We start from the raw sequence: 247,944 nt of genomic DNA, 5'->3' as shown, positions 1-247,944 counted from the left end.
GCGGTGTGCAGTTAGTCAAGGTAAAAACTATCTGAAAGTTGCCTATAATATATATATATATATATATATATATATATATATATATATATATATATATATAAATAAAATTGTTAAGATAGTGCATTCACCTTTGACAGCGTGACAGTTTGCAATTAACCATCTAATATAAAAAGCCACACACAACCATCACCGGGCAGAGGCAAATGACCACAAGCAGGTATATATTTTTAATGTGCACATTTAATGAGACAGATTGTCATAAGCACTTCCCAGTGAGTCTAAAATGGCAGAAAAACTAACAAAGATATTCACTCTGACATTTCACATCTTTTGAATGTTTTTGGCTGGTGCACCTGCACTTCAGACATTACGTGTTTGACCTTTTTGAGATCTTCCCTCCTGTTGTTTTGGCAACTCATCGAACCACTGATTGGCAGACCTCTTCTTTGCAGATTTTTGCTGCTCATTGTTATTCAAACGATGATCCACACCTTTACAGACAGGCTGAGACTGGCATTGCTTTAGCCATGATCGCTTTGCAGTATTTTGGCTGTCTCCTGTGGCCTTCGCATTTCCTTACTGACAAACGCCAGATTGTGGGAATGTCTTGAACTGGACTTCCCACTGATATCCAGACTCTTGTTATCTTTGTTTTGGGTCTGAGTGAAATATATCTGTGAGACACTCACACTTCCTGTTCTGTCTGCTGTGTGCTTATGAACTGCGATTATAAGTAAGCCGTTATGAATACGGTGTCAGGACATAAACATGCCATCAGGAGTAACCATTCTAGGATTCTGCTTATATTCTAACTCTTGTTGTATGATTACAGAGGATAAATCCAAGAACATGTTCACAGTGACGGGATTACCTACAGACAGATTCACTTTATCTGCCCTGCTGTTCCATAGATCAACTTAAGCTGCTAATTATTGTGAGGGATGATTTCTTTACAACTCACTGTATTTCCAATGCACCCCCCCCCCCCCCCCCCCCCCCATTTTTTTTGTAATTAACAGCCTTGTTTTAGCATTTTAGCAGTTTTTAAACTGTCACAATGGGGGGAGATTTCAGTGCTGAGCATGAGCTCACAGTTGATCATCTGTGTGTAATCCTGGATTAAGCCACCTGAGAGAGTCAGGGAGGATGGGAAGAGGAAGGTTGAATGGGAAGCCCATTTCTTTAAACCAGTAAAGGCCTAGAAGCTGTTTTCTGTCAGCTTCTCTATCTGCAGCGCACCTCACACATCAGATGCCTTAGCAGGAGGTGGAAGGAATGTCACTTTCATTAACTCAGCTGTGATGATACCCGCTACCTTGAGACAATATCAGCCTCAGGAAGTGGAGTCTGCTAGTTTTTATTTAGTCTTCGAGCACTGGAGATAAAGTGGAGACTGAAATAGCGGCTGCAGTGGGAGCTCTCGTTTTCCGGATAGTCCAAAACTATTTGGACAATGCTCCTTAATATTTGTGGTTCACATAATGTTTTAGACAGTGCTTTACATAATTTGTGTTTTATCCTTTTCTGTTCCAGCGCCACAATGCTCAATGCCTTGCCTTCCTTATACTTGTTGATACCTTTTAAAACAATTAAACTCTGGGTGTTCTCTGTTACTCAGGCTCTCTTGTGCTGTGTGCATTTGGTGTTGCAGGAGATCCTATGTGGAAATGTGGGACATTTTACTGTCCTCCAGAAAGCAGATTAAGTAAAAACTTTCAATTTGTTAGCCCTGGAATAAGAGAAACTCTGGGTTTTCTTTCCCAGAAAGAGAGCTAACTTAAGCTCAGTGTCAGATGTGAGGATGCCTCACTGCTCACTGGTAGATTTGATTTTGAGGCAGTGAAACTCCCTTTGCTATCAATGTAAATGCTGAACCAGCTGATTGATTCATTCATGTAGTTGCTGTCAAAGCAAATGCCAAAGTGCAATAATTTGCAGTAGTTCATGTTTTTTTAAAAAAAAATACTGGTTTGTTGTTATATTTGACATGAGCCTGTCTGTCACTAATGTGAAATCTACACATGTGTTAACTTTCTGACTAACTCTGTGGACAGTAAAGCAGCTGTCAGGCTGTCAGCGAGTTCCCCTGCAGTGAAACGTTTAGTGTAGTGGTGGCAATCACTGTTAAAATAAAAAATAAATCTATAAGCTTTAGATGCATAACACACCAATCAATGATCAATCATTTGTTAGGCTGTCACACGATGTGGTCATACTGATGGAAGAATGTGTCATCTCAGCTGCTGTCTTAGGGATAATTTGAATATTTCTGTGGGAATTAGGCTGAAATGATTCTAAAACAGGACAAGATGTTGTTTAAAATGAGTTTTTAAAGGCTGCAGAGAGTCTGATTGTATAGTAACTGGATTTCTTGTTGAAACGTCAACACATTTAGTCATTAAAACATACATCAAACACCAAATTGAAAGGTGTAATCTATGAACAGTTAAAAACTAAACCTCAACATGGTTTTCTCTGAAAAAATCACCTAAACATATGCATGAAAACAGCCTGGACACAAGTTTGCTTGTGGACCTGTGAGATTAATCAGCAAACTTGTGTTCAGGCTGTTTTCCTGTATATTTTCATCTCCTCTTTCCATCATCTGCATTTTGTCCCCATCATGTTACAGTTCAATAATTAGATTTAAAAATCAAAGGTAAAATTTGGTAGGATTCCAGCTTCATCTAATAATGAAAATGAAAGTCGGGTAAATGATTGAGTGGATCACGCTGATTAAAATGACTCTTTTCTCCTTCCTCCTCCTTCCACATTCATATTCATCAAGCCATCCACATCCATTTTTGTCTCCTTGGCTGGTTCAGGGTCACGGTGGGGCTGGAGCCTGTCCCAGCTGTAACACAGGTGGGGTGCACCCTGTAATGGTCGCCAGCCTGTTGCAGGGCGAACACAGAGACACAACTATTTACACTCCCATTCACACCTGATTGCATATCTTTGGACTTTGGGAGGGAACTTGCCCAGACAAGGAAGGGCCCGAGCTGGCCAGTGGATTAAAACCCAGGACCCACATCTCAGAATTGATGCGACTGAGAGTTCAATAAGGAGAGATCATTAAAGAATAGAATAACTGAACGTAATTGATTGAAAATAGAGAATTCTATTAAGCTATTTGGCATTAAGACGCCCTGATGTTCCATCATAGCTGTCATGGTCCTGGGTCGGTGACCCAGCATTTAAGTTTATTATTATCATTTTCCAGTTTATTATGATGATGATTATTATTGTTTGAGTTCTACGTGTTATCTTCGGTCTGCCTCTGAGTCTGCGTCTGTATCTCTGTCTGTCTATGGTGTCACCCCTTCTGCTTGTGAATCTGTCTGTTTAGTTCAGCGTCTTGTCTGGTTCCCTGTGTCTGAGTTTCCTGTTTTATTGTAAAGGTCTGTGTCGTATGTGAGTGTGCTCAGTTTAGTTTCCCCTGTCTCGTCAGCTGTGATTTCTCCCAGGTGTGTTCCCCTCCTGTCTCTCATCCCTTGATTACTGCCGTCTGTGTATTTAAGCCCTGTGTTTCTCTGTGTCAGTGTCGCGTCGTACCCTCAACTTGCTGTGTTTGTATGTCCTGTCCTCCAGCACCTCGGTTTAGAGTTTTGCTTTTGTAAGTTTTATTTTGTGAATCATTCCTCCAGCAATAAAGCTGCGTTTTCAGTTTATTCCCGTCTCCAAGAGTCCTGCAATTTTGGGTCTACCACTTCTGCTTGCCTGCCACACAGCCAACCATGACAATAGCATAACTGAATCCCACAGGTGACAGGAATTAAGAAAGGACACTGTGGAGTCTAAACACTTGTGGAGGTAAAGATGACGAAGCACGTGAACAGGGAAAGGCAGAAGAGGAGTGTCAGGCAAGAAAATGATTGAACTAGAGCAGTTATGTCAGCATTGAGTTAGATAGCATGGGAAAGTGGACGTCAAGAGTAGACCAGCAACCAAACACCCAGGAAAGCAAATGAGTGATTACAGAGCTTCCTTACAGAACTTATTTACAAGCTTTACTTTGTTGGAGCTACTCTTAGAAACAGCATTCAAAACATTTTTGAATGCTTGCAGGGAAACATCTGGACAGGTCGTCTGAATCTGTTATTGCAACTTACAGTTGTGTTGTAAAGGTAAGCGACCACTAGTGCTCAATGTGTCAGCTCCTTAAGAGGACGCACAGCTGGAAACATTTTTAACTTGGGAAGCAAAGGATTGTTCGGGTCAAAATACATCCTTTTACTATCCTCCTTAACTATTGTGTTGTACTCAGAATTTGTGCCATCAGCCATATTTTTTTAAATCAAAATATGTTCCTAATATTCCATCACAGCCATGTATTAGCTTTTCCTTAAAGGTCTGTTACATTTGGGCCGCATCTGGATGGAAACCCACCTACACTGGCAGACTATTTGAGACTATTGGACCTTTCCTGTGGATGTCCTGATGCCTGTCAGGTTTTCAAAGTTAAACAGCAGCCTTATCCCAAATTCAACACATCTGTGAGTGCAACATCAGCCTCCACACACGCACAATCATCCAGCTGACTGGGAAGTAAAAGGACAGGACAACCCCTCCCTGCCAAGCAACGTTAAAGAGTTCCAGGTCCGACTTCAGGCACAAAACTGTGATTACACATATGTAAACATTGATTGTTGGTGCTGTTAAGTGGATCAGTGACATCTGCCTTGTGTCTCAACAGACTCATGGTAAGAATTTATGATTTAATCTAACAGTATCCATCTCATATGGCAAAACATTTACATAGTCTGATCCGGGTATTACATTGGAGGGGAGGGGGGAAAAAAAACAGCTGATGGATGTGTATATTTGGGATATGGTTATGTCCTCTAGAATAAAATAAATAAGGGCTTAAGGGATACACATTGACTGGCACTGAGGTTAAAATGTGATGCAAGGCTGGCCTGAAATATTTAAAAATCTAACATACTTAAGAGACAAGAAGGTTATGAGTTTGACACCTTCTAATTCACGACCCTTCATTTCCCTGATTAATTTTCCTTTCGTCTTGGTCTTGAGAATGTCTCGTGAGACTCGTGTTAATTTGATCTCACGGGAGGGCTCCCCCCTATAGTATCTCCACTTTAATTCTCAACTCTTCCTTTTAAAACTTTTATTCCTGTCCTCTCCAATTTAGCTGAAGGCTCGAGCAGATGGAATGGGGCGACGGGCCACGGTAAATGAATCATTTTAGGGGAGTGAGACGTTAATATCAGCAGCCAAACAATCGCAACCCCTCTTCAGAATCTGTGACCTTCAACCGCAGTACAGCCGCAAACCCCGAGGACAAACTCATTTCAGAAATCATCATGGAAAATCATGTTGGCCGTGTGCGTGGACAGCCGGGGACAGGCTGTATTACTGAACTCCCCCGTCTTCCCATAATAGAGACCACACAATGGCACGCCGGCCAATTCTCTGCCCCGCTGTTAAATTGAAGCCCTATTCAGTTTTATGTAGGCCATCTGTAAGTCTACTCAAACCTAAAAATAAAGACTGAGTGGAATAGAACATATTCATTGCGCTGTAGACTGCTCAGAGATGAATGGGATCTCTGAAAGAGGGAGTGATGAAAACACAGAGCATAACACAGTGATTGACTCAAGGCCACTGAAACTGGCTAAATCTGTTATTCAGACACATACATGACTGCAGGGCAGAACCCATGCATTAAAGGAAAAAGAAAAAAAAAAGGAATCAATAATTGCAAAATTGCCTCTTGTAGCGGTGCAGCACAGTATGGAAAATTGCGATTGATCATTAGTTATTCCTCTCTACATTAAAGCCCCCAAATCCTATTTGGTCTGCCATGTATCTCTGTGTTGTGTTTTGTGTGTTAGAAAAAATAGCCGTTGCATTAAATCAGTGCGCCACAGCCATGTGGTTCTGCACAAAGGCCAGCAGGATGTTCTGCTGCATTGGCTGCTTTTATATTTTTTTTTGAGAAGAAAATGATGTGGTGGTTTTTGCAGGTCGCTCCCAAAAAATGTACAGTACAGCAGCGGTCCCCAACCTTTTTTGCGCCACGGACCGGTTTATGCTCGACAATATTTTCATGGACCGGCCTTTAAGGTGTCGCGGATAAATACAACAAAATAAAACTAGTACCGGTACCGAAAAAAATAAAATTTATTCATAACACACGTGAAAAAACCAAGGAAAACCGAGTAAACGATAAAAACGATAACAAAATAACGCTGAAAACCGATAAAAACCCTGAAAACCATACATTTCACACCTGAGTCTCAACCCTCGCGGCCCGGTACCAAATGACTCACGGACCGGTACCGGTCCGAGGACCGGGGGTTGGGGACCGCTGCAGTACAGCACTTTGCCAAAGGTTAGGATGGTGGATCTAGAATTTTTTTTCATCGCAGGGCAATGGGGGGGGGGGGCATGCAAAGCACGGACAGGAGGCCCCACCCTTGCACCCCTGTAGATCCGGCCCTGGTTGAAGAAAATGTTGAAGTGCATCAAAACTGCAATGGACAGGAGGAGGCATTTGGCTAGAAAAAAACATCCAGTTGTTAGAAATCTATAAAAAAACAGCTCTCTTCTCCCTTGATCTACAGCATCAGTAAACAGCGTCCTGATGAGATTAAAGTGTCAGTTGTTAGTTTCAAATCTTACTGAATAAAAAAAATGAAGTTGATTTTTTGAAATTATTAAATTTAAAAAATATATATTTTGAAATTATAAGCTATATTAGAGTCAAAGAGAACAATAAAGCATGGTAGGCTACTCTATACTCTATATGAAAGCTGTAGGTGTTTGGATAAGAAATAGCATTAACAGTAGCAGTGTTGATGTAGTATACAGCAAGTGTTTTGAAACACCTGAAGCCTCTGTGCAATCTTCAGCAGCATGTTACAGTAACTGTTACACAACAACAACATGAAGCTGAAACACATGGGACAACAGAGGCTGCAGGCAGTCCACAGGCAGGTGTTCTCCCAGCCCGGGGCCTCGGGAGGCCACCTGGCTCTCAGGAACACACACACACACACACACACACACACACACACACACACACACACACACACACACACACACACATGGTTACTGTATGCAGAAACACGCAATTCCCAACAATGTCACTACATGGGATCCCAGGAGCCATCTCACAGACAGGGCACACGTACAACACGCACACAAACAGCTAGTCGCTGCAGAGACGACCCCCCGCCCAAGTATAATTGGTGAAAAGTGGTACAGAGTAACTGGAACAGTCACAGGAGCTGTGTGAGCAGGTGGTTGCGAGTTCATGTGCATTACATTTCTTGTTATGCGCTGAATTTGAATTAAAACATGAGAATGATGAACTGGCAGAAACACGGTTTGGTTGGCTCGCTCGTGGTTCGGTACTCATGAGCAGTTTATCAAATCATCAATCAGGAGCCTTCTTTATACACTTTACTGGATTTGTGAAGTGTTATTATTGACACTTATGAACTTGAGGACTAAATAACAATTAAAAAGGTCACAAAAATACAGAACAAATATGAAACTGACGCAGAAGTATTTAATCCAGTCATCTGGAGCAGGATACCATGGAGTATAATCTGACAGCAATGACTACACTATAACAGGTAACAGAATGTTTACTCTGGTAAACACACAACTTAAAAGTACCCCCCAAAAGGAACATTTAGACCTTTTAGGTGACTTTTGATTATATTTTTAATTGCATAATATTTTATTTCATCGTGTTTGAACTTTATCAGCCTCTATATAATTTACTACTGGTAGCTAATTGTGGTGCTATTAAAAAAAAAAAAAAAAAAAAAAAATCTTTGGACTTCTTAATTGACACTTTTTTCCTTTTCTTTCAGTTTATGATTCCAAAACTGAGGGAAGCAAATCTAAAGTCCTTTTCTCCACTTCTCAAGTGAGGCAAATTGCACCACTTTGATGTTGTCTTAAGTGCCTTGCTGAATAACTTGAGGCACAAACAGTGGTTTTATGCTAATTTTGAATTAATGGAGTGTCTACATCCATTTGTGGCTAAATAAAGGACTGGAAATGACACCTTGTGACCTTTAATCCTGATTCTGAGCCAAGATCTTATTTCTCACAATTACATTGAGAGTCCTAATTAAAGCCCTACACAGCTTTCCATAAGCATCCCAAGTCAATGCAGAAGTAAAATCTGCAGTTCCTCTAGTGGCCACTTGAGGCCAGCTCCAATAGAAAGCCGATCCAAAGAGATATTTCCTCCTTCATAAATATTGCAAGGGATAAACATTTTTCTCAGCATGGCTGCTGTAGCTGATTGGTATCATGTGGCCTGCCAAGCCAACCTAAACTAATTTCCCCCCATTTTTGTGTTGTTGGTGCATTTTTAACAGAAATAATACAAATAATGTGGCTTGCTATGTGCCATTGATCAGCCAAGAAAAAAAAATGGTCACTTTGTGTACTCACTAGGAGTACTCTAGTCCACTGAGCAGATGAGAGACATATCTCCAGTGTGCCCTCCGTCTATTCCAGGACCAGCTCCCACTCTGCCAGAGCTGGGTAAGGTGGTTGTTTAAGAGCACCTGGTGGCCCAGCAATAATCCACAGAACCTAGCCAGGCTTAACACAAACAAGCCATCTTGTGAGTCCAGTGCGACGTGGACTGGGTTGTGGTTAAAGGTAGAGGCTATGCAATCTAATCTCTGGCTGTTTAAAACTAAATTTACAGCCATGAAACATCACTTCTGTGGTAGCTTTAAAACTTCACGTTAAAGAGCACATTTAGGGCTTGTAAAGATAAGGTTATCAGATCCCAACAACATAAATGTGGGGCAAAGCTTTGGCTCCAGAAAACCAAGATGTGGAAATGTGGACTGTGTAGTCTGGAGTGTTTACTCTGTCAAAGACTAAAAATCTGTGCATGTGGGGTTTTTTTTCTTTGTAGGTGCCTTCCATGCTTTAGGAACATTCCTATAAGGGAATGCACAAACACACTTGTTCCAAAAGCATCCAGCCTCAAATTCTGCAGATGTTACAGCTAATGTGAACAGTGACCAGAGTGGGTTGATGATGGTTTGAAGTATCAACCTTTAACAAATGCAGCCTTAATGTAAACTGCTGGAAGCTGTTTAAAAATTTAGCGATTGCTGGCGAGGGGTCTGTAAATGTCAGGGATAAGGAGAAAAGGACCAAAGCACTGAACTGCTGAAACAGTGTCCTGTCTAGCAGTCAGTTTTCATTGATTTTTAAGAACAAATTAAACATGTTAACATCCACATTAAGGGAAAAAAAAATCTAGTTGTGTATTAACCACAAAGTTCTTTTAGTCTGACAGTGTGTAATTAGCTTCACTGCTGCTGTCTGATCTGTGAGAATCAATGGTTCGATAATTAAGGGGTCACGCTTAATGCCAATTTAATAAAAGGGCACAAACTCTAATCAGCTGATCAGCTCAAGTGGTGTAAGCATGTATTTAAAAGCTCAACTGTCCCATCCTGTTGCTGCTGCTAAACAAGCAATTACATCACCTCAGCTCCATTCCCCCCCCCCCAGCACTTGTGCTTGTTCTGTCTCCAACTCCGTCCTCAATGTACTAACGTTTGTTTGACTTTTAAGTTCATTTATTGTCCCTCTAAGAAAAAGAGAAAACGTCTCTCAGATGTTAAACAATTCAACTGATCCTCAGGGGCAGGAGGAAAAGTTGGAAAAAGTCAACATGATGGGAGCGAGGAGGGGGGGTTACTCGGGGTTAAAAGGGCTTTCCTCCAATTTACAGTGTTTTTATGGTTGGATGGCAGGTTTCCTCCCAGTAGTGCTCAACATCCGGTAGCCCACAATACACCATGAAGCAAATTCAAACGTCACTTTTCATAGAAGTAAAGTTTAAATAAAATCTCTGCACACATGCATTGTGTGTGTGTGTGTGTGTGTGGTCACATGAGGTGATATGCATTTATCGGGGAAATCAAGGAAGTCTCTGGCTTACAGAGCAGGAAACACACAGCTCTTTATAAAAGCCACACCTGCAGCGACAGGACCGCAATCACGGCAGCTGATCGCAGGTGTGTCCACTCAAATCATTTAAAACACTGTGTCGTAAAGGAGGTGGACACACACGGAGTCGGGGGAGGGGGAGTATTTTTACAGCAAGGTTGTGGTTTAAGAACATGCAAAAGCAAATTGTGTTTCTACAGCTTGTTTTAAATCTGTGTTGTTCAGGCAAGAAATACACTTTAAAAATTATTTCTTAAGCAAAACAGTACTTGAGTACTTGTGTAGTATCGTCCCTGAAAATGTCTCATTCTACAGTTTGTCTCGCTCTTTAAAAAAGTGGAAAATATTAATATGCGTGTCTTTATTCCTTCTGGGGCTTGTTGATAAATTTAGGGCTGCCAACTTCTGGGTTCAGCTTGGAGTGACAGTTATCCCCTCAGCATGGGGTGGTGGGGCCAGTCTGTGGGCGCTCTCCCACATTCAAAAAAAGAAAAATGAAGGAAATTCTGGATATTTTTCTTTTTTTAAACATATGCACAGAACGTCATGGATAAACCAAGAAAAACCCCTAGATTAGTTGGACTGAAAACCAAGAATGCATCAAGAACAGGATCGGGACAGCTGGCTTGAGCATAGCTGTTAAGAGAGCTTTGCCAGCATAACTGCTACTGGAACCGTAACTGTTTACTCAGGAGACATAAGTACTATTGACCTCTGTTTCATAATTGTCTGTTAATTGCTGCATTAGTTTTTTTGTGGACTACTTTATGCTCCAGCAGAGCCTGGTAAATTAGATGGTGACACAGCTAACAGTGTGGGATAGCTTGCTCTTATCTTGACTCTGCAGCTTCTTCTTTTTTCTGTTAAAGGAAGATGTTGCTACTGGCCAGCTATTTATTTCAAAGGGTCTGAATAAAAAATAAATATAAATATATATATATATATAGTGTGTGTGTGTGTGTCTTTAAATTCGAACTTGGTGATCTCTGACAAGGCAAGTAAAGTGGTTTTCCTTTTGGGACACATGCCTGTAATCAGGGGTTAAAGTGAAATCTGGCAGGTGAGAGAACTCAAGTTGTGTAGCAGGACAGCACGAGGAAATAACTCACGTAGAAATAAGCCACATAATTTCTATTGTGAGCTCTCTTAGTGAACAGGTGATTGGCTGTGTTCCAGCCAACTACAGTGTAAAAACCTCATTACACAAACCATCATGGCTCCTTTCCAGCCCCTAGCTATGATAAAGGTGGGATTTGGCAAGTGACGAACACAGTCAGCTTCAATTCAAACTGATAAAAGCAAATCCTGTTACTCAGCAGCTATGCTTAAAAGCATCTGAACACTGAAGTTTCATTATTCTTTATTTTATTTTCTGTATTTTACTTTGAAGCGTTATTTAAATGAACTTTTAAAAAGTAATCTGGACATTAAAAATGTATGAACAGAAAATGATGTGAAATTATTGCAGATTTTCTGCACAAATAAGCTTGTAAAAGCTTTTCCCCTGTAAGTTATACGTCTGCCACTATCACTGCAGCTACAAAATTCTCCATTGAGAATTGAGTGATGTGTCTCTCCTCTATTTCTGCTTCTGTTATAATCTTTGCAGGGTAGGGTTTGAATCCTCCCTCCAACCTGTTCCCCTTAAGTTGCAGGTGGAGTTGTTGGGCTGGCTCTGCAAGAGAGCAGTCTTCCTGCTTGCGCTATCTTTTCCACACCTTTTTCAACCTGAGTAATAAAGAGTCTAGTGTTTAAAGGCTGGATGGTATAACTATTCTCTACCAGTTTGTCCTTGTCATTATGGTGACATTATGGCTCTTCCTTGTTAACTGCTAGTAAGACAACCTGCCAAGAACCTCCAGCCATATCCTCCTGCTTCAGTCTTTCACCTGTTACCAGATCTCCACCTGCCAGTTGAGTAGCCCTCCAGAACCCCTTTTTAGGAATTGAGCAAGTAAGCTAGTGCATCAATATTCTCTTCTACTCACCCTCGTAGTTGCTAATACACTCTCTCTCTCCTCTGGTAGTTTTTGGGTCACACCCTGTGAAATATCCAGCCTCCCCAGTCATTCACCAGTTGTTTGGAAATGCCCGTCTTTCAATACACCTTTTTACACTGCTGATCGTTAGAGTCTGCTTTAATGAAAAACATGATTGATGTGACCCAGGACGTATACTAGCAGTGACTGAGGATATCATGGTTTGTCCTGCACCATCGTAAATCATATCATCACACTGCAAACTACCCATTTTAGACTACGTCCACACTAGCCTGGATAGATTTGAAAAAACAAAAAAAGATTAGTCTGAAAACGCCCCGCTCCCCACTAGCGTTTTCACTCGTTATCACAGAGTTGTGCGTCCACATTGAAACGGTCAAAAACGCTTACGTTCCAGTACTGCGCATGCGTGAAGCGCAAGAAGATTCAGCCTGCCTCATTTCTGTCTGTCGTTTATTTACTTTATGGCTCGTTGAAACGTCACAGCAAACTGTCGAGGAAAAGCAGAGTTTTTTAAATGAGACGAACAATGAGGTGGAGTTGTTGCTGCGAGTAACACAAAAGTACAAAGTTGCGAAGTTGAGATTATGTCATTAAATATACAAGATAGCCGTATTAGAGCTCTTACTGACCCATTACAGTGGTGTAATAATGGATTTATGTATTTGGGTATACAAATTGGTAAATCTGAGGATCAAATATTCAAATTAAATCATATCAAACTGTTGGAGCAAACCAAACTTAATATTCAGAGATGGATGGATTTTCCATTATCTCTTATAGGGAGAATTAATGTTATTAAAATGAACATTTTGCCTAAGTTTATCTACTTATTTCAATGTCTCCCTACAAATGTTCCTAAAAGTTTCTTCAAAGAGCTTAACAAACTCATAACTTCTTTCATATGACAAAAGAAAAATCCAAGAGTCAAACTCTCCTCACTACAGGCCCCATATTCAAGGGGAGGACTAAATTTACCAAACTTTAGGAACTATTATCTTGCCTCCCAGTACCAATCAATTTGGATCTGGCTACATGCAGAGAGGAGTGAGGTTCGATCGGTTCCAATAGAACAACATGAGGTGAACCCCATACCATTAAAAGATGTTCCATTTTTAGGTACAAAAAAATGTCTATCCAAGCTCACAAACAATTTGATAATATTAAACACCTTCTGTGCCTGGCAGGAATACCACTCACTTCTGAAAATAAATATCTCTTTTCTTAGAAGGACACCCTTATTGGGCAACCCTGATCTCTCTTATCATATTGCTGACCCAATATTGCTGGGATGGAAGGACAGAAATATTCGAACTGTTGCTGACTTATACAATAATGATACATTTATTGACTTTCAACAACTAAAGGAAAAATTCAAACTCCCAGGACAAAATTTCTTCAAATTCCTACAAATAAGAGATTGGGTCAAAGAGAAATCCAAAGGATTATTCCCCGAGATACCTAAAGAAACTCCTCTTGAAACGCATCTTTGCACCAAACCATGGAAGTCAATAAAAGGAATAGCATCTTCTATATACACTATTATCAATGAAAAGTTACCTGACTATAATAAAGCGTCTTTAAAAAGAAAATGGGAGACAGACCTGGGCTATGTCTATGACGAGGTAGAATGGCACCATTTATTGGAACAGGCACAGACCATGTTAATTTCTACAAATCACAGGCAAATGCAATTTAATATATTTCATAGGATATATTATACCCCTTATAGGTTACATAAAATTGATACTAATTACTCCCCCAAATGTTTGAGATGTAAGGTGACAGATGGTGATCTCCTCCACATGCTGTGGAATTGCCCAGTGATAGAAGAGTTCTGGAGACGGGCCATTGAAATAATCTCAAGGGTAATGGGGATCCAAATCGAACTGGACCCAAAACTATGGATTTTAGGTGACACAGGTTCTATAAATGTGAATTATCACAAGAAATATTTTATTTCACTTGCGAGTACTGCAGTGAAAAAATGTATTCTGCTACATTGGAAATCTGAAAACTCTCCAACACTGAGACACTGGATTAATGAGCTAGCGTCCTACTGCACACCTGAGAAGATATTGCACAGTGTAAAAGGGAAATATGGAACCTTCGAAAAAATTTGGGGCCCCTTCCTGTCAGTACTACCGTCTTTGGACCTAACAGATCATAGAGATGATGCAAATCCCCCTGGGTCTGCCTTAAGTTGATCCCCGGTTAGGCCCTTCTGACTTGATTTCCTGAATGCTGTAGTTTTATCTTGTGGGATGTTGATTTCTGTGTATGAGAGTTTCTATAGATAGGTGTAAATATGGGCTGTCTGGATACACAAATGTGATGAGGTTGAGAGCCATACAGGGGTAAAGGGGTGGGGGGATGGTGGGAGGGGTTCACATGATGTGTTTTCTGTTTAGCTCAATTTTTTTTTGAATTCTTTGTTCTTTGTTTGTTTGTGTGTTTGTTTTAAATTTCTGTAATTACCAATATTGTCATTATTATTATTATTATTATCATTATTATGCCTGTATTTTCTGTGTTTGGTTTTCAGATGTTTGAGGTTATCCTTGAAAGCCATAGATACAAGAGTGTGCACCTGGGAGTGCTTCTGTGGTCACAATAGCCTGCCATGCTGTGGTTATTTGATGATACTTGCTCTGTCCCATAGTTGTGAGTTTTCTGTTTGTTTGTTTTTTTTTTTCTTTCTTGCTTTGTGTGTCTGTTTGTTTTTTGTTCGTTTCCAATTTAAAAATGAAAATAAAGCTTAGAAGAAAAAAAAAGTACAAAGTTGCAAAAGCGAGTGAGAATTAAATAATTTGAAGAAAAGCTATCTGGAGCATGTACAGACTGATATTAATCTTTAATTTGGCTGTCAAAATTCAGAGCAAACAAAACAACGGCTGTATAATTCCCTCCTATCTTTGTTTAATTGGTCACATGACTAAAATGCATCATCGTTTTAGAAAGTCTCCGTTTTCACTGTCCACACTGCGACACAAACGCAGCGTCTTCAAATGTATACGTTTTCGAGAGCGTTTTCAAAACGCTGCATTTTTCCTTGGGAAAACGCCATCTCAGTGTGGACTGGAGGCCAAACGAGAAAACGATGCGTGCATTCGTGTGGACGTAGACTTAGATATCATTTACAATCTAGTATAAACTTTAAGGCTACGTCCACATGTACATGGGTATTTTTGAAAACTGAGATTTTCCGTTTTCGTTTTAAAAAATAATCACGTCTGTAATGTTCGAACTCTTATTTTGAAATCACCGGAAGTAGATAGGTACGCCGGCTGGTGTTCATGTGCTAGCTTAGCAGTTTACAGTGGTTTGGATGCGTTGTTATATATTTACGGAATAAAAGAATCTATATGACGACTCCGAGGCGATTTCTTCATAAGCAGTGAAGACACAACATGGTGTCAGAGTGAGTAACTCCTCAGCGGACCCACTCGAAAAACTTGGTGGGCACACGACTGGTGCGACAGTCGTGTGCCCACCAAGAGTGCCTTTTGCCCTCAGAGATCGGGTCAAATCAGAGCTGGACAATATGGAAAGAGACAAGATTATCCAAAAAGTCACAGAGCCCACCAAATGGGTCAATGCTCTGGTAATCTGTGAGAACCCGAAAAGACCAAAACTCCGGCTGTGCCTGGACCCAAGACCTCTAAATAATGCCATAATGAGACCACACTATCCACTCCCCATTCTTGAGGATGTGACACACAAGCTTACAGGTGCAAACTTTTTCAGCATCCTCGATGCACGTTCTGGCTATTGGGCCATCAAGCTAAGTGAGGAGTCATCCTTTTTGACTACTTTCAACACAATCTTCGGCAGATACCGTTTCCTCAGACTCCCCTTTGGCATTGTGTCTGCTCAAGATGAGTTCCAGAGGAGGATTGACGAGACATATGAAGGCCTGGAAGGAGTGGCAGGCATCGTTGACGACATCATTGTGTTCGGAAAAACAAAAGAGGAACACGACAAGAACCTCAAAGCCATGCTCAACCGCACAAGAGAGAGAGGTTTAAAACTCAATCCAGAAAAGTGCTGCATCTGTGTTACAGAGTTGAGTTTTTTCGGACATAAGCTCACAACCAACGGGCTGAAACCAGACCCACTCAAGGTAAAAGCTATCAAAAACATGAAACCTCCAGAAAACGCTGCAGAGCTGGAAACAATCCTTGGCATGGTGAATTATCTCGCCAGATTCGCCCCAAACCTGGCAGAAATGAGCGCACCACTCAGACTGCTGCTGCCCCAAGACATGCCGTTCAAATGGGAAGAAGAACACGTGCGTGCTTTTCAGCAAATCAAAGACACCCTTACTGCCGAACCAGGGCCAGTGCTTGCATATTTCAACCCTCAAAAGGAAGTAACTCTACAAGTAGACGCATCTAAAAATGGACTAGGTGCAACAGTCATGCAAGAAGGAAGGCCGGTCACATACGCTTCAAAACTGCTTAACAAAACAGAGCAAAACTACGCCCAAATAGAGAAAGAACTCTACGCCGTCCTCTATGGCTGTAAAAGATTTCATGACTACATCTACGGACGTCATATTACAGTCGAGTCGGATCACAAGCCACTGGAAAGTATACTACGCAAACCGCTAGCCTTGGCACCGCCTCGACTACAACGTATGCTGCTTGCTCTTCAGAAGTACAGCATAACACTTGTCCACAGGCCTGGAAAAGAGATCCCAGTAGCAGACACGCTATCAAGAAAGTCAATAGACGACAGTGGCGAAAGTGAGGAAATGGAAACACAAGTGCACACAATCATCCGGACAGCACCAGTGAGCACAGAGAAACTGGAATGCATCAAAACTGCCACGGCCCAAAACGAACAACTCTCTACCCTCAAACGCATCATCCGGTCAGGCTGGCCAGAGACACGCAAAAAGTGCCCAGAACTTGTCAGTGAGAACTGGAACCATCGTGATGAAATCACTGAGGCAGATGGACTTCTCCTGAAAGGTGAAAGAATAATAATTCCGCACTCATTGAGAAAAGACATGCTGCAACGAATACACACTGGACATTTTGGAGTCGAAAAGAGCAAACACAGGGCACGAGACATAATGTTCTGGCCAGGCATAAGCAAACAGATTGAACAGACAGTTATGAAATGTGACATCTGCCAAACGCATCGCAGCTCGAACCAAAAAGAGCCCATGCTGTCTCAAGAAATCCCAGAGAACCCATGGCAAACTGTGGGGACCAATTTGTTCTCATGGAACTCTGAAAACTACATTGTCATTTGTGACTACTTAAGCAGATACTTTGAACTCGAGCGCCTGCCAAACATCACCACAGCAGCTGTGATTCACAAGATGAAAGCCACATTCTCCAGACATGGCATTCCAAAGAAAGTCATAAGCGACAACGGACCATGTTACAGCTCACAAGAGTTCAGACGTTTTGCGGAGTACTGGGGATTCCAGCATATTACATCAAGCCCACGTTACCCCCAGAGCAACGGTTTAGCTGAAAAGACTGTCCAAACTGCAAAACGTATACTGACAAAAGCAAAACAGGACAAGATGGATCCCTACTTGAGCTTGCTGGAGTACAGGAACACGCCTGTTGGTGGCCTTAAATCCCCAGCCCAAATCCTCATGAGCCGTAGATTGCACTCCATTTTGCCCTCAACAACTACACAGGTCCGCCCTCAGGTCACCCCACAAAGCCTTGTGCAAGAAAGACGGGAGGAATGTCAACTTCGTCAGAAAAGACATTATGACACATCCGCCCGACCCCTGCCGACACCGCGGGCTGACGCACTAATACGCTACCAACAAGAAGATGGGACATGGCAGCCAGCCACTATTGTCAAACCAGCAGAGACCCCACGCAACTATCACATCAAAACAGGTGATGGTCAACTCCTGAGACGCAATCGCCGACACCTCGTCAGCACCCAGGACACGTCGCCACGCACTCCCACACAAACTGGCGTTTGTGATGACACGCAAACCACTCAAGACATTGTTCCAGAGACCAGATCTCCCCACCACACTCCAACTACAATGACTGAACCCTGCCCTCGGACCAGATTCGGCCGTGCCATCAAGCCAAGGCAGGTTCTTGATTTGTAACCCCCCCCCCCCCCCAAAAAAAAGAAAAAAGAGACACTTATGCAGCAGAAACTAAAGAGAGTGTTGAAATGTTTGGAAACTTAAGAAGTGTTGAAATGTTTGAAAAATAAATAAAAAATGTTTAGAATACACATACAGCAGCATAGCATATGCTGCTGAGAAGTATATTGTTTACATCTTATTATAGTCTCACTACCAGGGAAACGTTTTTGTTTGTTAAAGGGAGATGTAATGTTCGAACTCTTATTTTGAAATCACCGGAAGTAGATAGGTACACCGGCTGGTGTTCATGTGCTAGCTTAGCGGTTTACAGTGGTGTGGATGCGTTGTTATATATTTTTACGGAATAAAAGAATCTATACTCCGAGGCGATTTCTTCATAAGCAGTGAAGACACAACACCGTCCACACGTAAACGCAGAAATGAAGGAAAACGCTGCTAGGAACATGCCAAAGCAACAGGTGGCGATATATTCCTAACCGTGTAGAAATGTTGGCCAATCAGAAGTCTAGAAACCTCGGTGGGAAATAGTAAACAAAGATGGGGCATAGAAGCATAACCAAGTCGTATGTGTGCAGTGTTGCCAACTTAGCGATTTTGTCGCTATATTTAGCGAGTTTTCAGGCCCCTTAGCGACTTTTTTTTCTAAAAAGCGACTAGCGACAAATCTGGCGACTTTTTCTGGTGTTATTGGAGACTTATTTATGACGACTTTTTGACGTGAAAGAGCGTGTTGCTCTTACTCTCAACAAGCAGCGGTGCTGCCGTGGGCACCTCACCCGTGCTAAAGCACTCACGGGCGGAGGATAGTCCTCCCCCAGCTGCAGGAGATGTTCATACCTATGGGTCCAAACTGCAAATGAATCGCGCATGGGCGAAGCCGCTGCTCCTGCACTGACTGTAACGCAGTCAGTTCTTCTTTTACTGTTATGCTGTTTTGTGGATCACAAGGTTTAAAACTACTTATAAATTCTCACACACAAAGTAACTCCACCAGAGTGCCTATTTTGGGTCACTTTTGCCGGTCGAAGCCCGGATAAAGGAGCAGGGTTGGAATTGTGACATTAAAAAACAATAATTGCTAAAATAAATTTAATTCGTAGTTCTAAATAAATTCTAAATGCATTTAGGACGTTTTTTGCTCACTTATTTCTCTCTCCAACAGCATAGGTTACAATTATATTAGCATGACCAATTATGCAAATTAGGTGATGACGTCATTTAGCAACTTCTAGCGACTTTTAGGACAGCCAATAGCGATTTTCCTTACTGAGGAGTTGGCAACACTGTATGTGTGGAGGGAGAGTAACTGTGTGTGTATATGTAAGCATTTAAACACTGCAGAGAGTAAAATAACAGTAACAGTATTGTAGAAATTCATTTCACCAAAACAATAACGTGGCGCAGTGTAACGTCAAAAAAGGCGCACACCTTTGACGCTGCATTTTCTCCGTTTACCTCGTCCACACGTAAATGCAAAAACGGAGTTTTCAAAAATATCCACCCTGGCAGGCGTTTTTAGAAATCTCCGTTTTCAGTGACCGAAAACGCCGTTTACGTGTGGATGGAACGCATAGAAAAATCTGTGTACGTGTGGACATAGCCTAAGAGCCTGCACTCAGAGGTATTTGAAATTGTCTCAAAAAAAAGTTACTCATTTTGTGCTCTGCTCTCTTCTGTGGTGCTAGCTTGATGCTGAAGTACTGCAAACACAATTTTATTGACATTCGAGCCATATAAAATGAACCCGCTTCAGTGTATTTTGTACTAAACTCTCTATTAGATTTAATTACTCATTAACCAAAGGTGCTGGAGCACCATTCGTGTTCATTCCAGTCCACTTTAACACCTTCCTGTAAATGGCCTTTACAATAGTTGGTGCCTGCTGCTCTGTAAGACACACTGCTTACCTTACCTGGGTGTGACGGCAGCAGACACTCTTGCTTTTCATTTTGACACCTGTATTTTTTTTTCAGGATTTTTGACTGTAGTGAAAGGTGTCAGCTGTATAATGTTGCTGCTAGGATGTCAAGATGAGTATTAGCTGGTCTTTTTCCTACTTATTTTTGCTGTGTCGCACAGCCTAAGGGCCACTCTGGGAAATGAGAATCACACCAAGACTCAGACTCACGTAGTTTAATACCATGTTGTTTCGTCAAATGTGTCACATACAGCAGTTTCAATTTAATCCACATAAAGCCCACTACTACTCATAAAAAAAACCAAACAAAAGTTTATTAGCCTTTAAGAAAAATTGTGTATTTTGATTGCAGCTCTACAAGAAACAGCCAAATAATGATACACAAGGCTTAATATAACACCCACTGAGGAATTTAATAAAACAATATTACAATTTTACAATGCTGTAAAAGCAACATGTAAAAAATTGTTTGGGTCTTCTTCAATTTAATTGCTGTGTAAGAAGTTTCAACAAAGGTCTTTGCTGGTGTAGTTCACCTGTAGCATGACCAGTCAACTGCCATCATATGGGCTGTGTGAAACTGAAACTCGCCTTCAAAAGTCCATCACTCACATTTGGCTTGAGGAAACCTGCTGTGACCAAGGACAAAACAAAGACAGTGCTATTTTTACAGTCAAAACACACTAAGGAGTGATGGAGACCACCTGGGTAGCAAGAAACAGTTGACAACAATCAAGACAACAAGCAAGGGGGAAGTCAAATGAAACACAGCCAAAGAAGACAACCAGCTATCAAAATAAAACAGGACAAAGAAAAACACATAGGGGAAGGGCTAGTGATCACTGCAGAGGTGTAGTGAAACTGAGAAGTGTGACACAAATGGGAAATGGGGATTGTTTACCTTCAAAGTAAAAGTTGTGCTTTTTGAAACATGTTGGCTTGACTTGACTTGTATTCTACTTTTCACTTTTATCACCACTCAGCTAGCTTAGCAACTATTTGCAAACAAACGTGAAAACAACCCTGGCAATTTGCTAGAAACCAAAACAATTGCCAGGAGATTGTGAAGGTTCTGCACCAACAGAGTGGCAGCCAGCACCCTCCAGGAACCACAGTGGTAGTATCCTTTCCAGTATGAAGGCCAAATCTCAAGCAATGCGTGCATGACGTCACAAGAGAAACACCAAGCACAGCAGTTTGGCGAGCTAGCGGTCAGATCGGCACCATGTAACGCTCTGAAAAAGACATTCAGCCAGAAAATGCTGGTGTTTTTCCATCTCTTACCCAGCTCTCGTAAATTCTTCTACAAAACACACATGTTCTTGAATCCAGAAGTTCTTCCTGTTTTTTATGTTTAACAATCCATTTTACTGCGTTACATTGTTGCAGCTGTGTTCTTTCAGGGTTTTGTTGCAGGGAAATTCCTGTGCAGACACATACCACCACCATTCATAGCTGCACTGCTGGTTTATAGTTTGATGAGCTGTTTAGGAGCACTGCAGCCTGGTCAGAACTTCTGTTAAATGGAAAAAAAGAAAAAACAAAAACAAAACAGATGATGTACCTCAGTGCAAATAAAGATGTTGGTATTCCCAATAATTCAATTATTGCAATTAAAGAGAGGACTTATTACTTATTACTACACTGACAGCTACTGCAATTTTTTAAAGGTAGACTGGGCTTACTAGAGAGTGCATTGAAGTACAGATTAGCTTAGATGCCTGCATGATTTCATTATCATTACTCAGTTGTCTTTTCATTTCAATCATAAAAAACAGAATAGGATGTTTCAAGTGTATATAGTGTCAAAGACCTCATGATGGTTTCTGAAACCATATTTAACTCTAGATGCAGCTGAATTGTGTCCAGCAGCATTTTGACTGATGCCTTTATTAATGTTGCTTGTAAGATATAAGGTACCTTTTTATATGGAAACCTATAGGTTAAAATACCAAAGGTATACCACAGAGTATTGAACCTGTAGAGTTGAGCAGAGAAACTACCTATAAAAGCCAAATGTGCTTTTTAATTTGCAAAGGGTCAGTGATTCAACTTTAAAGCTAGTCCTCAAATGGCCACTGGTGGAACTGCAGTTTGTGCCACTTCCATTTTGGCATCATTTGTCAACTCTGGAGGTTGCCCGTGGGTCTAGGAACAGTTCTTGGATTGGGATAAAATAAAAAAATATATGTATGGCCCTTCTTAACAGTAACCCTGTGTGTTGAAAAATGATGAGTTTGGAGTTGCAGCCCCTGGCACTCCTGCATAACCCAGTTTGCCAGGGCAGAGATGCCAGAAGGTGAATTAGCCACGCCAGCAACTGGATAAATCCTAAAGACTTTAGTAAATGTATTTACTTTCATCTTGCGCCATCATGAGGTCATCATTTCAATTTGGCTGCAATGTCCCCATAGATGGAGGGTACTGAAGGAGAAATATGATGACTGGGTTACTCTGCTTGTGCGTTTGAGATGTGTTTTTAATTTCAAAATGAAAACAAATGGAAATGGAGAGAAGGAAAAATGGAAAAAAAGTCTTAACAAAACCTCACAGGCTATTAATGTAATGTCCCTGAGTCATCACTATGAAGATGCAGAAGAATTTTTAATAAATGCCATATGTATACAGATTTATATGTGATATCTTGTGGTCATTCGTTATCCCTTGGGTTCAGTGTGTCCTGCAGATTAATAGATAACTCCAGCTAATGGGAGCAAAATGAATAATCTGCCTGACAGGAGAGTTTATTAAAAAAAGTTAATTAGAAAGCAGCCACCCTGTGGAAGGTCTGAGCATTCTCAGAAATTATGACCTTATACACAAAAACCTTAAACAGATGAAAGATGGGGAGGGGGGGTTAGCAAGCAACCTCACAATGCCCCACAGACAGGAGCACATGGAGCACACGCTCAGCCGGTGTTTAGTCTCCGACATTCCTCGCTTTTGTGAGCCACAGTTTGAATTCCCTCCTCCACTTCTGTTTGACATTCCTTCCTTTCATGCCCCTTTTCTTTGTTAATTGCCCTGAATGTTTTTATTGCATGGCTAATTAGCATAGCTTTACAGTGAGGTGACACCTGGTTCTGTTTCCCATGCCACAGTACAGTGTCGCTAACCAGCCCGGGGACAGGGAGTCTAACAGTTGTGTGGTGGCTTGCAGACGCCCGCTCACATAGTTTGATGGATGAGTAACTGCGGCCCATTTGTAATGCAGTGCCATTAACAGGCACCAGTCCCGGGGCTGAACAGTTCAGACTGCTGATTATCACCAATGAGAAACAAAGCTGCACTTAAACTTTTTGTGAACTCTGGTTTGGGCATTTCTATCACTCGTATCATTTCTGTAATTATGGAACAGTTTATCTTAACTGTCCTGTATTAAGAGGAGCATTTTAGTAATATTTGTTTATGCTAGCTTTCCTCAAGACCCTACACACATTTGTTTGGTTGAAACAGTACATTTGAAAGTACTCAGGTTTTTTTTTTTTTCAGGCTGATGTTCGGAAGTAGTGCTAATGATGATTTAAGTGGTGTCCATGAACATTTACATGAAATGTAAAACAACAGCTGGCCTTATTCTAAATACATCTTGACAAAAAAGAAAGAAAGGAATCGACTAAACCCACGTCCTGAAAGATCAGCTGATACAGATAACTGTACAAACTTGTCTGACAGTTTCTGATATGTGCAAAAGTCTACCTAGATAAATATTATACCTGGTTATTTTTTTAAAATTGTTGTATAATATTTTGTCAGTCTTTGTTTTGAATGCACCACCCTTCCCTCCCCTCAGGTTAAGAGTTTGGGTGTCATACTTGATAATACTCTCATTCCAGTCTCACATTAATTACATAACACGGTCTGCTTACTTCCATTTACGTAATATTCACCGACTCCGTCCCTTCCTTACTCCCCATGCTGCTGCCATCCTTGTCCATAGTCTTATTACATCCCGTATTGATTACTGTAATTCCCTCCTATTTGGTCTCCCTAAAAGGTCCCTTCATAAACTCCAACTTCTTCAAAATTCTGCAGCTCGGGTCATAACTTGCACTCCGTTAAGTGCTCATATTACCCCAGTTCTTCAGCAGCTTCACTGGTTGCCCATAGAAGCCAGGATAAATTTTAAAATCTTACTTCTTACGTACAAGTGTATCCATAAATCTGCTCCTTCATATTTGTGTGACCTGCTCCATATCACCACTGTTTCCCGCCCTCTCAGATCATCATCTGCTATTCATCTTACTGTTCCGTCCTCACACCTTATCACTATGGGGGAACAGAGCTTTCAGTCGCTCTGCTCCTCGGCTCTGGAGCTCTCGTCCTCCTGCACTAAGAAATATTGACTCCCTCTCCGTATTTAAGACACAGCTCAAAACACATCTGTTTAAACTGGCTTATTCGCTTTAATGCTGATTTTATCTGTTGTCACGCTCTGTTTTGTAATTTTAACTTATTTTATGTATTTTATGACTACTGTTCCTTTTATTAATTGTGTTTTTGTAAGGTGACCTTGGGTTTCTGAAAGGCGCCCTCAAATAAAATGTATTATTATTATTTTTTTTTTTTTCAGTACATCATGTAAGTGCTTAAAAAGAGATTCTCAAAAAGCAGTACATGTTCAACCCTGCCATCAGTGCCACCATGCTGTACCTGACTCATGTGTCCGATTGTTCTTCTGACTGCACAGAGGTACCGCGATCAGGTGCTCCAACCTGTACTTATGCCATTCTTGTGGCAGCACCCCACCCTGTGGTTGTTGCAGCATGACAATACCCATCCACATAATATCAGAGCAGTGCAGCCTTTCTGGATCAGGAGTACATACAGAAACTTCCCTAGCATTCAGTCCTTATAGGTATCTTTCTACTATCCTCCTCAGTCACACAAGCCTTCGTTATACCCTTCTACACAACATCCATGAATCTTCTCTGTGGTCCTCCTCTTTTTCTCCTGCCTGGCAGCTCCAAATCAGATATTTGGATATTGTAGGTCCTCCTCACCAAAGCTAGTGCCAAGGCTCTAAGTTCCTTTAAGTGCACTGTGCTTATACACTGCATTTAAAGATGAATATCTGCTTAGGGTCTGAAAGTAATGCCAATGCAGAAGTGTTATTTCACAGAGTGAATGGCATTCCTAGGAAAAAGACCCCAAATCTCACTTGATCTGTAACCTTACTGAACCTGTTTCCTGATGAGTTTGTTACAATCACTACTTTCAAGTGTTACTATATACAGCATGATGTTTTTTTTATTATGCTTCCATTAGAGCAGCTTACTTTTGACTGAAGACACAACTATATTAGCACGCAATGTCACTCAGTGTTCTGTCACTCATCAAGTGTAGTTTGAAAACACAAAGATGGCAGCAGCCCAACCATTTTCAGCCCGAGGCTTCAAAACTGGATTTCACTGGATTTCCATTTGGTGATGTCACAATGAATACACCAATCTTTCATATACAGTCTGTGTTTGCGATTCCCAGCAGTGTCACAGCACCAGGAAAATTCCAGTGCTTACATATCCATAAATGTGTCAAAATTCCCTTTGAGTGTTTCCTTTTGAAAATGTGTTATTTAATTATTATTATTTTTTGTTTCCTCAGAATTTTTGAGCCCTTGTAACTAAAATATACTTAAGGGCTGAAAAATAAGCTCTCTTAATTTTTACTGATAGAATCACATCTGGAAGATGAGCCTGGTACCAAAATAGTAGTAAAAAATTTAAAAAAGACTTTTCATATGCTGCAACCTGTTTCAGCCACTCAGCTACTTTTGGAAGTTTAGCCAAAATACTTTTTCCAAGTTTCCTCCAGTGAGTTACCAGGAAGAAAAAAAGGATAAAACATGCTGAGATTTCTGTTTAAAATCCAGAGTCCTGGAGTGGGTCTAAAATTGATTTGGTTGCAGTTTTTAAAGAACTCAAATGTGTTCAACAGCTCTGAAAAGTTTGTGTGGTTAAATTATGGGGGCTCAATAAAGCACAAAGGGAGAAAAAAACAAACCAAAACAAAAATAAAATAAAAAATAGGATTTTTTTATACAGACAGCCATTCACAAGTGCAATTTAGATTCACCAATTAACCCCATTAACTGCATTTCTTTCTTTTTTTTGGACTGTGGGGGGAAGCAGGTGTACCTGGAGAGAACCCACGCAGACACAGGAAGAGAGGCCTGAAAAAAAATATGATTGTGATAACACAATTTCCCCCAAATCCAAAGTTAAGTGGCACAGAGGAAAATTGTGAAAAAAATGTTACATTTTCCAGCGTTGGTACTTGGTCCTGCGAGATATATACATTACCACTGTCCTATCTACACATTAGCCAACAATAACCATTTAAAGAAAGTGCAGTGACTGTAGCATAGTAAAAGATCTGGTTGCGTATTTTCTTTATTTTATCATACTTCAGGCATGAAATCTGTAAGATGGACAGGCTGATTGTGCCATCCTTTCCTTCTTATCCGTACAGCAGCATCCATTTACAGTAGCACAATCTTTTGTGGCAACTGTAACTGAGTAAGGGGTGGGAATTCAAGGAGGTCTCACAGATGTAAAAATAACAAATTTAAAAATAATTTACTTACAACCCCCCCCCCCCCAAATAAAATTATTATAATAAAAACAGCACGGGCCAGGCAAGCTAAAACTATAGAAAGGCAAATTAACAAGAATCAGTGGTAATAGATCCTTCTTATTTCCTTCTAGCCTTTCTGACTCATGCCAAGGCAATATGTATTACTATTAGATGATTTTTCAGATGTTCATCCAATGCAAGACGTGGTTCTGATTGGATATTACTGTCACTGGTCACGGTCATGTGACCTATCACACGTGATTTAAGATGATGCCGCCCTGTGATTCACTGTCTGAACAGCATGTATGCTTGAAACATCATATACTATAAGCTGCAATGAATAAGGAAAATGGAGTTTTGCAGTGTGTGAACCATTAAATCTTTTCTGTGTTTAAGTGTTTTTCAGGTCTGCACCAGCCCCACATGGCAGTGAGGATGTGCATATATATATATATATATATATATATATATATATATATATATGGGGAATATTTTTAGTTTAAAAGCAAACACGACTGTGAGGCTTGCCACCTGTTAGGAATGGACTGAATCTTAAAGGCTAAGTGTGCTGACCTCTTGTGTAGAAAGGAAACAACTGGCAGTAATTCACCCCGAGCGACACCAATTCTTCTGTAGAAACTGCAGAGGGACAGTAGTCATTGGCCATGGGCAGAGGTCTAAGCTCTGACCCGCATCCAGATCTGACTGCACATCAAGTAATTTCCTCAGCTTCTGTGTGTCTCCAACAATGACTGACTGCTTTCTGAGCTCTCTGCACCCTGCTTTCGTCTCCTTTCCTAAAAACCAACCCCTCCTTCGCTCCATCACTTAATGGATGCCGATTAAAGTTTATTACCCCCCATTACGTTCGGTTCTCTGCTATGTTGCTTTGCTGTGTCTCTTAAAGGATGGACAGGTAGGCATGTGTGATATATATATATATATGTGTGTATATATATATATATATATATATATATATATATATATATATATATATATATATATATATATATATATATATATATATATATATATATATATATATATATATGTGTATATATGTGTGTATATATATATATATATATATTATTTTTTTATTTTTTATTTATTTTTTTTTTTTACCGATTGGGAAGACATGCTTTCAAAACTAAAAAGAACATTTCAAAATGAAAGCATGCAAATGAGAAAAAAAATTTTAAATATTTTTTTTTCCCAAAATAATAAATTACTTCCACAGTGTGACACAACCAAAACGAGAAGAAGAAAAAAAACATTTTTATTTTGCACAATAGCAATGGGTATATTTCATTAAGTAGCTAACAAAGTGGACCCTTGAACAACTGAGTTAAAAGTGGAAACTCTTTCCAAGAAAAAGAATAGAAAGCAAAGAGGAAAAGGGAAATAAACAGTGAGTAAAGAGTAAATAGTTATAGATAGGCATTTCCACAGCAGAGCGATCTGTGACACCTGAGTGGTAGAAATCAGCATTAAGTGGTATAATTTCCACTAGATCAGTAAGTAAGAAAATAACCATACTTCATACAAACAAACAAGCAATCAGCTCAGCAGCTTAGTAAATGGTTTGGGAGGCTTTTTCTGTTGTCACTTGATATAAAAATAGATCACAGTGACTATAACTAAAAATACACAAACAGTAATTGTAGCTAACTAGCTACACAATCTTTCAGCAAGGCAAACTGTCCAGTGCCTCTGTTACAATTTCTTTACTTGTCTGCTCTCATAATTTACAGAAGGGGCGAGAATTTCATGAGAAAATATTGCTAAAATTCCAGTGCACATTGTTAAATGACAGTAGGAATAAATTTGACTCAGTCTGGGGGTTAAAAGTTGATTCATAATCGGTGTGGAGTTGTGCAGATGTTTGTACGCTTTGACTCTCACAGTGCTGGAATGCTCTGGAAGTGTTTATAGTCTGGTGTTTACTCTGATCTGTACTGTCTGAGGACACGGTGTCTTTATGCCAAATGAAAAGCATACTTAATTTCCAAAACAATGATTCTTTGGACTCGGCAGTCCATCCCAGCACCACGACTTTCCCGTGTGCTGTTTCCAAACTATGGTCAACAGTGTAAACTCATAGGAGAGTGAAAATGAATATTTGTCTTGGCATCTAGAGTGCCAGGGAGAAAATTAGCCATGTGTTAGAAATAACAGCATAACTGTCAAAGCCCTACAGTAATGTGCAGGCCTGCTCTCCTGGAACAGGCGAGGTGTGAAGGAAAGGAGGCGGGAAAAGCACTGTGTGCTGTCAACAGACACAGCAGTTTGGTAGCTAAGGACAAGGGTCACCTGCATCTTCCAAAAAGTTTCTGTTCCTGAACACAAGCCCTGCCCTCTTCAAGTCAGGCCGCTAGTTTATACTGGAAAAATATTTTGCGTATCAGTGCCTGGATGTAAAAATACCCTATCACTCACTGTAATAACTCTGGAATTCAATACACAGCTCACTCGATCATTGCAGAACAACACAAAGTTAAGTTAAGCTTCAGGGAGGGTGCCCTGGAGAGGCACAAAGATAACCACCAAAAAGGGAATAGTTTTTAAGGTGGTGGCCGCAGACCATCGCTCATTCCTTATCTTCTAGATGCTTAGAAGTAAGCAAAGAGAGTAGATGTGGGGAACAGGAAAATGAAGAAGGAATTAAGGAAAATTGGGAAGAAAAGAGGGACGGTGTGAATAGAAAGTAAAAGGAAAGGCAATGAAATTGATATATATATTTTAAAAAATCAAGGTATAAAGCCACCAAGCTTAAATGATTGTCAAAAAACAAATAAGGAAGGAAGAAGATGAAGGCTTGTGCAGTTTTGTATAAATTTATGTCATTAATGATGTCCTAAACCTAACCTCAGTGCTTACGTTCCCTGCCATTTTACAGTGTAACAAACTAAACTAAAAGATTAAAATGTTTAAAAAACATTACACGCAAAGTGCATCTAAATTGTCGTTCTATTTATTTGTAATCTTGCAATAGCCGTCGTCTCTTTGATCTGCTTCCAGATCACAAAATGAAAGAAATTACATTCTATTCATTATAGATTAAAAATTTGCCTTCATAAAAAACCAACAATTCTCTAGGCGCATACACCAGACCGTCATAGAGAGGAAAAAAAACTTTTACAAGAAGAAACCTCAGAGAGCAAGCTCTGGGAGGGCATCCATCTGCCTCGACTGGGGAGGCTGGAAAGAAGAAAAGAAGGAAAAAAGGGGGAAAAAAACAAGAGTGGAAGAAAAGAGGAGGGGGAAAAGGGAAAGAGAAATGGAAACTTGGAAAAACAAATCACAAAGGGATTGGGAAGGAAATGAGGAAAGAGAACAATGATGGAGGGAAATATAAAAAAAAACCCCAGAAGGAATAAAAGGCTGTAACTAAAGAGGGAGACAAAGTTTTTCAGAAAGTGATTGCACATTGAATACAACTTTATTAAAAAACAAAACAAAACCCACAAAACCTATTGAGCTTTTCTTTCTCCTTTTGTGGCAATATATCAGTGTGTTTTGTTTTTGTTTTCCAGAGATTTATATTTGATAGAAACAAAGTATTTTCATTGTTAAAGATCAGTCAGATTGCTCATGTTGTTTTAGCTGCAGGAAACGGCAGATTACTGGAAAAAAGATGGAGAGCCAGTTGGATTTCCTCCGTCTGCTGTGCTGCACCGTGAGATTCACACTAATATCGCGCTGCTGCGGCTGCACTTCAAGGTCACAGCTTGGAAAACACGTTGAAGGTTATGGTGTGCAATTTATGAAGTAGTTATGTCTTAAATTTTCACTTTTTTACCCCAATTCTCTTCATAAGCGTGCACACAGGAGACGATTCTACAATCTGTGAAGTCACTGAAAAGTGAAATGCTCTGAAACGTTTGAGCTGTGTTGGCGGATGTGGTGCTTAAATGAGAGGAGCTGCCAAAATTCACATTTTCAATCACGAGTCACAGAAAGCTGTGGGTTCTTATTGGTCAGTCATTGCAGTTAACTTTGCAATTTGGTTTTATCAAGGAAGCAGTAGGATGTGTTCAGATTGGAAACAATATAAAAGATGAACATAGGCACCAGCAGCACAGAGGGGGAGGATGGGTCCGTTGTGTGATGTCTGTTAGCAGAGATGAGACCAAACAGACACAGACTGGCTTTAGCTGGCTGTTCTGGGACACCTGTTGGTCAAAGTGGCCATGGTCTTTAAAGGAGATTTACTCTTCTTTGTTAAACCTATGCTGTAGGTACATCGTGACTGCAGGGCCTTCTGAAACTCTGCGCCGTAATGTGACATGTATCCCTCTAGAAATGTAATTGCATATCATGATGACACAGGCATAAATTCCATCTACAGAGTTTGTCTCTTCAGAAGGCTACGTCGGAGGCTCTATATCATAGGTGTCAAACTCTGGTCCGCGGGCCAATCTTGGCCCGCAGCCTAATTACATTTGGCCCGCGAAGCTATACCAAATTACTATTAGAGCTGGTCTACTGGTATTATACAGCTAATATATATATTGTTTAGTATTAAGCTTTGCTTGTTCCATATCCAGTTTTTCAGCAAAACGTGTTTGAGTCCATAAGAAAAGATTCATTCTTATATCTGGAGGAATAAATATATTTCAATAAATATTAACGTTAGCCCGCGACTTTGTTCCAGTTTTGAAGTTTGGCCCACTGTGTATTTGAGTTTGACACCCCTGCTCTATATATTCAACACAAAAGGAGAAATAAACTTTTTTTAATGTAAAAAGAGTTGTTATGGAGGGAGAGATTATCTACAGAAGCCGAATTCATGTTGTTGTACCAGACTGAAATCCCGATGCAAAGTTGGGCATAATATGGAAGTTAGGATCAACTCATTTCTGGAGCAAGCCTCAACTTGTCACTTGTAGAACTGCAATTTCTGGCATTTCAGACTCAGCTTTATTTATCAGCTCCAGGGCTTGTCATTTAGTTTAATTGGTGGACTGACATATGTGATGTTTTCATCTTTCATTCAGAGCTTTCAATAATTTTAATATCGGTTCACAACACATATTTGGTTATTCAACCTGTTACCTTTTGTCTAACAGATTGGATTGATTGGATGTTGCCTCTATGTAACTACATGAGAACAAATATTTTTTCTTTTTTTTGTTCCGTTATTTGTATTTTTCTCTATTTAGTTAGCTTTTGGACTCAGATTAATATAAAACATAATAATATTTTGTGTTGTTAATTATCAGTGATTAAACTGATACACTTTCAACAGATGCATTATTAATGTGATAATCCAAAATTTAATAATATATTTGTAAAAAAGTGTTGGCTATTATGTGAAATTAGCCTTTCTGAATAATAAGTATTACAATTTTATTCAGAAAGCAGAAATATGGGCTTCAGACATATGCAACCACTGTCCTTGCTGGTTGTATGAACAACAGTGCATTCAAGTGCGGATAATCGAGCACATGTAACAGAGGTTTGATGATAAAGATTATGAAAGTAGACAGGAACAGACAACAGGCAGGGTGGCGAGCATGGGAGCCTGTAGCAAGAAAGATAACATGACATGGGGAACAGGGAACAGGTGAGTGGGCGTGTACTCAGGAAGGTGGAAACACGCTGTGTGCTGTCACTATGTGGAGAATTAGGTTGGGACCAGTGGGAAAAACTGATGGTGTCTGGTGGATATATGGAGAACAGGAGAAGCAACTATAGAGAAAGATGTAAGAGAGAGGGCAAGAAAGGAAAATGAGAGATTATTACGATTAAGATTTGTTTTCAGTGTAGCAGCAGCACAGCCCACATGACCACAACCAAAGAAAGCAGATCTACTGGAGCTCACAAAACTGTATAGTTTCCCAGTCCTTTCCCCACACTGCAACACTTCACTGTATTTTAAGGCTCCCCCACCTACCAAATCCCACTCCCCTGCTTCTGTCTGGTCAGAGTTTCCTTTAGTACTGCTGCCTTGGCACAGTGTTTGCAGTAATACACTGGGCTCACTGCCAGTTTGTCACATATCGGCACCAGGTCAGGACCCTTTGGCATCATATTAGAAAGCACTCGGTACTCTTCTTGCACAGTTAATGGTATGAACGGGCATATTTTAGCTCAAAAGAAGATCTTTTCCTCAGTCTAATCAGTGAATAAATGCTAAACTTAACGCAGAAGGATAAATCTTCAAAATCAGAGAGTGCCTGATAGTCTTAATGTCCCTCAAACAAGACTGTCTGCTATGATGCCAACGACACCTCGAGTATAAGATACAAAAGGTACTTTCAAGCTGTTTTGTCAGAACCACTGAAATTTCATATTCATGAGCGCCACTTGTCTAACAGACGTCGATGGTACTTTATGTACTTAAGTCAGCTTGTGAATCCATGAATTTAAAGGAGACTGTCTATACTATAGCAGTGCAGCTTTGACTTTAATGTAAAATCTGATCATCTTCCACTGTTACATGCCCTTTAAACACGATGCCAGATTTATACACTGAAAGTTTTCTTTCATGGGCTTCAGTGGCTGTATGGTGTAGTGGTTCAACTAACAAGCAAAAGATCCCTGGTTGACTCCCAAGAGAAGACACAAATCCCTTGGGGGTTACATCATGAAGGGCATAAAAGTCTGCCAAATCAAATATGCAGAGCTACCCGCTGTGGCGACCCCCTTGTGAACAAGGGAGCAGCTGATAGTAGTGTTTCTTCTTCTTTATCACCATAAAAAGCAGGTCTTAATTTCATACCAAAATCTTATATCCACTGTCAGTCAGACTTTTGGTTTGTCCTAGCGAAACAAAAAGATCCACATCAAACAAGCAGGTTTAATGCCACTCCTAACGGATACTGTTGGTATTTTCACCTCTGGTTGTTGCTCAGCATCAGAGAATCAGTGGCAGATTTGGTGTCATTCTCAGGTTGTTTTCATCCAAACACACAGAACAGAGCCAGCGTGTATGAAAGCGGCCTCCCCAGAAGTATCAAAGATGCGGCTGGCTCTTTGTCAAGACAAAGACGTAATGAGATCTTAGCTGCTCTGAGTCAGCCCCCGAGAGTTTCCCCCCCACCAAACGTCCGGGGCCAGCCGTAGGTCAAGCCTCGCCTTGTGATTTATGTTTTTCTTTATCAGATGTAATGAGTGCTCTCACAATTAGCTGGAGACACGCTATCAGAGTCCACCTCCGTGTCAGCGCTGACCCTTGAAGACACAGCTGCCTCTTAACGATGGTCGGGTGAGCCTGTGATTTCTGGTTTTAATGGGCGGAAATCGCAGTTTTGCCCGCTGCAGCCGTGGCTCGTTACGCCGCCTCACGAGACTGACTCTCACCTCGTCACTGTGGAACATGGCCGTCTTTTTTTTTTCTGGCCCGCATCCTGCTGCAGTCTTTGAGGTTTTTTGTGGCCTTGTAAATCACCTTTGGTAGGACCTCCTCACTGCTCGTAGGTGTCAATGATGACAAATAAGAAAAACTGGAAACAGAACAGGAAAAAAAATGAATTAACTACACTGTTTTTTCTAAATGCCTGTAAATAATGAGCATGAACAGTAAAATGCATTTAGGTGGAAAATAAAATGTGACATGGGTAGAAGCAACCAATAAGCTTTCAGTAATGCTAAACATGCTTGACATTTGCTCCTGTGCATTTAAGTATGATGCCTGTACAAAGCATGCAATGTCATTACCGCATAAAAAGGTTAAGCGGTCTTGCGTTCTGCCCAGATATCCTCAATTTCATATGGAGCCACAGTAAAGCAAGTGAGCTAATTTATAATTTAACATCCTGGTATTGTAATCACAGTTTTTAAAAGTTTCATCTATTCCTGTATGATCAACTGAAATTATTACTGGAAGGCAGGACTGGGTAAAATCTGATTCTAGTCCAATGCAAAGCAATTTTCAGACTAAAGGGATGATATCAATATTAATAATAGTGTTAAGATGAATGCATTAAACTACTTAAAAATCCCCATTTGTTGCTTTTAGCGGTTTCATTCCTTCACAGGAAGAGGGGGCGGAGCAGTGCACATGTGTGGATGTGAGCATAAAAATAAAATGCATCCTTTAATTCGGAAGCGCTGCAGGTTAAGACAAGTTTTACACTCATTGCTATTAATAGTCCTGATCCTTGTGCCAATACAGACCAATACAGGAAGGTCAGCTCTGTGATTGGCTGCAAACCAAACACTAATGAAGCTGTGGTGGAGATGAGGTCACCCAACAAACTGTTAAGCTGCTTTCATGCAGGATGCGGCATGCACTGCGGTGGTCACCAAGTTCAGCGATACAGAGGAAAACAGGCAGAGTTTTCAAAACTTCCAGTAGGATATGAGTCTGTTTTCTAACCTTAGCTTGACAGATCTATTAAAGCTCTACATTTTTCCTCCTGTGGTCTCCACACAAACTCAAACTGCATTTATCTTCCCTGCCCGCTGCCAACTGGATACCTCGTCTCTTGTGGCCAAGCAGACAGTTGTCACAGCAGAAGGCAAGTTCAAAACTGTTAAACTCAATAGTTTTATTTCAGACTCTGTACTCTAACCTGGCTACTGTAACACAGGAATTTCCCAGATTTTGCGATAAATAACACATATCTTATATTTATTTCCTTATCTGTCTTATATCAACATTCCTCTAAGAAAGAGTATTATTTATGAAAAGCAAGTCATTCCCAACTGCAGCTAGACTCATATGATTGTGTTTGTTTTCACTTATTTACACTGGGAGAACACAGATTGGCTTGCATAATGGTGATCTGTTGGTTTATTTCATTTTCCCCCTCCCCCATGTTCTTTGCTCATATTTATTCTGGTAAACAACATGAATAAATATTGGTAGAACGACTATGAGGTTTATTACAAAATATAGTTGAAATGCAGCATGTATAATTTTAGGAGGGCCTGTGTAGTTTCTTTACTCTGAGTGGATAAGCGGCCTCTTAAGTAAATTCAAAGGGCAAGCAAAAGGTAGCTGCTGGGGTTGCTCCAATTAACCCTACCTAAGGCTAGTATTACGGTCGTTAGTCAAAAAAGGTAATATATTATCCGTGACTCACTTTTGTTTTAGTACTGTAGTATGTTACTTAATTAGTCCCTGGAGAAAGTAAATATTTTCAGTACTTTCACATTGCTCTGTAACATGGCCTGAAATGCATTGCCATATATTTACAGTCACACACAGTGGTACAGATCCCTCAAAATTTAGAAATGAGTGAGTTTTTTTTTTTTCCTATTAATGTATCATATTCACACCTGGTGCGTCATGAGTCATGCTTTAGCTTAACCCCCGAAACACAATCCAATCAGAGGCACTATAGGGTGGGCCCATAGAATCTTTTCAAAGTAAAAGCCAAGTATAGCATTTTTCTTTTTTTAATTCGTGTTTATTTTTTATTGTATTTTTTTAAAGACCTCTGTGACCTCATAGCTGATCATCATTATCTCAGTTGTTCTCCTGACTTAAGTTTGGTCCGTTTGCAGCATCCTGCCAAGCGATTGCATTTGTCCCTGACCATCGAGAATCCTCACGGCAACTTTTATCGAGTTGAAAGAAGTTAGCATTCATCCTCCACCTTCACTGTTATTATGCTAACATAGCTGTGTCGATCACGTAGCACATCGTTATATATCAGCTAGCCAAACTAAAGTAACCCTACAAACGCCACTGCTGTTTACTTTCCTGTCTTCATTTATGTCAGAAGTGATAGCAGAGCTGTACGCCTTAATTTCTTTCAGAAATCTCTCAGTCAGGACAGGCTATATTATATTGAGATGGAAACTAGCGAGCTAACTCCTTGCTAACTTCAAACTCCATTAAGCTGAATAAATTCTGTTTTCATGGATGCCTGGATGTTTAACTTAACTGTTTCACATGGTAGAGCAGCCACAATGATCATTTTATTACAGATGAAAAAATTTAGACAGTTAACTCTCAGTGATGCCGCAGTGAGCGTTTGGCTTATAGACCTGCAGCGCAGTTTGGGCACAGACACGGCTAATTACATCAGACTTAAAGACCGGATAACTGATGAAATGTTTGTCATATAGGTCAGAAATGTCAGCTGCAGGTCAAGCACAGAGGAGATGGGGTGGGGGTAAATGTTAATTGTAACAAATACAATGCTACAGTATTGTTTCGCTAAAAGCAATTAGCCTGTTGCTAGGTGTTGGTCAATTATTCCAGTGGGTTCATAGCATATGATACATCAACGGTCCCCAACCCCCGGGCCTCGGACCGGTACCGGTCCGTGAGTCGTTTGGTACCGGGCCACGAGTGTTGAGGCTCAGGTGTGAAATGTATAGTTTTCAGGGTTATTTTGTTATCGTTTTTATTGTTTACTCGGTTTTCCTTGGTCTTTTCACGTGTGTTATGAATAAATTTTCTTTTTTTCTTTACCGGTACTAGTTTTATTTTGTTGTATTTATCCGCGACACCTTAAAGGCCGGTCCATGAAAATATTGTCGAGCATAAACCGGTCCGTGGCGCAAAAAAGGTTGGGGACCGCTGTGATACATAACTCAACATTTGTGAACATAAATCACATGATGTTGTAATGAAATAAAAATGATACAATGCTTTTCTATTCCATTATAGGCGCATAAATGCCAAAAAAAGTAATTTAAGCCATTTGCTAGGTGGTTGCTAGGCAACATAATGGCATATTTGATATATTTAAGAATCTTCAGGGTCCCAAAGTATACCTGTGTGCCAGGTTTGGATGCTTACCTCTTGATGGTCTTGGAAGAGTTCACAGACAAATAAACAAACGCACAGAGAGAGATTTAGTTTATTATGGTCAGAATATTGTTTTAGTTTCAGTTTCTCTTACATGTTTTAGGGCAGATATCATTTTAAGTGAGGACAATCAGCCTATGTTGCTGTAAAACTCATTTATTAAAAAGTGAATTGCATTATAAGAGCTTAAAAAAATAAAATTCAAATGATTTTATTTATTGAAACAAGATGACATGAAGGCCTGAAATTTTAATGGAAAACTTTTACAGACCAATATTTGATGGAATGAGATTTTGTTTTTATTTCTAAAGCATCACATAATCTTCCAAAGTGGTTCAAATAAAACGCTGCTCTCCACTGAGAGTATGATGGAGTGTTCTGTAAACCTCAGATCAATTCTTGAATGTGTGATGTGACTGTTGCTGTTTCTGAAACAGGATGTATATCATTTCTCCACTCAAAAGAAAAGAGCTCTGATGACAGATTCACTTTTCATTCTAATAACTGCTACAAATTGAACAATAAACATGTTTGTTGCGGTCACAAAGAGACTTGGAGAGTTACAACCAACCTCATTTCTTATCTCCTCATAAAATATGATTTATTAAAATCCAATCTGATTCAGTAATAATTCAGTGTAGTAATGTCCTCATTTCAGACCAGAACCCTGACAACATAAATGAAAAATTAATGTAACAAAATAAAGATCGAGATCTTGGTTGAAAATACCACAGTAGATGAAAACAAGATGTTTGAATTGACTGTGCAAAGCATTTCAATTAACGTTTACTGCCTGATGGGAAACTTGATGTAGAACAGCACCACCCACTCCTGCAACATGCTGGAAAACAATTTTGAAACCTGTAATGAAGAATTGCACTCAGAGCCACATCATAGCACTTTTTAATACTTTCCAAATAAGCGGCTTTATTTGTTCAGAGATCTCTTTACAGGGCTGCATTCCTTGCTTCATCTTCCCTCGTAAATGTAATATGAGCTTGTCATACAGCACGATAAAAAATGATAGGCGGCGGCAGAGTGTCTTTTTCACAATAGATGAAAATTATTCTGTTTTAATGATCATATTTCATTAAGTTAGAATGAAAGCGAGCGTGTTTGAAGGCCTTTCCTGTGCTCTACTCTCTGTTAGCCAGTCATCTATTCTTTCCTCGGAGCTAATTAATATTTCCATGCCTCAGGGTCCCAGCATGCCTCGCTGCATGTTGCCCACACAGCCAGACTTCCTGGCAAATTGGGACTGCACAGGGGCACGCGTATTCGCAAATACTGTATAACTATACATAAACAAAAGCCCGCCTTCAAACGCTGAGCTGCTGAAAACAGATGCTGCCTGCGAGTCCTCTGCAGGTCTGCGGACATCAAACAGTGGGGAGGCCTTAATATTTCACATTAATGTCACAAGTTCAGATGCGCTGATCACACACAGCCTTCTGAATCCCTTTGCTTGCTAACACAGATCCATCTACACAGAGCAATTCCTATCATTAACCTCCTAGGAGGTCCACATATGTGGACATCACATTTTGGGTTATTTAGACCAAAATACTCAATTTTCCTCTACAAGGGCCTGATATCCACTTATGAGGACATTATACTTTTATTGTTCTATCAAAATGTTAAATGAATATCCTCATATGTGGCTCTTATTTTTCTTAAAAACAAAAATAAGGTAAAAAGTCTTAGGAGGTTGAGGGAATCATGAACTTTAGGTTCTGACTGTTTTTGACCACCTAGTAATGAAATTTTCACAGTGATTAACTTCCCTCTGGGACCGCCTTCATACTTGCCTTTGCTCAACATTTGGGATTCCTGTGATGTTTTCTGGACATGTTCATGCTCCCCAGAAGATGAGTTGAGTTAGTTCTATTCTGGACTCTGGAACTCCTTCTAATTACACCATCTAATTAATATGCTGAGCTTTGCAAATATTCAATATCGTTTTTTTAAATTACCATGCAGATTGCTGTGAGAGGTTGATCACCAGTCTTATCAAGCCTAATGCCTTTTAGCTCTTCTACCTCCCACAGAACGAGCTGTGTCTCACAGACAGAAGCAAAGTGATCCAAATTTAAGCTCTAAGCTTTGGAACTTTGTTGTACTATAAACTGTTATTCATGATCTCAGAGAATGTGGCTGTGCATAAATGAATGCTGACAAATATCAATGAACTGAAGCAACTTAATGAAGAAAGGTGGGCCAGAATTCCACGGCAATGGTGTGATAGAAAGATAAAAATCATACAGAACACCATTATTTCAAGTTGCTGTTTTCACAGGACTGTACAGAGTCCAGTGAAAACAACTGTGGCTATGCAACATGTATTTAGCATTAGCTGCTTCATCACATCGAGGTTAATTCATACTCAAACTGTGAGAGTAGAATACAGAATCAGAATCTGCTTTTTGGTCAAGTTAATGCACACATTAAAGGAAGTTTGTTCTTTTAGTATTTTTTTGCTCTCACTGTACAACGGTGAGAGGTAATTAACATGTTTTAATAAATAAATACAGGGAGTGCAGAATTATTAGGCAAGTTGTATTTTTGAGGGATAATTTTATTATTGAACAACAACCATGTTCTCAATGAACCCAAAAAACTCATTAATATCAAAGCTGAATGTTTTTGGAAGTAGTTTTTAGTTTGTTTTTAGTTTTAGCTATTTTAGGGGGATATCTGTGTGTGCAGGTGACTATTACTGTGCATAATTATTAGGCAACTTAAAAAAACCCAAAATATATACCCATTTCAATTATTTATTTTTACCAGTGAAACCAATATAACATCTCCACATTCACAAATATACATTTCTGACATTCAAAAACAAAACAAAAACAAATCAGCGACCAATATAGCCACCTTTCTTTGCAAGGACACTCAAAAGCCTGCCATCCATGGATTCTGTCAGTGTTTTGATCTGTTCACCATCAACATTGCGTGCAGCAGCAACCACAGCCTCCCAGACACTGTTCAGAGAGGTGTACTGTTTTCCCTCCTTGTAAATCTCACATTTGATGATGGGCCACAGGTTCTCAATGGGGTTCAGATCAGGTGAACAAGGAGGCCATGTCATTAGTTTTTCTTCTTTTATACCCTTTCTTGCCAGCCACGCTGTGGAGTACTTGGACGCGTGTGATGGAGCATTGTCCTGCATGAAAATCATGTTTTTCTTGAAGGATGCAGACTTCTTCCTGTACCACTGCTTGAAGAAGGTGTCTTCCAGAAACTGGCAGTAGGACTGGGAGTTGAGCTTGACTTCATCCTCAACCCGAAAAGACCCCACAAGCACATCTTTGATGATACCAGCCCAAAGCAGTACTCCACCTCCACCTTGCTGGCGTCTGAGTCGGACTGGAGCTCTCTGCCCTTTACCAATCCAGCCAGGGGCCCATCCATCTGGCCCATCAAGACTCACTCTCATTTCATCAGTCCATAAAACCTTAGAAAAACCAGTCTTGAGATATTTCTTGGCCCAGTCTTGACGTTTCAGCTTGTGTGTCTTGTTCAGTGGTGGTCGTCTTTCAGCCTTTCTTACCTTGGCCATGTCTCTGAGTATTGCACAACTTGTGCTTTTGGGCACTCCAGTGATGTTGCAGCTCTGAAATATGGCCAAACTGGTGGCAAGTGGCATCTTGGCAGCTGCATGCTTGACTTTTCTCAGTTCATGGGCAGTTATTTGGCGCCTTGGTTTTTCCACACGCTTCTTGCGACCCTGTTGACTATTTTGAATGAAACGCTTGATTGTTTGATGATCACGCTTCAGAAGCTTTGCAATTTTGAGACTGCTGCATCCCTCTGCAAGATATCTCACTATTTTTGACTTTTCTGAGCCTGTCAAGTCCTTCTTTTGACCCATTTTGCCAAAGGAAAGGACGTTGCCTAATAATTATGCACACCTGATATAGGGTGTTGATGTCATTAGACCACACCCCTTCTCATTACAGAGATGCACATCACCTAATATGCTTAATTGGTAGTAGGCTTTCGAGCCTATACAGCTTGGAGTAAGACAACATGCATGAAGAGGATGATGTGGACAAAACACTCATTTGCCTAATAATTCTGCACTCCCTGTAAAGGATGTACAGAGATAGATATAGAGGTACAGTGGTATATAGATATGTACAACAAATGCCTGCCCGTTTCCTGATTCTGTATTTATTCAACTCCTGAGTCAAACGCAAGTTACCATCAAATTTTTTTCTGAAGACCTCACTGTTTGTTGTAGCCTGTTCTTGTCCTGTTTGTTGAGTGGATCCTAGCGGTACAGTGATGGATGTGCAGAGAACAAACTGGATTTTTGCATTGAGTACTTTCTCACCCACTCACTATGTCTTAATAGACTTCTTTGCATTTAATCATTAGTTAATTTTGTGGCTCTCTACCACAGCATGTCTTTTGTCCTTTCTTCCTCTGCAGATTCCTCCTGTCCTTCTCCCTCACCCCAGATGGCTGCCCCTCCTTAAACCTGGTTCTGCTGGAGGTTTCTTCCTGTTAAAAGGGAGTTTTTCCTTCCCACTGTCGCCAAAGTGCTTGCTCATAGGGGGTCATATGATTGTTGGGTTTTTCTCTATATGTATTATTGTAGAGTCTACCTTAGAATATAAACCGCCTTGAGGCAACTGTTGTTATGATTTGGTGCTGTATAAATAAAATTGAATTGAAAATTTTAATTCTTGCAGTGTAGAAATGGATCAGCAGCTCCTGAGGCAGGTTGGTCTTTCTGAGTTGGTGCAGGAAGTATGTCCTCTGCCGGGCCTTTTCGATGATTGTGTCTATATTGGATGACTAATTCAGATCTTGAGAGACTGTGGATCCCAGAAACCTGAAGGTTTCCACAGCAGACACAGTGCTGTTGAGTAAGGTGACTGGGCTCAATGGGAAGGGCCTCCTCCTGTAGTCCACTATCATCTCCACAGTTTTGTGTTGGGTTACTGTCTGCGGTAGCAGCAACAGACTACATACAATTGCAGTATGTCCAAAGATCCAGATATCCTACTTTGGAGGAAATGGTTCAAAATTTGTTTCAGAAACAAGAGCAGATGGAACAAATGACAGTCTATATCTATTAGTGCTACCTTTAGGGAGACTTTGGCTTGATGGAAGCATCTGGAATTCAACATGTAAGGGATGCTGATGGTCCACAGAGATGGTCTGTGCCTTTGAGGGAAACCTCATTTCATACAGATGCTGAGGGTCGTTAAGGGAGCACCAGTGATTTAACGGCACAGCTTGGCAATTTCTAAGACTACCAAACCAATGACTCGTAAAACACTGGGATCTATACATAATGCTGTCCGGCTGCACTGTTACGTTACATTACTGTGTGTTTATTCTGTTCAACAGAGAGACCCACATATGTACTGTGTACCAGTCGTTCCTCTAAATAAAAGTAGCTAAGACCAAAGAAATGTTTATTGATTTTTTAGAGGAGCCCCAGTGCGCTTGGTACCTGAGCCACACCTGATTAAAGGTGGGCTGAAGGCAGCAGTGAAGGAACATACAGTAAATATTTGGCACTGGTCTCAACAAGGAAATGCATTTTGGTTTATTTATGCAAAAAAAACAAATCAGCAGTTGTTGTTTTTAAGACGTCAACACTGATGAAAATATTTATTTTCCTATAATGAGTTCTTGGACTTTTTTTTAATCTGATGCGAGCTCACACAGGGATGCATGGGCGTCATTAATAACATGTTTTTTTGAGGTTACACAGAGCTCTTTTGGCAGTAATTTCCTAACTAAATATCTGAAGAAAATCAAATTCCCATCAGTTTTTCTTTGTCTTCAGTTCTAATTTGGATACTTTAGCACGTTAGTGCACTAACTTTGGTAAAACAGTGTGCAACATCAGTGTATAGTATTACCACCATGATCCAGTTGTAAACTCTAGTTTGCTTCTTAGAGACAGTGAAAACTGTGGAACACGAACAAAAAGGGAGACAACCATAAATATGGCCTCAGGAGAACTGCCACTGAGTTTTACTCTTATTAGATCCTGAAATGTAATACTCTGTGTGTAGAGAGTGGAAATGAGCTACATTACATGGAAGTATGCGATGTCTGTTCTGGCTTTCATGTGGAGACTTTCTGTGTCCTCCTGTGACTCACTGCCTCCCCTTTCTCATATTTCCTCAGTTTCCAGGCTTGCATTAACCACAGTGCAGAAACTGCTCTTTATGGATCGGCCCAAGCTTAACCAGAGCCATCAATTACAGGATGGTCAGAAGCAGCCAATGTTTGGTCATAACTCCTCGAATCGGCCACGCAGGCAGCAAACTCCTCCTTCAGCATTTAGCCAGCTAATAATGATTTAATGGACAGGCTGTGACAAAGATAAACAGCAACCTCATTCTTGACAGGGGAAGCTACTAATTACATCACAGGCAGAGTGGAGGCAGAGAGGCAGCGTGTCTCTACATGGACAAATAACAGAGTACAGATGTCTACCATACAGAGGGACGAATCCCTGGGCTGCAGTTCAGTCCCCGGAAACGAGATGACGGTAAAGTGAAAGAAATTCCCAGGGAAGCGCGTTTGAACCAACTTTGATCATTATGAGTAGGGGGGAGGGAGAAAAAAAAGGACCGTCTGATCATCAACAAACTCATCATAATAAGCTCTGATTTCGTTTATGATCATCAAATGCAGCTCATCACAGAACTCCTATTGTGCACTTGACAATAAACCCAATGTCGCTGCAAAGAGCCACAGAGAAAACATGCCAAGTTTCATTATTTCCAACCTCCTCTTCACATTTGTTGTTATGGAGCGTTTCACATTTAAAGCTGGGACAAATGCTTTGGTGTTAAATGTAGATATGCAGTATGATTTGCACTTGAAATTTAATGATTATACCTCTGGTATGATTACTGTATTATGCAGTTGACGTCTTTTTATATGTAATCCGTTCCATTTCTTGATGCTGTGGGGAAAATAATTTAGATTTGCACGGATCGTAATGAACTTAGAGTTCTGTTTGAATGTTGATCAGACATTGGGTGAAAATTAATTGCTTTTTTGTGAAATACTGGAAAGTCTCTGTTTTGAAATCTGCTAAAGTGAAAGCGTTTTTGTGGGTACATCAATTGAGATTCTCACTGGAGCAACTGAATTTAAAAAATAAAGCTGTACAAAAAGTGTTGGCTTTATTGACTCACTCAGCTCCGTGCAGGCTTGGAGCCCGAGGTGAAAACACGAACCTCAATCCTGCGGTTTTGGAGCTCCACTTGGTCATTTTCTCGTCATACTTGTCTGCTATGAAACGTTTTTGACAATCATGCCACCCACACTGGAAGTCTGAGCAACAAACATGAATTACTGCGGTATACAGTATATGTCTTACATTAGCGTTGTACTGATTTATAAACATTTGACATGGTTTTCTGTTTAGTTTATTGTGATTTTCAATTGACTATTCATGCATGTATGCTCACGTTCCAAAATCTGTTCTAGTCTAACTTTTTAAAAATCGATTTGAGTGTGTTGTTTACTTATTAGTTTTGCATTTTTTCTGGAAAAAAATAAAATATGTTTATAAAGAGAGATTTTGTCCCAATAATTTGGTTTATGATTAATATTATTTTTACTACTTTTTCTTACTACTCTTCTTTTATTACTATCACTATTTTATTACTTTTAAATTATTCTTAAAATAATTTTCTTTCTTTTATTCTTTAATTATTCTTTTACTTCTAAAGAAAAGTTTTTTTTATTTTTAAAACATTTATTTTATTATTTTTTATTTCCCTGTTTTGCTAAATTATACTTTTCACTCTTTGAGAATATTTCTGTTTTTTTTTTTTATAAAACTTTTTTTTGCACTGCAGGGCCTCTGTACATTTTAAATAATTGCACTTAACTCAAAAATTAAAGTAACAAAAACAGAATTACCGGTGCATACATTTTACCCAGAAAGGATTATTCTCTCAGTGACCCTAAGTTGGGTAAGCAGAAGAAAATGGATAAATGGATAGATGGATGGATATAAGTATGATTCTCTTTCAGTGGCCCCATAGAGAGCCATTCATTACATGTGACATGGGTATTTAACCATGTGGTCGCTGTGGTCACAAAATGACCAGTCTGTGTTATAATTACTCATTTTTACACAGGCAGAAATGAGGAGAGCTCAGCCCACTTTCTGCTGGCTGCTGTGCTGCTTGCTCACATTCCTGGTTAATCCTGTCATGTCGCAGTGTTTGCTTTACTGTGCTCGCTGCTTCCTAGGTCTCACTCCGCACGGCAGGAGCCTGAGTGGCATATTAACTTATAAAAAGACCAACACATGGAATTATCCATTTTCCATTGTCCTTCTCTGGAAGTCTTCCCAGGCAGTTATGACTTTCAGCAGGATTACCAAGAACTAGAAACCCTCAGAAACAAGAGAGGAGGCCTGCGCAGACGAATGCTCTATTAAAGAAGTGCAAAGGGTATTTATTACAACTTTAAGCAGCCGGCGGTGGAAAAAAGAAGCAACAGGGATGTAGGGGATAACACTTTTTGAAATATTACTCTAAGTAGAATTAATTCCTGCCTGCTGAACGCCTGGACATCCCAGGTGTTACTGTGAAAATACCATCTGGCTCATTAATTGGAAGTTATTCCAGACGATTACTGATACCCCGAAGACCGAAGTCCACTTTCTGTGCACGCATATTGAATTTCATAAATAAGATACCACCACGCTTTGCCCCGAGGAATGGCTCAACCGGGTTTTTATGGGTGAACATTGATTATCAACAGTTCAAGGTATTTTACGTGCGCTGAGCAGAATTCGCAGGTAGAAGAGAAAATGAATCCTTTAGAGTGGAAATATGAAAGAGGAACAAACCGAAACGCTTGGGTCATCTAGACAGTGTAAAAACCATTATTTTAATTAAATTCACGTCCACAAAGGTTTTGCCTCGCTCTCTGGAAATGAGTTTTTATGCAATATAACACTAGGCCAGTTATTTTTAGGACATGAAATAATCGTTCCAGAACCAAATAATTGAAAAGTTAATATTTAGATGCAATAAGAATATAAGCAATTTAAATACATGGCTAAAAATCCCACTGTGAAAACAAACCTAGTGAAATGACTTTATTAAAATTAATGGAAGAGGTTGCTGCAGTTTGCGTTCACACAAAACATTTTGCAGTATAAACATTTAACAGTTATAAATCACTGAAACAAATGAAGTCAGTTCCACCTAACTTTTCTCAAAACATTACTCAACTAAATACTTTAAAAGAGGGTAGACTTTACAGACCGACACTGAGTGGCTGCTAAATTTTCCACAGCAATAATTTTGAGGATACAAGTGAAATAGTTTGGCAAGCAGTGATGGAGAATTTATGCAGAGCTTCACACCTAAAAGCATGGGGATTGTAAACACAGGGGTTGACATCAATACAGATAACCTCATGCTGTCAGGACAAGGCAATAAAATTACAGTTTTCAACTGTCTTGATCAATATAAGTAATCATTACTTAGTGAAGGTTGTTTTTCACTCCATTACTTTAAATTTGCTCTATTTTAATTATTTCCAGTGCTATGTTTCTGCTTTGCATGAGTCACAGTTCAGAGTAACCCCTATTGTGTCTTATACTGGGTGTTTTATTATGTTTTCTGTTTTATTGTGAAGAGTGCATTCCATGCTTAGTGTGTTTAGTTGCACTTCCCCTGTGGCATTCAGGTTCATTTGTGTCAGCTGTGTTTCTCCAGGTGTTTCCACTTCCCTCATTACCCTTCTGTGTATTTATGTCCTCTGTCTTCCCCTGTTCCTCTCCATGTCAAGTCACAGAGTTTTTTTTCTCCCGTTCAGGTTCTGGGTCTAGTTATCTCACGTGATAGTTTTTCATGTTCCTGTTCAGGCCATGTTCAAGTTTCATCTTTTAGTAACAGCCCGACCAACATGGACCTGGATAGACGAGGAGCACCGAGTCGAAAACCTGGCTCAATCCTGAACGCCTCCTCAACTCAGCGTTCTCCACCACTGCCTCGCGGCCCCGAGTAGATCTGGGTTGGCTTGCTGAGATTCTGCCCCAGCCCAGAGCCACCTGCACCCACGTCACGGACTAGCCGCTTTTCCTCACCGTCTCGGTCGGGCCTCCCGTCGCCTGCCTTGTTTTAGGCGAGAATGTGGGCAGATGACAAGGAGTCCACCGCCACGTCACCCCCGACTTCTGCGACGCAGCTTCCCTTGCGCTCCCAGAAGGAAACAGCGCTCTTTTGACTGCGATCGGATCCCCAGACTTGCCCACAGCCACTGGCAGCGGTGAGTCAAAGGCTACGTTCACATTGCAGGCAAAAGCGCCTCAAATCTGACTTTTTTGACCCTATGCGACCCATATCCGATCATGGTATGACAGTGTGAACGGCACAAATCCGATATTTTCAAATCCGATCTGGGTCACTTTCGTATGTGTTACTGAATCTGATACATATCCGATGTTTTAGAAAGCGACTGCTGTTTGAACGGTCAAGTCGCATTAAATCCGTCTTTTACGTCACTGACACAAGACAGACGGCAATTATCAGCGCCCGAGAAGACATCGCGAACGCTTCCTGGCCATCCAGTGTAGATGTTAGTGAAACTGTTGGGAAGACAACGTTGGAGAAACGTAAACATTTTATTTGTACTGTATAATCTGCAGATTCTGACAGAAATCTGCAACTATCCTTTGAAGCACCGCTCCTCTCTGAAACAGCAATACGGATAATTATTAGGCCATATGTAAATAACAAAATAACTTAAAGCAAAATTGGGAAACGTAAAGTCCGAAACAAGTCTTTATATTAAGGGCCATCAGTCAAACAATACTGTGTGGTCTGGGTCTAAACAGAGCGCGTTGTGTGTGTGTGTGTGTGTGTGTGTGTGTGTGTGTGTGTGTGTGTGACGTCTTCTTTTACGTATGTGGGCCGCTTTGTGGCTTCACACTAGAGCGCGTTTGCTGTCACATTTTTTATTTGTAGTGTGAACAAGCAGACAAAAAAAATCGGATTTGATCAAACAATCAAAATTGAGCATTAAGACCTGCAGTGTGAACGTAGCCAAAGAGACTTTAGTTTTACTCCGTCAGAGCTGGGAGAGACTGTTTTTGCAGAGAAAGAAACTCTGGTACTATGGATTCTAAAGCCTGTTTGCCTTGTGCTTCTGAACACAGGGTAATTATTTCAGAGACTGTGAATTCCATCTCTAAAGAATTTTAAGTCTGTTTCTATGTTTGTCTCCTGAACGGGAAGTTGCTGGTGTTCCAGCTTAGCTGGTGTTGCGAATTAACTGGTGAAGGTTAAACATAGGGATGGGTACCGGTATCATGGCACCGGTTCTGACATAAACGGTAGTAACCAGACCAAAAAGCAGCGCACATTTCGGTGCTTTATTTCGGTGCTTTATTTCGGTGCTTTATTTCGGTGCTTTATTTCGGTGCTTTATTTCGGTGCTTTATTTCGGTGCTTTTTTTTTCCTGAGCTGTGATACACTTTAGATTCTAGCCAATCATTTTGCCTTTCCGAGGATAGTAGGCAGGTCCAGGTACGTACTGTATCTGTTTTCACTCTTATATGCTTTTTATACAAGTTTCACACAAGACAGATACAAACTTTATAAGATTTATATATATCTTTTCCATATGGGCTTATTCATGTACAATACACGAGTATTTTACCTACCTTGCATACAAAGATGCCACAGGATGTTATGTCCTGCTGTTTAGGATGGGTGACAGTTGAGCATTTCCATTTGCCAATGGCTGAACATTTCCACCTAACTAGAGCTCTGTACAAAAACGGGTAGGCCTACTACAGTTACTGAACTTGTTACAAGAACCTCATGTAATTCACATGTAAGAGTTTATAGAAGTTAACCACAGCAGTCACGCTAGCTGTGTCCCAAAACGTTGGCTGCATCCTTCGGAGGCCGCATTTGAAGGCCAATTACATCACAGCCAGGCGACAAAGGCTGTCCCAATTCATTGACTCCTTCAAATGCGGCCGACAAATGAGTCTTTCATTTCCCAGAATTTGAAGGATGGGTCGGGTGTGTCCTTTGTAGCAGGGTTTTAATAGTTTTGCAATTTTCATTAGTTTTTATTTTTTATTTAGTTTTGACTTCAGATTTTCAATTTTATATCAGTTTTAATTAGTTTTTGCCAATTGTTTGCTAGTTTAGTTTTTATTTTTTTGAAAATCCTTAGTTTCAGTTTAGTTTTGATTAGTTTCAGTTATAGTTTTAGTTGTGTTTGCAATAATTAAGTGCAACAAAATCCCAGTTTCATCATATCAGTCATGCTCTTCTGCTTATCCTTGGGTATGTTGCTATTCCAGCTACCATACCCTGCACTCTGGACAGGTCACCTGTCTGTCGCAGGGCTAACACGCAGAGACAGACAACTCACATTCCCACCTATGGGTTCTTTAAATAAATAAATTAGGGCAGATGAACAACCATTGATACCAGGCAACTATAAAATGTATATCTTGGCCCCAATGAGACTATTAACTCTTGCAGCACCGGGTGTTCGTAATTTTGGTTCAAGTGAATTGATAAACTTTTTGAAGGCAATTGACTAACACAGTTATGTAGATGTCCCCGTCCTGTTGTCTCGGGATGCATCACGCTGCCTTGCCTGGGATTAGCTTCTGTTTTCTGGGGATGAGGATTGAGTGTGCTCCCTTCTCAAGGTAAGCTAGGTTAGCCTTGTGTGAACTTTTCAAGTGCACTTTAAGGTTTGTGGGATTTTTTTTTTTTTTTTTTTTTTTTTTCCCCTTTAGAAATGTCCCTCATAATTTGTCTCTTTCCACTACAAGACACTTGCTTTATCCAAGACACAGTCATATTCAAACTAATCCCAAATTGGACTCTGACACTTTCTCCCGACTTTTCCTGACATGATTCTGCGCGTGGACAGAGCAGCAACACAGACGACTCGACTAACGTACTGCCACCTGCTGGCATAATGAGACGGCAAGAAAAAAATCTGGAAACTAAACTTCATTTTCACTCTTGACTATTGTATGACACACACATCTACGAAAACTAAACACATTTTTGCTATAAATTCAGTTAATTTTAGTTAGTTTTGTGAACACTCATTACAGTTTTAGTTAGTTTTCCTTTTTTTTGTTTTTATTTTTATTTCCGTTAACGAAAATGTTTTTTCACTTCTAGTTTTCGTTATTTCGTTTTCGTTAACGATAATAACCTTGCTTTGTAGCCCACCATATCCCAGAATTCATAGCACAGCCCAGCCAATTCCAGTTTCCAACAATGGCGGCCGCTACCAAGTTTTAATATTACTCTTATTACCCTTTCAGGGTCACAAAATAAACTTTTAACATATTTTCAGGCGAGAAAGGATCTGTGTAAAGATCAAATATCTGCTTGGTTTATCAAGACATTGCATATTTTCAAAAGTGCTCCGAGGTTTTCGGAGACGTCTGTTACCCAACTGCTCAATAGCTAGCCGGGGGGGTTCAATGGTCACTCGAGCCGGCGAGAGCAGCGGACTCCCAGCTTCATCGTTTTCAGACGCCCGCTGTCTTTCACTAATCAGGTAAAACATGATATACAAGTCACTCGGATAACTTAAAATTTTAATTTTTTGGCTTTTTTTTTTCTGTGTTTTATTTGTTCCAGAGTAAATCTGTTTGGCTGAGATCAAAGTTATTTGATTAAATAAAACTTTATTAATCCATTGGGTGGGTTCCTCCGGGATTTTCACACAGCTGAATCAACGTCAAACAGAAAACTGATGAAACAGAAGTGTGAGACGGTCGAGAATTTACGCCAATGTCCTGTTATATTTTGAGATGGCAAGGAGCAGACGGCTGAGTTTAAACTCCAGCGAGACAGTGGTGACACAAATCTGAAGGCTAGACCATCCCATTTCACAGCCTCTCACTTCCGGCCTTCTCAGTCTTCGAAGGACCCGGCCCACGTAGACCGCGAAGGCTGGGGTCTTCCGAAGGATGCAGCCTACGTTTTGGGACACAGCTACTAAACTCTTTTTGCTCACCTTGTTACATCCTTGCACTCTATACTTTTGTTCTTGTGTTGCCCCAAATAGGTCAACAAAGAGCATCTATCGTGCATCAAAACACAACAAATAAAATTGTATTAAACCTTGTAAATGAAATTACAAGGTTTAATACAAGCTCGTGGTTGTGTGATTTCTTACGAGTGTCTTTTGTCGCAGACTGCCCCAACTGCCACATCATACTACAAAGTGAAGACATTGAAAGTAAATTATGAATAGTCTTAAATTAAAAAGTTCAAGTTTCAAAGCCTTCTGAAACCTTTTGTGCACCCCTGCCAAACTGATGTCATTAAATATGAGTATATAATTAATGTTTTATTAATGTTCCTAATGCTCTTGCCTTATATTTTTGAGCGAAACAAGGTCTCCCACCTGAAAACTATCCTCCTCTCCACTTTTTGCCTTTCTCCTGTGGGTTTTTTGTTTGTCACTTCAGCGTACACCACCTCCTGCTATTTTAGGCCCTCACAAGCTTCTTTGTTGCAAATGATGGTACAGACCCTTTCTTCTGTAATCTGTCAAAATAGAATGACACGGAGGAACTGGATTAAAACATTTTCTCTTGTACTTTACAGCATTTCTGAAAATTGGTAGCACGCAGGAGAAATATCCTAAATATGCAGTTTTGTGATAAAGTTACAACACAAAAGTGACAGTACTGGGCCATTTAATTTTTCCACAAGTCCATTTGTTTGGGGATGATATGGTGAGCAGAGGCTTCTTTTGATGCCCAGACTTTCACACAAGCCATAGTTGACCTTGAAAAGTTGATCACATTAGTTAACACAACTGAATTTTCATATTTACTTCATTTATTAATGTCGTACCTTGTTGCAATACTACACTGCACCACAAACACACACAATATGTAAAACACACAACATAAACAAACGGGCACCCCTCAGGCACTCACTCTCTTAAATCCAGTCTCGCAAGCTCTTCTCAATCACACTGGCTATAATTGTTTTCTAGTCACTGTCTAGCTGCTGTAAAGTCACTAACTGCCATCTCCTCAAACACACAAATGTTTGTTTCATTCATCAAACTTATGTAGACCAGCTGTGCTGATCAATTACCTATACTGGCTCAAAGTGTTCCTAGCAAACACTACATGATTGTCCCAGGTGAGTTACAGTCATGGTGTGTGCGTGTGTGTGTGTGTGTGTGTGTGTGTGTGTATAGTTATGTCAAGCTATATAATTTATGTCTTGCATATTTTCAACCATATCCATAATCACATACTGTGTATGCTACCAGTGTATATAGTGTATTATCTTACTTTTTTCATTGATTGTACTTATTTGTATTTTTGTATTTCCTTCTGATATCTGTACCTGAGCTGAGGTAATGCAAAAATTTCCCTGTCGCGGGATCAATAGTTTTATCTTATCACAATTGCAATATACAAAGTCAGTAACCCGTTATTTCAGTTAAACTGTCCAGAGAAAAGACACAGGCAGATTATGCTGACAGAATGTGACAGCACTAGTAAAATGTGTTAAATACATTTCTTTGTGAAATGGCAAACAAAAGGAGAGGTGATTTGTAAAACTTCACGTGTATGATAAGCTGAAAATACACAATTTGCATTTCATGTAATTTAATGGTTTATTGGAAAGAACAGAAAACATTGAAAGTTAGAAATGGTATTGTGCATGAAACAGGAATTCAAACGTGGAGATGGACCCAGGCACAGATGTGTCACAAATGAATCTGGCTGTAGACTATGGCACTTGGCCGCAGGTGGTGCTAGTTGTCTCAACTCCATCTGAGTGCACACAAGGTAAACTGCACGCTTCAGTTGCGAGGCAAAAACACTGAAATCAGAGTAATAAAATGAACAAGGGGAATGATAATGAAGACAAGATTCTCCAGATCGTTGACTCTTGCTATCCTGTATACAGCACTGGCATGTTGACGTTTGTTTGCTGTTTTCGCGGTTGCTTCGTTCATTTAAAAATATCACCAGGTGAACTCGCAACAGTTTTTAATATTGTTCAAGAGCAATAAGACTGACGGACTGTGTTTGAGGTAACCTCGGCCCCTTTGGACTGTTCTGTGAGTTTGCCAGAGACTCTTCCGGTGCTGTAAATTCTGTCTTGCAACAATGAACTAGTTAAGTTACCAGATGGTGGTTTTAAGGACTCAGCCCACATAAAGACTGTTCATCTCATGGACACTGGTTTTTCACTTGCTCCTTCAGAGCATGGAATTATTCCAACAAATACTGTTTTTGTTGCTAAAAGGCTAGTTTTTCCAGAGACTGAGATGGCAAATTTAGCCAACTCTGGACACCTGGAGGTTATAAGGAGAGTGAAGCCTTCTCCTCCTCCTCCGTCTGCGGGGAGTTTTGCCATGCTCACACAGCCAGTTATGGACTACGTGAAGTTGTCAGTGCCTAAAAGTGCCTAGAGCAGGCTGTGTGTATTCTGAGCTGGCCAGGTAGCTCCACCTCAGCCAGAGGTCGTCGCATCTGCTAGTCCTGCACTTGTTTCCACTGGGAGCTCCAGAGAGCCCTTGCAGCCACCTGGATTTTCCACACCAGCTGGAGGTGTGGAAAATCACAACCACCTGCAGCTCCTGCACCGCCATTGCTTCATCCGCCTGCAGCTTCCATGGTGTCACCTACTCAACTGGCGGTGGCATCCACACTGTCACCTGCTGCTCCACCCTGTGCAGCCACCTTGCCGCCACCAACAGCGGCTGCTCCTCCACCGGCTCCAGTGTCTGGGGGTTCGACGCCACCATCTGGTCCTGTCTTTTATCAAGTTTACGCTGCCATCGACCGCCAGTCAAGCCACCCGAGGGTCTTCACTTATGCCCGCTTCGCCACCACCGCTAGCCCCACAGTCGGCCTCCTGAACTGTTAAATTATGGACTCTGGTGCCATCGGCCTCTGGGTCGGCCCCTTGACAGGTTGCTTTTTGATTTGGACCTCCATCATGGCCCTCCACCACCTGCCTGGGGTGTTTGTTTTTTTGTTTTTGTTTTTTTTCCCCTGTTCTCAGTGTAGTTTGTTTTACTGTTATGTCTGTGCTCTCGTTTCCCTTTTGTTTTCCGTGGTCCATGTCTGTGTCCACGTTGCCAAACTCATTCTGAGGGCATCCAGCAGGAAAACAGAACGTCACAATGCTTTTAACTGTATTTAGGTTTTATCGTTTTCTTTTTTTTAAATGATTTAAAAAAAAAAAAAAAAAGGTTTTATCGTTTTCTACAGGTAAATACCTCGATGACCACCACACAAATAATTAGTATCTTACTACATAATTTACTTCATGTTTAAAGAAAAAAAAAAGCATATTGTTAAACTTGTCCTTTTTTTCTTATATTAAATGGGACAAAAGTGAGTTTTGCTAGTTCGGCCCGCTTAAGATCAAAGTGGGCTGTATGTGGCCCATGATGTAAAATGCACATCTGACCTATAGTATGAACTAACAAGTGATTTTTGGCTGCGTGAGAGGCCTTAACAGGGTTAGTGAGTTTATGTAAGAAGTTTAAGAATTTATCTCAAGATTTTCACTTCTTGTAAAGATTAATACAAATGCACTGTTCATCTTTTTACAGCAAACACACAGTAAACTCTAATGTTATGGTTTTAATGTTTAGGCATCTACTAACACTATTACTGGCTTCAAAGCTATGGAAGTAATGGCATCATCTTGATAATCTGCAACCAAAACCAGGAAACTGACTTCTGCAACGGGCTTATTTGTCTCAATTTATTCTAAATTTAAAGATGATTTAATGTGTTTGTGCTCTTTGAGTCTGTCAAAGCTTCGATCCATTGATTAGAGATTCCTGCCCTTCCCCCCTGCAACTCAGGGCACGGCACGGGTTCTGCACCTCTAACCCCACCACTTAACAGTGACCTCCCTATAGCCAAGAAAACAGACTCCCACTGTTTTGTTTCTGCTTGTCTCAGGGGGGAAGATCCATGGTTGTCCGATTTTTCTTTTTTTTTTTTTTTTTTTTTCTTTTTTTTTTTCCCCAGTCTCTCAAAGGAAGGATTAGGGTTTTTCTCTACACTGTTCTTGTATTTTTAGTTATAGACTTTAAGGCAAGTTCTAAGTCTTAAAAACCTAGAAGTGTTCCAGTAGTCTGGTTCAAAGATGATGATGATGATGATGATGATGATGATGATGATGGTAGTAATAGTTTTATTTATAGGCACCTTTAAAGACCCTCAAGGTCACCCTAAATTAGCACAAAAATAAAAACACAAGGTAAATTAAAAAATAAAAAATAAAAAATAACAGATCTAAAAGCTAAACAAGGTAAAAATAGACTAAGGCGAAGTCACGATGAAGGGTACGCAATTCGTAAATGAAAACATCAAAAAGATATAGTGAAAGTGTGCTATCCAAAAAGGAAACATCTCAGTTAGCCAGACAGTTAGCTCTTAGCCGCAAGCCATATGCATTGAAACCAAATGAAACTCGGACTTTTAAAGGCTCTGTATATCAACGTTTTATAATTATTACAACAGCAAGAACTGTCTGCTTGCTATAAAAAGAAATGGTGAGATAATGGCATCCTTTGCAGAGAATTAAATCCTGTTCTGTGTGTTGTAATCCTAGCTTCTTTGTTATTTGTTTTGGTAGCTGATTAACCCAAGAATGCATGTTGCCACATGCAAGTCCTTCCCTTTGAATTCGTCAGCCTTCCACAGAGGAGACTAAGGGACCAGAAGTAATCTCCCACACATAAAACACAATATTGTCTTTTACAGTATCCTTATTCATGTACACCTGAGGAGTGTACTACGAAGTGAGATTAACAGCTTTGTGAGCCATATAGTGAGTTTTCTCTGACTAAATCACCGTGGTAACTTAAGGTGAACCCGTGACCTGGTTATGTTCTGAGTTTCAGTTTAAAGTGGCCTGGACGTACCACATTTTCAGTTTGTTTTACTTCAGCATGTTTATAGGCATCTTAGACTCTCTGCTAGTTAAATAACTGTGCATGATGTTAAGTCGTACCTTACTAAAACTGTCCAGGTATTCATTTGTTGATGAAGAAAATGTCTTGGCATTATACTTGATCTGCTGCTAAGTCTCTTTTAGACTACTGGAATTGCAGCTATCCCTCCAAACAAAACATATACACTAATACCTGTTCAGTCAGTCCAATTAGTTTCACTTTGATCTGCTGACAGACTGAAGTAATTTCCATGTCTGTTTTATCACGATGTGGGACAGTAACACACAATGTTTAAATATATCAAATTTGAAGTTTCAGGGCTATAACGTGCAGCCATCACCTTAGAAACAAAACAGCAACACTGACACGACACTGGGTTATAAAATAACTGAGTCATCGCCTGTATCACTATAATCATCCTCTAATATCACTGTAAAACACACCTCGTTTTATTTGTCTGGAGCCGAGAGCCCAGCTCAACAGAAAGCTGATTACCACCCTCATGATGGCCATTATTTTTGTCGAGCCAAAGAATCTCAAAGAAAGCCTGGCTGTTTTGACCTTTGTTTGCCATATACTCCTCGGTTTCACGATGATAGAAAATCTGGCAGAGAATTAGGCTAAGGCTAAACACACAATTAGCTACAGGTGAAACACATTAGGGCAGACCAGACTATCGCACAGGGGGAGACACAAGGGGGTGGGGAGGATGGGACTGCTGAAATGAGAGACAAAGGTAAGTAAAGAATCACAAAGGGGAAAAAATAACAGAACGTAACTTATGGCTTCCAATGGGACTTCGCAGGATGTCTCTTTGCTTCCAGTGTGTCTGTTTTACTGTGGCACACACTCAGCAGCTGAAATACAAATAATGTTAGTCAAGTTGTCAACGAGTCAGTAAATTCATGTCATTCAACAGGCTTTACAGTAGCTGTGGATGGATATTTGCCTTGGTGGTGACGTAGTGCCTTTCAAAGTAAGGAAGCTCAGTTCTAATCAGTTTGGCGAACTTTTTCTTTCAGCTGCTCCATTTAGGGGCTGCCAAAGTGGTTCATCTGCCTCCATCTCACACTCTCCAGATTATGTACAATAATTTTCATTTCAGGACTAACATAGCGACAGGGTTCAGGTTTCTTTGTTTGCTGAGAACTTTTCATCCACCATTTATGCGGTTGCTCCAACAAACCAGTCACTGCTACCTGGCTTATTATCCAGAAACCCATCTAACCAAGTTGGGCAGAATCCAGATGATGAACAGCCTTGAGGTCATCAGAAGATTGGCATTTGAGTGTCTTTGAAATTCCAATAAAACCACTACTTACACATTTCATGAAATAACCATCTGTCTTGTGATTGGTTGATCTTCTGGTCGACTGACGAGATTACTCAGAGGAAGCTGTCAATAGGGTCAGGTGAGAGCCAAAGCACACTTAAATCTCACTGCTTAATTTAACTTTTTAGAGCCTCGTTTGGGGCTGACTAATAGAAATTCTTACTTGACACATTTTATAGATAATCAATGTGATCACCTCGCAAAAGAAGCAATCAGGCATTCAGATCCTCGCATCATCTGCTCCATCCACCACTGTGAGTAATGATGACACCTGTAATTGGATTCACTCTGGGAAACAACAATCATAAGAATAGTCCAGGGACGAAAAAAAATGAGTCAATTATGCACAACAGTAATGCGCTGAGCAGCGGATTTAGACAAACTCATATTTATTCTGAGAGGCAAAGTGAGTTAGACTGTGCGGTGGGCACTCTTCTGAGGTGTTTTATTGAATTTGTCAGGCTGTTTCCTTCTCTGCGGCCCAGTCCTTTCCTCTATCTGTTATATCCATCACACAGACACACACACAGACACACAAACAAACTTAAAATGATGGGTTTCTCCCTGCACCCCCGGGGCAGGGTCGACCCCTGCACCAGATTAAATCTGACACTCACGACCAGCTCTGACAGGGGGAGAAAATACCATGGGTGAGAAAGGGGGGGAGGGTGGGATTTAAGGATGGTGGGAGCTGAACGGGGCGATTAGGGTGAAGAGAGGGGTCCAATGGTTAGTTTGGAGTGACAGACTAATAAGGCCTTTCCTGCGTGAAGCTTTATTTTCATATTTACTCCAGAACATCAGGAGGCCAAACAGCACCCTGACTCTGACCAGCATAGATTACATAGCAAACACACACACTAGTAAGGTCGAACCTTACCAATCCTGTTACATGGAACTGACAAAATCTAAAGAAGATAAGACTGACACTTGTGTCCAAACCAAGAAAGGAACCGAATACCAACAAACTGGCAACAGCTCCCTCTGCTGACTGAAGCTGAGTGAGCACATAATTAATAGTACGTGCAGTGATCAGATATTAAATTCTGTGGTGAAACTTGTCATTCAAACTGCCACATTCCTACATTATTAGTATTATTATTATTAGTAGTAGTAGTAGTAGTAGTATGCTTAACTAGCCTTTACATTTATTGGACAGGTTTGAAAAAAAGACTGTCACACTCGAGTGTTTCTCTAAGTCTATAAGTATTTCTATAAGTCTAGTATTTCTCTAATTATAGTAAATTTATTTAATGTACAATGTTTTTAAAAATGAAAATAAAAGGAGGCCTTCTGATGTCCTCCATGGAAGGGAATGATGAAGGAAAAATGGAACAATTATAGCCATGTATGGAATAAAAATCCATCCAATAAGAGACCTTAATTGTAGCTGGTTTGACATTAACAAAACACAAAAGCTTATCTGATTATGTCTTCTTCGGGGTGTAGACCCTGAAGTCTGCAACTTAGTCCAACAAAAGGATAGCCAAGCATCATACTGATGTCCTTGAAGTTTTATTTATCTGTATATTTATGCAGAGACATATTTATGTTTTCACAAAGCATGAAAACTAAAAAGACCTAAAAGCTTACAGTGTAAATATCTCAGACCAGAAACAGTCTCAAGCAGAAAAGTAAAAAATTAAACCAAAATTACTTAAAATGTCATCTTATCTTATTATAATAAATGTAAACTATATATTATATATATTATTCACAGAAATAATTACTATGTGTGCAGAATAATCTACATTTTGTGGTTTCTCTTTATTATACTAGTTTTGACTTGCAATAACACAGTTGTGCTCTCTGCTAAACTCTGGTCATGTGACAATTACCCTTTGCTTCAAACAAGCTCTTAGAAGGTTTACAGCACTTTTAACCACTGTTAAAATGTGGGAGTATTTAATAATCCCACATTTTAGACTATTTTTAATACATGCCAACATTTTATTCTCTTATTTAATACATTTTTAACCATTTCTTGTGAATTTAGATACACATGAATCTATAACAGAAACATAAAATACACCTTTATTTGACTGTCTCTGCAACAGTGACATTAACTATCAAAAGAGACATTTTTGAGCTATTTTTAACCAAAAAGGTCTCCATGAACGTTTAAAACATAACAGTTGTTCGCATATTTAGGAGTACGCCACCACATGAGGAAGGATGGATCCACGCTTTCATGCTATTTACACCAAATTCCACCCTACCATCTGAATATTGCAGCAGAAATGTGAGATTCAACAGACCAGGCAATGTTTTTATCTTATTTTGTCCAGTTTGGGTCAGCCATGAGTATCCTGTTCTTAGCTGTAGCCCATCTGCTTCAGGGTTCAATGTTCTTCTGCATACTTTGGTTGAAACGAGTGGTCTGAAATCAACGACTCAATGGGTATGTTCTGCATTTCTCATCAGTGTTTGAAATCCTACAGATGACTGACAATCCCAGCAGATCATCAGTTTCTCAAATAATCAGACCAGCACACCTGACACAACAACACCACATTCACAGTCACTTAAATCAAATTTCTACCACATTCTGATTCTCAGCGTCAGCTTAAGCTGGTTGTCTCGACCATGTCTACACACCTAAATGCAATAAGTTGCTGCCATGTTCCATTTGGAAGGCTGGTGGAGTTAGTAGCTTGGTGGCTTGGTTGTAGATTGGTGCCTGGCTCACATGTGGCTGATTAGCTAATTACATTAATAAGCTGTTGAAAAGGTGTGCCTGATAAAGTTCCAGGTAGAGTTCCTGTACAGTTATACGTATTAATACTGACTGTAATTTTTGAATATTATGAAGAGTTAAACTGTGAGATGCATTCCAGATTTAAAACCCTTGGAAAGCCAAAACCAACAGTGTGTTAATTCCTAAATATTTTTCCACTTCCCACATTGGATCACTCAGCCCAAATACCATGAATCACACTAAAAACACAGTAAATCTTTAAAAATAAATGATAAATGCATTGTTTTAAAGGGCTCCGTACTTCCATAAAACACTTTGGCACCGTAATGTTTAGCAAACGTCACCCAAACAAGATTGAATGCTACATTTTCATCAAAGGATTTATATACATTTGGTTGGAGTCATTTACAGTTTGGCAGAAGCATGGTAATGTAGGACTGGTGCATAACATAAAAAGCCCAACATATACTGTTTTTGTGGTGCTGAATAAACACATGTTCCTCATTGACTTAAAAAAAAAAAAAACTTTTTATGAGAATTGTTGACAACAAGAAAAATGTAAGTTATCCTTGGCAGCCTTTTTTATGCTTTGGTATATATCAGCATAAAAACTTCAGTGCTGCAGATGTCAACAGGTTAGGCATTACTTTTTAAAAAAAATCTAAATGAATAAATGGAACAGATTCAAAGGAGGCAAACATCTGACAAAAATTTCTCGGCGTAGCCAAGCTTTGCAGTAGCTACATATTTGATTCATAGCTCGTGTCATAGCAGCTGCAGGTACAACTATAAAATGTCAGCGATCCCATAGACCTGTTAGTCATCTTACTGTGGCCTCCCCTACCAAGTTTTTATCCCCAGATCCCTGTGAGCACTGACACTGAGACCTACTGAAAGTATTTTACTGTGCAAACACAGAGCAAAAGAATCTCACGTGGTTCTAAAGAATAACAAGGATCGTGCAACAGTATATCACTCTTCACAGTTTACATATTACATTTATGTGTATATGCATGTGCGTCATGCCGTGTAGCTGCAGCTGTAGAGGAAACAGAGCTGAGTGGCCAACACTGCACAGCTCGGTGTCTCCTGAGAAGCGGAATGAGATGAGGTCATTTGAATAGTATATTACTTATAAAAAGAAAAGATCCCCTGAGAAAGCACATAAATGGGCACGAGAACATGAAGGCGGGTATCACAGTGCAAGGCTGAACGTACAACATGTTACTTCACTATGAATCATGATACATCCATTTCCTGGGCTGTAGTTTGTGACTGATCTCTCCCTGAGGATAATTACAGCCTGTACAGTTTAGCTTTTCTCCAGTGATTTCCTGCCCCATGAAAATTAGGCCTCGCTGAATCCATTTATCATTGCATTACCACAGTCCTGTCCCCCCACTCCCTCTCTATATATATAGATCCAGGTCTGGAAGCAGCAGAACATGAAAGCCAATAGCTCGGACAACAACATCACCAGCAATCACACAATCACTCACCACCGCTTGATTACAGCACTTAAGATAACCCATGTGTTTGAAAACAAGCTACATTGACCTTTGTGGTGGTGAACTTAAAGGAGCACAAACAACCATCCCACAAAGCTATTTTATCAGTTACCATGTGAAAACTAAACTGATATTTATCACTCCCTAAATATTTATGTCATTTTCTTCCTGGGCATTTTCTGGAAGCCCTGTTTTCCAGCTGTGCAGACAGGGAGAGCTGATTGTAAAAACAGATATATGCATGTTAATATGCAGGATCTGTAGGCAAGGATACGGTTTTCTTTTTGCTACCCGAAGGTTTGAGAAAGTCTGAGAACTACTGAACAGTTGCATTTGAGCGTTTGAGCTTTGGTTTGGCGCAAATAAACATTTCCCTGTGAAGAGCAAAAGCTTTTGCTGAAATGCAGTCTAGAAACCATCAATCTGAGCATGATTTGCTTTTTATTAACATCTTCTAATTTATCAGCATTCATAAAACATGACCGACTGCATAAGAGCTGACTGATAAAAGAGCACAAACACAGCAAAGAGGCTCAGTTCAGTGAGTTATAGTGGAGGCGGGGCTTAGAACACACAACTGCTACAGACAAATTAGGAAAACAGTAGTTGGAGTCATGGCTTGACCATAGTCACTGCAATTATGTGCAAAAAACTTGTTGCCCTTAACCTCGTATTTGATACTGGAATTTTAATGTGTTTATGATACTTCTATGTCATCAGTGGGATATTTTTTCTCCCCTCCACAAGTTAATTGCACAATAAATTTTTAGGAAATAAATTGGGGAAAAAAACGTGCGGTGCAGCAAATACATCCATTCTTATCCTTATCAAGGTTGTCGGGGCCCGGAGCCTATCCCAGCTGCCATAGGACAAGAGGTAAGGTATACCCTGGACAGGTCACCGGTATGCCACAGAGTTAACACAGCGAGACAGACAAACATTCACGTTCACACCTATGGGCGAATTAGAAGTATCAGTTAACCTAACCTCACTAATTGCATGTCTTTGGACTGTGGGAGGAAGATGGGTGTAGCAAATGTGAAACAAATTTAAACTCAAATGAATGTTTCATTTTCAAACATTTTTCTAAATTAGAATCAATTATTTCGGCGTTCGGGCTTTCAAGAGTTAAAATGGTTCCTTGAACGATGGGAACCCGGTTTATGACCACCTGCACTCAGATCCCATCTTCAATGTGACTTTGTTGTGTTAAGATGCCAAACAAACAGCAGTAAGATGGAGTCAGTCTGCTATTAGTTTGCAATTAAATGGGGTCAAGTTGGCAGTTCCATGTAATCTCTTTTGATAAGAGATTAACTCAATAATTTGCCATTTGTTGGAAATACATTGTCATCTGTACACATAGAAATTCACGTGAACTACTTAACATTCTGAGTCCAGCCAGAATATCATAGAAACAGAAATCTATAAAATTCCTCTACAAAGAGTGATATCATTGCTGCAGGACATTATGTTTGGCTCTGGTTGCCTGTGTAGAGACAGAACATTGAACACTTTGAAAACAAATCAGATCTCAGATGCCGGATGTCTTAACTGATCTAGGTAATGTCTATACTGGGCTGGGTAATGTGTTAGGAACTAAAGGAAGCCACATCGTTTGATAGAAATGAAAATGTCTACAGAGGCTGAACTCAAAAATCAAAGTGAAAAAATGTTGTGGCAGGATAGTTCATTTTGCTGAACATTTTTCACTGTCTCAAAATGGCACATAGTAGTTTGTATGGCTAGAATGTGAGAGCATGCTCCTAACAAGACTACAGACAGTGTCCTGGAGATCTCCGCCCAGCTCTCCTGGAGTAACTGGCTGTGCCCTGGAATCTCCTCAATGGGACACATAGTAAACCTTCTGGCAACTGGATGCACCAATGTGCCACCCTGAAGGAGTTGGACTACCTGTGCAGCCTCTGCAGGGTCCATGTATTCCATCATGCTAATAGCAGTGACACTGACCCGAGCCAAAATGCAAAACTACTGAAAAAACAGTCAGAATAGATAAGGAGGGGAAAAAGTGGCCTCCCACTGTAAAACCACTCCTGTTTTGGGGGTAGAAACTGCTGAAAAACCCCTCTGCTGCCTAACTGACCAGATCAATATTGCAGAAAATTTGTTGACTTGAGCAGTGTGCATCTGCACAAAATATCATTGTAATCCATTCATTAGTTGTTGAGTTTCAGCCTGAACCAAAGAGCTGGACCACTGGAGAGAATGACATTTCCATTCCTATAATCATTCTAAAAACAGGAAAGGGAGGTGTGTGTAAGTTGACCCTGCAGCCATGATATTTTGCACACACAGAATAAAAATACATATAATAACATTTTAAGGTCTATACCTTTTATTTATTTATTTCACCATGACACGACTGCTATGAATAATGCAAAAGGGCAGTAAATATTGTGAGAGGGGGAAAAAAAGTCCTTCGAGTCTGCATGATAAAGCGGAGGCAGCACATTACTCACAGATGTATGATGGCAATAAACGCATATCTGGGGAAATGCTATGTACATCTCCTGAGCTTTTCTCTCTCTCTTTGCTTTATGGCTGAAGATGAATTTTCTCATGCATTTAAATTATACACTGCTTCATTAAAACAAGGGCTCTCATCAGCCTTTTCTACCAGGAAATAAGCTTCACGAGCAGCCATTAAAATTCATTCAAACATGTACGATGAACTCTCCAGAGAGGCGCGCGCTAGTAGCATAAAATATGACCGTGACGTGTTTGACTTTTGTTGGGAAATGAGGGAATGAGCGCTAACACTTAGCCTGAAGTTTATTTGACAAGGCTGTCACTCCAAAGGGAGCGCCTGGACTGGGCCATAAACACACTTCACCTGCAGTTTAAACAATGTCCAAGTTTTAACAATAAATTTTTATGCGAGAACAAGCCTTCCTTTTATTCCCTTTGTTGTATCAGTAAAACAGCAGGGAGAGGTTTATTTTGAAGAGAGAAAGTAAGAACACATTGCTGAGAGGTTTGGTTTCGATTAAATAAGGTGGCAGCAGTTGTATCAAAGTGGGCTCAGAGACCATCAGTAGTGCATCATTATGTCGGTGGGAAAATGCGGAGTGGGAAGTGAGAAGTGATGAGGGTCACGGCGTGGTCGTGACATCAGGAGCGGGCCTGATTGAGTGAGAGGACCCCGGGGGCTTCTACTCATGCATGAACCTCCTCACCCAAACAAAATATTTCATCTGAGCGTCTCTGTTTAAAAACACATACATATATCCAATATGTGGACTTCTAAACAAGTCATATCAGTCAACACGTTGGTAATGTTCAATGGGAGTCTGTGAAAAGTGTTTTCAGCCTGGAAGCCAAGTCTCCTGAAAACTGAGAAAATCCACTTTAAAAACACAAGAGAATGATTTAAAGGAGGTGCAGCAGAAGGTTAGAAAGTTAAAAGCAGGCACAAGTTTCCCTGTAACTTTCAGTCATTGCTAACATTTTTTTCCTACCTTGTTAACATCATGGCTTTAAGGATGGAGCTTTCCATCTTCCTGTCACCTTCTTCATTTATTATCCTCAGATGTTCCTAAAGACTTTGGTGTTCCTTTGACTTTCTTTAAGCATCTTAAAGGTTTTCAGAAGATTCAATAAACAGTCCAGTCTGATAATTATTTGATGATTCTGGCTTTACAATCTTCAGCATTTGAATTCTCTGAATTTTCAGCTCATATTTTCTGAAGAACATCAGAATGATGCTGACTTTATTTATCCAATTTTGGGGATCTCTTGTTATAGCAGTTACGATGACAACAGAGCAGGTGGAGACAACAGTCACCATTATGTAGCGACCTTAAGCTGCAGTCCAACATTCACACAAAGCTCAGGCTGCTTGACTGAGTTTAGCATAAACTCAGTTTTACCATCACTCTGAGTCTGAAAACTCGCTAAATATAGCGACAAAGTCGCTAAGTTGGCAACACTGGCCAGAGGAAGAGAGAGAGAAAGAGAGCCAGGGACAACAACCTCACATTAGAAAGGTATAGTAATCATCCACAACTATTTTCAGTTGCAGATGATAAAGGATTCAGAAAGTTTATTCATGCGGGCCCATATGACAGAGAATATGCATCTTCTTTTTGTTTTTATATTATAATTTATATTTAATTGTGTTGTGGTTTGCAGTGTTTTGTGTTGTTTCAGTTTAAATTTGTAAAAGGAAAAAGCTGAAAATTTAAATAGTTAAAAGTTGAAATGTGAATAGTTGATTTTTGTATTATATGATTTATTTATTACATTTTATGTGGTGTGAATAAATAAAAGTATATTTACGGTGGCCCCTAGAGACAAAGCACATACAAACTTCAAATCACGTACAAACCCTGAAGCATGTACAAACTCCAAAACGCGTAAAAACTCAGAAGCACATAAAAACTCAAAACACGTACAAAAGACAACAGAAGTGCTCCAGGATGCTGGGCGCAGTGTTGAGCTTTTGTTACCTAGTGGCTACACAAGCCAGCAAGTACCAACGACCAGATTTGGTGTGTGGTAGTAACAGGGAAATGAACTTTTTTTTAAAATTATTTGAATATATATATGAGTGCCTGTGTATAAATACACAAACAATACACACATGCTTTCAATTGTGTAATTTAAGTGATCTAGTAGCTCTGTTTTGAAGTTGAGTTCATGCTAGAAATGTGTTTTGGAGTTTGTACGTGTTTTGTCTCTAGGGGCCACCGCATATATTTATATATACAGTGGGGCAAAAAAGTATTTAGTCAGCCACCGATTGTGCAAGTTTCCCCCACTTAAAATGATGACAGAGGTCAGTAATTTGCACCAGAGGTACACTTCAACTGTGAGAGACAGAATGTGAAAAAAAATCCATGAATTCACATGGTAGGATTTGTAAAGAATTTATTCGTAAATTAGGGTGGAAAATAAGTATTTAGTCACCTCAAACAAGGAAAATCTCTGGCTCTCACAGACCTGTAACGTCTTCTGTAAGAAGCTTTTCTGTCCCCCACTCGTTACCTGTATGAATGGCACCTGTTTGAACTCATCATCTGTTTAAAAGACACCTGTCCACAGCCTCAAACAGTCAGACTCCAAACTCCGCCAGGGCCAAGACCAAAGAGCTTTCGAAGGACACCAGGAAAAGTATTGTAGACCTGCACCAGACTGGGAAGAGTGAATCTACAATAGCTTGGTGTGAAAAAATCAACTGTGGGAGCAATCATCAGAAAATGGAAGACATACAAGACCACTGATAATCTCCCTCCATCTGGGGCTCCACGCAAGATCTCATCCTGTGGGGTCAAAATGATCATGAGAACGGTGAGCAAAGATCCCAGAACCACACGGGGGGACCTGGTGAATGACCTGCAGAGAGCTGGGACCAAAGTAACAAAGGTCACCATCAGTAACACACTACAACGGCAGGGAATCAAATCCTGCAGTGCCAGACGTGTTCCGCTGCTGAAGCCAGTGCATGTCCAGGCCCGTCTGAAGTTTGCCAGAGAGCACATGGATGATACAGCAGAGGATTGGGAGAATGTCATGTGGTCAGATGAAACCAAAGTAGAACTTTTTGGTATAAACTCAACTCGTCGTGTTTGGAGGAAGAAGAATACTGAGTTGCATCCCAAGAACACCATACCTACTGTGAAGCATGGGGGTGGAAACATCATGCTATGGGGCTGTTTTTCTGCCAAGGGGACAGGACGACTGATCCGTGTTAAGGACAGAATGAATGGGGCCATGTATCGTGAGATTTTGAGCCAAAACCTCCTTCCATCAGTGAGAAATTTGAAGATGAAACGAGGCTGGGTCTTCCAACATGACAATGATCCAAAACACACCGCCCGGGCAACGAAGGAGTGGCTCCGTAAGAAGCATTTGAAAGTCCTGGAGTGGCCTAGCCAGTCTCCAGACCTCAACCCCATAGAAAATCTGTGGCGGGAGTTGAAAGTCCGTGTTGCTCGGCGACAGCCCCAAAACATCACTGCTCTCGAGAAGATCTGCATGTAGGAATGGGCCAAAATACCAGCTACTGTGTGTGCAAACCTGGTAAAGACCTATAGTAAACGTTTGACCTCTGTTATTGCCAACAAAGGTTATGTTACAAAGTATTGAGTTGTATTTTTGTTATTGACCAAATACTTATTTTCCACCCTGATTTACGAATAAATTCTTTACAAATCCTACCATGTGGATTCATGGATTTTTTTTTTTCACATTCTGTCTCTCACAGTTGAAGTGTACCTCTGGTGCAAATTACTGACCTCTGTCATCATTTTAGGTGGGGGAACTTGCACAATCGGTGGCTGACTAAATACTTTTTTGCCCCACTGTAAACATATATAAATAAAACCACTTTTTTTACGTTAGTAATTCCTTTTGTGCTTAATTTTATATTATTGTTAATAATAAATTAATTAAAGCAACAAAACAACCCGCAGAGCCGGTTCGGAGCCGGAAATCCCATCACTATTACTGTCCCTCCACACATACAACTCGGTTCTGCTTCTATGCCCCAGCTTTGTTTACTTTTTCCCACCGAGGCTTCTAGACTTCTGATTGGCCAACATTTCTACACGGTTAGGAATATAGCACCACCTGCTGCTTTGGCATGTTCCTAGCAGCGTTTTCCTTCATTTCTGCCTTTACGTGTGGACAGGATTATTTTTTAAAACAGAAAATCTCAGTTTTCAAAAATACCCGTGTACGTGTGGACGTAGCCTAAATGTTTAAGACTCCAACACTGGACGTGAATTTGTAAATATGGCATTTTGCCAGACATTAATAAAACCTCCTGCATTTACATGTGATCGACTCAGATCACTTCTAATTTGGTTGAACCCCACCTCTGAGTTTCATCCAACTTAAAGTAATACTAGTAACAAACAGACAAGCTGAACCAATCAACTAACCTTTGACAGATAGCAAAGACAAAATACTTCTTGTTATCTGCACTTTTTACAGCCCAGTACTTTTACTTTTTCACTTTGCAAGAGTAGCTTTGTATGATTCCCAGTTTAAAATATTCCTTGAATCCTTGGCACCTGGATTCATCTACCGTCTCAAAGAAGCTTTTTTACTCTACTCTAGATCCCTTGCCTTAAAGGCGATTTTCTCTCTAAGCCAGTCTTCTTCTCGTTGGCTTCCCCTCACAAACAAAAAGGTTTGAATAGCAGGTGGGTGGGGCTTCTTGGCTAACAGCCAATAGTAAACAAACAAAAACCAAAGAGAGTGTCATTAACCCTTTAAAACCGGTCGGAGGGCACGCTCTGTTTTGCGTAACAATTTTTAAATCGCGGTAGCACTGCAACCACATAAGCTAGCGCAATAAATGTTTTTTGCATATGAAACCGGAGGAGTTGTACTTACATCTTATGCCATCAGCTTGTCCTAGGTCAAGGTTTCCTTCCACATATAGCTTTGCAAAAACTGCATAAAAAGCACTTGCAGCAACAAAAACATAATATTCCAGAAACACGCTTTGCCGATCCGATGAGCTGTTCATAACACTTCCTACGTTGGAATAGACGTCAGAACGAACTTTCGCATGTCCGCCATTACCTGCCCGAAACCGGAAGGATGTCATTTTTGCAGAAATGTAGTTTTTTACCATCAGGGCCTCATGAGCCTATACTGGTGTTTTTAAAAGTTATCTTTGACTTTATGACTTTCTGTGTCGTTTCTGGGATGCTTAGGACTCATATTGCACTGCTGGAAATAGTTTATTTTGATGCACATGCTGCTTTTTTGCAAATTTGCGCTATAATATTTATTTTCATTTTTCCTGCAGTATATAAAAATTGGTGTATTTGAAAAAATAAAACTATGAAGACACTCAAAATAAATTTCCTGTGGTGGGAAACTATTTTGTGCAACTTTTTTGTATTTACAGTTTTGAGAGATACGCCTCTTAAATTTCTCTAACTAGAAATATATGTTAAAAAAGCAAAAACGATTTTCAATTTTTTTGTAGTTTATTGCACTTTTTTGCAATTTATGTAATTTCTATGCACCTAATGCAGACATATTATTAAAATCTGGGCTATAATGGTTGTATTGATGTATAGCAACTTGAAATGCTCCCAAAAATGGCACTACAGCATGTAAAAATATAATATAAGCTCTGGCGGACTTGGTTCTATGGTAGGTCTTAAAGGGTTAATGGAGGATTTAGAGCAGTATAAGCCTCACGCTTGTGCATTTGTTGACCTATAGACATTATTTGAAACTTAAATTAATGACATACATATGAAAGAAAATAAGTAAGAACGCAATCATTCCACTTTAAATCTGGTGATAAATGATGACCTATTTTATTTTATTGTATTTTTGTGTGTGAAGCATAGCTGGACTGGCCATTTGCCCGGTGGGCCGATGGGGTTTTTTTTTTTCTTCGTTTTTTTCTGTAACGGTGTAAACACTGAAAGGTGGTGGTTTGGCCAGATGCTGGGAAATGTGTAAAAAATAACTCAGTTGTTTGGTGGTGGCTATTGCGGAGCTTCCACAGATTCAGTAACATTAGCAAGTGGTGGAGGCCAGCAGGTGGATGACAGAAAGGCAGGAGGAGCAGAGACCCGAGGCGGTGAACTTCAGGTAAGAAGTTATGACCTGCAGTCTATCTGGGTCAGATATAAACCAAGTTTAGGTGGAGTTTATTTTCATTATGCTGACTTTTTACAGTCAGTTACAATAACTCGTACTGTGTACTAGCTAGCATGACGGAGTTTATATACTGCTGGGCGGGTGCTATGATATTATTGATGTTGAACTTGTTTTATCTTATTTTATTCACAAGGTTAGTTATTAGAGTTTCCAACCGTCCCCTAAAAAACTGAGTTGTCTCGTATTCAGAGAAAATATTGCGCGTTTCGTATTGAGGTGAAAAGGAACAGTTTGTCCCGTAATTCAGCTACAATGAAAAAGACACAAAGGTGGAGTTATTCTGTGTCTTTGCTGCACAGCTGCCTCTTCTTCTCTCATTCTCCCCCTTTTTCTACTTCAATCATGAAACTGATCAATGATCAGCTGATCGGCTTTTCTCTCTCGTTTGTTTATCGCGCACTTTGTGCCAGAAAGAGGAAACCAGCGGATGTCACGTTAAACAACAGCAGCATGTTTAAGCTTGATCAGCTGTTGTTAGAATTTATTTAATATTAATTTCTAGTATCAGCTGATGTTTGCTGGAGCCACAGCTGTAAAAGCTGCTGGTCATGATATCGGTTTGGTTATCTGGTGAGAGGGAAACATGAAGATGAAACCAGGAGATGTCCTTACTGAATCATCAGATCTCAACAGGTGATGGAGAAACAGGTTTACCTTTAAGGTGATATGAATCAGTTGAAGGGAAGTTATGAACTGTTTCTGAGAGACAAATAACACCAGGATCACTTTTTTATGCAGCTGACAGCTGGTAACTGTGCAGGGGCGGGTCTAGCAAAGTTTTGCCCGGGGCCCAAGTAGGGCATTAACAGGAAAGGGGGCACAAATAAAATACTTTTCTTTCTTATTCTTATTTAAGATGTCTCGCTTTTAACAAATAATTAACTGAATCTAACAAACGTTTTCATCTAATGTAAAATATAGAAATCCATTATTGTACATAGTAATTTTTTTTAGGTACCATCATAATTTCTTCAGAGGTAAGTACTGTATATGATGCCAGTATTTTCCCACATTTTCTAGATACTGTACCAGTACTGTGTGTAAAATGCCATCAAAAAGTCAATTAAGTTTTATTCTTTCTCACCTGTCTTTCTATCTCCTTTCACTTTTTAAAGGTTGCCATGTTAGAAAAAATATTTTGCCCTGCCATGCTGTTTATTGATGTGGCAAATGAATAGTTTATGAAAATATATTTAAATCTGTCATCAGTAATCAGTAATGATCATGTCTCACCTCTAGTCTTCTCTGTCTTAATTTCAGGTTTACACCATGTGTTGTAGATAGTTCAGGAGGTTAACTCGACCAAGCATACTACTTTTGGGTACTGTTTAGAATACCAGAATAGGGAGGATGGTGTAGGTTTAAGTTTATTAGACTGATACATATATACCAACAAGACAGTGTACACCACTGTGACAACTGCGTTTGTTTTCATTCAAAGGCTTTATGGTTTTTCCTATAATACCTGGTGGGCCGGTCTCAAGTCAAAATGCCCGGGACGATTTTTTGTCCCAGTCCAACCCTGGTGTGAAGCAAGACATTATGGAGGCAATGTCTGTAAGTCATTAGTTTGTCTCCACTGGTGCACAGCTATTGTCCATTTGAACTGATCCACGTCCTCACAGCATGGCTGCACATCAAATACACAACCTTCCCTTTTGTCTAGAAGTGAGCGAGCGCTCTGTTCTCTTCCCCATAAATGTTATTCCTGCACTCATCAGATTTCCCCAGCAGTATCTGTGTCACCTCTTCCTGCCGAGAACTAACTGAAAACATGTTTGCCTGTGACTCAGCATACCACGCCGAACTGGTATTTGTTCATTAAACAGAGCGTTCGTTTTGGCTGGGAGGATCTCAGAGGTTTCTTTGCGGGATCAGGTATCGGTCATCCTGTGATTGTGGTGGAGAGTCTCCGGGTCACCACGAGGAAAGAATTGCTCAGAGGAAAATAATGTGTCCGTGTCAATGCCAGTCAAGTGCATCAGCCGATCAAAAAGCATGTTTCCAGTTAACTCTAGACATAAACAATGATTAAAGGCTCACAAACAGTCTGACAATGATGATTAAAAAGGGATGAGAAAATATTACCCACTTAATAAACTATAGGCGTCTCCCTCTCACCGAGCCCGGGGATCTCTTTATTATATACACAACATCTACTGAAGGTTACACCCCCCCAAAGCTTGGCCTTATTAACAGCTGGATTGTTGTGAACTTTACCTTCCATATCTATTTCAAATAAGCTGCACAACACAGTTTTGTTTTGGAGTCTCATTAAACACAAAATATAGCCAAATGTATTTGGCCATTTATATGGATACACCGTAATAACATGGGAATGGTTGGTGATATTAAAGTCCTGTTTGTGGCACATTAGCATATGTGAGGGGGCAAACTCCTCAAGATGGGTGGTGACCATGGTGGCCATTTAGAAGTCGGCCATCTTGGATACAACTTTTGTTTTTTCAATAGGAAGAGGGGCCATGTGACACATCAAACTTATTGGTAATGTCACAAGAAAAACAATGGTGTTCTTGGTTTCAACGTAACTTTATTCTTTCATGAGTTAGTTACAAGTTTCTGACCACTTATAAAATGTGTTCAATGTGCTGCCCATTGTGTTGGATTGTCAATGCAACCCTCTTCTCCCACTCTTCACACACTGATAGCAACACCGCAGGAGAAATGCCAGCACAGGCATCCAGTATCCGTAGTTTCAGGTGCTGCACATCTTGTATCTTCACACCACAGACAATTGCCTTCAGATGACCCCAAAGATAAAAGTCTAAGGGGGTCAGATCGGGAGATCTTGGGGGCCATTCAACTGGCCCACGACGACCAATCCACTTTTCAGGAAACTGTTCATCTAGGAATGCTCGGACCTGGCACCCATAATGTGGTGGTGCACCATCTTGCTGGAAAAACTCAGGGAACGTGCCAGCTTCAGCGCACAAAGAGGGAAACACATCATCATGTAGCAATTTCAAATATCCAGTGGCCTTGAGGTTTCCATTGATGAAGAATGGACCCACTATCGTTGTACCCCATAAACCACACCAAACCATCACTTTTGTTGTTCCAACAGTCTTGGAGGGATCCATCCAATGTGGGTTAGTGTCAGACCAATAGTGGTGGTTTTGTTTGTTAACTTCACCATTCACATAAAAGTGGCCCTCTTCCTATTGAAAAAACAAAAGTTGTATCCAAGATGGCCGACTTCTAAATAGCCACCACGGTCACCACCCATCTTGAGGAGTTTGCCCCCTCACATATACTAATGTGCCACAAACAGGACTTTAATATCACCAACCATGCCCATTTTATTATGGTGTATCCATATAAATGGCCCACCCTGTACTTAACTGAAATCTGGAGTCATCATGTGAGGATAATTTAGACAAATTTGACGTCCTTGTATGAAAAAATAATAGAAAATATGTGAAAAATCTTCACATGCGTACAGAAAGACATATGAAAAAATGTTCTGAATTAGATCTGCTTTTAAAGAAACATATGAGCCTTTTAGACACCAATTCCTTTCCATTGATCAGAAGGCATATAAATGTGTTGGCTTTATGTCTGGTTGAGCACAATGGCTACTTTTTCGTGAAGTCTGCAACCGCAGTCTTAGTAGGTCTGACCTTTCAAGATGACACAAGTGTGAACTATGTGCCTTTGCATTAAAAAATAAGCATGCAGAAGATCTCATGTCTAAACAGCTCAGTTTAAGATACCTGCAATGATGCATTCACAATGCATACACTATATGAACAAAAGCATGGAGCCATCTACACATGACACCCACAGGAACTGTTTGGCTGTGAACCCCTGCTATGAAGGTCCCAGCACACAGTTTTTGTGCTGCTGTTAATGCAAGATGGGATTTGGAAATATGAAGCGTTGGCTGATTTTATGATGTGCTTCAGCACTCGACGAAACCCGCTCTGTAACGTTATCTGGTCTGCCACTTCATGCCTGAGCTGCTGTGGTTTATAAATGCTTCCACTCTGTAATAATAGCACTTACAGCTGATTGTGGAACATCAAGAAGGGAAGAAATTTCATTACCTGAATTGCTGCAAGGATGACATCCTAATACAGTATAACAGACACTTGAATTCATCTTTAAAATCTTTGAAACAAGCCTTTCTTTCACAAGTGTTGGTAAAGGCAGACTCCTTGGCTAGGTACTTGATTTTGTACACATGTGACAACCGCACTGAAAATACCTGAATTCAAAGATTAACCACATAGACCACACAGTGTCAAAATTTGCAAGCATAACAACATTCATTCTATCAGTGTTGTTCATATGTTGGAATAAAACCGAGGTGAAAATTCACTCAACTTACTTAGCATATTAATGAAGCTTCATCCCATCACACCTTTCTTCACACATCTGTTGACCTGCTTTGTAAAGTACTTGGTAAATCCACCTGTAATGTGTTGAAATATTATTGTGTCAATACTCAAAATACCTTAGCAGGCAGTATTTTAACAATAGGGTGTATATGTTTGCAGCTGTTGGTGTTGGTGATCAATATCAGCCAAGTGGGCTGGAAACTAACATGTGTAGCCAGATCCCTTTTTTTGGTATATTTGTCCTTTTGTACATTTTCACTCAGTGTTTTTTTTGTTTTTGTCTCTTTGTGTTTTACTCTTTGTACCTTCTCTGTATGTTGTTAAAGTGCTGTTATTGCTTTCTGTGAGGCCGCTAATTTCCCAGGCTACATTTATACAGTTTCGACCTCTTTATACCCTTGCTCTTTTCCAGGCACCTTAGAAGAACTCAAAGTTGAGCCAGAAACCTCCATCCTGTTTTCAGAGACCTTGATCACAAAGATTTAAACAGCACAGTACTACGTGTATTTGTGGCTTGAACACACGCTTAACTTCACAGATATCTGCTGCCTTTTTGTCCCAGCTGTGAACTGCAGGACATTAATACCTGTCTGCTCTCCACTCCAGTCTTTTATTTTTCAATCCAATTTTATTTATGTAGCACCAAATCACAACTTTATATTGTAAGGTAAAGAACCTACTATAATACAGAGAAAACCCCAACAATCAAACTATGCCCAATGAGCAAGCACTTGGTGACAGTGGGAAGGAAAAACTCTTGTTTAACAGGAAGAAACCTCAGGCAGGGGCACTGGATAATTTGAATCCTCCTGCCTGAGCTTGTTCGACTTATTTACTTCTCTTTACTTTGTGAGTTAATGTAATTAAAACTATCCATCCTGCCTCTGTTGTGTCTGACCTTGACTTCATTTTTTAAAGAAGAATAACATTTACAATCACTCATTTGTTGTTATTCTATACAAAAAAACAAACAACCGAGCATATTTAATCCTACATTTCCCATATTCTCCCCTTCCTGCTCACACCTCCACTTTGTACTGCAGGCTTTTTGTTATAAATTTGCCATCTCAAACTCAAGCTAAGATACCCTGCTGGTTAGTCTCTGGATGATTTGGCAAATAACTGTCTGCCTCTTCTAAACAGAAGAGGTAAGTGTGTGAAAGTAAGTGCATGAGTAAATGAATGTTAGTGAACAGCAGCTTCTCATAACATCCTCCCAAAGACGACAGATAATGAGTTTAGAATCAAATCAGGTGTAAATGCTTATATCATTATAGCGGCTGTAATGACTCAGTAATCACCACCATCGTAGTAGTTATGAGGACTGAAATGAAATTGTAAGTGAGCGATGGAAGTCGAAGCCAAGAAATAGAAAATTGGAAAATGCTTTGTATTAATGCATCGAACAGGATTTAATCTTCATTTAGAGCCATGTGTCCATACAGGGAGAGAAGCTGAGTGGCCTCAGAGTTTGCACACGAAGCATCACATGTGCACACCTGGGCAGGACCTGTGTCACCTTGTAGTCTGTCTAAGAAAACTAAGGAGAGTGTCGTTTGTTAAAAGTTGGACTTTTAATGTTTCTGTACAATATAATACAATACGATAATTTTTAATTCTACAACTGTTTACAACTTGCATAGTTCTGTATATTTCTGTATAGCTTTATATCTCATATTTCTGTATAGTTTTTTTTTTCATATTTATATCCTGTTCATAGCCTGTACATACTTATAGCATATTCATAACATACTTCATACCGTGTACATACTTACATACCACAATAGACCTATTTCTGTTATATACTTACATATCTATATTATTGCTAATATATATTGTAATATATCTATATCATGGCTAAAGCACTTCTGGATGGATGCAAACTGTATTTCGTTGCCCTGTACCTGTGACATGTGCAATGACAATAAAGTTGAATTATATTCTATTCTATTCTATGCTATTCTATTTAATGGTGTGAAAGGTCGCACTTTAACCCAAACTATGAACGTCAGTCTCTTAGCTGAAAAGGCAGCAGATGGTTTATGCAGAAGTGTAAACACTGAGTATTTTCCAAGAACATTACCAACAGGTATGGAAAATGTTTACAGCGCACTGTCTTGACAGAAGAAGGGCAGACAAGAGTGACTTTGTGATTTTGCAATCCTCATTACAGAATGATGAACTGCTTTAGCAAATCCATTTACGAACCTGGTCTGAAAGACTTGACTTTTTATGCTTTGAATGTTTAGTCTGTCTCGAAGTTTGTCAAAACTTGTTTAATTTCTGTATGTGCTGCTGAGATGAGGAAAGGTTTTCTCCACCAGAAATACTTTATATACCATGCAGTATAAAGCAACTTCTGCTTTTTGTTACTAATCTTGTTGTCCTCTCAATGAAGATATAAACCCTTTGCCCACCTCTTGCTTCCTTATAAATATTGCATAAGTAGCTGCTATTATCTGAGCTCTGTAGCTGTGACCCTTGCAGTCTTGACTTTCACATAGTTCTACTTTTATTCAATGAATCTTTCTCCTGAAGTCATGATATGTCTGGGTCTCTGAAGACATATTGCACAGTATGATTGTTAGTAAACTCTTGTAACTGGTGGAATCAAGCAGGGTCAGTGCACAGGGTGAAAGGACTCACTTTTCTGTGGATTTATCCAAGTGTGTTCTATGATATCTAAGCAGATGTTAAATGAAATATTGTGTGCTTTCCAACCCACAGCAGGCATAAAGGTAGCATAAATCTGGGAGTACATTTGGTGTGTCTTCAATATTGCATCTCTGCAGACTTCACACCATCAAATTACACCAAGAAGCATTTCATAGCTAAAATGTTTAACCTGCACTGAGCCTTTTAATTTGAAAATCCTCCAGATTCTCTTTGGTGTTTCTGTCTCTGACTTCCTGACCATCTTATCTGCTGTGATCACCTATTTTGAATGAGCACTTCCTCTGGGACACACTGCCGATCCTTTGGTGGAATGCATTCAGCGGTTGAATGCAGTGGTGCCAAAATACAACACAGCTGTGTTTCTGTATTCTAAGAGGCCTCTGCACTGGAAACAAGAATAAAACTATATCTGAGCACACGTATGTAAAGAGTTAAAATCAGTGGTATTAACAATACAAAAACAAGTTTGTGTCTTTGTCATCCTCTTTTCAGGTACACCCACTCAACAAGCAATTTCTTATTTATTTTGCTCTATTTCGGCATGTTGTTTTACACCTTCCTGAAACAGAGCTGTGAAAGCACAGCATTGCTGTCAGTCAAAAATAATGAGGAGAAGAAGAAGAATTTGTGTCAGAAAAATTGTGCTGCATGTAGCTCCAAAACCTGCATGCCACAATCCAAGAAAGTTACCAGATAAAAGTAATTTTGCAAACAAGAATGAAAGTGTTTATACCAATAATATGTCTACATAACAACTGTACACAAAAATGAACCATTTATAAATGATAAAGCAGTTTGGTTATATATATTAAGGTAGTTACTCATTAGATAAATAACCTTAATTTCAGTGATTATCAGCACAAAAAAAACATTATATATGGAACAAGATGTGAAAATGTGAAACTTAAAAAGTTTTAAATTTAGGTTTTAAAAGCTTCTTGTGCTGGTTATTAAATTACTATCATCATCTTTGGTGTTGTGGATATCTTCAGTAGATTTCACTTTATTTCAGTGGCATTTCCTTTTTTTATAATGTCTCTGTTGCTACCCATGATTTAATCTACGGTAGTCACCATGGATACCACAGGCTCACGTTGTGCACGTGAGCCTGTGGTATCCATGGTTTGCAGTTACAGTTTACAATAATGGACTGTGCGTCCATTATTGTAAACTGTAACTGCAAACACTTCTGTTTAGCTGCCCAGATAAACCTTTCAAACGTGAATCTTTTTATCATTTCATTTGTTAAAAACATTTAATGGACTGAATAAAACAATCTGTAGAGAATGAAGAAATCTGTATTTTCTCTCCTTATTTTCTCAGTCTCGTAGGTAAAGCTATCGCATTTATAACTTTTTTTGTCCCCCCCACTGGAAAATACAGACGCTGTCGCTTCAGCTAGGAGACGAACTGTGAGCCAGCTGCACAGAAATCTTCTGTTTTTGTTATTTGTTGAGATGTTTGAAGACTGCATTTGAAATTACCTGTATTATAGCAGTAGCTGTGGATGTTGGTCAGCTGGAGCACCCTTTATGTTCAGCACCCATGGTCCCCAGAAGACTGTGTGTGTGAGAATGTGTCGTAGGCTATTGAAGGGATTCTATTAGACACCTTGATGTTCCTCTCTGAGTAGGTTCCGGTTTATTCATTTATATGGCACATTTACAAACAACAGGGTTGATCAAAGTGCTTAACAATCAGCAAAAAACAGCAAGAGATTAAAAGTAAAGTGTAAAGCGTGTGATTTACCAAATGAGATGTTCCACCTTGATGGTCAGTCCACCTTAAGGCCCAGTAGCCAGGGACAGGAGACGATGATTAATCTTCACCTCTACATTATGTACCGGTGAGGTCCTCTATTTTAGAGAGATGCTAAATGAAGGAGAGGGAGAAGAACTGCTTTGCTGCCTGGGAAGTTATTCATTCCTTGTGGATTGTGATGTGAAGGATATAAAAAAACAACAACAGCAATAGAATAATATTAAACACAAAGTGAACCGTCTTCCTTCATTAAATAGGTTCTTTTAGATGTTAAGGAGGAATTGACTTAACCAGGCTGGCGGAGAATGAAGACAACCGGACACCTGCTGCAGATGGGGAATCAGTGAACTTTTATTGAGACAGAGACAACCTCTCAACACAGCTCACATCAGGAGATTCCTAATATTTGCTGTGAGGATGGGTATATATTCTCTAAAACTTACAGGAGGGGGTTGTGAGGAAAGTGCTGCATTAGCAGAAAAACAACTCCATAAAAGGAAAGCGGCCTTGGGTGTTCTAGTCTCTTCGCTTGCAGATATCTTGCACCTGCAGGATGAGGCGATCGCTTCTTATCGCTCTCAAGGCCAAAGTCGTGAGCACATTTTTATTACACAGTTGCACAGTAACTTTAAAGCTGAACAATATTTAAAGCTGAATAATGTTTGATCAGATTATATTTTCTTCAAATCCCCCTTTTGACCCATCTTAAATGGGTCAACACACAAAAATAAGTAACATTCAAAGGAACACAGAGACGTGTCGAAGCCTGGCTCGAAAAACTCCTCGGGTCTTATCATTTGTCTTTATCTGTCATTGCAGATGAGGAGAAAAGAGTCCAGGCACCACCCTGCCCAGGGGTCGGCTGCAAGCAGTCTCGGTTCCCGACGAAAGCAGTAACAGCTGTCCTGCACACACGGATACAACGAGTTAGTGCAACCAGGGTAGTGACACAAAATTAACAGTTCCTGTAACTCAGCAACCAAAAAGCATAAGTAATGATAAAAATGTGGAGAGTACAGAGTATACTATAATAATGAGAGATATAAACGTGAAAATGTGAAAGAATAAATCAACCGTAAAATAAACCCAGAACGGTAACTGCTAAGGACATTCAAAAGTGAATATGGTAAAACTGGAGAGGAAGTGGTGGGCAAGACCCTAGGGGCTACATTTGTCAGATTGGGACTGTCAGAAGGGGGCGAAGCTTTTGAACTTGAAGGTGTCAGAAGTGTCGGGGGCCCTTCACAGATCAGGATTATGCCAATGGGAATGAGACCCAGGGCCAGGAAGCAAACAAAGACGCAACATCTTTGCCTGCCTGTCATTTCAGGGGGAAAGGGCCAAGACATGTTTACTTAGCTTGGATGTCGTCTAATAGAGGATGATGGGGCAGAGAAAGGTGGTCCAGTTCCCCCCACCTCGCCAAGGGCGTGTTCTAGGAGTTAAAGAGCAACAACCTGCAACCTGTACCAAAAAATCTTCATAGTCCCACCGGAAAATCATAAGAGTAATAAACGATTCAGCTCAACAGACAAGTATCATGTTCAGGTTTCTCCAATCATTAAATCACTATTATTGCCACAATTTGCTTTATTCACCCTTTGGGCAATGTTATTCCAAGAGAGAGAGAGAGAGAGAGAGAGAGAGAGAGAGAGAGAGAGAGAGCCCCTAATGGCCAGTTAGTGGGCTCTAGGTCAAACTGTCCCCAAATTTGTTATTTGTTATTATTACTTGTTTTCATGTCACTTGTCTGTTTTCTACTGCACCCCTCTCACCAAAGCAAAGCAAACATTAGCAGCACATTGACCGTAGTCAGGCATCCTCATTCCATAGGTGCTATAAAACATTTCCTGTAAAAGAATCACAGTTTTCAAGACAGGGTGTGTCTCCCCCAACACTCTCACCAGAATACAGTGTAATAGCATCCCCAACTCCTAACCCATAAACACCGTTTCTTCACACATCCGCCCAGAAATCCTGTAATAGAAAAACATTAAAACTGTAACCCTGTAGGGAAGAAAATGTAAATGGTAACGCTGCGCAGTTACCTCTGTAAGCAACACAAGACACAAAAATGGCATTTACAGGTTCACTCATCCTCGAATATTTTGTCATCCTTCTACTCCTGTAAAAGAAACCCACATAAATTCATCCACCCTTTTATCCTATCTAGGTGGAGGTGGTTAACCTTGAGTCATGGTCAAGTCTTGTCATCTTTTACCAGTCAGTCCGTTTGTTTTTATTCCCAGTCTTTCATCCATTCATCCGTTCTTTGCTGATAGTGGAACCTGTCGTCGCATCTAGTTTCCACACTCAGCAAAATGACGTCATCTCAAAAAGAAACAAGAACTTGAGTTTGGATTACCTCGCTGAATCCTTTTTTAAACAGGGACTCTCGTTTCTAATTGTCCCCACAAGTGTTTCCTCCAGAACCCATTTCAATGCGGAGAAACTCACTTACAACAATTTTCTCGCCGACGTGTAATGCTTGTAATTTCCGATGTGCAGATCTGCTTAAAGAAAAGATTCACAAACAAAAATCAGTAAATATAAAACAAAATAAAATGAAAAATAACAAAAACAGAATGCAGACGCCCGGGTCTTAGGACTTGTCACTGAATATTCTTCCCATCAATAAAAATACCAACCTAAACCTACACAGAGTCAAATCAACACCACCTCAACCTTTTCATATTCATAAACCTATATGTTTTGCGTTCGTGAAACAAAATTGAACCATTAAGTAAGTTGAGCTCTTGAAATGTTTTAATTCTCTTAATTCTGCCAGTTTATTTCAACACTTATTCAATGACTTTTATTCAACTGCTACTTGGTCACTCGACTTTTACCTGTTCAAATTGCCTAGGGTTCAACAAAGTCTAGATCCCCGTTATCATGAAACTTGAACGGTGTACGATGATTTACTTACAGTAATTTAGAATCATCACTCAACCTAGCTCTACTACTGGCACTGCGTGACTTTTCTCACACTGGAAACCAGAATTTAGTACAGAACTTTAATGCCTCAGGCAATCGCGTTCAAGGGCTGCCCCCCCTTCTCTTCTTCTTTGTCCGTGTGTTCCTCCTTTATTAAATCTCCATCACAATGACGTGGCGCTCTGAAATAAAACTCACACTGTTAATTCCTCGTTTTCACTCTGCACCACTGCTCAGAGTGTTTTCTTTTCTTTTTAGTGTAGAGTAAACAATTAAGTCGAGGCCTTAAGCCCCAGATATCTCGCACGGGCATCATTTTCATAACCAAACCGCTCCGGACTCTGCTCCCCAGACCACACAAATGCCCTCTGGGCTTATTATTATAGCAAATTCTGTATTTGACTTTGTTGTGTGCAGCATTGAGCCTTTGTCAGTAAAGCATTCTTCATTGCAGCAGCTGGAGCATTGTGTGTCACTTCTTAGTAAATTAAATCAACATTTTGATTTTAGTGCATGGGTATGTATCAGTTTTTACTCCCTCAACAAGTGCATAAGTGTTCATGTGTGTGTTTCCCTTCATTCTAAGTAGGCGCATGCAGAAGTGTGTGTTCGTGTGTTGGTATATGTTTGTGTTCATCACCTTCCTGTTCTGTAGTTTAGGTAAACCAGCGGCCTGACGCATGGCCTAGGGTCCTCCCCTCCTCTTTGGGTCTGTTTATGTTGTCCTTACTTTGCTCCACGGCCCTCTGCAGCTCTGCTGTTCGGCTCTTCTCAGAGGTCAGCATCCTTCTGCTCACCGTCCCTTTTCCTCCGGGCTTAATGCGCGTCTCGTCACAGCTCTGTCAGCTGACGCAGCCTGGGAATTTCCCCCGTGTAGTGAAACGGGCTTTAGGTTTAGTGCTCTCCGTCTCTGCTGCATGAGATCACTCTTTTGCAGCACTGTTGACATCCTCAAGTTGTTGTTGTGAGTCCAGCTGCTGTGGCCTTCAGGGGTCAAAGGGTCAAAGATGGTCGCGGAGAGGGCAACGATGGTAGAGGGGAGGGTAGGAGTCCAGGTCAGCTTCGGCTCTCAGAAAAAACAAAAACAAAACAAAACAGGCGAACAGGAAAATGATGTTGTGTTGGCTGTGCTGTGTTGGCTGTGTTATCCCGAGAGGGGAGAAACAACGAGATCTCGTCTCCCCCCTTTTTTGTTTTTGTTTTTTTTTTTTTTTTTCCATATAATCAACTCATAACCCCTCAAGTTGACAGGACAACACAGGTACGTGTTAAAATTCTTAAGATCCTGTTTAGAAACCTAAAAAGGAATTTCCTATCATTCAGTAGTCATTTGTCTTAAACAATCAACAAAAACATGTCCCAAGTCGACCCTTTTAACCACTAAATTTGTCGTGTCCTCACTTAATCCTCAGACCAGTGTCTTTGTCTTTTGACGTTACGTTGTTGTCCTGCAACCCAAAGCGTTTAATTGTCAGTAATGTATAAACTATATCATTTAAAAACAGGTGTATGTTAAGTGTCGCTACTTTAACCTTGCATGTACGTGCACATGTATGTAAGCTGTTTCTTCATTGCATGTATGGGTGCGTCTGTATATGGGTTACTTTAACTTTTTCTCAAACGAGGTATTTCTCTAACACGCACATGTGTCTGTTCCTCACCCTTCTCATATCTTTCTCTGGTTGTGTGTGGTTTTATTTGTTTCAGTGATTTACCAGGAACATCTTTTCCTTTTCTCCATGTCTTCCGCCAGAGGTTAACACTGGTGAGATTCAGGGACACAGCACCCAGAGCAGTTCAGCGAGAAAAACCCGCCTCAAACTACATTCTCTCTTTTTTGTTTTACCGGGAGGGGTGAGGACAACTCTGGTGTCCAGCCGTGAATTTTAGCCAAAGCTTGGCCTGTCTTCTGCTGCCGTACTCAGGCTTCCAGGTTAAGAAAAAACACCTGTATGAAGACACTAAACATACATTTAGTATTTGTATAAACATAACTGCCTAAATCATTGAACTCTTGAGGAGGGTGTATTTCAGAATCAGAATCAAAATCAAAAACTTTATTGTCATTGTCATGAGACCGACGACATTAAGAATGGTCCCCGATCATTGCATCATCCCTAGTAATATCAAATATAAAAAAAACAATAAAATTCAATCAATAAAATAGATAGAATACTTAAAATACTAAGTATTCCCACCGTCATGCTTCAGACCGTGCATAGATTAACACAAGAGTGGCATGGTGGACATTTTTGTAGTATTCAGATGTGTTATTGCAGTTGGATAACAGCTGTGTTTGAGTCTATTAGTCTTTGCTCTGATTGCCCTGTACCGTCTGCCTTAGGGCAACAGTTCGAACAGGGAGTGGCCAGGATGTGAGGTGTCTTTTATGATGTTTTGGGCCTTTTTTAAAACAGTGGGCGTTGTTTGACTCTTTACTAACTTTAAAACCCCACCATAACAATTTCTCACTGACAAACTTCTATGCATCCATTTAAACATGCGAAGCCAGCACAAAATCACACACATACCCCTACAGCAAAGCTTTAACATAACCACAATGCAACTCCTCCCTTAAACGGGAGAAATCACCCTGAATCAACCAACTCTATATAAAACGTCAAACAAAGATAAACCACAAACATTTCTACACTTCTGTGTCTTACACGCAGCACAATAGGCAGAAAAACACCGATTACTCACAGTCTACAACAAAAGAAAAACCTGCTCTTTTCACAACTCTCACAGCTAAAGTCAAAACTCTTACCCAGTGCCTCTGAAATAGTAAAAAAAATCACCAAATACTCGATTACTCTTTTCACTCGCTCCCTCTCACTCCCTTCTTCCTCATACAGCATACACGCTCGCTCCCGCGGACCCGCTCGGCCCCGCGGGCTCACTCGGCCCCCACCTTTTTCCTCTCACAGAGACAGAGAGAGAGACCCTTTTCCTTTTTTTTTATTTCTCCAGCACACATACACACACAGAATCCCAACTGAGAGAAAGAGGGAGAGAAGAGAAAAGAGTTGTAGAGAGGAAGTTTTTTAGCAGGAGTTTCAGATCTAACAGATTTATACAACTTATTTACACACACCGGTAATTTATGTTCTATTTATTGATTTTAAAGGAGAATTTGGGCCAGCTGGGTTTCTGCCTCTGTTAGGCACTAACAGCTGGGGCGCTGCTTTAAAGGTGAGTCAGCACTGAAATATCCCTTCAGGTGTTACCAGGCTTCTACCAAACCGGAGTCTGGCGGGTAACCTTGCCTAGAGCTTCCTGATAGGGGTGCTAGTTGGTTGTCACCTTGTTCACACGTCTCATTCACACTTCATACATTACCTGCAGTCACTCATTACCCTCCTTATGTATGTAATAAATGTGTAAAAAAATTCTATGTGTGGTGTATTATTTTAACCAAAAGAGGAACCTAGTTCCTTTAATTGTGTAATCTGTGAACAACGGAGAACCAAACTGTCCTGCCCAGTGTTCCACAGCAAGCATTCAGCGTGTATTTATGTGTGTCCAATATCAAACAGAACATCAAAACATTTAAAACACTAAAATCATCGGGGTTTTAAGAAGAGATCCGTTTTCTCCTATTGATCAAAGGGACCCCTCCTTTGGACTCCAACCAGTACTTCTCCTTTTTAAGTTTTAGAGGATCTTTTCTAATAAAGTCCTCTGGGCCTTCCTAACCCTTCTGTAGTTTAGAGAATATTACTAAAAAATATTCTCAAGGCCTTTAACCTTTTAATTTGTTTAGAAAGGCGTTACTAATAAACCCTTTCAAGGTCCCAGACCTGCACTGAGGTATGTATCCGACACCGGAGAGCAACCCGTCGGCTGCAACCGTGGTCAGACCTCAGTTCACTCTTATCTTTATTCACTTATTCACTTATTTCTTATTCACTTATCTCTTATTCACTTGTCTGATTCTCAACAAGCCTTAAGTAAGCCAGACAATTTTGGTTATGAATTACTAGGAGTTTGGACACTAAGTATTTTTATAATGTTCAATATAGCAGAAATAAAAGGTCTGCTTACCTTGTTTTTGTGTGCACACAGCTTTTTGTCCAAACTCCGTTCACTCAGACCACGGCCGATTTCCTCCCATCCGTTCCAGTTGACCTGGAGCGCATCCTGTTCGTGACGCCAATTGAAGGATATAAAAAAACAACAACAGCAATAGAATAATATTAAACACAAAGTGAACCGTCTTCCTTCATTAAATAGGTTCTTTTAGATGTTAAGGAGGAATTGACTTAACCAGGCTGGCGGAGAATGAAGACAACCGGACACCTGCTGCAGATGGGGAATCAGTGAACTTTTATTGAGACAGAGACAACCTCTCAACACAGCTCACATCAGGAGATTCCTAATATTTGCTGTGAGGATGGGTATATATTCTCTAAAACTTACAGGAGGGGGTTGTGAGGAAAGTGCTGCATTAGCAGAAAAACAACTCCATAAAAGGAAAGCGGCCTTGGGTGTTCTAGTCTCTTCGCTTGCAGATATCTTGCACCTGCAGGATGAGGCGATCGCTTCTTATCGCTCTCAAGGCCAAAGTCGTGAGCACATTTTTATTACACAGTTGCACAGTAACTTTAAAGCTGAACAATATTTAAAGCTGAATAATGTTTGATCAGATTATATTTTCTTCAGATGCAGGACTGAATCCCACCTCCCATACCCCAGAGAGGTCAGGCTAAGAGTTCAACAGACTGCACTGTAGTGTTGGCTGCAGTTTTTTCCTTAATTTTTTATAGTGTTTATTCTTTTTGTTTTTAACCATTGTATACTTTTATTATTGTTATATGAGTTTTTAAGTTTGTACTTACGTGTATAGCATTTATTGCCTCTCTGATTGGTCTGAGCCTTTGCACCTGTTTGACTGAAAGGATACGTGGCCGCCCATGAGAGAGCTGTCGGGTGAAACAATGGAGCCAATTATGGAGCATTTCTTCCAATCTGATTGTGGAAGTTTTATCTATTTTTCTGTAGGGTTTTTGCAGGATATTAACATCCAGTTAGTGCAAAGTTTGAGGATGTAAAAGATAAGTGCTTTAATTTGCTCTTATGCAACAAAAACAAGCACTTTTAACTCTTAAAAACTGAAAGTCGGCATGCAGAATAACCTCCAGCCCTACATCCTCAGGGCTCTTGAAGTGCCAGTGCCTCAGGGCCCAGCACGCCTAGTCCTGATTGATTCTTTAATAAGGAATGAACAGCAGCTCCTGGTGCTTTGGGTAATTGTCACATTTGTCACCCGGAGAGGTGAGCTGAGGCAGTGAGCTAAGGCGGCGAGCACGAGCAGCGTCTGTGATCTAATTGGACAGAGTTATCAGGCACCGAACAGCGGCATCCGAGCGATGAACGGTGGTGATCCATATCCTGCTCACAACAAGAATGAAAAGTCGTTGAGAGAGACAGAGAGACATTAGAAGCATTGGGCACATGCATCAATTTACACACATTCTCATAAACACACACACACACACATTGAGTGTATCATATTAGTTTCAGTACCAATATATCTACGTAAATATATAGCAAACACGTCTTTGCCATAAAACAAAGCTGCACACAGGTTTTTATCATCACCTGAAATTGACACTAGAAGCAAGACATCATTTTAATAAGCACCATAAAAGCCTCTTTCCTCTTTACCAGGATGACTGATATCAGGAGTATTACCAAACGTTCAATGTGCAAAAGTGTAACACTTTAGTTTTTGCTCACATTTATTAATTGAAATACTTTTGCTGTACATTCTTACTCATATTTCTCATATTTTATTTTTCTCCTTCCAGTACTATGGCCACCTGCCAGAGTATTCATTTTGACAGCCAGAGAGAAAAAATGCTGCCAATGTTCCCAAGTCTGAATATCAAACAATTATAATGACAATTATAATGAATTTAACATTTTTAAGACCTGGAGAAACTGGCAGTTGTTCAAAATTTTAAACCACTTCCTGAAGATTTTCTTTTACAGTGGAATCATTGGTTTCAAATCAGTTTAAATCCCTTACCAGACTGTTTGGCATCCACCCCGAAGGTTTAGAAAGCTCTTTAGCTCTCCATGTGATCATGAAACCGCACTGTTCAGTGGCAATGAGAGCAGCAGACCCAGAATATAAGAGGTTTTAAATAAGACACATCCCTCCTGTCTAAAAGAAGACCTTATTGTTGGCAACCCTGATTCTATATTTACAGATCTGAAAGCATCACTTTAAAGAACAGGCACTGTTTCATCACTCATTTGATTGCTGAAATATACTGGAACAAATCAGTAGTTTCCTTGGGATGTACTTACTTTTTCATGACTTAAAGGAAGAAAACTTTAATCGGTTTCAGTGAATTGTGCATTTTACTGTTCCACAATGAAACAAAACATCTAAAGGTGAAACGTCATGTCTTGATTCTCTTGCATTCATCACATGAATCCAACACAGATTTTACATTGATCCATACGTGGGCCATTGATCCACCCATACTGTGGGTGGCCCATGTATGGATCGGATGGTAGTTGAAGCCAAAGGCCTTGGTGGTTCGATCCCCAGGTGCTGAAATGGAGTTTGCATACATGGCTGATTTAAATATTGAACTTTATATTGGGAAATATAAGTAATCCAGGAACCACTTACTTTTAACCGTACTGTCCACCTTTACTGGTCAGTCAAATATGACCTTCAAGGTTTGCCACAACATATACCATCTACTCCAAAACTTAAAACATGACCCTAATATGGTTGTTTTTTAATATATTTTAAAACTTCAGCACCAGAACAATAGTAATTCCTTATGGGTTAATGCAAGTGCATATAAAAGCTGTTTTTTTAAGGGAGGACATTACAGGTGATTAGATATTTTTTTGTATTACATCCTAATATGTTCATATCAGGTGCACAGCTCTTTGTGGGAAGGGCTAAAACAGCCTGTTTCAGATAGAGGTTCAAGTGTGAATCATTCTCTCTGAGAATAAAAAACGGTCTGTAAATACAGAGGACCACTTAAATGTGTACTTGAAGAAGACATGCTAAAATAGCACAAAATCTTCTCATGTTGTCCCATGATTATCCTGAATTATACATGTGATAACATGTGATGTTAACATCGCAACCACAAAGCAGAACACAGCACCAGCGCTATGGTTTGGTTTGGTAAGGTTTGGTTTGCTTTTTCTGACTCTTTTCAGATAGTCGCTTTTTCTCATGAAGAGGGTGTCAGTGCTTAAAATGAATAGGTGACTGGTGCCTAAAACAATTTAGAAAAACGTTTTGTTGCATGTAGACGTCATAGCACAGATAACCCAGGACACATGAAAAAAGAAGCACGAGAGAGCCTCTTTGACAACATATGACGAAGGAGGAGGCTACCTTGTTTAAGACCTTCTGATGAAAGAGTTGAACTAATGCTCATGTGTCCTCTGTAATAATTTATGACCCCCTGCAGCTGTGCAAATACCACTATCGAGCAACATTTCTCACCGCGAATGACGGCATGAGCTTCAGTATTATAATGACGGATCAGCCCTGGATAATTCATCTGAGGGCCCTAAAATATGCAATTACTCTGCAAGTTGCTGAGGATCCATCTATCACAATGCACAGCAATTCACCTACAAAAGGCGGCGTTTTTATCAACGCAGCAGTTAAGGGATAGAACATTAAAGACCCTTGGTGCGTTCTTTTGTTGACCAAGATGAAGATCTGATCCATAACAGCAACTTACAATGGAGGTGGAAGAAGGAAGGAGTTGCAAAAAATATTGACTGTGAAGAGCCAAGTGCTCAGGTTGACCTCTGACCACAACGATAAGGAGCCTGGGAGTGAATGCCTTACAACCTGCAATCAATCTATCATAAACACAAAAGCCAGTCCACTAAGAATTCTAATGTCCAGGGGCCTGTTTTTCTTACGTCGCTTACTACATCCAAGATCAAATGACACATCCAAGACCAAACCATCGCGCTAACCGTGAGCTCGCTAATCCGGTTCCCCGAACACACCTGCTGTTGACGATTAGTACAGCTGGACGCAGTAATGTGACATCACTGGGTGTCGTAAAAGGGGCTACGCATCGATAGTAGAAACATTGATCGGCAACCCGCTGATTGGTCGGCGAAAATGTCGAAGGGGCGTGCACGGTATTTTCCGGCAGCAGAGCAAGAACTCTTGAGTGCGGGATTTCAGGAGTTTCAGAGTTTAATTAAAACGCAAGAGAACACTGCAAAGGCTGCAAAAGCAAGGAGCGAGGGGCTGGCAGAAAGTTGCTGACAAATCAAACTCGTAGGTAATTTAATAATAATAATAATAATGGATTGGGTTTATATAGCGCTTTCCAAGGCACCCAAAGCGCTGTACGATACCACTATTCATTCACTCCCACATTCACACACTGGTGGAGGCAGCTACGGTTGTAGCCAGGCTGCCATATCGCGCCATCGGCCCCTCTGGCCAACACCAGTAGGCGGTAGGGTAGATCTATCATATGACACTATATTGTCCAATATCATATGGCATTATATTATATTATAATATGTTATATTATATCCCCTTTCACATTAGAGCCACAACAGGACCCACAAGAACATGGGAACAAGTAAAAGTGGAATACAGGAGTATTCTACAGAATGGTAATATTTATCTCTTAGATTGCTTTGCGTCTCTTGGCAAGGTAATACTGGCCTGTAATACTCTGTTAGTTTGTTCATAACAGCAACCAAGAAAAGGGCAGAGGAAAAAAAGACAGGTGGTGGTCCTGCACCCCCTCGTCAACAAGTTGGTTAAGTAAATAATACCCTCACGGGAATATCGATATCTCTCAATGAGCACACTGTCGCGCTGAGCTAAAGGATCCTGTCTATCCCGCAATATACGCTGAATTCTGAGGACTCTCCTTATCAATCTTGCACCTTCCGCAATGGGTTGGTCGCGTATACGGACAGGACATGGCTGCGACAGACTTCCCAAATCCACCTTCGCTTTTATAGCCGTGGTCTCTCATCTTGATTACACGAAGTAATTTACAATTACTACTCTGAAATATGAATTACATCTGTAATAATCACATACATGTAATAGAATGTTAATAGTACATTTCCCTTTTTTAGGAAATGACCTGTATGTATCTGTATGAAATCAATAAAAGGATCAGGTGCTGCATTATCTTTAGTTACATTGATAATATTTATTTATGGTGAAACAGTGGTGGAATATCGCTGTTGCTTTCGTATAAATGAAGCGGACATACCTGCGTGGCCGCGATCTAATCCTGTTTACATAAAGTAAACCTGCTCCCGAGCAGGTTTACGCTTACGGCTCTGTTGCTATGACAGCAAGTCCCGGATGAGCTTCGGGGAACCGAACGATCCAGGATCACGCGAAATCGTCAACAATCTAATCCAGCTAACTTACTTAGCGAGGTACGAAGAACAGGCCCCTGGGCCCTGTGCTTCGTACGTCGCTTACTACATCCAAGATCAAATGAAACATCCAAGACCAAACCATCGCGCTAACCGTGAGCGCGCTAATCCGGTTCCCCGAACACACCTGCTGTTGACGATTAGTACAGCTGGATGAAGTAATGTGCGATCACTGGGTGCCGTAAAAGGGGATACGCATCGATAGCAGAAACAGTGATCGGCAACCCGCTGATTGGTTGGCGAAAATGGCGAAGGAGCGCGCCCAGTATTTCACCGCGGCAGAGCAAGAACTCTTGATAGAGGGATTTCAGGAGCACCAGAGTGAAATCAAAACGCAAGGGAACACCGCGAAGGCTGCAAAGGCAAGGAGAGAGGGCTGGCAGAAAGTTGCTGACAAATTAAACGCGTAAGTAATGCAACATATCACATGACACCATACCATATCATAATGTAACATATCAAACCATATCACATGATATCCCTGTACACATTAGAGCCACAACCGGACCCACCAGAACATGGGAACAAGTAAAAGTGAAATACAAGAACATACTACAGAATGGTAATATCCAACACGTATATTGCTGTCAGTCCCATGAAAAGACACCCTGAAACAATCCCTGTGTGTGTGTATAACAGCAACCAAGAAGAGGGCAGAGCAACAAAAGACAGGTGGTGGTCCTGCACCCCCTCGTCACACCCCAGCAGAGGAGCTGGCTCTAAGGTTGAATGCCACCAGACCCATTGTTGAGGGCATCCCTGGGGGCAGCTCTTCCGTAGACCAGCAGAAGCCGGGGTGCAGTAGCAGCAGCACCTACATAACTGGTGAGTGGGCCCATGATGCCATTTGCACAATGTAAAATGTGTGGTTGTTGCCGTAATGAAAATGCTATTTGAACTGTGACATACATTGGCACTGTGGGTTTCCTCTGTGTGTAGTGTTACATGACACCCCATCACTCTTACCTGTTCCCATGGAAGGGGTGACTGGAGCATGCACAGTAAGTTGGGAGATATACATATACCTGTCCCCACCCAATTGTACAGACCAATAGGCTGTACCACATCCCCTTGTAACACCATTGTGCTACCATTGCACAGGACAGTGACGCAACCCTGTCAGATGGCGGTGGTCTGGAGGAAGACCCTGTGAGTACATGCATGCATTGGCCTGAATTGCCATCCACCTGTGTACTGCCATGTGTGTCTGACTGCAGTATGATTCGCAGGCCAAGAGGCCGGCAGAGAGGCCTGCTGATACAGAGGTGGGCTGTGTTGTGACTAATTATACTGCCCATGTGACATGCATCCCCCGTTAAATGTTGTCACTACATTCGACACAGGGTGGCATTCGTCTGCTCTACAAGAGAAGTCTCCAGCAGAAAATAGAGTACACTGAGCTGAAGAAACAAAAGCTCCTAGGTGAGATCGAACTACAAGCTCTAATGAGGCAAAAACTGCAACTGCAAATCGAGTTGCTCCAAGGGGAACTCCAGAGTGAGTAGGAACACACGTTCACTCGGTGCACTATTGCTGACCTTGCGTGACACAGCATATATGCTCTGTCTTTCCAGGCAACTCTGATGACCGGCCTGTGTGTGATGGGACAGACAACGGTGCACAAATAAACGTCAATAGAAAATATGTCATGTCATTTCTTTATTATGCGAAATTGTGTTGCACAATCCTGTCCCGTGCAGCTCTGCCACTAGGTTGGTCCAAGTGCACTGGCTGGAGGTCATCTTCAGGCTGCACCTCCACCACGGGGGTCCTCTCCCCTCTGATGGTGGCAATGTTGTGCAGTACGGCACATGCAACAATGATGTCACATGCCCTGTCAGGTGCAACCCTCAGGCGTCTCAGACACTGGAACCGTTCCTTCAGTTGCCCAAAGGTCATTTCAATGCGTGCCCTTGTCCTGGCCAGAGCTGCATTGTAGCGGGTTCGTGGCCCAGGGTCGGGGTCAGGGAACGGTGTCATAAAGTACTGCCTGCATGCATAACCTCTGTCCCTGAGGAGGATCCCATCGTAGGCCCCTGTGTAGTGGGGAACTGCTGTTATGTCAGGCCCGAAAGGTGTATGTAGTATCAATATAAGCCTCCCTTACTTACCACGCTCAAATGATGTGCATAACCCTGACTCTCTGAAGATCCGTGCGTCATGCACTGATCCGGGCCATTTAGCTTCCACATTTGTGATGTGGCACATGGAGTCACACACCATCTGGGGGATTGTATCATGTGTGAACACACGTCTCCCATTATATATTGCCATCTGGAATGTCAGTATTACTCACCTGCACATTTATACTGTGGCCCCCCTTTCGGTTGACAAAGTCCCCTTCATTGGGGCCTGGGGGGGCCTGGATCGCAATGTGTGTGCAGTCTATGGCACCAATCACATTCGGGAAGCCTGCGGACGCTCGAGCTACAGTTACCGCCATAGGTCATGATTGCATCACATACACTATACAATTTACTGTACCTGCAATGGCAAAAAAGCCCTGTTTGACGACCTGTGGTCTTACGTGGCTTGGAAAAACCACAAACACACCCAGGTAATGCTTGAGTGCCAGGTACACTTTGCGAATGGCCCGGCAGACGGCACTTTTGCCAACGTTCTCTGCGTCTCCACACGCGTACAGGAACGTGCCACTCGCAAAGAAACGCAAGGCAATGCACACAGTCTGTGCAGTTGTTAATGCCCGACTACGGTGAGTGGTACTCTTAACATGGGGATCCAGCAGGGTGGTTAGGTAGATGATACCCTCACGGGAAAATCGGTATCTCTCTATGAGCACACTGTCGCGCTGTGCTAAAGGATCCTGTCTATCCCGCAATATACGTTGGATTCTGAACACTCTCCTTATCACTCTTGCACCTTCCGCAATGGGTGGCTCGCGTACAAACGGACAGGACATGGCTGCGACAGACTTCCCACTTCCACCTTCGCTTTTATAGCCGTGGGCTGTCATCGTGATTACACGACGTAATGTGCTATTCCCACTCTGGCATGTGTGTTGCATCTGGCGTGGTCACCTACATGACATGGCGTGATTACTGGTACATTTCCCTTTTTTTGGGGACTGACCTGTATGTATCTGTGTGACATCAATAAAAGGATCAAGTGCTGCATTATCTTTGGTTACAGTGATGTTATTTATTTATGGTGAAACAGTGGTGGAATATCGCTGTTGCTTTCGTATGAATGACGCGGGCATACCTGCGTGGCCGCGATCTAATCCTGTTTACATAAAGTAAACCTGCTCCCCAGCAGGTTTACGCTTACGGCTCTGTTGCTATGACAGCAAGTCCCGGATGGGCTTCGGGGAACCGAACGATCCAGGATCACGCGAAATCGTCAACAATCTCATCCAGCTAACTCACTTAGCGCGGTACGAAGAACAGGCCCCTGGTCTCTTAATGTCTTACTATTTTGTCAACATGAACTTTTGGCTTCTGTCATCTCTTAACAAACCGCCACAGTTTTCATCATTTTATTGCTGTCTGTCCTGATTCCAAAGGGGAGGTTGTATACCAAATTTCTTGGAACCAAATTCCAAAGATTCACAGGAACATGATTTAAAAAGATTCACGTAATAACATCTTTGCTCCTCTGCAGGCATGAAAAGTGAAGGCTGTGATTGGCTGAGATTTCTTTGTGTCTAAGAGAGAGGTGGAAAGGCCCAGTTCTAGTCCAGTACCAGAATGTCACCCCCACATTTATAATAGTAATGGATTTATTTTCAAAACATAGTTACAAAATGATTTACGGAAGATGGTAAAACAGCCCAAAGTCAAAAATGAAAAAAAAAAAAGACTTGAGAAACAAACCATAAAACATGAACAAATGTGAATAATATAACAAATCAACTAAATAAGCGGCGGTAGAGAAATAAAACAGATTCAAGAAATGAAGAAAACAGCTGTCCTGTAAAAGTAAATTTTGAGGAGTGATTTAAAAGCAGAAACATAGTTTGCTAACTACGTTTCCTCTGGTAGAGTTCCACAGTTTTTGCGTCCATTTGTTTATGTATTTGGCTACCATGTTGAAGGATTTTTGGGTATGGAGTCAACCCAGATGTGCTCCAAAAAGCCAACAGCACACAGCAGAACAGTGATGATGCTTTGCAAAGATGGAAGTCTGATGAGTTGAAAAGGTTTCTTAAAGAGGACGGAGAGAGTTCATTGCTTTCTGTTTCTCGTTAAACTAGTGGACCGACAGCAGCACAACCATAAACAAGTGTAGTCCATAGTACTAGTGGTCCCACATGTTTTTTACACTGCCCCCTGGTGACTATACACAGAAACACCACGTATAACATAGTCTGCACAGTTCTTCATAGAACCAGGCCAGAACCATGCTTGTCCCTCAAGAAAGGTTTTACGGTGGCCCTGAAAGGCCAAATGGACTGCAACTTAAGAAAACATCAGCAATAAAAAAAAAAACGCTGCAAAAGCACACAAAACACAATGGAAATAGGAAAAAAGAAAACAGAAATAGGAAAAACAAAAACAGAAATAGGAAAAAACACAAGGGAAGTGTTTCTGGGGAGACAATAACCTGACGGACCAGTTGCAGGAACCAAAATATGCTAAGAATTGAGCTGGGAGCCACTTAAAAGAAGTTGTGTTTTTTCCTATATTTCTGTTTTCTTTTTTCCTATTTCCATTCTGTTTTGTGTGCTTTTACAGCATTTTTCTTATTGCTGGTGTTTTCTTAAGTTGCCGTCCGTTTGGCCTCTCAGGGCCACCATAGGGTTTGGCTAATAAGGCCTAAATAAATCCATTATATAGATGTAATCAAGAACTTGTAAGAACAAATAAAAGTTAAAATAACCTCTGTAACTAACAGGTAGCCATTGTAGTGTAGCAAGGTTAAGAGTGACGTGGTTATGCCTTTCTGAAATTGTTAAAAGGGTTGCAGCTGAGTTTTGAATGAGCTGAAAGTGGGAGATGGACTTTTTGGCTGTGGCCCAAGTAGAAGGAATTACAGTAGTGCAAGCATGATGAGATGAAAGCATGTGTGACTTTTTCCAGTTCTGCTTGAGATAGCGTCTGTAATACCATGGCAATTTGTATGTCAAAAATAAAGCTCTGTTTGAGTAAAAGATAACACTCAAACTGCACGTGGGATGCTGGATGTTGAAGGATGGCATTCCAAGATCACTAACAGCCATTCCAAACCAACTAGTCTGAAATGAGAATGGGTTATAAAGCCCACGGTCAACAGGCTTGCTAACCTCAACCAACACCTCAGATGTGCAGAGGAAAGTGTGCACACTTACAAAAATTACTTTTGAGTTTTAAGCTCAGAAGAGCTGTCTCAGTAACAAACCAAACTGACTGTCTTTGGTGAAAAAGGGTTAAAAAAAAAAAGATGATGGGGTTTTGATTTAAGCTGCAATAATTTCAAATACCTGTTAATAGTTTTTAATCACGGAGTTATCCTTTAACTGCTTCTGTGGTACTTCCAGATTTATGCTCTGTGAACTTTTCATGTCCAGCATGTTTATGAATGAATGCAAATAAAAATTAACAATGTGCTCATTGTTGCCTTATTTGTTCTGTATATATACTTCTAGTATTTTTATAGAGGCCCAATTTGAACTTTAACATGTAGATTTAACAGGACAGAAAAATTACAGAACATCGGCACAATAAACACACAACGTGTTTTAACAGACTTTTTTATTCATTGTTTATTTGATTGTTGTAGCACAGCCAAGTCACATGTTCCCCCTTGTTTACCTATGAATTAAGAAAAATACATATTGCTTAATGTTTGATTAATTATTGCTCAAATTTAACTCAAGATAAATGACAGGATAATCCCATCACTCATGCAAACTCACCTCTGCCTCTTCACTAGTCTCCCAGAGTGTTTGGGCAAAAGAATTCCTGTGGAAACTTATCACATGTTTTTTTTTGTTGTTGTGTTTTTTGTAATGTAAATACTGCATACTAGGGACCCAGTGAGATGGAGGGAGATGATCTGCTGTGGCATCCCCTAAAGGAAGCAGCCAAAAGAAAACAAAGAAGACTGTAGATTTGTGCATATTTTTAAACCATTCCTTACTCTGTATGTGCATGCCTTTTTAAATGCACTGGCACATGCCAATAGCAGTCAAAGGCCTTGCAGTGTATATTTACAGACACTTGAAGAGGGCAGCATGGTGATATGGTGGTAAGTAACTGTTGCCTCATAGAAAGAAGGTTCCTGGTTCAAACCTCCTAATCAGGCTGGTGTTTTCTGTAGGATTCACATGCTCTCCAGGTACTTTGGGTTCCTCCCACAGTCCAAAGACATGCATATCAGGTTAATTAGTGCTTCTGGCTGTAGGTGTGGATGTGACAGTGCAAAACGTGTAATAGAACTCTGATCCACCATGTCCATTTCACGCTTTGCCTCTCCAAAACGTGAAATGGACATGCATGCGGAAAGTTGCATGACTTAAAATAAAATATCTCGCTGTGCTGTTATTGCAGCTTATGGCTTGCATTCCCATTTCACGTTTTCGAGAGCCAAAGAAATGGACACGTTGGAACAGCGTGTCTATTATAAGCTTTGGGTTGGGACATCAGGTTGGACAGTGTGTGGTTCTTTTTCTATGTTGGCCCTGTGATAAAGCCTGCAGCTTGCACAGCATGCACTCCCTTAAGTCCCACTATAGCAGGGATAGGCTACATGATTGTAACCGTGGGCTAATGATCATACGTTGGATAGGGAGTTAAGATGATTGATGGATGGACATTCTGTTGACTTATTTGGGTTTAAAGATGATTGGGAGGTGCATTGTCAGGGGTTGACATTTGTTCAAACACAAGTAAGAGAAATAAGACACTGCGGACCGACTCAGAGAGTATTAGAATACGTGCGCACGGGTGAATGTCTCTGGGAAGACACACACACCGAGTGCAGGCTCCGTTGCTTTATTTATAGTGAAAGTAAGTTTACATAGTACTTCCTCTTTTAACTGAAAGGGGAGAGGTCAGGCATTATCTCAGCTTATCTGACCTTGCACACATACACTGAAAATAACAATACAGAAGTATATCATGCTTATCTGACATCACACACTGAGGTAAGGAATGCATTATGTTCTCTTTAACAATAAGTTTGGTTATGTGAAAATATATGAACACACAAAATATAAGGCACACTTGATTATATTGTATTATAGAGATTTGGTTATATTGTATAATGTAGAAAATCTCTTAACATGATTGGGAGGTGCATGTATTCCCTTATGAATGTTTTTTATGATTGATCATCTAACTGACATTATACTGACATCATCTTAGTCCCGAATGAGGCATTCACCCTAGACATTGTCCTTTTGTCAGCCAAACTAGCTCACTGTGTATATCTGGGACTTGCACTCTCCTAGTTTACCCCCTTGGATGCCTGACTGAGGTCACAGTGCTAAATAGTTCAAGTTATTATTTCTTTTTCTTCTAAATTTCTACGATAAATACCAACAAAGTAGAAAAATAATATTTTAATAAAAATCTGTATTATATATTGAAACAGATCAGTCTTTAATCTTCAAGTTATTGACATTAATCTATTTGACTCATACGTTCATGTGATGGGAAGCTCCTGTTTTGGGCCTTAATTAAGAGACTGCTCCACAGGCACAAGTGTGAATCCATGTGGAGTTAACCTCTCGCTCTATGACAAGTGTGGGGACCGACAGGAATGTGGCCTTTATCTCTGCCGCAGTTTGAGCAGCTTTTTCTAGGTCATTGCTCCTCAAACATTTTCTTTTTAATATTACATCTATTATAGGTACATTAGTGGCATCATTAATCACTGAACATCTCAGTGGGAGTGATCACTTAAATAGTTTTTCAGCGGTATTTCAGATTCATTCAAATCATAGTATTTTTTATTTTATTTTATTAAAAACAAGTACTTTTGTAAGCATTTACATAACGAGCTGTAGGAGGGAACTAACAACCTCCACTCGAACATAACCTTGTAACTCTTTTCAAAAAGATTAGTGCTGATTTTGAAATGCTCTGAATATTTAACCTTTCAAATAAAACAAGTCCCTCTGTCCTCATTTTCTACTGATGTTCAATTAAAATAAAATTCACACCACAGGGTGAAATATCGAGAGGGGGACACGAAAATAATAAGAAAAAAGGGCAGTGATGATAAACGGCAATTACACGTTAAATAACAATAATCTAAAAAAGAGAGAGGACAAACATTTTAACTGTTGTGTAGAAGATCCACTCATGATATGGATTGCATTTAAATGTCAGGGGCCATCCAGACTACACTGCTGAACAAGTGGGACGAGAGATTTTATTATTTTGTCACAGGCTGGTGTGGATTCATGATGAGTGTGTGTGACGGGGCTGTTTGAATATATTTCCTCAGTTTTTCTCCTTCTTCAAAAATGAAGTGCAGACATTGTTGGACTTACTCCATAAGCTGCTAATAGTAATTAAAATTAATATTTTTATATTATATGTGTGGTAAGCTCTGGGTTTGCAGGAGGAAAGGTTATATGTTGTGTCATAGCAGGCTGTTATGTTTGCTACATTGTATTTAATAAAAATAAAAATAATAAAAATATGACAGTGAGTCACCTCACTTGTGACTAACACATACACACATTACATTATTACTTGTCTATTTCTTATTTTCTACTGAGGCATTGTGACTATCACTGTTGCCTCATAGCAAGAAGGGTCCTGGTTTGAACCTCCTGATCAGGCTGGAAAGATGCAGAAGGCATAAAAAACATCTACAACAGATAAAAAGTATCTGGAAGTCATGTGCTTAAGAAAGAGGAGGAAAAACCCTCAGCAAGGATATGATCTGAAAGATGAATCTGTCCCTTCAGCTGATCCATCTAATGTTGGATCTAATTTCATCAGACATCTCAGTGGAAGAGTGATTTTCAAGAAGCCGTCCTTAAGGAGACTGGGAAACAAAAAAAGGTTCAGGAATGCCAAACTACACCAGAACTAAGCTGTAAATCATTGGCGATTGGAATTATAGATTGATAAATCCAAATTTGACATTGTAGGGTGAAATCTTCATGAGTATGTATAGAGGAGTGGAGGAGAGAGGTGAGGAACAACGGTGAGTCTGTAAAACCTGGCAGAGCTTCTGTCATGGTTTGGGGCTACATTTCATTCAGTAATGTTGGCTTTCTTTTCAGAATTGATGGAATTATGGACACAGAAAAGTACCGTCAGATTTTTATCAACCACGTAGTACCATCTGGAAAACATCTGATTGAGAATGGCTTAATTTCTCAGCATGACAATGATCCTAAACAGACTGCCAATGCACACAATGGAACACCATCAGTCATGGACTGGCCTCCCAAGTGCCCGTAGTTCAATGTTATTAAAGCAATGTGGGATCATCTTCATGTAGAATGGAACAAAAGGCTGCGAAAATCCAAAGAAGAGCTTTGAATATCCTTCAAGAAGCCTGGAGAAGAATTCCTGAAGACAAGTTAAAGAAATGACAAGGAAACAGCCTAAGAGAGTTTAGACTGTGTGGAAGAATACATGTGGTCATACCAAATATTGACTTTTAAACTCAGTTCTTGCTTAATATAACATAATATATCGTTCCTGTGTGTTTCCCCATTTCAATAAATTGCTGCAACAATTCCTCTTTTTCCTAAAATGTAAAGAAATGAAGGCTGGCTCAAGAGTTTTGCACAGTACTGTATGCATCAAAGCCTCAACCACCAGAAAAGCTTAGAGTTTCCACATAATGCTCTCAAGTCCACATGCTTGGAATAAACTAGTCTTTTTAACAAAGTCAGTGGATGAGTGAGAAGTCACGCACATGGCAAAGAACTTCTCTGTAAACTCTTTAACATCACACTCAAAACCTTAGAAAGAGATTAAAGGTAAATAGGGCCAGAGAGCTGAAATCAAGTCAACTCCCTAAAAACGTTTGGGTCTCCTTCCATCCATCAGTGTGTTCGTGGCTCTGACCTCTGTGGAGTCTCAGCAGTGCTGTAGACCAAAAAACAGCTCATCAGCAAACACATCAGAGTTTATTTACTCCTGCTAACCCACTCAGCAGCGTCTCTCTATGGCAGATGAAGCTTGCTCCTTTGATATCCATTACCGTATTATTCGCCGGTAATATCTCTGCCAGCATTATGGCTGTAATTATGACTGTCATTCAAGCTGGGCTTTTAACATAATTGAGTCATAAGAAATTAGCATAAAGGCTAATTTGTTTGATTATGCGTGAATTTGGGGAATTATGGAGCTAAGTGATGACGGCTGTGTGGCAGGTTAAAAATGAGCTGTGGGGAAATTGTTTAAGGAGCTCCGAGGAGAAGTGCAGCGATGCAGCCGCTGTTCATAATGTGTCCGTCATGCCTGCAGATCACCGCCGTCCTGCCAAAACCTCGTAAATCCACTCTTTGACTTTCATGGTTTAATATCGGGAGAAGGATCGCTCCCTCCTCTGTAAATCCCACCGTTGGTTGTGAGAAAGGACGAGGTCATCAGTTGACATTCTGTAGACAAACACTAAATCTCAAGGGGTTTATCCTTAGATTTGAAAGGAGTAGGATAGAAAGAGCACAGCTAGTTGGAGTTTGTGCTGGGTGTCTGACGAGCTTATTGTTGGCGATATGACAGAAATAACCCCCAGAAAGACACTATTTGGTTTTTGTGCAGACTTCAAAATGAGATATAATGCATTAAACACAGGCAGCTGTCTCTGAGACAGGAAAATAAAGCAAACATGAAAGTGCTAACTCTAAGACTGGCTCCAAACGTGAGTCAGTCCCCATAGACTCTCATGTTAAAATGATCAACTTTAGAGGATCAGAAGCAAGATTTTGGCCTCTAGTTTCCCCCTTCATAACAGCTTTATGGGGTCTCTTTCATTAACAGGCATCCCAACACAGAAAGCTGTATGCTAAGAAGATCTGCTGTTGGTGTCCTTTTGAGCAATTTTACTTGATATATCTAACAAAACACTAAGACGTACTGTGAGGTACAGACCACCCAAGAAGCTTAGTTTTGGTACGAGAAATTCTAATATTTAAATTTGATACATAGATATATGTCTGTACACCCAAGGGTGACCGAGTGGTTTTGGGTTGAAAGGAACACGTGAAGGTTCTCAGTCATCCAGGTCATCGTAGTCTAAGGAGCTTGGAAAGAAAAGCGTCTGGACTTCGTTGAGTTGCTTGAAGACGTTTCACCTCTCATCCGAGAAGCTTCTTCAGTTCTAAGGTCAAATGGTGGAGAGTCCCAGATTTAAACCCAGTAGGAGTTTCCTCCCAAAGAGGGACAAAGGACCCCTGATGATCCTCTACCTAATCACATGAGGTGTGAAAGCGGGTGTGGGTCACAATCAGCCAGGGTTTCGGGTGAGCTCATTGTGAAACCTGGCCCCACCCTATCATGTGATTTCCTGAGGTCAGATGGCCCAGGATGTGAGTGGGCATTAAGGCGTCTGGGAAGGGATCTCAAAACTGGATTATAGATGGCAGACAGTTGGTGTCGTAAACCATGACGCTTTTCTTTCCAAGCTCCTTGGGTTGAAAGGAACCTTTCCTAAAAAGTGCAAAACATTAATGATTAAAAATCTGTCTCTTTATTTCTTTTTATCAGTGTTGGGTTGTGACTTTGGGCTGTTTTTTTCAAAGTGGACTGGAATAGAGACCTTTTTTGAGTTTTGAGGACAGATCTAAGTGAGAGAAATCCAAAGCTGGTCACAATGACCCGTCTCGGACAAAAACATTTAGCATGACTATCTCATGATGTGACAGTGGCTACAACCTACATCTGCTAATTTCCTTTTGGATTAATAAAGTATTCTGATTCTGATTCTAAGTACCCAACAACAGGAAGAAGGAACTTTCTGCTGCTCCCGTTTTTCTCGAGGGATCACCAAAAGATGTGGTTTGGCACAGATTTTGTACCAAATGCCTTTCCTGACACAACCTTTCCCTTTATCCAGGCACGGGACTGACACCTGAGGCTGAATTTGTATATCCTCTCCATCTTGAAGTGGGGATCTTTCATGTGTGAGATAGTTGTGTTAACCACAACCCCACAGATCCAACTAACTAACCAGCTAATTATATACATACTGTAAGCATAACAGCAAATCTCCATACATCCATTCACTCCCCCTTCCTGTTAATGTGAAGAAGTTTATCTGCATACTTAATGCCTGAAATATCTTAATATAAGAAGAAGTGCAATTTCAACAGTACAGAGAAATCTGACAGCATAACTTTTTAAACACTCTTTAAAATTACAGAAAAAAGGTTCTAGTAGCTCACTGCCCAGACTGCCCTGTAATTATAAAACAGAAACGTTTTGCTATATCACAAAAAGTCCTTTTTGGAAATTGCAAAAAAACCTGAAAATCCTATGGCAGCCAGTGAAAAACAGGAACTTTTCTGCTGTTGAATTGTTTACCTATTACTTTAGTGCAGTATGAATGATCAGGGGGGAGCTTCACAAGTCTTTATTAGTAGTCCAAATTTTAAGCCCTTGTTCACTTTTTTTCAAAGCTGTCCAGTGGACTGAATTGGACTCAGGCCAATTTTGGACCTCGGGACTTATGTCTTACACAGTGTTGGGTAAGTTACTTTAAAATAGTAACTTAGTTACATTACTAGTTACTTCTCTCAAAAGTAACTCAGTTACTTCAAGTTACTCGTTACTTTCAAAGTAACTAGTTGCTAGGGAAAGTAACTTTGGTTTTACTCAGAATTCTCTTGTTAATGTGTTGCTTCCATAACTTTGCCAGTCTTCTAGCTTGCTTACTTGCCACAAGTGCACTGTGCCACCTACCAATAGAAAAGAAAAGATAATGTGCATATTTCCACGAGAGAAATCCCACGCCTGGACCGTCATTGACTGCTGCCATGATTCTAGCCTACGTCACAGAGTCATGTGCGCCTTTTACATCCAACACAAAAACTGCAGTCGTGGTGCTTTTAAATGTACTCAGAACTCAGAAATTCTGTCTTCTGAATAGGAAGATGTAGGCAACACCAGACTGCAGATGAGCTGCATACAGGGCTGGACTGGGACAAAAAATCAGCCCGGGCATTTTGACTAGAGACTGGCCCACCATTATAGGAAAAATCATAAAGCCTTTGAATGAAAACAAACACTGTTGTGTCAGTGATGTACACTGTTTTGATGGTATATATGCATCAATCTATCAATCGTTTGTTGTAAGATTCAGATAATTATTTTTTTAAAAGCTAGACATTTTAAATGAGAATAAGAAATAAAAGTATTTCTTTGTGCCCCCCTCTCCCTGTTAATGCCCTACATGCCCCCCTGGCAACACTTTGCTAGACCCGCCCCTGCACAGTTACCAGCTGTCAGCTACTTAGAAAAGGATCCTGGTGTTATTTGTCTCTCAGAAACAGTTCATAACTTCTCTTCAACTCATTCATGTCACCTAAAAGGTAAACCTGTTTCTCCATCACCTGTTCAGCTCTGATGATTCAGTAAGGACATCTCCTGGTTTCATCTTCATGTTTCCTCTCACCAGATAACCAAACCGACATCATGACCAGCAGCTTTACAGCTGTGGCTCCAGCAAACATCAGCTGATACTAGAAATTAATATTAAATAAATTCTAACAACAGCTGATCAAACGTGCTGCTGTTGTGTAGCGCGACATCCGCTGGTTTCCTCTTTCGGCGCAAAGTGAGCGATAAACAAACAAGAGAGCCGATCAGCTGATCACTGATCAGTTTTCATGATTGAAGTAGAAACGTGAGAGGGAGGGGGGGGAATGAGAGAAGAGGCAGCTGTGCAGCAAAGACACAGAATAACTCCAGCTTTGTGTCTTTTTCATTGTAGCTGAATTACGGGACAAACTGTTCCTTTTCACCTCAATAAGAAACGCTTAATATTTTCTCTGAATACCAGACGGGACGGTTGGCAACTCTAATAACTTATGAACAAGATAAAGTTCAACATCATTAACTTCATAGCACCACCCAGCTGTATAGAAACTCCGTCATGCTAGCTAGCACGCAGTACGGAAAAAGTCAGAATAACGAAAATAAACTCCACCTAAACTTGGTTCATATCTGACCCAGAGAGACTGCAGGTCATAACTTCTTACCTGAAGTTCAGTTCACACTTGGACCGGCGGCCGCCTCGGGTCTCTTTTCCTTCTGCGTCCCTTTTCCTTCATCCACCTGCTGGCCTCCACCACTTGCTAATGTTACTGAATCTGTGGAAGCTCCGCGATAGCCACCACACGAAGTAACGAGTAACGACCCTATCTAAATCCCAGTAACGAGTAACGCGTTCCTGATTTTGGCATAATAACTAGTTACCGTGCTCGTTACCACAATAATAACGTAGTTACTGTAACGCGTTACTTAATAACGCGTTAGTCCCAACACTGGTCTTACACTCCTGCCACAGACAGTTTAAAAGATGGACACAGCCTAAAGTCTGCTATCATTTTAATGGCCAATAGAGGGCGATACCTAAAACAAACTCTCTGGTTGTATAGAAGTCTGTTGAAGAAAAGCCTTCAGCTCCTTTGTTTTTTGATTAAAGTAAACATTAAGTTTGTGAAATTGTACACAAATGTCTGTATTATAATTCCTGTGTTGTGCATTCAGTAGATCATTAAATGCATTTTGTAAACTATGATCATTTAACAAGTCAGAAAAGAAGGATTATCCAGGTTATGCGCGCTGGCTGGCTTGTCTGTGGGTAAAACATGCAAACAAAGTAGAGCTGTAGCAGCGGATCCTTGGTATTCAAGCAACAAAGCTGCCAGTTACATCCAGGTTACACAGTGTGGACCATAGCATGCAGACAACTTTACCCCTTTAACCTGTCTTTGGTTAGGGGCTCAGTTTTTTCCTCTCCTTTCATGGATGCAGTTTTCTGACCAAAGACATCGGTGTGAAGAAACTCTTCCCAAGAGACATTTAAATTCAAACACAGAAGAAACTTTGTAACTTTGTATCCATTTCTAATGGATTTGGAACTTTTTACCTTCACTGAGAACATCCTCTCTGTAATCACTGGAAGTGCTCTTTCTAAAGTAGAACTAGCCTTTAGATCAGGGACCCTGTTATTTTTTTCTTTTTACAGTACACAGAGATCAAAGTTCAGCTCCAGCGCCTCACTCCTGAAGCACGGAGAAAAAGAGAATTTGAAGCGGCAACAGCTTTTGTAATTTAGAGCGTGGCAGACGGACAGATTTTCAAACAAACGTAATTAACGCTGGTGCTTCAGGACAGCAAAGTAATGAAACATAATATAACAGCAAAGTAGGTGAAGAAATGAGGAACGAGCTGCTGATTTAGGATTACATGGAACAGGCTTTTTGACCCGAAGGGAGACTTTATGAAAGCCGGTTTTACACCAAATTGGCAGTTAGAGTCACAAAGCCCACACACACACACACACACACACACACACACACACACACACACACACACACACACACACACACACACACACACACACTCTAAACTGAAAAAAAAAACAGTAATGAAAAAAAAGGTTCTGCTTTTCTTTTTACTAAAGGTTGAAATAAACTTGCAGTCATGCAATTAAATACTTGTAATAGATTTTTATTTGTTTGTGCGCTGCTGTTTAAAAATGGATAAAATGTTCAAATTAGCTTGTTTTCATTAGAAATAAATAATTGCTTTTTTATAAAACTTTAAATGAGCATATGTTTTCATTATACAGAACATTTCACAGTTTGCAAAGGTCAAGGCAAGAAATGCTACGTAGAAATAGCATCACATTTTTCCCGTAAAGAAAAATATTTTAAAGCTTTTAGTGATTTCTTAAGTGTCCTTCTAATTTTGTGGCAACCAGAAGATGAACAAAGCCAGGGAGTGTAAAAACAGTGTAGCACTTAAGAACATGTGATTTATTTATGATAAAACAAGCCCAGGGGCATTTAAAAATGCTCTAGAATCATCCATCACAGCAATCAGTCACAACAGTTGTGTCTCACTGGGAAAGGCCTCAAGGTCCAACTCCTCCACCTCCGACAGCACCTCCACAAACAATTCCACGGCCAATCTCAGGTCTCCTCGGTATCCATTCATCTTGTTGCCAACAACCACATCACATTTAAAGTGACTTAGATTACCTTTCTTGGCCACGCAAATACTCTGCTTGAACTTCAGCAAGTCGACTTGACCACGTCTAGGCCCCATGTGATTGGCTGATTAGACATTTGCATTATGAAGCATGTGAACAAGTGTTCCTAATAAAGCAAACCAGTTATGTGTAAATGAATCATGAATTCAATTTAATAAGCATGATTTTTTGTTATATGTTTAAAATACACTGGCTTTATTTATTTGGTCTTTCTATGGCTTTACTTGTGATAGGCCTTTGAATTCAGCAGTGTTAAAAACTCAGAAAGTTTTGTTTGGATCATACCACTTCATAATGGAGGGGGTGATGGTTTACTTTAAACATGTTGCTTGTTTCATTTGATTGTTGAGGGATATGGCAATTTAAATGTTGATAGCTTTAAGTAACTATTGAAATAACTGTTGGTTTTGTGTCTTAGTTATAAGACATGTTATAGTGTGTTTGAGCTCCCCCTGTCAGTCAGTGAGCTTGGGTTGGATTTCCTCTGAGTAGTTTTCATGTGTTACTTTGATTGGGTTTAAGGTTTTTTTTTTTACCTCTTACAAGAAGGCCCAGAACTATGATTTGACATTTTTGTTTAAATAAAACCGTTTTCCTTCAAAAACCACACCGTGTTTCTCATCCCAACCAGCTCACAGTCCTGTACAGCTCACCTGATCCAGGCACTATCACCCAGCATCAGTGTCTACCTCGCTAATCTCTCACGGCTGAGTGGGAGCGAGTCTCTGCAGTATATCTGCTCCTTATGTTGTGCAGAAATGCTTGAAACCAGAGTGATGGAGGCTGTTACAGCAGCAGAAAAGGCCACTGTCTAAATGACGGGGTGTCCACATACTTTTGTTCGCGGGTTGTAAGTTTTCAGTTTGCAAGTGTTTAGCAGTGTCGAAGCAACAGCGTCTCCCCCCAGAGTCTATGTTTCTGGCTTGCAGCGGGAGGCTTTGTGTCCTGCAAAAAACTGATACCCAGAGTCAGTGAAGCGCACGAATCCAATTTGCTGTGTGGGAGCATTAGAGTATTAGACTCCTCTGTTAATTTCTTTCTGGAATGACTTCCAGTCTGTTGTGTGCGCACCCTGGGACAGAGAGAGGGGAAGGGGGAGACAGATTAAAAGAGGAAACAGGGGAGAATCAGAGAAAACGGGGGAGGAACCAGACAGAAGGCTGAGCAGAAGTATTCAAATTGCTCAAGTATCAGTTCTAATATTAAGACAGAATGGAGGCAAAAATGGAGGCAAAAGTGTTATAATATAATAGCATATCTTTGTAAATTGAGGAGGGTCCAATAAAGTTGAGTGTTTTTTAGCGAGTGCAATAAGACTGAAATGTTTCAGACGGCTAAAAATAAGTGGATGAGATGACTCAGACAGGGATGATAACAAAATTAGCAGCAGTTATAGCTGGACTGGAGCAAAATAGTGCCCTGAATATTAGTTTTGTCCTGTTTGTGTGGTCTCACATACAAAAGCAGTCTGTAGATGGATTCTAGTGTGCCTATATCTGCTGCTAATGACAGATTCATGTTTGATAAAACACTCAAACTTTAGAGGCGGAGGAGGTGTTCTTACCACACTTCCCTTGATAGCATGTTCAGGTTCTTTTATTTGGTTTAATCCTGAAAAAAAAGTTGAAACCCTCCTATCTTTGGAACTTAACCCCTCAAGAAGCTACATTAGTGCTCTAAAACTTGGCTTTCTCCTCCTCTCACTGGGTCAGTGCTGCACCAGAAAAGGCGTGTGTTTGCTTGTGTTATTCCCACAGTAATGAAGTCACATGTGCTGCCCATCGTGTTTGTGTTCATGTGTAAGTGAACGTCTGTTTTCCAGCAGCTGAGAGCCAATTAAAAGGAAAGCTGCCGGACTTCTGACTTCCCCGTCTGACACTGTTTCTCCAGTCAGGCAAATAGTTGCTGTAAGTCAGCAGAGACTTGTGATCTCAACTGTCCGCCTCCAGTTTAAAGGACTGGACTTAAACATGTTGCTGCCTGTAGCCTGTTTCCCTACTGCTGATCTGCTATGAGGACGTGTGGATGTATTTCCAACGCAGTGACCACACACACAGACTCTCTGGTGACTGAAAAACACACTTGCTCAAAACTTTGCTTTAGCTTCACGACTGGGTGGTCTGATTTTTGGGAGGCAGATCCAAGCAGCAGCTGTCATCGCCATCTAAATGTGCATTATGGAGAAAAGGAGGACTAGAAACAGAAGTTGTGATATGCACTTCATGATTGTCTTTTTAGGCTCCTCTGAGTATTTTAACCATCCGACTGACGCAACAGTGGAATTACAGCTTTGGTAAATCTAGCGGACCTTTATCAAATCCACTGAGATTTTAAAAAAGCTATAACAAAAAGATAATTCTACAAAACTGTTAGGGAAGATGGACCTCCCAAGTGCAAACAAAGCACAGCAAAGCCAAGCAATGTGGACGAGAGATGGAATGGTTGACTGCTACCAATTAACCTTATCACCAGACTCCAGCCAACAGGTGCCTGTGGGAAGGGGACTTTCCAGAGGAGAAGGGGTCCCATCTGCAGCTTGGAGACCCGACAGACCGACTTTACTTCATTGCACGACACACCCCACTTAACCTAATCTTGACCCATCGGCACCACCCGCCCAGTGCTGTGGCTGTGCTTGATATACTCAGCCCAGAGGTCGTCCCACTGGCTGCTTTTCAAGCTATCAAATTCTAATAGGAGCAAATTTACGATACTGTGAAAAAGTGTCAAATCATCGTTCATTTCTTTATATTTTGCCTGGAAAATGAGAAATATGTGCAAAGATTTAATGAAAGGCGCAAATATACATGGAAATATATGTTTATTCTTTAACACAGCCTGAGTTCTCTTAGGAAAGCTGTCATTTCTTTAAGTAGCCTTCATTAATAGTTCTCCAAGGTTCTTGAAGGAGATTTAAAGTTCTTCTTAGGATGTTGTCGGCCTTTTGGTTCACTCTCTGTCAAGATGACCCCGCACTGCTTCAATACTGTTGATGTCTGGGCACCATGACGGATTTGGTTCCACTGTTTGTTTCTTCTAACCTTTTCTATTCTTTTACTGCATTGTTATTGTGTTTGGGGTCATTGTCGTGCTGAAAAATCAAGCTGTTGTTGATCGGATGCTTTCCAGATGGTATTGCATGGTGGATAAAAATCAGCACTTTTCTGTATTCAAAATGTTATTGATTTTGAAAAGCTCTTTCAGGTCATGCATCAGGTCTTTGCTGGGTTTCTTTCTCCCTAATTCTTGGTCATGACTTTGGTATTGTTAGGGACACACAGCACACACTGTTATCTTTGGTATTTCTTGTAGATTTAACTATAGAAATGGGAACAAGTTTTGTTTTTTGTGACATAGCAAAACGTTGCTATGTTTTCTGTTTGGTTTTCCCTTGAGTTTAGGTGCCTTTTTATGGTTGAATGATTAATAGGTCAGTGGTGGTCAGTTATAAGGACTGAAAATGGATGAAAAAGCAGCCAGTGGTCAGAGAAAAACTTTGAAAGACCTGGAGAACTGTTGATTAAGACACCTTTTTAAAAAATAGCTTTAAGAAAGATAAAAAGTCTGGTTCATTGGAAGCAACAATGAGGGATGGGCCAAGCCTTTTGCACAGTAGTGTGGAGTGCTAAATTGTCAGCTAATATAAGCAAGCCTGCTTAGCAAGAGTGTAACTATAAACTGTACTTATGCACTGCACAGTGCTAGGTAGTAGGCTAATGATGTATTAGACTGTCAATCAGCAAAACTGGAGCACAAGTGTCTGGCCTCTCTGAACCACACAACAAGCCATAATTCCACTACAGATACAGATCCAGCTAAAAGTGATTTCAAAGTAAAGAATCCTCTTAGAATAACAATAATAATCACAATGGAGAGTGAAATATAAAATAATTATGAATGATAGTTAGTTAATTATCATGATTAATAATAAAATGTTCTAGAAATAACAGATAAGAAATAGAATTTAAGTGCATCATTTGCCCATGATTATTTGTGTTATTTTATCATTTTAACAGATTTATTGCAACAAATAAAGAAACGTTCAGCTTCTTTATTTTATCATCTGAATCTAATTGACATGTTTTTACGGTCATTTTTGGCCTTGATGGACTTAATCAAGACCAGGCTCCACGATACGCTGCACTGTTATGCAGGAACCCCTTTTAACCACTAGGTGGAGCTATTTATCTTCGTTCACTATGCCGACTGGAGGAGAGCGGTGATAGCTGTAGTGCCACTGCGATGCTACAGGCTGACAGAAGAAGACAGGTCCATTATATCTTTAGCTGGAAAGCCAACCTAAACTATTTACCAGTTAGTGTAAAGTGCATTAGTTTATGTCCGTTTTACGCCATGTTTTATGGTCCTACTCCACCTGTCAGCTGTGGTCATCTTTCAGAATAACGTGTTACATTTGAAGAAATACAAACAAGCCTATTAAAAAGAACTGTTCATTTATGATCGCTTTTTATATTTGTGGTGCCTCACAAAAACACTGTGCTCGTCCGTTTCACCGCTATGGTTTCATTCCCCTCCTAAATAAAGATTAGGAGAGAGTCCAGTTAAATGTATTAGATTTTTTGTTTTTTAACCTTTTCTTTCGAGTCTTTCATCTCCTAACACACGGGTTCCCTCTGCTATGCCTTTAGGCAAGTGCAGGCGTGCACTTGTAACAATAATTTTGAGTAAAACTGCAACTAAAATTTCTAAAATCAAATTGTATTTCTTAAAATAATGAATCACTAAGGTATACCAATGGATTAATTTTGACCAGATTCCATTAAATGAAAGATGTCACATGTAAGTCAGCTTTTTTTCTTTCCTACAGCCAGACATACTTAATGCAATAAGCAGTTTCAAGAAAAATGCTTTTAAAATGAATACAAGTAATCTTCTTCTGACACATAAACGCAGTTGATTAACATCATTATACATGACATACTGAATAAATGTATAATTATGGGTTCATTTAAATTCTCACACTATTTACTGAAGATTTTGTATGTTCCATGCTGGCCTGCATTTTGAATTTTGCAGGGCAGCATGTTTTTCTGTCCTTTATGATACAATCATTTGCAACAACTGCAGAAAGAGAGTCAAAGGTCAGGTCGGCTTAGAGGAATAAAACAAATACCTACAGATGACCTATACCTCAAATAACTATTGCAGTTTTAATACAAGTTATGTTTATTTTAGGCCACATGCCTGTAAAAATCTCATTCTTTTTGTTTAAAATAGTTCTGGTGCATGAAAGAAAAAAGATTTATTCATATGGTAAAAGTTAGCGCCCAAATATGTAGCATTAGGTTTCTTTTAAATTTGTATTAAAATCTGAGGTTTGATTAATGCTGCTAAATGCACTGACTGCTTTTTAATGTATTTGTTTCATCCTGTGATTAACTGGTTAGTTTCAGTGGACATCTGAGGCAAAAGGAGTCCAGCAAAAAGTCCTAAAAAGTATACAAAAGAACGGATTTTGACAGCTGCAAAAGGAGAGGAAATAAAATATTAATAGCACTTATCAATCTGCCACACAGATCATCCTCAAGTACTAAAACAACAAAGTCTCTCACTTCTATACCTGTCTGGGTAATTGAGACGCTGAGCTTTTAATAACTACATCCCATCGGCCAATCAGAAACCAGAGATTTGTTGTTGCTGAGTAGTGCAGTCGGCAGAGCTCGAGCCGCTATTGGCCTAGGTTGGATTTCTTTTAGTGATTCCTGAACAGATGATGTGCCTACAACCATATGGCAGACCTCGGGGTCCTCCTTTGTGCTGTGACTGATGTGACTCCCATCAACTTTAAAGGGCCTCACTTTAAAAGCACGCCCCCCCCCCCTCACCCTGCTAAACCCCACCTTCCTCTTCCTCTGCTGCTGCTTATCTGCAGGATCAATGGGGAGTCAACTCTACGTCGATCTGGCAAAGTGTGCCCTTCGTTTTGTATACAGCCTCCCTCCTCCTCTTCTCCACCCCTCCAGCCGTGCAGCCTGTCCACTCACAGCGCCAGACTTTGTTTTTTGGTGAAAAGGACCGGCTCAAATGTCCCATGCAGCCAGCAGCAGCTGCTCCTGGACCTCGCCATTCTTCAGCACAAAAGAGGAGAGAGGGCCCAGGTCTCGCTGCACCTTTGTTTGGGGCCCCTCCTGTCGTTTTCTGCTCTTTGTGTCCATTGATGGGGGCGTAGACGTGTTGGCTGTAGCTTTTTTTTTCTTTCTTTTTTGCCAGAGTTTTGTTTTGGTGTGGGTGTGCAGTGGGTGGAGGTGCGGCACAGGCACATTTAGCCATCTGATCTTCCTCCTCTGCAGCATACAAGGATACGGGCCACTGCTGTGTCACTCAAATCTGGCCTCTAATCTACATTATTACATAAATTATGGTGGCTTTGGACTCATTTCAGTGTTGAAATTCTGCCATGTTGTCTGTAAGGCTAAATGCATACACAGCAATTTGCCGTGTTGAACCAGCAGCAGCTGAGCCAGGCCCTCGAGGGCCTCAACGCTCAATGGAGAAACAGACCCGTGTTTTGGCAACAGCTGGCAGCGCTTCAGCTCTCTGAGTCCACTTTATCTTAACAAGCTGCAACGCTGGACAAAACAGATAATCTCTTTGTCTTCATATTTACTTATAAACACTCTTGTTACCCGAAAGATGAAATTGTCATGCAAACAAATGTATTTTCACTGATTTCTAATTAACTTGTAAAATTGCTGAAGTTTTCTCTGTTACAAATACAAACGAGCTTTGGTTTGCTTCTTTAGATGGTGGCGTGTTTACACCGGATCTTTGTGCAGGATTGAGGCCACCGATGAGCAGCGCACCCTTCAGGGGGCCTGCTAATGTAATTAGTGATTAGACTCATTACGAGCCGGAGCAGGTCTGGGCGATTGAGATCACAACCAGAAATTAGCATCAGCAGCTGATGACCGGGGGAACAGGGTGGGCGTTTCTGTCCCGTATGTACACATGCACACAAGCAGCGCAACAGCAGCAGGCGTATGGAAAGGATGAATCAGGAAATTTGCATAGTTTAAAAAAAAAGATTAGCATTGTTGTCAGACAGCTACTGATTTCTGCAATTTTGTTTTTTCTAAAGTAAAAACAGTTTAATTGACTTTGGCTTTGGCTAGGGCTCTTAGATTATTCAATATTTTAGGATTTTAGATGCATAAAAGCCTTTATTGTCCAAAAAACCCTAATAACCGAGCAAAGCAAGAAATATAAATGGATTGCTCAATCAAAACTCCAATAAAACAGGAGAACACAGAAACACACACTGAGCCTGCAGCCTGTCATTACCATCTGCTGCAGCTCTCCAGCACTGAAAAGACTTTAGGAGGAGAAGAAAGCTTTTATGTTGAAAGGATACTTGAGAAGCAGCATGCGCCTGCAGCAGCACAGCTCTTAATGGTTGGGTTGAGGCTGAGGGCAGCTGGGTTTGTTTAGGGTTCAGAGAAGCAGACAGAAAATGTACCCTTAAATGTGTTTGCAGGTGTGTTTTAAACCTTTCCAGTTCCAGCCTTAATGTTGCTCTCTGACTCCAGCGATGCTAAGCTATCCCCTGCACATGGCAGACACTGGTTCTCATTTAGTGTATCATAAAAAAATAAAATAAAATAAAAGCACATTTTTCTAAAATGCCCAAAACTGTTTAACTACTTTTAGAGACCGCTCCGTCCTGCTGTGCTCAGACTTCAGATGTGTTTCTGCTGACTGCTCGGCCGGGGGATGTTGTTGTTAGTCAGGATTTGGCTTTGAATGGATGAATGGCAGCAGACTTGTGCCAGGCACAGGGCCACCTCCTCCTCCTCTCTCCCTTTCTCTCTCTGTCATTAAATTGGACAGCAGATGGAGTGAGTGTTGGGTTGGTTGCTGTGGAAATTTAAAGGGCTGATTACGTTTCAGCTGGCCTGGCCCTTTTTTCTTCCTCTTTTTTTTGTGTCACAAAGGGCTGCTGGGTGTGCGTACGTGCACACACCAGAGTGCAACACAGACTGATGAAGCTACTTAGGGTGTAACTGATTTAGATCAACCACTTTTCTTCTTCTTTGGTTTAATTTTTCAATCTTTTAAAACATCACATTAGAAAGCAGATCAGCAGAAAAAGTAAAGACTTAAGTAGCAATCATGGGTGTCTGTGTGTGTGTTTGTGTATGTCATTTGGGGCATGGGGGGCCTGCAGCAGCTGTTGACGCCACAATAGTTCACACTGCAGGCAACATGCAGGTCAGAGCGCCTTTAAAATCTGAATTCAAGCACACAAAAGCTTCTTAAAGGTTCTGAATTGTAAATTTGAGAATGAGAAGAAAAAAGTAGCATGTGCCAGGAGCAGAAGATCACCTCCATTAACCTCCATGCAACCTCTGTGTAGCTGAGTTTTATTGGGCGGGGGGTGTTTTTAAAGAAGGGTACAGGGTACAAAGTACAGTTAGCATGCTGACAAGAGTGAAATAATTTAAAATGTTTGGAGTTGGCAATACTAAATGAGCTAGCCTCAGAAAATGTCATCGGTTCAGTCACTGCAAAGTTTTATAAACACCCTTTTTCTTTCAAACATAAACTTACCTCTGCATAAACTGGCCATCAATTAAATGAGGAGACTAAACTTTAAACAGTTTGGAAAGAATCAGATCAGAAAAGCTTGATGGATTAGGCTGGGAGTGCTGCCTGAATGAGCATTTCCTAGCACGAAATGCTCCAGACAGTTAACCATGTACTTCCATATCTGCTCAATCTAACTTTACACAGAGTTTTTAACCAATAAATTAGCAGTGTATGTGTGAAAATGACGTGAAAAACACATTTTCATCATCTCGCTCAAGGTTCAAGGTTCAAGGTTCTTTATTTGTCACATGCATAGTTATACAAGTATAACACACAGTGAAATGTAGCCTGACACGCTCCTCGACATGTGCAAAAAAATTGGGGGGGGGGGGGGGTAGCACGCTCCTCGACATGTGCAAAAAAATTGGGGGGGTGGGGGGGTGGGGGGTGTAGAGGAAAAACATTATATATATATATATATATATATATATATATATATATATATATATATATATATATATATATATATATATATATATATATATATATATATAGTATATACATTGGGTGAATGTGCAGTAGTAGCAGCAAGCAGGTGAATTCTGTACATTAATATGAATAGACATCTGACTATTTTACAGGATAGACAATATAAACATATTTAAAATTAAAGGAATTGAAATGTACATTGTTCCTTGGTTTAGTGTCTGGAAGAGAGTCCTGTCTCAGTCAATTATAGATGATGTGAGAGGGCGGGTGTGTGTGTTTAGGGCACGGATGGCTTGGGGATAGAAGCTCCTCTTGAGTCTCTCTGTCCTTGCCCGGAAGATGCGGAACCTTCTACCAGATTGCAGAAGTTGGAACAGTTTGTTGCCAGGATGGGACGGGTCCTTGCTTAAAGACAACAGAGAAGCAGAGTGATAGGTTTGTAGCATAAACCTATTCGCTGGAACGTTGAAGACAATATAATTACACCGCAAAGCAAGACACAAATAGGCAAGCTTCTTCATGTTACTCGTGCACGGGAGAGAACCGGACAAACGCCGTTCCTTGCTTGGCCCCAGTTGCTCTCGTCCGTTCTCCCGTACCACTGTCCTTTTATTGAGGTTACATGAATATGCATAGGTTCATTAACATATGACGTCTACATACAAACAAAGAGTACCTTGCCTGTGTGTGTGTGTGTGTGTGTGTGTGTGGGTGTGTGAGTAAATGTTTCTAAGCATAAATGACAATCAACAATACAAACTCTAACACAGAGTCATCTGAGGCCTCCAGTCTGAACCGAGTTTTACAAATTTGCATATTACCCCAACTTTATTCTCTTTACACTCGCTCCGGGTTGATTTAAGAGTATGTTTTAAAACTGCATCCAGCACACTTATGTACATGAAAATGATTCGGACTATTTATCTCAACTTCTTGTTAGACACATTAGACACAGTGCTGCTCAGTGTCTTCATTCAAAAGCTCAAAATCTGTTTGTTGTCCTTTGTAGAAGACTGAAGCCTTTAAGGCAAACAGAGCCTTTTGGTCTGTGGCGCCAAGGCTCTGGAACAATTTACCACTCCACCTCTGTCTGTGAAGTCTTTTAAAAAATAGTTCACTTCTGTTGAAAAGGGGGATATATAACTAAGTTAAAGGTGTCAAATATGTTTATGTTGTCAAAGTCATCAGTTTTTGAGATAGATGCAGATGTTATTTGCCCGTCTATAGACTGCACTCATTATTTGGTCACATTTAACTCGAGTTTAGGTTCATCATCAACAGGACTTTGTAATAATTTAACAGGAAGCAAAACAAACTTGAATATCACAAACTGAAAGTTTTCCTTCATAGGTCAAAGTCGGCCTCTCTGGCTATAGTATTAAAACACAAGCTGCTAATAGCTAATCCACTAGGTTTTTAATGTACCAACTTGAAAAAGCGTGATAAACAATATATACAAAAAATACTTTTTAAATCAATTTTTGAGATTAGAGGGTCACCTGATAGCAGCGGTCGTAGGAATTTCACACTAAAAGAAAAAACATATTTTGGCATTTGAAGTACAGGAGAAGCTGCAGGCTCACAGAGACAAACTTAATTTGATCTGTAATCATTACTGTAGAAGGAATGAAAACAGCAGATTTAAATCTCTGGCCATGCCAGGTAACGTTAAAATCACCTCACCTCCTCTAGAGAAGTAAATGGATTGGTCTTAGCTGTTTTTCATCTGACTATGAAACTTTTTAGAGGTTTACCATTATGCATCTATTTTTCCCACTTTATTGTTTTTTATCCATCTCGTAACCCCTCCTAATCCTTTACTGCTATAAAGAAATGAGTCCGATAACAATAATCTGAGCTGTGCAATTACATTGTTATATACTTGGTTTTCTTAACTTTATTCCCATTTCACTCAGGAGCTGCAGACCTTGCTGAGTGATTCCAGTAAAAGTAAAACTCCCTAAAAGGAGCTCAAAATGTTGCCACGGGAAAAAAATCCAAGTGTTACTGTGTTTCTACTTCAGACAACTGAGACAAAAAATTAAAGAATAGTGAATAAGCAAAGTAGAATTTTCAAATGTTTTATTTGTAACTTTTCATGTGAAAAAATATGCAAGAATTCACAAATAGTTTTGTTTTTCATGAAGTTAAATTGAAAGAGTTTTTGTTTCACACTTCAAGATTTAAAGTCAGATCTTTTTTTTCATTTAAACCTTTTTTTAAATTCAGTATTAAATATCCAAAGTGAAAACCTTAGATGATTTTTTTCTGAATCTTTTTTTTTTTTGTCATTGTTAAATTTCTAAAGTGAAACCTTTAGAGAATTAAGACAATTCTGGAAAGTGGGAAACATTTCCGCTGACTGCAACTGATGTCATGTTGCTCAGCGAAGAGGACATCCTTAAAAAGTCCCTTTCTAAGAAGGCCTCTCTCTCAGCACCGCTTCTTCTCCTGCTGCGCGTGCTTCAACGTGCGACATTTGCTCTGTGGAACCACAGGACGCAGAAATCGCTTCTCCTTCCTCTCCAAACCTCATCCGCACAAAGAATGAGGGTCGATGCGTCGCTCTTGTGGCATGCCCGACCTCATTCACATAAAGAATGAGAGTCATCTTGGCATGGACGGGACAAGAGGCGACGGTTCACGGGGGCCCCTCGGGCCGGCGCCGTGCTGCCTGGACGGGAATCCTCCTCAGGAGTATCCAGGGATGAGCAGAAACAGGGTCATCCTGTCCATCAGGATGAGTATTTCCAGATAAGAAGCTTTGCAGCATCTGAGCGAGTGAGGAGCAGGTCCCAGATCAGCGCTCGGGGAGGCTGATCTCAGGAACCCAGTCGTTCAGATGCCTGCTCTCCTCACAGAACAGGTGCAGCTTCTCCAGAGCGGGGTCCTCCCAAGACCCGTCAGCCGGGTTCTGATCAAACAGGAAGAGGAAAGCAGATTTAGTCGCACGTTTCTTTTCAGAAAGCACAAAAAAATAAAAATAAAAAATCAGCCTTGAAATTCTTCACAGTGCTGCTACTGAGCTCTACATACCGTGATGAGGACGCAGTGCGCATCTTCAAACTGTTCCGCCTTGTCCCCAACAATCTCCACCAGACGCTGCATGTCGCTCACTCTGACGATGCTGATGTCGTTGTCGAAGCAGAAGGACTGGATGAGGGTGAAGTGGATCTGGAGGGCGATGTCACACTCAAACTCCTCATCCATGGCCAGGACGCAGAAAGACACACTGTCCGGGTCTCTGTAGGCAAACAAAAATCATCCTGTTAAGCGCTGCTGTTCAGTGTTTATTAACCCTAATCTTAAGAGAAGATGCTAAGGTCACATGAAGTTTACTTACTCAGTCATAATTTTGGCGCTCTCATAGACTCCAACAGTGAGTCGCTCCTCGCTCTGAGCACACAGCAGAGCTTCCTTCAGAGATTTTCCAGGAGACTGCATGGTTAGTTTGTATCTCACAGTTCAGCTGAAGCAGTATCAGAAAGTCCAGAAAAGGCTGTTTGTGCTGCTTCCAGGAGATTGCCAACATTTATACTGCAGACCCAGCACGTGCTGACTCTTTCATTGGCTGATTGCAGCACAATGGTAACAAGAGGCCAGCAGCCCCCATCCCACCCTCAGGCACGCGTGCCCATAGAAAAGTCTTAGAAAGTTGGGGGCAGCTTCATTTGAAAGGATCAAATGTAGAAAGCCTGACCTTTAAGTGCTTATTTCAGCTTACAAGAATAATGAAACCACACAGCAAGACCAGACTACTATTGTGAAAGTCCTCAAAGTTTTGCAAGATTAAGAAGCGACTGATAACGCCACTGAAATGCTTAAACGATGAAGCCAAAGGATATTTAAATCTAAAGTATTTCTCAATGCAACTGCACGCTTTCCAAATCATAATATTGTGCTTTAGGGGGGCTTGTTTTAATGCACCCAGTCATTTGCATTCATTTGCATGGAGTTAAATTTACCGGTGTTTGTGGCATCTCACCGAACATCAACAAAGTGTTTGTCAGGTTCATTTCAGACTTTTCAAATCTATCTGTTTCAAACTTGCTCTTTCTTGTGCAATCAGCTAGTTTTAATAAAACTTGGAGTGATCTTCGATTACATCAAGAGTAACAGAGCATTAGTAGTAACTTTGGTCAAAACTCCTGCATTCTTGCATTCTTGAGGTTCTCCATGTAACTGTTGCTGTTTTGTGCGAATTGATGTCTGCCTGGATCAGTGCAATAAAAAGCTCCAGTGAAAACAGTAAGAAGTCTACATCCTTTTGATCCAGTTATGTCATCCATATCATTTCATATTTGCCATTTAAAATGTATTACTCCATTCATCCACAGAGTTTGGGCTCTGAATAAAGCTTTCCTGCAAGGTTAGAATCCTAACACCATTCATCATGTCAAAGTTAACTTCAGATCAGATCTAAGCAAGCTTATAAAGATTATTAAAATGAGCTGAAATCACAGAGAAAGACTTGCTGTTTTAGTTTAACCTTTTGTGGAAATGAATGGGTGGCAGTGGCTGATTGGTTTGGTCTGCTGTTAAAAATCGATCTAAAGATGGATTTTTAAAATCTGAAGACAGAGCATTAGATGTTGAACTGGTTTGTTTTCAAATGATGACATTATATTTTTCTGTATAAATAAAAGTTTGATTGAATAAGCTAGTCAGATAAAGTCTTGTGTACACAAATGCTTCAGTAAATCTATTCGAGACCTGTAAGATATTTTCATGCTTTCACCACTTTTTGAAGTTTTTTAAAAGCTAAATATTTTATTCCTAACTGAAACCGCAGCTGGTGTAAAAATGCAAAGATATAAAAATTTATGAAATATGCACAATGTATATTTGTAAATAGGCGAGAAATGTCCAAATTGTTATTAATGCTGTGGTCAGAACAGCTAAAACACTATTGGAACACCGTCGGACAGGGCCCTTTTAAGACGTCGTAGAAAATTTTCTGGAAGAATAAGCAGAAACTTTCTTAAAAACAGCATCAATGCAGGGTATTCAGCAATGTTTGATGTCAAAATAATCAGATCTATCCACCCTTCTAACTGTACTGACTGTCAGGCAGACTTTTAGACGTCGTGACCAGCTTCACAGCATGAACTGTTTGTTGTAGATTAAGAAATGGCACGGGCCGCTGCTTTGCATGTGTAAAGACTGGCGCGTGGCATCTGGAGATGCCTGCGTGCTTTATCTCTCTACTCTGCATCACTCTCCATAGTAACCGGCAGATACCATCTGTCCCAGGGGGAAGGTAAAGTGAGGGTGAACAAAAGAAGTCACGCAGCACCTGCTGGGCGTAATAGACACATGTTCTACTCCTGCAAAGATTATTTTTGTAAGTTGTGTTTAAAACGCAGAATTGTAGACAGACTGCGTGGATCTACGCTAAATATGATTGTTATGTAATGTGTATCGCTCTCTAACTCAAAAACGTATTTTATCAGTGCAAAAATATATACAAATATTTTGTTTTTATTCACAGAGCTTAAGTCATCTCTGCAAACACTAAAAACACATTTCTGCAAACCTCTGAATTATCTGCCACCTTTGGACATTTCCCTTTATAACGCAGAGGGTGGGCTCTGTTGAGTCGCCGCAGGTCACCAGTAAAGAGCTTTGAACACCAACACCTGTCGCGCACTGCCGGAGAGTCCACCATCTGGCAGATGTGCTTCACCAACAATGGGTTGGTATCGATTTGCACGCGCCTGGCCCGTGGTGATAAGAGCTTATCCTTCCTAAAAGTAGATGTGTGTTTTATTTTGTATCAGCTAGATCCAAATCAAACTTTGGGCCAGATGACGCGCAGATGAGGACTGAAGTAAAAACAAATAAATGACCCTGTTTGCAATAATGCAAAGATAAGCATTTTGTTGTTAAACGAAACACTTGGGGCATTCTCGTCTGATTACAGCTCAAACTGAGAGTGATTTTTATTTGCCTCTACTTGTTTGGGGAGATAGCCTTTTACATTTTGCAAGTTTAGACTGTGAAGTCTCATCTTTGGTATTCTAACTTAATCAAAACTCAGACAACAGACTTGCGAATGTTGAGACATGTCGACAAAAGACAAAAATAAAAAAAAGCCCTGGGGTCGAAGATGACCTAGGTTTAGGAGAACGAGAATGGGGGCTTGGAGAAGGGGGGCTTGGAGGAGGGGGTCCCCTCATAGCGACAGTTCTCCATCTGCCACTGTGCCTTCCATAGAACAATAGTGCTGAATCAATCACCACCGACCTGTGTCTGCACCTCCAACCCCCTGCGCAATTTACGCAGCAATGGCAACAGGTCTGACCTGATGCAAGATGTGTTTTGGATTATTATGCAGATGAAATGGCACCAAATAAGAGAAGAGAAACGGCACTAGAAGTGAACCGAATGAGGCAGGATCGTGCGTAAAAGTTTCGGAGTGAAAAGAAGTTGTGGATAATAATAAAACCAGACACAGGTCAGGTTACTTGAACTGGATACTAAAAATTACCAAATAATGACAATATGTTACATTGAAAGTGCCTAACGCGTGGAGCAGGTGAAATGGAGTCCTGCGTAAAAGTTTGTCGGGACCACTTAAATCGCAAATGAAAGCATTTAGTGGAACTATGGGCCAAATTCCAAGGAAAATAACTTTTAAAGCTATTTCTGCGTAACTCGCGTGGCTCCTGAACTCCCCAGAGTAAATAAATAAAACCCGAGGAAGGAAGGATTTGGGGGCCAGCTGATGGCCACGTGGTTCGCGTGGGCCAGCACTGCAGATTGTGCAGCACGCACTGCGTTCTGGCACGCGCTGATGATTTGCATTTGTATAGAAGACCGTGACAATAGAGGAGCTTCTGTGCTTACAATGGGGCAGTTTTATGGCCAGCCTGTACTCCACAGATGGCATCATCCACCTGCCCTTTCTCTGCTGCTGAGAGGGAGGAGGGGAGCTTCACACTTTCGCCATTCTGCTACTTAGATTCTATCAGAAAAGTATAAAATGAAGGAAAAGACATTAGAAGTTTGTCTGAGTTCAAAAAATGTTTTAGTAAAGTTCACAAAGACGTTTGTGGGGCTAAAAGTGTCCATAAGTAACCTTTGCAAAGATTTCCGAGTAGCTATATGCGCATTTTACTTCAGTTTGTAGTTTATTATGAGTACATGTAAAAAGACAGGTGCACGATGTGTCACTGCAACTTGAATCATATGCTGTGTTTTGAGTGCGTTGCACTAAAGTGCTGCAGAGTAATCAAACGCTTTCTGTAATATAATTAAGCAATTTTTAGCTTGCAGGGCAAGCTGCTGCGTGCGTGCAGCCGGGGGTGTGAGTGGCTCGATGACCCCCATCAATCTGCCACGAGCCGGAGTGTGACAATAGCATTATCATACCAATACACCATTCAGCTTTAGCCAATCAGGGCACAGAGCTTTCACTGCGCCGCACGAGCTGCAGGGTATAAAAGAGAGTGACCGCGGCTGTGAAAGCACTCTGCTCTCCCTGCGGATTTACTCTTCAGACTTTCTCGAGCTTTTCCACAGCGGAATATCCTCACAGCCTTCATCATGACTTTTGAGGAGGTCCTGATCCAGAAACCCACCGAGCGTGCTCAGTGCGCCGGCACTGCCCTCGAGGAGGTCCTGGTGACCGCCAAAGACAACGACTCCCTCACCGTTGGTGTCTACGAGTGCGCAAAAGTTATGAACCTGTAAGTATGAGACTGCTGGAAAGATAAAGTTTACTACGTGTAAACTCATTTAAACGCTGATTTATTCAGTTGTGGGTAGAATCTCATGGATTTTGTTCTTTAATGTCCCCACAGAGACCCGGACAGTGTGTCTTTCTGCGTCCTGGCCATGGATGAGGAGTTTGAGTGTGACATCGCCCTCCAGATCCACTTCACCCTCATCCAGTCCTTCTGCTTCGACAACGACATCAGCATCGTCAGAGTGAGCGACATGCAGCGTCTAGTGGAGATTGTTGGGGACAAGGCGGAACAGTTTGAAGATGCGCACTGCGTCCTCATCACGGTATGTAGAGCTCAGTAGCAGCACTGTGAAGAATTTCAAGGCTGATTTTTTGTTTTTATTTTTTTGTGCTTTCTGAAAAGAAACGTGCGACTAAATCTGCTTTCCTCTTCCTGTTTGATCAGAACCCGGCTGACGGGTCTTGGGAGGACCCCGCTCTGGAGAAGCTGCACCTGTTCTGTGAGGAGAGCAGGCATCTGAACGACTGGGTTCCTGAGATCAGCCTCCCCGAGCGCTGATCTGGGACCTGCTCCTCACTCGCTCAGATGCTGCAAAGCTTCTTATCTGGAAATACTCATCCTGATGGACAGGATGACCCTGTTTCTGCTCATCCCTGGATACTCCTGAGGAGGATTCCCGTCCAGGCAGCACGGCGCCGGCCCGAGGGGCCCCCGTGAACCGTCGCCTCTTGTCCCGTCCATGCCAAGATGACTCTCATTCTTTATGTGAATGAGGTCGGGCATGCCACAAGAGCGACGCATCGACCCTCATTCTTTGTGCGGATGAGGTTTGGAGAGGAAGGAGAAGCGATTTCTGCGTCCTGTGGTTCCACAGAGCAAATGTCGCACGTTGAAGCACGCGCAGCAGGAGAAGAAGCGGTGCTGAGAGAGAGGCCTTCTTAGAAAGGGACTTTTTAAGGATGTCCTCTTCGCTGAGCAACATGACATCAGTTGCAGTCAGCGGAAATGTTTCCCACTTTCCAGAATTGTCTTAATTCTCTAAAGGTTTCACTTTAGAAATTTAACAATGACAAAATATTCTAAAACATATATAGAAAACAACAAAATGTCTATATTCTAAAGGTTTCACTTTAGAAAATCGCTCAATTAACTTAACGTCATGAGAATTTGTTAGCTTATCCTATAAATATTTTACTATGTAGCCTGTAGTGAAAACAAAAAGAAAATAAAATTTGACTTAATGTGTTTGATCTTTTTGAGGCAATGCTGGAAACTAACTTGGTGTTAACTTATCAGCTGTTTCAAACATTATTGGAAGCTGTAAGTGGAAAATACTCAATAAAACTTGAAAGATGAATTTTGCGTTGTGTTTTCACTTGCAGTTGCAAAACTCTGTTTTTTGTGCTTTTTCGGGGTGTTTAGAGGGAGGAGGGCTGAAACTAACACAAGCTTTAAGCTCCCTTTGGGTGGAGAGACGATACGGCCTGACATCTGAGGGAGGAGGGGGCAAACACATTCAGGCCCTCCTCCTCCAGACTTCATCTGCATATGTATGGCGCAGAGCACAATAGCGGGGCTCCCGGCCTGTCAGCTCCAGCGGTCCGAACAGAGTGCCTATTGTTTAGCCCGCAGATGTCTTCCCTGGCCACGCCGCGCCATCTGCTGCTTCCTGCAGGTTGGGGTCGGACAGGGCAGGGCTGGGAGGAGTCGGAGGGGTTAGTCAGTACAGTGCTGAGTGAGGTCTGGCTGGTTTGGGCCGGTTTTGGGGAGAAGAGAGGGTGGGGGTCCTGACTATCTATGGTATCCTGCCAGCTGCTGTCGGGACTATTATTTACTGGCAGGCACTTGGTGAAACTTTGGTAAACACAGCACAAAGACAGGAGATCAGCTGTGTTTGGGTGCAGCAGCAGAACCACCTGCTCTGCCTTTAAAATGAAATTTGCATCAGGCACCGCTCCTTACTTTAGTTACACTTTCGTGAACAGGGCATAAGCGTTGTCTCTCATTTAATGTACGTCCCATTCTCTCTCTCTTTTTACAGCTTTTATATTGTCTGTTGGGCTTTAGAAAAAAAATATTTTATGTGTTTAAATATTGCTAAAAAGTAATAATAAATGAATGAAAACACACATTCCTTCATTGATTACTACCTTTGTTTAATTTCATTAGGCACTTCCATGTTTATTTAACATTTAGGGTATTCCAAACAGTGCAGAAGGTGACTGGGGCATTGCTGCAGGTTGACACCTGAGTTGCATTAGGAGGAGTGAAACAAATTTATCAAAAGCTAAAAACTGTAAAAGCTACAAGTCATTTAAAAATGTTCCTGTTTGTTGCAAGTTGGTATAAAATAAGTCTGTGCAAAAGCAGTGCTTTATTATGAAAGCACACATAACTTGGAGGTGTGCCTGAGGCCCCTGTAGGCCCGGAGCCCCTCCCTCTTGGGGTCTCTCACCATCCCTCGGACTACTGGGGGAGAGTCGCAGCCCTTCTTCTTCTGGGCCTGGTGAAGCAGGATGCGGTAGACCCCGGTGACAGGACTCCGGCTGTCTTTCAGCGGATTGTTTTGCAGGTGCTCTGCGGTAAAGCCAAGCTTCTCCAGCGAGCTTCTGACCTCCTCCACTTCCTCTTCCAGGCTGGTGTTCTCCGAGACCATCAGGCTCCGCAGGGTGGTCATTGAGTCGGAAGGGAGAAACGACCAGGGGAACTCCACAGGTAAGAGCCAATCACAACCCAGCATCTGGTCGATAGCATATCGTTCACTGGGGACCAGCTTCAAGATGCCTTTTATGAGCCTCTGACAGGGGCCTGGCACCCAGGGGGGGATGGTGTAATTGCCTTCAATGACGCAGCGCCGCAGCTTGCCCATGGTTTCGGCACGGAACGGCATGGTGCCGGTCACCATGAAGAAAAGCAGGACTCCCATTGCCCAAACATCTACCGGAGGCCCCAGGTAGGACTCATCCCTGAAGAGCTCTGGGGCTGCGTAGGGCGGCGAGCCACAGAAGGTGTCCAGGGCATTGTTGCAGTTTGACATCTGCGTGCTGAATCCAAAGTCAGCCACCTTCACGCAGCCGTCGATGGTGAACAGGACATTCTCTGCTTTCAGGTCCCGGTGGATGATGTTGATGCTGTGCTGCAGAGCAAAACATAAAGAGAAGGTTGGAATTTCAAACTGTAAAGTAAATGTGAGGTTAGACTTTCACTATTAAAGTTGCATCTGTTAAAAGGCTTTTGGGAATTTAGATGTACAGCTGGATGGCTGTAATGAATTATAATTTTAATGGTGACCAGTTCAGTGACCGCACAACTTTAACATTGTTTTGGAACACAAAAAAGTGCTCTGAGCAGACCTGCACCTAAGCTGCCCAGGTTACAGCTAAACCCACAATCACCCTGAAAAAAATCTAAAGTGAAAATTAAAATATTCACTCCAATGGTTTAGATAACTGGGTCAGCACAAAGGCTTGTTTATAATCATGTTTTTGCATGTTTTTGATGTATGTCTCCATTCTCCATTCCAAGATTTCATCTAACGGACCCTATTTTCATTCTTCTAATGCAACCTGACTATAAGAGTTGAGTGTGAGTCACTAAAATAATATCTTATACAATAAGATAAGGAAAGAACCCTTTTATGAATAAATATGAGATATATATTGGATCTTCATCAGGTCTTCATCAGGATTTTCCTGCAGAGAAAAAAAATTGGGACTTGCCAAAGAGGTTTTATTCTTTCCCTAAAAGAAAATCACCAAGACTGAAATAAAAATATTAAGCAGGATTTTATTTACTGAAGCATAAAGTGCATCGAGTATTTCATGGCCAAAAATAACAGTACATTTCCTCATGTAAGGTAGCACAGACTTGATGCCACTGTCATGATCCTGGATATTTGACCCAGTGCTTCTGGCTTTAGACTCTTTGTTGTAGTTCTTTCAGTTTTTTGCGTTCTTTACAGTTATCCCCCGGATGGTTTCCAGTTTCCTGGCAATGTCAGATGTTCCTTTGTTTGGTTACTTCCTGTTTTATTTTGCTAGTCTCTTGTCTCCTGTGTGTTTAGTTTTGATTCCTCTTTATGTCATTAGTTTGATTCTGTCCACCTCTCTTTATTTTTCCAGCCCTGTTCTTTATCTATAATTACCCACCTCGTGTGTGTATTTAAGCCCTGACTTTGTCATCAGGTCTTTGTTGTGTCATTCTGGTTTTTCCCTGGTGAATGTCCTGACTTTTAACCTTTGTTAGTGTGCTGATGTATGTAAACACATCAAGATGTTTTTGGTGTTTTTCCAGTCAGGAAAAACACCAAAAACATCTTACAATACATACATGTCATGAGGGGTTATGTTTTTATTAAAATACCTAATATAATAAATGCATAATGATAAACTAAAATGAACCGTGAAGCTGATGAAAATGAACCAAAACAAGCAAACTCACACTAGAAATTTACCAAATAAAAGAAAAGATAACATTTCAAATAATTTTTTAAAATGGGTAAAATTATAACAGCTCTGTGTCAGACATGGTGGGATTAACTGTTAGCTGATCTTTGACCTGCCAGCTTCTCAGTAAAAATCCAGTTTGCGTTCCTGTGTGAACAGGGCAGGTTATAATCTGGCTTATTCACAGTGAGCCAGCGTCTGTCATGTGTCCTGCCTCCTGCACGCTCTACCCAGGCAGCTCCCTCACCTTCAAACCAAACAGAGGACTGCCAGCAGCCATGACACATCTGAAGCAGATGACATCTTGTGTGTGTCTCACATGTGAGAAGGTGTGACTTCACTGAGCACATAACTAAACTGCATGATGGGAAACACAAGCAGCATCTTGCTCTGAAAGCTTTCAACATCACTGACCATATGTTTGATGGCAGAGAGGATCTGGGCGAAGGTGATCTTGCTGGCATTGTCTGACAATTTTCCCTCGCTGCATATCCTGCTGTGGAGGTCTCCTCCTCCTGCATACTCCAGCACCAGGTGGAGGCGTCTCGGCGTTTCCACGACCTCATACAAACGGATCACATTTGAGTGGTGCAGGGCCTCCATGCTGCTGATCTCCCTGGAGAGAAGACGCTGGGCTTCAGCATCCAGCCTCGTCCTATCCAGGATCTTCAGAGCCACTTTGTCTGTGAAAGATTGGACAGAATGATCGTGTCATGGTAACATAACTCCAGAGAAGGTGTCCATGACATCAGAGGCTGAAAGTCGAACAGAAACTGAAAGCTTACACAGAAACCGGAGTGCTTTTGCATTGCATGGAGATACATGGAGAGAGTAGTTAAATGAATCGGAAAAAAAATGTCTTTAACTAAAGAAGTGACTGCGAGCAGAATTCTTTTATTAAATTTATAACATATGGTGTTAATTATTAAGTAATGATCAAAAAGTTAATAAAGGGTTAGCTTGCTGAAGGTAAACCTGAAATCCCAATGTTTGAAATTGTTTAGCTTAAAGCAGGATAAGATGAAAAAGGACTGGCATCACCAGAACAGCATGTTTATATTATATAATATATAATCAGCTGCAGTTGATTGGTCCTCTTAATTAATTTATCCAGATGAACCACCAGATATCAGCTGCTTTTCAGACTTGACTCCTTGGAATAGAAAAAGTTTAACCAGGTGCATAGTGGAAGGCAACCTGTCTTTGAACATTTGCAGACCAACACAAATGGCAATCAGTCTCAGACAGATTGGCAACTGTTTGCAAATAACTGCCATCTAATTTATAAAAAAATGCTAACATGTCTCAACCAATATGAGTCGGTCTTAGGCAATAAGTGCAACTCAGCTGCGACATGTCTCTTTGCAATAGCAGACTTTTCTCAACTGTTTGTCAGCTGGTTGTATTCTGGTTATATTCCTATGTAAAAGCAGGTCTTTCCAAGCACTTATGCCATTTAGCAGTTTAAATATCTAAATTTCTGTTTCAAATCTACGAGATTCTGGCTAGAATCAAAATAATTCATATGAATTTCTGTGGATGAAGACGGCAACAGATTTTCACAGTTAAATGTTGTATTATCACAAACAAAATTACATGTAATTGTCAGTTTGACCCCATTCAATTCCCAATCGACAGGGGACTGATTGTTTCATTCCCATTGCCCTTCCTTCTTACTGCTTCCCATTGCAAGTTGCTTTGAAGATGGCAACTAACTGCGAGTGGTCACAGACCTGGCCATTTGAAAGGCAGCAATTTTGCAGTAACCTGTTTTCTCTAGCAGTTCTTGTGGTTCTAGTGGTTCAACCACCATTAGCAGTTTTAAGTCATTGGATTTGTGCTTAAATGTTGAAGGTATTTATAATGATACAATCTGTTTGTGCTTTGCAAATGTGAAAATCTCCTCAGCTTAACTTTGCTGTATGTTGAATGTGTTTGTGGTGGACTGTTTTGCAACACATTCAAAGAGAAGCTATCTCAAGCTATGTGAATAATTGGATCTTTTCAGGTCAGATTTCTGCCACCTGTCCTGAAACGACTCAACACATCAGGTTTGGAATCAGGTTGCAGCTGTTCTGCTGCTGTATTTCAGTAATTTCTCCTTTTAACTGAGCAACTAAATTTGGAAACTGTGTTGCATAAAATTGCTCATTATTGCATGAGCTGTGTTTTTTTCTCAGTTTCAGGCCCATCAAACATCAGACGTGTGTAGTCTTTAAAAAAGGTTTTCAAGTGTTGTCAACAAAGGGCTGCAACCAGTTTAAACCTTGCATATCCACACTCTATTCAAGCTCTGCTTTGATAGGGTTGAGTCTGAGACAGAGGCAAAGGAAGCAAAGGTAAAATATAAGTGAAGATTATCTTGAAGATTCAGAATATCCATCTACCTCTCGTCAGAGCGTGGAAAGCCAGTTTGACCCTGGAGAATGTCCCGTAGCCGATCTCCCCGCGGACCATATAGAATCCAATTCTGCGCCCTATGATCAGCTCCTTGATGGTCTGCTCGTCCTTGCACATATCTCTGGTGAGCTTCTCCAGGGGAGTGAGGTTGTCTGTCTCCTCATCCTCAGGCCCAGCATCAGAGCTGTCCGTCAGGCTGTAGAGGCTGTGGTGGAGCCTGGCGCTCGCCACCTGGTACTGGCCTCCAGGCATTTCTGCAGCAGGCTGAAGATAGTGGTGGAGTCATTAACAGTCCATCTTATGTAAGTTACAGTACAGAGGAGCATATAGAAGTAAACTAGAGGGACAAAGGTGTTGTTTTTTACTTGATTCCTGATATTCTCTATAAATTTCCCCAAAAGAACCACTATTAAGTTTTGACACTTATTTCACTGAAACCAAATCGCTCAAGTAAAACATTAATTAAATCTGCAACGAATACATGTTTTATACTGTTTTAGAAGCCTAGTAGTGAAATGGTTGCAATAAAACAGTAACACACACAAATAACTACAATGAGAAATTTTCTTACCAAGTTTCTGCATCAAACCATGGCTGCAGAGCCCCTTGCAAATGATATTAAAAAAGGGGGTTATTTTTTCTGTACAGAACCCTAAAAAATGTCTTCAGAGCAGCGTTGTCATAGCCTCGCTCTCTTCTCAGTCCTCTAAATCAGATGACTACACACTCATGGCAAATCACATGCAAGGCAGCGTGGTAGGGGGAGCGTCACAACGATTAGTAAAGTGTTCAGTCAGTGTGGGCATCTCTGGCCACACCCCTCACCTTTGCTTATCTTCAGCCTCTTTTCATGTCCAAGAAACGAAAGCTTAAGATGATGCCATGACCTCTAATCCTGCTTTAATCTGAGTCTGCCCCAGTCCTTTCATACAGCTAACATCAATTCAAACATCAAAAAAGGGGCCATAAAACAGATATGCACAAATAAGTTGTTTTTAGAGTTTATATGATCAGAATGCGGATTTCATGTCTAACATAATACACCTGTGCAACTGACATCCATGTGCTATCTAGGTAAAGTTGATCTCTTGGATTTTGTGAAGATGAAATGTTATGCAACGGCATTAGCAAATGTTCCCATAGAGATTAGCTCTCTGTCCCCTTTAGATGCTGGCAGAACAGCACAGATAACGAGATTAGAAAGGTCAACGCCTCAGCAGGCATGAGCATCTTCATTCAGGTATGTCATCCCTGTGTAGAGTAGTGGAAGGACATTAATCAGCAGACAGCAGTCAAAAACCATGCAAATGTACAAAATCATAATTATTATACACACTGCTCAAAACCCCCTCAAAAAACAACACTGCCAAAAATAAATCATGCTGGATATTTATACTGATGTGTGCTGGGTAACATGTTAGGAATAAAAGGATGAATAATCAGCCTGCAGAGGGCTGAATTCAAAAACACCCTGGAAATCAAAGTGAAAATGATGCAGCAGGCGAGTGGATATATGAACGTGTGAAGTTTTATTTTTACTGTGCAAAAGATGGAATCGTGACACTAAGGGCTAAGGCTAACATAAAAGCTAGTAGCAAATAATCTCCATCCAACCAGCCAAAGCTTGATTTCCAGCAATTAATCGAAGCAGTGCTGAGCAGACAGGCTTGTAGCACTGTAGCCTACCTGTAACTGTTTCCACGTGTAAACCGCTGTGAAGTGCTCTTACAGCTCATTTTCACCAACTTTGTTATTGGCTTTGTGTTACTACTTAATGCTTTCTTTTTTAAAGAAGCTGACAATATGTCACACTGACAACACCCATGCTGTTCACACAATGATACAGGAAGTATAAATTGCTGCAATTTATAAAAGAAAAAGAAGAAAAGATTTGAAACAGAGGAGCTGTGCCCGATGTTTCACTGGATCAACTGAAGTTTTTTTAATACACATTTTCTTACACAGTCTATGATACACACAAAACATTAGCTTATGGCAAGACACTCTGCTAGTTGAAGACTTCTGTCAATTAATAATGCTCAGAACAATAAACCACAGAGAAAATGCATCTATATGAACACAAAGAGAACTCAGTGTGAATTACAATAACCTTGAAAAAAGGGGGATAAGTACTATTAATGATTTCTTTGAATGAAAACAGATAAACAGATTTACATCCTTGAATCAGACTGCCCTTTCAGCCAATTCATTCACAATCGCACTACTCCACCTACACTCTCTCCCTCCATCCTTCCCTGCAGGCGTCTAATTGGATTAAATCCTTAGACAGGAATACAGCATGTGTTTGTACTTTCTTTACACTGGTCACCTGCAAGAAGAGCACTGGACTTGCAGTCAAATCTAGTCACACTGCACAAGCACCAAGTAAATGTCCTGTTGAATATGTAAGATTGGAAATTTCAGAATGCTCTATGGGAATCATGCACGTCCACTGGCAGGTCAGCAGCTCGTTAGCCTCTAAACAAATTAAATCTTTCTTCTCTTTGGACGGCTGTCCAGGATGCTGCTGGCACGCTGATTCTCTTCCAGCTCTTTGATTCTCTGACGCAGGGCAAAAATCTCTTTGTTCTTTTCCTCCTGGAAAAACTGCAGCTTCTGAGAAAAACATAAAAAGACATACAACACACTTCTGAAAACACAAAATCACTGCTGACCTATAAAACACGCCCTGTAAATACTAGCTTCTATTCTTCAGATTAATGCCAGGTAAACGAGTTTAAATGAAAAATCTAGTCTGCCATGTGCTTTGCACTGAGTGGCTGCTGAAGCCACTCAGTGATATTTTCATTGCTGTTCATGATTTCATGCCTTTTGAAATTATTTTCTTATTCAATCATTTAAAGCCCAAAATGTAAGAAAACACATAACTGAACGGTTTCCCCCCTAATGAAATAAATTTTGAAATCATAATAATGAAAATTTTGGTTAGCAGTTTTCAACAAAACACACAAAACCCTGTCTGGGATTTATGAGATACCAAAAATAACCCAAGCATTAGACATTTTTTCTGTAACATAAAATGAGCAACCAACTACCCCACTTGAAGGAATGTTGTTGCTAAGTGGCTAAGTACACTCACTGACTAGTTTACAGAGTACATCTACTGGTTATTGCACATATCTGACGTGCCAAACACATGGGAGCACCTCGGTGCATTTTAGCAATGTACACACAGTCAAGATGACTTCCTTAAGTTCAAACCAAGCACCAGAATGACTCAGAAAGGTCATTTAAGTGAATTTGAATATTGGATGGTTATATCTAGTGTGCATTTTCTATATTCAACCAAGGCAGAAGCGCATCTCTGAATGTAGATGGAGGACGGTGACACAAGGTGATACCGCTGCCATCTAAGAACAGGAACCTGTGGCTACAGTTCACAGGGGCTCCCCAAAACTGAGCAATGGAAGATTGGAAAAACGCCTGGTGTGATGAGTATTGCTCATACCAAACTGGTATACCTAATAAAGTGGACAGCTAGTGTTAACCTGAAGGAGGTGTTTGTGACAGTCAGCATCAAGATTAACTGTGGTGCAGTTCATTTATAGCAATGAACCTAAAGTTGCCATTTCACTTCTTGGAGTTTAATTTATGCTTCAAAAATGATCCAGCTGACACTTTCGGGGTAAAGACATGCCCATGTTGAAAGCTGAGTGGTCAAATAAGACTAGAAAAGCAACGTATACAGGCAGTCAGCCTACCATTTAAGTGGGAATTTATGTCTGTTAAAGCATTACAAAGGCTGATAAAGCTTACACAGCATACCGGGAAGCAGCCTGATGACTTAAAACGTGTAGACTAACAAGATAAGATTTCTAGTTAAGACTTAATGGACTTTGCGCTACTCTTAGTTGTAGTTTCTATGAGAAGGATACATCAGTACATCAGTAACAGTTACACACATGGTGTTTACTCACCTGTGCTTTTGGAATACGGTAAATCACACCAAAACACTCAGTTACAGATTGACAACAGTTTAAACAAGGGGGTGTAACAGGTTCTGTGTGGGCTGCTTACCCTTTTAAAGACACTCTGAGGAAGGTTTGGGCCATGTTGCTGCTGCTGCTGCTGTTGGCTCCACTGAGCTGAACTCTGAACTCTGGCTAACTTTGCACCAAACTGCCAAAAACACAGAGCAAAACAATGAGCTTGTAACTGAAACTAGACACTCAAAACCAAAGCAGAGTTTATTCTTATTTCAAAGATTTAGACTCCTGCTCCTGCCTGTGTTCTTAATATTATTCATTAAAATCACACACAATTTAAACCTGATTATTAAACATCATAAATATATTAAAAGCAATGACAGATATTTATGTAGATCTATGTTAATCAAATTAAGTATGATGGTTACAATTTCAATTATGTTATTTTACCTCCATCTGTAACTTGAGTAGCTCGTTCTGACTCTCCTTTTCCTGATCTTTTAGTCTCTTCTTCATGTCCTCTAGATCCAGATCCTTTTTCTCCAGCAGCTTCTTACATTCAGCATCTTTAGCTTCCACTGAATAAAACAAATCACAGGCAGAATTCTCTGATTTTGTCAGTAAAAAACTGATGTAAAGTAAGGAAACTTCAACAGATCTGTTGTTAGCTGTCCGTGTTGTGCAATAGGACTCAAGGACCATAAATTATATAAATAATGTGTCAGTATTCCCTGAAACATTACATAACATCTCCACTCTCACTTATTCTGAGTCTTACAACCCCCTCATGCACTCAATGGAGTGTGCTCCCATTATGCATATAAGAGCTCAAGGCTGTCAAATTGTGAGATAATTTGCTTGATGCTTTGTCTCACTCTGTCTACAGCCATAAAAAGCAATCAATCAACAAAACAAGTGCACGTGTTCACAAAAACATTTTTTAGAATCAACAAAACTAAAGATTTCCTGCAAATCTGAGCAAACTGTAAGTTGTTTGATGCCTTTAACAGTTTCTGCAGAGCTTCCTGATCAGAGTAGCGAGCATGTAGCTAAATAAGAGGGAGAAGCAAACCCTCTGCAGACTTTATTAAAGCTGCACTGAAATGTCTAAATGCACATCATAAAAAGATAGACTATGAAAGGATTTTGCAAGCTGACAATGCTTTTTTTGTGTTGGTGTATCTGCAGGCAATGCGATTTAGGTATCCCATTTATCAGACAGTGTTTGGAACTCTTCCATCCTACTTGTTCTCATACATTTGTTGTAGCATGTCAGGGTGCAATGGGTTCATTGGACATGAACCAGTGTCTCAGTGCACTGAGCACTCTGTGAGGCCTTACACTGACTAAAATACTCCCTGTGGGCATCCTCCGCCTCCCTGCCACACTGCTGTCTTAGATCCTCTAGCGCCCTCTTGTGTCTCCCTTCTTCTGCTCTCATTTCTCTGACCAGCCGCTGAACTTCAGCTTTTCCAACCTGATAACAGCATACAAAGGCTGAAATTACTGCTGCGCAAAGTTTTAGCACAGGCTCCGACAGGCTCATACCCCTCAGATGTTTTCACTTCTAAAGATTTCCTCTCAACACACTGAAACCGAGTTTGATCGACAGCTCTGTCACTTGCAGGCATATTTTTGTATTTAGATAACATTGACACACTTATCATGATTTATTATTGTTATTATTACAATTAATCATTAAAGTTATAAATTTGGGTAAATCCAAGCATAGCTTCACTTGTTTCATACTTGGCAATAGAGTGCACTACGAAGCATGTGTGACCTGCCCAGGCTTTCTTTGCCTCTAACAACAGCATCAATAAACGCTGTTGTTGAAGGCAAAGAAAGCCCATGGCTCCGAAGAGATGTAAAGAATATTTTAAAAGTTGTTGCAGCAAAATGAAACACTGGTGATCCAAACAATGCAGAAAGAAAACTCATAATCTTGTACAATTTGATTATTATTATTATTATTATTATTATTATTATTATTATTATATTTTACCTCTCTGTGCACTCTCAGTGACAGCTTCACTTTATACCTCTTAAACTTTAATCATGATATTTTTGACATCATATGCTACGCATTAAGAAGTAAAAAGTAATTTCATTATTAAATATTCTGTGACAAAATAGGCTGATCAGTTCTCTAACCTGTCTGCTATTAGCTACAACAGCACAAGACCTGAAGCATTATGTTGCACTAAATGGGAAATTTCTTTACACTACTTGGTTCTAAGAAAAGTAATTATTAAAACACTTGTACAAAGCAACCTTTAAATCTGAAACAAACCCAAAGCCTCTGTGAAAACACATTTATGTGCGTTCTGCATCATCTGCCGAACGCTCTATTGCAAATTTCTGGCACCCTGCTGCATTGCTGTTCACGACAAAAAAGAGAAATTGATTTATGACTTTTAGATAACATGGTGCAATCCCAACGAATACAACACCGCAGCAAACTTCTGCTTAGCCAAACACAACAGATTGACAGCCAAACATGTCAACATCATATTGTAACATCTATACTGGATATAATCCAGGAAAAGGCACCTTCCTGCCTCAAGGTGTCTTGCATAGAGGCAGCATCAACTACATCCAACAGCAAGACTGAACAAGACTGCCACATTACATGATCAAAAAAACCAAAGGAGAAAGTAAAATGTGCAGGTATAATTCTGTGTTTCTCACTTGACCAACTCTAGGAAAAGCTTTGTATCATTTCTATGATAGATGTTCATCAGTTTAACCCTCTCAAGGCAGGCGTTGCCGATTTGCAACAGTTAAGAACTAACAACCGGATTAACCCACATACATATTTTATGAGGTTTTTTTACTCAGAAGTACCACTGCAGGACTTGGTTGTGGATTAGCAACAAAAAGTTTAATTTGAGCCTGAGAGGGTTAAGTTCCTTCACTCATCATAAACAGCTGAACAGGTTCTCAGACGTGCTCAGTCCTGTATGCTGAGGTGCTCAGACGTCACTAATGTCGGTCTTCGTGTTTCTAGCACCACCAAATTTATATAAAGTATTGAAAGTACTGAGCCTAGACTGCTTATGAAACACATGAGCACCACCACATAAACAAGATAAAGAAAGATTCGGCCCAACAAGACATGATCTGCTTGTTAAATTTGTATTTTCAAAACTTTGAAAAGAAAAATTAAACACAGAGAGCATATTGGTGGTAAGACCACCTGTGGCAAACAAAAAGTGTCAACTTACAATGGTCTTTAAACCAAACTCGTTTTCATAACCTGAAAACCTACTCTGGATATGTGTTCAGCATATGTTATTATGGAGATTTAGCTAGGTAGAAACACTCTATGTACCTGATAAACCCTTTAGTTTTGCTTTGTAGCCTAACAGTTTAGGTCTAAGGAGCCAGAGTGATTACAGGAAACACCTGTTGCTTGCTCCTACTTCTGTTCATACCTCTGCTGTTCTCTCATTCTGCTGTTTCAGATCTGCCATATCATTCTTGAGTCTCTCATTCTTCACTGAAACATGAAAAAGATGATATGGAGTCATTTTCAGTTGATTATCACCCTATCAAAAATATATAAAAATATAAAGGTTTTACATATCAAGACATAATAAAAATTATTTAGTCCTTATTTAGTGCACATCGCAGCAAATTCCCCCACAAATCAGACCATGTAATGCTCAGAGAAACCTCAAACAACCCAGACAAGCCTTATTTTCACATTTCAAATGTTAAAGTTCGTGACATACAATCAGAAAAAGACTGAACGAGTATGGCTTGTTTGGAAGGGTTACCAGAACAACCCACATGATTTCTTGAACACTGGTTTTTGGACAGCCAAGACCAAAGTGAAGATGTCTGGCCATGATGTGCAGTGTCACATTTGGAGAGAACTAAACACAGCATCTCAATAGAAACACCTCAGGGTTGATGGTTTGGGCTTCCTCTCCAGCATACAGGACCAAATGTGCAGCCATCTCTGCGACAGCTAAAGTTTATCCAAAACTGGATACTGAAACAAGGCAGTAATCCTAGAAGAAAACAATTACTTCAAGTTCTTGCTACTAAAACTTGTTCTACAAACTGCACAGGGTGCACTTAGTCTTTAACACAACATTTCTGCATTCTGGTTTAGTTCTTAAATAAATAACAACACAATATAATATGTCACTAATATGTCACATGTATATACCTCATTTTAAGACCTGCTAAGAACTATTATATTATTATGTCCTGATATGTAAAACGTTAGAGCTGACAAAGGGTACCTTTTTTTGCTGTATATATGTGTATGTGTGTTTGATATGTTATTAGAGATACCTCTGAGGTTGCACTGCTCCTGCAGAGTCTGCTGCAGTTTGTTCACTGTGAGAAGAAGGCTATCTTTTTCTGAAAGAGGTTCAGAAACAAAGTCTACTTTCATGCTCCAAATACATATATAAAACAGAAATAAATTTAATAATCTACAGAAAAAATCCCCAAATATTTAAAATGTTTTTCTTCTGTAAAGTGAATCGCTACCAAATCCGGCTTGTTATTAATATCTGCCAGATGGTATTTTTCTATGACATATGTGGAATTACAATGCTGGATACTGATATGAAATGTGGCTAAAATGTCAAATAATGAGATCAACAAGTTATAACATCTCACTTCATAAAGAGGATGAACCCAGGGCCTTCACCAAGGCCAGTATAAGCTGAATAACGATTATTTTTATATATGAATCATACAGCACTACTCCAGTAGGGCCCGATGAATGCAAAACCACCAGCAGAGGGAGATGTTATTAAACTGAATGATAGGTTTTGAGTTTTAACACTCACCCTCAATTAGGCTCTTCTCCTTGGTCTGGTAAAACTTCACCAGTCTATTAGCATCCTCCAACATGATCTCCAACATGCTGTTTCTGCCATTAACTTCAGTTATGTTCTATTTAATAAAGATCCAGAGAAAATACTTTATTCCATAAAGACACATATGCACATATATAATAAAACACAAACAGTCTCAGGTTTATTATAAAGTAAAATCCACATTTATTACAAATGTATGATGTATGTTCATTAGGATTAAGTTTATTTACAGTCTAATCCCTCTTTTACTTACTAGGTTTCCTTCTTATGTTTAAGTGACTACGAGCAATAAAAAAAACAACACAAGAAAAAAAGATAGCTGACATTAATAAAAACATTTGAAAGCCTTCCTGTAAAAGTTCATAGATAAACTCCTAGTCTAACAAAGAGGCAGAAAGTAAAAAAATGAGAAAGTAAATAGCAGATGAAGTTAGCCTATTAGCAAGTTAGCTGGCTAATAGGGCAATGTAAATTACTTTACCTGTTCTAGTTGACAAAACTCCTCCAGAAATTTCTCAAGATTAACGCAGTTTAACTTTGTCATATTTTAAGCCCGAGAGCAAGTCAGTATAGTATTGTCTTTATTATCTTCCTCATAAGTGATGTTAACATGATACTAACAAAGACCCCAGCTCGTTTGGGCATACAGCTAGCTTACTAGCAGTGAAGCGGTTTCTCTGCAGTGCTATGATGATTTAATATTTAGTAAATAAAAATCTGCAGTTTATATAAATTTCACATAAATTATTACCTTTAAGAGAAAAAAATGTATATGGTGACAGTTGTTACCATGTTCTATTTTTTTTATTATTGTAAATAAAAAAATATATATTGTGACTTGTCCCCAATTTAGAATTTTTTTGATATTTTATGATTTTGACTTACTCAGAAGTAACCCAAAAATCAAGATACTTAGTAGATTGTGGGTTTTTACCAATGGCTGTAGAGTCACTGGCTTTTACATAAATAACGCAGAAAAACAAAACACATTTTAGTTTATTAAGACACATAAAGTCAAAATCTGATTTTTTATTTCATTTATTTGACAATATTTTTAGATTATTGCAATAACCATACAAATTAACACTGTTCATATACCTTTAGCTTTTACATTGCATCAAATGCATATAAGCCAACCAGAAATAAAAAACAAAACAAAACAAAACAAAAAAAACAGCAAAAGAATCCATGCACTATAAACACAAATACTCACTAAGCAAAATAATTTCAGTTCATATCGTTTTGGCTTTAGTTCTCAAAACTTTTCACAGTTTTTAAGAACACAATATGTGATAATATTAATATTAAATTAGCATCTTACATTGATCTCCTGTTTATCCTGTCACACATAAATCATGCTTTATTATTCTTTTTTTAGGAATAAATATGTTGACATACACTGAGCATTCTGAAAAGCACAGAACTGAATGCATTGAGTTTGCATTGAGGCAAAGTTGATCTGACAGATAAAAAAAATGTCATTCAAAAGAAAATCAAAAAGAAGGTTATTTATTTGTTTCTTTTCAAATATTGTCTTTTCATATGTACAATATGCACAAGGACGTGGTGCCTTTAACATTAATGCTGATTAAAATGTGAATCTGTAGCATAGAAGGTGTTGCTCGTTTAAATATTGCAGGGAATTGTGCACCTGCAATCCATTTTTGTCCTTGTTTGGCTTACAGCACCAAATGACAAAACATTAGCAAAGATTTAAACAAAGAGGACCACCAGGGATGAAAGGAAATTAATTTTTTTACTAAATCTTATAAATGCAAATAAAATAAATACATGTATACTGGAAGGTGCACTTCATAAGCAATCAATATTTACTCTTTTACTGGTTAATACGGCTTTAACAAAGGTGGTTAGTTAAGTTGTTGCAGACCTGGTTTTCGACTGCAGCAGTTTTCAGCTCGAGCGTTCCCTTTTAATGCTTCCCTTTTCTACAATCAGAGTAAAACACATTTTTATTCAGTTCCTTTACAAAACTCTGCCAAAGGATGCAGTCAACATTCAACCTCCAGATTTTTAATTTGCACACTTCGACACTGAATTACGGTGTGATACTTCCCAGAAGGTTAGTGGTCAGGTAGCCGTCTGGTGTCGGCATGTTCTTTGGAATTATCAGATGTGAGGCTGGAGCTGAATTTGGTGACAGTAAGAGACTGTTCTGTCTATCAACACCTTCGACCACAGTGTAGACAGGAGCAGGGATTGGTGGGGGCGAGGTGGTGTTTGATTCATAGGGAGGTGACGGAAATGTTTTACAGGGTTCAGTCAGGTCCCCTGTGGATAATTCTGGGCTTGTTTTTCCTGCATTGAGCTCTGAAGTGTAGTCTCTGTGATCTGCATTCATCACGAGGAGCTGAAACTCTTTCTTCTCTTTCTCTACCACAATTTCGTCCTCCTTCTCTTTACTAGGCATTTTCTCCCCCTCTGTCTGTTCCTCAGGTAAGAGCAACACCTTGCCCGATGACCTCACCTCACTCACCTGGGTGTACAAAGTGTCTCTGTCCGTTACGAATGAAGGAAGCTCCCCAGAGTTGCAGCTCTGGATGGGAGAGCTTGGCTCGGAGGTTGCTGCACATAATGTCTCCTGACTGAGGGCAAGATTTGGGAACAGAGGAAGGAAAGGTGATGGTTCTGGGTCGCATGGGAGATCTGGATCGCAGCAGCTTGCATGACCTGAATCGTCATCTCTGAAGACAAGTGATAGTGGGGAGCAGTTAGAAGTCAGGTGGTGGTTCATGAGACAGTCAGTGTCCAGTTCTGTCACTCTGTCGCTTTGCTCTTCAATGTCCAGATCGATAAATTCCATCCAGGGGTCGGAGTTGTAGAGCTCCGGCCTCAAATCAGGAGGACCACCCAGGATTGATGTCAATTCCCTAAGCTTCCCACTCTGTGAGAAAGAAAATATACCAATGCACTTAGAGGCCATCATTGCAATTTAAGTCTTGTTTTTAACCTGTAGACTGTACTCTAGTGTATAGTCATTCGAATATATAATATATATATATATATATATATATATATATATATATATATATATATATATATATGTATATGTGTGTGTGTGTGTGTGTGTAATATATATATATATATATATATATATATATATATATATATATATATGTATATATATATATGTATATGTGTGTGTGTGTGTGTGTAATATATATATATATATATATATATATATATATATATATATATATATATATATATATATGTATATATATACAATGGGGCAAAAAAGTATTTAGTCAGCCACTGATTGTGCAAGTTCCCCCACCTAAAATGATGACAGAGGTCAGTAATTTGCACCAGAGGTACACTTCAACTGTGAGAGACAGAATGTGAAAAAAAAATCCATGAATCCACATGGTAGGATTTGTAAAGAATTTATTCGTAAATCAGGGTGGAAAATAAGTATTTGGTCACCTCAAACAAGGAAAATCTCTGGCTCTCACAGACCTGTAACGTCTTCTGTAAGAAGCTTTTCTGTCCCCCACTCGTTACCTGTATGAATGGCACCTGTTTGAACTCATCATCTGTATAAAAGACACCTGTCCACAGCCTCAAACAGTCAGACTCCAAACTCCGCCATGGCCAAGACCAAAGAGCTTTCGAAGGACACCAGGAAAAGTATTGTAGACCTGCACCAGACTGGGAAGAGTGAATCTACAATAGGCAAGCAGCTTGGTGTGAAAAAATCAACTGTGGGAGCAATCATTAGAAAATGGAAGACATACAAGACCACTGATAATCTCCCTCGATCTGGGGCTCCACGCAAGATCTCATCCCATGGGGTCAAAATGATCATGAGAACGGTGAGCAAAGATCCCAGAACCACACGGGGGGACCTGGTGAATGACCTGCAGAGAGCTGGGACCAAAGTAACAAAGGTCACCATCAGTAACACACTACAACGGCAGGGAATCAAATCCCGCAGTGCCAGACGTGTTCCGCTGCTGAAGCCAGTGCATGTCCAGGCCCGTCTGAAGTTTGCCAGAGAGCACATGGATGATACAGCAGAGGATTGGGAGAATGTCATGTGGTCAGATGAAACCAAAGTAGAACTTTTTGGTATAAACTCAACTCGTCGTGTTTGGAGGAAGAAGAATACTGAGTTGCATCCCAAGAACACCATACCTACTGTGAAGCATGGGGGTGGAAACATCATGCTATGGGGCTGTTTTTCTGCCAAGGGGACAGGACGACTGATCCGTGTTAAGGACAGAATGAATGGGGCCATGTATCGTGAGATTTTGAGCCAAAACCTCCTTCCATCAGTGAGAACTTTGAAGATGAAACGAGGCTGGGTCTTCCAACATGACAATGATCCAAAACACACCGCCCGGGCAACAAAGGAGTGGCTCCGTAAGAAGCATTTGAAAGTCCTGGAGTGGCCTAGCCAGTCTCCAGACCTCAACCCCATAGAAAATCTGTGGCGGGAGTTGAAAGTCCGTGTTGCTCGGCGACAGCCCCAAAACATCACTGCTCTCGAGAAGATCTGCATGGAGGAATGGGCCAAAATACCAGCTACTGTGTGTGCAAACCTGGTAAAGACCTATAGTAAACGTTTGACCTCTGTTATTGCCAACAAAGGTTATGTTACAAAGTATTGAGTTGTATTTTTGTTATTGACCAAATACTTATTTTCCACCCTGATTTACAAATAAATTCTTTACAAATCCTACCATGTGGATTCATGGATTTTTTTTTCACATTCTGTCTCTCACAGTTGAAGTGTACCTCTGGTGCAAATTACTGACCTCTGTCATCATTTTAGGTGGGGGAACTTGCACAATCGGTGGCTGACTAAATACTTTTTTGCCCCACTGTATGTATATGTATATATAGTTTTGTAATTAAGATAATCAAGTTATTTTAAGTGTCACAACTTTGGATAAGCACCTTGAGAAGTTCAGAGTCAATTCCTTTAATTTTGGGTCCAGGAACAGGAGGCAAAAGGATAACCATCCACCTTGGGGAATAAATAAAAAAAGAATACTAAATTCCACACAGTGCATGGAAGAAATTAGAAAACAGTAAACACAATTGACGTCTGAGCCTGTGGTAGATTTTCAAAGTTAAGCAGCCAAAACCGTTTCAGCTTAGCATAAAAGCCTAATAAATCTAAAATGCTTACTTTTCTTGCTGTGATATGATAACCAACATCAGGATTCCCACTAAACACAAGGCACCAAAGATGAGCAAAGCCACCACGGGGAATCTTGAAACTGATGAAAACAATGGACACACACACACAAAAAAAAAATCACATTAAACTTCACATAAAACGTGAAATAGTACTCAAATGTTAATTCATAACAAATATAAGATGATCTAAAACTGAAAAGTCTTTACAACACCGTTTACACCCGGTTCAAACACTGAGTCAAACAGTGAGTTTACCTTTCGATGGGATGTGAATGAAGACAGATTTGCTGAATTCTCCAAACTCTTTCCCACCGAGCATTTTGCACCGAACCCGGATCTCATGATTGATGTTAGTTTGAAGCCCGTAAAGGGAGCACCTTGTACTCAAAACAGGGTCAGCCTGTGGTGAAAAAAATAAGGTTTCAAAGTCTGACATTTAGGTTTCCTTTGACAACAATAAAAAGATTATTACCAAAATCAGCCAGTGTGCATGCTCCCCAAAAACCTTTTGAAAATGCATCAGAGCTCGATGGGTTAAAAACAACCCCCAAAACAAATCATGCTGGATATCTGTACTGATATGTACCGGGATAAGGTGCTAGGAATGAAAGGATGCCACATAATTTGATGGAAATGAAAATGATCAACCTACAGAGGGCCGAATTCAAAGACACATCAAAATCAAAGCAGGCAAGTCCATTTTGCCAAAATTCAACTGCAGCAACTCAAAATGATACCAGGTAGTTTGTATGGCCTCCATGTGGTTGTATGCATGACTGACACCATCATCATAACGAGATGATGGATGGTGTCCTGGGGGATCTTATCCCATATCTGGGAGTCACTGAGCTCGAAGGTGCAACCTGACAGTGTCAAATTGACCAAAACATAACTATTGGATTTAGGTCAGGCGAATTTCGGGGCCAGTCAGCGGTATCAATGTCAGACCCACAGGCTACCCTCGTGACATTTCTGATTGTTTGGTTAGAGACATTCACACCAGTAGCCTGTTGGAGTGCATTTTGTACCTCGGCAGTGCTCATCTTGTATTGATGGCCATTGCCAGAGGTTGGACTACTTGTGCAACCTCTTTAGGGTCCAGGTATTGCCGCATGCTAACAATAGTGACACTGACCCTAGCCAAATGCAAAAAACCCCCACAATTGCAAGCAAAAAAACCAAAAACCAAAAACCAAAAAAATAGGAGGTAAAAATGTTAGCAGCCTCCACCAGTAAAACAATTCCTGTTATTGGGGTTGTCTCATTGTTGCCCCTCTAGTGCATCTGTTGTTAATTTTAATAACACCAAAGCACCTGAAACTGATTAACAACCCTTCTGCTATTTAACTGACCAGATAAATACCCCAGAAGTTTGAAGTGCTGCTTTAATTTTTTTGAGCTGTGTATTAGATTCATGACACACCCACCATTTCCCACACCCTGGAGCTGTTGTCACGGTGCTGAACTTCATACTGCAGCTTCATCCACCCTGTCTCCACACCTGAAGATGGAGGAGGCTTCCAGCTCAACAGTATGTCATAGTGGATGCCAGTCAAACTCACATTCAGCAGCATCCAGTTCAGGCTGACAGGAGGATCCGGTTGCACTGCGGAACAGAAGGTCACTTTAGAGCACTTTTTCATCAGTAAGGGGGCTGGTGTCAGGAAGTCTTCCACTGGACTGAACTAATTAATTTGTTGAGTAATAACAGACGGATCCTTACATCACTGTCCTCGACTGTCTCTTTCACTGCCTACATGAAAGCAAGCAAAGACCAGGACATTGCAAATGATTGCTGAACTTGTTTTTACAAAGCAAATGGAATACATGCACTGCTGTAATCGCCTCTTCTTGGAATTTGGCTGCAAGTCATCCTGAAGCAAGATTTCAAAACCTGACATCAAGCCTTTAGTCACATTCGGCCCGAGAGAATTAGTGAAGTCAGCCACTGATGGCTTGGCTCGCCGTCAATGTTCAGATTTAATCATGTTGAAACAGGAAAAGTTTTTCCCAAACAGTTGGCACAAAGTTGTAAGCACATTGTTGTAGATATTTCTATGAAAAATAGGCTTAGACTAAACAATAAAAAAAGGGGTGGGGGGGGGGGAGAAAAAATGTTATGAAACTATCAGTAGATGAAAGTCATGTGTGCTCTGTGCTCTATAAAGATCCTAACTAAACGTTTTCACAACAGTAAGTGAAAAACTTTGAGCTGCACGAGGCGTTAGAGGAAAAGCTGGAAGATATGTCTCTGCTCTATTTTTTAAATGTTCCATTTATTGGCCTTTGCAAACGTCAATACAGATAAGTCCTTCATAAATAAACCTTTAAAGCAGACACAAAGAGAGAAGAGGTGAGAGATATGCCGCCTGGCGGGGTGACGACAATAAACCAAACCTTTCAGGCTGACGGGTGAAAAACTGCATCCCCAGTTTTTCTTTTTGAGGAATACTGGATGTGTAACAATTTAGGAGTCGAGGATAACGTAAAGTAACAGATTATCAGAAATGTAGCAAGGCCCTGACCATGTAAGCGAGTCTCATATACATGCAAGAGCATTTTATAATCAATTCTGCAGGACACTAGAAATCACTGTAGCTCTGTTAAACCTGTTCTGCAGCTCCTATGAAGCCTGAAAAATATGCAAATGCTAAGACTCATGGGAGATGTTATCCATAATTGCACAGGCAATCATAGGAGGGATGACCTGAACTTTGGCCATAACCCTTTATGTTAACCAAAAATTCCCTTTTTGAAGTTTTCTCTAGCGAATTATAAGAAAAAGATCAAACAGAAACAAAATTTTGTAACAAAGATCAAAAGTATTGTTCACCCCTGAAAATGTCATATAACCACCTCGCGTACTTGTGATGCTGTGACAGTTAAAAGTGGTGACAGTGTAACATGCGAAAACTTTACAACTGTATCTTTTTATTAGTCTTTTCTAACATAATAATTTCAGTGTGTGTAAAGAGGCAGTGAACTCACCAATGTCATTAACAAAGAAACCCTTCTCATCATAGAGGATGGTCTCATCCCTGGAACGGAGCTGGACGTTGTAATATGTCCAGATCGAGGTGTGGTTCTGATCGAAAAAGCACTCGTTTGGCGTCTCGTTGCTGTAGTGAGGACATTCACTCCAATTTTTTGAAGACAGATGAGGGGGTCTGAATGGTGGGGGACAGGATCAGCGCATTAGTCAGTTACAGTAAGAAATCCATGAGCAGTGCAAGGTCACGAACAAAGGGTTGTTCCCATGTATGCATGAAATGCGATTTCATGGTAATCTGCAGATAAGATTATGACCTACCCTGCTAATAAATGGCATTTTGTTCTGAGGGGAATTATAGATAATAATGAAAAGAGGCAGTATGATTAACTAATCTTTTAAATATTCTGTTTGAGTTTTGAGGAATAAACAACTGTATTATATGAACTCATCAAGTATGACATGTATGTAAAATTAAAGCAATTTATCTAGTTTTTCCTAGTTTCACAATCAAGCAACAGCATATAACACATAAAATACAGCCAAAGGATTCATGGGTCATGAAGGTAGTGCAGGTCGGCCTGGTGACAGTCTGGAGCTGGATTGGAACTGGGATTTTCATTATTCCTCTTTTATCTTTTTATTGCATTTGCTGACAATTAGAAAATTTACTTTGCCTGTGTGAAAACGTGTGTACTTAAAAAGAGTATTTAAGGCAATAAAGCGTAAACTGCCCGAAGTTAGGCGTGTTAAACGTTACAATATAAGCTGGACTTTGCTTTGTCAACAGAGTGAAAGTCTGCACCATAAGTTTAAATTTTACGCATTGGAGGTATAAACCCAGTGGCCCTGATTGACCTAAGCAGCTAAATGATGGTTTATCTACACATAAAGTGTTTCTATTGTGTTTTTGCTCACTTAACAGGCTAAAAATACTTCTATTCTAATACTTTAAAATCATTTCAAAGGCTGCAAACAACTGGCGTTTTCCTCACACTACATATGTGTAGAAACTCTTTAAAGCTGTGCTTAAGAACCTGCAGATGTGCGAATGCCTGTACAAAACAGGCACCTATGACCCATGTTTTTCTTCTTTTTTCCCCTTCCTAATCTTTCCCAAAAAAGCACTCTGGTAGTGATGAGAGATATTTTCTTCTTACACATTTATAAAGTAGAATAAGCGGAGAGCTCTGAGATCAGAGAGATTCTGGAAAGGGCCAACATTCCATCTGCAACGGAAAGTCATCATGTCTGGGGAAGCACAGCCAGTGAGGTGTGGACGTCTCTCAGAGAGAACTGAAGGAAACAGGGAGAGAGGAACAGAGGGGAAGATTACGCATAATTATCTTTAATACAGCAAATATCTACTTCTCTTTTCTTTTCCTTGTTGCAAGTGTTATAAAATCTTGTTGCTTTTGAGGATTGCAAAGATACACTTCAGTGACAAGCTAATAATGGTAATCTAACTCCACTGAGGAGCGCAGCCACAAGGCGAGTATCAGCAGTTTCCTGGAAGTCATTTTATTGCTCTTTAAGAGAAAGCAGCAGCTGGAGAGTTCAGTGCCACGACGCTCACGGAACAAGCTATTTGCTTTTGCCTTACCTAGAAACACAGTTACACAGAAAGAACCTCCAGGAATCTGTTTTACTGCCTGAATAAACTCGAAACACGTGTGCAGAGAGCACATTTCTGCAGTTTCCTTACGATACGATACAACTGAGAACCTTCACAGACTTACGATACTCTGTCCCAGATCCTGTCTGTGTGAACTGTGATCAATGCAAAGGTGAAAAATGTGAGCATAATGTGGTTTAACTGGTCTTTTCTGTACAGAATGAAGAAAAACATATTTAATTCAGAAACCAAAGTTTAAGTGGTGCATAATATTCAGTGCATAGTTAGTAATTTAGCACTGCTTCTTGTTCTTTTCAAGCACTGATGTGCATGCTCAACACGTTCAACCATAAGGTCATTTTGCCCCTTTATTCAATGCTTTCTGCAACACAGTAACATAACACCACTTTAAACATTTGTTTAAACAATACTGATGACGCCAAATATCTACTGCACTCTGCAAGATACGCGTGGGACTTTTCTTGTGGTAGTCATAAAAACTGATTTGGACTTGGCTTGGCAATTTGATTTAATGTGGGCAGTTTCCAAAACTATGTGGAAACGATTAGCAGGGTTTTTTTTAACCCTAAAGCACAAACGTGTTATTTTTCAATTTACTGCAAATGCTGAACTCATATCAAAATGCTGTGTATATGTTCACATTCACAATTTATAGTTATGCAAACGTTTAGACACATATATTTAGCATATATATATTATATAGAACCTTTCTGGGGATTTCAAAGTACTTCCCAACAGCAAATAACAAATAAAAAGACAAATATTAAAACACAAGAATGTGTGTGCCGGTTCTCAGTCATCCAGGTCATGGTAGTCTAAGGAAAGAAGGTTAGTGGACTTCTTTAAGTTTCCTGAAGTTTCACCTCTCATCCAAGAAGCTTCCTCAGTTCTAAGTCCAGTCACCTTCTTTCCAAGCTCCTTAGATCTACTATGACGAGCCCTGAGAGTGAACACCAAGGCCTTAAACTAACTTTCAGTGCAAAGATGACACAAAATAGGTGTCGCACGGGACACCAGAAACTTTCAGTATTATCTGCTGTATTTAGCTTTAACTAAAAATCCACTAAGTCTGTCTGAACCTTCACAATACGTTACTGTTTAAATGAATACATGCTCCTCTTTACTTGACGTTGTGGCCCCTATAAAGGTAAAATGGTGTGGAAGCTGCGCTCAGCCATGGTTAAATGACTCTTTACGTGCTCTACGACACGTTTGCAGCCAAGCTGAAAGACGGTGGAAAAAAGATAAGCTCCAGGTGTTTTTTGATATCCTTCGCAGGACCCGCCAGAATTTCAGAAATCTGTTAAGTTGGCTAAAGTGGCTTTCCTGTGGGCTGTCATTACAAATAACAGTCACAATCCACATTTTTTATTTAAAACTTTTAACTCATTGATTAATCCCTGTCCTGAAATGCCTAGATCGTCTTCCTTAGCTCTTTGTGAAGAATGTTTAAATCATTTTGCAGGCAGAATCTTATCTCTAAGAGTCTTGCACCCCCCTGTGATGAGTCAGGCCCCAGCTTTACGATGCTCCACTAACCTCAATCAGTTTCATCCAGTTTCGCTCCCTACTCTTAAGGGTATAATTGATCACCTAAAACCCTCAAACGCTGTTCATGACTTCCACCTATCTCGCATTATTAAAGATGGGTTTAACGTTATCGGGCCCCGTATTTTATCACTAATAAGCCTGTCATTGTTATTGGGCTGTGTTCCGGCTGCTTTTAAACATGCTGTAGTGCAAACTATACTCAAAAAGAGCTGCCTCGATCAGAAAGATCTCGCTGACTTTAGACTTATTTCCAAACTCCTGTTTCTGTCTAAAATCCTAGAGAAGATTGTTCATTCCCAACTTATCGGGGAAATTTTTCAGTTAATTTAAAAAAAAATTTTGTATTTAGCAAAGATTCGGCCCAAGGGTAACAAGTATAAAAAGAACAGCATAGAACCTAGCACAGACCCCTGGGGGACACCAGAGGTAACAGGGGCAATGGAGGAAGAGTGGGTACCCATCGTAACAGAAAAGGACCTTTCGGATAGATCAGATTTAAACTACCTAACGCATCTGATTAAATTCGATTTTTTAAATCTCGATTAAAAACGTATTTATTTAGCCTTGCCTTCCCTGCCTCCTAGACCCTGCATTTTTAAGTGTACTGTAACTTATCTTTTTTTGCTTTTATTAATGTTTTTATGATTTAACCTTCAGCCTTTCGGCTTGTGCCTACCTGCTGTATCATTGGTTAGTTATGTCTCCCACCTGTCAGTATATTTTATTTTTATTTATTTCATTTTATTATTTTATTTACTTGTATTTATTATTGCTCTTAATTGGTTTCTGTGAAGCACTTTGGCATATATCTGGTTTTTAAATGGGCTATATAAATAAAATTGTATTGTAATTGTATTGTTATCCAGAATCCTGCAGTGAAAGCCCTAACAGAGACTAGGAAAGAGATCACATTTCTTCCATATCATCATTGGCTGCCTGCTAAATCCAGATTTGACATGAAAGTCCTCCTCACATACCAAGTTCTTAAGGATCAGACCTGATCGTATCTCAAAGACCTCATAGTATCATATTATCCCAATGGAGCAATTCTCTCTCAGACCGCTGGCTTGCTTGTGGTTCCTAGAGTTTCTAAAAGAGGAACGGGAGACGAAGTCTTCAGCTATCAGCTAAACTCCCAGTTTAGGTTCAGGAGGCAGGTACCCTCTCTACTTTTCAGATTGGGCTTTAAACTACAAATCTGGAGGACCTCCTGTGATTTTGTGCTGGGCACCTCACCCCTATTCCCCTCTGTCCTTGTTTATCATCATATTTTCATAATGATGATAAACCATTAACCTTGTGTCTTTTCCCCCCATGAAGTCCCACTTGCTTTGTTCTTGTTCCTTCCTGCAGATGTTTCGGCTTCCGGAGCTTTGTGTTCCCGGTGTGTGTTTAATGAAGCCTCTAACAGGCCAAATGTTTCCTTTGTGTGCTGTTTGTCATCTCTCTCTGCTAAACTTCGCACCTTCCCCTCGCTTTCCAACTAGTCGCACCAGATGGCTGCCCCTCCCTGAGACTCCACCACTGTGCAGCTCAGAGCAAGATCGGCAACGGTTTTGGTTTTCTCCAATATTATAGAGATTTCACCTTAAAACAAAATGCTGTTAACTGGCGCTACAATTTTGGGAGCTCCTGGTTTACACTTTGTTCCTTTTTTTAAATGAAAGGTTTTCAGTTTTGTTCATATTGTTTGTGATTTGTGTATCATCTCCACAGGGACCGTAGTCCCTGCATTTTGTTTGGTTATTTTTAGGTTTGGATTCTCTGTGTGTCTAGTTTACTGTTTGTAGAGCAGTTTTAATTTAGTGCCTTTTGTTTAGAAGTTTTGACATGTTTATTTTCTGAGCTTCCCTATCCAGTCTTTATGGTGTCTTGTTTTTCTACCTTTGTCGTTTGAGTCTTCAGGTGTTATCTTTATTTACTGATGTCTTTACGGAGTTTTTGTTTAGTTAGTTCCCAGTTTGTCTTCGTCTTTTAGTGTTTCCTTGCCCCTGTCTTCTTGTGTAGACATGTTCAGTATGTTTTCTTGTCGCACTTGGTAAATGTTTGTATTCTTTTCTGTTTGCTTCCTTTAGAAACTGTGTGCACTTCCTTTAGAAACTGTGTGCACTTTTACTTCCTACCCTTGCCCTTTTCTGATCATTCTCAGCTGTTTTTTGTTAGCCCTTATGTGTCTCCGTATAAAGGCATCCAATCCTCATTTTTGTGGTTGTGTCATGTGGTCCTCCACCTGTTTACTTCCAAGCGTTCCTAGTTTAGTTTTGGATTCTATTTTGCCTTTGTTTTGGACTCTTGCTGTTAGAGATCTGCATGCATGATCTCTAACAGCCCGCCTCTCCGCTTTTGGGTTCATCTTTTTTAATAATATTTGATATCAAATCAGGGATGTGGGAATTTAAAAAAAAAAACCCAAAACAAGGAAATTAGTTTTGCCAAATAAAAAGGCACTTTTTAATCCATATATGCACAAAACTTATAATTAAGGATGTTGGCGCTTCAGCTGATTTTTCCTGACTTTCACAGAACAAATCAGCAGCGCTGATGGGAAGAGTGATTTTTTGGGCTTTTTTCCCTCCAAGTGAAAACCAAATAAAAGCCGGTATTATCTCATCTTAAAAACAGTTAAATTTTGTGTGTCCATCATGTCCTTTTACACTATATGTTGGTTTTTTATTATTTTCCTGAATTTTATTTTATTGTACACTGGTCAAAAAATCCAAAGGAACACTGGATATCTACACTGATATGGACTGGGCAATGTGTTAGATTTGAAAGGACGCTACATTGTTTGATAGAAATGAAAAGAATACACAGCAGGTTAATCCATTTTGCTGAAATTTCATTGCAAATGAAAATTGTATTCTGTAGTCTGTATGGACCCCGTGTCCTTTATGCATGTAGAGACATTCACAACAGCAGACTGCTGAAGGTCATTTTGTAGCTCTGGCAGTTCTTATCCTGGTCCTCCGTCCACAAAGGAGCAGATACCATCCTGCTGATGGGTTAAGGACCTTCTACAGCCTTGTCCAGCTCCTAGAATTAACCGCCCGTCTCCTGGAATCTTGAGTCTGTGCTGGGAGACACCGCAAAGTACATCTTGTATGTTGGGGCTATCTATTTTGTGTATTTTGTTGACTTGGGTGGTTAAACGTGACTTGCTTTGGCTAAATAGGGCGTGTATGGACAGCAGTCTGCATGGGAGAATGGGGATATGTTTGTGAAATGTCAAGTAGGTGTCCTTTTAAATAGAAAGCTGAGAGCTTTTTTTTTTTTTTTTTTTTTTTTTAAAAAACAGGCTGTTAGGTAAACACAGCAGTAGCTGCAGGCAGCTGACTACATCAACATGTCTGAGAGGATAAAACATGAGATAGAAGTGTGACAATGAGATGACTCCTTCACATCTGAGAGGCAGCAGATGAATAGCTTTGGCCTGCTTCAGAGAAAAAGCCGTCATGGGTTAGAATAACCTGTGTATTCGATCCCCTGCTCCTCCTTAGAACTGTGTCAGGATTAAGAGAATAATTAATTTGACACTCAGCTATGTGGTGGATTCCTGTAGCTCAGTTTAGTGATAAATGAAAACATGGAACATTTCTTTGAGTTGGTATGCGCTTGAATGTGAGCGTTCAAGAACATTACTTCATATTAATTATTATTAATTACTCTTAAACTGTAGGCAGGGCCCCACTGACGGTAGGCAGAGCAATGCAGATATTTGTTTTTCCTCTTTTTAAAGGAAAAAAAAATCAACAAATAAGAACTTTCTGATGCAATTGCACTTCAAGTGAAATTCAACTTTGATCTCCTTGTAATGTTAATCATTGACAGAAATTGTGTGTGTGTGTGTCTGTGTGTGTCTGTCTCCGGGGGGGGGGGGGGGGGGGGGGGGGGGTTGTAGATCCTTTTGTATAAATGAGTAACTTGCAGATTTGCTGATGTACTTTGGATCACTGAAACACTTTTGCACTCGGACACAATATTTTTGAATACAAAGGACTTCATGGTCGACTCAATGACTGCAAGATGCCCAAATCACCACCCCTCCACCACCACCATGCTTGATAGTTGGTATGAGGTCTGGTGATCTGCATGTGTTATGGCAGGACATTGTTCCAGATGCCTTTGGGTTTGTTCAGATGCAAATCTAAGCCATGCTGCCATGTTCTTTTTAGAGAGAAGAAGAGTTTTCTTTTTTCCAAGAAACCCTTCCAAACAAGCTGGACTTGTTCAGTCTTTCTCTAATTGTACTGTCAAGCATTTCACATGCTAACTGAGGCCTACAGATTTTAGGATCTAGCTCGGGGGAGGTTTTACAGTTTTTCTGAGTATTACACAGTATGACCTTGGGGTAGAATTGCTGGGTATCCATTCCTGGAAAAAAAAAATTCTGGCATTGTGCTAAAATGAACCTGGATGCTCCAGACCGGCAACATGTCAAAACCTCTTTTTTTTTTTTGCCTTCTTTTTTTTCCCCCCCAAAAAGCTAGTCACGCTTGTTAATAATGGAAGCAGCAAGGATGTACTTAGTTTTTCACTCGGTTGCACAGAGTCGTGTGAAAACGGTTTTTCACATGACTGTAGTGCCGGCATAGAAAATCTTAACCTTGGAAAGAGTTATATACTGTAGTTTGATATACACAAAGTCATATTGTAAAGTGCGTAATTTCATTCAAAATGCAAAAATAGCCATCTGCATCTCATGTGTTGACCCTCAAACAGTTTTCCTCGAATGTTTCTGACTCGAAGTGTGTTTCTACCACCACAGTGACACCATCTATCTTATCTAGCTTCATATATAATCTATGATCTCAAGGGACATGTAGGCACGTGACTGGGGAAGTATAGTTTGCATAAAACAATGACACAGAGGTTTGAATATGGTCTCTGTATGATTCGAATTAAAAAAGGAGATTACTGATGCCATGGAAAGTGTTAAATAATACTCTTGTTTCAATGGGCAGAAGGTATGCTGACCATTCTGGTCAATCAGTAACACTATGTGGATATGTAATAACTTCTAAATAAGGCATGTTATTAGTCAGAATGCCCAGCAGGTTGCAAATTAATCGTAATTCATTTAGCTCCACCAGCTAAAACAATAAAGTGCTTTCAAATGAATGCGACTTTAATTATGTCCCAATAAAATGATAAGAGGTGAAATTATTACTCAATCGATGGTAACAACATTGCTGTGAAATAATCATGATTTGATTTGCTAAAAGCACAGCTTCCCTGCTTAAAATGGTCTTAAAAGGAAAAAGCAAATGGGGTGTTGCACTGTTATTTGTTTGAGTTTAAGATAAGTTGCAACCAAATAATATAATATAATATAATTAGTGCTGTCAGCGTTAATCTCGTTAAAATGACATTAACGCCATAACCGCATTAACGTGGCAAATCTCCGTTACCGAGTTAGATTGTTAACCCGTTAGCGCCGTCCAGCCCCACGTACGGGGCGATCCGTGCTAACTGGCTAATGGAAATTTGCCACGTTAATGCGGGTATGGCATTAACGTCATTTCCTTCGGGATTAATAACGTATTCTGATTCTGATTTAACGAGATTAACGCTGACAGCACTAAATATAATACGATGAAAGGGTAAGCAGAGTCATTTTATTTTAGAAACACTTTTGCTAACAACAATTCTGTGATTTCAGGGTTCATTTCACTTGTATTTAAAGTACTGAGTGAAAGTGAAAAAGAAGACAAAATGGAAAAAGTGTATTGTGCCACAGCGTATTATACACATGTTATGTAGTTGGGCCATTTGCAGGCAGAGAAGTGATTAAAAAAACTAGACTGGCTTGCAAAGGGTTTTCATTTTTGTGCTTGTGCATCAAAGTGCTGCTGTGTTTGCTTAGCAGCCACCAAGCAGAGTTCACTTGTGGTGTAAGTAAACATGTGAGCAGGAGTTCTGGAGCAGCAGATATCATTAGAGCTACAAAACACGCAGACGGTTTCCAAGATGGCAATATCAGCTTACAGCTTGTTCTCATTACAGGGCTTCTCTTACAGATCTGCCACGAGCTTACGGGGTAAACATGTTTACTGCATGTTTATTTCTCAGAGGCCTCCTGGCAGCCTATTTCAGGGTAAAACAAAACACCCTTGTGTGATTTGTTTTGATAAGATGTGTTATGTTTTAGCTCTGAAGGGAAATAGCAGATAAATTAATTTCCTTTTGACGGACTGCCTCGTACACTTACCAAATCCACCTAATTAATCAGTTCATGTTTTTCCCCTTATTGCACCTGTTAACCTGTGCTCAGCATATTGGTGGGAAGCCTTCATTAATGTCTTTCCTGTGAGCAGACAGCGAAAACAGTGATTTAGAGATTCACATGCTCAGACATCAATAAGTGCACTCTCAGGGGGGAAATGCCTTACGCGCTACATTTAGAAAAGCCATTTCCTTCCTTGGCTAAGAGCCAAGAAGCCCTTATCGGTGATTAAAGTTCCAGCCTTTTAGAGACCCAACAAGCTTTATGGGCAAATCATGGGCAGGAAAACAGTTTATTCATGCCAAAAAGCAACAATATAACCTCCTAAGAGAGGAAATGCTGTTTTATCAACGGCAAATGTCCTGATTTCTAAGTAATATCCCCTGTGGTGCTCTAGTAGCAAAGAGGAAAAACACTTGTTGACCCCTACATAGACCACTCAATTCCTAGAAGTAGTACCTCCCACAGCTGGTGCTTCAGTATAGCTGGAAAGTGAGAGGAGTTATTTTTGGCTATGTGTGCTCTCAAAAGAAATGTACTATTTGTTCCAATGCTGTAGCTTGACCCAGATGATCATATAAGGGGCCAAATGGAACAAGCAAGGAGGAAAGAAAGAGCATAAACACCCCTTAAGATGTGACAGAGCTATTGTAAAAGTTTTGTTACCTTAGGTGAAAAAAACAAAACAACCTTGAAACTTGAAACAGATAATGTTGACTTTTATTGTGAAACAAGAACAAAACTGTTAAAGCCGACTGATTGTTCACTATTTTTTAACTCTTTAAAATCCTCTAACGTTTTCCTCTGCTTTCATCATCATTACTTTGAAAGCCAGTTACATTTCTTAATTATTTCATTTATGTTTAACCGTTTCATTTTCAAAATGCTAGCGGAAATGCCAGATTGAGTGTGGTATTTTATGCCTCACTGGTTGCCTCAGATGTTACAGTCCTTTCTCATCTCCAGGGCATCAACTAGTGCCCCTTTGTCAAAACTACTGATATGGCAGATGAAAAAAGGCACAAGTTGTCCTTTTGCATCTTGCCCTGATGCACCATGTTAAGGATTAATTGAGCCCAATTGGTCCCTCCCAACTCATTATTTCACAACAAACAGGGCCATTGTTGTGAAAGGGTGTGTTTAAATCCAAACCAGTCCTCTCCTAATCCTATCCATGGAGATTTTACCTAAACTCAGCAGTCGTTTTCAGTGCCAAATCTAACCAGTGAGTGGAATTAAAAGTAAAAAAAAAAAAACTAAAACTAAAAAAAACAAATTTCATTAAAAGTTTAATAAACTATCATCTTGTCTTTATTTTTAGTTAGCACATACCTTAAACACTTCAAGCTGTAAGCTAATGATAGTTATATAAGAGCAGACGCATGCTGCTGCTATAAGCTGTACGCTTTACGTCCAGTGGATGCATGATCTGATTAGGCGACTAATCGCAAAAATAATCTGTGACTAGTCGACTATCAAAATAATTGTTTGTGGCAGCCCTAATTCATACAAGCACTTTTTCTACACCTAAGGCCTTTTACACACAGTCATACTCCAATGAACACATCGAAGAGCAACTTGGGGTTCAGTATCTAGGCCAAAGGTTACTTAGGCATGCAGTCTGGAGACTGGAGCAGCCAGCGATTGAACTGATTGGTAGATGACCTGCCTTCAAAACTATTTATCACGATATACATTTCAAAATTTGCGATAACGATATAACGGACAATATAATTGACACTAGACAAAATACTTTGCAACGCCACATTTTATTAGTGCAAAAAAAAAAAAAATCAATGTGTTTTCACTTAAACAAGCTGCTGTTTTTATGTGCATTAAAGTTATATAAAAATTTAACAGTGCAAATGCAAATTCCTTGCGGACAGTTTAACCAAAATGCATTTCCAGTGGAAATTGGCCGACATATCCTCAGCATAACCATGTATAATATCCACAAAACTTAAAAAGACGTTATACACGCACAATACAGTAATATTATGTTGAAACGCAGTACATATCACTCCGCGAGGCTCCTGCCTACAATAGCAGTAATGCTATTGTACGCTTTTGCTATTGTACAAGCCATCAAGCGGTGCAGGTTCGTAGCTTAGCAAAGTCGTACTAAGACATTTGACAGATTTTCGAGCGCCGTGTACCACATAAAATCGTTTCGAGGTCAGTAAACACAACCAGAATTCCTACATAAGGCACACGGGATTATAATCTGTCGATTTTCAGAAAAATCAAAGGATTGATTTTAAGTGTGCCATATTTTCCAAACAACACGGTAATAACAACAGCCCGCTAGCATGCTCTACCAAAAATAGTGCTTTGTTGTGTATCTGATGGACGAAAGCTAAACCAGTTCCACACCACTGAAGTTGCAGCATTTTTACAAACTAATTCTGGTTCATCCGTTTCATTCAACGATCCGCTTTCGCCCTTCTCATTCTCATTTCTTCTCATTCCGCTGCCATACTTTCCGCCATGTGCGTATGAAAACAAAGGCACTACGCATGCACGTTTTACCCATATTCTATCGCGATATTTCATTTTCTTATCATTGCCCAACATTATACCGGTATTACCGTGAACGGTATGATATGGCCCAGCCCTACTGTACAGTACAGAATGCATTCAGCTTGTCAAATTTACATAATTCTTTGATCACTAGCAGTGTGACTCTGAAGCGCTGTACTGTATGTTTGCACGTTTTCTCCCCGACAAACACAACAATGTCGACGAAATGTTTTGCACCATCAGGTCTGAACTTTGAAAGTGTTTAAATAAGAAAGAAAAGTGTGAAAATGTTCATGCCTGTCTGAGAAATGTGTATAAAGTGTGTAGTGAGCAGTTTTACAGCCTTAAAACATCTATAATTGTAAAAAATAAAGCTGGCTATTTCGCGGATTTCACTTATCGCGGGTTATTTTTAAGAACGTAACTCCCGCAATAAACGAGGGACCACTGTGCATAAACATCGCCAATGATCTGCTGAGTCAGCTACTGCAGAGCTAGAAATTCCTATGGATATAACATCAGCACAGAAACTGTGCAGAGGAAGCTTCATGGAATGGGTTTCTATGGCAGGGCAATTGCACGCAAGCATTACATCACAAAGCACAACACCAATTAGTGGCTATTATAGCTACAAAGAGGGTCCCAGTACCTTTGTCCATATAGTGTACATTTGTGTAAATACAATTTCAAGGCCTCTGGCTATATTTTGATGATGATTCAGCCTTTTTAAATTTATGTTGATTCTGAAAATCTTGTCTACACTAAAAAATTCCAGTGTAGATTCTCATATTACACAATTAGATCATGAAGTTTATGTTGGTTCTGTAGATATTCCTCCCACTGGACAAGCAGCCATTAACCATGGTGACACTAAACCAATAAGAATCCCTCCACAACATTTGAGATCACTGGAGTGAGTCAGAAATGTACAGGTCACTACAAGCTGGCTAGCGTGTTGCCAAATCTGTTTTTAAAAAGAACTCTTTTACTTGTGACTTCACTGTTTTCAATCAACAAGTTGTCCTCAGTCTCATTTTTTTTTCTAGAGCAGCAAACACTCCTGTCAAAACACAGCGGCCTTGTAAAATCCCACCTAAAGGGTACTGAGCACAAAGAGGATAATAGCAAACAGCAGGAGATTATGTTCTCTGTCCACACCTCTGCTAACTTACTGAGCATTATGTAACAAGACAAAGCACCGGATGTCCGTGTGTGACATAAATAACCAGCACAGACATAGTTTATCACTGTGGATAAAACACAGCCTATGTGTCCACATACACAGCATTTCCACTTCCATTTGCGGAGTGTTTGGTAGAAAGCCAGGCCTCTACGAACTGAACAGCTTCCCATTGTTTAACAACAGCCGAGTGCTCTCTGTTCAGAATTCCTGGGAAGCCACTTCACTAGAAATCTGCTCTCTGCTCACCGAGGCTCTCTGTGAATGTGTTATGCAACCCATTTCATTTAAAGCCAAAACAAGTCAGTAAGTATGCAACTATTAGTATTTTACATTATACTAGGCTCAAAGTCTCTTGTGACCATTAAAAGCATCCTGATCTCTGGTAATAGTTCCCCAGTTATTATGATGTTCCTCAATTTTTATTCCCACAAAACAGTTCAACAGCATCTGAAAATCTGGCTAGTAGAAGGCACCAGATGTCATAGCAGTAGAGTTGCAAAACACAACCAAAGGCACGAATTAATGTCATTTAATGACTGTGTTTTCAAACCTGAATCAGGTCTTCCACAGCTTTACAAACATGCATGCTGATTTATTGAAATAAATATTCAAAATCCTACCTGGTTCTGAGGCCGACTGCAGCACCGAAGCAGTGAGGATGTGAAGCACAAAGAGGAGCATGGTGAGAGTGTGAGCCATGGTGTGGAGCTGTGGAGGAGACATGTGGGTAATGTTAAGTTTCTCAGGGCAGTCCACTGAACCACACAGCTGACGAAGGCCCAGCCCACTACCACCATTAAACCAGTACGCTCCCACCGGGGCGTAACTAGATCTAAACCTCTGCTGAGGCACTGTTATTTAAGGCAAAGAATTTTTTTTCCTGGTTTACTAAAATATTCTATACCAGCTTCCCATGCTGAACGAATGTTACTACTTCGACGACTGCCACACTGCTGCAGGTGCTATACATTAGTAACAATCTCTGTATGTTTATAGTTTCAGCTTGCTTGTAAGAAAATTGGATTAACTTTATTAAACTTTGCACATTTGCATTCTTTTGCAGTTTTTCTGCACAATAACTGATAAATAAAAAAATCCATGACTTGAGTAAAGATTCTAAAATAATATATAACAACCTAGTGCTTAATGCATGTAGAAGACCAGCTGTACTGAAAACAAGAAAACACAAATATTATTTATCTCAGAAATCTCTGTCCTCCCCCTCTCTGTCTTCCTCTCTCCTTCTCTGTGCAAAGGTAACAGTGAAACAGAATTTATAACAATAAAGTCATACCGATATCCTAAATCAATACGGGCTGCTGCTGGCCATGGACAGGTAACATTCTTTTCACTTGTTCATACCTGGATCTGTAACTGTCCTATACTGTAAACAAACACTGAAGGTTAAAATTAGCCAGCCAGTGTTTTTGACGCTATTTAAACAGCAAATATGCTTAAGCAGAAACTTATTAAGTCACTTTAATCACCCTTCATCATCACAACAATTTGCACTTTTGCCTGCTAACGCTTCAGGTAAGACTTGTTTTAAATCTGCACCACTGATTTGTGTCGTTAGATTACCTCTTCATCTTCTTTCTGGGTTAGCATTAGAAGTTAGCATTTTAGCATTATTTTCCAAACTATTATTGCTATTATTTTCAGGGCTACTATGGTTTTGGGAGTGCTTGAGCGCTCTAAAATTCTTTTCTGATTAGTTTTTATTTTTATTTATTTTTGACATTTTGCCTTTAATTCAGTTTATTTTCAGTTTGTTTGCTTGTTTCTGTTTAGCAGCTTTAGCTATTTATTAATTCTTATCTAGAACATTAGTAGAGGTGTTACAATAAGAACACAGAAGTTGTTGAAAGCAGTTGACTCACGGTTTTTGATTGGTTGAGTGGTTGCTGGAAGCTAACAAGCATCCGCCAGCCAGTTAGGGAATACACATTTTTCACTAGCAACCAGTGGTTGCCGGGGGCTCGCTGTATGACTGAGGCCTTTGTTAAATACACGGCTCAATTCCCCCAAAATGGATTAAGCCTCATCCTAGACTAAACCTTTTTTCAATAGAGTTGTCACAGATTTTTTTTTTCCTTTTAGTCTTTTAGGTTTAATCCGTGTTTGGGAAACTGGCTAGTAAAATTCTTTATAGTTAAGCTTTCAGTTTAAGAGTGAGTGACATTTTCAGATTTGTCCATCCACATGTCTAAGAAATTTCTGAGCTAACAAGCTAGCCCAGTGTCCATTTTAAGCTAGTTGCATGTTGCTTGTTTTTCCAGACACCACTACGTGCTACATCTTTTGCACTATCACAATTTAATGGATGCATTTCTTGTTACCTGCATTAAACTCAAGAAAAGAATAAATGACTAAGTCTCATTCATCCACACTTCAAATCACTTTATTATATGAAGCTCAGAGTGCACAAAGAAGCAGCAGCAGAAGCAGAAACTGCAGCTTCTTAACGCAATGAAATGATGAAGCAGTAAGACAGTTACACTCACTGGCACCTTAATTAGGTACACCTTGCTAGTGGTGACTTGGACCCCCTTTTTTCCTTTGAAAAACTGCCTTAATTCTTCACTGTATAGGTTAAACATGGTGCAAACATGGTGATAACATCGTGCAGTTGCTGCAGATTTCTTGGTTGAGTGGGAAAATCCCTTCAGATCAGCAGTTCCTGAAATACTCAGACCAACCCGTCTGGCACCAACAACGATGCCATGTTCAAAGTCACTTCAGTCACCTTTTCCCCCCATTTCAATGCCCAGTCTGAACTTCAGCAGGTCATCTTGACCATGTTTACATGTCTAAATGCAGGCTTAGCAGATATGCATTAAAAAGCAGCGGAGCAGGTATACCTAACAAAGTGGCCAGTAAGTGCATATCCATAGCAGTATTTTAGCAGCTGTTCAAAACTGCAACCTGTTTAATGACATGTTTTTGTTATCTTTTTTTGCTACACAAAGATGGGGATGAGTGAGACAACACCAGTTATTCGAAAGCAGCAAGGACAAGCAGGTTAAGAAATGTGTTTTATTCATTATGCTTCTTGGTATTCACAAACAATCCATCTTTCTTGGAAAGGCATATTTCGAAATACTAAACAGATTTCTTCTGAACGTGACACCCAGCCAGTGGAGCTGGAGTCCTGCCAGCTCTTGTGAAATCCAACCTTACTACTTCTCTGGGCTTTGCGTAGCTCTTGTTTGCTGACATCAGTTGCAATTTTTTCGGTGCCAAATTAATCTACCCAGAACTCACTTCTGTGAGCTTAGATTAGAGGTGTTAATGAGGGATGATAATAAAGGTCTTTTTGTATAAATATTTCTCACAAACACTTATTATAACATTTAAAAACTTAGCACTGCTCAGACTGTTGGAGCTTATAAATTTGTGCCAAGGAATTTTCAAACGTTAAAGAAAACGCAAAACCACATATATGTTAGGATGAAGGCGGTATTTGTTGTAGGCCTTGTGAATGACGCTGCACCACATACAACTCAGAAAACACTTTCAGTGGTTTCAAAATGTTTATGTTTTAATAATTTAACTCTTTCACAAATAAAGATCTTCTATGCATAATGATGAGTTTTCACACCTCAGATCAGGGATGTCAAACTCATTTTACACCGTGGGCTACATACTGCTTAAGTGGACCGGACCAGTGAAAGTCCTCCACATTTAATCCCTGACATACTGTATCCTAAAATAAGAAAAAGTACAATTTAAACAGCATGTCTCAGTGTTTATACATGATAAAAAAAACATGTTGCTCTAGTAAATGAATGAAATGTGTCAACATGACTTCTTAGGTTTAAATTGTAAGACATGAATGTGCAAAATTTTGGACACCGGGCCTCATGTTTGCGATCCCTGCCTCAGAACATATCAACAAAGATGTGGTTTGATCTCCATTCGAAGAGGCAGAGACCTTCTGATGCAAACCCATTCATGTTGTTCTCTAAGCCTGTTCAGCTTCGATCTACATGAATGTTTCTCTGATGTCTGCCGTCTTGCCAGTTTACCGTCTCCACTCTAATATATTCACTGCTATTTGTTGCCGTGCTATTCAAAGATGTGCAGCAAGGTCATATTTCTTTCTTCAACTAAGCTCACTTTGGAGCATTGACTTTCTTAGACTTAATTTACAAATCACCCAATATTAATTTACTAAAGGTTTACTGAATGATATCAGGACTTACAGTAGGTACATGTGTATTTTTGTATTCTTTTAACTTTAAATATTTATCAGAATTAGACACTTGCTTGGTTTACAGCAATCACTGATAACTTTCCTCCTTTTCTTTCAAACTCATTTTATACAGAACATCATTAAAAATGAAGAAAGTGACTGATAAATGCATCAGTTAGTTTCACACAATTAGATCAGGGTTATTCGATGTCAGTGTATCGAATTCCTCCCGTCTGACAATCTTGGATTTGCCTGAAAAAACAAAAGCTGCACTTATCGGGAATTATGCAAAATTTCAAGTCTCTACTGTGGTTATTTTTCTACAGGCAGGGCTGTTTTTAGATGATTTTCTAGCATCGTTTTCAGAGGGCCCATTTGAAATCCCATTATCTAAAGTCCTTGAGCTTAACTTTTTTAGGATAAATATCTCACAGTATTGTTCTGAGAAAACAGATTCTCAGCAGCTAACACAGATTGGCCCTAAAATGTTTCAATATATGTGATCACTGACAGCAGATTTGGAAACCTGCAGATACCACACTTCTGTAGGTAAATCACACATAACCTTTAACTTATAAAGTGGAGTCAAAATGCACACAGTAGTGTAAGTTAGTGTTTACCTCTGTTTGTCTACATGGAGTTAAGAAAGTAGGTTTCTTACATGTGCAGTTTTTTTGAGGGTTTTTTTTTTTAAACTCATGCTCTTCCAGACTAAACTTTGCTCACAGCTGCAGAGGTCAGAGCCTGTTAAATAAACACACCTGGGCTCCGCTACCATGTTCAAGGCCAATACCAGGTTCTAGAGAAGCTTATCATAACTTTTTAACATGTATTCAGGGCCTCGTTGTACCAGTGTTTGCACAAACAGACATAATTTCAGTTTTCATAATTTTTATGAGCCTTAGTTATGTCTAACGATCAGGCTTGATTGCCCTGTGTCCAACAGCAGCAGTAATTATAATGGGGACAAAGGAGGAAGTACACAAAGTATTCTCAGTGCTTCACTTGTTCCACATTTTTTCATGTTACAGCCTTATTCCAAAATGGATTAAATTCCTTTTTCACCTCAAAATTCCACACACACTACCAAATAATGACAACGTAAAAAGAAAACAGCTTGAAATTCTTGAAGTTTGTGTATATCACACAAATATATTGCTAATTAGTGAAAGCATTATTTTAAAAAAATAACTAGCATTTAATAGAATCTGATATGATTGCAATTTTTAACACTGTGATATATTATATGTTTATGCCAACATATACTGCGATATATCATGGGTTTTTTTTTCAACTGCAAATGATTCGCCTCAAAGTTACATTTTGTCAGTATCTGTTTTATCTAATAAGATTAAATTATCTCATGCCAAGTCTTTATTTTGCTCACCAACCTTTTTAACTAAAAAGTGTTGCCCACAGACAGAGTCAGAGCCATCACTCTGAGATTGAATGGGTCAAGTTGGCAAATACATCCAACCTGTTTGTGATAATACAGTAACTAACTGTGAGAAATTATTTAAGATCATAAATCTGTTTATGCTTGAAACTAGGGCTGGGCAATATGGCCTAAAATCCGTATCACAGTATAATCTGAAGCATGTGCGGTAACGATATATATCGCGATATTCTTTTCCTCTGTATACAGTGTTTTCCGCACTATAAGGTGCGCTTAAAATCCCTTAATTGTCTGAAAAATCGACAGTGCACCTTATAATCCGCTTTATCTATGAATTCTGGTTGTGATTACTGACCTCGAAACCAATTTTATGTGGTACAAGCGCTCAAAAATCTGTCAAAAATGTTTTAGAATGACTTTGGTAAGCTACGAAGCCGCACCACTTGATGGATTGTGGGAGCATTACAACTACCATAGTCAGGAGCCTCGTGGAGTAATCTGGGTCCAAAACTTCGTCTGCTTTAGGTCCCAAAGTCAAACGAACACTGCGGCATCACTGAGAGTTAAAAACTGTCTAAATTTTTCATCGTTAGTATAATGATCAGCGTTGCTGCTTTACCAAGTGTAACAATTAAGTTTAACATCCAAGCATGAAAACAGAATTTATTAAATTTAACAGAGTTAGAAGTTAGCAGGAAGTTAGCTCGCTAGTTTCCACCTAAACATGATATAGCATGTTCTGACTGAGATTTCTGAAAGAATTTAAACATACAGCTCTGCTATCACTTCCAGCATAAAAGACAGAAAACTAAACAACAGTGACTTTTGTAGAGTTAGTGAAGTTGGATTAGCTGGTATATAATGATGTGCTACGTGACCGCTAGCGACACAGCTATTTTAGCATAACAAACACAGTGAAGCTAGAGGATGAACGCTAACCTTTTCCACTCGATAAAGGTTAACGTGAGGGTTCCTGATGGTTAGAGACAAATGCAATCGCATGGCATGATGCTTTAAATGGACCAAACTTCAGTCAGGAGAACTACTGAGATAATCCATCCACATTACGAGGTTAGTCATTAATTTACTGCAACAACATGGAAATAGAGCCGCTGCGAGAGAATTCAACATTGATGAATCAATGGTACGGAAGTGAAGCGCAGTTTTTGGTTTTCCTCATATTCCAAAACGTGCTTCTTCTCTTTGCTATTACTGCCAAACGGCATAATTTGCAGATGATATTGCTTGCAGCCACTGCGATGCTTTCGACCAAAACAGGCTTGATGACACCATCAACATGCGCTATCGAGGTACAGTGTCAAAATCTCTACTGTTACATTCCCCTGAGGGGTCTAGGCGGGGAGGGGGAAGTAACAAAAGTGACCGGGTCAGAAAAAGGAGTCAGGGAGGCAAAACAGTTAAATAAAACAGTTTTATTGAAGTAATTCAACTAAAGGAGACGGACAAGCCGTTATCACCATAAAAGAAACAAACAAAACTCAGGCGTCGGTCAGTAAGGCAAAAAGTCAAAAGGAAAGCGCAGCTCACTAGCTGGGAACACCACAAGACACTCAGCTCACTAGCTGGGAACACCACAAGACACTCAGCTCACTAGCTGGGAACACCACAAGACACTCAGCTCACTAGCTGGGAACACCACAAGACACTCAGCTCACTAGCTGGGAACACCACAAGACACTCAGCTCACTAGCTGGGAACACCACAAGACACTCAGCTCACTAGCTGGGAACACCACAAGACACTCAGCTCACTAGCTGGGAACACCACAAGACACTCAGCTCACTAGCTGGGAACACCACAAGACACTCAGCTCACTAGCTGGGAACACCACAAGACACTCAGCTCACTAGCTGGGAACACCACAAGACACTCAGCTCACTAGCTGGGAACACCACAAGACACTCAGCTCACTAGCTGGGCCCACACAAAATGGCACTCTGGCCCAGAGCTCACCCTGCTCTGGGCTTAAATACCCTTAATTGCTGATGGGAGTCAGCTGTACAGGAGGGAAAGGTGGCACCTCAGGCAGGAGGTAGTGGGACACACCCACACAGGCACCCTCAGGAGAGAGAGAGGCCCTGTTAGGGCCGTAACACCCCCTCCCATAAATGCAAACCCATGGTTTGTCAAATTACCATAACCAAAATTGAGTCCATAACCGTTTCATCACGAATTTTGCAGGCTTTCCACCTACCAAACCGCGTAGCAACGGTTAGGCATGGCCTGCGGGAGCTGCCAATCCCATCTCAGTGGGTTCACCACATTACCAGAGAGTGGCCCCAGACCCTCAAAACAGTGTCCCATGGGATAGCCGGGGCTTCGAACCATCGCGTGTGGAGAACCCAGCAGGCAGCTAGCAGGCTTCACTGAAACACAAACATGATTGTTAGCAAGGGGTGCAGGTCTGAAGGGTGGTTTTGAACATGGGTCAACCAGCGGCAGCTCAGGGTTAGTTGGCCTCATACACTGATTACGGGGTGCTACCGAGCAACTGTGCTCCAGGTTTAGCCTATCAGTAGGCCTGGCAGGCTTGTCAGTTTGAGAGCCACGACTGACTACTCAAAACAGGCCCCTCTCGTGTTGAGTGGGCTTTCTGAGTGCCAGTCTGACACAATTGGCAACCACATGGCCAGGCTTGTGACAGAAAAAAAAAAAAAAAACACAGTTTGGGCCTAGGTCTTAACACCATAACTGCGTTTTCCTTCTTAGCTGGCCCACTCTCACCTGTCCAGGATGCGCTATAGTGCAGAGGGATATCCTGTCCCACAGCACTTGCTTTGTGAGTCAGCCTAAACTCATCTGCCAGGGTGGCAGCTTGCTGTAGAGTTGTAACCCTCTGTTCACTTAAATAAAGGGCCACAGACTCAGGAACAGAGTTTTTAAAATCCTCCACCAGCATAAGCTCACGTATGGACCCCACATCCTTAACCTGGCTTGCTGCACACCACCTATCAAAGAGCCTCGCCTTCTCCCTGGCAAAGTCAAGATAGGACTGTCCCTGCGCCAACTCCAACCGTCGAAAATGCTGCCTGTAGGCCTCAGGTACCAGTTCATAGGCTTTGAGGACGGCACTTTTGATCTTTCCATAAACCAGGCCGTCCTGCCTAGACAGACCAGAACACGCTTCTTGAGCCTTACCTGTCAACCGACACAGCAACATCACCCCCCACACATCTTGAGGCCACTGCAGTGCAGTTGCCAGGCGTTCAAACACACTGAAAAAGCTGTGAACACTGGATTCACAGAAGTCTGGAACCAGGTGAATGTTATTGCTCACAAACAAGCCTCTAGACACCTGTACACTAGCAGCTGTGTCAACCATTTTGGGGATGGTGAAGGGTTAGAAACACACCACCTAATTAGGACCACTGCCACACCCGTCTGCCAACTCAAGCAGACTACCCAATAATTAACCGATTAATGGAAAACTACACAACTTACTTTAACTGACCAACTTACCTCTTGCAGTATACACTAAACAAACACAACTTACCCAGTTCCTAAGCACAACAAACTTTACCTATCTTCTGGAGCGTGCCGGGCTCGAGGCAACTTGAAAGGCGAAACTTCAGCGACTGGAGCCCTGAATTGCCTACCCCCAACAGGGAACTAATCCCCTCCCAGGATTACTCCAAAAATAAAAAAGGCAAAACAACAAAAGAGTGACCGAAGGAAGAACTTAAAACAAAGCTCAGCTGGACACTCACCTAACTAAACTGGGAAGTTGAATCTCCAAAGGTAAAAACAGCAAGATAATCAAAGACCAATTCCAACTCAAAACTCCCTTTTCAACAATCCCGGACGAGCCCCCACTTGTTACGTTCCCCTGAGGGGTCTAGGCGGGGAGGGGGAAGTAACAAAAGTGACCGGGTCAGAAAAAGGAGTCAGGGAGGCAAAACAGTTAAATAAAACAGTTTTATTGAAGTAATTCAACTAAAGGAGACGGACAAGCCGTTATCACCATAAAAGAAACAAACAAAACTCAGGCGTCGGTCAGTAAGGCAAAAAGTCAAAAGGAAAGCGCAGCTCACTAGCTGGGAACCACAATACACAGCTCACTAGCTGGAAACACCACAAGACACTCAGCTCACACCACAAGACACTCAGCTCACACCACAAGACACTCAGCTCACACCACAAGACACTCAGCTCACACCACAAGACACTCAGCTCACACCACAAGACACTCAGCTCACACCACAAGACACTCAGCTCACACCACAAGACACTCAGCTCACACCACAAGACACTCAGCTCACACCACAAGACACTCAGCTCACACCACAAGACACTCAGCTCACACCACAAGACACTCAGCTCACTAGCTGGAAACACCACAAGACACTCAGCTCACTAGCTGGGCCCACACAAAATGGCACTCTGGCCCAGAGCTCACCCTGCTCTGGGCTTAAATACCCTTAATTGCTGATGGGAGCCAGCTGTACAGGAGGGAAAGGTGGCACCTCAGGCAGGAGGTAGTTGGACACGCCCACACAGGCACCCTCAGGAGAGAGAGAGGCCCTGCTAGGGCCGTAACACTACCGTTGGCCAAATTCATATTGTTTCTACCGTATACCATTTATACCGCCCACCACTACTTGAAACAAAACAAAGGTTACAGTATAAATACTATCACTTTTCCTTTTCCACCCAGGGAAACTTTGTAAAATACAAATAAAAATTCCAGCGATTTGCAAATTTCACAACCCCATGTTTTATTTATAATAGAACAATGAAAAACATATGAAATGTTTAAACTGAGAAAATGTACAATTTTATGAAAAAAATATTGGCTTAATTTGAATGCAGCAGCACGTTTAAAAACAAAGTCTGGACTAGAGCTGGGCGATATATCGAGTTTTTAAAACATATCGATATATTTTTATACGAGATATAAGATGTGACAATATCCTTTATATCGATATAGTCTATGTTACGTTATACTTATAGTAAGTTTGCCTCTCTTTCGTCTACTTTTGTCTCTACGCAACATTACTCCGCCTCGCCTTCACTGAAGACAACTCCCCCTCCTCCCCCATCGCTTCACGTGCAGGCAGCGACAAGATGGACACGGCAAATCTCCGTTAACAAGTTACTGCGCATCGCCCCATGCGTGGGGCTGGACGGCGTCAACGTGTTAACGAGCTAACCATGCTAACGAGCTAACCGCGCTAGTCCCTACGGGCTGCATAGCCTAAAATCCTTTCATTCTCTCAAAAGTTGACAGCGCGCCTTATGTATGAATTCTGGTTGTGCTTGATGGCCGCGAACCGATTTTATGTGGTACGCGGCGCTCAGCAATCTGTCAAAAATGTTTGAGTACGATTTTGGTCAGCTACGGAGCTGCACCGCTTGATAGATTGTCGGCGCATTACGGCTACCGAGGAGCCTCGCGGAGTGATACGTACTGTGCTTCAACGTAATATTACCGTATTGTGTGTGTATAAGGACCATAAATAGCACCTGTAAGAGACGTACGTGGTTATGCAGTGGATTTCAAACTCCAGGCTGTCAGTCACGCAGTAAAACTTGGAAATAGAGCTGCTGTGACATCTGTCTCTTTGTTACTATGCTCAGCGTCTTTTAGTTTACATTTTGACTGCACAATTGTGAGCTCTTTGTTATGCACAAAAACAACATTGTTTTATTTTATTTATGGAGCATTATTATTTAATGAATGCTCATAATTTATTTTTGAGTAATTTTTCATGTACATCTGTGCTGTATGTTAATAAAAGTGCTTGTGTGACATCTGGGACACAGTGTGACTAAGAACTCTCTTTTTGTTCTTACTTTGTGGCTTAAAAAAATATCGAGATATATATCTTATATCGCCATCCAGCTAAAAAATATCGAGATATGACTTTTGGGTCATATCGCCCAGCCCTAGTCTGGACAGGGCTGTGTTTACTACTCTGCAGCATCCACTCTTTCTTTTAACAAGTCTATAAACATCTGCGATAGCTGAGAGGAAGGTTGTCCCATATGTCTCATATAGGACTCTAGCTGCTCACCAGTCCTGAATCTTTGTCGTACAAATAGTTTAGGGTAGATCTGGATCGCAGGCAATAGCTGCAGCTTCCGGTTTAGCATCGTCTTGCTGAAATATGCAAAGCCTTCCTTGAAAAAGACATCATCTGAATGAGAGCATTGTTGCTCTAAAGCATTGATGGTGGTGCCTACTGACAATAATGCAGCCCCAAACCATCAGAGATGCAGGCTTTTAAAGTGAGTGCTGATAAAAAGCCAGATGATCCCAGAGGATGTTTTCCAAAAAGAATTTGAGATTTCAGTTTGTCTGACCACAGAACAGTTTTCTACTTTACCTCAGTCCAGTTTAAATGAGCTTTGGACGAGAGAAGATGGCAGTGTTTCTGGATCATGTTTACCTCTTTGCATGAACAAATGCATTAACCTGCATTTGTGGATGACACAGTGACCTGTGCTCACAGACAGTGGTTTCAGAATCATGCCTATTTTTAATGCAGTGCTGTCTGTGGGACTATAGATCACAGTATCCAATACTGATTTTCAGTCTTGGCGCTTGCACACAGAGATTTCTCCAGATCTTTTAATGGCATCATGCAATGTGGATGATGAGATATTAAACCCTTGGTCATTTTATACTGAGGAACTAAAACTGTTTCACAATTTGTAAGCACAGCTTTAACTCCATTTTCCAGCCCTTTTAAAACTACTCATACTTGTCTTGAAATTATGCATTTTCTCAGTTTAAACATTTCAGGACCTTAAAAAAAATGAAAACAAAACAGTAAAATATCTTTTGGGTGAGACTGCATTGGGTTTTTTTTTTTTTTTTTTTTAACTAGGACAGGGCTGTCAGATTTGATGAAAACAGGAAACTTAACACCGTGACAGGCAGGGAAATTCCACCTTAGGTTTAAGACTTTAAAGCTTTGCACTCAGTTACTTCACAAAACATCCAGCCACGTTCAAATGAGATTTTATTCCTGCAAATAAGAAGAGAATTTTCTCATTAAGAAAAGCCTCTTAGTTCAATATTTGATGGAAGTCTGTTTTTCCCTTCAGCTTCGAGATGTTTTGGAAAGACATTCTTCTCAGCACATCATCTCCAGCACCACCCTCCATTCATTAAAAACCAGACTTTCTTCTAATTCTTCAAACTGGTCTGAGGAATAGTTCTCCAGGATGTCACTCACATTCAGTGCAGTCCTTGTATCTGATCATTTTCAGAGGAATTTTGTTTTATTTGTTTGTTTGTTTAAACAGTATCTAAAAGTCAAGCCGTAAAGAAATAGGAAAAATTCCAGCAAGACCTGACACAGGACCTGAAAGATACATCTGTGTCCTCAGCAAATCCATCTACTGTTCACTGAAGCTTCTCAGAAATTGTCTCAGTGTAAGGTTGGTTATCAAGAAGCCATTCCAAGGGAAACAGGGAGAAAATACTGAAGTATGCCATAATATACAAGAACTGGAATAAAAACAGTGACAACAGGTCTTATGAATCCATATTTAAAATTGATAGTTCAAATTGTTGTCATGGAGTTCAGAGAGGCTGTGTCATGGATTGGGGCTAAATTTGCGGTGTTGGGGATATTGTTAAAGTTGATTAGGAAATTATGAATGAAGGAAGTACAGTAAGATTTTGATCTACCATTCTGATTCCATCTGGAAGGCATCTGATATGCTTAATTTTTCAGCATGACAGTCTCAAACACACTGCCAGTGCAGTAAAAGCAGACCTGGATAGAAAAGATAGCAGACAATGGAACAGAGCAAAGAGCTTTGAACGTCCCTTGAGAGACCCGGAGAAGTAGTCCTGAAAACTACATAAAGAAATTACAAGAATAATTGCATTTGCATGTTTCAATAAATCTCTGCACCTACTTCCTATTTTCCTGATAAAATACAGAGACATTGTCAACCTTAGTTCTTAGCATTCTCCCCAGATGATTCAGTTTTTGACTCATTCAGTTAGAGAATCTTCTTCCTGGAAATCCAAGAGTCCTCTAGCACAGCAAGTACTCCAGATGACCGCTAAAGCTCTGTTAGAGTGGTAGAGGCATCCCAGGCTATTTTGAGGCCCTAGTTACTACTGGTGGCCCTAAATATCTTTCGTTTTTGAGTTATTGAAGCCAACGTGTTCACAGGAACCCTCAGAGCTTTAGAAACGGTTTCATACCCTCTCCCTGATCAGCACCTCGCCACAGGTTTTAACGGATTTTGTCCTGACATGCAGCGTTAATTATAGGAGCTTAAATGCACACTTTTGAACGTCTCTAAACTATTATGTCTAGTCCCCTAAGGTTGCCACGAGAGGAGCCTAGACAGGTTCTAGATGCATTTTCAAAAATTGCTGATTCAAACAAGATACATCTAATGCCACTTTGCATTCAGAGTCATATAATCACATAGTGCTGTGCCAAAGTTTTGAGTCACCCCTCATTTCTAACTTTCATATTATCAAAATATATTTTCACTACATGTTAGCTGAAGATATTAAACATGGAATGCAGCGCTGCAATTCATCATAGTGTAGGAGTTAATTATTTCCCTTTGTAACGTTCCTAAAATCCATGAGGCATTTGGAGTATTTCACTTTTAGTGTCATTGCCAAATATTTGATTATTTTTTAATTGTTTTTCCAATAATCAACGAATTGATTAATATGTGCTTCTTATGTAATCCCCTCCCCCCAAGTTCTGTTTTGTGTGACAATCCAAAAAGTAAACTTCTTTTAGGTTTCGTAAAGATCTAAAACCCCAAAATTGCTCAGTTTACTCATTTAAGACGAAGGAAAGGAGAAAATCCTCAGGAAAAGACACATGAAAAGAAATCCACATGACTAGAGAATTTTTGCTTGGAAACATTACATAGCTTAATTGATTAATTAGTATTTTCTCAAAGTAATAATAATAAATAACCAAAGTAAAAATTAAATTAGTATTAAAGTAGTTCTAAACAAATGTAATGAGCAGGTGGCAGCACCCTTACTGTTTACACAGTCGGAGTTGTGTCCTTTCCCCTCTTCAGGCTAACCTCATGAAAACGTGAACGAGAAGCTCTGACAGTATCACACACAACACAAGCAAGGCTTAATCTACTGCGTGTGGGATTCCCAGATCCACTGGTGGCTTTTAGATCCGCGTGGGTTACAACACACATCTGTAACTCACCGCAGTGTGCTCGGTCCTGGAGGTCTCACTGCTATCCTGGGTAAAGCTGTAGCAAAGGCGAACGCACGCAAGAAGGAAAAAAAAAAACTAAAACTCCTACTTCGCTCAGGAAAAAATGACCTCCGGATTATCTCTGCTGCGAGCCGTGATGGTTTTTATGTTACTTTTATTTTTGTATTTGTTCACAGAATGCGGGATGAGCTGGCAGCGCTGTCGAAGAACGCCTCGCTGTGTGTCAGTCGGCAGCAGCTGTGATGTGTTTACGCTGTGGAGAAGCAAAGCGTGGCGCCATCTACCGGTGGAGTCTGAGAACAGCAGGAAAACAGTGAGAAGGCGCTTACCGGACACTTTATTAGGTACACCTTGCTCCTGTCTGTCTTCATGGATCTGTGGGATTTAGATGTGGTGACTGTGGAGGCCATTTACGCACAGTGAAGTCATTTTCATGTCCATGAAACCAGTTTGAGACATGGTGTGTTCTCCTTTGTGCTCATAAAGGGATGGGCAAGGTTAGCAACGATCAGGTAGGCTGTGCTGGTAAATGATCCAGGGATCCATGTTGTTTATGCCAAATTCTGAGCCTTCCATCCAAATGTCACAGCAGAAATCTATTTTGGTGAGCCTGTGTGGATTGTAGCTTCAGTTTCCTGTTCACAGCAGACAAGAGTGGCACCTGGTGTGGTCTTCTGCTCCTGTAGCCCATCTGCCTCAAAGTTTTGCATAAGATGTGATGCTTGTCTGCACACTTTGGTTGTAATGATGGGTTATTTGAGTTTCTGATGTCTTGCGGTTGAAGCAGTGTGGCCATTTTCCTGTGAACTCTGTCATCAACAAGTACCTTTTTTTTTTTTTTTTTTTTACCAGAGAAAAGGACTTGTGACCCAGAGAACTGCCACTTACTCAGTGTCCTTTCTGTAAATTCGAGAGATGGTTGTGTGGGAAAACTAGATCAGTAGTTTCTGAAATACACACAACAGCCTGCCCCTCTTGACCATTTTTACATGCCTAAATGTACTGAGTTGGTGTCACAAATACTGAGATCCTATATGTTAGGGCAAGAGAAGAACATGCTGGGAAATTTAGGAGAAGTGGACATTTGCTATTTATTTTTCCCAAATTTGCCTTGTTGGCAGCTTTTGTCTTGTAAAGTTTTTTTCTCATGAAATTTTCAGGTTTTTCTAATAACTTTGTCACATATTTAACAATAAATCTGCATTTGTTCTCATTAATTCAATTTAGTCAATATTTGACAATATTGACAATTTTTTCTTGCAAAATGCAAAAAATTGCCACGTTTTTTCTCAATTTGCTGTTTTTGTGTTTCTCAATTTCTCCTAAATATGACACTTTTTGTCTCCTGAATATGACCAAATTCATATTTTTTCATGTGAATTTGCTAGATCTTTATTTTTTCCCTATATATTTCTATTTTTTTGAGTAAGTAATATACCAATTTTTTTCCAAAACATTTGCCTTATTTCTTCCAATTTTAACAATTTTTTCTTGTTGATTTACAAAATTTACAAAAAAACTAAACCTTTTAGTATTTTCTTAGTCTTGTATTTTTTCACTCTCACCTTTTGTCCTTTGCAATAATCATAAGTGTGTCATGTGCATTTGTCTTTATTTGTTTTATAAAAAATGTCAATATTTTTCTGTCAATGTTGAAAATGCTCTGGGAAAAAAATGGATAACACAGTATCATCTAAACAATTTAATATATTTACATAATTACGTGCATTAGTCAACCTTTTTAATAAAGCTCTTACAGCTAATTGGTAGCTGCCGTGGGTGCTGAGAGAAACTGTGAGAGAAACTTAACAAATGGCTGAAAAAAGCTCAGCTTCAGCTTGGACTCTACACGTAGACTAACAGAGCGAATGCCTCCCAGCCTGTGGAGTCACATTTCAGTGCTTTTCCATTCAGCAGTACATGTGAGTCCTTACCCAATCATATGTCAGCTACAGCTTGTTTTTGACCCTGTCCTCAGACCACCCCTCAAACCACCCAGCACTCTCCACATGCTGGGTGGTTTGAGGGTAACATATAGGATCTCATAGCACACACAGAGACACACACATATTCTGCAGTTTTGATATTTGAGATAGGACGCAAACTCAGTCAATATAGGTGAAAAGTTCTGGTTATAAAAGAAGCCTGCTGTTAGTGATATTAGACTCTCAGGGGAAGAGGATACAAAATCACAGAACACCCTGTTAATTTAATATGTTGAAATTCTCACCAGGTATATACTTAGACTGCTCTTACAGTTCAGTCACAGTAACTCAAAGAATCTCATAAAAATTATTATCATCAGTATCATCATGATTTGGAGCTGCTTTGTTTTTGGTCGGATGAAGAGCAGATGTGGTTGAATCTTTACCAAGATGCATTAAATAGGTTGACTTTTTTTCATATGTTGATGTATTTTAAAGTAAGAATCCTGAATTTATTCCAATAGAGATGGTTTAGACATGTGCAGGGGAAGGGTGGTGGATATATTCAGGAGGAAAAGGGAAAGGCCGCAGAGGAGGTTCATGGATGTGGCGAAGGAGGACGTGCAGAGGGTTGGTGTGGCAAAGGAAGATGCAAGAAGAGAGTGAGGTGAAGGAAGAGGATTTGCTGTGGTGACCGCTAAATGGAACTGCCGAAAGAAGAAGAAGATGTATTTGGCATAACTTACAGAGGTTCAATAAAGACGTCCCCAAAATATTTAACAATTATCTCCATACTAGTTTTTTGTTTTGTTTATTGTTGCATACATGCCTTCTTATTTTACTAAACTGTTACCTGGATTTCACCTGGAAGTCACCCCCTGAAAGGCCTCATGGGAAACTGGTTCCTATGTGTAGTTCTTCAAGTGGAGTGTGTCTGCTGTGCAAAATGAGTCTGTGCTGTGTTGTGTGGCCTATAGTGAATATCCTGTTTGTACAAGTGTGAGTGTTCACTTATGTATCATGTGTGTAAAATCCATATATTCATGTTACTTTGGCAAGGTTTAGGGAAAGAAAACATGTTAATCTTTCTAAGACATTTCCGTTTCAGTTTTTATTTGTCATATGCAAGTTAGCACAGGGTCAACATTGCAATGAAATGTATTTGACGAGGAGCAGACAGTCACTCAGCAGTATAGTATGTAAAAAATAGTAAGAGCAAATGCTCTAGCACATTTGATGCTAGAGTTATATTATTATTCAAAATACTAATCACCCGAACGACAACACTTCACAAAAAAAAAAAAGAAAAAAAAAGACATGAGCAAGAATTTATAGTCCTGTGTCCTGAGCATCCATCAAGCACCACTACAGCACAGGCTTGTGATACTGTCACAGTGGTAACCAGTGCCCTCTAGAGGACCAAGTGTGCACACAGGCAGAAACACAATAGAACTACAGCTTCTATTATTATGCTCCATCAGGCTGACAAAAATAGAGGCTACTGTGCTTTTAAACATCATTAGCAAACTTTTACATTTTTTGGGTGTGATCTTTCTTTTCTATTTTTTTAGTTTCACACATAATATCTTCTTGATCTACTGATTTTACACACCAGGTGAAAGATTTTCTGCTTTCTCAATCATGCCTTACACATTATGTTTAGACCACCGAAGGGCAACTTCGTCATTTTAGCACCAATTAATGTAAAAATCCTGGTTAATTCCTAAGACTTGAAATATTTCTTGCAGCTATTTGTTGCATAATGACAGACCACTGCTGGGCTATAATCCAGTCTGCCTGTATAAGTTCTACCTCTGACGGGAGTTTTAAGTACTTGAAATGAAGGCATCTGGACTTATGCCAGTATTTAATACCTGGGACTTTTCTACATGAATTGTGCAACAAAAAAATCGAATGTTCAAATATGAGTCTATGTGACCTTTGGCTAAATCACGCTGACTCAGCTTATGGAAGCCTTATCCAGGATAAACAGCTGTGACGTAGCTGCTGCTTTTCTCCTACAATGAAAAAAGGACAAAAAAACAGCACACCGTTCTTGTTGTTCCCAAGGCAAACAGGATTATCACATATTTTTACTGGAAATAGACACACAGTGACACAAAGTTTGGTGGAGAAATGGAAGCAGTGGAAAAGAACGCCAAGTCTCTGTTCACGGCTTATGAATTGTGGGTGTTTCTTCAGTGTGGGAATTCCTGAACTCTAATGAGTAAAAACCACCAACCCTCCTCCAACTCTCTCCAGCTGGTTATATGAGCCTGAGTGCTATTGTGCTAGTCCAGAGGAGACGGCTGAACTCTGAGGAGCACATCATGAAGGTAAGCACTTATCAAATTTAGATTATATCTAAAAATAATTGGGAGGTATTTTTTTGGCTAATCGAGCATAACTACTATTAAATGAGGAGTTTTTACATTAAATGAACTCTTTCCCTGCATTTTTTTTCACAGCTGAATTTGGCTGCTGCTTTGGCGTTGTCACTTGCCTTCATCTCTCCTGTTTGGTAGGTGCACACATGCAGAAATCTTTGACACTGTTGGCTGTTAAACTTATCTCTGGTACACTGTTTGTCAAAAATCATAGTTTAGATTTTTTTTTTTCATTATCAAAGGTTTTTCTACTATCTGTTCATTTTAAATAATATAATATAACATAACTGTTTTGCAATGAATACACTGTCCCATCCTCATCCCCAGTTGTCAGCAGCCTGTAAACTGCAGATGGGGGCCTTATGGAGACTGGTCTGAGTGTGATGGCTGCACAAGTACAAAGGTACATTGGAACTGCTTCAGCATTCACTTACATGCAGCAGAGACATGTAGCTAAAAGCTTTGCACGTAAATAGAGTGCCTTTTAGCCTGAGGCACTGTAAATTCTAACGAGTAATTGTGTTTCTACTCCTGCTCAAGGACACTTAAGCACAAGGAGTGCCTCGGAATCAACTCTCCAGTCCTAAAACAGCTCTAAACCCATAGACTGTATATAAAAGATGGGATCTCAAATCAACTACTGATTTGAGAAGTCCTGTTGTGAAACCTCAAACTGAACGCCAAACTGCAATTTTGAAATTGGCACTGCATGGAGGGAGAAAAGCTACAGCCCCAGACTTGACTGGGGAAGCTGACAATCACACATGCCAGAAACAGTTATAAACAAAAATGGAGTCAGAAATAAGACGTGTGTAAATGTCGAACAGCAGTTGCTCTTCCGTACTCTGAAGAGTAGCAATTATACAGCACTTATTACTGAAGAGGAGCTTTAAATGGAGTGATAATTTAAAATATTAGTGTCATGTTGTATTAAATAGAGCCTAAAACTAGTTATTGAGATCATACAGAAACTTTTTACAGCCTAGGCCTTTTTCTTCACGTAGATTTCTAGACAACAAAAGATGCCAGAGTCGCCCCCTGCAGGCCTTTAGAAAGATGCAGCTTTATGGCACTTCCACTTTAGCTTTACTTTGAGAACTAGAAGCGAAATCTAATTTTTACACATGCATCTTGCTGTATGGGTAATTTGGCCCTACTTTTTGAATAATATCTTTAGGAACTTAAAAACAAACTTTAGTTTTGGCTTTCCTGCCTGACCCCTAGTTTAAACAAACTGTTACATAATGCAAAAAATGTTTGAGGCATAGGCAAAGATCACCCCACAAGTTTGGTTTTTTTTGTTCTGTCTCTTCTGATCTTCACTTTCTGATCTTCACTTTAAAGCCAATCCTTATAGTATAATGTTTTAAAGATCAGTGTTTTGTCCCGAGATGTGCATTATTTCTGCACAGTTTGTCCCTTTGCTGTGACATAATGAATATAGTGCACACACAAATTGTTTACACAGCAGTCACACATTCAGTGATGCCTGATCCCCCAAGTCCATTACGAAGACTCTGATTTGCACTTTGTGTAATCCTCAGGCCAACAGAAACGAAAGGCCTCAGGACTGTGAGAGGAAACACAGTGAGAGCGCTCCATCTATTCATTACACTTGCATGCCTACAGTTTAGTCAGAGCCACTGCAGTCAAAGGAGAAGTAATGTTTCTATCTTAGCAGAAGCAAGGTCATCACCAAACAGAGCAGGAGTGAGTGACCAAGGATTGGATATTTATGAAGTCAGATACTAGCTAAAAGGAAGAACTGGGGTGGAAGTGGGTTTCAAAGCAGTGTATTGATAAACAACAATTGTAGGCAATTGAGCTTCAATAGTGCATGTGACCATGCCAATAAGCGAGCTTACATAGGGTGCACTAGCAGTATTAGCGTGCAAAAAGACTATTCATGTTTTTAATCACTTTTTTTACAGGTACGAACTCGACACGTGGAAGTGTTTGCCCAGTTTGGCGGTGTGCCGTGCTCAGGAGAGGCCACTCAAACACAAACATGTGTCCCACAGAAAAGATGTCCACTGGAAGCAGGCTGTGGAGACAGGTTTCGCTGCAACTCTGGTAAATTGCAGTGTAAACAAAAATATCGCAAATAATTAAAATTCCTTCCACAGCATTTTTTGGGGGTTTTTTTGCAATCTGTGGATAAACCTCTTTACTGAAACCATCATGCAGGTCAGTGTATCAGCCAGTCTCTAGTGTGTAATGGAGACCAGGACTGTGAGGACGGGCTGGACGAGCGAAACTGCGGCGAAGACAACAGCCTGGCCACGTGTGACCTCGACAAAACACCTCCAAACTCTGACTTCACAGGTCGAGGGTAAGTAGCTACAGCTCCCAACACCAGGAATGTGACTGCAGATCAGAATATGATTTTTGGGAAGGAGAATATTTAACTTATGTGTCTAGAATATAGACTGCATAACCTCAGTGGGTTCTCCTCTAAGTTTTGGACTCAACAATTTGTCTCCATGCTAGCCTTTGAGGCTGCAGTTTGGTGTAAAACTGATGTGTGTGTGTGTGTGTGTGTTGTGCAGGTACGATGTGCTAACAGGGAAACTGAGAGCAGGTGTGATCAACACTCGAAGCTTTGGAGGGCAGTGTAGGAAGGTGTTCAGCGGTGACCATAAAGTCTTGTACAGACTGCCACACAACATCCTCAGATATAACTTTGAGGTGAGTCAAACAGGAACCTGTAGTTTTCATGCAAAATAAAGTTGGTGAGCTGACTCCTATGAATAACCCAGTAAGATAATAAAAGAATGCTCAATTTGACATCAAGTAGTTGCAGGTAAAAGTTCACTCAAAGTGATAAATTTGCTTTGGATGATGGTCTTTTGAGGAAAACTCTGTTTGATTTGTCCAACTGTTGGATAATAAATGTTTGCAGAAAATTGCCTGCAGTTGTTGAGTTGTGAGCTGACTGACAGCCTGAACAACACGGAGCTGATGTGACAAGCTGCCGTCCGATTTTAGAAAATGCTGAACTCTGATGTTTGTGCTGCAGGTGACAGTAGACAATGACGAGAGCGACGAATCCTACGAGAGCTCTTGGTCCTACATGCAGCACATCCAGAGCAACGCCTTTCTGGTGCACGACCGGCGCACGTTTCACAAGGAGGTTACTAACAACAAGGTGTGTATACACAAATACAGTTTATGTCTTTTTTTTAATTCCAATGAGATTAACAAACTGTACCTAGGCTCAGATCAGTCGGCTCTGTCAGCATCTTGCTCAAGTTTTTCCTTCCACATCTGTTGTCCAGGCCTACCGACTTATAATCCTGAAGAATAAAGTGGAGCTGGCCCAGTTTCAAAACTCTGCCCCCCAGTATCTGACTCTGGCCGAAGGCTTCTGGAAGGCCTTGTCCTTGCTGCCCCTCACATATGACTACTCGGCCTACCATCAGGTGCTCCAGAAGTATGGCACACACTACCTTTCCGAGGGCTCACTTGGAGGCGAATACCAAGCCTTGTTGGAGTTAGACCGTCAGGCACTCGCATCTACCAGTAAGAATATTTGGTATTAATGACACCAGGCATTTTAGTCAATTTAAAATAATGCACACACGTTAGAGATAATCTGTTTGATCCTGGCTTGTTTTCTGTAAAGGTACGACAGATATAGATTACCAGAGGTGTTGGAGGAAAGTTAAGCGCCGTTTCTTCAGGAAAAAAGTCAAAACAGTCTGTGAAAAACTGACAAAATCTGTATCAAGCAGCCACGGTGGGTGAAAGGTTTTTATATCAAGACTTTTGAACCATACACAGTGGCCCATAGAGGGTCAAAGAAACCAAATAAATGATTTAACCTCCGCTTACTTTCTACAGGAAGCAGTGTTAACAAGATGCCCATTAAGGTCAATGTGTTCGGAGGAGATATAGGACTCATTGGTGCTCTGAGTGTTCTGGATCTGGAAAACCCAGAAGCTAATGGAGAAGTTTACGATAACTGGGCTTCATCTGTCAAAGACTTCCCTGAAGTCATAAACCAGAAGGTATAACAGTGAAAAGAGTGAAACATCTATTTGCTTTCTTTCTATTGTCTGCTTCATCCTGGTTAAGTGACTCTTTCTCAGGCCCCTCCAGGTGTGGGGGCCTATCTGCCCTCACCATACTCGTGCCTGCTTCATGCCCTCGGGGGCAGGGCTATGGTTCTCCACAGCTTCTAGCAGATAGTTACATGGAGAAACCTTTTGAAAACACAGGTGTGCACGCAGGCGCTCATAGACACACACTATATCTTCCTTGGCTGCTGCCTCAAAGCATACCATGTGCTGTCGGTCTTGCATGCTGCTCAGAAACTCTGTTACTCTACTTATCTAGGTTGTTGCTGTGGTCTCCCTATTGTGTTGTTCTCTTTTTTGCTCGTTTTCTTTTTCTGTTTTCTTCCATCAGGTGATCGAGAGGATTTTTTTAGTGTCTTCTCTCACTGTCCCTCTTCCCCTCTATTTTTCTTTCCCACCTTTCTTGCTTTCTTCCTTTCCATCCCCCATCCATATCTGTCCATTCTGTAATAACTTAAAATATGATAGATAAATAAATAATAACAATAATAAAGATCAATCAAGTGGACCAACAGGATAGGCAAAAAAAATAAAGTGACTCTTTGGTTTGGGCAGAAACTCAAACAGACTCACAGGAAGGGAAAAATTAGAGTTTGGATTCAGTGAAGTGAGACGTGATCTTTTGCAGAGTTGCCTTTATAAATGTTGTTTAGAGTTTAGGCTTGGCTTCTGCAAGCTATGCATTTGCACTTAAGAAGATATAATTTGGTTTCTTTTCATAATAAATAACCTTCCTTGATGAAGGATTATGTGTATTTGTTTTAAATGTGTTGGGTTTTTTTCAGCTGCGCCCTCTGTATGAGCTGGTTAAGGAAGTGCAGTGTGCAGGACTGAAGAAGCTCCACCTGAAAAGGGCCACAGAGGAGTACCTGGCGGAGGAGCATCCCTGTCACTGCCAGCCGTGTCAGAACAACGGTCAGCCACTGCTGACGGGCTCCGAATGTCGCTGTGTCTGCCGCCCGGGAACCTCAGGACGAGCATGCGAGAACGGAGCTGTGATTGGAGAACAACCAGGTAACCAGCCATAAAACCTTGTGCCATCCAAACTCCTTTCCTAACAAGACAGAACTGGAAACTGAAGCTCTCCTGATTTTCTTCAGGGGTGATCCACGGCAGCTGGAGCTGCTGGTCTTCCTGGGGCTCATGCTCTGGAGGCCAAAGGTCAAGAACCCGAAGCTGCAATAACCCCGCCCCCAGCAGAGGTGGTCAACATTGCACGGGACTGCAGGTGGAACAGAAGCCCTGTGATGACCCAGACATCCAATATTTACAGTAAGAATCATTTTATTTAAGTATTAGTCTGGTAAATGTAACTTAATCAATATAATGGAAATAAATAAATGAAATAAAACAGTTTAAAAAGCAAAACCAAAAGTTTTCATTCATTTCAATCTCAAGGTTTTAAAGGTTATTTGCAATGTCCTTAATGATTTGGATCCACAAGTTGTGATTTTGATATTGCAAACTAATCCACTCCAGTGACATTCATTTAGGAGTATCAGAGTCATCTAACTGCAAACTGTTTGCATTCAGGATGATGGAGCCCCAGTGCTTCAGTCTTTCTGTAACTCCACCAAAAACCTGTGGGCCTCCTCCAAACCTCAGGAATGGATTTGTTCAGGTGAGGCTAAGCAGCTGTTGAGGCTACTGAACCTCTGGTGTTTGGGACTGAGAATCTTCTTTAAGTCCATCAGGCTGAGGATGATTGAGCTTTCCTGTCATTTTTTTCTAGAATCCCAGAGATTTTTACCTGGTTGGAAACACGGTGGAGTACTCCTGCGTGGACTGGTATTACCTCAGTGGAAATGCAGTAGCAACATGTGCTGAAAACCAGAAGTGGACTACAGGACCGAGGGTTTGTAAAAGTACGTTTTGTGATTTATTTATTTTTTTGTGTGTGTGTATAATTTTTTCTTTTGCTATCAGGTTATCCCAGAAACTGCTGTGTGAATATAGCCACTGGCTAAGAAGCCAGGACTCAGGGGTCTGGAGTCATGGAGTAATTTTTTTGTGTGCCATGTGGTGTTTTATGAGTGCTTTGGTCCAGAGAGAATTCTTCAGTATGTATGAACGGATTCCTTCACATGAGCAGAGGTGGCAAAAACGTAAAGTGACAACTCTATTTAAGTACAGCAACAATGTATTTGTACTTCATTACTTGACACCTTTGCACATGAGCATTTTGTGCTCCTGTTCAGAGATTTCTGGAGCTTTGAGGCTTCTTTTTGCAGTCATCTTAAATTTATTTCAATAGTCACAATTAGGCAGGTTGCATTAGGTTTGTGCAGCAAAAGAGGGAACTGGATGGCTACAGCCAGCTTTGTTACTTACTGAGGTAATGCAGAGGTGATTTCCAAGTCAAAACTTTGCCTTATCTGTTGGTTGAGACACCACGATATTTTCTTCGGATAAAAATTTCCTGCTGTCTGATTAGATGATAAAAGAGTCAGAAATTATTGGTGTTGTGCGTGGTTCAAAGGGGCCTGGGTCCACTCACTTCAACAACTTGTCCATCCTGACTGTGAGAATTGTTTTCTTAGGTGTTTTTGTCAGTTATCAAAACAAATATACGACCAGATGTGTTTTCTTTTCTAAAAGACAGTCAGCAGATCTGTCCTATTGCAGCAGCCCATTTCACGCTGACCCATATCTGTGAAATCTGAGCAGCTCGTCCTGAATCAAATGTTGCTCAGAAGAGATTGAAGAAACTTTCCTTACATTTTGTTGTTTTCTATTCTGCTGTGGGTGCCGTGTTTTTTGACACGGGGATCATGTACACCTGAAGCCTCAGATTGGGAGTAAGGGCGTTCAAAGTGAGGATGAAGTCACTTAATGCAGTTACTTCCACTGAAAGTAAAAAACCTACAGAACATAACATAAGACAGGTTGAGGTGGTTTCTGTTGAGAAAAGTTGTAGCTCACCCAAGTCTCTTTCTTTTTCTCACTCTCTCATCTGTAATGAGGGTAATCATTCAAATAAGACTTTGATAATTGAATTACATTTTGGATATTGCTGTCAACATTAATGAACAGTCTGAAGCCTGCATTGTTTTGTAATGCCAGCAGAGGGCGACTCCTCCGGTTGCAAAAAGAAACGTTTTTTTAATGACTGCATGGACTCAGTTGCTATTTTCAGGTCTTACTGAATAAAAGTTGAAGTTAATTTTGTAAATGATCATCATTTCTAGGGCCCCTAAAGGAGGATAATCCAGGTCATGAGAGTGCTTGTTAGCATATGAACAGTCTAACAGTCAGAGATGCTCCTCAACCATGGTTGGATGCTTCATAGCAGAACTTCAACGGGTGATGTCTTTGGTGGCGATGCCCATCTTTTTTGTACAGTTTGTGGGAACCAGCAGGTTTCGCCTCATTTCTACCACCTCCCCCTTGCTGCTTTATAACCACTTGAATTTTGGACATAGCAACCTGCTGAACAGGGCACACAGCATGATCATAAACCCTACACAGCCTTGTAAGATGGAGTAAAATTAAGTCCCAGAACTGAGTAAAACCTTAAAGATCTCCATGTTTTAAGTTTTTCCATTGTTAGTAACTGTATTGGAAGTTCAGTTTTGTTGTAATTCTCACTCCCTGATGCTCAAAAGCTTTGTCCTCCTGTTCCAGGTTCCACATGTGGGATTCCCTCACTCAACAATTTAGTTGTAGCCACACCAACCAAACAAGCCTATGAGATTGGAGACAGTGTGTCCCTGTCCTGCCCCGAGGGCTCGGTGATTGACAGAGAGGTGTCGGAGATCATCTGCACTCCCAGTCTGCAGTGGTCTCCTTCTCCTGCTGTTGCTCATTGTACAGCAGGTAAAATGCATTTCATCTTGCTCTTCTTTTTTTGCTCTCTAAGGGTGACTTCTGTCTCTCTAGCTGTTATATGTTCAGTATTTTCTTCTCAATAACTTTTTCTGGCTGCATTTTGGTGGTGGGCTGGTAAGGTGCAGTCAATTTTTGTCACGTTATATCTGCTTTAATATATGGTTGAATCCTGCTTTTTGTATGCTTTCCTCAGCCCCCACAGCTCCCTCTCCTCCTTCTGGCCTAACATGTAAACTATGGGAGACTCTGGGAAAGAACGAGTGTGTCTGTAAAATGCCGAATCAGTGCACGTAAGCTGATGTCCATTTCTGTATTTAGCACATTGGAAATGCTCCATCTATTTATAAAACCTAATTCAAATTCTCTCCGTTTCTGTGTATTATCTTCTTTTAGGACTTCTCTGCAGCTGTGTGCCACACTTCGTGCAAACCATAATATGGTGCTAGATGTCTGTAAGCTCGGAGCTCTGCGGTGTATGGGCCGGAACTTCGTGTTAACCAGTGACAGCGACTGCCGGTGGCCAGAGAAGAAGTTTACATCCTGCGAGGATTGCCAGCCGGGGACAATCTGTCAAGGTGTCTTTATAGAAGACTTTTTCTTTTCTTTTCTCACAATAAAAGCCAAAAACAGGATGTATATGTGACAGGATGCTGTATAAAACCATTGTGCTTTTTAACTGCAGAAGCAGAGAGGAAATGCGTGTGCAGGAATGCATCAGAATGCCCCAAAGACTCTACTCCACTCTGCGTTAGCTCCGGTGACGGCAGCACTCACGTGACCACGACTGAATGTGAGGCGGGGGCCAGGCGATGTGCTGGAGAGCAGGTCAATGTGATCAGTATTGATCCCTGCCAATAATAAAGATGCTGGTTTTGGCTTTTTCTCTCTGAAAATTTTGACATTGTACATACAGTGGGGCAAAAAAGTATTTAGTCAGCCACCGATTGTGCAAGTTCCCCCACTTAAAATGATGACAGAGGTCAGTAATTTGCACCAGAGGTACACTTCAACTGTGAGAGACAGAATGTGAAAAAAAAAAATCCATGAATCCACATGGTAGGATTTGTAAAGAATTTATTCGTAAATCAGGGTGGAAAATAAGTATTTGGTCAATAACAAAAATACAACTCAATACTTTGTAACATAACCTTTGTTGGCAATAACAGAGGTCAAACGTTTACTATAGGTCTTTACCAGGTTTGCACACACAGTAGCTGGTATTTTGGCCCATTCCTCCATGCAGATCTTCTCGAGAGCAGTGATGTTTTGGGGCTGTCGCCGAGCAACACGGACTTTCAACTCCCGCCACAGATTTTCTATGGGGTTGAGGTCTGGAGACTGGCTAGGCTACTCCAGGACTTTCAAATGCTTCTTACAGAGCCACTCCTTTGTTGCCCGGGCGGTGTGTTTTGGATCATTGTCATGTTGGAAGACCCAGCCTCGTTTCATTTTCAAAGTTCTCACTGATGGAAGGAGGTTTTGGCTCAAAATCTCACGATACATGGCCCCATTCATTCTGTCCTTAACACGGATCAGTCGTCCTGTCCCCTTGGCAGAAAAACAGCCCCATAGCATGATGTTTCCACCCCCATGCTTCACAGTAGGTATGGTGTTCTTGGGATGCAACTCAGTATTCTTCTTCCTCCAAACACGACGAGTTGAGTTTATACCAAAAAGTTCTACTTTGGTTTCATCTGACCACATGACATTCTCCCAATCCTCTGCTGTATCATCCATGTGCTCTCTGGCAAACTTCAGACGGGCCTGGACATGCACTGGCTTCAGCAGCGGAACACGTCTGGCACTGCGGGATTTGATTCCCTGCCGTTGTAGTGTGTTACTGATGGTGACCTTTGTTACTTTGGTCCCAGCTCTCTGCAGGTCATTCACCAGGTCCCCCCGTGTGGTTCTGGGATCTTTGCTCACCGTTCTCATGATCATTTTGACCCCACGGGATGAGATCTTGCGTGGAGCCCCAGATCGAGGGAGATTATCAGTGGTCTTGTATGTCTTCCATTTTCTGATGATTGCTCCCACAGTTGATTCTTTCACACCAAGCTGCTTGCCTATTGTAGATTCACTCTTCCCAGTCTGGTGCAGGTCTACAATACTTTTCCTGGTGTCCTTTGAAAGCTCTTTGGTCTTGGCCATGGCGGAGTTTGGAGTCTGACTGTTTGAGGCTGTGGACAGGTGTCTTTTATACAGATGATGAGTTCAAACAGGTGCCATTCATACAGGTAACGAGTGGGGGACAGAAAAGCTTCTTACAGAAGACGTTACAGGTCTGTGAGAGCCAGAGATTTTCCTTGTTTGAGGTGACCAAATACTTATTTTCCACCCTGATTTACGAATAAATTCTTTACAAATCCTACCATGTGAATTCATGGATTTTTTTTTCACATTCTGTCTCTCACAGTTGAAGTGTACCTCTGGTGCAAATTACTGACCTCTGTCATCATTTTAAGTGGGGGAACTTGCACAATCGGTGGCTGACTAAATACTTTTTTGCCCCACTGTACACACAAATGTTTTAATCTAATTGCTTGTTTTAGTTACATACGGAAAGTTAATAAAACGTTTTTGTTACTGTATCATACAATCTAAGGACTTATTTTTGCTGTTGGTGGAGCCATTACACATAATTCTGACCCAGCCATCCAAATGTCTCAGCAGAAATCAAGACTCATAAGATCAGGCTGTGTTTTTTCTTTTATTGTCTAATTTTGGTGGAACTGTAGCCTCAGTTTCCTGTTCTTACCTGACAGGAGTGGTACCTGGTGTGGTCTTCTGCTGCTCATTCAAGGCTGGACATGTTGTGCATGCAGACATCGTCTTGTGCATACATTCGTTGCAGTGAACAGTTATTTGAGTTATTGTTACTACCTCTCAGTTCAAAATAGTCTGGCCATTCTCCTCTGATCTCTGACATCATCAAGTCATTTTTTAAATTTATTTAACTATTTTCTATTTTTTTTTATTATTCTCTATAAATCCTTGCATGTCACTTAATTCGGCATCTTTACTGATTTTGAGAGTTATTCTGATACCTCAGCATGTCAAACTGCCTAAGTGCATGGAGTTGCTGCCATTTGATATAGTCACATTAATTTGCAGTGTAAAAAAGGCAAGGGATGAGAAAGTAGTGCAGGAGAAAATGAAAACAAAGTTACAATTTTATGTTTTTATTTTTGCACGTGAAGCACATTTAGCAAGGATAAAAATACCTGGAATTAGATTTGACTGACAGACTGCTGCTGCTTTCTTCCTCCTTCACACATAAGTCAGATTTTTTTAAACTGCTTCATTCATTATAGAGTATCACTAAAGTGAGGCTATTGATATTCATAGGCTAATGAGAGGCATGCAACTCAGAGGCCATTACAGCGACTCAGAACAAAGTAAAGGTGAGCTCAGCGAAGCTCGCCGTGGTTTTTCACTCTAACCTGCAATTCAGCCTAGTCTATTGCTCCCCTTTGGGAGAGGTTGTTAACTTTCCCCCAAATTTTGTGCTCACAGGCATGTTCACTCAATGTGTAAACTGAAGAAGCAGATATTTTTCAACCAGGAAGTTATGATGATGCAAGTCTTAAAAGCACCTCTTAACCTCATAAACATTTCCTGGAAATGGAGTTTCATTTTTTACTTTTACCAGATATAAAAGTTGTAACTGTATAATATTTCTTTCTTTTTTGAAAATCATTTTTTTATGTCAAAGTTCACACCATGTTGTTGTTTATTATGTCTTTAAATTGATGTTTGTGGTGCTCAACGAGGTCTAAAACTATATGTGCTGAATGCAGTTTTAAACACAACATTCAGTGTTAGGTGCTGCTGAGTATAATGCAGCAGAAAAGCTTTAAAAGCGTCATCACGACTCACATTGGCCTTCATTGAGAATTTCAAACTCGTACTTTGAGCATTTAAGCGCGGCCATAGAGCAAAGGTCCATGCTGCGAGTCCTCTGGAGCCGGGTCAGCTTTATGCAGAACGTGTGCTGTTTCACTCTGGGGCACTCCCGAGCAGCTCTGCACTCACATTTCTTAAACACTGCGGGACAGACGTGAGTTAATATTAGGTCAGTTATTTGTGCTTCATACTGTTAGGCTAAAGGTTTTGTGAGGTGAAACTCACCAGAGCAGATCTCCCACTCATAGCAAGTGTCAAGTTCACAAGGCTCCTGAACAGAGCTCTTAGAGGACATGTTGGCCCTAAACATGGCCCACTCCAATTTGTCCAAAGTGCCTGCGTCGCACGCAGCTTTGCTGACGAAGAACAGCGGGTCACCGTGGCAACGACCAGCTTGGAAGGAGCAGAGCGACATTGACACTGTGACGCCGAGGTCTATGTTCAGGATGCAGAGATTCTCCGGCTGTGAACTACACACACACACACACACACACACACACACACACACACACACAGGGCTGTCAATCACATTTCAAACATTCAAAGAGGATTGTTGTAAAAGTAAAAGTGCATACATTATATGGAAAAATCCATTCAAATGTGACCAGTTCATTCGTAAATACTTACAGGCAGCTCTCCCGTGGGACACAGACACAGCGAGAGTTTCGCAGTACCTGTCCTGGACCACACTGAACATCAGGAACAAATGGTTCCTCTACACACAGCACATACAGAAACAGCATAAACTAAGTATTGTCCACAGAAACTATGTCAGCAGGTTAATGGATATGATCATTTATAGCAGATTAAACTACTCAGAAGTAAAAACAAAAAAGATCAAGGTGTAAAAATTTTGATGTAAATATGCCAAATTTTTAACAAAACTGCTCATTTACACATGTGGTTCTCATTTGAAATCTGAGATAAAAAGTTTTGAGAACAGGTCCACAAAAATCCAAAATCTTTAAATTTAGCCAATTTGTTGTTCACGGTTCTCCTCTGGGAAACGACCAGATGTCCACCAGCGCTGCGGCGGTTTGTAGATAATTGCCTGGAATTCCTTCAATGTTTTCAACGAGCCTCCATACATCGATAAATAAAGGATAGCTAAATAAAATTCACTTTGCCAAAAACTCATTACAACTTCTACCTTGTGTTTGGCATGTTCTTTCTGGCTCAAAATGTCTTGATATAATTCATGAGAGATATGTTTGACAATCAGATTTTGACAAATACCGAAAATCAGTTTTTGGCTCAATCTTCTGACCATTTGGGAATGTCCTGCCAAAGTTTCCAATCTATCTGACTGGGTGGCTTTGGAAAATGTAAAAACTGCAAAGGAGGTTTTTCACTGTGGGTGCACAAAACTGAGCAGCTGATCTTGAATGGAACCTCTGCCAAACTTCAAATCAGATACGATTTTTTACTTTTAAAGGCCGCTTACTGGAACTTGTTTTGTTTTTTAATGAAATCTTGTCAAATAGCTAAAGCTTCAGAACTGTGTATGTCATTTTATTCATTAAAACCATCACCACCTGCTCTCACTGACCGGTGAGTATCTCCAACCAATCAGAGGTTTATCTAATGAATAATACACATGAATGAAAAGTGCAGGTCAGAAATCAGAATTTGACCAGTAGGGTCCCCGTTTTCTCCAGCAGTGTAGTGTACCATTAGTGCAGCGCAGTTCAGCAGGTATTGGGGGCTCCCAGGTGAGACTGTCACCACACTTGTAGAAACCTCGCGGCAGCGGCTGCAGTCCCGCCTCATTGCAGTTCAAACGCACCACTTCACCCACTCTGTACTCGTCTTTGCTGGGAGACAGACTTGTGTCATCAGGGATGTCAGGGGGAAGGCAAATCTTCCCTAAAGGTTACAGGATCACATAGACGTCAGGCGCAGCTAATCTTTGGTAAATGATAAATGGCCTGTATTTGTATAGCGCTGTACTAGTCCCTAATTACCCCAAAGCGCTTTACACATCCATTCACACACACATTCACACACACAATCCTTAAGCAGTTTGTCATTTTTTTGTGCGTTAAGGACTATTGTAGCAAACCACTAAGATAACTGTGGACTGGTTTAATGGGAAAACAGACTTACTGATGCATCTCCCACTTATTTGACTCCAGCTTCCATCAGGAAGGCAGTTGATGTACTGAAAACCGTCGAGATCAAACCCAGTGACACACTCAAACTCCTCGTCCTCACCAAAGGTATAATACTGCTTCGCTTTCTGTCACAAAATAATGTAATGCAGATATGAGCGTCTATATAAAGCACATGTCATAATCTGACGCATTTCAGCTTGTGTGTCTGGTTTTACGCGGAGGAAGCTGTTCTCAGGGCTCTTTGGCCGCAGACATCCCTGCACACCAGGTGGCAGCTCGTCCCTCCAGCCTATCGTGAAGTCGTCATCATTGTCACAGGTCTCCTGTCTGAACGAGAGACACAAATCAGATCGTCCAGTAATTCTGAATAGTCAAAATAAACAATCAGCTGTTGTACAGGAGCAGCAGTGTATCCTCATGTCCATGTGTCAGGGTAAAAGCAGCGAAGATATAAGGTTGACAGAACTTTTCCTTATACTGAAATATAAAATAAAAACAGTACTTTGTGAAGATGGAGATGTGACAGGCCTCCTCCTGTCTGTCTGGGCCACTGCAGGGCTGTCCTCCTTTGAGAGGGGCGGGGTTATTGCACCGCCTCGTCCGATGTCTCTTCATGGAGGCTCCACAGCTGCTCCACGACCCCCAGCAGCTCCACAAACCATCCACCGCCTCTGTGGATGTAGCAAAGCAGATAATGTTTCCAGTGTGAATGTTAGTAAAACCTGATTAGAATCTGTGTTTCATCTTAACTGTGTTTGCTTCAAGGTTTTGAGACTCGCTAGCAGTTCCTGAAGTATTATTCAAAGTTCAAAATAAGAAGTTGATCCTAAGAAAATGAGGGGCATATTAGAATAGATATTCTAGATTTAATCAAATAAAAATAATGTGACTGACTAGCAGAACTCGGTCTACAAATAAAAACCAGAAACAACAAAAAATCCTCATTTTCAGCTCCGTCACTGATCAGGATCTTTTCATGTTGGACTGCCGGTCAAACAGTGCTTTTCTAGTCTCACTGACCTCTCGAAGCGCTTTAGCCTACAAGCTTCATTTCGCCATACATCAGGACAGAGCCAGACTGCAACGGACAATCAAGTCTGCAGATCTTCCCAAATTGTTTAAACTGCTGCCTTTAGGCAAACGCTACAGAGCACTGTTTATCAAGACCAGCCGCCACAGAGGCAGTTTCTTCCCCCAGGCTTTCACTTTAATGAACACTGTGAAATAACCCACTGTTATATCAATGCTATTTCACTAAGGACACTTTAAATTCAAAGTATTTCCACATCACACAGCAACAGTGTTTTTATAACTAGACCTGGTGAGCACCAGATATACCTGAAGTGTAATCAGGAGCCCGTATTTCACAGTTGGCTCCATAGGTGCCAGTCTGGCAAACGCACTTGCACTCTGTGCCGGACAGAACAGGCCTGGCGTTGTTGGGACAGGGAGCGCACTTGCAGGGATCAAACTCCTGCATGTACTGCTGCAGGGCCTTCCTCAGGTGCCTCCTCTTTGTGGAAGCGCAAGGAATTCCATGAACCAGATCTATGAGAGGAAGCAGCTGGACACGCCGACTCAGATGTAAGTGCAAGATTTTTTGTAGATGGTTATTTCTGTGATGCTTGAGGAAAGAATACTACAGTTAACCTTGTAATCGACGACAGCAGGGTTTTCGAGGACAGACTTTGCCCAGTTCTTGAAGGATATTTTATCCGGAGTGGCGCCCTGCCTCTCCCAGGCCAGAGCTGCTGCCTCTCTAGCTCGACCTCCTTTCACCATGGAGAAAGACCTCTCCGATGCCTGAACATATGAGCCTGGACAAAAGAAATGTGCAGGGAAAGAGTGAAGAAGATAACACGGTAGAAACTAAATCAATGCTCTCTATTGAGGCAGTGAGGCAGAAATATAGTATTATTGTTACCTTCATATTTCTGAGTCATCCGGTTGTTAGAGCATCGGTTTTCACGCCTGTGTTCTGTGTAGAGGATGATAGTCCAGGTGGTCTCTCGGCCCAGGCAGTCTATCGCGCTCTCCTCAGTTACACCTACAGAGAGAAAAAGAGCAAGAAATGCAGAAATGCAGGAAATCAAAACAAGCTGTTGTGTGTTTTATGTTGTAGACAACAACGTGTTGTTTCTGAGGAGTGAACAGGTCAAAGCGTATTTCTCCCATTCCCCTATATGTTGAGAATATAAAGAAAAAGGTCAGGATGAAAGCGAGGTAAAACTGGAGGAATGGTTACTCAGCCTCGTTTAACCAGATGTACAAAAAAAAATTAGACTTGCTCGAAAATATTTGTGGTGTTCTCTGGCAAATGCCAGTCAAGAGGCACGGTGCTGGGCTGTGAGCACAGGAGCCACCGAAGGATGTTTCTGACAGACTGGTCAGAAAAATTCACAAATAACCACGTGGAAGTCATTGTGTCAAACTCTGGCTGTGTGACATGTCATGTCTCATTGTTGCTCCTCTAGTGCACTTGCTGTTAATTTCATTTGCACTGAAGCCGGTGAAATGCCCTCACAGTGCTTTATGCTTTCTAATTGGACAGATCTGATATCCCTGAAGCTTAACTGACTTTGTGTTGTACTGTGGTATTTGAGTGTTTCCTTCATTTTTTTTCTTTCCAGTTTTTAGTGTTTAATTAATTTTTCAGTTTACTGTATGTGCCCAGTGCTGCATTTTCCATTTTTTCCACCAGGCTGTGCTGTTGTACCTGAACTCTTGAGCTCCTCTCTGCTGTACTGGTACAGCAGATCATAGTGGCCTCCCAATGTCCCTGAGCTGTAGTAGTGTGTCCCGAAGCGCTGAAAGATTTCCCTGTAGAGTGCGTAGTTGTAGTCGAGAGGAAGGGCGTGGAGGAACTGTAAGAAGGGCTGTGACAGGACGAGGTCCCCCGGGTCCCGAATCTTGAATGTTGACACAGGAAGGACTTGGTTCACTCTGATAAACTTGGAGTCCTACAGAAGAACATCCAAGAAATAAATAAGAAGATCATAAGGGGAAAAATACAGATAAAAAAGAAATATGTGTTCCTGCACACATGTTGACCTATTTATCTTTGTGGGGACTGTGTTTCAGATCCTACTAATGCGGTCATTTTTTATACAATGTAAACATCGTGTCTTTTCTTTTCTTTCCTTTTCTTTTCTTTCTCCTTCTAACATTACATCTATGATTAGAAAATGAGGGAAAGCATAATGTGAATCTGGGTTTCTCAAAACTACATCATGTCAAACTTGTGAGTGCATCCCACAGTTTTCTGGACTCACCTTCTTCTTTGAAGCTTCAAAAGCTTCACTTTTAGAATCGGAGTGCGACTTAGACGATGCACTGAAGAAAAAGATCGGGAAGAAAAAGAAAAACAAGCCTTGAGATTGCGTGCTGCTGCCAGGCGTCGTTTGGGAGGTCTTCAAATCGATGGACTCGGCGTGCAGCGGCTGAGGCTCAGTGTTGAAGTCCTCTGGCTCTCCAACCTAAACAACCACAACTACATCTGTTACCTGGGACTTTTCAAACCCTGCCATATAAAACAGGCGGTGCACCGGTTCAACTCTTGGGTAACATAGCAGGGCGTTCAATGCACCATCCTTTCCATTTAAAACACATTTTGTTATGTTTTGTTGGGCTGAGCACAGCAGTGGTTTGATTGAATGTTTCACACAGTGTTTAAACAAAAAGTGCTTTTTAATAAGTACCAATAAAAAATACTGTACATCATTTCTAATGTCCACATGTAATAAAGAGGCGTTTCGTTATTTGTCTAGAATAATTTAGATTTTTATTTTAGAGATTAGCAGATGCCTTTTCGGGGAAATTTGCATTTTAGTTAGCACTCTGCACTTTAGGAAACCATTCGCACATCAAGAAACATACGTACACATTAGAGATCTTAAATATATACTTATAAATATATTTATTGAACATTTTAATGATTTGTGTGATTCTGCACTCGAGTGGCTACTTGGCGTACGGTGGACAGATACTGTAAGTTAAAGAGACAGTACTTGTCACAAATGTAGTTGATTATTATGTAGTTTAGAAAAGTGTGGGTAATGCATTTGCGCAATTATTATGAATATAGATCTTAGTGTAAGTGGATTTGTGGTGTAGCGATCACGCGCCTGTTCTCTCTTTTGCCTTCTACAATGTGTTTGAGCAAATGTGTCCCCGGGGGTTTGAACACTATTTAAAGGTTCTGGTAGAGCTCAAGTGGGAAGTTTGGTTGGAGAGTCGCTTGGGGGTTTTAGGTGTCATTTGGGATTTCTAGGGTTATTCGGTTTTAACACAAATGTACTTATTATGGATACTTTTGTTTGAAAGCTTTAATTATAAATGTGCACAAATGGTTGTGTGGCTTATCTGCCTTTTTGGAATGTGGAAAAACCCCTGAAGGTTTTGAGAAAAGTGTGGCTCATCAGCAGCACGTTATAAAGGGCTACCAATTACCTAGACAGGGCTGCTGGTATACATCACTAATGCTCCACAGAACTGCCGGGTTAAGCTTAGTAAAGTCAAGCTTTGATCAATAAAAATAAAAGAACAGGCTCCATTAACTCGTGTGTCTGCTGCAGTGATTGTAGCCTTGCTGCTCAATGGTCGTTCGTCACATCATGACATTGTGCTGCACAAGCAGTTTATATAAACGTATGTCAAGCAGTGTTGTGTACAACTCAATGTGAGCTTCCTTAGGTGCTAACAAGTGTGGAAGTTGCTGGGAACACTTCAGCTTTTCCACTTTTTAAAGATTACATTGAAAATACTGTTAATGTCTTAAGGTGGCTGCTCGATGCACCTGGCAGTGCATGTGTTAGCTTGATCAGGCTGCTGCTGGTTTGCATTAAGTGCCAGTTGGGTAGGATTTGACTCTATTGCAACCACTTTAGTGACACAAGTAAAATGACTTTGTAAAGACTGTCACTGCTGATTATTTACCTGGAAGTGACAACAGCTCCATATGAATGCAAGACTCCAATACCAAGACCTACCTTGATCTTCAAAGTTTTAAAGTTGTAAGGAACTCGGTGGTAGAGTAATGTGCTTGGAGGCCTCTCAATGACGCAGGTTCCTCCCATGAACATGTTGTCCAGCACTGCTCCCCTCGGTTCCTGGGCGAGAACATCAAACCTTCACGAACACAAATCGGGGGAAAGTCAAATCTCATTCGCTTGTAAGAAAAAAGTCCATTTTAAAGTCTAAAAGTACATTCACAGGCTGATGTCATTATTGGCTTATATTGAAATTTCTGAATAAATAAACTGGAATAAAGTGTAATAAAAAGTACTGAAAGCATTTTCTGCATTTTTATGTCAGAGTTTTGTGTTTATAAATGTTTTTATGATATTCACTATTATCGTGAAGATTTAAACATTTAATTTTCAAGGATTTTTTTATCTGTGATATTTTTAAAATATTATGCTTCTATATTTATGCACAAACCAAAAATTTCAAGTCGTCAGATGCTTTGTTTTCCTATTTGAATTGCTTTCAAAGCTTGATATCAGCCTCAAACAAAACGGTGATTATCTGTTTACAAGTAGAAATATGACTGGACCACTGAGGAGGAGGAACATAATATATGAACACAGGAGGGAGGAATGCAAGAGGACTGACATGAGTCAGGATCTCAGCTGTGACCTTTTGACCTTTAGCTTACCCGTTCCCCACCAGGTCAGACCCTGGAGCCACTCTCTTCTCTACAGGACACACAACAGTGAACTCGCCACAGTCCCTCTCATCGGAGTTATCCCCGCAGTCGTTCTGTCTGTTGCACGTCAGTGTCGAGTTAATGCAGCGCCCTGCAGGAAGAATGTGAAGCTATTTCTTTTACTGTGAAGCAATTATGTAGATATCATTTATGTTAATATACCACTAACCGTTATCACACTTGAAGTTGTCCCTGCAGTTGACAGACTCTATCCTGCACTCTGTGGATGGATAGCATTGCCTCTCCTCTGTCAGCTCGGGGCTGCAGTCGGATCCACCGAACTGAGCCGGCCTCTCGACAGACCGGGTCCGAAACTGTGCCAGTGACATGAGAATGAGGCCGGTGATCATTCTGGTTATATTATATTAGATTTTAAGTTTCCTCCATTATAAACTAATTTGTTCCTCCAATCTCAAATCAGCACTTTATAAAAATATCACACTATTAAACAATATCAAGGTCTTAGTAAGGCATTGGCAAGTGCTCATTTCATCATTTATATAGCATTACTCCTCCTTAGTATGCCATTACAAATAGAGGTATATTTTTATGACAATGATCATGATTATTACAAGCAGTGATGTAGCAGCAGTGATAGCTCTACATACTGTAACAGTAACAGATGGATAAATATTATATTTGATATTATATGGAGTTACCCTTTAGCCAGTAACCAACTATTTGGTTACCTAAAGCCCTCAGTATGACCCAAATGCTGATCAAATCTATTTTATATATATTCAACTCTTTTTATGTTTATTATTTGGTAAAAATGTTCATCTATGTTACTCAATCTTATGTAGACCTAATATTTTCTTAGATGAAAGGCTTTTTCTTAAAGATAAAACCCTTTATTTGTATTTTTCAGAGCTTTCAAAAACACCGTCTTATTTTGGTCGTTCATTTTTTTTGTCCATTTAATCCAAGGACAATAATGTGGCCGTTTAGAAATGTGTGGAGAAAATGTAGAGTTAAGATGAGAGTCACTGTTTTACACCGTGACTGCGAGTTCCTTGCCTGTTTCTTGGCACAGGGCGAGCAGTCGGACCACGGCCCAAAATCAGTGAGCAGGCAGTTGATTGGACAGGCGTGCTGGTTGCAAGCTCTGCTGTCGTATTGCTGACATAACTGAAAGCAGCTGCTCTTCCAGAAATATTCATCATGCCGAAACTGCCTGTCAAAAAAGCATGAAATCCTTTTACATGCAGCATCTGCTGGCATCATGTGCATTTCTCTACAGCAGTTGAAAATGGGAGAGGAAAGGGATTCATTTTTGATTTACAGTGTTGCACAATTACTTTGGCTTTAACAGCAAACAAAAGAAAAAGCAAAACTTCTGAAAGAAATCCTAAAAAGGACACTTCTGCATGCCATTTTATCTGTTTTGATTAAATAGGCATTACATGTGCACTCTGTAGAGTGTCCCACCTGTTTGTGATATCTATGCTGCATCTCACCTGTGTTTCTTCTCAGCATCATACACTTTTCTCACCTATCGCTTGCGTCTATATTGGTTTCACAGTCTGTGCTCTGTGTGTGTCTCACCTCGCTCTGTTCTGTGTGCCATGGTTGCAGGTGCTGGAGCAGGCAGACCAGGAGCTCCAGGAGTATCGGTCGCAGAAACAGCCCAGACTGGTTGATAGGCAGCTGAGGAGCAGCAGCAGGGCCAAGCTGCTGGAGGGAGCCATCATGGGAACTCAAAGTGGTTTCACCTCCACTGAAGATGATGTAATTCCCAGCTCATTATTGAAAGTCCCCAATCTCCTTTTATTCATTCAGGTAAATATCATAAGTGGTGTTTTGCAATTGGACAAAATTCCTTTTTAATGCAAGCGAGAAGCTTTTTTCTTGTAGGAAAATGCATGCTTTATCATATTTAACACACAGTGGACACATTATATGAATATAACATAAGACTAAAGTAAGTGAAAACTATAAAGAAATAAAAGAACAAAGCAACCAGGTGTGAACTGGTGAATTGCAAGCTTTCAGCAAAATGTATTTTCCCTTTAAAAAAAAAAAAAATGCATTTCTTTAAAAACATGAAAAAAAATCAAACTCACCAGTGATGTCCTGTTCAGCAAATGTAATTCTGTACTTAACCTGTTTGGCTGAATGTTAACGTTAAGTGTAAGTGGAGTAAATGCTCTCTGCACTGCAGGCAGAGCTGAATGTGACTCTGAGGGTCCTGAAAGCAGGAATAATAATAATCATAAACCTCCCACTGTTATTTCTCTTGGAAACCTGCTTGATATTTGGACTTACTTTGACCAATCAGAGCCCAAAAACTTTAAACTACCAAAAAAAAAAACAAAAACCCCACAACAATCAGTGCACATAAAGTCCTCCTTGTTACGGGAAGTAAAAAGCTCTGGAGTTTCCCAGCTGCTCAGACATAAACCAGATGTTCAGTGCTTGACACTCGACAGATATAGATAGCGAAGGGGGGAGTACGCTTATTGTCTTCCCACACTTTCTTTAGTTGTCCAAGTGTTTTCACAATCTGGCACCAAACATAGTTCTTGTGCAACACTATAAGAAAAACTAAAATGCAACAACAGAACTTTATACAGTGGGGCAAAAAAGTATTTAGTCAGCCACCGATTGTGCAAGTTCCCCCACTTAAAATGATGACAGAGGTCAGTAATGTGCACCAGAGGTACACTTCAACTGTGAGAGACAGAATGTGAAAAAAAATCCATGAATTCACATGGTAAGATTTGTAAAGAATTTATTCGTAAATTAGGGTGGAAAATAAGTATTTGGTCACCTCAAACATGGAAAATCTCTGGCTCTCACAGACCTGTAACGTCTTCTGTAAGAAGCTTTTCTGTCCCCCACTCGTTACCTGTATGAATGGCACCTGTTTGAACTCATCATCTGTATAAAAGACACCTGTCCACAGCCTCAAACAGTCAGACTCCAAACTCCGCCATGGCCAAGACCAAAGAGCTTTCGAAGGACACCAGGAAAAGTATTGTAGACCTGCACCAGACTGGGAAGAGTGAATCTACAATAGGCAAGCAGCTTGGTGTGAAAAAATCAACTGTGGGAGCAATCATCAGAAAATGGAAGACATACAAGACCACTGATAATCTCCCTCGATCTGGGGCTCCACGCAAGATCTCATCCCGTGGGGTCAAAATGATCATGAGAACGGTGAGCAAAGATCCCAGAACCACACGGGGGGACCTGGTGAATGACCTGCAGAGAGCTGGGACCAAAGTAACAAAGGTCACCATCAGTAACACACTACAACGGCAGGGAATCAAATCCCGCAGTGCCAGACGTGTTCCGCTGCTGAAGCCAGTGCATGTCCAGGCCCGTCTGAAGTTTGCCAGAGAGCACATGGATGATACAGCAGAGGATTGGGAGAATGTCATGTGGTCAGATGAAACCAAAGTAGAACTTTTTGGTATAAACTCAACTCGTCGTGTTTGGAGGAAGAAGAATACGGAGTTGCATCCCAAGAACACCATACCTACTGTGAAGCATGGGGGTGGAAACATCATGCTATGGGGCTGTTTTTCTGCCAAGGGGACAGGACGACTGATCCGTGTTAAGGACAGAATGAATGGGGCCATGTATCGTGAGATTTTGAGCCAAAACCTCCTTCCATCGGTGAGAACTTTGAAGATGAAACGAGGCTGGGTCTTCCAACATGACAATGATCCAAAACACACCGCCCAGGCAACAAAGGAGTGGCTCCGTAAGAAGCATTTGAAAGTCCTGGAGTGGCCTAGCCAGTCTCCAGACCTCAACCCCATAGAAAATCTGTGGCAGGAGTTGAAAGTCCGTGATGCTCGGCGACAGCCCCAAAACATCACTGCTCTCGAGAAGATCTGCATGGAGGAATGGGCCAAAATAGCAGCTACTGTGTGTGCAAACCTGGTAAAGACCTATAGTAAACGTTTGACCTCTGTTATTGCCAACAAAGGTTATGTTACAAAGTATTGAGTTGTATTTTTGTTATTGACCAAATACTTATTTTCCACCCTGATTTACGAATAAATTCTTTACAAATCCTACCATGTGGATTCATGGATTTTTTTTTTTTCACATTCTGTCTCTCACAGTTGAAGTGTACCTCTGGTGCAAATTACTGACCTCTGTCATCATTTTAAGTGGGGGAACTTGCACAATCGGTGGCTGACTAAATACTTTTTTGCCCCGCTGTACGTTGTTTTCAGCTGTATAATTGGAGAAGTTTAATTCATGGAGTTTGCATGTGCTCCTTTTGCCAATGTGGGTTTCTTCTGGGTACTTTGATTTTCTCCCACAGTCTAAAGACACCTATATTGGGTAGGTTCTCTCTCCTTCTCTTTGTTAGACCAAATGTCAGACCAGATGAAAAGATGGCCAGCCAATCACATCCCAGCAGCTGATCAAGTTTGTCCGACAGGGAAGTAAAGTGCCAAGCTGTCCCATTCATTTGAGGTCCCTTCTGTCATTAGGAGGTAATTGGTAAATTACAGCAGCCCTTGGCAGGCAGTTGAAGTTCCCCAGAGAGATCAACATAACATCACTGCATCCAGACATCATGCTCTGGTCCGTAGTACAGCTGAGTTTCTGTAAGAGGCAGCTTTTGAGAGAAAAGAGCTCCTGGCAGCAAGCTAACAAGCAGAGTGGAGAGCATTGATCTTCCCATTGGAAGATGGATAGAGACGTTTCATTGGAAGATCCACATAGAATTTCCTGAAATCTCTTGGAGTCATGGGTGGCAAGAGTAGGAGAAGAGCTATCCAAGGTATTATGTAGGAGGCAGAGCAGGGGAGCTTTTGGCTCTGGCTCCAGAGGAATGATAAGTTGTGGGACAATGATCTTAGTCCAGGAAATGAACGGTAGGGAGTGAACCAGCAGGGAGAGGTGGCTCCTGGCTGAAGACCATTTACCCTGTTCTCTCGCACTGTTGGAGGTGGTTCAGAAGGAGATTTTTACTGGTGTAGTAAATTGATAAAAAATTGATAATTGGCTCACTGACGAGCATTTGAGCTCCAATTATGTTTAATCATCTAGACACATGGATTTTCTTGCATTAGCAAGTTTCTTTATGTCAAACTAAGCTAAGCACATCTGGATTTCAGCTTTGTAGGTAATCTAAGAACACGGAGTCATACTTACCACCTCATCGTTTCATTCATAGAAAGAAAGCAAATTGGTCTGCTGCCCAAAGTATTAAAACATTTTAGGTTAGAAATTAAACAAAAAACATCTTGTATATAAAACTTTATTAATATTATAAAATGTCCTATTGGCTGTACATAAGTTTAGCTGTGTTTCTCTACATTGCAGGACACGGTAACTACACACAAGTCAAACACATGCCTGACAAAAATAAAACGTCGCATTCCTCAATTGAAACACCACCAATGTTACATTAAAGTAATAAATAGCACAAACACTAATTTACAACACAGGTGACCGTTACATTCAGCGAGGAAAATGGCTCTGGTAGAATGCTTCATATGGATTTTGTCTGCGTGTTTGTGTGTGCGGCTTTTTTAATATTTTCTTCCCGTCAAAACTATTCTTTTAGACTGATAATGCTAGTGTCCCCTAGAGGCTTCAGTGTGCATAACATCCCAGATTACTCAATGAAATACATCCTTGACAGCTTAGCTTAGTTTAGTGCAACAGCTAGGAAAATAACTATAACTATAATATTATGAAAGGAAGTTTGATATTTTTTCAAGATATTAAAAGACATCATTCTTACACAAAACTGGATTCAGTACTCTTGTTGTTTTACTAGGATGAAGGGCAAAATGACAAAATGATTTACTTTTAATTTTTTATTTTATGATGCATTTCTTTACTTTGAAAGCAAAGCTGTTTATTTCCTAGCTGATTTATGTCCCTACCCTATGCCCAGGGCAATACTGACAACATGCTGGAGAGATGTCTCTTCCAGCTTGGGAATGAATCTGTGTCCCCTCAGAAAAGCTGAAGGAAGTAGCTGGGGGGACGGAAGTCTGAGCATCTCTTCTTAGACCGCTGCTCACGTGCCCCAAACACAGATAAGTGTTGGAAAATAGATGGATGGATTTTCTTAAAACTAGAGTAACACTTTATTCTAATGTGACAGTGTTACTATAGGGTAATAGTGACTTTGCCAGAGAATGGGACTACAGAAACGTTCATGGACATCAACTGGCTTTATCCCCTGGACACACTTCCAGACATTACATTTCTTGTTGCATCCTTCCTATTTAAATAGTTTGTACATTTTAATATGTTTGATTTGGACTTTTCTTGATATTAATGGAACTGTAAAACTGAAAACAGTGGTAAAGTCAGGAAAATGGTTAGTATTCATCTTCCAGGGGTCTTGAGTAACCGTTATGGCAGCTTTAAAGTGTTTGTCAATGGAACATTTGACCCACCCTTGCTGAAAACACCACCAAAGCCATTACAAAACCATCATCTGCTGGAGGTTAAACTTCAGTAAAACTCCCCTAGAAAAACACTGTCAGCGTCAACATATACACATATCGGGGGGGAAAAACAAAGAGGCTGATGAAATCTAAAAGGCAAAATTCAGGAAGTGTGCTAAACAGCTCATTCTTTCCTGGTATAAAGCTTATTTTAAGCCTACACACACATAGTTGAATAAATTCTAAATCCTTTAGCTTCTACAGTAAGAGGAATGCAAATATCGTAGGAGCCAGTTATGTTTATGCGCCATAAGGCTGTAGATGAATTGTTTAACCTACACCACACAGGTATACAGAGACTCACCAGCCTCACATTGTGACACATTCAACCATGGCAGTTTGACACAAGCACACTAGAGATAGCTGAAAACTGACTTTGCCTGTGCATAGCCTGAATATGTACATTTGTTAGCTTCCGCTATGTAAAAACACAAAGATTGGGAAGAAAATTCCCCAAAACAAACAAACAAACTAGGGGTGCAACGATATTCGTATCGATATTGAACCGTTCGATACAGTGCTTTCGGTTCGGTACGCATATGTATCGAACAATACAATTTTTTTCAAATTTTTTTTTTTTCAATTTTTTTTTTTTTTGTGTCCCGTTTGGATCTATAGCCATCAGAATTGTTGTCTTGAGGCCAAGAAAGATGCCAAGAGGATTTATTTTAAGTGGATCATCATATTGGTCCATTTGATTGACCTTTATTATAATTATGAATTTATTTTATTTTCAGTTGCAAACGGGACAGACATGACTGTGGGATAGGACAGGGGGAAAGAATGAAAGAAAGAGGGGGAGAGAAAGAAAGAAAACCAAAGGGGAGAAAAAAAAAAGAACAATACAAAATTTGTAATTTATTTTATCAACTTTCCTTCTGACGATGCTGTCTGTGTTGAGCACTCAGTGAATCTGCATTTGACTACTCCGCCTAGGCTCGAGAGTGCAGCCTAGGCGGAGTAGTCGAACGCAGATTCACTGAGCACTCAACACAGACAGGATGGTCAGAAGGAAGAGCGCAGGGCAAGCTAGCGAGACAGAAGTGGACCTCCCCACCCTCATTCAGATCTGGCGTTTGGAATTATTTTGGTTTTCATGTGACGTATGACCCTGAAGGTAAGCGAGTCATGGACTAAAGTAAAACAGTATGTTGGATGTGCCATGCAATGCTCAATTACATGGGTGGGAGCTAGTGTGTTAGCGCAGTTAGCTCGTTAACTGTTGGCCGTCTAGCCCCTCTGTATAGGGTAGCTCGTTAACGGAGATTTCCCGTGTTGTGGCGTTAAGGTTATTTCAACGAGATTAACCTGAAAGCACTAGTGGGAACACAACGAATATGACTGCACATTTACACCGACATCATCCTAGTGCAAAGACAAAAACAAGCATGCATGCTACAAACTTTAGCCGAGTCATTTAGACAGCTGTTAGCACAGGATTCTCCTTATGGAGACCTGATATGTATAATATGCTGCTGAGAATATAGCCCAGAAGAAACGGATAGTATAGCTTTTATTTTGGAAAGAGACATTTCTCTGTAATAAACTCTCTTTTCCAAAGATGAGTGATTCCTCAATCAGATACAGGGCTCGCAATATCGCTAGCCCGACGTCCCAGGGCTATCTCTCCCCTGCCTGTCGGGCTATTGTAGGAAGGAAAAATATATGTCAATGCTTTTGCATTCTTTCAGAAATGTAGCTGGGTAATTATGTCATTGGGTGAGCCACTGTCAATATGTGACATATTGAAATCGTGTTTGAATTTGCGCTTGTTTTTTTGCTTTCACTTTGCAATCGCGCGAACTGTGTATAGAGAGCGACAGCACTGATCTGTGAGTGATGATAATTTGTGCACCAATTCCTCTGACATCGTCTTATTAATTGTTAGCTTACTATGCAAACATGACAAGTGAAATCTCCCGCAGCTTAAACATGTGAGAGTTTTTTTGTATCGAAAAAATATCGAACCGTGACACCAAAGTATCGAACCGAACCGAACCGTGAATTTTGTGTATCGTTGCACCCCTAAAACAAACACAAAAATCAAAGATGTCTCACTTTTAAGCTTTGGTAGACAACATGTTGGACCCCAGTAATAACACAATTCATAATAAACTTTCTTTATATTGTAATTCCAATGGTCTGAGGGGGAACTAGGCTTCTTCACCTACTCTGGACTCTAATTGAAGGCTTTAGAAAATCTAACCATTGATGACTTTGGCTAATCATGGGTCTTTTTTAAGAGAAGTAGTGCACTTTTAGCCAGCTAGGTCAATTAAGGGACTTTCATCTGGGTGATAAGGGTTCATATCCTGTGTTACATTTAATGGTTTCCACATTATTGCAAAAATAAAAAGGGGGTTAAAACAATTTCCAAATTTTGGGCTTATAGTAGATAGCTAAATTTTCAATTGTGTCCTTTTCCCCCAGGAAAATACTTCTTTAATTCTACAACACTAATTATAAAAATAATTTTACAGCATGAAACTGTTTTAAAGTCTTTAAGCATGACATCATGCTATAATTTAAGACCTGAAAAATAACGTACACGCTATTTAGCAAGTGTAAATTGATTCTATGCAACAATCTTTACCAACTGCTATTGGTCAAAGTTATTAATTTGCCAACACTCTGATGGCAGCACAAGGTGAATACTGGCCAAAGTGCAGTATTAAGTGCTCTAATGAACCAAATAAAAAAAAAAATTATTCATGACATTTACTTAATTTAGGACATGTTGTTTCTGGTTTCTCCTCTGCTCTCTGTTTCACCATGTGCATCTGCTCTGTGCGGTGTTGGTGAAACAGGAACAGAGTGAGCAGAGAAGAGACTGGTGAACTGAAGCTAGCATTATTTCATCTTTGTGTTTTACCTTGTTAGTATCTGATAGTGGCTGTTGCTGGATTTCCTTTCTGTTTATTTTTAAGTGCACACTTTCAGGTTGTTAGAAAAAAATCTAAACGGAGCAGGGTGTGGCTGACGGTGGGCCCTTTGTTTTGGGCTGACCTGCTGGTGCTCTAATACATCACCCAGTGGTTCTGTATGTCATAAATAGCACCAGAAAAATATCTCTGTATTTAAAGCCCAACAAGATGGAACCTGAATCTGAGAATGGCAAAGCAATATTACCAACAGTTAGCCTACGCGCTCTCAGGTATATAGAGCTTAGAAGATAAATGTCTTAATAAGATACATTTGAAAAATCAATCCTGAAACTTCAAGCACCAAAGCTGCCTGAACACATGAGCTGAGAAGTCTGAAACAGTAAATATCAAGATGACGAGGAAAAATAGAACCTGGTAACAGATACTGCAAGATTACAATTTCAGATATTGGTTAAAAAAATGAAAGATGGGATTAAATAATATTAAAGTGCCTCTAAATAAATATACATTATTGAATAAAACAAATTAAAATGAAAGTCCTTTTCTGTCACACTCTTAGCCGGACACCATGCAGCAGAGTCCAGGGAAGCGTCTCTTCCTCTGCCTTATCAGTGGGTGAGGAGTCAGATTCAACAAGCTGCTGTCATCTGCAATAAACAAACATGTTATCTTGTTTCCATCACAGCCAGAGAAAGTCCACCGTCAGAGGTCACCTCCTAAATATCAGAACTTGGGAGTTACATCACAAAAAAGAAAAAACGGGATTTGGTTTTGCCTGGTCAATGCTCTCCACGTGGCAAATCATAAATACAAGACAGTGACAGACTACAATTTTTACAGTTTTACTACTGTTTACATGCACTGCACCAGCTTGAATTGCTATGTTGGGGTTGGTGGGGCTATCTGAATTGACAGGTGGCATTCCAGTTGAAAAAGTAAACTGGGAACTCAAAAATTCCAACTTCAAACTCTAGTCCGACTGCCACCTTGGAGGTCGCTCCAACATACACAGACATGGCAGGGCATGTTTGCATATTGTCAGGAGATTTGTGAGTTGGTGCCCAACCCTCCCATCATGTTGGTAAGGTCACATGGGTCAGTGTTTGAATGGTGGTTAAATCACCTGGGAATGCATCTCAGCACGGCATTATAGGTGTCCGGAAGCTGTTGTCGTAGGACACCGCAATCAGTCAGTCAGTGATCATGACCAACTACAACTGGTAGATTCTCTTTGCCAGCATAAAAAAGGACAGCACTCACTTGATTGACCAATACTCAGTCAAGAGAGTATTGATTGGGAATGTCCAACGAATTCAATGAATATCTAAGAAAGAGAAGTGTAGACTTAAACAAATTGGCAAAGTCTCTTGTTCTACGTTTCTGAATAAGTCAGAAATCAGAATTTCCAAGTTGCCAGTTGGAATTTGAATCTAGAACACCAACTCGCATTTCCCACTTGGAAAGTCGAAGCAACACCGGCAACCCTGAGTTGCCCTGCAAGAAAAGAAAACCTTTGATCTGTACTGCCACTGTTGTGTATTTGTGGCTCCCTAAATAAGCCATTCAGAGAGCACTGACCAGGCTTTATCCATGATTTTACTGCAGTAGTGCAAAACCACAAGTATTATGCTGTATTGCTAGTGATACCTGAATGGCTTTTGCCTTGGTAAGACCAAAAACAACTCCTGTTTGCTCTCATTCTGCAAGTTACCAGAGGAACTACCAGTTGTAGGTGCTAGGTGGGAGTGATGTCACATTCAAGTTCCCAGGTATCTGGAACCATTTCTAAACAACTAGGAACCAACATCCATCTTGAATAACCATTATGGCAGCTTTAAAGTGTTTGTCAATGGAACATTTGACCCACCCTTGCTGAAAACACCACCAAAGCCATTACAAAACCATCATCTGCTGGAGGTTAAACTTCAGTAAAACTCTCCTAGAAAAACACTGTCAGCATCAACATATACACATATCGGGGGGGGAAAACAAAGAGGCTGATGAAATCTAAAAGGCAAAATTCAGGAAGTGTGCTAAACAGCTCATTCTTTCCTGGTATAAAGCTTATTTTAAGCCTACACACACATAGTTGAATAAATTCTAAATCCTTTAGCTTCTACAGTAAGAGGAATGCAAATATCGTAGGAGCCAGTTATGTTTATGCGCCATAAGGCTGTAGATGAATTGTTTAACCTACACCACACAGGTATACAGAGACTCACCAGCCTCACATTGTGACACATTCAACCATGGCAGTTTGACACAAGCACACTAGAGATAGCTGAAAACTGACTTTGCCTGTGCATAGCCTGAATATGTACATTTGTTAGCTTCCGCTATGTAAAAACACAAAGATTGTTTTCTTCCCAAACAAACAAACAAACACAAAAATCAAAGATGTCTCACTTTTAAGCTTTGGTAGACAACATGTTGGACCCCAGTAATAACACAATTCATAATAAACTTTTTTTATATTGTAATTCCAATGGTCTGAGGGGAACTAGGCTTCTTCACCTACTCTGGACTCTAATTGGAGGCTTTAGAAAATCTAACCATTGATGACTTTTAAAAAACCCAGGAACCAACAAGGCTCAAACCTATCATGAACTGGAATTTGCTAGAACACCAGAGTCACTGTCCACAGTGAAGCCAGTTTTATATCACCATGGACTGAGAGGGTGCCGACCAAAATAAGAAGCGACCCTGTTCCAAAATCTCCACCTTCTGAAATTTTCAGCTGCCCACATAAACAAACCAAATGCCTTCTGGAGAAACGTTTTAAGGACCTTTCTGATTTCCATTCTTCTTTATCAACTCTCTTACATATATTTTACCTATAACAAATATTACATACCTTGATTTTTCAGTGGCAAGGGCATCGTCTCCCTGAGTTTGCTGAGTAGATTTCGCATCTCTCGCATATCTCTGCACACAAAGAACCAGCAGTGTTTTATGAGTAGTTTAGATAATCCTGGACAAAAACAGAGTTTATACTGGTAAAACATTTTCAGAATATAAATTTAAAAGCAAGTGCAGTGCGTGTACCTCTCTATGTTTTCAATATCATTTCCCACCAACCACTGCTCCTGAGGAAAGTCGATGGGAGAAGAGGATCGGTCCTCCAGGATGGGAACATCTGAGCTCTCGTCCAGCCTGAAATCCACCCTTGGCTCCGAGTCTGTTCCTTCAGAACCGCACAAATACAGCAGCACTCAAGCATGATTGACAAAGAAATCTCACACACTATAAAACACTTACATCTGGAATGCAATTCATGATTTCAAGAAAATTAAATACTTTAGTTTTAACATTTGACAAAAATTATTTCTTCCTTTTAACATTTTTTTAATTATGTTTTTAAAATGTAATGAACGTGAATACAGCACTCTGCTTCCCCCTACTGTTTCAATACAAAATGACAGCTCCACTGCAATCTCAAATGGGAAAGTTGTGACGTTTATACAGCAATTTACATATAACATTTAAATATATCAGGAGTTTTCCTGCATATAAGAATTTCAGGTGGCCAACAGTGAGGTTTCAGGCAGATCCAAAATAAAATCACCAGTTTTGCAGTAAATGAACTTTTAGAGTTTTAATTCGTTTTTCATTAAGCCAAACAGTTTTTAGAAGTAACAGGAACATTTACTGCACTTGGACAAAACCTGTGCAGTCACCCCTAAAGCCCCAGTGAGCTTGGGAAAACTGTGCATATAAAAATAGCACATGATATATTTTATTGCATTGTGCCCTTAGCTATCAACTACTGATGTTCAGCATAATTAGTTTTAATAACTATAAGCAAACAAAACAAGTATTCAGCAAATGCTTTAATATTTATATGTATTTAAATGTGTTTTAAGCCGAAAACAGCACTTTTGGACAAATGCAGTTTGAACTCATTACCAAGTGAACTAGAAATGAATTGCAGATCACAAGAAATTATTCCTAGATGAGGGTCCAGTACAGTAGGTCAATCTGAATTCCTGACTAAATGTAAATGAACTGCATAAAAGTTTTGTATTTTAATAATTTACTTAATAATATTTTAATTAGTTCAATAATGGAGAAACCCAAATTCTGAAGCTGTAAATCCTAAAAGTGTCAGAAGTTTATATTTTCCTTCTATACAGTGGGAAAAACAGAACATAATGTGATAGTTAGTGTGAGTACAAGAACATAATTATTACAACATAATGTTGTTTTGTTTTTTGTTTCTGATGTATGGGGAAGGTTTTACCATGGCACACACCTGGGGACAAAGGAAGAAACTGATCATTTCAATCTGATCATTGGTTGGCTGATGAAAGAATCAGAATCAGAATCAGAATACTTTATTGATCCCTGGGGGAAATTATTTTTTGTTACAGTGCTCCATTTTAAACCAACATTAAGACAAGACAGACAATACGCTAACTAAGAATAGTACAATATATACATATATATACATACATACATACATAAGTCACTTATAAATAAATATTTGGAAAAGAAACATGTGTAGTTGTAGCAGCAAACAGTGTGTTAAGTGGATGCGTTGTACAGGGAGATGGCCACAGGCAGGAAAGACTTCCTGTGTCGTTCAGTGGTGCTTTTCGGTAATCTCAGTCTCTCACTGAACGAGCTCCTGTGACTGACCAACATGTCATGGAGTGGGTGGGAGGTGTTATCCAACATTGTCTTTATCTTGGACAGCATCCGCCTCTCCGACACCACCTTGAGGGAGTCCAGCTCCATCCCCACAACATTGCTGGCCTTACGGATCAGTTTATTAAGTCTGTTGGCATCTGCGACCCTCAGCCTGCTCCCCCAGCATGCAACAGCATAGAGGATCGCACTGGCCACCACAGACTCATAGAAAATCCTCAGCATTTTCTGGCAGATGTTGAAGGACCTCAGTCGCCTCAAAAAATAGAGACGACTCTGGCCCTTCCTGTAAAGTGCTGTGGTGTTTTTAGCCCAGTCCAGTTTATTGTCAATGTGTACTCCAAGGTATTTATAGTCCTCCACAATGTCAACACTGACCCCCTGGATTGAAACAGGGGTCAAGTGTTTCCTGGTCTTCCTGAAGTCCACGATCAGTTCCTTGGTCTTTGCCACGTTGAGCTGCAGATGATTCTGCTCACACCACGTGACAAAGGAGTCGACCACAGCCCGGTACTCTGTCTCATCATCCCTGCTGATGCATCCAACCACCGCAGAGTCATCAGAAAACTTCTGAAGATGGCAGGTCTCTGTGCAGTGGCTGAAGTCTGTGGTGTAGAGGGTGAAGAGGAAGGGGGAGAGGACAGTCCCCTGTGGTGCCCCTGTGTTGCTAATCACCTTGTCAGACACACACTGTGGGAGACGTACATATTGTGGTCTTCCTGTCAGGTAATCAACAATCCAGGACACCAGAGAAGCATCCACCTGCATCGCTGCTAACTTATCACCCAGGAGGGTCGGCCTGATGGTGTTGAAAGCACTGGAAAAGTCAAAAAACATGACCCTCACAGTGCTCGCCGGCTGGTCCAGATGGGTGTAGACACGATTGAGCAGGTAGATGATGGCGTCCTCTGTTCCGAGACGAGGCTGATAAGCGAACTGAAGGGGATCCAGATGTGGTCTTACTATGGGTCGCAGCTGGTCCAGGATGAGCCTTTCCAGGGTCTTCATGATGTGGGAGGTCAGTGCCACGGGCCTGTAATCCTGGGGGCCACTGGGACGAGGCGTCTTTGGTACAGGGACGAGGCATGATGTCTTCCACATCACCGGGACCCTCTGCAGACTCAGACTCAGCATAAACAGTTTATGAAAGACTCCACACAGCTGGGGGGCACAGGTCTTGAGTACAAGGGGACTCACTCCGTCTGGTCCAGCAGACTTGCCTGAGTGAAGTCTCCTCATTTGCATCTCAACCTGGTATTGAGTGAAGGTGATGGGTGGGGGAGGGGTGTCAGGAATCTCACAGGAGGCAACATGTGAAGAGAGAGGCTGGCACAGTGGTGTGGTTCTGGATTCCAGGCTGAGTGCAGGTGAGGTTGTGGGGGTGGGAGCAGACACTGTGGTGTCGAATCTATTGAAAAACAGATTCAACTCGTCGGCTCTATTCTCACCTCCCTCAGCTCCCCTGCTGTTGGTTGGCCTGAATCCAGTGATGGTCTTCATGCCCCTCCACACCTCTCTCATGCTGTTCTGCTGGAGTTTCCACTCCAGCTTCCTCCTGTAATTGTCCTTAGCCTCTCTGATCTTGTCCTTTAGTAACACCTGGACCTTCCTCACCTCCTCTTTGTTGCCCCCTCTGAAAGCCCTCTTCTTGTTGTTGAGGAGGGCTTTGATGTCCTTAGTCACCCACGGCTTGTTATTTGGGTAACAATGAACAGTCTGAGCTGGAACAATGGAGTCGGTGCAGAAAGTTATGTAGTCTGTGATACACTCAGTAAGCCCATTGATGTCCTCGGCGTGAGGCTCACAGAGTGTTTCCCAGTCGGTCACCTCGAAACAGCCCTGTAGTTCCGCTATTGCCTCCTCTGACCACCTCCTAACAGTCCTGGTGGTCACAGGTTCCCTCCTCACAATTGGCACATAGCGGGGGGTGAGGTGAATCAGGTTATGATCTGACCTACCAAGTGGGGGGAGGGAGGAGGAGCTGTATGCATCCTTGACGTTAGCATACAGTAAGTCTAAAGTTTTCTCTCCCCTGGTGGGACAGTCCACATATTGTTTGAATGTTGGTAGTGTATTGTCCAGTGATACATGGTTGAAGTCACCCGAGATCACAATAAAGGCACTCGGGTGCTGAGTCTGTAGCCGAGCTATGGCAGAGTGGATAGTGTCACATGCAGCTGTGGGGTTAGCAGAGGGGGGAACCTAGACAGCCACCAAGATGACGTGAGAGAATTCCCTGGGTAAATAATACGGCCTGAGTCCAACAGCACACAGTTCAGTGTCCGGGCAACAAATCCTTTCTTTGATTGTTATGTTGGCAGGGTTACACCACCGGTTGTTAACTAAAACAGCAAGCCCACCTCCTTTACGCTTACCGCTAGCGATGCTGTCCCTGTCCGCCCGAACAGTGTGGAAGCCTTCCACGGAAGCATTCTCATCGGGAATGACCTGGTGCAGCCATGATTCGGTGAAACACATCAGGCTACACTCTCGGTATTCCCTCTGACTCCGTACCAGTGCTGAGAGCTCGTCGATTTTACTTGCCAACGATCGCACATTTCCCATCACGATAGATGGCAGACACGGTTTAAACCTCCTCCTCGCTTCGAGCCTCCGCTGTCTCACCGTCACCTTTTTTCTTCTCTTCTGTCCTTGACCTCTGCATCCCCGATGTGTTTTCCTCCAAATTTCAGCTGGTACTTCTGCGGGCACTTCTGTGGGCCTGGCCAGCGAGCCGGCCGGCATCAGGGCGATCAGTTTTGGGGATTTAATTGGCTGAGGTATTTTTCTTTTTCACCAAGTTTTAGATTTGGTGTGTTTTCACCTAATAGAGGAAGAATATTCTGAGACAAGTCCTAAGACCGGGCTTCTGTATTTTTATTTTTCATTTTGATTGGTTATTTTTTATTTTATTTTATTTTTTTGGTTTTTGAACAGTGCACTGGGAGTTTTGTTTGAGAGTTTTGTTTGGGAATTTCTTTTCTTTAAGCAGATCTGCACGATGGGAATTAAAAGCTCTATACGACACGTCGAGAAAACCGTTGCAAGTGAGTTTCTCCAAAATTACAATGGGCTCGGAAGAAAGTCACTTATTTGGGACAATTAGAAAATGAGTCCCTGCCCAAAAAGGATTCAACGAGGTAATCCAGTCTAAATTCTTCTTTTTCTTTTGAAATGACGTCATTTTGCTGAGGGTGGAAACGAAATGCGACAATTGATTCCACTATCAGCAAAGAAAGAAAGAATGGATGAATGAATGAGTGAAAAAAACAACAACAAAAAACCCAAAACTGACTGACTGGTAAAAGCTGACAAAAGCTCACAAGACTTGACTGACTTGACCACTACTCAAGGTTAACCTCCACCTAGACAGGACAAAAGGGTGGATGAATCTATGTGTGTTTCTTTTTACAGGAGCAGAAAGATGACAGCAACATCCTAGGTTGCATGAGCTTTGGGCCATACCGATTTGACCTTTTAAATGGCACTTTCTGTGTTTGTGGATTTACCAGCGCTGTGTTATTCATGGGCTTGTGTTGCTCACAGAGGTCACTGTGAGAAAGTGTGTATATACCTGCGCAGCACTAACATTTGCATTCTCTTTTCTACAGCATTACAGTTCTTCATGTGATTTGATCATGTGATTTATAACAGGACACAACTGGTTGATGTTTTTTTACTACAGGATTACTGGATTTATGAGTGAAGGGAACTGTGTTTGCAGGCTACAGTATATGTTGATTATGCTATTACAGTGTGTTCTTGGGAAAATGTTGAATATTACAGGGGAGAAGTGACTATAGTGTATTGTTGATCTGCCATGGGGCAGATCAAAAGAGGGATTTGTGAGTACAAGAAAATAATTATTACAATATAATGTTTTATTTGCTTAGATCAGAGGAATAGGGAAGGATTTGTCTGTGTTTCAGTTTGGCTTAGCTGTAGGCTTGCGAGTGTGTGTAATTGTTTAGAGGGAAAGGAATTTATTGACACTGGGGGTCTGCTGTCATAAAAGGAGACAGGAAGCTGCAGTTGGGGATTGCTGATGCTGATGCTTGTACCTTTAATAAAAACTCATAATTGTTATAACTTAGAAGCAGGTTTGCAGGAGACTCTCCACATGCTTATCTGTAAATGTAAGACAATAAGAGGCCAATGGCCCAGTGGATGCAGAGTGGGAGTCTCAGTGTTTGTAATATGTTAACTGTGTTTTGTATGTTGTCTAGAGGAATTTGGTGTAGCTTGGGTGAGGAGATTACTTTTATGACCCCCAGGAAGTCACGTATACAGAGACACACACACACAGTGCTTTGACTGTTACGACGCACCCACACTTACATGCACACTCACTCAGGTACTGGTGCATACACACACAAACTTTTTGTTTGCAGCACACCATGGGGGTTTTATGATGGGGTCGCTTCTATAAAGCTGACTGTAACAAACAAAGGAGTGGAAGATTTTCAGAGGGACACCGGCCTTGCTTCTAGAACAGCGGTCCCCAACCTTTTTTGCGCCACGGACCAGTTTATGCCCGACAATATTTTCATGGACCGGCCTTTAAGGTGTCGTGGATAAATACAACAAAATAAAACTAGTATCGGTACCGAAAAAAAGAAAATTTATTCATAACACACGTGAAAAGACCCAGGAAAACCGAGTAAACGATAAAAACGACAACAAAATAACGCTGAAAACCGATAAAACCCCTGAAAACCATACATTTCACACCTGAGCCTCAACTCTCGCGGCCCGGTACCAAATGACTCACGGACCGGTACCGGTCCGAGGCCCGGGGGTTGGGGACCGCTGTTCTAGAAGATGCATGCTTAAATGAAGATGAATAAAAGGTTTTTGTGAAAATGACTACTGAGTCCGGTGCAGTCTCTGGATGCCCGAGGAATAAAAAGAACCGGGGTGAAACTGATTTCGTAACATTAGTAAAGGCTGCAATGTAAAAAAACAAACAATCTGTATTTGCAGCTTGTTTATAATTTAATTTGTTTCCTTAGTAATATCTAAACTTATTTATTTGTGGACATATTTTTGATCTGGAGAAAGATTAAAATTGGAGGCAATGTAAGATCAAAACACTACATATACTCTTCAACTAAGTTCAGCATTAAATAATAACAAACTAAACTGATTTTCTCTTATGATACAGTCACCCTATAGAAAACAGCAGTTGGAGACTGCAGCGCAAACAAATTAGCTTAACAGTGTGCAATGAACTTGAGCTTGTGCCTTTGCTTCAAAGATGAGGACCATGTCTGCAACCATTCGCAGTGACTGCTGTCTTCAAAGCATACAGTGGCTTGCAAAAGTATTCGGCCCCCTTGAATTTTTCCACATTTTGTCACATTATAGGCACAAACATGAATCAATTTTATTGGAATTCCACGTGAAAGACCAATACAAAGTGGTGTACACGTGAGAAGTGGAACGAAAATCATACATGATTCCAAACATGTTTTACAAATAAATAACTGAAAAGTGGGGTGTGCGTAATTATTCAGCCCCCTGATTCAATACTTTGTAGAACCACCTTTTGCTGCAATTATAGCTGCCAGTCTTTTAGGGTATGTCTCTACCAGCTTTGCACATCTAGAGACTGAAATCTTTGCCCATTCTTTTTTGCAAAACAGCTCCAGCTCAGTCAGATTAGATGGACAGCGTTTGTGAACAGCAGTTTTCAGATCTTGCCACAGATTCTCGATTGGATTTAGTTCTGGACTTTGACTGGGCCATTCGAACACATGGATATGTTTTGTTTTAAACCGTTCCATTGTTGCCCTGGCTTTATGTTTAGGGTCGTTGTCCTGCTGGAAGGTGAACCTCTGCCCCAGTCTCAAGTCTTTTCCAGACTCCAAGAGGTTTTCTTCCAAGATTGCCCTGTAATTGGCTGCATCCATCTTCCCATCAACTCTGACCAGCCTCCCTGTCCCTGCTGAAGAGAAGCACCCCCAGAGCATGATGCTGCCACCACCATATTTGACAGTGGGGATGGTGTGTTCAGAGTGATGTGCAGTGTTAGTTTTTTGCCACACATAGCATTTTGCATTTTGGCCAAAAAGTTCCATTTTGGTCTCATCTGACCAGAGCAGCTTCTTCCACATGTTTGCTGTGTCCCCCACATGGCTTGTTGTAAACTGCAAACAGGACTTCTTATGGTTTTCTGTTAACAATGGCCTTCTTCTTGCCACTCTTCCATAAAGGCCAACTTTGTGCAGTGCACAACTAATAGTTGTCCTATGGACAGATTCCCCCACCTGAGCTGTAGATCTCTGCAGCTCGTCCAGAGTCACCATGTTTGGAATCATGTATAATTTTCGTTCCACTTCTCACGTGTACACCACTTTGTGTTGGTCTTTCACGTGGAATTCCAGTAAAATTGATTCATGTTTGTGGCTGTAATGTGACAAAATGTGGGAGAGTTCAAGGGGGCCGAATACTTTTGCAAGCCACTGTATCTGGTGCAGAAATTCACTGTAGTGTACAAGTAGTGATGTAGTTGCTGCAGGATGGCAACTTAACTGCACAGTGACAAAGGGTCTGGTCAAAGTGCTGTTACACGGTGATCATTCACAAATCGGAGTGAGATTGGTTGGAGACAGCAGCTACCATGAGGCGACCTGTACACAAATGTGTTCCCCCAGAAGATGAATTTGTCACCTTTGAACAAGCAATTGGTTACTGCAACGACTTGCAACTGGTTGATGAAAGTGAAGAATAATCACTGCAATCACCAAGCAACCACCTGGTGATATACTAGTCATAAGGAGTGTTCTACTTTTACTCCAAGTGTGACTGAGCCATTAGCACAAAATGCAAGACATGCTGCACAACTGCCTGGAAAACACGGAACTTTTTTCTCCATATACGTCAGAAATATTTATAAGTTGAACCACAAACATCCACTCAGGTCTTTTGGGGATTTCAGGTTGTAAAGTCTGCATCTCATCAAGCTGCATCAAACATCTGTACTGTGCGTTATTGGGCATATATATCCAATTACTCCGACTATACAAACACAGCCCAAACAAACCAAAACATAATATCCATGGTAGCAGCATATTGCACTTGGAAGGTGGTTAAAACAACAATAATAATATTCTTGTTATCTGAAAGCAAAATGAAATCAGTTGGGAGTAACACTTGATTTTTAAAGCTTTTAAATACTACACTTGGCTTTTAAATACTACACTCAAACACCTGGCCACAGGCGGTTTTTATTTTTTATCTTTACTCAGCAATTCAGCATCATCACACCGTGTGTTCACTACTGTAACTGTACTTTTTCTGTGTAGCTGCAGCACCCCCAGCAGGCACATCGACTTGAGCATCTCCGTTATGAACATCTCCAGGCAGCACTGCAGCTGGATGAAGAGCCGACAGATCTCGGGATGGATCTCCCCGTCCTCTGGACTGCAGCATTAAGGAGAGGAGAGTCAGACACTCGCAGTCAATAGTTTCATCTGTTATTCCACACCAATACGTAACAATTAAACTGCTAGACAAACTTTTAGCTAAATAAGTTCTACTTATATTTTTACTGTATTTAAACCATTTTTTTGTTGTTGTTTTTTTTCATTTTTTGTGGTCTCAAATCAACAATAATCTATAACTTTTCATTCATAATTTAGCCACGTTTTTCTGTTAAGTTTATATTAAACTGTTTAATGCATGTAATATTTTTCTAATCGTGCTTTTTCAACCTTTTATTCCTACCTTTTATTTTGATCATTACTTTTCTATTACAGTCACAAATTAATTTATTTTGTCTATATTCTAAGTCTTATTTTGCATTAACTGTTACCTTTTCTGCTCAAAGCTAATTCATCAGTTGTAGTTGTTTAGATAACTGATTGATTAGTATCCCGCTTGTATGTATCCCTGATTGGGAACACCTAGTATCTAGCATATTTAACCTTCACTTAATAAAATAAAATATGTGTATATGTGTGACTAACTGTGGATAAAATCTATCACTGACTCCTTTTTCAAAATTGTTGCTTTACTGATTTAACTTAAAATACACTCTGTGATGCTCACCTGTTCTACCTGAATAAACGTTAGCTCATAAACGTTTAAAAAAAAGACAAAATAAATTCAATAAATGAGGGAGCCACAGTTTCTTCTTAAAAAAATATTATCATTCAAACTCGTGTCTAACCCCGAAACAGAGATGACGGCGAGGTCCTGGTGCGCAGCCCGGGCCATGGAGCATCCTTTGGACCGTGTGTGGTGCATCTGAGCCCGCAGAGAAGGACAGTCGGCGGAGATCTCGCCGACGGAGATGACCTGCTCCCGGTACAGCGCTACGAGGGTGTTGAATTCCTGCACAGTCTTAAGGAAAACAAACCATCACGCGATCAGGAAGGACACGATATTACTGTGTGTGATTTCAAATGCAACAAATACAACAAACACACTCTTAATGCGGCTCATCGCGACGCTTTTTATCCATTATGCGCCAATGCTGCTGCACCTGCGCGTAAAAAAGTCGGATTTACACGCATGAATCTGTCCTTTGGTGCAGAGCTGAGCTCAAGTTAATCATTAACAGACATGACTACGATCCTTATTTCAGTACCCACCATCCTGCTGTCGTCCACAGCCCCCTCAGTACTCTCCCGGCGATCCGTCTCCGTCTGCGCCGCTTTACCGAGCGGAAAGATGCTCCCTGTGGATCTTGGGCGTTTTTTCCGCCCATACGGTGCAGAACACATGCATGCACACCCACCACCGGAGCCGAGCCAGACGCAGCGAGCGATGCCCTCTCTTTTCTGGTGGCTGCTGTGTCCTCTGTGGAGAAGAAGACGACACGCAGACGCTGCTGGGTGTGGGCTTTTCTTCCCCCCCCCCTGCTTAATGCCTAAAGCCCCCTCCCGCAGCGGTGCGTGACTGTTCCCCAGAACAGGATCAGAAAAGATATCCCAGCAGCTCCCTCCACATCCCAGCCGAGCGGAGAGTCACCTTCAGCCCCTCCTGAAGGCCGACAGGGAGGCTCCTCCGTCTTCCGCCCCACGCTCACGTGTGCGGAGGATACAGAGAGAGCCAACGGCAAAACAAGTCGTCACCCTCCGACTGAAAATTAACCGTTTCTGTGCATACAGGACAAACGATATGATTTTCTTGCATCCACGAGATGCACGTTTTTTAAACTCATTACCTACTGCATATCAGTCAGGGGTGTGTGCGAAGTGGACTGTGTGGTGGCAGCAGCCCACCTCCCTTTCACTGGTCGAAGTGGGTTGCATGTGGCCTATGACATTAAGTTTGACATCCCTGGTTTAAATGAAGATATTCACTACAAAAAAAAAAACAGGTGAAAACAAAGCTACGTTTCTTTAGTCCCCAGTGTGCCACCTTATTAAAAAAGGAGTCCTGGAAACAACCCCAATATCAGACATGGGGTAACTTCTTTTTAAGAAACCAAGACCTTGTCAGCATAAATGCTCATCTCAAGGCTTCAAAGTATGACTTGAATGAATGAATCATGTAACTTCATCCATCTTTTTTACTGTTATGTCATGTATGTAAAGAAACTAGGCTTCAAAATACAGACACTTGATGGCTAGATTACAGCTTCCTGTGCTTTAAGCTAGCTTGATGCAACCTCAGACCCCAGTGTGAAATAACCAGCATCATTATGGTGGTTATCAACTTTATCTGTTAAACCAGGCTCTCTGCTGCAGGCGCCATGTATGCTCAAATATCAAGGTCATGTGACTTCTGACCAAAATGCTCTCCGAGTACTGCCTGCGCCAATCAGACTCACAGTTAGATGATGATAAAAATCTGAAATGAATAAAACAAACGTAACAGTAAAACGCAAAATATACTGGGACAGAAAAACATTAATGTGGTGATTTAGGGCTTTCTTTGTCAGCAGATACTGATTTAGATTAGAATCAAGTATAAGAACATGTATAGATTTTCTCCATCACCACATTATTGCATGCAACTATGCAATGCACATTTTGTGCTTTATATCGTGGTTTTACTAAAGAACGACATTGCGGCAGCAGAGAATTTTAATCATTTAATTACATGGTGCTTCAGCCATTTTTAAACCACAATTTAAAACCTGCTCCTGACCAGGTGTTTGCTGATTTAGCTGGGTAAAGAGAGACAAAGGAGGGGCTTTGGGCCCACTCTGTGAGCGCCCTTAAGTGGTCCAGTCAGGGCCCAGACTAACTCGACTGATCTGAAAACGGCTGTGCACCAGCGCTCCCCGTCAAACTTGAGAGGTTCTGAGAAGAATGAGAGAAAGTGCCCAAAACAGGTGTACCGAGCAGTTATTATAGTTTAGCATTTTCCAATGAGTTAAAAACCATAAATAAAAACACATTTTCAACCAAAAATCAGCCAGCTAACCTTTATTGAGACTCCTGGTATGGATTACATTTCACAGAAGCAGCGTGTCTCTGTACATTTGATACAGAAAATGGAACAGCAGCAAGATCTTTGGATGGCACTTTTGAAAACACAAAGTGCTTCACAGTTTGGATAAAGTGTACATAAGTCAAGGATATGTACTTACATTCAATTTTTTTCACATCCATACGTTGTGAAACATGACGGACAGAAATTAAAGACCTATGAAACAGTTTTCAGCAGATGATTGAAAAAAATAAAAACACTGATACGGTCGTTTTCAGGTGATGCCTCAAAGCTTGGCACCTTTGAATTTAAGAAATATGGCATTCAAAATTCAAATTGCTGTCAAGTGACCTTAGTGAACACGACACAAGAAGCTCAGTTTTGCAGTTCTGTGCTTTGTTATGTTAGCAGGACAAAAATCATCAGACTGAAGATTTTTCAAGTAATTAGGTAGTTATTAAACCCTAATCACACTCAATACTATAAACTTTTCTCAACAATTTCTGCAAATGTCTCACATGCCCTCTGTTGTTTCAGAGGTATTCCCGGACTCTATTAACATCCGACATGCGATTCAGTAGGCCTAATCTGGAAGAAATGATGCAATTAGACCATAAGGTCTAAAACAGCAGAGGAATAGGATAAAACAGAGGAACACTAGAACCAGGACACAGCACAGGATGCAGCTGATGACAAAAAATATCTTTAACAAAATGTGGCCCAATTGCACTCCGTAAAAATGAAGCACGGGAAAATCTTCGTCTCTGATACCTAATGAGAAAGAGATGAAATGTTCCACATTTAATGACCAATCAAAATTTGTGTGTAATGTCATTATTTGTGCCGAGGTTCAAAATGTTATTCTTTTAAACAACAGAAATACAAATTTTATATTTTACAAAGTGATACATGTTTAACGGGGAAAAAAATTTCTCCAAATACAAATAAACCTTTGATAAGAGCAGAATTTTATAAAGTGGAAGAATATTAAACCTATAAAACAATGATTAGCTTTTAGATGAAACAAACATATGAAAATATTCAATTCATTCGGCAGATAAGCGCACTACACATCATTTCCTCAGCCAGAAACCTTCATCTGGTAATTCTGCCTGAGTCTATTCACAACCATCAAATCCTTCAATCTCTCATCAGTTTCTTTCCTTTACTTTTGCTCTGCAATAACATAAGGAGCTCTACATAAAGAATTCAAGTTAGAAAACCAGACATTTTTTTTAATGGGACTCAGGTTTTTTCCTTATTTTAGGTTCTATTATTGTGCCAGTGCTAGATACTCACATTAGACATGACATGTCTGAACATGTAAAAATAATAGAGGTTATCCGAGTAATTAATTTGGATTTATAACAAGTATTAAAACAAAATGAGTGAACTGAACTGCATTCTGTTCAATAATTTACTCCTTTTGCCCTTCAGCAAACTTTTCTTTTACTCTTGTTTCTCCATGAAAGTCCAGATTCACTCGTTGCCAGGCTGCTGTGAAAGGTTTAGTTCATTTATTTATTAACATTTTGAGTATATTTCATTTGAATTTTAATTAAAGCTCAAGGGAAAAAAGTGACCATAATAGTGGTAAATAATCATGATCTCAAAACAAACATAATTATGGTTTTATGCCCTGATCGAGAAACCAGAAGCTCAGGCTTCAGACTGCTCCACACACTCCTCAGTTTCACACAATGTCATCTTCTCTTGGATTTGTTTGTGAGTAAGAGGGAGTAACTCCAATATGGTCACCTCAGGCACACAACTAAGGGGTTCAAGTGAATACATACATGTATCACAACCCCAAGTGTACATAAGTGTGTTACATTTAAAGAATTAAAAATTATATATTTCCCAAAGACATAAATATCTATTGTCAAATCAGAACTGGTCCCATTCCAAAACTTTAAGTTCTGATGCTTCTTTCTCTGGGTGTCACAGTTATCACAGGCAGTATTATTGTAGCGTCTATTTTACAATATAAAGCACCTTGAGGTGACTGATGTTGTGATTTGGTGCTGTATAAATAAAATTGAATCATCTATCCACCAAAAGAGACTAAAAGCTTTTAAGTGGAGGAATGCTCTGTCTGGTTTGCAAACCTAACTATATCGATTTTAACTCCAGTTTCAGTTATTGTTTTAACAGTTTACAACCAGCTGTGTAAAGATAAAATACCCTACAGACACTAAAGCAAGGCGATAAAGCAATACCATTTATTGCTTCCTCAGAACCAAGGTCCTGATGCAATGTGAGCTGAGATTGAAAACTACTTCATGCATTTTTGCTTTTGTCAACCTTCACAGAAACGGGATAATCCAGACTTTTCTGTCACAGTATTACACTGGAAACACTTCCTAGTCAAATAAAAACAAATTAAACTAAACAGCAAAGCTTCTCACCTTCAGGCAGAGGCCATGATGCACACGGCGAAGCCTCAAATTCACACTTGCGAGCCTTGTAAAGTTTTGGGAAAAAGGTTTTTGCCCTTTGATCGAGCTCTGAAGAAGACAGAACAGGGGACGAACTAAAGAGCATATCCTCACCAGAAAATGTTTGCTATTCTGAACACAAAGAGCGAATTAACAAACGTACCAGTTTGTAAGTTGGTGTATAAGATGACATCCCGGCAGAGAGGGCAGGTGGTCTTGTCATTTCCACTGTTCATGGCGTGTGCGCGAAGACATGGCTCACAGAAGACATGACCACAGGGCTGACTTCTGTGAGGACTGAAGTAGACATCCAGACAGACAGCACAGGTGAGGTTCTCCCTGTTCTCCTGGTGCTCCTCCTCCTCCTCCTCATCCTCATCATCATCCAGCAGCAAAACTCTCACACGTTCAGCCTGGACATAAACATCCGAGTTTTTATTTTTTGGTCCCAAACGGCGGAGGGAAAAAACGCTTCTACAAGCATACTTTGGAGGAGAAACTGCCCAGATCACATTTTGAATCTTGTATCTAAAATAATTTAAGTCCTGCTCATTATTACATGCATATGGTAACTGCACTGGTTCTTATATAGTGTTTTTCTACACTTACGGATACAGTTATGTCTGAAGGTTTTCACAGGACTCCAGGCAGTCATATGAAAAACTACACTCCGTGATTCAACAACATCTAGAACCACCTTCAACAGCAACTTTAAGTAATGATTTTCTGTATGACTCAGTCTCTCACATCATTGTGGAGGAATTTTGGCACACTCTTCTTTACCATGTCACTTCAGTTCACAGACTTTTGCACACCACAGGGAAACGCACTTCAGCTGATTAGTGCCAAACAGCAGACTACTAAAACACTGGATTTTCACTAACCACAACTGAAGCACGGCCTTCATGCATTTGGTCTTCCATCTATACACAGCAAGCCAAATCAGATCATTTTATTAAAATGCATCTAAAAGTCACCAACATACAAACACTTAGGTGAAGTCCAGCAGAGCTATCAGCCCCATCAAATAAAGCAGCCACAGCCTCAAGTTTCAGTCTTAAAATAGAGTTGTTATGAAGGGAAAACTATCCACAGAGGCCAAAGCCCCCATTCTGTGCCAAACAGATTTTTTATGCTGTAATGTTTTGGGGTATTTTACCATGATAATGGGGACTGCCCTGCTTTTTGAGCTAGAACGAAGGAATCATTGGAGAAGCTGCAGTTTTCAGCACTTCCATGTTGGCTTCCTTTTTCAGCCACAGCAGCTGCCACTTGATTGCATCCTTCATACTGACACTAACTCAGTGTGAACCTTGCTCTCTCACCAGTGCTTTCTCATTCTGGTGTTGCAGCCATCTCTCTCTCTCCTCCTTTGTTTCAGTCTCACACTCTTCATATGGGTCTTCTCTTTTTTGCTAAGGCTGTTTGAGGGTGGGGAGCCGACAGAGGTTTGAGGCTGAGACAATAACACACATGTCACTTATTTAGCAGCTCAAACAACAGAATCTATCAGCTAGTGAATTTTTTTTCCCACTGGTATGCAAGCAGACAGTTTAACCACAAGTTTGGGCTGTCTATCAGGGGGCAAGAGGTTGGGAACACAGGGTCATCAATCTGTCACAGAGTTAACTTGGAGAGAAAAACAACCACATTCACACTTACAGCCAAGTTAGAATCACAGTTTAACCCAATATGCTGGTCTATGGAGTGTGGGAGGAAGCCAGAGCACGCAGACATGGGGAAAACATGCAAACCTCGCACAGAGGTCCTAGTCATTGGATTTGAACCCAGGACCTTCTTGCTGTAGGTGACAATCCCATTGGACCACTTTGCTGCTCACTTTGGAAGTTATCTGCCCACCAGCTATGGTAGGCTACAGCATACATTGCTATATGAGAATGAGGTTAACCGTGCCTTAAAACTCTCTTGGCTGCTAAGTTAGACTGAAAATGGGAAATAACCTTGCCAAGGTTTCAGCCCCCCCCCTCCCAAATTCAGATGCATTCTGAACACTGGAAATACTCAGTGTGGTTTTGGGATGAAAGTCAGTAACAGAGTCGAGAATTCACTTGACCATTACTTCTACTACTCTGTACTCACACGTAATCACGTGGTCTGGCAGGTTAAAGATAGTTTACAATAAATCCAAACAGAGAGAAAATAAATAAATAAAAATGAATATACCACTGGTTCTTCTTCATGCTCAGAGACACTGTCAGAGATCCATCTCCTTCTGAGAAACACAGCAGGATCAGAGACCTCGTCGCAGAGAGCTGCAGTCTCTACAGAAGACTCAACACCCTCCTCTGTTAGCAGGAGATGCAGATCCAGAGGCGGCTGGGTACCCTCAGAAACAGATGAAGAGGCTTCACCATCTGTGTGAAGCTGCTCGCTTGCAGGATGTGAGACAACATCAGGGTAAAAATCACGACCACAGAAAGCTGGCACACTCTTCCAGCGAGCATTTTCTCTTTCTACAGGAGTTCGCCCATCAGTTTGTGGATTTGAGGCCTCCATAGGACTCTCATGGGGCATTGTAGCAGCACAGTTAAAATCCTGAAATCTATCCAGTGTAGTCGTGCTAAACTCAGCCCTCTCCTCGTGATTCTGAGAAATGTCCATCTGTCCCCTGTTGAGCCTCGACCTTAAAGGCTGGCCCATCAGGATGGAGTGCTTGTGGTCGTAATCCAGGCGGCTTTTGCTGAAGTGAATGGAGGCGTCAGTGCCACAGGGACACTGACTGCGATTAATAAAGTTGAAGCCTCCCAGGCGAGCTCTACAATTCTGGCAGTTGAGTTTTCCAGCAGTCCACTGGGTCTGGGGACACCAAAGGAACAAAGCTTAAAGATTAACTTTTTTCAGTTTCTTGCTCCTCTTCCAACAATAACAGTCAACACAGCTTTAAAAAAAAAATAATAATAACTAAATAAAAATGTTGACATATTATCTTTGTTCACACGGGTCACACTCACTTGGTGAACTGAGGTCAAAATCCACTCTGGCAATATGTCAACATCGAGGTGCCAAATACTGCAAACATCAGCAGAGGCTTCATCTGTGTACGGAATCTGCTCCAAAGCAAAAAACACACAGACAGCCGAGACGGTTTACATGAAAAAAAACAGCTTCTCAGGTACTGATAGCCAGTTAGTGCCATGTGAGAAAGGATGTTTTCACACGACTTTCTACAGTCCAGTGGTGGAGGTGGTGATGATTTGGGCTTGTTTTGCAGCCATGGGACCTAAGCACCTTTAGTTATTGGGTCGACCATGAACTCCTCTGTACATCTGTGGACTAGAGCTCTATTAGTTTGAGGTCTGGTCCATAAACCTCAATGAACTGAAGCCGCATTAAAAGACTGGGCCAAATTTGCTTTTTTGTGAGTTTTGTTTTAGCTTCTGTCACACATTAATTTCCCAATCAAATACCATAAAACGTCTCCTAAAGTAAACTATGAAGTTAATGAAAGAAAACACATTTAGGATTTTAAAATAAACTGTTACCGTTAAAAAACATGTTGAGTCTATGATGCTTTTCCGACACTTCCTGCAGCGCAGCATGGATCTCTGCATATTTTCCTGCAGTGGGTCCTTCATCTGTACATGGTGACAAAGGCTGTCAATGCATAATGATGAACTCACCTGCACTGGTCCTGACTCTCAAATAAAAGGACAAAAAAAAAACAAAACTAATGACAAAAATATTTGGACATTCAAACTGTCAGCTGAAATAATCAGCTGTGAATACAAACAATTGGTTGTTTGAAGAGTCCTCCTCCCATCTCTCTTCCAGAGGCATTAGGAAAACCACATGTACAGAGATTGATTTCTGAGTCGGAAGTTGGAGGCTGGAAATCAATTAGTTCAATCGCTTGATGATGTGGATCCAGATAGGATCTGAAGTGGCTCAAATCATTTTAAAGCTACTACCTTTGGAAGTAGCCTACACATGCAAATAGATATAGGCTCCATGTGGTCCACAGCTGTTTCATTTTGATGATAAAAAAATAAATTTATAGTTTGCAGCAAATACGTGGATATTACTGTTTAGTATTTAAGGTGCAAAGTTAAACTCACTTAAAGCTAGGCCTGTAATCCTGGAAGGTGCTGGAGGTGTTACAGCAGTCATCAGAAGGATTGTTAAGCATTTGGATGAACAAGGGTTTTACAGTTAACTAAAGTGCGACTTCACTCACCTTCAGGACTTTTTGGATTGACAGGGACGTTAATCTGAGCACTGAGAAGCAATGTGATGAATCCTGGACATGAGATGTTTCAAAAATCAAAACACTTATTGTCACATGGATTTTGTGAGACAACATCGGTCTCTGAGATTCTTTTGGTCCTGGTAGAGATCGCGCTGAGATGTTTCCATGTTTTGCACAATCCTTTTATTACCATTGCAAGCAATCACAACTATGTTCTCTTTAACTTTGATGTACATTAAGGAATCTATTCTCAACAGATTACATGGATTCTTTCATCAGCTGACAAAGAGGTGATCAAAAGGTGAGCTATTGATCTGATAACCCTCTACACCACCTACTGGAGATGAACACTACAGGGAGTGCAGAATTATTAGGCAAGTTGTATTTTTGAGGAATAATTTTATTATTGAACAACAACCATGTTCTCAATGAACCCAAAAAACTCATTAATATCAAAGCTGAATGTTTTTGGAAGTAGTTTTTAGTTTGTTTTTAGTTTTAGCTATTTTAGGGGGATATCTGTGTGTGCAGGTGACTATTACTGTGCATAATTATTAGGCAACTTAACAAAAAACAAATATATACCCATTTCAATTATTTATTTTTACCAGTGAAACCAATATAACATCTCCACATTCACAAATATACATTTCTGACATTCAAAAACAAATCAGCGACCAATATAGCCACCTTTCTTTGCAAGGACACTCAAAAGCCTGCCATCCATGGATTCTGTCAGTGTTTTGATCTGTTCACCATCAACATTGCGTGCAGCAGCAACCACAGCCTCCCAGACACTGTTCAGAGAGGTGTACTGTTTTCCCTCCTTGTAAATCTCACATTTGATGATGGACCACAGGTTCTCAATGGGGTTCAGATCAGGTGAACAAGGAGGCCATGTCATTAGTTTTTCTTCTTTTATACCCTTTCTTGCCAGCCACGCTGTGGAGTACTTGGACGCGTGTGATGGAGCGTTGTCCTGCATGAAAATCATGTTTTTCTTGAAGGATGCAGACTTCTTCCTAGGGCTGCTCGATTATGGCAAAAATGATAATCACGATTATTTTCACTGAAATTGAGATCACGATTATTTGACGATATTTATTTAACCCTTTAAGACCTACTATAGAACCAAGTCCACCAGAGCTTATATATATATATTTTTTTACATGCTGTAGTGCCATTTGTGGGAGCATTTCAAGTTGCTATACATCAATACAACTGTTATAGCCCATATTTTAATAATATGTATGCATTAAGTCCATAGTAATTACATAAATTGCAAAAAAGTGCAATAAACTACAAAAAAAATTGAAAATCGCTTTTGTTTTGTTTACATACATTTCTACTTGGAGAAATTTAAGAGGCTTATCCCTCAAAACTTTAAATACAATAAAGTTGCAAAAAATAGTTTACAACAACAGGAAATTTATTTTGAGTGTCTTCATAGTTTTATTTTGGAGATACAGCAATTTTTATATATACTGCAGGAAAAACAAAAAACAATCCTATGATGCAAATTTGCAAAGAAAACAGCATGTGCATCATTTCACTGTGGGAAGTGTTACGAACAGCTGATGGATCGGCAAAGCGTGTTTCTGGAATATTATGTTTTTATTCCTGCAAGCGCTTTTTATGCAATTTTTGCAAAGCTATATGTGGAACGAAACCGTGACCGAGGACAAGCTGATGGCATCAGATGTAAGTACAACTCCTCCGGTTTCATATGCAAAACAAATTATTGCGCTAGCTTACACGGTCCAGGTTCTACAGGGATTTAAAAATAGTTACGCAAAACGGAGCGTGCTGCTCTGACCGGCTTTAAAGGGTTAACAATGACTTTTAAAAAATAATATAAAATAGTGTGCAACACCACTGAAGTTTTTTTTTTTAAACTCTCTTTTCAACCAACGGCAGTCACTCTCCAAATAACTTCTGCTTAGCTTTCCGAGCTTCCCTCGGGTCCTCTTAATCAGCGGTCTCAAACCTTTTTTGCGCCACGGACCGGTTTATGCCCGACAATATTTTCACGGACCGGCCTTTAAGGTGTCGCGGATAAATTAGGGAGGGGCCAATAATCGGCTCAGTCATTTTTAATGATCGTTGAAAGCCCAGATCGTAATCGTGATTAAAATTCGATTAATTGAGCAGCCCTACTTCTTCCTGTACCACTGCTTGAAGAAGGTGTCTTCCAGAAACTGGCAGTATTCTGGGAGTTGAGCTTGACTCCATCCTCAACCCGAAAAGGCCCCACAAGCTCATCTTTGATGATACCAGTCCAAACCAGTACTCCACCTCCACCTTGCTGGCGTCTGAGTCGGACTGGAGCTCTCTGCCCTTTAACAATCCAGCCACGGGCCCATCCATCTGACCCATCAAGACTCACTCTCATTTCATCAGTCCATAAAACCCTAGAAAAACCAGTCTTGAGATATTTCTTGGCCCAGTCTTGACGTTTCAGCTTGTGTGTCTTGTTCAGTGGTGGTCGTCTTTCAGCCTTTCTTACCTTGGCCATGTCTATGAGTATTGCACACCTTGTGCTTTTGGGCACTCCAGTGATGTTGCAGCTCTGAAATATGGCCAAACTGGTGGCAAGTGGCATTTTGGCAGCTGCACGCTTGACTTTTCTCAGTTCATGGGCAGTTATTTTGCGCCTTGGTTTTTCCACACGCTTCTTGCGACCCTGTTGACTATTTTGAATGAAACGCTTGATTGTTTGATGATCACGCTTCAGAAGCTTTGCAATTTTGAGACTACTGCATCCCTCTGCAAGATATCTCACTATTTTTGACTTTTCTGAGCCTGTCAAGTCCTTCTTTTGACCCATTTTGCCAAAGGAAAGGACGTTGCCTAATAATTATGCACACCTGATATAAAACAATAAAATGAGTCGCTAGTTAGCTACTGAGCCCTATTAAACGACAACGGCTACGGTCCAAATACAACGAAGAACATTTCGACAACTATAAAAATAAAATAAGCTTACCTTTAAGACAGACGTATTTGCTAGGTAAACACGGCTACGCTAAGAAAACAAAATATTTCTCTTGAGTTTAAATAGCTCGGTGACGTCATGAAAAGTGCTCAACGGGACGTCTAATGGGCCAAAAAGGACCGTAAAGGCCGCTGCTGTCGCTTCAACTTCATGGTAAATGGAGTTGAATTTGTATAGCGCTTTACTTAGTCCCTGAGGACCCCAAAGCGCTTTACACTACATTCAGTCATTCACCCATTCACAAACACACACTGGTGACGGCAAGCTACATTGTACAGATCAGTACAATTTTCGTTAAACACAAATAAAATCTGGACTTGAATAAAAAAAAAAAGAGAACTTGTAAACTAAAATAAAATGAAAATATAGAGGACAGATCTTTAAGTAATTTTTAGTTTGGTTAAAAAACATTACAAGTTGCCTGATGAGTCACTGAAAGACAAGTTTACTGAGACTCTGGATGTTTATAATAGTATGACACACGTTCAAACAATTTGTTATTCTAATAATACCTGTACTAATCTTAACTATGACACGTCATTGCACACAGCAATAATTGGAAAGACAGAAACTAACAAATACTAAACTAAAAACCCAACATTGTCAAACAAAAACTAAAATGGAACTGAACTAAATTTTAAATAGATCAATTAAAATAACAACAACAAATAATTCGAAAATACCAAACTATATTTAACTCTGAGCCTGAGGAATAAGCAGTCACCAGACTTGCGGGATGTTAATTTATTCTTTAACAATTTCATTTGTAAATCACAAAATAAAACTGATTTTGTTTAACAGCTAAACACAGTGTTATGTTACTTTTATGGGTTGGCCTTGGGAGTCCAGTAAGGTCATTGTGTCCCCTCAGATGAAATCTACTGATATGTTTTTACATCTATGAGTAAAACATAGAGATTCTTAGTTTTGTAATGACAGACTTAAACGCTCACGCTGCAGCGCACACAAAGATCAAGCTTAGTCCTGCAGCAGCAATGGAGGGAAAGAGTGTGACTGAGGATACAAACTATAAAAGTCAGATTTTGAGAAATACTAGTTTCCTTTTTTGACTTAAAAAAACTGCAGTGTGGTGAATTTCTGCTCTTGTCTGTGACTCCAGGTGTTCTCGTGTGTGGTGACTTCATTAATCCACATTTGCACATTGAGAAAATTTCTCTCCTTTCCACAATATGCTACCCTCTTTGTCCTTTAGAAGTGCTCAAAGTATGCTAAGAAAATAAGTCACCACCAGCCCAGAGCTTTAATAGAAGGCAGCATGGATCCATACTTTCATGTTGTTGATGCAAAATTCTGACCTACCCTGTGAATGTCTCAGCAGAAGACTTAACAGAGCAGGTGATGTTTTTCCAGTCTTGCATTTTCCAGTTTTGAAACCTCACTTTCCTGTCCTTAGCTGGCTGGTGTTCTGCTGATGTAGACCATCCGCTTCAAGCTTTGATTGGATTCAGAAATTCTCTTCTGCATACAGTGGTTACATGAGTTACTGTCGTATCAGCTTGAAGCAGTCTGGCCATTCTTCTCTGATTTCTGGCATCAACAAAGCATTTTCTCTTTTGAACCATACCCTATAAACCCTAGACATGGTTTTGCAGGAAAATTCCAGTAGATCACCAGTTTCTGAAATACTCATCTGGCGCTAACTGTAATGAAATGCTATGTGACAGGTAAAGACCGAAACACAGGACTTGGGAGACTAACTTGGGAGAGTAACTTAAACTCAGCTTAAGAACAAAGCATACATGGAGCAAGGCTGGTGCAAAACACATGGAAAACTTAAAAATACAGGGAACAGAGGGATACAACATAGAGGGAGAACATAAGAAAGGACAGATTCACACACTACACACCAGGTAATGAAGGAAGAGGAAACAGGTCGGAGCACAGCTGATGCTAATCACAGAAGAATAGACAAGGGAAGAAGAACTTAATACAAAACACAAGAGATTATCAAAATTAAACAGAAGCTAACACTGAGACACGGACTCAAACCACAAAACCTGACACAAGGACAGAAAGGTAAACATGAAGAAAAAGCTGACTTCACCTGAGAAAAAAATAAGGACAAAACACAAAGATGAGGCTTGGACAGAATGGGCATGAAAGAGACCTAACATCATCAAGCGACAAACAAAGAACTAGAAGCATAAAAAAGAAATTAAAAAGCAAGAAGCAATAATAACAAACTCAAAAGAAAAAATGATAGAAAGCTTTACCATAAATCAATATTCAAACCCCAAAAGAATCATAAACCTACAATACTCAAAACCAACCAGATCAAGAAACACCCTTTCCACATTTCACAGTTACTTAAATTGCATTTATTGCCCATTCTGATGCTCAGTTTGACCTTCAGGTGGTCACCTTGACCATGTCTGCATGGGTAAAAGCATCAAGTTCCTGCCATGTGTATTCCTAATAAAATGGCCAGTGAGTGCAAATGGTTGTATACTAATGCAGGCCATTTATGATTTAAAGCAGGATGTTTATCCTTGTTTATACTTGACATTATGTAACATGTGACACAGATGACACAATGTATGAGTTTATTAATTATACAGGAACTCATCCTGCACTCCAGTTTTGCATGTAATTTTGCAGTTGTGCATCTGAGTTTATAACCTCTGATTTGTGGACAAAGTGTGTAAGTGCAACAGCACACATAAAAGATACTTAAGATAAAAGTTAATTTTGCCTTTAATGGAACAGAAAAGTGATGTAGGGAAAATGCCCCCCTGTTAAAGTTGTTTGGTTGGCCAATGTTTATGTCTGTCACAGATCCAGCTAAACTTTCATTACTTTTAAATATTTATTTAAATTGATGGCATAATTTTTTCCAAATCAAATAGAGGAAACAATATGGAATTACTCAAAGATTTTAGGCTCTCATTAAAGCTCGTTTACTCGGAGGTGCAGCAAAGCAGTACTTTTTATATTGTTCTTGACGTTTTTTGGTTTTTAACATTGAACAACTGAATGAAAATAATACAGTGTCATAATAATACAACAATCTGGCACAATGGCCAAACTTTTTAATTATTTTATTTTATTTTACTTTGAAGGCGTTTGAAGCTTAAGATAACAAAAATGTAATAATTGTTTATGTGTTGTGACAGTGAATCAACGCCGGGTGGCAGTGTGACATCTCAGATTGACTGCACTGCGCTGATCGTGGTGCTGAAAGCAGACGACTGCCACAAATGAAATACACGGGAAGAAAAACATATTTCATATCAACTCATATTGAGTTGAAACAATAACTGAAATAGTTTTAAATTAAAAAATGATTTTAATTTTAGGCCATTCAAAAATGAGCAAATCCACTTTTTTCAATAAAATTTACATAAATAAATAAATAAATAAATCTTAATCCACTTGCAGTCTGGAGACCACGGAGTAGAAGGAAACTACTGTGTTTTTTTCACAGCTCCTACATCTTCACTGCCTGAGCTGTGGACTAAACAGACATAACCATGCCTCTGTTACAGCCTCACACAGAAATGACGCATTTTCCATCACCGGTATAAAACCGCAGCATCATTCTCCGTCAGCAGCCAACACTCGCAGTTTACAGCCTCTCTGCACTTCTCGGCAGACCAGCTGACCGCTATGCGCTCTTCACGGTGTTCCCGTGCCATGCGCTCTGCAGAGTAGAACCTCTCCAGTCGCATCGAAGTGGCCCAACGATGGAGGGCACAAACAACACGACCGCCTGGCTTCAACTCGACAACTCTTCAAACAAAGCCCCAAAACCAGAAGACGAGGAGGTGAAACTCAGCTACCAAGTGGTCACATCCTTCCTGCTCGGCGCGCTCATCCTGTGCGCAATATTTGGGAACGCGTGCGTGGTTGCAGCAATCGCGCTGGAGCGCTCTCTCCAGAATGTCGCCAACTATCTGATCGGCTCTCTTGCCGTCACGGACCTGATGGTGTCGGTGCTGGTGCTGCCCATGGCGGCGCTCTACCAGGTTTTGAATCGGTGGACTCTCGGGCAGATTCCGTGCGACATCTTCATCTCTCTGGATGTGCTATGCTGCACGTCGTCCATCCTGCACCTGTGCGCCATCGCTCTGGACAGATACTGGGCCATAACCGAGCCCATAGACTATATGAAGAAGAGGACCCCGAGGAGAGCCGCGGTCCTCATCAGCGTCACTTGGCTAGTGGGGTTCTCCATCTCCGTGCCGCCTATGCTGATCATGCGCTCCCAGCCCAGCAGCATGGCAGAGGACAGGGCGAACCCCAAGCAGTGTAAGATAAGGCAAGACCCCTGGTACACAATATACTCCACTTTCGGGGCTTTTTACATCCCGCTAACTCTGATGCTGGTTTTATACGGGCGGATATTCAAAGCTGCCCGGTTCCGCATCAGGAGGACGGTGCGTAAAACGGAGAAAAAGAAAGTGTCCGACTCCTGCCTGGCGCTCTCTCCCGCGCTCTTCCATAAAAAGATCCAAGGAGATGCACAGGGCAAGAGCTGGAAAAGAAGCGTGGAGCCCCGGCCGCTGCCGAGTGTCAACGGCGCGGTGAGACACGCCGAAGACGGCGAGTCTCTGGAGATCATCGAAGTTCACAGCAACTCCAAAGGCAACCTGCCGCTGCCCAACACCCTGAGCTCCGTGCCGCTCTTCGAGAGCAGGCATGAGAAAGCGACGGAGGCGAAGAGGAAGATCGCGCTGGCACGGGAGCGCAAAACGGTGAAGACTTTGGGCATCATCATGGGCACCTTCATCCTCTGCTGGCTGCCTTTCTTCATCGTCGCCCTGGTCATGCCTTTCTGCCAGGAGTCGTGCTACATGCCCCGCTGGCTAGAGGATGTCATTAACTGGCTGGGCTACTCCAACTCTTTACTGAACCCCATCATTTACGCGTACTTCAACAAAGATTTTCAGAGCGCTTTCAAGAAAATCATCAAGTGTCACTTTTGCAGACCGTGATGGTTCAAGACTCACCGGGTCACTGAGGGCTGATCTGGAGACATCCAGGTGAAAAAGAGACCAACAGCCTGCGAACAGATTGTTCTCAAACAAGAACTGAGGGCTCACAATGATTATTGCCGCTCATCACCATCGTTAAATATCTCCAGAGATGTCTATAGCCTATGCATAGATAAAGCTGTGATCGTTTGATTCAAGCTCCGTGTTGCTCATCCTGTTCTTTGATGTCCAATAAAAAAAACAACTTTTTAATACTTTTCCCCCTGAAGTCATTATTTTAACACTTTTAAATTCTGCGCCAGGAAGAATTTATTGAATTGAAACTGTGAATCCACGTTTCCAGTAGCTAAGCTGTGAATATTTAAAATTAAAAAATAACATTTTAACTAGGCAAAAAATCAATAATATAGTGTTTCTTTTAGAAATTTGATGCTTTCCTCAGGTGCCAGTCGAAATTTTAGGGTTATTTTAATCCGATGGTTTACATTACAACATTGAGGCGATGGTTGTTGTAATATGTTACTGTATAAAAAATAAGAAAGAAGAAGAAGATGAAGCATTTTGTGGGGTCTGTTAATTGAATAAAAAAAAAAACAGTAAAATAAATTAAAAAAAAAAACTAAGACGACAATTTTTTGGACATTAAATTATAGACAATGACATGTATCTATGATGTCGCTCTGCTACACCACAAGTAATTACATACGTTAATAATGGATGCAGTAATAATGGATACAATAATAATGGATACAATAATAATGGATACAATAATGTGGCAATTAGCAAAACAGAAAGGGATTTAGTCACAATAACATAACCTTCAACTTCTGAAGGATTGTCATTGTCTCTGGTGATAACCCGTCACCCAGCTTCTATAAACTACCATGCATGCGCATGCAAATGATGGCATTAAATATCTACTGCAGTGCCCTCAAGCAAGGTGCATAACGAGACACTTTTCCCAGCAGAAGCGTCAACAGTTAAGGATGTGACTGTGCAGCTTCCACATGTGGATTTTTTTTTTAAATCCGTCTGTCTGAATATGACTAAATTACCTCTCCATCCACTGCTGACCTGTTGGAGGCCGACTCATTACAGAGTCATGCCATTTTGGTGTTTATTAAATAAAAAAAAAAATCTTAAATCAGAATCAGAATACTGTATTAACATCAATCCCAGAGGAAATTATTTAGATGAAACTGAATTTCTGGGAAATGTGGCCATAAATTAATGCTAAATATAATGAGAATATTTAAATGGATGAAAGAGTGTCTCTAATTAGAGAATTTCTTTCTACAAGAGCAGGAATGAATTAAACTGAAATGTGATCTTGCAGGCATTAAAGAGGAAAGTGATCTTAAATTTAAAGGGGCAGCTGTGCATTTAAATCTGTCAAAAAAGCACCTCACTTCCTTACAGGATCTAATCCCTTGCATTTGAAGCATGTCACCCTCCGCACAGCATCTTCACACAGACTCCTGAGTCCTGAGATGGTTCCTTATGAGCGCCACCTGCATTCTGATCATGTCGTGTCATGCATGTATGGGTGTTACATCAGTGTTCAGAGTGAAACAAAAGCTTCCTTATTACAGTCTGAAAAAATGTATTTCACCATTCCACTGAGGTGTGTGTGTGTGGGAGCTTTTTGCATGTGCCGGATATATGGACAAACCCATGGAAAGAGGGGACAAAAAATAAACACACACCATTCATCATATGTGAGATTTCACAAATAGGTTGCAGCTTAAGTGGAAACGGTGCTACTTCACTTGTGGCTTCGTAACATATAAGTTCATCTTAAAAGGGGTGTGAAGGCGGCTTGCAGATGGATGCTGAAGAGGTGGTCGCCATAGAGACATATGGGGGATGCAAACTCCGGAGCCGAGGGGCAATTACCTGATCAAAGGCCTGTTGCGACACAGGAACACGGAGGTGTGTATGAGGGACCCACAGCTGCCTGCTGCCTCACACAATAAGCAGGTGTATTATTTTATTTTATTTATTTATTGGCTGGTGCTGAAAAGTGGTCTTCTAGCAATAAGAGTTCCAGAAATCTTCCTCATATCTGAACAAAAACCCCCAAAACAAATAAAAAAGAAATTATTATTTCTAGAAGTTGGGAAATCATAATTACGGCAGCTAAAACATGAAAAGTGGCTTATTTCAATATAATGAAAGCAATTACTCAGAATGAACAAACTCTGAAAATTAAAAAAAAAATGACACTAAAGAAGAAGTTCAGTTTAATAGAAAATGAAAAGAGGTAAGAGCTCAAGAATAGAAATTGAAGATGCTTTAAATCCTATTTAACTTTTATTTGAACTTAACTGTTTTTTCTCTATAAACCTCAGACAATAACAGAGCCACATATGCACCCACAGACAATTCTTCGTTGCAGTTCAATGAGGTGCTGGAAACATTCTTCAGTGAGTTTGATTCATATTGACATGATAGATTTTATGTGGCTGCACATCCTGAATCTCCTGTTGCTCTGTTTGATTGAGATGTTTTGGCTGTGGAGGCCATTTCAAACTGCTTCACTGAACTCATTGTCATGTTCAAGAAACCAGTTTGAGATGATTTGACCTCTGTGACATGGTGTGTTATCCTGCAGGAAGTAGACTCCAGGAGATGGGTACAGTGTGGTCATGAAGACATCGAGATGGTCAGAAACAACACCAAGCTGTGGCATTTAAACAGTGCAACACCAGCCTAAACTGGTGCTACACGATGCAAGGGACCCACACTTTTGTGTTTTTTACACCAAATTGTGACTCAACAACGTGAACGCCACAGCAGAAATACAGACTTAGTCCAGACAATGTTTTTTTTTTTTTTTCAGATCATCTATTGTTCATTATTTTAGCTGATCGGAGTGGTGCCTGGTGTGGTCTTCTGCCTCTGTAGCCCATGTGCTTCACGGTTTGATGTGTTGTACAATCAGAGACGATCTTCTGCATACCCTGGTTGTAATGAGTGGTTGTTTGAGTTACTCTTGCCTTCTTATTTGCTTGAAGCAGTCTGGCCGTTCTCCCCTGTCACCAAAAAAGCTTTTTACCCAGAGAATGGCCGCTCATTAGATATTTTCTGTTTTTTAGACCATTCTCTAAAAACCCTACAGGTAAATGTGAAGGAAAATCCCAGCAAATCAGCAGTTTCTGAAACACTCAGACCAGCCCACAACAACTCTACATTCAAAGTAACATTTTCACCACAATTCTGTTACTCTGATTCAACCCTAGTAAGTCATCTTGACCATGTCTACATGCCTAAATGCAATTAGTTTCAGCCATGCTCAGCTGATTACATCTAGGTTAAGGAGCAGCTAAACAGGTGTACCTAACAGAGTGGCCAGTCATTGTATTTGTTTTAACAAAACATCTCAGATATACAATACAATGCAAAAGTTTTAGGCAGCTAAGAAAAAATGCTGTAAACAAAGAATGCTTTGAGAAACATAAATGATTGTTTATTGGGCCCAAATGTATTCTGGAGCAGAACAACGACCCCAAACATACAGCTAAAGTCATTTGGAACTATCTTCAGCATAAAGAAGAACAAGAAGTTGTGATGGCATGGAGTCCGCAGAGCCCTGATCTCAACATCATCGAGTGTGTCTGGGATTACACGAGGAGACAGAAGGATGTGAGGATGCCTACATCCACAGAAGATCTGTGGTTAGTTCTCCAAGATGTTCGGAACAACCTACCAGCCGAGTTCCTTCAAAAACTGTGTGCAAGTGTAGAACTGATGCTGTTTTGAAGGCAAAGGGTGGCCACACCAAATATTGATTTGATTTCGATTTCTCTTTTGTTCATTCGCTGCATTTTGTTGATTGATGAAAATAAATGATTAAAACTTTCACTTTTCAAAGAATTCTTTGTTTACAGCATTTTTCCTCACCTGCCTAAAACATTTGCACAGTACTGTTGAGATTTACATTTTTTCTGGCTCAGTTCTTCAAAGGACGTTTTCAAGACAATTCTCATGATGAGTTTGGATGATACAGAATAGTTTATAACTCTTCACAAGTTTACATGTCAAATTTCTTTTCTGGCCTGAAAAACTAATTACAAGAAATGATGCTCTCTCACACATGAGCCAAAAAATTAATGTGCTTTTGTGGCTTTTTCTCTGTGCCACAGTTTAAATATCTGGGGAGATCATATTATAATTCCATCTGTGTCCAATGAAGATTGGCTTTTCTATTTTTTTATATGAATACCCAAAATATATTTGTCATCATATATATTTCTTAAATTAATGATTATAACTATTTATTTTAGCTTGCCACAACAGAGCCTCCAGAATCCCCATGGATTCTGATAGATTACACTTTAGCTAAAACAGAGGACTTTGCATACCAGTAAAATACAGAGAAATGGGAGAAATTGCACAAAAAGGAAAAAAACAACAACCAAAAAACCAAAAAGGAGTTACATATTTTTGTGTGTGTTTTTTTTTAAATACTGTTCATATTACATTACAATCATGCTACTGACAGGATTCACTAATTTAGGATAACATCAACTTATGTCACTAATGCATCCACCATCTTAGTATTAACATTTCTTTAAAGATAGGAATACATGGTGTAATGTAACACAAACGCACATTCAAGTGACAGAATAGCCTTTTACATTATATATGGAGTACGGTGGTAAAAGGCCTAGCAGGTCAAAAGGGTGGAGTTTAAAGACTCCTAGGTGTGCCCAGCAGATTGACAGGTGACGCGATATGATGTTTGCTGGTATAGTGAAGTTGGAAAAGTTTTAAAACTTGTGATTTTAACAGTCTTACTTTGAAATATTTTAACATAAAACTACATAAATCTAAAGATATAGCCTGGAAGTGTTGCAGAAATGTTTTAAAACTAGGACAGACTCACAGAGTTTGATTGATGTGTGTTTTTAGTAGGTAGTAATGAAGAGAAAAATGCTATTGAGATGCATAACGGGAAGTAGGAATCACTCCTTTAGGCAGTTCCCTTAGAAACAAATCCAAAGTTCTATAAAGTACCTACTTAATTCATAAATATACAGCAATGGGGAAATCAAAAATACAGAAGTATTTTTAGTCTTTCATAATGCTTAATGATCTTTTCTCTTCACAGTGAGGCATCCAATTTGTGTGTCCTAATAACTTTTAAACAACAAAAATAGGTGTTTTTTTTCCCCGATGGCTGATTGCTCAAGGTTTCCCCCTCTGAATGAACATATTAGTCACATTTGTCATCATCTCTTAGAGGTAATTTCTCAAAACACCAGCAGCAACAGTTTCACAAAACCTGCTGAGCAAAGCATTAAACTTTTCCCTGAGTGGTCACTTAAAAATGTGCAGGACAGAAGCAAAGCCACTGAAACACTGTTTGGATGCTAGTGTTCTCCAGCTTGGTTTACTGCACTTCCTCCGGAGACTGCAGCCAAGTGCACTTGGCTGTAAATCAGCCTGCATACTGGAGGAGGTGAAGAGTGTGGATTAAATTTCATCCATACACTCTTGAACTGTTCCGTCGTGTTTCCCCTGCTGGGCTGCCTGTGGCGTTCTGCTGTCAAAGGAATTACGTTATGGGTTTCCGCAACCTCACGGGAAGCAAAGGCGAAATAAAGCCTCGTTGTCTATTAAATTTTCCTTTCTTGAAACTGTTGTTAACGAGTTCAGCTCAGAAAACGAGGCATTAAACTCAGAACAGGGCTCACAGTAGATTATTAAAGATATATATAAGATATATACAAGATATTATTTAAGAAATATATAGGAAATAAATCTTCATCTTTTTCAGGGTTGTTTCTAGGAACTGACACTTTTAAAGCATTGTTGCAAGTCTTCAATTTTCTGTTATGAGTTTCACTCATAAAGAGCAAGTACATAAACTATATTTAATGAGATGTGTTGTGTAGCAGCTTTTGCACTTTTTGATGGGATGACATTTTCTTTGGAAAACATCCAAATTAATTCAGTCTATGTTGCTTCCTTTAATCATAAATTTAATATTGATCTTATTCAAAAAGGGACAAATGCACAACAAACATGCAAATGCACAAGATTTTACCCAACCAATTGTAATCTACCACCCTGGCAGGTCAAAGGCATTTACACACAGTAAAATGTGAAGCAATTGTTCTGTATGAGTTTATAAGTCTTCCCTCTACTTGTGTAGAGTTTCAGTCTTCTTTACAAAAGTGCTTTATTTCATCGAAGTTTGCGGGGATTCGTATATACATCGCTCTCTTCGGGCCCCGCCCCAGCATTTCAATCAGGCTGAGGTCTGAAACATTAGCTAACCAAGGTCTAATAATAAATAAAGCTGTCATCTTGGGTAGGGAAGGCATATTTAACATGTCTTCACTCCTCATCCAAGGGCTCTCTTTAAACTGAATTAAAGATGCTTTCCTCTCATCAAGGTGAAGTTCTCAACTGCTTCATCATCCTGTCTCTGTGGGGGAAGCACATACACCTTCATACATCATATGGAGGAAGTGGATGATGCAGTAATTTCATGTTTTCTATCTTTAAGTTTTGTATATTTGTATATAATAATAATAATAATAATAGTGTGTGTGTGTACAATGTAAAATCTTACATTTAATTAAATATAGTCCAATCAAATTTACTTTGGTATACATTCAGTTGATACACATTTATTGCACATTTTCCTTAATTATTTAAATAAATTAACCTTACAATTTTTTGCATTTTGCCTAAATTTACTATATCATGTTTATTTGAGTGTGAAGAATCCTTAGGGGTTTTTTTTGGAGTGTTATTGTAAGAAATAATACTCTCCTGCTTCTTTTATCGCAGCACACTGTGTAGTTACAGAGTTCTGAACGTGGTGATCAAGCTTCTGTTGATGGGTTCATGTGAAACACACATTCCTGGTCATGCACGAGTGTCTCTTCTGGAGGCGCAAGTAAACAAATGAAGCCTCTGCTGTGAAGTCGTGATGGTTCGGTGTGCAGCTCAGGGCTCCTCTAAAAGTAATGAAGTCAAGACTCATTATGAGTACATCTTTATTAAATTAACTTTGCCAACTGGAGGCCGGAGCAAAGTTTTAATGAATTTAAGTGCTCCGATCCTGCATTTGAACTGAACTGACTGAAGCAAAGGATAAATCCTCAGTATCATATCTAATATCTTAACCTGATTTATCAAATCTTAGCAGGCTGTTGAAGATGAAATTTTCCAGTATTCAGCATAGAAAACAAAATGTGTAACAAGTAGTGATTTAAGAGAAATTATGGTCTGTAACTATTATTAGGCCCAAACCACTGTATTATTTTGCATTTTGTTGAATCAGACACTGCTCGCTCCTCTCTCTCTCCAATCCTTTCATAAATCTTAGAGCCTGTTCGGCCTCAGTCTGACCCTCCTGAACCTGCAGCAGGTGTCAGCGCTGTGACTTTGTTTGGTTTCACAGGCGTCATTTTAAGTTTGACATCAAACAGAAGCTCTTTCTTTGTTGTCTTCTGTTTGATACCTTCAGCAGGTGTTCAATCTCATCTCCAGCAGATTGAGCACAAGATGTTAAGAGTAACTATCATGTTTATAAAGGAAAAGGAGTAAGAATGTGCAGAGTTGTATGTGATGACCTTTTTTTCTCAACCTCTTGATCTTGAGTTCCCTGTAATGGGTCCAGACTGTGCTATTTACATGTTTCCACATTTTTTAACCCTCTGAGATCTAAGTTGTGTGACATCTCGAGCCCTAACCATAACCCTAATCCAAATACTTGGCAATCGGAATATCCATCCATCTATCCGTCATTCCTAACTCTAACCTAACTCTCCCCAGCCACCAGCTTCAGCTCTTCTGGGGGGACTTCGAGGAATTTTGAGGTGCACTGAAAAAAGGAGACTGGCCATCTCTTGGATTTCTGTCTTGGGTGTATTAAACAGAAATTACCTAATGTTTTAAAATTAAGTGTTAACTTATCTCAGCTGTTCAAGTTGCTGTCAAAGTAAAACATCTGTGTGCAACTATTGAATTAAATAAATCCAACACGTTCTTTTTTTTAGTGTGGGGCTCATCTGAATATGCCTGAAACGTCTTATCCAGGAAGCATAGTTAGAGCCACCCAAAACTGGTTATTTTTGATGTGAAGTGGTAGCTGATCTACTCTGAGCTCCTCTTGAATGACTAAGTTAATCACCTTATCGCCATGGGAGAGCCCATACACCTACGGAGGAAGCTAATTCCACTGCTGTATCGGCAATCTCATTCATCTGATCACTACCCACAGCTCCTTGCCATAGATGAGGGTGGGGATGTAGATCAACTGATAAATTTCTCTTTTTTCTTTCACGCCAAGCTCTCTCCTCACCATGACACATCAGTTCAGCATCCTGCTCCAGTCTGTTGTTACTCTACTGCTCCATCCTTCCCTTATCTGTTATCAAGTCCCCAAGCTACTTTAGCTCATACAATTGGGGCAGCAACTCATTCCCAAACTGGAGCGGATACGCCACCTTTTTTCTGACTGAGAACCACAGCCTCAGACTTGGAGCTCTTCCTGTCATGGTCCTGAGTCTGAGGACTCAGTGTTTTGTGTTTCCTTATGCTTTTGTTCATTCCGAGTGTGTATTCTGTTGTTATTTTGCCATTTGTTAGGTTTCTGTTCTTTGCCTGCCTGCTCCCACTTCTCTGTGTTACCTCTGTCTGTCCATGGTGTTTTTGTGTCTGCTCATGAGTCTGCCTGTCAAGTTCAGTGTCCTGTCTGGTTCTCTGTCTGTTAATTTCCTGTTTTATTCTGAAGGTTCATGTCTGATGTGAGTGTGTTCAGTTTACATTTCCCCTGTCCCGTCAGCTCTGATTTCTCCCAGCTGTGTTGCCCTCCTGTCTCTTATCCCCTGATTACTGGTGTGTGTATTTAAGCCCTGTGTGGTCTCCTGCCTGTTGCCGGTTCGTCTGT

General features: G+C 40.5%; 9 protein-coding genes and 1 long non-coding RNA gene across 18 annotated transcripts; 3 read left to right on the top strand and 7 right to left on the bottom strand.

Annotated features, from left to right (window-relative positions):
- Positions 1-79,554: 79,554 nt before the first annotated feature.
- Positions 79,555-86,819, bottom strand: LOC112436250 (uncharacterized). Its single transcript, XR_003024999.2, has 2 exons — positions 86,432-86,819; positions 79,555-86,304 (listed from the first exon to the last, which is right to left on the bottom strand). It is a non-coding gene; the product is annotated as an uncharacterized LOC112436250 (long non-coding RNA).
- A 32,122-nt stretch (positions 86,820-118,941) lies between these two features.
- On the bottom strand, positions 118,942-120,255 carry LOC101463564 (growth arrest and DNA damage-inducible protein GADD45 gamma-like). Its single transcript, XM_004538486.3, has 3 exons — positions 120,104-120,255; positions 119,797-120,004; positions 118,942-119,674 (listed from the first exon to the last, which is right to left on the bottom strand). The coding sequence occupies exons 1-3, from the start codon at positions 120,202-120,204 to the stop codon at positions 119,561-119,563; spliced, it is 423 nt and encodes a 140-aa protein (XP_004538543.1). The 5' UTR covers positions 120,205-120,255; the 3' UTR covers positions 118,942-119,560.
- Positions 120,256-124,221: 3,966 nt separating this feature from the next.
- gadd45gb.1 (growth arrest and DNA-damage-inducible, gamma b, tandem duplicate 1) lies at positions 124,222-125,808 on the top strand. The gene is made up of 3 exons (XM_004538487.2): positions 124,222-124,451; positions 124,566-124,773; positions 124,896-125,808. The coding sequence occupies exons 1-3, from the start codon at positions 124,309-124,311 to the stop codon at positions 125,007-125,009; spliced, it is 465 nt and encodes a 154-aa protein (XP_004538544.1). The 5' UTR covers positions 124,222-124,308; the 3' UTR covers positions 125,010-125,808.
- Positions 125,809-126,586: 778 nt separating this feature from the next.
- nim1kb (NIM1 serine/threonine protein kinase) lies at positions 126,587-132,502 on the bottom strand. The gene is made up of 4 exons (XM_004538488.5): positions 131,868-132,502; positions 131,284-131,560; positions 129,311-129,579; positions 126,587-127,587 (listed from the first exon to the last, which is right to left on the bottom strand). Exons 2-4 carry the CDS (start codon positions 131,546-131,548, stop codon positions 126,829-126,831), a joined length of 1,293 nt encoding a protein of 430 aa, XP_004538545.2. The 5' UTR covers positions 131,549-131,560; positions 131,868-132,502; the 3' UTR covers positions 126,587-126,828.
- A 711-nt stretch (positions 132,503-133,213) lies between these two features.
- On the bottom strand, positions 133,214-140,788 carry ccdc152 (coiled-coil domain containing 152). 3 transcript variants are annotated; one of them, XM_004538490.3, is made up of 8 exons: positions 140,569-140,788; positions 140,058-140,163; positions 139,552-139,620; positions 138,681-138,745; positions 136,591-136,720; positions 135,694-135,821; positions 135,335-135,436; positions 133,214-133,912 (listed from the first exon to the last, which is right to left on the bottom strand). In XM_004538490.3, the coding sequence occupies exons 1-8, from the start codon at positions 140,629-140,631 to the stop codon at positions 133,784-133,786; spliced, it is 792 nt and encodes a 263-aa protein (XP_004538547.1). In that variant the 5' UTR covers positions 140,632-140,788; the 3' UTR covers positions 133,214-133,783. The 3 variants fall into 3 exon arrangements, with proteins under 3 accessions (XP_004538547.1, XP_004538546.1, XP_076742404.1); XM_004538489.3 differs by having other exon boundaries at positions 136,585-136,720; positions 140,569-140,785; XM_076886289.1 differs by lacking the exon at positions 140,569-140,788 and adding an exon at positions 140,341-140,364 and having other exon boundaries at positions 136,585-136,720.
- Positions 140,789-141,101: 313 nt separating this feature from the next.
- LOC101464917 (growth hormone receptor) lies at positions 141,102-176,376 on the bottom strand. Of its 2 annotated transcripts, none has more exons than XM_004538491.6 (9): positions 176,129-176,376; positions 161,976-162,063; positions 149,403-149,538; positions 148,242-148,420; positions 146,681-146,859; positions 145,509-145,653; positions 145,243-145,333; positions 145,008-145,077; positions 141,102-142,989 (listed from the first exon to the last, which is right to left on the bottom strand). In XM_004538491.6, the coding sequence occupies exons 2-9, from the start codon at positions 162,052-162,054 to the stop codon at positions 142,144-142,146; spliced, it is 1,725 nt and encodes a 574-aa protein (XP_004538548.2). In that variant the 5' UTR covers positions 162,055-162,063; positions 176,129-176,376; the 3' UTR covers positions 141,102-142,143. The 2 variants fall into 2 exon arrangements, with proteins under 2 accessions (XP_004538548.2, XP_004538549.2); XM_004538492.5 differs by lacking the exon at positions 176,129-176,376 and adding an exon at positions 175,947-176,056.
- Positions 176,377-180,222: 3,846 nt separating this feature from the next.
- Positions 180,223-190,950, top strand: c7b (complement component 7b). Its single transcript, XM_012917037.5, has 18 exons — positions 180,223-180,401; positions 180,534-180,586; positions 180,780-180,855; positions 182,384-182,525; positions 182,640-182,784; positions 183,002-183,140; positions 183,472-183,600; positions 183,731-183,974; positions 184,078-184,191; positions 184,296-184,462; positions 185,317-185,545; positions 185,632-185,803; positions 186,065-186,152; positions 186,264-186,396; positions 188,156-188,347; positions 188,553-188,649; positions 188,753-188,934; positions 189,042-190,950. The coding sequence occupies exons 1-18, from the start codon at positions 180,336-180,338 to the stop codon at positions 189,215-189,217; spliced, it is 2,544 nt and encodes an 847-aa protein (XP_012772491.2). The 5' UTR covers positions 180,223-180,335; the 3' UTR covers positions 189,218-190,950.
- A 575-nt stretch (positions 190,951-191,525) lies between these two features.
- Positions 191,526-223,076, bottom strand: c6.2 (complement component 6, duplicate 2). 3 transcript variants are annotated; one of them, XM_023152184.3, is made up of 22 exons: positions 222,650-223,076; positions 222,226-222,398; positions 221,347-221,477; positions 212,451-212,589; positions 202,327-202,346; positions 201,632-201,737; positions 201,104-201,260; positions 200,256-200,400; positions 200,036-200,177; positions 199,368-199,506; positions 197,652-197,855; positions 197,096-197,339; positions 196,304-196,426; positions 196,030-196,196; positions 195,718-195,943; positions 194,882-195,050; positions 194,595-194,706; positions 194,372-194,504; positions 193,937-194,131; positions 192,893-192,980; positions 192,491-192,735; positions 191,526-192,406 (listed from the first exon to the last, which is right to left on the bottom strand). In XM_023152184.3, exons 1-22 carry the CDS (start codon positions 222,779-222,781, stop codon positions 192,228-192,230), a joined length of 3,369 nt encoding a protein of 1,122 aa, XP_023007952.2. In that variant the 5' UTR covers positions 222,782-223,076; the 3' UTR covers positions 191,526-192,227. The 3 variants fall into 3 exon arrangements, with proteins under 3 accessions (XP_023007952.2, XP_004538551.2, XP_004538550.2); XM_004538494.5 differs by lacking the exons at positions 202,327-202,346; positions 212,451-212,589; positions 221,347-221,477; positions 222,226-222,398; positions 222,650-223,076 and adding an exon at positions 202,150-202,313 and having other exon boundaries at positions 201,632-201,850; XM_004538493.5 differs by lacking the exons at positions 202,327-202,346; positions 212,451-212,589; positions 221,347-221,477; positions 222,226-222,398; positions 222,650-223,076 and adding an exon at positions 202,150-202,313 and having other exon boundaries at positions 201,632-201,803.
- A 1,343-nt stretch (positions 223,077-224,419) lies between these two features.
- Positions 224,420-234,175, bottom strand: LOC101466176 (E3 ubiquitin-protein ligase RNF180). 4 transcript variants are annotated; one of them, XM_023152167.3, is made up of 9 exons: positions 234,070-234,173; positions 231,072-231,134; positions 230,953-230,982; positions 230,380-230,472; positions 229,849-229,944; positions 229,061-229,693; positions 227,040-227,289; positions 226,847-226,945; positions 224,420-225,209 (listed from the first exon to the last, which is right to left on the bottom strand). In XM_023152167.3, exons 4-9 carry the CDS (start codon positions 230,470-230,472, stop codon positions 225,022-225,024), a joined length of 1,359 nt encoding a protein of 452 aa, XP_023007935.3. In that variant the 5' UTR covers positions 230,953-230,982; positions 231,072-231,134; positions 234,070-234,173; the 3' UTR covers positions 224,420-225,021. The 4 variants fall into 4 exon arrangements, with proteins under 4 accessions (XP_023007935.3, XP_023007933.3, XP_012774826.5 ...); XM_023152165.3 differs by lacking the exon at positions 230,953-230,982; XM_012919372.5 differs by lacking the exons at positions 230,953-230,982; positions 231,072-231,134 and having other exon boundaries at positions 234,070-234,175.
- A 3,463-nt stretch (positions 234,176-237,638) lies between these two features.
- On the top strand, positions 237,639-239,258 carry htr1ab (5-hydroxytryptamine (serotonin) receptor 1A b). Its single transcript, XM_004538497.2, has one exon. It carries the CDS (start codon positions 237,783-237,785, stop codon positions 239,031-239,033), a length of 1,251 nt encoding a protein of 416 aa, XP_004538554.2. The 5' UTR covers positions 237,639-237,782; the 3' UTR covers positions 239,034-239,258.
- Positions 239,259-247,944: the final 8,686 nt, after the last annotated feature.

Source organism: Maylandia zebra, linkage group LG7 (genome assembly GCF_041146795.1).
Source record: "Maylandia zebra isolate NMK-2024a linkage group LG7, Mzebra_GT3a, whole genome shotgun sequence".
Lineage (NCBI taxonomy): Eukaryota > Metazoa > Chordata > Actinopteri > Cichliformes > Cichlidae > Maylandia > Maylandia zebra.
This window is presented reverse-complemented; position numbering and strand designations above follow the sequence as displayed.

Excerpts from the sequence above, each read along its gene's own strand:
- LOC101463564 (XM_004538486.3), bottom strand. The coding sequence starts at position 120,204 with ATGCAGTCTCCTGGAAAATCTCTGAAGGAAGCTCTGCTGTGTGCTCAG. Across the intron at positions 120,005-120,103 it reads AGCGCCAAAATTATGACTGA|AGACCCGGACAGTGTGTCTT; the intron begins GTAAGTAAACTT and ends GTTTGCCTACAG. Across the intron at positions 119,675-119,796 it reads CGCACTGCGTCCTCATCACG|AACCCGGCTGACGGGTCTTG; the intron begins GTATGTAGAGCT and ends CTGTTTGATCAG.
- gadd45gb.1 (XM_004538487.2), top strand. The coding sequence starts at position 124,309 with ATGACTTTTGAGGAGGTCCTGATCCAGAAACCCACCGAGCGTGCTCAG. Across the intron at positions 124,452-124,565 it reads TGCGCAAAAGTTATGAACCT|AGACCCGGACAGTGTGTCTT; the intron begins GTAAGTATGAGA and ends ATGTCCCCACAG. Across the intron at positions 124,774-124,895 it reads CGCACTGCGTCCTCATCACG|AACCCGGCTGACGGGTCTTG; the intron begins GTATGTAGAGCT and ends CTGTTTGATCAG.
- nim1kb (XM_004538488.5), bottom strand. The coding sequence starts at position 131,548 with ATGCCTGGAGGCCAGTACCAGGTGGCGAGCGCCAGGCTCCACCACAGC. Across the intron at positions 129,580-131,283 it reads TTTCCACGCTCTGACGAGAG|ACAAAGTGGCTCTGAAGATC; the intron begins GTAGATGGATAT and ends AATCTTTCACAG. Across the intron at positions 127,588-129,310 it reads TCTCTGCCATCAAACATATG|CACAGCATCAACATCATCCA; the intron begins GTCAGTGATGTT and ends TTTGCTCTGCAG.
- ccdc152 (XM_004538489.3), bottom strand. The coding sequence starts at position 140,631 with ATGACAAAGTTAAACTGCGTTAATCTTGAGAAATTTCTGGAGGAGTTT. Across the intron at positions 136,721-138,680 it reads AGAATGAGAGAACAGCAGAG|GTTGGAAAAGCTGAAGTTCA; the intron begins GTATGAACAGAA and ends TGCTGTTATCAG. Across the intron at positions 133,913-135,334 it reads CTCAGAGTGTCTTTAAAAGG|AAGCTGCAGTTTTTCCAGGA; the intron begins GTAAGCAGCCCA and ends TGTTTTTCTCAG.
- LOC101464917 (XM_004538491.6), bottom strand. The coding sequence starts at position 162,054 with ATGGCTCACACTCTCACCATGCTCCTCTTTGTGCTTCACATCCTCACT. Across the intron at positions 148,421-149,402 it reads TTATTCTACTTTATAAATGT|ACCCCCTCATCTGTCTTCAA; the intron begins GTAAGAAGAAAA and ends CCCACCATTCAG. Across the intron at positions 145,078-145,242 it reads ATCATATCACAGCAAGAAAA|GTGGATGGTTATCCTTTTGC; the intron begins GTAAGCATTTTA and ends TTATTCCCCAAG.
- c7b (XM_012917037.5), top strand. The coding sequence starts at position 180,336 with ATGAGCCTGAGTGCTATTGTGCTAGTCCAGAGGAGACGGCTGAACTCT. Across the intron at positions 182,526-182,639 it reads CAGGTTTCGCTGCAACTCTG|GTCAGTGTATCAGCCAGTCT; the intron begins GTAAATTGCAGT and ends ACCATCATGCAG. Across the intron at positions 185,804-186,064 it reads CCAGACATCCAATATTTACA|GATGATGGAGCCCCAGTGCT; the intron begins GTAAGAATCATT and ends GTTTGCATTCAG.
- c6.2 (XM_023152184.3), bottom strand. The coding sequence starts at position 222,781 with ATGTGTTCTGCACCGTATGGGCGGAAAAAACGCCCAAGATCCACAGGG. Across the intron at positions 200,401-201,103 it reads CGCCCTGTGCCAAGAAACAG|TTTCGGACCCGGTCTGTCGA; the intron begins GCAAGGAACTCG and ends TCACTGGCACAG. Across the intron at positions 196,427-197,095 it reads AGAGGAGCTCAAGAGTTCAG|GTGTAACTGAGGAGAGCGCG; the intron begins GTACAACAGCAC and ends TTCTCTCTGTAG.
- LOC101466176 (XM_076886287.1), bottom strand. The coding sequence starts at position 231,197 with ATGTTGTCTCACAAAATCCATGTGACAATAAGTGTTTTGATTTTTGAA. Across the intron at positions 230,473-231,071 it reads CAATCCAAAAAGTCCTGAAG|ATGAAGGACCCACTGCAGGA; the intron begins GTGAGTGAAGTC and ends CACCATGTACAG. Across the intron at positions 229,945-230,379 it reads ACTCAACATGTTTTTTAACG|ATTCCGTACACAGATGAAGC; the intron begins GTAACAGTTTAT and ends GCTTTGGAGCAG.
- htr1ab (XM_004538497.2), top strand. The coding sequence starts at position 237,783 with ATGGAGGGCACAAACAACACGACCGCCTGGCTTCAACTCGACAACTCT.